The 225,256-nt window shown below is 42.6% G+C and overlaps 4 protein-coding genes across 12 annotated transcripts; 1 reads left to right on the forward strand and 3 right to left on the reverse strand.

The window, feature by feature from the left end:
• Positions 1 to 1,679: 1,679 nt before the first annotated feature.
• Positions 1,680 to 91,945, reverse strand: USP54 (ubiquitin specific peptidase 54). Of its 5 annotated transcripts, none has more exons than XM_088669466.1 (24): positions 91,779 to 91,891; positions 76,035 to 76,313; positions 48,637 to 49,463; positions 43,596 to 43,688; positions 37,081 to 37,215; positions 35,365 to 35,478; positions 35,172 to 35,254; positions 33,312 to 33,417; positions 32,688 to 32,834; positions 32,263 to 32,412; positions 29,075 to 29,243; positions 26,807 to 26,977; positions 22,715 to 22,840; positions 22,182 to 22,556; positions 19,785 to 20,010; positions 18,563 to 18,702; positions 17,055 to 17,228; positions 15,680 to 15,799; positions 14,353 to 14,539; positions 9,665 to 11,100; positions 8,059 to 8,177; positions 6,585 to 6,722; positions 4,377 to 4,566; positions 1,680 to 3,055 (listed from the first exon to the last, which is right to left on the reverse strand). In XM_088669466.1, the coding sequence occupies exons 3-24, from the start codon at positions 48,781 to 48,783 to the stop codon at positions 2,403 to 2,405; spliced, it is 5,199 nt and encodes a 1,732-aa protein (XP_088525592.1). In that variant the 5' UTR covers positions 48,784 to 49,463; positions 76,035 to 76,313; positions 91,779 to 91,891; the 3' UTR covers positions 1,680 to 2,402. The 5 variants fall into 5 exon arrangements, with proteins under 5 accessions (XP_088525592.1, XP_088525591.1, XP_088525590.1 ...); XM_088669465.1 differs by having other exon boundaries at positions 48,637 to 49,467; XM_088669464.1 differs by lacking the exon at positions 76,035 to 76,313 and having other exon boundaries at positions 48,637 to 49,467; positions 91,779 to 91,945.
• An 11,127-nt stretch (positions 91,946 to 103,072) lies between these two features.
• On the reverse strand, positions 103,073 to 129,968 carry MYOZ1 (myozenin 1). Of its 2 annotated transcripts, XM_035137946.3 has the most exons (6): positions 128,789 to 129,968; positions 121,328 to 121,410; positions 116,636 to 116,817; positions 106,579 to 106,840; positions 105,748 to 105,913; positions 103,073 to 103,540 (listed from the first exon to the last, which is right to left on the reverse strand). In XM_035137946.3, the coding sequence occupies exons 2-6, from the start codon at positions 121,401 to 121,403 to the stop codon at positions 103,309 to 103,311; spliced, it is 918 nt and encodes a 305-aa protein (XP_034993837.1). In that variant the 5' UTR covers positions 121,404 to 121,410; positions 128,789 to 129,968; the 3' UTR covers positions 103,073 to 103,308. The 2 variants fall into 2 exon arrangements, with proteins under 2 accessions (XP_034993837.1, XP_034993838.1); XM_035137947.3 differs by lacking the exon at positions 121,328 to 121,410 and having other exon boundaries at positions 128,789 to 129,003.
• Positions 129,969 to 137,168: 7,200 nt separating this feature from the next.
• SYNPO2L (synaptopodin 2 like) lies at positions 137,169 to 180,812 on the reverse strand. Its single transcript, XM_035138046.3, has 4 exons — positions 180,381 to 180,812; positions 167,464 to 167,615; positions 157,975 to 158,642; positions 137,169 to 143,061 (listed from the first exon to the last, which is right to left on the reverse strand). Exons 1-4 carry the CDS (start codon positions 180,486 to 180,488, stop codon positions 140,732 to 140,734), a joined length of 3,258 nt encoding a protein of 1,085 aa, XP_034993937.2. The 5' UTR covers positions 180,489 to 180,812; the 3' UTR covers positions 137,169 to 140,731.
• Positions 180,813 to 185,462: 4,650 nt separating this feature from the next.
• On the forward strand, positions 185,463 to 223,762 carry SEC24C (SEC24 homolog C, COPII component). 4 transcript variants are annotated; one of them, XM_035137722.3, is made up of 25 exons: positions 185,539 to 185,713; positions 190,725 to 190,928; positions 192,723 to 192,806; positions 196,108 to 196,249; positions 197,894 to 198,072; positions 198,985 to 199,449; positions 200,551 to 200,687; positions 202,161 to 202,229; positions 204,412 to 204,523; positions 206,566 to 206,693; positions 208,320 to 208,458; positions 209,216 to 209,331; positions 210,051 to 210,175; positions 210,544 to 210,735; positions 211,872 to 211,965; positions 213,273 to 213,389; positions 214,181 to 214,351; positions 215,156 to 215,252; positions 215,428 to 215,573; positions 215,791 to 215,929; positions 217,347 to 217,465; positions 218,423 to 218,602; positions 220,261 to 220,452; positions 221,117 to 221,206; positions 221,549 to 223,762. In XM_035137722.3, the coding sequence occupies exons 2-25, from the start codon at positions 190,754 to 190,756 to the stop codon at positions 221,687 to 221,689; spliced, it is 3,549 nt and encodes a 1,182-aa protein (XP_034993613.2). In that variant the 5' UTR covers positions 185,539 to 185,713; positions 190,725 to 190,753; the 3' UTR covers positions 221,690 to 223,762. The 4 variants fall into 4 exon arrangements, with proteins under 4 accessions (XP_034993616.2, XP_034993617.2, XP_034993613.2 ...); XM_035137725.3 differs by lacking the exon at positions 192,723 to 192,806 and having other exon boundaries at positions 185,463 to 185,713; XM_035137724.3 differs by lacking the exon at positions 202,161 to 202,229.
• The last annotated feature ends 1,494 nt before the right edge of the window (positions 223,763 to 225,256 follow it).

The following is a 225,256-nucleotide window of genomic DNA, read 5'->3' on the forward strand; positions in this document are numbered from 1 at the left end:
CCTGCATCACCACTAGCAGGTGACATGAGAGCTTTTAAAAGGTTGCTCTGAGCATGGTTGTTACTAGAGACATCATATGCCAGTGCTACAGAGGAATATTGAAAATTGAATGGGCAACCATATCACATCGAGGTCAGGTGTAAAAATATTATCTGCAGCTCAGTGCTCAGACTGCATACAAAAAAACCCCAGAAACCACACCATCATGTTAAATGAGCTGTACATTTAGTAAGTTTCACTGCAAAAAAAAGTATAATTGTCAAGAAGGATAACAATATGGTATATGTCTTTAGAAGGAACACTAGGGAGCTTGCAGGACTCAAGCAATGAGACAAAGAAGAACAATTCACAAAGCTCAAAATTTTCACACACCAACACTCCTAGTAGAGCTAGCTCCTAAGTTCAAAATATCTAATTTTTAAAAAGCAATTAATTACTAATTCAACACACCTACCTTTTAGCAGGAGCTACAGGCAATGTAAAAAATCCCAAAAGGAACGGAGATCATATGGAAGTCAGTAGCCAGCCCAGCCCCTTTAACAGGCAGAAAGCAGTTTTTCTTCAAATAAAGTCTCAGACTAACTGTGACAGGCAGCAGATGGTATGGAGATTCCTTACCTGTTAACAAATTGTTTTATCTTTTAATTTTTATATTTAATTACTTCCCCACTTTCCTCCAAAGAGCTCAGGTCAGCATACATGTGCCTCACCTTTCAATGTAATATTCACAACAACCCTATGAAGTAGGGTAGACTGAGACCAATTGGCCAAAAGTTGCCTGGCAAACTTGATGACTGAGCTGGGATTTGATCTTGGGGTCTTCTGGCCTTCATCCAACCACACTGGTGAACTTCTAAGATGTTTATAGAATAAACGCACAAGTATAGGGTGTTAGGGGAGAGGTAGTATCTCTGGTGGGGGACATATTGTGCAGCTTCTGGGGTAATTTGTCCACCTTTGGTCCATACCCTGCACTCAGCTTTCACCTGTGGCTACTAGAAGCTGCCAGTATGCGGCAGCAGCCACACCCTGGAAATGGCTTTGATTGGCTGGCTAAACCAGGTGAGGGTAGCTGATGGGTCTCAAATCCTTGGTGAGTTAGGGACATCTTCGGGAGAAGAAAAGGCTAAGCAATAAATCCCACGCAAATCTGGAGTCCCTAAGATGGGTGGATGGTGCCTTGGTACGCCCCCTTCTGGCAACTCCTGCAGCCAAGCTGGTGTCAAACATATAGCCCTGCTTCTCTTTGGACCACATCAGTGAGGCTGAGAGAGGAGGGGGAGTCCTGTCATCTGGGCAGCCCAAGACCTCCAGACAACTGCCCAGGCTTGTGCCCTGAGGTCACTTCAGTGCTGCTAATGCAGTTGTTTCTCTTCACCCCTGGAGGCACACTCCATTGTCTCTCCAGACAGAGGGATGCCAACAACGTAGCAGCACGGTACTCTTACCTCTGCCTATAGAGTGGGAAGTCCTACCTCTTTCCAGAGGTTTGCTCCAAATACAGGATCATGAGCGAACCTGTATCAGATGCCATAGGGGATAGTTTCCATAATATGCAGCTCACATGCAAAGCAAAAGTAAGAGCTAATGAATGTGCAACAACTGCAGAATACCAAGTTTGTTAGTTTTTAAAAATTGCCTGGTTGAAAGACAAAAAGAGCAATTCATACACCACCCAATAAATATAACTATTTCATAAATTTATTTGAAAAATACTTACAAAGGCAAGTATGTTTGACCCTAAAATAGTTAAAGTGATTCTGTGTTTACAATGTTATAATTAAGTGTGCAGCCTTAACAGTCTTTGCTTTCTGAAGCACTGTTAGTCTGCTTTGAGGACATGGGAGAAGGCCTGATTTACACATGAGCTATGCCTTCTTTCCAGCTCCGCACTAGCACCTACGGCAGTCATCTGTGCCTAACATCTCAACACAAAGAAGGATACTTTTGCCTCATTAACCCATAAGCACTGCCAAATCTTTAACTTCAGAGAACATGGGAAGTTTATCAGGCCCCATCTAACAGAGAAGAACAACTCAAAACTGAATAATGGGTTGGCATATGGGATTAGTAGCGATGCTTTTCATGACTCAAGTCCTTTAAAACACAGCCTGCTTTCAACAACCGATTTCATTTGCAGCTCTTGCTCTTCTTCCAATTGCTAGTGGGCCTGAAACCATTTTCTGCGGAGAGAGGCTTAGAATGGAGTCTCTAAAAAGTTCCCCATGGACAGCAGTTCGGCAGTACAGAAACACAGTGCATTTAGTTTCCACTTATTGTGTAGCTACTTTTAAAGACAAGACTGGCACAGACACGGACTGAAAAAAATCTTGCTGTCTTATCAACTATAGCTCGGACAACCTGTTTCATAAGGGGGCATATCTTCTGAAGTTAAAGAGACCTCACCAGCCGCTGTTGTGCATGGAAGCAGCAGCTGCGCGGGCCAGCATCCTACGGTGCGCTTCAGAAGCAGATGAGTAAGTTCCATCCATCATGTGCACTGGCAATACTCTCCTTGCTCCAGGCTGAGAGGTATAGCTATTCTGCCGCCAGTCTTCATCTGGGGGCATATCTACCCTCCTGGGACCTGGAACCTTGGCCTGTGTGGGTGGCACTGGACAACTTTGAAAGCCACCTGTGTCTCTTGAAGCCCACTGAGGTATGCTTAAGGTACTGTAACTCGTGCCAAGCGGCGACCTACAGTCAGCGGCACAAGCACCCCGTTTTCCTTGCTGCAGTGGCTGCTGGAGTAAATGTTTTTGTGATCCCTTGTTTGTCGGAGCAGCATGTCCCCAGTGTACTGTTTGTCTATCTGGCAGTGTTGCTGTTTGTCTGGCAGTGTGACTCATCTGCAGCCAGTGGCCAGTGGGGCCAGATGCTTCTTTGCTTCCTAAATGTTGATTAAGAAGAGGTCTCTGCCCAAGTTGAGAAGGCAGGCCCTGCTGTTTGTACGTGAGGCTCCCATAGTTCAGTGCCACAGCTGGGTTGTCTTCACCTTGGAAAGTTTCACCCCTGTCAGGCACAACCAAAAATTTTTGGATGTTCTTCTGATTTCCTGTGAAAAGGAAAAAATATAAAATTATTTGCCCCGAGCAAATGTTTTTTGTTTGTTTTTTAAGTAATGATATATCAACAATGTACCTAGAAAGTTACTAACAAAGGTGTTTGAGTGCTTTAAAACAAAACACCAGCAACATTCGTAAATAGTCGCTATTCACTCCTTTGGGACAATACCGAACTACAGGCAAAACCTGACTACGCCCCCCTCACACAGGGTTACTAGGGTGCTTACGACAGATAGGAAATAATGTATATCCTCTTCACCTTTAGGAGAAAGAGGATATACATTATTTCCTATCTGTCGTAAGCACCCTAGTGACCCTGTGTGAAGGTTAGAAGGAAGAGGCAGTATTTTCCCACTCCTCCTCAAAAAAGCAAACATTCCCTCCTCTCTGGAGGTGAGTTTCAGGAACGAATGGGTTCAGGTTTGGGGAAAGAAAACAACAACACAGTACTTTCCCACCCTTCTCAAGAGTAAAGGCTTCAATGGTCGGTAGGATGGTAGGCCATTGGTAGGGTGTTGTAAGATTGAGGGAAATGACTGATATTCTTCATCCCATAACTCCATCACACTTGATAAAGCCTGTAACTAGTATCTGAAAACAACACCACCACAAACAAACAATGCCAACTCTTCTCACACCCTTTTTTGTGGGGGGATATAGTCATACCCAGGTGGCGCTGTGGTTAAACCACTGAGCCTAGGGCTTGCTGATCAGAAGGTCGGCGGTTCGAATCCCTGTGATGGGGTGAGCTCCCGTTGCTTGGTCCCAGCTCCTGCCAACCTAGCAGTTCGAAAGCACGTCAAAATGCAAGTAGATAAATAGGAACCGCTACAGCGGGAAGGTAAACGGTGTTTCCATGTGCTGCTCTGGTTTGCCAGAAGCGGCTTTGTCATGCTGGCCACATGACCTGGAAGCTGTACGCCGGCTCCCTCGGCCAATAATGCGAGATGAGCGCGCAACCCCAGAGTCGGTCACGACTGGACCTAATGGTCAGGGGTCCCTTTACCTTTTATAGTCATACTACAGATATACTGCCATGACAAGATGAAGAAATACTGCTACTTAACATAGGCTAAAGATGAACTATTTCTTTTATATGCCCACTCGCTACAGTATGGATTGAGCAGTGCGGTGTGTTAAGACAACGTATTGTGGAAAGGGCGTGCATCATTCCAGGCAGCTGGAGGGATCAAAAGCATCACTATTGCAGAAGAGCCCAGCCCAGAGCCCTGTGCTAGAGGTGATGAAAGAGCGCGTACTTACTCTCCCATGACACAGGAGGAGGAGGAGGAGGAAGAGCCCAGTGATTACCTGATGGCCTATGTGTCTTGCCCACCATGCTAGGCACTGGTGCATCATGGGAGAGGTGCTGCAGTTGGGTTGAATAGTGCTGGGGATCAAAGGGTAACACAGGAGGAGAATCGTGAGGGAAAGTGAGGGAAGTGGTGCTGGAGGAACGGTGTCTGGCTTCCACTGGCATTTTCCTCTCATTGGACACTTCCTTTTGACAAAAGGGAAAAAGGGAAATAGAATTGAAAATGACGATTAAACACAGAACTGGGGGGGGGGGGGAAACCAGGCAAGTAAAGAACCGGGATAACAGGTGGGGAGAGTGCAGGGACAAGTGAGTGATATGGTCACTCCAAAAAGGGCATGCAACTGCTTGTGAAAAGAAATAGAAATGTTGTAGGTGTGGCCATCACAGTTCTTGTAAAAGAATTGTCTTTTTTTTAAAAAAAAACTTGTTTATTGTATAGTTATTTTATTATTATTACTATTGCAATATCTAGTGCAATGTAATCTGAAGACACAGACATAAACAAAATGACTAACATCAACTTTTAAAATAAAGAATCAAAAATTCTTTATTTAAAATAAATAAAGAATCAAAAACAACACGTCACCACTGTAAATTAAGTGGATTATAGACAGAGCATAAATAAAGATGCCCATGGTCAAGGATGGAAGCTGTGCTCCAGCAACATCTGGAGGGCACAACACTGGTTGTCCTTGGACATATCCCTTAACATCCCAACACATTAAGTATGTGGACAGCACAAACTACCCTCAAAGTAAGCTGAGGGTCAGGATAACATAAAGCATTAACAGGGGCATTCAGGTTTTTCCCCCCCAGGTTGCGATGCATCAAGAGCTCTGGCATATGCAATGCCTAGATACCAGGTAAGTAAGGTCAGGTTTAGTTCTATTCATAATCTGAATTTGGTGTGTCTGCTTTTTAGCAATTACACACTGAGCAAAACCATTCCATTGAAAAGCAGCAAGAGGATGGAAGGAATTCTGCATCTTAATCAAGTCTCATTTTGAAGCCAGCAGTCAGTAAGAAAAAAAGGGCAGGTCGTGACTTGGAGGTATCACGCCCCCCTTTTTAAATATCCACCCCCCTTTTTAAACATTGGGGGGGAATATTCAAAGGAATACCTATTATCTTTAAAATGACCAATGATACACCAAGATTAGTACCATAGGATTACAGACATAAAATAGTTCTCATTTGCTAACCCGTACACGCTAATTTTACCATAGCCCCTACAATCCCCCCCCCCCGATATCACAGACGTGTGAAGCAGTAAAATGAAATGGTTAAACTGCAAGGAGACATGTCCACATACACAAATCCAAGCAATTTCACAAAGTCAGGAAAATCATAATGAAGTAGGGCAAGATAAATACCAGCTCATGTGTCTAATAATCATAGCAAATTACAGGAATGGTCTTTATCGATGAAAGCTGATCACGTGGCTTGACAATGTAGCTCTGTTCACCATTACCCAAGCTCTGGTTACCTTTCTATTTGCTGCTGTAAAGCACTCTACATGAAGCTACCCTTGAAGGGAGTCTGTAAATTTCTGCTAGTGAAGAGCTATGCTGCTCGGTTCTTAAACAGAAATTTTATAAGCAGTTCTCAGTTGAGGTACCCTCATGACCACTGTAACTTTTAAGTTTCCCTCCCAACTCACAGCCTATCTGTAACCTGCCTTCATCCCAATCTCAGGTGCAACAAACACCTGAGTGTCAACACCCTACTGACTGAATGATTGTTCACAATCTTTTAACGCAAAGGCTTTAGATGTGGGGTTCTGAGGGAAAGTGTTGGGAAAGCAGTTGAAAGGTTTTAGATACAGAGTAGGATGCCCCCAAGAAGGCTTGGACTATAACACTCTCCAACAGCTCCAGCCAACATGGCCACTAGTCCTGGATGGTAGGGGTTGTACTCCAAAACATCTGCAAGGCACCAGACTGACTACCCTTGGTTTAGAATGTATTGGTACTAAAAACAGCAAAACAACCTAAAAGAGGTGAAACTTAACTGACCCATGTGCCAATGGCATAAGAAGGAAGGCACTTTCTGTTAAATGAGAAGAGATGTAAGAACGGCTCATAGAACAAGCTTATTAAAATGTCCCTCCTTTTAGAACTTGGCAATAAAGCTAAAGAAATTATTTTTTTTGGGGGGGGGGGAGTGACTCAATCACACTCATATTGGAATATTGTACTTACAAAACTGTGGGAAGAAACAAGTGTCTCCTCCTTGTTTGCAAGGACGGTCCCACTGAGACTACGTGCAATGCGACGGAAGTTCTCTGCACTGTACATCTCCTCTTCTGGCTCTCTGCCATGGTTTCTTGGGTATGGTACCTGAAGAGATGTTGCCATTGAAAATGGGCATACAAGACTATTAGCTAAAGGAGACCATAGCAATATGACACGCAGTTTCAGAAATGGACACTGAAATTATATCGATCATTAACATTTCAATTTCAGAAATGGCGAAAAAATAAGGAAGCAAAGGGTGGTATTCTACCAATGGATTTCCACTTGTGCACCAGGACTTCTCCCCCTACACATGCTCCATGCCATCCCCAAATCTGCTTCAGAGGGTTGTTGGAACCCCTAGCACAGCGGGAGGAGAGAGGGAGAATATTCCATTGCACAAGGAGAAATACTTACACTGATGGAACAACTGTCTTAGCACTATGTTAGGTTCCAACCAAGGCTGCAAAGCAACAGAAATCAGTTTACATAAGATTCAGAAAATAAAGGTATTATGTTGGATGTGGAGATGCCATCTTAAAATGCAGCAACTATGTTCAGTATCAGGTTAGCCCTGCTCAAGAACTCTTCCAGTATAGCAAGAGAAGATCAGAAAATATTCCTCTATGCCACAGGAGCGGCAAGGATCCTAATTACTAAAAACTGGAAAAAAGAAACTGTGTCAACAAAAAAGGAATGCCAAGATGAGTATACTGAACTGGCTAGATTAACAGAGGCAATTAGAGATCACACTAGACAAGAGTTTCAAAAAGCATGGGGAAAATGCAGGGAATACTTCACAAAACAGTGCCCTAAAATACATACCTGGACTTGTTTTGATTAATGTCTGCAGGAGACTTTGTGGATATTTAAGTTATTATTAGAAAAATCTTAATAATTATTCATAAAGAAAACAGTTTATAAGAAGGAAATAAGGAGGCCAGAAACAGGATAAAGGAAGTCTTTTATTTGGTTGTTTGTATTGTTGTATATTATGTTCACTGTATGTTATGTTCATGTTTAATGAGGGTGGATTTGTGTATTGGGGGCGGGGGGGGGGGTTGTGTTATGTTGGAAATAAAATTCCAATAAAAATTAAATTAAAATAAAAAGAACTGTTCCAGTAGAACGTGGAAATTCAACAGTTTGCTCCATATTGTTTTAGGTTCACTGGGAAAGGACTGGCATATGTGTGCTTGGGTTTAGAACATTATTTCTTTCATCTTATGGTTCAGTAAACCATACTAAAAAGTTATTAGGATCATGACCAGGTAAACTTAAACTGTTCCTACTTCTAATGCTGGATATGATGCAACGTTTAATCTAAAACAAGTATTTGTAACTGCCCGGCTTTTACATCTTCATTTCCTCACATCTTTTTAGTATTCCTTTATTTAACACAACCCTCTTTTCAGCTCACACATGTACAATGTGTTGCTACCTTGGACACTGGAGATGCAATGGTTCCGTAGAGGTTACGTTCGATCTCTGCTGTTGGTGTTTTTGAAAGACCCATGCAAGCTACACCACGCATCTTTCTGGTAGGTAAGTTTGCAGATGCTGTGGGGTAAGGGGAGGGGGAAAAAGTAGTAGTAAGCTGAACTTTTAAGTATACATCTGTAAAACATTCAGGTTTTTCCTGCCAACCACCAGTGACCAGTAAAGTAGTCTAAACTCCGAGAGCTAACAAAAAGAACAGAGATATTTATAACCTATCCCATAACCTATTATTTTACAGGACACCACATTTAAGGTTCAGAAACAATTAAGTCACAATTTAATATTATACAGTTCCATTTCATTTTTATTACACAGATTATCAGTAGTAAACAAATTAGCTAAATTATTCATATTCCTATACCTCTCACAGCTATTACCTTAGTTTTCTTCATATTAACCAAGGTGAAAAACCAAAACCACATGTGTTTGGCAGAGGAGCTGCACTGTCTGCACAAGTGACTATTTTTCACCAAGCTGCACAACTGAACTTTGCTTGGAGCACTCAAAGGCCACTGATGGCAGAACACAGGAAGAATGGTAGGGCATGGCCATTCAACACATGGAATTAAACTTACTGTACTCATCCTGTTGCCTCCCAATTACAACCCATGCTGGCCTAGGAGTGTTGCAAGCTCAGCATATACAGGGAGCAAAACCAGGAAAAGTGGAAAGATTGAAGGAAGGATATGGTAGGGAAGGGGAAGACTAGAACCTTAAGACTACAAGCGCCTTACCCTAACCCAGGGGTCCCCAAACTTAAATTGCCGAGGGCCGGTGCTGCCAGCGCCGATTGTGCTGCGGGCCGGAGTGTGCGGGAGCATGCTCCCATACATCTGCACACACGTGATTTCCGGTGCACTTCCAGGTCGCTGGAACACCGGAAATAGCTTGTGTGCATGCGCATGGGCCTCCTCCGGCATGGAAGTGCGCCAGAAAATATGCTTGACTGAAGATAGGTCATGATTAATGAGAATTGCTGTAAAACTGTTCATTATAGTGTTCATAAAAACTGAATTCTTATGAGGAATAATAACCCATCAAATTTGAGGCTCTGACATAGAAGAAAAATAGGTATGTATTGTAGGAAATAGTACAAGAGCACTCCAGTTAATGGCAGAGGTTTGAGCTTTTGCATGGAGCTTGACAGACTTGTGCACCAAGGGAAACCTTTACAGGGAATGTGCACAGATCGAATGAAGAAAGTAACTGAACATCAAAGCATATCAATTCAGAGGAAAATGTTGGCAGCATTTTCCTGGCGATATATATTTCTATGCAGAACTTGTGTGCTTTAAGCATTTATTTCATGACATGTACGTTTTACACATTTGTTTCCAAAAATTTCATGCTGTGCCTTTTTGAGCAACAGAAATTATACTGCAAACTCCCAATGTTGCCAACTCGTGCAATACATGTCAAAACATGCAATGCCACTGGCCTTTAATTTAAATCTAAATGCCTTTTATACACTCCAAGGCACTGAGTACTTGCAATATTTTGCCAGTCTAGGCCCGTGGGGGGGGGGGAATTCATAGCATTTACATTACCTGTCTTGCCCAATGGATGCCAGGGATTGTCCAGCTTTCCCGATACAGACTGGCTTGTTTGAGATGCCTGTAAGCTAGCCTGATACAGTGACTCCAGCTCAGAAATCTCCTGTTCTGTGTCTTCATTCCACTGTGGGTGCTTCTGTATTGGGTCCTCCACAAAGGCTACTTGATGAGACACAGGCAACTTGTTCCTAGGCACCGGAAGACAGGTGGCACTCTTGCAATCCAGCTGAGAACTATAATACCTTTTAACATTGTCTACCCAGCAGTCCACAGGCATAGATGTAACCAAGCCAGCAAGATTGCCGTCATTCACCTCTCTCACTTCTCCCTCGTGGTTGAACTTCCCCAGGGATAAGTCAGGATCTACGGAACAATGTTCCCCTTTCTTACACAGTTCTTCATTGTGTGATCCAGAACTCTCGGACATTTTACAGTGAGCACTAAAATTTCCGGAACTGAACTTGTCTCTAGAACTCAGGCACGAGTTCAACTTTTCAACAAACCATATTCCATTCTCTTGCCTTCCAACTACTGGCTGCCTAGGCCTTAGGAATTGAGGATTGCTGAAGGACTCCTGTTGTAACACTGGAGCATACTGATCACGACAGACAGACACTTCCCTTTCTTTCTCATGAGTGCCCTCCTTCTGTGAGACACCCTGCAACTGCTGAAATTGCTCTGCAAGGGAATGAACATGCCCCTTAGCACTGATCATCTCAGGTTTCAGAGAACCCCCACTGACAAATTCTTCCTGTGAGTGATGTAAACTCTCGTGGCTGTTTGCTCTTGGGTACCTATTTGCAGTCTGCAATGGATCTGGAGGACAGTGGGGCAAAGGGGAAAGAGAAGCCAGGGTTATGACGTGATTGGCCCACTGCTGCTCAATAAGAGGCCTCTCTGAAGAACTTGATGATTTGAAGCATGGATTATGATTGCTGTTTTTATCAGATGGTGCTTGTGCTGGATGTGAAGAGGGGAAGAGCGTAGGCAAAGATCCAGAGTTTACCATGTTACTTTTCAATTTGCAATATGGTGTGAGAGAAGCCACTATGTTATGCACTTCTTCGAGTTTACTGCTACTTATTGTCTTATCCTTATTGTCTTTTAGACTAGTGGGAGAGACTCCCTCTAGCACTGTATCATGGCAGACTTCATTCTCCGTTCCAATGGATCTGTCACCCACCCCGTGTCTACTTGGAAAAGAGGGAGCTCGATCACTGAAACCAGCAGAGGCAGCTTGAAAGTTCAGAGAAGGCTTGCAAGAGGGGCTGCTTTCAGGAGGTGGGAGAAAGGACTTGGGATAGGATGACTGCATTTCATGATGGGAAGCAGGTGGATGGAAATAAGAACTGGACCCAAGTTCTGCTTCTCTGCTGGGTTCCAGTACTATCTTCTGGCTCAGCAGTACTTGGAGCGGGCCAGTCTGTTCACTGAAACACACATAAAATCACAGTCAGTTTTTAGTGCTTCTTAACTGGAAAACAAATCTTAGGATGAATTTGAAACCCCTTGTGCTCCACCAATGCCCACTCTAATTCACCTTCAACAAGGCACATTGTTAATTCTTCTAGCATTTTAAAGAAATAATAAATTGGTGGGGTGGGAGAAGAAAGGCTACTACTGATTTCAGGATAACATTTAGTCTTCTTACAGGCATGAGTCCCATTGATACTTATCATCACCATTCACAAGCACTATCCATAACAAAGAGCTTTGGTGTGCATTTTGTCAAAGATATCTAAAGGGAAATCCAAAAATGGAGTATTTTAAAAAAAAATCTGAGTAGGACGGAGGAGATCCTCATAAAACCAAGAAGATGCAGTTCCTAGCTTACAGTATGTGCATCATCTACCGTGTTATGGTATAACTCTTCTTAGAACTTATTTTCTCCACATTTTTTAAAAAGTTGAAGTTTTCCAAAAGCAAGTGTAAAAGGAAGTTCGAAGCTATCATGCAGAAGATTCAACCAGTAAGCATTTTAGATGGAGTTGACTCTTAACCCAGAGGACCAGTGACTATAATAGTGTTACAAGTTGATTTACTTTCCAAATTAAAAATTACCTTTGAAGTAATGTTTTAACATGAGTATTTCTGTAACAGATACATATCTATAAAATATAATACATAAAAGAATACTTTTTATGCATATGGTGATGTCAAATTTTAAAACTGTGATGGAACTTTATTTTCCAGAGATATTATTTTCACTCATGTCTGTTTAATATACACCGTAGGGATCTAAATTAGTCTACAGTACACCACAGCACGCTGTCATGGAAGAAATAACCAGAACTCTAGGCTAATAACGTAGCGAATAAATCACCTTTTGATGCCTTCTAAGTTTTTCATCACAACCCACAACAGTCTGAACGAGAGGAAATGTGGCAATATTTCAATGTACATTTTCAATGTAACATCTCTCCAATGACCACCATAAAGTGGGTAAATTGATAACTATTAAATCTGAAGCAAAACTAGCATGGATTTTGAAGAAATACCTAAGGGCAGAGTTTCTTTTCTCCAGCCCTTTCTGCTCGCCCCCAACCCAAAGGATTTCAGGCCAGTTTCCAGCTAAATCTCAAAAGGACTAGGAGAAAGCTGTAACAAGCAAGGCTTAGCACAAATCTGCATTATGTTATTCGTGCTTTTAAAAAAGCATACTCAGACTGGCCACTTTCATTCTGAAGAAAAAGCAGCTGTGGGTCCCAGGTCTGAAATGTGTTCTTGGTTTGGATTTGCGGATCATACCAACTTCCTGCCTGCCACTCACTCTCTCACACCCACCCAAATTGCTATTTGCCCTTTACTATAAAGCAATTTGGCCATACAATACAGCTATTGTTGAAGCTGAGGAAAATTTGAACATGTGTCTCTTTTCAGATGCATCTCTGAAGTACTAGAGTAGGGAGGTTCTCATCTCCCTTGATATTGGGAGAGTTTTCCCGCTTCCAAAGTCCCCAAATTTCAGAACACAGGAAGCAACCCTCCAGTGCATGTAAAAAGAAACGGCATGCCCCAGAACTGAGCAGAAGTCAGGATATTTCCAAAGACTGACTATCTATCTACCCTGTTTCTCCTAAAATAAGACACACCCATAAAATAAGCCATAGCAGGATTTCTAAGTATTTGCGCAATATAAGCCGTACCCCGAAATTAAGACATAGTGATAGGCGCAGTTCTGGAGGGCCCCAAGGAAGAGGCAAGGCTGGACGCATAATAAAAAAAATAAGACATCCCCTGAAAATAGGCCACTGTGGGGGGTTTTTATAGGTGTCTTATTTTCGGAGAAACACGGTACTAAGGACTTCACTGAATACTAGTTTGGAAAAAGGCATGCTTCCACATTTTATTTGCTAGTTTGTGTGCATTTTGGGACGTTGGATACAATTTTAAAAATCAGCTTGCATATGGATCCTGATTCAGTATGGATCCTGATTCAGTAATTGTAACTTGAGGTTGACAATTTGAAGAACGTACTCAAACACTTTGTGCCACATTCTAAAACTACTTTGCAAAATAGGAAGCCTCCATACACACAAACTTGGGGTTTTTTTTTTAAAAAAAAAGAATTCAGGATTTGCAGAAATCAGACAAGAACTGATTGCATGGCAGTTAGTGTTGGGTTGTTGGGGTGCACACACCCTGTGGACAGGATAGCTATTGCAAGGTCATCATTGTGATTTCTGAAGATGTCTCATCCAAACTCATCTATAGACGGGCTTTCTTTTATCTACATGGCGTATCCAACTTTGGTATTGTAAAGCATTTCTTTTTTTTTTTACTCCCACTCATTCACATCTTCTCATTTTTGCCTTCACATGGCTCCTTTTTTAAATGGTACTGTCATCTATCCATTATTTTTTCTTTGTGGTAAAGAAAATCTGCCTGGGTTAGCAAACTACTACCGTATCAATTTCTTTAAATACCTTACTAGACAATTGTACAATTAATGCAAAGTTGTTGCAGTGGATCTCTCTCTGTCTTTCCCCTTATAAGTGGTTCTGTTTTGTTTTCTCAGCATCTAAAGTGCCATTTTGTTGTTGTGATTCCCCCCTAGCTAGGCACATGCAGTAAAATTCCTTGAGTGCCACTCCTGGTTCCTTGCTGGCCAACATCCACAGTATCACTAGTGATAAGAAACATTCACTCTGCTCCTATGCCCGCACCATTCTCAGCCTTTAAAAAAGGAGAGGTACTATTATTCCCTGTTGGAAGAATGGAAGAAGAGTGGCCTTTAGAAATATGCACAGCAAACCCCCCAAAACCATCAAGCTTACTGCCTTATGAGCAGCATTCCTCAACCACTGTGCATACTTTGCAGACTTTTTTAAAAATGAGATGTAGACTTCCATCTTCAGCACTAGAATGCATATTCCACCCCCTACCCCTGCCAAATGAACATTTCCTTTGAAACAAGGCACCTTTCTCACATCTGTTACAGAGGCATTAACCTTTCAATGGATTGTGCTCCTAGTGCTGGATCAGGATTTGCACTGTTCAACACACACACAAAAAACCAAAATCCAATTATTCTCACCACCTGGAGAGGTCAACGGTATTCTAAGTTGCTTGGGGGCATGAGTTAAAGGGGTTTCACACAAACCAGGGAACATATAAGCTCACTTCTTCTTTCCAGATCAGGCCCAATTCAGATCTGGAGTACTGCAATATTCTTAGTCTACCTTGAAGATTGGGTCATGTTGCCCCCCGGTGGCGGGTGGCAGGTGGGCGGCGGCTGGGCTGGCTGCTGTTGCTGCATGCGATCCTGGAGGCTCCGTGATTTTCGGATAGAGATTTGCAGCTTCTTATCGACTAGAGCTCTGCTGTGAGTGCTAGAGCTGGCATCATGCATGGCAAGTCTTAGTTTAGCTAAAAAGCAAAAGAAAACATAGCAGAAACAAAAACAAAACTGGGGGGGAGGGAGAGAAAAACAAAAGATGCAACAAAAACATAAAAAAGAAACATGCAAATACTGCCACAGAAGAGTCCACAAGGATGCATCCGTTCCCATTAATGCACATTCAGGTTAGCTATGTGTCCAAACAGGTTAATCAAAACTGAAAAGATACGAAGCTGAGCAAAATTGTTTTGTTATTATTATTTTTAGGAAACCCCCTCTTCTCTGTGACATGGGTCACTCCCTGATGCATTGATGCAACTAATTGTTTCATTTCAAATGGCCGTGTTTAGCTCCAAAGAGTGTAATAATACTCTATATACAAATGAATCTGGTCAGGATATAAAATCCAAGATATAGCCAGTTGGGACACTTGCTACCAGAGCCTTTACGAAGTCTGTATTTTGCCTTCTTGTTTCCTTTAATCCATGAGAACAGACTTCTAAAAAGAAATACTTTCAACCTTCCAAAGCCATGGCATTAGAAATCAGTTTGTCTGCAACCTTGCTAACCAGCAAGAAGGGAATGGAGGGTGGGGAAAGAGTCAGCCAATCAAAAATATAACGTATCAAAATAAAGAAATGCAGCGGCACATGTTCCCAAAAGTCACAGCACATGTCTTAAACTTATTGAAACACCAATGCCTCCTCTTCCATTACAAAATTTCAATTGGTACAGCATATACACTCTCCTTTCTGGGGGGATCAGGCAACTACATGCTGTACTTTGGGAATTTAAACTTTTTGAGAAACCAGTCTCTGAACTGGGGGGAAATGTATGCCGCGGGGGAGACGGGCGGCTGGAAAGCAGGAGGTAGAATAATATAGCAGTCAGAACTGTGGCCTCAAGTGGAACATTTTTGTTCCTCTTTCTATTGCCACAGTTCCAAAGGAGCCCCAGTAGGAAAAGGGGATGGGGAAACGCTGGGACTGAATTCCAGGGATGATGGTGCTCACAAAGAAGATGCTTCCATACACTTTTAAGACACACACAAGCTTTTTCCAACTGTGAGTTTGCATTGACCTGTCCAGTTTTACTTTCCTAAGTGATGATATTAGATATTAGTAAATTGCAAAAAGCGAGGTAAGCTGAAGCAATTAAGAATTACTTACATATAGCTTCATTACAGAGAGCCAAAGCTGCAGCACAGTCTCCCTTCTGCTCTTGATGCAGTGACTCTTCAAAGACTGAATCTGCCTCCTGCACAGACCTCTCAAAGCCATCAGTCCTCCCTGCAAGGGGGCAGCACTCTTCATTTTCATTGACATTCTTTTCAAGTTTTCTTTCCCCGCTTCACCTCAGCAAAAGACAACATCCCCTCCCTAATGCAAAACAACCTTAGCTCTGCAACATTTTGAATAGCAGACCCTTCTCAGAATCACAAGCACAGCAAAGAGAAAGAGAGGGAAGATTGTGGGTCAAATGCAGCCAAGCTATCCAGGGATTAAGAAGCAAGTATCGTTAGTAAGTTGATGACACCCAGTTCTATCCTTCATTTTCCTCTAATACAGGGAGGAGGTGGGTGTGCTAAATATGGAACCCAGGAGCAGTAATGAACTGGATAAGAGCTAATAAACTGAAGCTCAGTCCAGAAAAGGTAGAATATTTGATCAGCCTGCTCTGAGGGTTTCTTCTTCCCCTAAAGGGTTGGATTCACAGTTTGAAACTGCTGTTAATTTTAGCACAAACTTTAGATGTCCCTTTCATTATCTAAAGCTAGGGCACCAGCTGAGACTCCTCCTGGACTGAGATGGCTTAACCACCTGTCATCTATGCCCTGGCAATGTCCAAATTAACTACTGCAACTTATTATATGTTGGACTCCCCTTGAAGACTATTCAGAAATGACAACCTGTGTACAATGCAGTGAAAAGGCTACTAACCAGAACTGATTGTTTGGAACATACTGTACGGTTTTAAAAACAGCTTCTCTGTTCATTTTCAAGCTCAGTTCAAACTACTGGTTAGAGTGGTTGGTTTGTTAACTCCATTTCTGTAAACTACTTTGACAACAACATAGACAGAAAAAAACTTCAAAATAAGAGGTATCACAAAACATATTATCTGTAGTGGAAATCTGTATACTTGTTTTTCATATGGGCCAGATAATAGCTTAAATTCTTGGACGTTGTAGCTTCTGGGTGTAATTCATCTAGTTCACGCTTGATAGCAGCCCCAATGTAAAAAAAAAAATTCTTTCACTTATTTTAATGTCAGTTGCCTTTGGAGCCCTTTGGGATCCAATGATAGGACAGAAAGGAAAGGAAATCAATAAATATAAGGACCTCCTTTTTCTACTGAAACACTTCTAACAAACTCTGTAAGTATGTATGCAACTGCTACAGAAGTTACACTGCAACCCCCAAAGGGTCTGAAATGATCTTTGTAGTAAACCATTCCCTTTCCATTCATCATCCTAGGCACAGATCAGCCAACCCCAATCCTACCACTTCTGTGCAAGATGGATAGCCTGCCCATACATGTTACCCTGGTTTTGCAGTTCATCCAGGTCCATGAACCTGCTTGGGCGGGGATTAAAGCCCATTGCTGCCTCCAGTTCCTTTTCCCGCTTCCTTCGAAGTTCCTGCTCCTGGGCCCTCCTTGCCACTTCTTCCTGTAATTCATCCAGTTCACTCTTAGAAGAGACAAGCATCTCCCCGCCTTGAGAAGGAAAAAAACATCAAGAACACCACATTTTGTTAATAAACATGCCGTTTTCTTTCCATGATTCCACTCCCCCCCCCCAAAAATGGTCAGTTTTCTTAAATCTACTATAGCTCATACAAAGTTTGTACCAAGCAATAACTTCCAACATGAGACTTATCAAGGAGGTGAAAACCTGCCATTTCTGCCCACACCAATACCTCTCTACTTGCTGGGCATGCAATTTTAGCATCATTTCCTATACCTTCTATTCTTTCACCACAAAACTCAAACCGCTGTCCAATTTCTTGTTCCCCAAATTAGTCTGGAAAAGATAGGCTGTTCTTTGGGCTTCTCATCCACCCCATTTCCTTTTGCTAATTCAGATCAATCTACGTTAAACTCTCTCTGTCTCTGTCTCTCTCAGTTCAGACATCGTAATAAATCAGAACCAAGAAAGCTTAACTATGTTTAGTGCAGGGCTTGGGAACCTGTGGACTCTTTGAAGCAAGTCTGCAAACAGTGTTTTGTGCGATTGTTTAGTATGCTTTTACAAACCATAGTTATGACCATTGCTCCACCACTGAAGGCTCTTGCACCTAGATGTAGCAGTGCGGAATAGACTGAAAATGAAAGCAGGCATCTAAACAGTGATTTACCTGGTAAATATATTTCAGATTGTGTGTGTGAGAGTGTGTGTGTGTGTGTGTGTGTGTGTGTGTGTGTATACAGACAGACAGACAGCCATGTCAGCAATTTAGGATAACGCTTCATACATCTGATGGTATGGACTAGTTCACAAAAGCTTATGTCATAATTAATGTTAGTCCCTAAGGTACCACAAGGCTCTTTGTTGTTTACAACCCCCCCCAAAAAAAAACATGTATTTGTTTCTCTTGGATGACAACAGCCTACTTCTAATTGTGGTTGTTTTCCATTTTCCCCGCTACCACAGCACCAAGCAAAAACTGAAAACGTATCAAGTGGCATTTCTATTAAATGGAACTGAAAGTATAAGAGAAAAGATTCATTCCTTTCTCAATATGCCTGATTATTGAGCAAGTTGTGTATGTAGTGTGTTCTGTTCGCACTGCAGGTGCTCTGAGCCGTCAGCCTATTCCAGTCACCTGAGCTGCCGCCTTGCTGCTTTCACCAGTCTGTCTTTTGGTGTTGAGGGCCAATGATACTCTGCCACCAATACTAAGAGCTTGTGCTAGTGTGACACAGTGAGGAACACCCACAGCTCTGATGCCTTCTACTTGTGAGATCGGGGGGGGGGGCAGCAGGTGGAGGAAGTAATAAAAATAACATGCTCCAAGGACTGCAAGTAGTTTAGGGGGGGGGAACCTTACCATTACCGATGGCGTGCTTGTTCTTTGACCAGCAACTAGCAGTTGGTGCAGATTCTACCTCCAAGATACTGCTGCTATGTGATTTGGGAATGTTACGCCAGGCAGGAACAAAAGCTCCAGGTCGCTTCATATGAGAATCTCTTTAACCCAGAGAAAAGCAAGGTTATTGTAATATGAACTTATAGGGTGTGCTGTCTTTGCTTGTGCCATGCACCAACCCTGCCTACTCACAAAGGCCTTTGCCAACCCACTTTCCACACCTGACCAAACCCTTTCCCTTTCCACCTCACCCCTTCCCATTTGTTCCACCTCTGCCCTCCTAGTCTTTTTTACACGTTAGGTGTAGTTCTATTGTATAGCCTTTGCCCTAGAAGCCATGGGTTTAGACCTGCCAGATCTTCAAAAGGTGACTTCCAGACCTTCTTCAACATTAGTTAACATTTTAACCTTTTCAGTCGGAAGTATACAGATCCTAAAAGTAGAGGCTAGGGACCTAGCCTGTATTTCACATATGGCATTCTGGCTCCTTAGAACCCCAAAAATTAATGGTCTAAAATTAAGAACAAGGGGCTGAAATCTCTGTTGTTTTGTTTCCTTCCAACACTGTAATGAATTTATAATTTATCTTAAATTCCAAGATCCTAGGCTTAGTTTATACATTAACCTCTTAACAGGTACAGAAGCTTCTTTATCTGGCCACTGTGGGCAATTCTGTCCCCCAGCAACAATTTTCCTACACAAACAAGGAAATCACTCCCCAGCAATTATCATTCCTTGTAATCTCTAATATTAGCTGCTCGTCTCCTCTTGCCTGCAGAGGACAGAAGATAAAGAGTGGGTGGGAATAACTAAAGTCAAATAGAACAAGAAAGTAAACAGTTTGGGACTTCCTTGCTCCTCTTTGCAAGAGATAGTGGGGCACTGTTGGCAAATGAAGGTATCGTGTTGGCTGCCCTGCCCACTTGGGGAATGGGGCAAAGTGAGAAATGAAAAGCATCCCTTCAGCACATGCACCTGTAACAGCTATCAATTTAGCAGCCATTAAAGCCCTTGGGAGGCCTGTGCAGATTTTTAATTTATTCTAATTTACAGACCATCTCTCCATGTAAGCTCCCAATCTGGTTAACAGGGAAATCTTGCAATGATTTATTAAGAGGATAATGTATGAACTGAGCTTCAGAGCACTGGAACTGGAACCACGTTATATTTTTATGAAACTTACCTGGAGGTGCTAGAGCTCTCTGATAAAGGCATGTCCAGGCTGACTGGGCTGTTGCTGTTGCGTTCGCTGCTTTCATAGCCAGATTCCATCCTTTGGATCAGGCGAGGTTGTTGATCCATCAAATAGTGCGCACCCCGACCTAGAGTCCATTGCTTATACCTGTTGGGTTGGGTTGATCTTGTTTGGGAGATTGGCTCCTTTGGCTCCTCTTCCATAAATTCTTTAGCTGGTAAGATACAAAGAACATGAGTGAAGAATCAAATTTTATTCTGTCACACTCTATATATAATTCAGCATCCTAGAAAGATTGCTTATCTGTAATTAATGTTCTTTCGGTTGTTATCGGTGCACTAAACACTGCTGGGACCAATGCGCCTTTTAGAACCTTCACCAGAGAACCAACAACTACCATTCCCTCCCAGAAATACGAGGAACCTTTGGTTAAAAGAGGTGAGCCAAGGATCTTTCCTTTCAGTTCTTTCTAACTGCCAGCAGATTTGGGGGGGGGGGAGAGAAAGAGGTGAAGCACCAACAGGGCTGTGAGACTGCACAGATGACGACTTGAAGAACATCTACTGCAGGTAAGCAACTAGTCTCTCTTCTTTGTGGCCTTCCAGATGTTATTGTCCCAGATCATTGACCAGAGTGACTGGGGCTAATGGGAGTCCAACAATGTCCGCAGGACCACAGGCTCCTCTTCCCTACTCTATAGAGGTCCCCTAAGACATAACTATGATGACAGATAAAAGATGATTTTTTGGAAATCAGATTTAAATTGGGGTTTTTAATAAGTCATATTAAAACTATATTTTAAAAAAATGGTTTAAATGAAATCTGGCTTTAATACAAATCAACATGATAAATAAGCTTCCCCTCAACGGATTGTCAGTTGCTATTAGAGACTGGAAATAACCCCAAGCAAACAGAATGAAGCAAGCAAGTAAACAAAAACCCACTGGATATGCTCAGTTGTGAATGAGCTCTCATCAATTACCAAAGAAGTATTTTCAAGCCACAAAACCTCCTGCATTGCTTTGCAAAGAACTTGTTAATTGTGCTCTGCTTATTATCTTTTTTTGTGTAGATCAATACCTAGCAAATTAAGATTATGAGTTAGCGGACTGTGCTCTCCAAGTGTGGCCACTATGTTTGAGAGTAGCTCTTGATTTACAATAAACACAACCATAAGCAATGGTGAAAAGCTGCTTGCTTTGGCAAAGGAAGTCCTGTGAGATTATGGCTTGAAATTGGGGCCAGGTCAGGTCAGGTCAGAACTGTTATTCCACTGATTTATCTGAGTGACCTTTTTGCACCTATTTTATGCTTCACAACTACCTGATCCCTGCAATTGGCTTATTATCTAAAAAGAAGCAGTGCACTGTATAATATTTTATTAAAGTTAAGTATTTCAGAATCTTGGAGGGTGCCACCTGAGTCTGCATAAAGTTTATATTCATGTTAAGGAAGCATCTAAATAAATTATTTTTAATTAAAACAAATGCTTTAAATGAGTTGTTTCTACTTGGTGATAGAAATTGGTTATGTAAATCAATCCTTCCTGTCTCGATTTCTTTAATTCACCTAGAAAGATGCCTGTCTTCCTATTTCTATTGAATTCTCAGCAATTTCCAATTCTTATAGAGCGTATCAATAGTTTCCACTACCTCCTTCCCATCCAATTGCTACATCATTAAACAGCCTCCATTTTTTTCATCCTAAATCCAAGCACCCCTAATTCTGAAACCTCTGGAGTGGAGACCACTTCAAAATGTCTTCACCATTCGTTGTGAAGGTTTCTTGCTTTAAAGAAAAATGTTTCCACCCCTAACCATTATGCATAAGCAGGAGCAGGATTAGCTAGTATGCCCATCTTCCATTTTCACATGGAGAATATAGTTTCTGGTGTTTCCTTACTGAAGACTGGGTTTTGGTTTGACAATTAAAGGGCTTTTCTATTCGAGGCAAACCAGGGTTAGGCCCTCGCTGATTCTGTATCAGTCAATTTCACTGTCAGAGAGATTCAACAGAAACAGTAGTGAGTAGCTGTCCTCAATTCCTTTTCTAATCTAGCGTCCTAAATTACTGTACTGCAGAAAAAAGGGAATTATGACTGCCGTGTTTTGCATAGACAAGTGAAAGGGAATGACAAAAGGACCTCTCAGAATGAAAATATAGACCTTTGAGTGTGTTTGAAATATTTCAGCAAACATTCACAGGGTCAAAACAGCACAAAGAAAAATCCAGGCTTCCCTCACAGATTTATCTGGTACAATGTAAGAAAAAGTACTGGCTATGCATACTTGTTAATAATGCTATCAGTTGTTTCTACATAGCGACTAATAAAAAATGAATGCATTTTTCATACTCTCCCAACCCAGACCTCTCCCAAATTCTTACCTGAATCCTCAGAGAAGGGGCTGAGTTGTGTGTAACCACATTGCCTCCTCTTTTCTTTATTGAAGATGCTGTCTATGTTCAGTGACTCCCTTTTGGGTCTCCAAGTTGGACGGTACCTGCTAGAAGAACTTGATTTGGATTCGCTGCTTGTGCTCTCCATTTCCCAGTCTCGAGACAGAGCAGGCAGAGCTCTGGGCAGTGACTGTATCTCAGCCTGATCCTTCCCTGTTCGTGGAGAGCCTTGGCTTGTCTGTGATGGTCTGTTGTGGATCATGTTGCTGACAGTCTCTTTAAATTCCCTTAGCCTGCTGGTACTGCTGGATGTCTTAGGGGCAGTTCTGGGGGCTTGTTTCTCCTTCAATGTTTCCCCTACAGCTCAAGAATAGAAGCAGAAGATAGTATGAGCTACATAACCTTTTTTAAAAAATTAACAGTACTTTTATCATCTTTCTAAACTGGCAGAGGCAAAAGAAGAGATTCAATCTATGCTGGACAGACACATAGAAGAATTAAACCATTCTTCTTGCCTTCACTGTGATATCCTGACGGATGTGATTCATCTCCCTTTTTCCGAGACCTGCTGGAACTCCTCTTGCGGTCTGTCAGCGAGCCCTTTTTGGAAATATGCCTCTGATTACATTCACTGTCAGTCAGGTGTCCTGAAAGAAAAGAATATACTTCAGATGGAAAGAGCATTCCAATTGGCTGTGTTGCATTCTAAGAATAGCAGACCCTTTTCACTCCCCACAAACTGCCGGTTAATGCTAGAGCTGAGTAAAATGAATAGCTTTCAGTAAGTGTATCTGGAAGTTAAGTGTTATAATAAAAGCAACTATCCATCTAGATGTGGTAAGTTAAATAGCTAATACAGAGGGACAGGAGGCAATGCATTGAGCTTTGGCTCAAAATCCTCTAGGGCCACTAGCACCTTTCAGTACTACCATACTAACAGACAGAATTCATGCATCTCTCCAAGCGAATGTGGATACCTATGTTTCACTCTTTCCCTTCCTCCTGCTGCACTTATGGTCTTTTCTTGATATCATACCACAGCTATCAGCCCAGTTGAGAACAAGGGTGGAGAACCTGTGGTTGGTCCAGCTGTTGCTAGACTACAACTGCCATCTTTCCTGACTACTAGAGCCGATGGGAACTAGAGTCCAGCTACATCTAGGAAGGCCAGAGGTTGGCCACCCCAGTTCAGAAATTCAGCATATTGTGCAGGATAATAATGGGGGGAGGGTGAACTAAGTCTGAAAAGGTTGAAAATACATTTAATAATGTATGTAACAAGAAGGGGAAGGGATCATTTTCACTTTTGTTTCCTTGCAGTTCTGCCTTACAGCTCAGAAGAACTTCCTCTCATCTTCTCAAATACATATATATTCCCTTTCTATACCTGAGCTCTCTTCTAAAGCAACATGGTATGCAAATAATGTAGGAAGAGCCTTGTTGGATGAGACCAAAAGCCTATACAGTCCACCATCCTGTTTCTCTCTGCGGTCAGTCAAATGCCTATGGGAAGCCCATAAGCAGAGCCTGAACACAACAGTCCTCTGCCACAGTTGTTCTTCAACATCTCCTATTCAGAGGCATGGTACAGATGTCATGATTAGGAGACATGATTAGCCTTATCCTCAATCAATTTGTTCAATGACCTTTTAAGGCTGTCTAAATTAGTGACGTGGGTTGCGCTGTGGTCTAAACCACTGAGCCTAGGGCTTGCCGATCAGAAGGACAGCAGTTCGAATTCCCGCAACAGGGTGAGCTCCTGTTGCTCGTTCCCAGCTCCTGCCCAACTAGCAGTTTGAAAGCACGTCAAAGTGCAAGTAGATAAATAGGTACTGCTCTGGCGGGAAGGTAAACGCCGTTTTCGTTTGCTGCTCTGGTTCGTCAGAAGCAGCTTAGTCATGCTGGCCACATGACCCGGTAGCTGTCTGCGGACAAACGCTGGCTCCCTCGGCCTATAGAATGAGATGAGCGCCGCAACCCCAGAGTCGTCTGCGACCGGACCTAACTGTCAGGGGTACCTTTACCTTTAAATTAGTGGCCATCAAAATGGTAATATTTTATGAAGGAAATTCTGAAGTATAACTGTGTGTTTTGTGAAGAAGTACTTCCTTTTGCCTGTCCTGAATCTCCCACCATCCATCTTCTCCAGATGACCCTGGATATAACCCCAAGGGATTTCTATCCACTTTCTCCATACCACGCATAATTTCATACAGCTCCCATCATCTGTCCCTTACTTACGCCCCCTACCCCAACAATGGTCTGGTTTGCATGTGACGCTAAGTCATGCTTCGGTTAACAAACTATGGTTAAACCTCCAGTCGTACCACAGATGATCAAGCTTGCTACATTATAGCTTGGTTTCTCTCCTGACTACCTTCTTCGCATCCCCAACCTAATATCCAAAATGCCTCTGCTGTGCCCTAGTACTGGCATTGGCTCACTGTGTCATCAGCCAGCTGTACAAACTGATCAGGAAAACCACCTTGGAGCATTTCTGCTCTCGGCAATGGCTGTGCCATTCCAGATTTCCTCCCTCCCCCAATTAAAAGAAGATCAGTGGGCTCACAGGAACTCTTAACAATAATCTAAAAAGTTAGTGAGATAAAATTTGTCTTACAAAAATCCTATTGATCCTTTTTCAGCAAGATTTGTCCATCACTCTATTCTACATGCTTGATAAATTTATCTTTAGCAATGTGTTTCAACAATTTACCTAGAATAGTTGTTAACCTAACTGGCTTGCAATTTTCTGCATTCCTCACCACCACCACCACCCGCCCCATTACTTTAAAAAAAGAAAGAGTGCATTGCAATGGTCATTTTTTAGTCCATCGTTATGAAGACCAATCTTAGGTGAAAGTTACATATTTTTGTCAGATCAAAAACTTCCTATCTGAGTTATTTAAGTACTCTCTGAGACTAGACGTCATCTGGATACAGTGATTTGTTTTTCCCCTGCATGGCTTTATTTGATGTTTTAAGGTGTTGTAAAACGCCTTTAGATTTGTTTCTATAAAAGCAGCATAGAAACAACAATGATGATGTTACTTTTTAAATTGCCCATAAGGTCTGGAACATATCTTTGCATCACTATCTGCCTACAGCTCTCTTTCTAATGGAGCCCCAGCAACTAGACTTTGCCCATAGCCATAGGAGGAGATAACCACCCCTCCCAGTGCTTCAAGGGAAAGTAATAAGTGAACCTGAAATTTAGAGATGAAACGATACAAAATTTTGACAAGGGCAAGCTTTGAGAAAGTCCTTAAACATTAATATTTTGAAAGAAAAAGATTTCATGTTTGCTGTTCACCAGCCTGTATGGTTCCCATGGCAACCAAAAGAATTTATAGATACAAAGATTACATATATTGGACCCAGCATGAACTCTTCTCATCACCATGGGAACCATACAGGGCACCAGGTAACTCAGCAGGTAAGGATGCACAGGGTGAATTAGTTAATTGCAACTAATTACATGTTTACATAGCAGTGATACCTGCTTCAACCCCCTTTTGTGGCTCACCTTCCTCTCTTATTAGGGCTGGGAGCATAAAACTTCAAACATTTGCAAACCATGAAAACAGAACCAACAGAAATAAAGCCGGGGGGGGGGGGAACAACACATTGTTTTGAATATATTTTGTGTAATGCTGTGTTGCTTGTGTTTTAATTATTCAGCAACTCCCTCTTGCGGGTGCGGGAGCAGACTGTGCCACATCCAAAAGAGCTCCTTATTCATTTCACATCAGCATAGTCACGTGTTACAATTGTATTTTACATTTCTTCAACAAAGATCAAGGTAGCAGTTGTCCCCTCCACGCTGTATCCTCACAACATCCCTGTGAGTTAGATTGGGCTGAGAGATGGGGAGTGGCCCAAGGTCATCCCGCGAGCACTTCATGTCTGAGTGGGAATTTGAACCGGGTTTTCATATTCAGATCCACTAGCTACACTGCACTATTTTGGCTCTGAACAGTTTATTTTCACCACATCCATATCCAATGCTTGGCGGGTTGCAAAACTTTGACCATAATCCAAAGCATGGGAAACGCACATCAGAATGACAAAACAGGTAGCAAAAGGCAAGCAGCAGCAAGTGGATCAAAGAATCACAGAGAGAAGAAAGGAAAGGAAACTGTTTCTCGTCTTCAACTATTCCCATTGCTTTTGGCCCATTGCTTACTGTTCCGCTGCTCCCTGTCATCTCACCTACCTTCTCCCATTCATTTTCCTTCCTTAATTGAGCTGGGTTGGGTGATAGTGAATGCCCACCCACTGACAGATACTGCTGGTTTTTCCTGCACCTGCAGGAAACCCAGCTCATATATTTCAATGGCTTCATTTTCATAGTCCCAACCCAAGAAATAGGGAGAGGGAAGCACAACTCTTACGGATCTGACAGGCAGGGTGGCAGCCCAGCAGACATTTGAAAAATCCCTTCTCTGATAAGACACTTGATTGCCTGAACTTGGGTGGGCGGCCCTGCAGAAGGCATATGGGAGCTCAGTCATCACAAACACACACCCTGATCTGCTGCCTAAGCCATGTGGCTCAGTGTAGCCCATAACTGGGCCAACTTTGTGTTTGCCTTAAATGAAGAAAATGATTACCTGTGTCCCTGCTGCTTTGTGAAGCTACATCGTTTTCCATGTTGTAAATGACAGTTCCCTGAGAATCAGAAGAGAAGTGACTGACCACAGATTCGTGGTGGGAATGTTTATAGGGATAGCTGTCTGTAGAAGAGTCTGTCCTGGTGTCACTTGCGATAGAAGGCTCACGCCCTGATAAAAGGAAATTATAGGAGAATTAGAAGGGCAAATCAGAAAAGGGCTAAGATAGAAAACAGTAATTGAGAAGTGTTATACAATGATGTACAACAACCACTGTGCATAATAACATACTGCAGTGCAGCCAAGAACAACTTTTTTTTGCAATTTATAAATTTCCCCAAAAGCACAGGAAATGTTTTAATTACCTTACACAAAAACTCTATTATACAAAATATTTTTTAAAAACCCACTCATCTAAAATATTAAGGTGGTGTACAGCAAAATATGCAAGTACAACACAACATAAAATAGCATAAACCAATACAAAATAAGCATCTCATCTTGCAAAAGTTTAAACTACTGAACAGCATGTTGGCCTTAAAAGATCTTCAAGAGATCTCTGAATCTCTGCTGGAAGACTATTCCACAGCATGGGTCTGGCGACACTAATTGCCAGACTGCTAGTTGAAGCCAGTCAGCTCCTGAAACATGGGGATAAATAACAGCAGTACTTTGGATGAGCTGAGTGATCAAGCTGGGATATAACGACTCTTGCACACAAGTTGTTCAAGATGGGGTATTGGTGACTGGACAGTACTTATTACACACCATTGGGTTGGGGGGGCACTACCACCTCTTTAAGGGCTGCAGGCAGCACCCCATCACACAATGATGTGTTCACAACACCCTTGGTCTACCTGATGATTCCCCTCCAACTAGCTTCAACCAGTCAGGAAGGGAAGAGGACCAGAGGGCACATGGCTGGTTGCATTACTGCATGTATGTCGAAATCAACTGAAAATGATCCTATAGCACTGGGACAGATTTTAACCTACCTCCCTGCCCCACCAAACAGTTCATCAAATGGAAAGTTCTTACAGTGCTTCTGAAAGATGCTCTAGCGGTGGCTAGTATTCAAGAGAGCAATGAATATATCTGCCTGGACCTTTGCTACCTCACATGATACATGGAAAGCATTGGGGGTGGGGAATGAATTTTTAGTTCATACATTCCTCTTCTCAAGGATGAAATGAAGGAATTAATTGCTGCTGGAGTTATGCCCTCCCCCTCCAGTCTTCAAGGCAGGAGGAAGAGCTAGTCATGATTTGCCCTTCCTTGTGGAACTGTTGTTGTTCAGAATGATAAGCCAAACCCATAAAAATGATGAGTCAAACCCATAAAAAAGTGAGAAAATAGTGCATCCTTTGTTCCTCAAGAACAGGAATTTAGGGGAAGTAAGATTTCCTGTTTCCAAATCAGGAATTCAGTAGCCTTCAAGATGTAGCTCAGCAGCAAAATGACAAAAGGGTGATGATACAAGTACGGTAGGTTGCAAAAGCTTCACCAGGGGAGAATCTCCTAACAAATGCAGCATCGGCAAAAGTGAACACATCAAACCTACAGTAATTGGCAATTGTGTGAACTGACGCTGCTGCAAGACAGGAACTGGGCTCAGGTGGCATTTCATCTAAACCCAATCTAACCCAGTGCAATGGTCAATTCCTTGTGGGGAAAAGAACAGTTAGGCAGAAGAATTTAGAGAATCACTTGCACCTGACTTCTGCCTTGCTCCTCTGCAAGTCCTTGTCAGTTCCCTCTTGTGTTTTTAAGTATGAAATCTAAGCACTTGAGGATTCAGCAGAAGGCCACAACCTGCACTGCAGCAGCCTAACAATAACAAATGACAAATTTCCAAGTCCCATTGGAAATTCTGGATTTAAAAATGGTATTTTATTTGCATACTGAGGAAATAGTTCTATCTAAATATATGACATCAACAAGTTCATGTACCTTTATGCCAAGAAAAGGTCAAAATTCTGCACTTGGGGCATGCTGAATTTCTGCTGCCTCATGCATATCAAGCAAATTGGCCAAATTATTTACTTTGTACCATTATTCTGTTTTTCATTAATTATGAGGAAGGGTGGAGAGTTTTGGAGAACACTTAGACACCATCTCTTATCTAGAAAGATTTCTTTGTCACTCCTCTGCTTTCTGTTATTTCACCAGGCATTGTTCATTGCAGGTATTGATAGCAAACACACCATAAATCTTGGTGACTGGCAAAAATACACGCAAAACTCTGAAACTAGAGTGCTCAAAAATTACCTGAGTCTTCACTATCATAGTAGGTCCTGCTATACTGTTGTAGGTCCACCTGTGTGGGAAGATCCTGCGTTGATACTGGAGTTCCTCTCGGGTCTGCATATAGTAGTAGCAAGGGCTGATAATGACCCTTAATGCACTTGGTCACAACATCTTTCCATTTCGGACCTATCTGAAATTTATGGAAAAGTTCAAAACACATCTTAGTAGAGGTTACCTGCATTTAGTTGGAATTATGAAAAAATTTAACACACCAGTAGTCAACCAAGATTCACACTGAACTTTGGTTACATTAATAAAAATTCTCTTTTATTTCTTTTGAATGAGTGTTAATGCTTACAGTTGGAGAAAGTCACGGAATCTGCCCCCCCCCCTTTCTACAGCATCCTCTATGAGCAAATGTAATACTTGCTGGAGAGGAGTTTTGGTTTTTTTTGCCCACATCTCCTAAGACAAACCTGAGCAAGAACTTTTAGGCTTTTGGAACCACCCTCACTGGATATTCTTAAAGGCTATGTGATTTAAAGATTTTAGTGATAATTCGTATTCTCATGAGCACATTTCTTCATGCACACAAAAGGCTGGTGGTTGAGGACAAGGACAGCATGCAGTAGCCTTTTCACCAGCAGTAGCCAGTGGGAAATTCTGAAATGGGCCATTTCAGGGTAGGGGTAGTGGTAGCTTTTTAATATGATGGATTCAAAGCTCCATGGATCTGCTTAAAGGCTCAGTTCTCCAGTGTCACCAGCTTAAAGCACCACCTTACCCACCAAGCACCACCTTACCCACCATGTGGCTGGCATGAGCCAATAGGGTTTTGGATGTGCTTGTGGACCTACTACTCTAAATCTCCTGGTCCCTTGTCCGAATTGCTCAGCCTCGCTCCTTTGCCACCATAATATGAAAAAGACATTGGTATTGGCAGAGAGGCAGGCAGGAATCAGACGTTGATTGACCATTATGAACTTAGTTACACAAGATTTAATGTATCAATGGAGTAACGTTCCGAGATATAAAAGGAGTCGAAAAACCTTTAAAATGAAAATGATATGCCAATGAGTATTTACTGTTGACAAAACCTCTTAATTATTTAAATCTGAGTTGCACATACTTTCAAGATCAAAGGGTTGATGTCCATCAGAATGAATATACAGAAAAGGATTTGTACAGCATGCAAAATACAAGTACAGTGGTACCTCGGTTTATGAACACAATTGGTTCCGGAAGTCTGTTCATAAACTGAAGCGAACTTTCCCATTGAAAGTAATGGAAAGTGAATTAATCCATTCCAGACGGTCCACGGAGTAAGCGTTCATAAACTGAAGCAAACTTTCCCATTGAAAGTAATGGAAAGTGGATTAATCCGTTCCAGACGGGTCCGCGGAGTACTTAAACTGAAGCGTTCATAAACTGAAGCATGGGTGTAATTGGTTCCGGAAGTCTGTTCATAAACTGAAGCGTTCATAAACTGAAGCAAACTTTCCCATTGAAAGTAATGTAAAATGAATTAATCCGTTCCAGATGGGTCCGCGGCGTTCATAAACCGAAAATTCATAAACCGAGGTGTTCATAAACCGAGGTTCCACTGTAGCATTCTAAGCATTGCAATAACCACTAATCTGTTTCGTACAGGTGGTGACCATTACACACATGTCCAATTGATGTGCAGGTCCTTTTGGACCCAGAAGAGAGCAGAACAGGGGGTGGGGGCAGAACAGGGGGGGGCAGGCTTTGGTACACTCCGCCGATGCACACGGGGGCCAAGAACGGAACCCCCATGCAAAATGGTCACCACCTGTACTTCACAGACATGCACTGAATCAAGCACCTTAAAATACATTTTCTCCTTGCACAGGGATGTTTTTTTAAATACAGATATTTTACGGCAGAGAAAGACAACCAAAAATAAGGAGGTAAAGTTCCTCCTTTAGGGGTTGTGCATATTCACATTGCAATAGGATGGTTCCTTTTGTTACTTTTTGGCTTTTGATAAGTAGGAACAGAAGATGAGAACCACAGAGAATATAAAAATGAACTGTTTGTTCAAAATGATGGATTTCATGGCAAGTGCTTCATCCAGAGCAGCAAGAGAGAAGAACTTCTAATTAGGAAACAGCATGCTTAAATGACGGCATGTTTGCACTAGCCAACATCTGCTGCAGTCTGCTGTATTTCATTTTGCAGAAAGAACAAGAATGGGGAACCAGCTGGGACAGGCCACTGATGGGTGAACTACATAAGCTATTTATGATTCATTCAGCTACAAGCTTTGCAAAAGACAGCTGTACAGAAACACCTGAGAAGAAGGGAATAAGACATAAAGCTTATAAACTGAAGGGTTCCAACCAGATGCAGGAAGGCAAACAAGTAACCCAGACGTTGCACTCTGAGCAATGCACCAAGTGCCATGATACCAGGCATTGGTAGCTGTGCTGTATACAAGTCCACAGGTATTTGAAATGTAGACACAAGCAGCACAGCCAGCCAGGAACAATTTCAGCAATGGACAATGCAAACTTAGAAAGAAACAGCACCCATATATCACACAACCAAATATATATCAGAAAGAGCATCCATTGTATATAGTCAAAAGGAAGGTGTGGTTAAGTAAGCCTCCTCCTATTTTTTCTGCTCCCCTCCATGTTTCTCTGGTACCCTCCCCTCACACTCAGCATTATTTTTCCTTTTTAAGTGATCACATTTCTATAAGAACCTGCCTTTGCCCTGCACAGCTCTCTAGATATACGGGCCAGAACACATATTGTTATATATAGGAAGGCAGCCCATTTCTGTTTTATTCAAATGATATGCAGTTGTCCCTAGAATAATAATCTGTAACCATTCACTACATGGAGAGCCACCGCATGAAGTGATTTAAAATGCCCTCCATATATCAGCTGTTACATGAACACCAGCCTCTGCTCTCAAAAATAAAGTGCCTTCCTACTGAGTGACACTTTTAGAAGCAATGAGCACAGCTTACCTTGCACGTTTCTAGCACGAGATCCCTGGAAATTAATGAAAGCTGTACAAGAACAAGTTGCATGAGGTGAAGCAAGTATGAGCTGAAATGTGAAAACCCATCATAAAATGATCTAAAAATCTTTAGGAAAAACAAAACAGACCCACATTCTCACAAACACCCAAACCTCTTTACTGGACTTGCAAATAAACAAATCTAATTTTCTTACCTCTTTAACATGAGCATCATCAAAGTACATCCACTTGCGGATCTTTGTTTGGAAGAAGAAGGTAGAGTAATGTTTTCCATAGTAACAGATCATTCCAACCAAATACAGTTCACATTGTTTTGCTCTGTCATCAGTTACTCTGAAGAAAAGCTTTTAAAAAAGGAGAGGGAAAAGCAAAAATTGTACTGTCTTTTGTATGAAAATTACATTTATCTAAAAACTACTGAAAGGTCATTATATATTTTTTCTTTTTAAAAAGAAAAGAAAGGAAGTTAACTATTTAGCTCAACCTTAAATCTAGCCCATGCAGTCCATTTGATAGTAAAAAGGAACAAAAATTTGACATCACTGGCATAAAAAAAACAAAAAAGGACAAGAGACATACAGTATTGCCATACTATACATCTGGACTGGACTGGACTTACATCTCCCAGTTTAAGACAGGTGCCCAGGCTGTGAATTACATCCTCAGCCAGATCAGAGTGATCAGAGTCCCACACCAGCCCAATAGTGATGATCTGGGGAGAGTTCATCAGCACACGACGAATGCGAATCTTTTCCCCACAGTTGCTCTGAAAAAGAGTAACAGATAAAGTCCCAGGTTAACTAAAACTTGAATTAATGCTGTTGTTTAGTATCCTCTCATCTCCTGACCTCTTTCCACCCTAAAGATATTGCTCTAAGACAGAAAGGGCTTGAAATGTAACTGATTCACAAAGTAAATACGAGTGCAGGTGGTGCAAGTTTCTTTGTCTGGAAGCACTCACAGTGAGTTTAAGTAAACTGACAATATAAAACAAGGAGGGAGTCAGAAAACCTCACCCAGTTAGAACATTGACAATATTGACAATTGACAGTCATACACAAACTTGTACAATTTCCATTATGAAATCAGTCTTTGGAGTGAACCAGCAATATTTTCTACTATTTCTAAGTATGCTGATGAATTAAGACACGGCGGATTCTACAATTAGATACAGGTAGATACAGATTTCAGTAGATACCATTTAGTCTACTGCTTCTATTAAAGGAAAACAGCATATACACACCGGACAGTTTCTCAAGTCCCCCATGGTGCTGGCATTTTGTAGCAGCTCTCCAAACATATCTGGAGTGGGTTTCTCTCGTCTTTCCAGCATGCAAATTGCCTGATTGCTTTAAGTTGAGGGGGGAAATGTATAGAGCAAGAATTAAAAACGTTAGACTTTTGTCTGTGATCAATACTTTAATAAAGCGTATGTATCCTAAGATCTGGTGTAGAAGTACAGGGTCTCAGCTTAAAAATCAAACTCACAAGCTGAACAGAGAGATGTGCACGGGCAACATATGATTCAGAATCTAATGTGCATCTGAGCGATGCTTTTAGCAGTGAAGAATTGGAACTTTAAGGGCTGGCTCACTGCCCTGTGTTGGATACACTATCCTGCTCCTCCACATCCTACAAATGTTGAAAACTAATTGAAATCTCTTAAGATTTTATACCCAACTTTTTGTGTGCATTTCTTGCAATATAATATTTGGATAAAAGCTTCAGAATACACACAGCTTTAGAAAACAAGTTATGCAAGGAGGACAGATCCTTTCCCCCAAAGAGCTTACATTTAATGTCGATTGGAAGACTACAGTAACAGAGAAAGGGAAGAGATTAGTTACTACTGTAATTTGATCAGAAAGGAACTTGTTAGTCATGCAAACATACAGTAAAAAGCTCCTCGAGGATGAATACTTATAACACATTGTTTTAAGCATTTTCTTTCCTATATTTATGCTGCCTTTTCTAAAATACTCAAAGCCATATTTGTGCCAATTAAAATGTAAAAAAGATCAGGTACTCTATTGCAGCCCCTCAGCTATGGAACTCCCTCCCAAGAGACAAGTCTCCTCAATAATGGTTTTTAGGCAGGTGATTAGTCTTCTTAATTTGCCATGCCTTTGATTTTAATTCCTACCTGCTTGCAGCTTTGTTTTGTTAGCTTGATTTAATGCTCTCTGTTTGTTATATTTTATTTATTTATCATTTTACTGTTACAAAATTGCACACACATAAATAATAAAACATGAGACGACTGACAAAAAAAATGGGCCACGGGGGTGTGTGTAAAATACTAAACATATTATTTTACGGAACATAATAATGAAGCGATTACAGTAAACCAGTTCAATGAATTGTTCAATAAATCAACTTGGAAAACACAGAATAATAGAAGTGAGCTAATGAGCAGTGCCTGCTTGTCTACACCATATTGCAATATATGTTGCATATATTCTTGTCCATGTGTTGTTTAATTTGCATATTTAATCAAATCATATCATGCAGTGTAAAAATTATCTCATTTTTCCTCTGGTTTTCATATTTTTTAAAATTTTAATTCTAATTGTCTAAAGCACTTCTTCACACATAGGCATAGTAGTTAAACCATGGAACTCCTTCCCACAGGAGGGATGGCTTTTAAAAGACAACCGAGATGGCTTTTTAAAAGGATTAGACAAATTCCTGGGAGGAGAGAGCTATCTATGGCTGTTAGCCATGATGGCTATTGCTCTGCGTCCACAGTTTGAGGCAGCAATGCTTCTGAATACCAGTTGCTGGAAACCACAAGAGGGGAGAGTGCTTAAATCCTGCTTGCAAGTTTCCTTGCAAGTCAGTCATTGTGAGAATGCTGGACTAGATGGGCCTGATACAGCAAGCTCCTCTTATAATTTTAGTGCTGTAAAACACAAGGAGGGGCGTCCTCTTGAGAGCCAAAAGGAGGTATACAAATGCTTTTATAATATAAATAAAAATATCTGAAAAGTATTATTATATCATGAATTGGGGGCTAATTATCAATAATATAGATAACATATATTGTCCTGACACAAAGGGAATTTTTTCCTTTTCTTTTCCATTGCAAAGAACTGAGACTCACCAGAGTGAAGTGGTTGAGATATAATGTACCATCTGGATAAAGGGCAATGGGTCAGAGGTGGCACCACAACTGGTACAAACACACTAAATCAGAGAAATAAAAACTGTCAGTAGTCAAAACTGAAAACAGTTTCTCATGCACATTTCCGCATCACAGGATTGAATTGGTTTGGGATGGTTATGTTGTTCCATACCTGCTCAAATAGGGTCATTGCAAACTTTTGGTGTGAAATGCAGTGTGGGGCAGTACAGATGTCTTCTTTAGATTCATCTGCAATGTGAAAGTGAATCCGCATTAAGAGGTTTTCCTGCAACCAGGGAGAGAGGAAATAAAAATAAGAATTATTAAACAATTTCAAATAATGAAATGACATTTTAGGGTCAGGTGGGATGTACCTTTTAAGTATTCTAAATTTATTTAAGAATTTAGGAGCTTGACAGCAAATGTCAAGAATGAGTTAATGTAACTCAGAAAGCTACCCTGTATTCCATCCATATTGGATGTTACACCAAATCTTCAGGTTTTTGCCATTATTAATTTTGACAAATATTCAAATGTCAGTGGTTTGGCTGAAGGAGAAAACAGCATCTAAATAGTGGGCTGACAAAGGGTGACAGGCAGAGCCTAGCTTTCTGCTCACTGACCTGAGATAATGTTATTATCTTTTGTTCAGTGATTTTTCAAGTACATATAATATTGGCTTAAGTAGTATTGACATACCTTTTAAGGAAAGAAAGTAAAGTAATGAAGTTGTTATAAGGTTTAAGTGGGAACCTATTTGCATTCTCCATCCACAACCTTTATGCCAGCCTACCAGCTTGCAACGCTAGCAAATATCACAAACTGTATACTGTATTTGTTAGCACCTATATGCTGGCTTGGCAAGTCTTGAGTTCATATCCTTTTCCAGTTTTAGCTACAGAACATCACAAGTGGGTTTTTATATAACCAGTTATGACATATTCTTTTACTATTGTGAGTATGGGTACGCAATATGGAAGTGACGGCCAATTAATATTACTTCCCCCTTTTCACCATCAGATATAGAAAGGCAGCTTCACAAACCTAGCCAAGATCACAGAGAAACAGGAGCCATATCAACTAAGATTTCCCAGTTTGATTAAGTCTGGGTACCATGCACCAAAAGCCCGAGGAAACACGGATATGCAAAACACTGACACTCCAAACAAAATAAATAATGTACCTCAAAACCTTAAGTAGTTGTTGTTTTTTAAGAAAAGGGTAAATATGGTGGCAGGTGTTAAGTGGTGGGAATCATCCAAAATAACAAAATCGGGGAGCAGATGCAACCCACTAGGCACAAAGCAGAGACATTAGATTATGCCAGATGTAACATTTTCTCTTCCTGGTAAAATTAACACAATGACTTGGCCAGTACTACCACAATAGTGTCTCTGAATTCAAGAAAGATCACTCTCTTAACAGCTGACATCATTGTTTCTAGAACAATGGACATTTGAAGGATTTATGTAAGAGATTCTTCAAACATCTGAAATTTTAAAATTAAGCTTCTACTTAAGCAGTAAAGGCTAAACTATATTCTTAGTAGAATTTAATGATACCATTTAAGTCCAAAACTGTGGCTTTTCTCACAGTCTTATTCACAAACACGCAGCTGTTTAGATGAGTTAAAACAGTTGTTAAATTCGCCTGCTTTTGCAACAGTATTATCTTCACTATTACACTGTATAGCCTACCTAAGTGTCTCACTAGAAGCAGCTCAGTGTTCCTCACTACTACCTCTGCTGTAAAATACTTATTAATAATATGGAAAAAACACCACTTCCCATTTGAAACTATGGGGATTTTATCTGCTAGTTTGTGCTTAGCAAGGCAAGGCATTCTTTCCTGAAAGAATTTTCAACTATTCCACAGAAGTCATACTCACAAAGCATTCGGCAGCATCATCCATGATGCCCAACTGGAAACGCTGTTCATCTTGAAAAGTCTTTGCAAGTGCACTACGAAGTGCATCAGATGGCAACACTTTCTCACTGCTGCACTGAAACTGGTTAAAGATACCCTAGGATAGGAGGAAAGTTAAAGGTCAACTTTTACATGAACTCACATTATTTCTGCGGGAAAAGACACGACGTCTTAAGTGAGTGTACATTTACACAAAGTGAATCCAATTACCAGTATCTGTCATGTTATCATGTCATATATGAAAACCTTGATACGAATTACAGACTCACACTTTCACTCTTTTCCTGCTTTTGGCATCTTAGCTACATGTTTTACTTTTATCCCACTTTTTGTTCGCATGCTCATGCTAAATTAGTGTTTACTAGCCTGTACCAGCATACCATCCCCAAATCCAGACATCAGAGATTACTGCCATGGATGGTACTGCACAGAACATTTTGCATATATTTTTGGTAACAACCCTATAAACAACCAGGCTTCAATGTCCTTAAGATATGGCAAACAGGTGATCATTTATAGGTTCCTGACTTGCCTGTAAGAGTTAGGCATCTGACTGGCATAAAAAAGACATCAGCATCTGAAACACATACAGTATAGGGGATTTGACTGCACCTCCTTGCACTGGACTCCATTCTGCTGCAAAGGGTTCCAACAGCCAGGAGAAAATTTTCAGGTGTGCAAGGGGATGCAACAGGAAAGGCCCCAATGTGAGATAAGTTAGGCTGAGAGATTGTGTCTAGTTGAACAAGCTTCATGGTGGACTCGATTGGGAGCCGCCCAGAGTGGCTGGGGAGACTCAGCCAGATGGGCGGGGTACAAATAAATTGTTGTTGTTGTTGTAGACTGAGCTTCTCCAATCCTAGTTTGGCACTTTAACTACTACACCCCAGTCATGTATGGCTTACAAGTCTTAGACCCACTTGTTTGCTGATTGCTGGTACTTTGATACTTTTTTTTTTGTCTCAAATGGTTTAAATTATTCTATCCATTTTAACCCTGGTATATTCCTTTTAAAAATGTTTTACTACTAAAAGCAACCCCATTTGCTTTCATCTGCGGCTAGAAATATTCCAATCCACTTTCCATTACAACTAACTCAAAGCTTCTTCGTGTTAGTGACCTTAGGGACACTGTCTTCTTCCAGTTTGCAATAATATCTACCTTTCTAAATGAGCAATTAACTTCCTATGATGCTAATTGGCTTCTAACCGTAAGACTAATGAAATCTTGTGGAGGGCTGTCTCCTAAGCATCACAAAATCTTCCTAGCTGGCAAAAATCAGTTTCAACATTTTCTTTACCTATTCCAAAAACATGCAATTATTATTATTACAATGATCATAGTATTGCTTTATTGTATGATTTGATTTTTTTAATGAACGTTGAAAAGTGCCTTTTTAAGCTCCTTCCTCACCCATGACTCATGATTTGTATTCAGAAAAACTCCCATTACACATAAAAATGGAAATTAAAGGTCCTAACGGATTGTGCTTAATTTTGAAAACAGAATTAGGATTAGGGAAATGGAACCAGAAAATAACTCTTAGGATGTCTAATTCTAATAATGCTTACTGGTAGTTTTATTTACGTTTGAAAATAATATTAAAGGATCACTGGATGGAAGTTAATATTTTATGCAAGGATCTTGAACAAAATGTTGGAGCCGAGGTAGAAGGACCCAGGTGGCGCTGTGGTTAAACCACTGAGCCTAGGGCTTGCTGATCAGAAGGTCGGCGGTTCGAATCCCTGTGACGGGGTGAGCTCCCGTTGCTTGGTCCCAGCTCCTGCCAACCTAGCAGTTCAAAAGCACGTCAAAATGCAAGTAGATAAATAGGAACCGCTACAGCGGGAAGGTAAATGGCGTTTCCATGTGCTGCTCTGGTTTGCCAGAAGCGGCTTTGTCATGCTGGCCACATGACCTGGAAGCTATACGCCGGCTCCCTCGGCCAATAATGCGAGATGAGCGCGCAACCCCAGAGTCGGTCACGACTGGACCTAATGGTCAGGGGTCCCTTTACCTTTACGATCATTGTAATAATAATAATATTTTATTATTTATACCCCGCCCATCTGGCTGGGTTTCCCAGTCCAATGAAATTTCCCTGTTAACCTTTAGAGCTGCCTATTTACTAATATGGAGCAAGCCTAGCTTCTAGAAGCGCAGGGAATTTGCACACTAGACAATATCTGGGCTCCTTTAGGAAGAACAGTGAGTTCGGGGGCTGCAGGGGCACCCAGGGCATTTTCCAACAAGAAATATAAATAATAATAATAACTTATTACGGTCAAAGACCAGCTCATATAACACAATAGTGACAGCATTCATAAAGATAAAAGATACATTTAAAAGATTGCAGCAATAGCTCATGAGTTAAAATTGATATATATATATATACATCCGTACGGCTGAGATTTGGGCTACCACAAAAATTGATCCTAAGGCGCCCCAAAAGGGGACTTCAGCTTTTCCCTAGTAAGCTATTTTATTCTAGGGGATGATCGGTGCCTACAGATCTGGGCACAGAATCTGGCTACCAGCCAGGTCGTCTTGTGATCTTTGCCTATGAGGAGAGGATTAAGTTTAGACTTGTCTGGTAGTTCGGCAAGCATCTTCAGCAAAGGGTTGATGGTTTCTCTACGAATCTCAGCATAAAAAGGACATCTAAAAAATATACCGTATGTTCGGGGCTTCCTATTTCCCCTAACGGGCAGGCGCAAAGTCTCTGTGCATACGGGACTCTTCCATAGGAGCCTTCAAGAACCGGTGAGGGCAAGGCCAAGCTTCTAGCAAGAGTGAAAGCCCTTCTTGCATTTCTGGATGCGAGGAAATAAGAGATATGTTGCTGGAGCAGCTACGTATCTCCCATTTTCTATGAGTTTATAATTGGGAACCCTTGTACAGTCCTGTTGTCTCTCTATGTCCATGATTCTTTGCCTAACCACGGATCTAGCTTGGCCCAGGCCCATAGTTATGAGGGTTTGGGGGGCAAGGTCCAGTTTCTGGAGAGTATTTAGAACTGCTGTCTGCCAGCGAGACTGAAACTGGTCGCTCTGAATCAATGGGGCTATTCCTCGGGGGAGCAGTTTCAAAGTTAGCCACTTATATATTGATGTTAGACTGATATGAGCTTCAACTTTCATCATCCCTGTTTCTAGTCTGACCCATGCATTTGAAACACATCAGGGAACTTGTAGAAGGGCTCTGAGGAGTTTGGATTGCACTCTTTCAAGGGGAATGAACGAGGAGGGAGGCGGACCCAGAAAGGATCCGTAAAGGAGCTGTGCCAGCGTTTTGGCTTTGTATAATTTTAGTGCCGCGGGGATGTAAAAACCACCTTGAGTTCTAAAAAAATTAAGAATATCATTTGCAGATCTTTCTCCAGCACACCCATTTGAGTTAGTATGAATTTTGTTGGATCCTGATGCTTGGACTGCCATTCCTAAATATTTATAATTCAAGACTTGTTCTAAATTTTGGCCTTGAAAATTCCAGTTTCTAAGCTTTGGTTTTTTCCCCCAAAAGCAAGAATTTTGGTCTTCTGGTAATTTATTTTGAGGCATTCCATCTCGCACTAGGCAGCAAATTTTCTTAATGCTCGTCTAAGCCCTACAGGGGTTCTAGATAGTATTACCATGTTGTCTGCATAAAGCAGAGTCGTGATATGCCGGTTTGCTAACTTCGGAGGGTGGAATAAATAATAAATACTTAAAGTGTAGATTAGGAAAAAGGAGGCTTGGCAAGAGACTAAACTAGGAAAGCAGAGAGCATCATCTTAAAAGAGGCATTCACCCTTCTTTCACAAACCTACTTTCCTAAAATGACACCTGTGTATGACCTAAAAAGCAAGGAAAATAAAAATGTTAAGCCTTAATAATGTTATGAATTTGGCCTGGTGCCATGATATAATTAAGGTTTGGTGTGGTAAAAGCTACCATATTTTTTTCATGTATAACACGACCCCGTGTATAAGATGACCCCCTTTTTGGGAGACCAAAATTAATAAATTAATAAATTAAGGAAGTTGTTGAGCTTTCTTTGGGAAATTGCAACAACAGTTGTTGAGCTTCTTTTGTAAGCAGCCCCAGCCCTCAATTACTTACCATATTAACACGTGTATAAGATGACCCCCCCCCAATTTCAGAAAAAAAGGTCGTCTTGCACATGGAAAAATACGGTAGTCTCCAGACTCAGGAATTTAAGAAGTGATAGCTAGACTCACAAATTTAAGTGTGCAATTAAGCTAAGTATCAAAAGCCAATTAAGTGAGGGGGTGACTTGAGGTGTTTAATTAAGCTTGTGTTAAAAACTGAGTCATACTATCTAGGGGCTAAAACCTAAGGAAGCATAGTGTGTATTCTAGGCACACTTCCTGGGTTGTGCATAGGACATTGTAATCTTAGTCAAATCAACAAGTGTTAATGAAGTCAAGCAAAAATAGTCTTGGGGGGGATTAACCATTAGGAGTTCAAAGCCTCAAAAGAAATAGGTGTTAGAGTGCAAATGAATGGAGCCTCCCTTCCTCTGTAGACAAAGAAGGCTTAGTTCAGGGAAAGGATGTAACCAGGAAGCAGAGAGGAACAGTTAAGGTGGGATGTGCCATGCAGAGCAAGAAAGGCTGCAGAGAAAAGATCCTGATGCTGCGACTATGGAGTAAGCTGGCACGCTTTGGGGTGCTGCTGCTGTGGGCCCCTCCAATTAAAGCTTCAGGTTGCATATACGTGTAACTAAACCATATATCATAAAGACACTATAGCCTCTGTTGTGCCTAATTTTGCAAAGGAAACACAAACCCTGGCTAAGCGCCAAGACCCTTGGGATCATGTGCACCGCTTGATACAGATTTGGGTGGCCTGTAACAATACACCCTTTGACTGAAGGAGAGAATGCCTACTAATCCAGTCATACATACAGGTATGTATCTCGTTCCTTAAAAGAATGTGTGTGTTTATCCTGCTCCATAAATGAGAAGAACGTGTGTAAGTCTGCCTTAATGACATGTGTTTCCGTGTACTGTATGAATGTTAGTGAATGAATGAATGTATGTATGTATGATTACACACAGAACAGGAAAGCTGTGGCTCTCCAGATGCTCCTGGGCTACAACTTCTCAGGGCTGTGGGTTTGAGCCGCACATGGGGCAAGAGTCCCGCATCACAGGGTGTTGTACTAGATGATCCCTGTGGTCACTTCCAACTCTATGATTCTATGAAAACTCCAACCATCTTTGGCCACTGGTCATTCTGGATGGGAATTGGAGTCTAACAACATCTGGAGGGCCACATGCTCCCCAATCCTGGAACAGAGGGAGTGTCTACCCTAACAAGAGGACATTTTGAAAGAACAAGTTGGCAGTGGCGCCAGGAGTCTCGGAAACCAGAACACAGCTTTGGCAATGTAAGTAGATCTGTATAGATGTACATAATTTATTTTGCTTGCTCAATATGGACTTACCTACTAAAATTAGAACAGTACATTTCTTGTCCCTAATGTCAGTCCAAACACTGTGTGTCTCAGCTTTCACCTCAGAAAACACCCGTTCTGCCCAGAAAGTTAATTCTTCCTGCTTTTGTTACATATGAAAAACTTCTAATACAGAAGCTCTAGAAGAATGTACAAATCAATGCTGCATTCTTCTCCACCAACAACAAAACACCCTCTGTCCTACATCCTGGCACTACAATCCCTGGAAGGCAAACAAACTCTTTGTGGCCTGCTTAGTACCACAGACCAATTCCAACCCCCCCCCCTTTCCCTGAGCAGAGATAAACAAACTCCAAACCAAAGTCATACATTAGATGAATAAAGAAAGCAAGGACTGCGCACAACAGACATCAAAATGAATAATAGATCAGAAAATTGTTCTAGTCTCAAGGCAGCACTTCTGCATCCTACAGTCACTAAGACAGCTGGCCTGAAAGCAGGTAGGAGCCTTGATTCATGCATCACAACCACTCACGGTTGTTTTTCCAAGGCAGAGATTTAAGATTGCAGCTCAGATTATGAAAGCTACAATATTTTGATATGAGCAGGTATGACAGGTTCTGACCGACAACACTCAATGTAGGCGAAAGCATATGAGCAGTAAGACACAAATTAACTCTTGCAGAATGTGAATTTATATTCACATGAATGGGAAAATCACATGGAAAAAATCACAGCAGGGGAATTTCTTGCTGGAGAAACCTGAGTTATAGTCCATAAATTGAAGCACTTCACAAAGTTCTATCTCATGGCTTCACTTCAGTCTGACCAAAGTATATCTTGAAAGTAAAGTGAGGCCTTGAAATACTGCTACAACATTATTATGACTTTTGTTGTTTAAATGGCATTTTGTATGATTGTTTATCTATCAGTCATTAGCTTCTCTGAGCTCCTGACTGGAGGAAGGGCAGGTTAAGAATCTTCAGTGAATGAAGGTGCAGCTAATATGCACTTACTTTTTCATCTAAATCTGAACTGAACTGAAAAATTACTCACTTTGAGAGCACAAAATATACAAGAATCTCCCATACACTTGTGTGTTGTAAGTTGTCGAAAACTACGTCGAAATATATCCAGATGCCAGAGAACCTGTAAAGCAAAGAAGAAAAATGTGATTTTTAATTTATCCATTTCAGAATGTCTTAGATAGAATCTCTGGCTAAAATTAGACAGATAATAAATTCATCAACAGCGTCTAAGTACCTTTGGGATAAATCTAATCTGGAGATTAGCATTTTTTTAACCTTATCTATCTCTATCCCAATGTTTGAGTTAGTATCATAGAATCATAGATTTGTAGAGGTGGAAGGGACCATGTGGGTCATCTAGTCCAACCCCTGCAATGCAGGAATCTTTTGCTCCACATGGGGCTCAAACCCACGATCCTGAGATTGAAAGCCTCATGTTCTACCAATCAATTTGTTCCAGAGAATAAAAATTAAAAGAGTAAAAGATAAAAGGGGGTAAGATCCAGGATTGAAAGAGGTATGCTTTATCAGAATAAACTAGGTAATATGAGTATTCCTAATATATTTCAAACACATTCCTCACTTTATTCAGCCACTTTATTTATATGAGCCTTTTGCCCACTTGTTCTGTCCTCAAGCCTTTTCTAATCTCTTTTAAGCAGGCCACAGTAAGTCATAGGGTTTTTTTAAATTAACCATAGTTTCCCGTTTCATGAGAACGAGGAAACTATGGTTACTGGATTCATAACAAGCTAGGATCATAAACCATGGCTGGAATTTGCTGTAAAATCCTGGTTTCTTCAAAACCTGGTAACCATTGTTTCCCAATTTAGAAGGGAGAAGGGACCGGTGCCTTTTAGTTTCTTTTTAATAAAGACAACTAAGGTGCAATACAATAGAATTGTATAAAATTATGCATGATGTGGGAAAAACAATTAGACCAATTCAGAGAGTATGGATCTACCACTGGCTACTAGTCTTGGCAGCAATGGAGCTGCAGCAAAATACTACACTATATATCCAGCCACTATTAGGAATGTTCTTCTTCATGGTCCCAGCCAGCATGCAACAGGGGACTTGTAGAGCTTTTTGAAGTTGGCACCTCCCCCCCCCCCATCACCCTCTTAAAACCTTCTTCCTCCACCCGGTGCTACAAAGGTGTCTCTCCATCACAGGGTTACGTTCCAAGCCCTGACTGCATAAGTGAAATGTATGTAAGTGGGCAGCACTCTGTTGAGTCCTTGTGGCTCAGAAGGAGACCATCCTGGAGACCAAAGAGGATACCCTATTCAAGATTTGGGGCGGGTCTTGTCATGAGCTGGATGCACAGTGGGGCTTTGTTGAGGCTCTTCAGCTGACATGCAGGAAAAGTACATGTCAAGTGTTAAGTGGGAGGCTGAGCAGCCTCAACAAAGCCCCACTGTGCCTCTGGCTCGTGTGGAGATGCTCTCCAAAGCCCGAAAAGGATGTCCTCTTCAGGCTCTGGGGAGGGTCTCCCCACTAGCCACTTCCGGATTTCCAGCACTACATGTATGCATGGTCACGTACAAGTGGGGAGTTGCCTGTACAGTGGTGCCTCGCTAGACGAATTAATTCGTCCCACAAGTCGCTTTGTATAGCGAAAAATTCATTTTGCGAAGCGGTTCCCATAGGAACACATTGAAGTGCGGTTCCCCATAGGGTGCCTTGCAAGACGGGGGGGGGGGGTCATCTTGCGATGCACCCTATGGGACGAAAAAATTCGTCTTGCGAAGCACGCCATAGGAAACTTCGTCTTGTGAGTCTCTCTCCATTGAAATCACAAAACGCTTTCGTTTTGCGAGTTTTTCGTCTTGTGAGGCATTCGTCTAGCGAGGTACCACTGTATATCAGCTATCGGTGTGGGTATATATTTAATTGTGTGTGTGCTTAACGCTCAAGCATGTCAACTTTCCCTCTCTTCCTTCATTTTCTGTTTTTAACTGATACCTTCAACTTCCATGGCTCAACTGCCCTAAACCACAAACCTAATTGCTAGACTCATTGCTAGTCTTAGTCTGCCTGACTTCTTTTTTCCTTTACCGCTTTTTTCTCTCCCCAGATGGAAATGAGAGTTGCCTATAGAAAATAATGAAAAAATCTAGGAATTTAGAGATGTAATTGCCAGCAGCATGTTTTTTCTCCACCTCCAGCCCAGAACAAAGTAGCAGCAAAGGCAGAAGTTAAAACCAGAAGCTTTTCTCCAAACAATTATATGGATTACCCATGTAGAATATTCTTATATTCATACTCACAACATTCCATAGGTCATGGAAGCTCAAGTTTCTTTCGTTTTCTTTTAGTGTACAAACTTATACTTTTTGGTGGCCCCATTTTGTTTCAAAATTGCTAGAAAGTTCACTATCAAACTGATCTTATTTTTAATATCTTTAAATGCTAATTTGGTTGTGTGAAAGTTTAATAATAATGCAATGTATTAAAGCCTGGACAATGTCTTCTTCATCTTCTTTTAATTATAAAGCTTTAGTTATTGTTTGGATCTGAATTTCTTTACCAAGATAGTCAAATGTTTAAAGGCTCAATAAATTCTTTTTTTTATATTAAAGCATCCCATAATATTGGATCTGGGGAGCAGTTCAAATTAGGGTAGTCATATTGTATTTTATATAGGCTCCCATTATCTACAGCAAGGGATGATCCTAAAAAAATAAGAGATGGCTCTTAAAATAATAACTTTAATAAACTAATTTTATGAACATGCACAGGATGCTCCATTATACCAAGTCACAATTACTGGTCCATTTAGCTCAGTATTGTCTACACTGATTGGCAATGGATCTCCGCGGTTTCTGATTGGCATCTCTAGATAGGACTAGTAAAGACGCCGAAGATTGAACTTGGAACCTTCACGCAAGGCAGTTATGCTCTAAAATTGAGCTACAGGCCCTTCATAGCATCTAACCAATTAAGGGCTTTTATCATTTCACTGACTAAGTAGAAGATTAAAGTTCTCTCTGCAGTTTATAACATAATAATGGTTCTATATTTTGGATATGACCAAATTCTAGGTCTGGTATAAATTCTAACTACTAAAGTGTAGTTTATCTCCTCTTCACTGCCAGCTTACTGTTAGAAATAATTTTCATATTTAAAAGATAGAAAACCTAAGTATAACTAAAGTGGTACCTCGGTTTAAGTACACAATTGGTTCCGGAATTCTATACATAACCTGAAGCGTACTTAACCTGAAGCAAACTTTCCCACTGAAAGTAATGGAAAGTGGATTAATCCGTTCCAGGCAGACCGCGGAGTACTTAAACTGAAGCGTACTTAACCTGAAGCGAACTTTCCCATTAAAAGTAATGGAAAGTGGATTAATCTGTTCCAGACGGGTCCACAGAGTACTCAACCTGAAGCGTACTTAACCCGAAGTATGGGTGTAATTGCTTCTGGAAGTCCGTACTTAACCTGAAGCGTGCTTAACCTGAAGCGAACTTTCCCATCGAAAGTAATGGAAAGTGGATTAATCCGTTCCAGATGGGTCTGCGGAGTACTTAAACTGAAAGTACTCAAACCAAAGCGTACTTAAACCGAGGTATGACTGTATTTAAAAATGTAGCTTGATGTCCCGGATGTTTGCATATAAAGCAACAGAAGTACAATGAGTACCTCTTAATATGAGACAGTAAACTAACACTTCCTCTTCTAGCTTTTCCTCTGGTCTACTGATCAAGGACCATGGGCATAGGCCAGTGGGCTGGGGGGGGGCAGTTCCCCCCATCAAGTAAATAAATAAAAATACTTAATTGACCATTTCTGTCGCAGATAGATCAGTTCTCTCTCTCCCCCCCCCCCCAACATAAATCCTAGCTGTGCCCATGTCAAGGACCTAGTTTTAAATAGGGTTGACATATTTTCCAGGTCCACTACTAAATAAAGTTTTTTCAGTCTCAAAGTGGCAACCATGCAAAAAAGAGGAATTGGCTGCCTCAATAAAAATAAGCAGATACATGTTCAGCTTCAGAGGAACTCCATTTAACACACGAGCTAGACACAGATATACCCCAAAACCCTGCGGTTTTGCTATCAATGTGATTTAGTGAGCCATCATGTGTATCCACAACACTGCCTGGAACTACTTGCTCAACAGTTTTCCATGCCTCTCTCAGTAAGGGAAAATCAAAAGTGATATGCCACTAATAACAACAATCACACCTGAACAAGAATATTTATGCGTATTTCTGACTCCAATCAAAAAGAATATGACTTGCTCTCATAAAACTTAGTAATTCTATCGGTTACCCTGTACTAGTACCAACGATCTCTGGTGTAAACAAAATCAGATGTATGTCTATCCTAGCTTTATTACCAAAGTTTCATAGTCCTGAGCAATTAGATCAAATGCTTTAGGAAATCTTTTCATAAAATTAGAATAACTGGTACCACTTAAACTTATTCTAAACATACTGTGTAATTAATCCAAAGGACTATTATAAATAATTGTCACAAGCTAATGGGGCATTTCCTGACATTATTACATTCCAACTAACGCTTGCTTAAAAAAATTATTATTATTACACAATTTATATATTATGCACCCTACATCAGCAGGCCCTTGGGAGGGTTACAACAATTTCAAAATTCAGAATTAAAAGCAGTGAAAACATACTACATTTACAAGAACAGGGTGTGCCCAGGCACAACTTTCACATGGGAGCCGATTTGAAAAGCCTACATGAAGATTGTGCAATAGGGTCTCACCTCAACCCAGTGTCAGATCCAAACCACTGCTGACAGCCTTGCAATTGTATGTGATTTCGAAGTAACATTTGTTACCACTCTTAAATACCTTTTAACCTCATAAAATAATTAAATGAATTCATACAAATCCAAGACAAGAAACAATAATTGTACCAGTGACTGGTCCCTGAATTAAGAGGAAATAAATTCATAGAAGGGTTTGATAGTTTTTACGTTGTTGCTTTGCTGTTTAGATGTTCTCACAGAAGCACCATAATCCATAGCACAAAAAATAAGGGAAAACTATGTATAAAAGATATAAAAGACACACATTCTTTTAGATTTCTTACCTGTAATGCACTATTCAAGAAACAGCTGTTCTGTCCAGGCTCATTGCTGAGACCTTTACTAGGTGCTATAGATGTTGTATTACGTGGAGTGAACATTCCTTGCACAGTGCCCCGTCCCACCGAAAAATAATTCCTCTTCCAAGACATCTTTCACACTTCAGACTTTATCATATGGAAGGTTTTATACCTGCATGTTATGTACACGAAGTCTTTTCCTTGATTCAAAATCAGAAGTAGCTTGTATAACACTAAAACTAAATTCTATCTCCAGATTTCTCATTTGTATTGCATCAAGGTTTAGTAAACCATAATTTTCTTCAAATGCTGCTAATTTTGCTATATAAAACTACAGTACATGTAGAGAAACACCTGTCATAATAGCTGAAAAGAGGAAGGCAAACTAAAAGCAGTCATGGTCTTTCAAGTAGCATTGTGATTATGTGTCATCCTTTAGTATAACAATAATAATAATTCAGGTAACACTTTGCAAATAATAAAATTGCAAGTGTTCAAAATGGATACAAAACAAGAAAAAACAAAAACAACTTCCCTTTCTTTTTAAATCTTCTCAGACTGATGAGCCAAATCCAACAGAGAAAAGATCCAGTAAAGAAAAAGCAATCCCCTCACTTCTTCTTGTCAGTAGTTTCTTGCTGGAATACTGATTCAGGCCAACTGGCTTTTTAGAAGCTGAGCAAAGGAGAGATTCAAAAATAATGCCCTTTAATCCGAGCAAAAAAAGGTCTTCTCTTCCTGAAGTTCTTTTAACGTCCTGCGTAGAACTTGAGCAGTTTCTTCTAATGTTCCTTCTCTTGCAAATGGAATGCCTAGCTGTGCCAGAGAGAGAGAGAGAGAGAGGAGAGAGAGAGAAAAATAATCAAAGGCTTGCATCACTTAATTACTCACTTGGTTTTGTTCTCTTCTGCCAAGATTAGCATTGCCTCACCTCCTACCAGAAACTCGGGACCAGACTCAAAACAAAGCAAAACAAAATCCCAACCAAAATCTAACCATTGTAGCTAAGAAGCATCACCACGGTCAGGTTTACAGATACTTCTATAACAGACAACTTGCATATTTTAAGACGTTACACATAGCTTTATATGATAATGCTATAGCAGGCATAGGCAAACTACGGCCCTCCAGATGTTTTGAGACTACAATTCCCATCATCCCTGACCACTGGTCCTGTTAGCTAGGGATGATGGGAATTGTAGTTCCAAAACATCTGGAAGGCCAGAGTTTGCCTATGCCTGGGCTATAGTATCTCTTGCTACACACATGCTCAGAGAAATCTCAAAGTAGCCATTTACCTAGCTCTATCCTTGATAAAGGGACCCAGGTGGTGCTGTGGGTTAAACCACTGAGCCTAGGGCTTGCTGATCAGAAGGTCGGCGGTTCGAATCCCTGTGACGGGGTGAGCTCCCGTTGCTCGGCCCAGCTCCTGCCAACCTAGCAGTTCGAAAGCACATCAAAATGCAAGTAGATAAATAGGAACTGCTACAGCGGGAAGGTAAACAGTGTTTCCGTGTGCTGCTCTAGTTCGCCAGAAGTGGCTTTGTCATGCTGGCCACATGACCTGGAAGCTATACGCCGGCTCCCTCGGCCAATAATGCGAGATGAGCGCACAACCCCAGAGTCGGTCATGACTGGACCTAATGGTCAGGGGTCCCTTTACCTTTATCCTTGATAAATAGTTACAAATGACAGTTTTCTATTCAGTATTATAGATATGGTTCCTAAATCACTGTTGAACATGGAAGAGATGGAAGACAGAAAATTCAGTTCATTATGATGATTAAGATTCTTTCAAAGGTTTGTTTTTTTATTACCCAGTGTCGCTTGTTACCTAGATGTTTTTAATTCAGGCAGCACATTCTTTCAGATGTGCAAAAAAATCAACAAACAAAAGCGAAAAAACCATGAATAAAATAATCTGTTTGTGGAACTAAACGTTGGAGGTGGAGAGAGAGGAGAGAAAACTTCCTCCATGTTAAGGAATTCTAAGTTCAAGCAGGATGAACACTTGGGATATCAGCTTGTATAGGGTTATACCGCAGCAGAGAAGACAAGCTATGGAACAACCTACATCTGTTTACCACTATTGTCTTGTGTCTTGGCTTACACATGGGAGTGAGCATCTGAACTACACACTAAGAGGAGAGTTCTACTATAGACTTTCTTGCTGTTCACATGGATGTGTGTATGTTAAAAAGCCTTTTGCCAATGCCTCACTTTCTGTTGGTACAGGATAAAGTGTTGGTAGAACAAAATGGTGTGTCCATTATTTTTTCAGATGGGGGCTATTGTTGGGGGCCAAATGAAAAGCATTTGGAGACTGCCTTTGCTTCCCAGACCTCCGTTATATACCATGTTTCTTATTAGAATATAATGAACACAGTCCAGAAAAAAAATACAAATATGTGTTCCAATGTGAGCTTCAGTCATCTTCTATTGGGTATGTTGCACTTTCATTTCATTATCTGAAGATCAGATTCCATAAAATATTAATTAAGTCTCCACATCCCTATGAAGTAGCATAATTCAGATTTTGCAGAAGAATTATTCCTTTAGCGCCCTAACTATTCATCTATGCTCCTTTAGGGGATGCAAGTACAAAGAAAAAGAACAAACCAGTTCTCCAACATTCCTAAACACTGAAAAATATCCAAGACCTATTCCAATGCCAGCCCCAGTCTTTGCTCAAGACTCAAAAGCCAATCCAGAAGCACTTAATGCAATGAATTCAGTGACAACTACTCATTTATATAGCCTTATAGCAACCTAAGGCCCGGGGGCCAGATGCGGCCCAATCACCTTCTCAATCCAGCCCGCGGATGGTCCGGGAAGCAGCGTTTTTACATGAGTAGGATGTGTGCTTTTATTTAAAATGCATCTCTGGGTTATTTGTGGGGCATAGGAATTCGTTCATATTTTTTTTCAAAATATAGTCCAGCCCACCACATGGTCTGAGGGACGGTGGACCAGTCCACAGCTGAAAAGGGTTGCTGACCCTTGCCTTAAAAATATAGCCACATTATCTATAACTATGCTAAAAGAGAGAAAAACCTATATCAATGATGCACATAAGTAGATATTATAATTAGAAAATAAAAGAGCAGGCAACGTTCATTCCATTCCCACCTTTTATACTTTATTTCACAAGACTGTCATATTGTGCACTTGAGAGACACAGAGCAAAGGTAAAAGTGTGAAGTTAAATTATTCAGTCTTTTTACTATATGAATTAATTTTTTGTGGAAAAAGAAAAAAAAGAGGATTACATTGTGGATTCCAAACTAATTATTTCAGTTTGATAGAAGCAAAACAAATTCCTTTATTGAAAAGTATCAGCTATAAGAGCAGTAGAACTCTTTCTCTCTCTCTCTCTCTCTCTCTCTCAGATTATGACTTCGCCTTAGAGGTAAATATTTATAATTTACGCCAAGTCAGAGTACCTAATTTTGCAAAAATAAAAACGCCCCCCCCCAATGTCTACTGCCATATTCCATTCTATGTTTCAGAGGGTCTTCTCAATCTTTTAGAACATCTTTTTGAAAGTGTATGTGTACAGAAATCCATTCTCACTTTCACCTATATGAAGCTACTCCACATGTAAATCAAATTTTGGGGGGCATTAGTGAATAAAAGGATTATTGAATACTGTATCAATCAGTAAATTAAAAATCTAAGTAAAAGAACACTGATCTAAACTGAAGTCAGAAATGAGAGATGAAAGTAAACAAGTTCCTTAAATCACATCTCTCAGAAGGAAGATGTCTGTATCTGGGGCATCAGTGAGTACTTATCCTAGTACAGTCATACCTTGGGTTGCGAATGCTGTGAGATTTCAGGTTGTGCTCCACATTTTCAGGTTGCGCTCTGCGCCGAACCCAGAAGTACCGGAACGGGTTAGTTCCAGGTTTCAGCGCTCGTGCATGCGCAGAAACACAAAATGACGTCATGCGCAGAAGCACCGAATTGTGTCCCACATGCTCGCAGATGCGGCACCGCGGGTTACAAACGCGCCTCCTGCAAGGATCACGTTCACAACCCTAGAGTCACTAGGCAAGTCAATTTTAAAAAAATTAAATGGTGCCTTAAGCACCCAAGATTTACCGCTGAGACAATAATGAATTGCTAACTGCTACCACTTGCTGAGCAGTAAGATTCAAAATATTTTGAGAAGCAATCTTCTGACAAGGGTACTGAGTCACCTTTCTGCCAGCTTCTCAAATCTCTTCCCACTCAGTTTCCTAGAAGTTACACACCTCTGCAGTAGTATGGCTGAGCGAGGCCAAGGCAATATGTGGGGAAAGATATAACGGTTTAGACTCTAGCCAGATCAGATTACTTCAACAAAAAAGGATGTTTCTCAATCAGAGCACAAAGAATATAATGTTACAGGTCTTCTTAAAAAAAAACCAACAACCAACAAACAAAAGTTTCTAAACTTGTCTTATCTGGCACCTTTCCTATGTGGTTCCTTTCTTATGTGGTACAGAAGACCCATTGAAACAGAAATTAAAAATATCTTGTTCTGTCCTATTAGCACAACACAAACAAGCTCCTGTTCAAAGCCCAGTGCAACTGAGGGATAAACCCTACCCCTTTTTCTAAACCTGCAATCAGGATGGGGAGCCAGGAGTTGTTTTGGCACTTGGTTGGTGAGGTGCTCCAAGCTTTCTTGGATATTTATAACTGGGTTAGATAATTTAACAATGATTTCATAAACAACAAAGTGACCCAGTTAATATGTACCAGGTTAAGTCTATGAAACAAGGGTAGGATTTAGCCAGCCAATTATCAGATGATGCATGTAGGCATTTAATCTTTCACTGTGGAAATTAACATTAATGTTCTTTTAAGAACCCATCTACTATGTACTGCTGCCTAGTGACAACATAGCAAATGGAAAAAGCTAGACAGTTTTGTTCTCCATCTCTCATAATGTGCTTGTTTGGCATTTCACTTGCTTGTAACATGATAACAGGATGCCACTTTTGCTGTTGTGGTGCATAACCAGAGTGAGGCACTTTTCAATCAGGAACATGGTGCAAGAGTACTTTAAAAGGGCACCTACCAAGCAATGGCACATAGGGGGGGGGCAACACTTAGCAGTGCAATCCTAATTACTAACAACTCAGAAGGAAGTCCTATTAAATTCAATGGGGCTAAGGAACTCACACCGAGAAATCATGTGATAATCTAGCTCTCCTTTCATTTAAATTTTATATATGTGGGTAAAGGTAAAGGTAAAGGAACCCCTGACCATTACGTTGAGTTGTGACCGACTCTGGGGTTGCGGCGCTCATTTCGCATTACTGGCCGAGGGAGCCGGCGTACACCTTCCAGGTCATGTGGCCAGCATGACAAAGCCGCTTCTGGCGAACCAGAGCAGCACATGGAAATGTCGTTTACCTTCCCGCTGTAACGGTACCTATTTATCTACTTGCACTTTGACGTGCTTTCGAACTGCTATGTTGGCAGAAGCTGGGACTGAGCAACGGGAGCTCACCCCATCGCAGGGATTCGAACCGCCAACCTTCTGATTGGCAAGCCCTAGGCTCAGTGGTTTAACCCACAGCGCCACCTGTGTCCCCTATATATGTGGGTGGGTACAAATGGCCATTTTTATGTCATGTAGTAAAGTATTCCTTATTGCTTGGATGCCTGATATGGACTAACTCAGATGAGCATTTGTCTAATGGCTTGTTTCTGTTAGATTTTCCCTTGCAAATATAAATTTTAAAAGCCACATTTGAATTTGATAAAATCACTCTTGATTAGGGTTCATTCACACTCTCATGGGAAACAGTAGCGAACCCTGTCCAAAAAAATGATGAGAATATGGCAAGACTCAAGACCAGAGGCATGGAAGCCAAAGCAGTGTTGTTTCCTGTGGAAGAAAGCAACACTAACTGGACAGCTGCTACAACAAACAATACAACAAACAATTTTCTGCTGTGTTTGGAACAGCAATCGACAAGTGGTATGACAAGGAAGAGGAAAATTGGGGAGAGCGCTTGAAGGCAGAATTCTGGGACTATAGCCTTAGGAAAGCATATTAAGCCAGAGATGAGGAACCTGTTTCCCTTTAGAGGTTGTTAGACTCTAGCTTCCATCAGCCCCTGCCAAGATTGACAATGGTGAGGGAGAATGGGAGTAGAACCCAACATCAGGAGGTTACAGGCTCCACAACCTGCATCAAGCCAAGGGGTCCCCAAATGGACCCACCAGTTTATGCTAGTACGGTAAGTGCATTTTTATTATTATAACAATATACAACAGAAATACCAGTACAGACATAAAAATAATGAAAAAGAATGAAGTCTGTTCTTGTTCTTACTGCAGGGTGCATTGTGGAGAGCTATCATGTCAATATCATGTTCATGGAATCTATGTCCCCAAAGATACGGACAATTCATCCCAGAGGTGTAGATGGAAACTTGGACACACTTTATTGTTCCAAAGTTTAATATACTTATAATGAGCAGGTCTTGCATTATCCAATGTACTGGTATAAGAAATAAATGCTAGTGCTATGTTGCTAAAAGCAATTGGGGGTGGGTTGTAATAATGTGCCCACATAACTTACAATTTGAACTAATGTTTCCCAAATTCTCTCTTGCAATATTATAAATGAATCCAATGCCCCAGCATGAGACAGCATCATGAGGAAAATGTTAATTATCTAGTAAACAAAACATGTTTTGAAAAATATTGTATGTTTTAAGAAGCAGAACAGATGTATGTCAAACAACATGACATAAACAAATCTGTGCAGTTTTGTACAGTATCCTCATGCTAGATGAAGCTACAAATGCAGCACTTCATTTTAGTTTTTGTAGGCAATCAATAAAAAACATCTAGTTTCAATTACTTTAAAAAATAAGACTCAATGTGATTAAAACCTATAATTTAAATTAAATAAATAATCAGTTAAATTTTAAGGTTCCATTTGTTTCCTTGCAGAAAGCTCTTAAGGAGGTCTTAATAATTTAATGACATTAAGGAAAGAGCTAGTCTTTCATTCAACTGCATTAAAATTCATTCTCTGAGAAATCTGTAAAAAATATTCTATCTATTGGGCCCTTGGGCAAGAAGCTACCAATAGATGGCCCCATCCATCCCCCTTTAGATTCAGAAGTAGGAGCAGCAGATGACTGCTAAAGGGATGGACAAGAAATTGGGAAACCTGCTGGATTCAATGTTGTGATTTTCCCAATCATCCGGGGCTACAAACCAGTATGAAAAGTTCTGCTGCACAGCATACTTTAGACCAGGCTTCCTCAACCTCGGCCCTCCAGCTGTTTTTGGCCTACAACTCCCATGATCCCTAGCTAGCAGGACCAGTGGTCAGGGATGATGGGAATTGTAGTCCAAAACATCTGGAGGGCAGAGGTTGAGGAAGTCTGCTTTAGACACAATGCAGGAACAGGATCACTTTTCTATCCAGATTGCTTTAAAACTGCCAGGTTCATTCTGGGTTCTCTACTTCCTGTGCTCTAGCTATTGTTTCGCTTGCTTAATTTCCACCAGCTGTGCAGTAAACCACAGTCCCAGAGAGAATACTTGTGCCACTTGACTAGGTCAATTCAGTATCTTTAAACTTCTTGAGCAAGAGAGCTTGCCAGGCAGCTGGAAACTCCAATGGGAGTTTGGAATCCTCCTGAATGCAGCCAGCCTCTGGGGGAGATAAATTTTAGCTGGCCCTCTTATCTTTGCAAATGTTTTTTCCATTCCTAAGAGTTCCATTCCAACCCACTGTTACAACTATCCATCACAAAAGATTTGTGATTGGTGTCTTCCACTCACAAACTGTCCCTTTTCTTGACTGCTACAGAACTCCATATTGATATATTACCAGCAACTTACATAGGGCAAGAAACACAGTGGGACATCCCATGGCTGTCACAGTAGCCACAAGCAACCATAGTAGGGATGTTGAAATCTCATCCAGGACTAACACCCAGGGCATTTCCAACACTGGGTCCAGGACCATTTCTGTGAGCTCAACTACAGAATCTGTTAGGCAGTCAGGAGAGCAGACAAACAGAAATCCCTATTCTGTCCCAAGAACACTAGATATATAGAGACAGTAAAGCTGCTCTGCTATACTAAGTACTTGATAAGTGAGAAGATATCCTTGTGGACCATGTCTATTCCAGCTCCCTGCCCAACCTCCATATGCTGATACTGTACATTATTCACTAGATTACAGTAGTACCTCTGGTTAAGAACTTAATTCATTCTGGAGGTCTGTTCTTAACCTGAGGTAGCACTTTAGCTAATGGGGCCTTCCGCTGCTGCTGCTGCCGCCGCGGGATTTCTGTTCTCATCCTGAAGCAAAGTTCTTAACCTGAGATACTACTTCCGGGTTAGCGGAGTCTGTAACCTGAAGCGTCTGTAACCTGAGGTACCAGTGTACTGTTTTTCCTTCACAGAGCTCAATGTGTGGTTTCTCTGCCCAATTTATCCTTACAACAACCCTGTGAGGTAGGTAAGGCTGTGAGATGGTGACTGGCCCAAGGTCACGTTTTGAGCAATATAGACGAATGGGAATTTGAACCTGGGTCTCCTGGATCCTAGTTGGATACTCCAACCACCATACAAGCCAACTCTCAGTAGCATATGACTTTCTTTAGGATCTAATCCTGCAAGATGTATGTTTTATGGGAGAGAAAGGACACAATATTAACTTGAATGAATCATACAGAGAGTGGGTAGATAACAAGGTACCAAGGATTCCACGGTTTAGAATAAAGACCAAAAGCAGGGACAGACACTATTGGGTTAGATCTTATTCTCTAACTGGTTAGCCTAACCTCCCTGAACAGCTAAATGGCCACCGGGACATTGCTGCTGCTGTGAGTGTGGAAGGAAGACTGCTCCCCACTGCAAGGCCCATTTCCACCTGGCCTAGGGTGCAGGACCCACACTTACTCTGAGCATGTCAAAAATGTTTTGAAATGTTTTGAAATGTTTAAAATACTTGTTAATCTATGGGGTTTAAAATGTTGTTTTTGCACTTTGGACATTTGTCAGGGCTGGGGATTAGTTTAGTTTTAGTATAAATGTAATTCTCCATTATTTCAATTAGTATTGTCTTGTAGGTTTTCTGTATAGTTTTATTTTGTTTAAAGGGGAGAGGGTATGAGTCAGGGGTTGCAGAGATTGTGTAAATGAACTTAGTGCTTAGCTTATATTTTTAGTTGCTATTTTGTTAATGTTTTTAATATCATTTTATAGATTCTAAACGCCACATTCATTTGTTAATCACACGACTTGCCGTAATTATGAGGTTTAATTTACTTTTTAGTTGCTGTTTTGCTAATTTTTTTAAAAAATGCAACTGTTTTATTGATAATTTGTTAATTATTTTATATGATGTATGCTGTATTCACAATGTGCTATTATGTTTTATTTTGTTATGGTTATTTATTGGTTGTAAGCCGCTTTGAGATTCATTTGAATGAAAAGCGGCATAAAAATACAATCAATTGATCAATCAATCAGTGTGATACGTCCCACACCCCTAGCACAACCAGTTGTGGCTGCAGTCCACAAATGGCTGTGCTGGAGTGTGGTGGAGTCTCCTTCTTTGGAGGTCTTTAAGCGGAGGCTTGACGGCCATATGTCAGGAAAGCTTTGATGGTGTTTCCTGCTCGGCAGGGAGTTGGACTGAATGGCCCTTGTGGTCTCTTCCAACTCTATGATTCTATTCTATGATCCTTGTCATGCCCCCTCAGTCCTCTGGCCAGGAGTTACACCCACAAAGTCTGTTTGCTCACACACCCAAAATGAACTGTGCCAGTTAAAGACTATATGCTAAGTGAGTTTTGTAGATTTCCAACAAATCCCTTTGCCTTATAATCCATATATGTGACTTGACACACACCAAGTAGCTTGGCTCATTTTGTTGTGTTATCTGTTCTGCAGAGAAATTCTTCCCTGCTTTCTTGAAAAGTTGTAGTCTGGATTGCACAATGATCTAGGGGAACTTGCATTCACAGCATTGCTTGTTGCACAGAACTTGTACGTACATGCAACAGGTGTACTGCTCAGATGAGTAGAGCATTTTCTACAAGCCCTGCCCCTAGCCATGAGAAGTTTCAACCCTAAGGCCCCATCCAGGTGCCATAATGTTTTATGTCAAGAGCTGTCAACACTACTCACTTTCCCATGGGACAGTCAACTTATTTTTTTTTCACACCAATCTCAGTAAAAAGAGTATGTGCACACACCCCTAGAATAACCTATCAGTTTATATGAGAAGCAGGCTTATAAAAATGGGAGTGTGCTATTAAGAGTAATTCAAAGGATGTATGATCTTGAAATCTAGTAAATGTCTGTGGGTTGGTGTTTGTTTTATATCTTGTCTAATGCGACACTGGGAGATGTGGAAAGCATGAAACACAGTATTGCAAATGGTCACTACCTATGAAATGGTCATACAGTGGAACCTCGGTTTATGAACACCTCGGTTTATGAACACCGCAGACCCATCTGGAACGGATTAATTCATTTTCCATTACTTTCAATAGGAAAGTTCGCTTCAGTTTATAAACGCTTCAGTTTATGAACAGACTTCCGGAACCAATTACACCCATGCTTCAGTTTATGAACGCTTCAGTTTAAGTACTCCACGGACCCATCTGGAACGGATTAATCCACTTTCCATTATTTTCAATGGGAAAGTTCGCTTCAGTTTATGAACGCTTCAGTTTAAGTACTCTGCGGACCGTCTGGAACGGATTAATCCACTTTCCATTACTTTCAATGGGAAAGTTCGCTTCAGTTTATGAACGCTTCAGTTTATGAACAGACTTCCGGAACCAATTGTGTTCATAAACCGAGGTACCACTGTACAATGAGAAATAACACTCAAATTCAGATTAGTACAGGCAAAACGGACAAAGCAGGATAAAGGCAACAGAGACCACAGCACTCCTGTGAATCCTTTTGAGCAATTTTCTGCTTTTAGAAGTTTAATCAAACATCTAACTAAAGTCAGGCAATTTTGAAGAGACAGTACGGGCTTAAAAGGCACTTTAGCTCACATAAGCAGCTGCAGGGGCATCACAAGCCCTCAACATGCTTCAGTTTTCCTGACAAGCAGGTATGAATTCTTCTCTAATTACTCCTACTTGTAAAATATTTGTTCCTCTGATGCCATGGAGAGTGCAGTGACTGACTGAATACTTCCTCCCTAGGAAGGGGATCTGAGGAAAACTCTGGGGCAGCCTCAAATTACTACACTGAACACATCTGATTCTCCTGGTAGGGAATCTGTTTCAATACACAAAGAGCACTCGAATAATATAGAACAGGGGTGTCCAACAGGTCGATCGCGATGTACTGGTAGATCCCTGGGAGATTTTGGTAGATCATGGTCGATCGCTGTGTTCCTTTCCTTAGCATAGGTAAAATAGAATCCGGCCCCGTCGCGTCGCTCTGCCCTCCATTGTTGCATAATGTGCAGAACAGAAGACAGCTTACTCAGTGACCTGTTGATGAGTGGCTGTTACCCTTTCTTCCTTGAAGTTAGGCTGGAATTCTGTAAAATTGGGGCTTTCCTTCTTAAAAAAAAAGCTCAACAACTTTGACCTACAGCCCCCAGTTTTTAATTCTGTGAGTAGATCGCAGTCTCTTGGGAGTTGGCCACCCCTGGTATAGAAGTTAAGTATTTGCTACTGAATAACCAGGCAAAAGAGCATGCATGGTCTCTTTAATTCAAACAGAAGCTCAAGCTATGCTTAAGCCCTGGAAATACGACAAGAACATGGAGCATTCTCACACAAGCTATCCATTTTACCTCATCCCTGCTATGAGAAAGGAAGAAAGGAGGAAGAAGAAAAGGAGAGGGGGAGAGGTCAGAAAAGTATGACGCATATTCTATAGGAAACAAAGCATCAAGCACCAAAGCTTCTCTCTTGAAACTGCTATTTAAAACAGTTCCATAACTGACCAGCTATCCCTTCTTACCTAGGGACAGTTCCTAAGTTTTGAAAGTATCAGGTATACGTCTATATTTCATGTAATGCCACAGCATGCAAGGACCTCATCCAAACCTGCCAAGCTTTGTGCTAATGGTTGGATACAACCCAAAGAAAGAAAAGGCCACACACTGCAGGGTCTTGTAATAGTCCCTGCTTCACCATACCATGTACAAACTGTAAAGAAATGTGAGTATGCCCCTTACACACCGGAAGGGAGAGGTAGTCTACTGGCATATATCCACTAATGCTTGCAACGTGATACGTTTTTACAAGAGTAAATATTGAGAAACACTGAGAAATATTGAGAAAAGCAGCACAACTATTGACACTGCAAAGCTTTTTATGAGAAGCTAAATAAGGATGGATAAATATTTAATAGTGCAGCAGGAGCTGAAGAGGCAGAAGTGTTGCTGAATACTTTCCTTTTTTTATTTAAAAGATTTATGCCCCAACTTTCAATCAAATTATTCTCACAGCAGCTTACAACAAACAGGCTGTGATAACAGGAAGAGAAAAATTCCATGCACATGGATGTGTGCACACGTACACACATGAAGCCATGTTCCCCCTGCTTGACAGAAGGTGCCAGGGTGCACTTCCCTTCTGTTCTCCATCTGTGATGGGTCCCTGTGCAAGATGACTACTGCCCCCCCCAGTACCCAAGTCACTCTGCTGTCCTTTTTACTCTCTCCACCAACCAGCAAGGCAACCTTAATTGCTTGCTCCCCCCCCCTTTTAAAAACTTTATACAGAGGTTGCTGGTGGGCACAACTGGAAGCTTGCTGTCCATCATGCCCAACAACAAACTCTGTAAAAAGTGTTCTTAAAAGTGAAAGGGACTCATTTCCTACCATCACCCACTATGCAGCCTGGTTGATCAATTTATCCCTTCCACCTGTGCCAGTGGGGGGCAGGGGCACAGAGAAATTAATCCCTTTGTCTTTTGAAAGAGGTTTTTGTTATGTGCATTGGGCAGCAAAGTTCCAAATTGCACCCATTTCCCTAGAGAAATTTAATATAGTGGCCATGACAGAAGGTTCATTGCAGCTGCACACCAAGAGATCCCTTTAGTTTCTTTTTCTCTTACAATGGCCAAAGGGTATCAGTCACGCCCACCAAGTTCATTTCCCTAGAGTGCCTGGGCTCCATGTGGGACCACAGGCACACTGGGGGAAATGAAGACGGTAGCTGCAGTTGGAGCTTCACTTTGCAATACACCCACCTCTGCAAAAAAAGATTTTTAAAGGTGAACAAATATATTGATGCAGCTGCCCCGTAATTTATTTGGCTACTCGCTAAGCTGCGGGATCCTGGCCTTGTGCCCTGTAATGAACTTTCCTCATTCAGATTTTTCCCCTTCTTTTTTGTGTGTGTGTATTTCTGGAAACCTATTGATACCACTCTTTTCATGAAACAACTCTCTCTTTTCTCATATTTGTCAGAGATAAAATTCTTTGTTGACAAAGATATGTTGAGGAGAGAGGCATGGATACTGTTTCTGGTTGTGTGTGTGTGTGTGTGTGTGTGTGTACACACATACATAATACATACATACATTTGATACTATCCTATCCTATCCTATATTACACTGAAACATTTAAATGTTTCTTTGGTTGTCCACAAATCTTCCTGCCACACTTGCCATTCTCTCCTGCCATACCAGTGTGGCATGCCCCACCCTTTGAGAACCACTGTGATTTAGTCAAATCCCAGCCACCTGCTAAATCTTTGTTTCCTAAACGTGGGAAAATCCACTAACATTTCACGACCTTTAGCTTTTTATGAGAAGATGATACAAACTTCCCAATAAAGTAACAGAGCACAATGTTTTCACAGCTTGCTCTCTCTGCCAAGTCATAGCTTAGGGGGGAAAGGGATTCCATAACAGTTGTTTCATAAACATAATGTTCAACAGAAAAAAGGGGGGGACACACAGAAAGATCACCACAGCAAAATTTTGGTTTGTTTGTTTGTTTTTAAGTTACATCAAACACATTGTAATCTTCCTTCATAATGTACACCAAGAGCACCTGATCCAATAAAATATATAACCTCAATACTTCTAATGCTGGCAGCTGTGTAGCTGTTTACAGTGAACAGAATTATACTAGCAAAAGTTATCTTCTTTATCTTGATAGGAAAAGACAGTAGTCAAACATATCTGAAGTCAAGCCTCCCCCCACAACCCGCCCCCTAAGGAAAAAGCAAGTTTGGTTTGCTACAAATCTAAATGCTAGGAAAAGAAAGGATATTATTGTTTCATAATGCCTAACTTCCAAAGTCAGGAAATCTGGTATTTAATGATGAAGATAAATAAAACAATAAAATTCAACAGGGATCAAACTTGCAACTTGGCATTATCAGCACCATGCTCTAACCAACTGAGCTATCCAGCTGATGACTTGGTGGAGTTGAAAACTGAAAATATTTGTAGGGCCACAGGGTTCTGCGAGTTTCCTATGCTATTCAAAAACTCCTATGCTATTCAATATTACATGAAACTGCTTGGAGAGGATGTGACCATCTAGCTAACGAGGCAAGAAGTGTTAGGCCTTTTAAAAGGGGAGTTGGGAAGTATTTCTTAGAAGCTTGATTCATGGTACCCAGAAATGAGGAGGTTGGCTATCAGGATCAGGCTTTATCAATGGAGTGAAACTCCTTGTCCATATCAATTCATTTTGGCACCAGATTGAAAGTACTGTGTTTTCCTAGTCTTTTAATTGTTTCCAAATTGGCCTATGGTTGACTATTAAGGAATTTGCTGATCTTTTATTTAACTGTTTTTAATCACTGTTTTGCATGTTTATTGCAAACCACATTGAAAACATTTTATTGGCAAGCAGGGTAAAAAAAAATTTTTTAACCAATTAGCTAAATGATTAACTTCTGCAGTCACTACCTATGCTTTCAAACATTATCTCTACAGCTACAAGGACAAGTTTTGTTTTCTAAACATCAAATAATCTGGTACTGCACTCAGTACTAGACTGATGCAGTCCTAGAAGTACAAGATTTCATCAAGTCAAAGTCAAACTGCCCTGAAGGAAGCAGTAAGGATTATTTAGATTTAGATGCATTAAGATTTCTTTTTTAAACTGATTTTATTTTAGTCTCTCTAGCTTAAGTCAAATAATCTCCACAGATATTTAATATTTGTATACCTCCTGAAAATACTGTCAAAGTGGGGTACAAATTCAATAGGATTTTAAAGATTTGGTTAGGAATGTGATGTTAATTGACAAAAAGTTCTATGGCATGGAGGACAATCTCTCTCTCTCCACCCCACATACTCAGTACAGCTACACTGAAGTATAGAATGAGTTGTAGCATTTATTGCTGTCAATTCAGCATTTATTTCCTTTCAATAACACCTAGAAGTACCGGTATGTTATAGACTGTCAGTGGTTCTTTGATCACAGACCCACTGACCTGTTAAACTTAAAAGGATTGATATTTATCTTGGACCATAGCTGGAAAAATCATAGAAATAGATTGTTGCAGCTGTTTGGACTGCAGAACTGAATGCATGTGATTATTACAGGGCTGAACATATTATGCTGCAGACAGGGAAAGCCACAAGGTCTCCTGATGTAGATCAATGTTGAAAGACCTCTTAAATCTTGCAGCTCAAATACTTTATATAAATACATAAATTTCAATGTATTTGGCAGAATTTCTTAGAATTTCCCCTTTACACTCCTACTTTCTGTGCCAACAACATGTTTATTTTTTCTTCATTGAAAAGGGGAGAATTAGAAAAAGAGAGACGGAAGAAACAATTGGAAGAATAACCAAACCAGTATATGTATAAATGATAGTGGTAAATTATTTAATACACTGGGAAGAAGGAAGCAAGATGGTCTCTTATTGCAAAAAAAAAGTTTTAAAGATTTCCATAAACAATATTTTAGAAGTTTAACCAAAGGAAACCTTGAACACCATAGATCTGTCACAGCAATAGGTGCAATAACATTTCCCCCACCCAGTAATCTTTAAGGCTTGTGCCTAGCAAGGGTTTTCATCCTACAGCTCTCAGCCAAGACCAAGCAGCCGAAACATGAAGCACTGATAGTACAAGATGGAAAGGATGCTGATTGACTGTCAAACCAGGCAATACAAGCATGGGGATGGGGGAGAGGCAATTGATCCCATCTGTCCACCTCATTCCCTGGCAGCTCTACCAGACTGAGCACTGTTGAGCTGCAGAACAACTGTTGGGGAAATCCCTAGAAATTAGCAAGGGTATGCTGTCACACTTACTTTTTATTTACATTACGAGATGACTGAGGGTGTATGTGTGCACTTCCTTTAATCACCAAAAATCCCCAACAATGCTTTTGTAGCTCTGCAGTCTCACTATTGCCTGTGCTTCCTGGAATGTGTTTCGAAACAGAAGGACCTGTGAGCAGCTGGTGATGCTACCTGTGGAGAGCCTGGGAATGGCAAAAATATTTTTGCATTGCTTTCAAGGGCTCCAGCTGCAGAACTGCACAAGGATTGTGTGTTTTTTTTAATAAAAAAAATTAAAGGAAGCATGGACACAAGCATAGAAACATTCATGCACACATGCTCAGTTATCTTGTACGGTAATTTAAATAAAAGGTACGGTAAGTGCCCCAGTACATGTCAGTATATGTCAGTGCGGGGGCTTTGCATCATCGCCCACCCCCAGTGTTTCCAAAAGTACACCTGCTAATTTCTCCTAATATTCACAGTCTTGCCCAGGCATCCCCAAACTTCGGCCCTCCAGATTTTTGGATTACAATTCCCATCTTCCCCAACCACTGGTCCTGTTAGCTAGGGATCATGGGAGTTGTAGGCCAAAACATCTGGAGGTCCGCAGTTTGGGGAAGCCTGGTCTTGCCCGTTTTTGAGGGCAATTTCTTCCCCAACCTCTGTGAGCAGCTGAAAAAAAAACTCTTGGCCAAAATATTAGGACAGCCCTAGTTTCAGCATTATCCTTTATTTTTGCCATTTGTTGTGAGATCTATAGCTCATAAAATTATTAATAGAGAGCATTTTCATAACAAACAGCACTGAGATTTGTTCAGTTCAAACAGATCGTGAGAAGCTACCACTTACTTCATGATGAACAGCACGGCGTGAAACAATCTGCCCAAATGTAATTATGCCTGTTTAATGATATTATAAAAACACAAGTCACACACTTTCCCACACACTCCCTGAAAAACATGAGCCAAAGTCTTCTCAACTATCAGAACTTTCTGGGATTCCCAAGTAGTACGGCCTGCACATATTTAATCACAAAGGCTGGACTGAACAGAAACCACAAACAACTATCATTAATAACAGAGCATAGGGAATCTTTCTATGCTGTATTTCAGTGCAGCTGCTCCAATACAAATATGACTCTTCTACTCAGTTTACTCTGGGAAGCTAAGTGGAAGAAATTAATTGCAAGGACAGTGTCTGAAGAAGACATCTACTAGTCACTTCCACTAACAGGTAGAGAATGCACCTGCACAGGAGTTTACCTCTCTGAACAGTTTGTATTTACTAGCATACCAGACATTTTGCTATGAAAAATTCATATAACACTAAAGCCCTGAAAAGGCATGGACATTGAAACCATTAACCTACAGTTGAGGAGCACCAACTCAAACTGCATGACCCACAAATCCAAGTTCCACGGCATCATTTAGCTCCAAGGGTTCAGTGCACTGAAGTGGAATGTATGCAATGGCTTTGCAAGATAGCACACTGGAAAAGATGTGAGCAGAGGTGATGGCAAAATCCTACCACCACACAGACAGAATTACAATTTGGTCCATGAGCTAATATGCTGCCACAGGCATCTCTTCTTGAAAACCCAGGGTATCTTTTGAAATATAAATGCAGCACCAACCCTCAAATATGCAGCAACACCCTACTTTCTCACATATGCAGTACTTTATTCCTCGTGTATATGTGCGTGCACGCACGCGTACACACACACACACACACACCAGCACCTTGCCATACATGCCCTTCCAAGTGTCCCCTTTTCATGATCGATGGACAGGCTCCACATCTTTGGGGTCTGGGGCCAGAGATTCAGAGGAAGTATCAAAGTAAGAGAGGGATTTGCCCCTGGAATAAGTCAAACTGCCCAGAAAGCTGTAGCACAGGAGCAGACTGTTTTATCACCACCACTCCATCCTGAGAAAGTTACATTGACATCCTCAAATTCTGAGGACTCCAGAAAACTACAGTCTCTTCTGCGCCATCAGTCAATGGTTACTCCTTCCTCCTGGGCTGTGTCCAGAAAGTGGTGTTGGGGCATGAGTTAAGACCCCTCACGTTCACTTGTGGGGTGCCTCAGGGCTTCATCCTCTCCCCCATGCTTTTTCACATTTATATAAAATGGCTGGGGGTGTGAGCTGAGTGTCCACTAGTATGCAGATAATAGCCAGCTCTAACCTCTCACTTAAATCAGAACCAGTGAAGGCGGTGAATGTCCTGTGTGAGTGGCTGGAGGTGGCTGGGGGATAGATAGCAGACCACAGACTGAGGCTGAATCCCAACCAGAAGTACAATTTCTGGGGGACAGGGGACGGGCAGGTGTGGGAGACTTCCTGGTTCTGAATGGGGTAACTGTGCCTCTAAAGGACCAGCTGTGCAGCCTTGGGGTCATTTTGGACTCACAGCTGTCCATGAAGGCGCAGGTCAACTCTGTGTCTCGGGCGACTGTTTAGAGCAGTGTTTCCCAACCAGTGTGCCTCCAGATGTTTTGGGACTACAACTCCCATCATCCCTAGCTAGCAAGACCAGTGGTCAGGAATGATGGGAGTTGTAGTCCCAAAACATCTGGAGGCACACTGGTTGGGAAACACTGATTTAGAGACTCCTTCTGGTATGCCAGGTGAGACCCTGCCTGCTTGCCCACTGTCTTGCCAGGGTGGTACATGCTCTGGTTATCTCCTGCTTAGACTACTGCATTGCCCCCTACATGGGGGTACCTTTGAAGGTGACTCAGAAACTACAATTAATCCAGAATGCTGCTAGACCAGGGACTAGGAATGGTCGCCAGGGCCATATAACACTGGTCCTAAAATATCTACATTGGCTCCCAGTACGTTTCTAAGCACAATTCCAAGTGTAGGTGTTGACCTTTAAAGCCCTAAATGGCTTTGGCCCTACATGCCTGAAGGAGTCTCTACCCCCATTGTTCAGCCCAGAAACTGAGGTCCAGGTAGTTCCCTCATGATGAAAACTCAGGTTACAGGGAACCAGGCAGAGGCCCTTCTCGGTAGTGATGCCCATGGTATGGAACACCCTCCCGGCAGATGTCAAAGAGATAAATAATTATACGACCTTCTGTAGACATCTGAAGGCAGCCCTGTATCAGAAAGCTTTTAATGTGTGATGTTCTGTTGTGTTTTTGTATATTCTGTTGGAAACTGCCCAGAGTGGCTGGATCAACTTAGTCAGATGGGCAGAGTACAAACGAACAACAATTACTACTACTACTGAAGCAGACTAAGACCCTTTAACTGCTGACTCAGTTTGGGCTTGCTTGTTGCTGAAGCAACATTTGACTCTCCAGCCTGAGTGGCAAATGGAGCTATCCACAGTGCTACTTGTTTTGCTTGCCTTGCCTTAGCAGAATTTGATCTCTGCTTTGCTTGACTTTGTCTTATTGGAGGGATGGGAAATCTCAGGCCCAGGGACCAAATGCAGCTCTTGGTGCCTCTCTGTCTGGTCCTTAGAATTCTCCCCAGGCATATCCTCTCACCATTCCTGTTGTGTACTCTCCTTGAGTACTTTGCCTGGCTAGAGCATGTCATTGATAATGTTTATTGCTTGCCTGGATGGAGAAGAGTGTGGGTAAGTACAGTCAGCCTACTATACAAAGATAACATTAATATTCATTGTTCTATTCATTTTTGCTTATGGCTCTACCCACCACTGGCATGTGGTCCCCAGGCTGAAAAAAAGTTCCCTACCCCAACCTCCTTGGAACCTAGCTTCCGCTTTGCTGGTCTTTGCTTTAGTAGAAGCTGAACCTTGCCTTGCTAGACCAGAACCTGGATATCCTTGACTCTGCCTTGGTTTCCTTGCTGGAACACAAATTTGTGCCTAACATCAACCCACACCCTGACATCAAACACACCCTGAACTATAACCTAATCTGGCTGAGACCACTACCTGGAACAGAACAGTTCTTTACCTTCAGCATGAAAGAAAGGGGTAGAGCAGCATTTGCAGGTCTGTAAAATCCCTCAGCAGTGTCCCCACCTCCACAGCACAAGTGGTACACCTAGGGATCTACAAGAGGTGGATTCCTAGCTCTCAACTAAACTTGCAACTCTAATAGTTACTATGTAATTATTAAAGCTTTTGAGAACACAGCTAATGAATTCCCTTTCTAATTAACAGTGTACATTTTCAGAACATGTTTTATGTTGGGCTAAAGCAAGTCCATTTGCCTCTAGTAGTTCTGAATACATGGCTCCCCTCCATTCATGAATCAAACTTCCAAATGTACGGTACATCTTCAACCTACAATAAATACACACCTAATCGGCAAGGGATGATTAGCTCTGTAGAAATAGGCCTACCCAAACAGCAGGTACTTTCTTCTCCTATGACCCTATGAAGCTGAGGGAATAATCTCAGGCAGTAATGCAGCCACAACAGGACATGTATGTACCCTAGAATGTACTGAAAGCCATGTGCTGATAAGCATCCAAGGGGACCATGGGAGAAAAAAACTGAGTGCAGCATTCTTGTCAGGTGCTGGAGCATTCACATCAGAACACTGAGAGTCAGTTTCCTGTTCCCTTAACATGCTGTGCTAGCAGGACAGTTCATCAGAGTAAGAGCTTGCAGGCCCTTCAAGTCATCAGATGGAAACCTCAAGCAGAATTCTTCTGGCAAAGGAGTCATGTGAACAGGATGAACCAATTACCTTCCTTGTATATAAACTCTGGGCCTCTTCACACTGAAACTCAGCTCACCTAGGGGTGGCATTCCACACTGCCTGTTTCTATCTATATGCCAGTACCCCACTGCCTATAGCAACTTTCTCCACCAAACCATAATTCTACTTTCAACTTCACAAGACACAACAGCAGGTACATTTTACCTATGTCCACTGCTTCATACCTGGTAGATACTATAAACACTAAAGATGCAAGTAGTGCACACAAAGAACGTTTTCTGAAATAGCCAGCAAGTTCTGCTAGTCTTTCAATCCAATTACAGATTCCCTTCCCTTAAAGTACTGCTTTAATCAAAAGTAAACATTTCACTTCCTCCTGAAATTTACACACGTCAGAGCAAACAACAATCCACTACAGCCACATGCTGTAACTGCAGTCTTTCTAGGTTCTGTGCTAGCTTAATTTAGGTCTACTATTACAGTTCAATACCTACCATACCTATCCACTAGCACTAACTGCTTTTCCTTGTATATGTGGGTGCCTAAGGAGTCTGTAGAGGCCTGGTTATTTTTGAATCAGAAGAAAGAGAATACTGAGAAGAATGGCTAACAAGTCACCATGAAGCCACTATTTAGAGACCCTCTGTTCACCTAGATAATGTGGTGCAATGCCAGAATTATTCATAGTCCAACAATCACATCACAGACCATGAAGCAGGCTGACAGCTGATATCAAAGACACGAAAGCACCTAACTTTTGTTGTTATTGCCCATCTTGCATGTGTTAATTACATTTGCAAGCCAAAAATTAAAAGCCAAGGTTCAAGCAAGCAGTGCTTGGGGGACCAAGGACATTTCTCATCAATACAGGACTACATTTTACCACAAGTGAGTGCTAAGTATGAAGGCAGTATGAAAAGGCAGGTAAAATTAGTCAATAAGCCACGCAGCATGCTTTTTTTCCTAGGAAGAAAGCATATGACACTTACTGTCATTAGGAAGAAACCTACAAGAAATGTTACGTCTAAACATGGGGCACTAGTGTCTTTCCACAGTCCTCAATTAAGAAGCATGCTCTTTGTATCACCTTCACACAGCAATTAATTCCTGAAGACTGCAGATGACTTCAGCAATATTTTTAATACTTACAAACTGCCTGTGCTCTATCCATTTCTTACTCCTTCCAGCTGGAAATCTGCAATTAGGAAATCATTCCCTCCTCTGCATCCGTCTCTCTCAAGCAGGTCTACTTAGAAAGATGACATCATCTCTACAGACATGCACCTGATTCTCAGGAAACTGCCCCTCCTCCAACAAGCAGGTCATTTTTTTTAAAGTGACAGCCAGAGACCGCCCTTGCCAGTGTGTTCTCGGCACTGCAGAACATACTCCCGTAATCATTCAATTTCTGCATTTTTCCTGCTCTGCTCAGCTCTGCTCTGCTCAGCCTGGATGTTAAATTGCTCCTTTGGGGGGGAAAACCCCACAGCAAAGAAATGTCATTTTTAGCTGAAATGCAGGTGACAATTCACAATTCCTCTATAACCAGCAATAAACCAAAGACAATGCAGTTTAGTCCCGTAATTCTGCCCCAAATGCATAAAGGTAGACAAGAGAAATCTCTTTCATATTTGAGACTAAGATTTCAAAAACATTTTAGCTCTGAATATTTTACCTCCATTCCCTCCTCTAGTCACTACAAAAATGTCCCTTTTCCTAATCCTACTATCTCTACTGCAATATATAATATAAATATGATCTATGGTCACAATTCAGCAAACAAATGATACAAACACACCCAGGATTGTTTCTTGCTGTCTGCTGTGAACTGACTGACTAGCACTCAGTCTTTTGCTTTCCACAGGCAACAAAGGATGAATAAGTGTAAGCTTGCCAAGCCAGATTTTAACACCATTCCAACCCCTCCTCTTTCTTCTTTAAATTGTGTGTACACAACTGACCTGGATAGAGAAGAGGTGGAGGAACACAGTGGTGGGAATTGGCCTGCAAGGGGAGACATAGATGCAGAGTAGTGTGGTACAGTGGGAGCAACATATCCTCATTACACTTCATGTTGGACTAGCTTTTCCTAGTATATGAGACTCAAGGCTGTGTTGTGGTCAAACCAGCAACCTTAGCCCTGCCCACCCGCTTAGGTGAATAGAACACGAGAAAGAAAGATTGTTGGGTTGTGTGCATGAGTCTATGAGTAAGAAGAATCTGCTCACTTCCTAAAGCAATCTTCTCTAAGCTGGGCTGGATCTAGACATGTCAAAGAAGCGATTCAGTTAAAGCAGGCACCCCCAAACTTCGGCCCTCCAGATGTTTTGGACTACAATTCCCATCTTCCCCGACCACTGATCCTGTTAGCTAGGCATCATGGGAGTTGTAGGCCAAAACATCTGGAGGGCCGCAATTTGGGGATGCCTGAGTTAAACACATACTGTACAGGGATATCCGGTATGGAAAGACAGGACTCCACAGTGCCATCTAGTGTCACAGTGTTATAACACCTATACAACACATATAAAACACTTTTTCTTTTCTGGAGTCCCTAGTGCCCTCCAGATATTGTTCCATTTCAGCTCCCATCTGCCAAAGCCAGCAGTGGTTAGGGATGATATATTCTTTATTAGGTTTAAATACCACCCTTCATCAAAAGGTCTCAGGGCATTTCATAAGATAAAAACACGAGGTAAAAGCACAAAGAAATAGTTAAAACAGAAACAACAATACAATAACCCCCTCCTACACTGAAAAAGCTGTAGAATATTAATCAACCAAAGGCCTGGTTGAAGAGGAATATTTCTGCCTGGTGCCTAAAGATATATAAGTCACCAGATGAACCTCCCTGGGGAGAAAATTCCACAAACGGGGAGCCACTGCAGCAAAGGCCCATTCTTGTGTTGCCCCCCCCCCCCGGGACCTCACATGGAGGAGGCACACGAAGAAAGGCCTCAAATTATGAACACAGTGTCTGGGTTGGTTTATATGCAGAGAGGCTATTCTTGAGGTATTGCAGTGATATAGTCCAACATCTGGAAATCATCAGGTTGGGGAAGGCTGTTTTAGAATAATCTACTATAAACGAGTTTTGAAATACCAGTACATCCATCAATACACTCATTGGTCTAAGGCTGGGTTCACGTAATTGAGTTAGGAATTTTTAATCCCTGCTTTAAAGAAGGAATCTGAAAAAAGTGACTATGTTGTATAAAGACATTCCATTGACATGCTTGGTACATTCCTAATTTCGACCCCATGCCTAAAGATGCTCTGTGTTCTGTAACTTTTGAAATTATGTTCTCACCATAAATGCCTAAGAGTGTTGTTCTTGCACAGCACATGCTTATTCAGCATATGCTCTGATTATCTATATTTCCTGTACAATCACTGTCTCTATATTTGCCTTTGGGGAAAGTCTTGATTAAAAAAAAATTAGTTGCCAAGAGCTGCTGTCAGTTTTCAATATTTAGCTCCCTTCCCAGGCTCACAAGAAGTGTGGGGGGGGTGTGTGTGTGGATGGATCTTGTCTCTTATATGCATGTAAACATGTGCGCAGAAACACTAAACCACCATGCAGTGCACAGCCAGCAACTGCATATGTTGGTGAAGCTCCTTTCGATTTTTAATAACCCAAGAGAAAACTCTTTTTTTTTCAAGTATAATTTTAGCCAAAAAAACAGACTCTTATCAGATTTTAAATCACTGCAGGACAAGCTATTGCAAAGAGGGATAATATTAAAAATATTAAACCACCATATTTAACAGTATGGGAGGTGTTACATGCATGTGTCAAGAAATTTGTGGATGATACTACAGTCATTGGGCTCATCCAGGAGGAGGATGAATCTGCATATACGCGGGAAGTAGATCATCTTGTCTCGTGGTGCAGCAGGAATAGCTTGGTGCTAAATGCCCAAAAGACAGTGGAAATGATAATTGATTTTAGAAGGCACCCTCTCATCTAGTTGCCAATTCTTGGTAACACGGTTGTAGTGGTAGAGTCCTTTAAGTTCTTGGGCTCTATGATCTCTCAAAAATTGAATTGATCAGATAACATCAATATTATTATTAAAAAGATACACCAGAGATTGTATTTCTTGTGACAACTAAGGAAATTTAATCTGCCCCAAGAATCGCTGGTCCAATTCTATAGAGGTACTATTGAAACTATCCTCTGTAATTCCATTACTGTCTGGTATGGTACAGTCTCTAAGCTGGACAAGAGGAGGGTCCAACGAGCAGTAAGAACAGCAGAGAGGGTAATTGGTGTTAGTTTGCCTCCAATAGAGACACTTTATGCCGCTCGAGTCAGGAAGAGAGCAGAGAGAATTGCTGTAGACCCTTCACATCCTGGTCATCACTTGTTTGATTTACTCCTATCCGGACGTCAGTACAGGACTCTATATACAAAAACGTCTAGGCACAGGAATACCTTTTTTCCTTGTGCCATCAAATTGTTGAATCTGTAGCTGTGGGTGGAAGGGAGGCGTTAGTGGTATGGGGTATTTTCGCTGTGCTGTTGTATTGTGAGGGGAATAGTGGTTGTACGAGGTACTTCCCCCCCCCTTTTCTTTACATTGCAATGTAGTTGAAGCAAAATTCCAGGTATGGTTGATACTTGGCCAATAAATTATTCTATTCTATTATCTTCTATTCTATTCTAAATAAATTATTCTTTATCTGTGAAATGTTGTGGGGTATGGATTAGTAATAAAGAACACAAGCTACTTTCATTCAAATATGTTAGCTACCATACCCAGGTGTTTAATACTCCTAAAAAAGTAAAGGTAAAGGACCCCTGATAGTTAAGTCCAGTCGCAGACGACTCTGGGGTTGCAGCGCTCATCTCGCTTTACAGGGCAAGAAAGACGGCGTTTGTCTGCAGTTTTTCCGGGTCATGTGGCAAGCATGACTGAGCCACTTCTGGCGCAATGGAACACCGAAACCAGAGCAGCGTACAGAAATGCCGTTTACCTTCCTGCCGGAGCGGTAACTATCTACTTGCACTTTTTGACGTGCTTTCAAACTGCTAGAAGCTGGGACAGAGCAATGGGAGCTCACCCTGCCATGGGGATTCGAACCGCCAACCTTCTGATCGGCAAGCCCAAGAGGCTCAGTGGTTTAGACCACAGCGCCACCCGCATCCCTGTTTAATAGTCCTAACTGCTCACTAATAATATCCATCTGAACTTTTTGCTTAATAAAGCACAGTACTTATTGGGCTGGTTTGCCACACTATGGCTTAGCAAGAGAGAACCCAGAGGAAAAAAATTATGTTAAGTTGTGGCCCTCCAGATGTGGGGACAGGAGAGAGGGGCTGGGGTGGCAAAGCTTAAGTTCTTTTATTTAGTGTATGCTTGGGGGTTTTCTGCCAGCATCACTTGGGGAAGTTCTCTTTCTATTCGCTGGTTATGTTTCCTTGGTGGTAAGAGGTTGAGGTGGCCTGGGTGTGGTTGATAGTCTTTGGCTGGCTGCAGTGGGATTTGTTTGTGCGTGGGTGACGGAGTTGTCGGGTTAAGTTAGCCAAATTGAATCGTATGCTGTCTGTGGGTTATGAGCTCTTTCTAGTGCGAGTGGGCATTGTTTTCTTGGAAGATGTTTAGTAGGGCCAGTTCTGGGGTGACTTCTAGTACCCGTTTAGTTATTTTGCTTATTTCTGATATGACTGTGCACACTCCTTTTCTGACGGGGTCCTCAATTACTTGGTTTGGTGGGATCTGCTGGTTCAGATACAGTTTATGTCTGAGAAGGCCCCAGGAGGGATCATGGGGAGGAGGTGCAAGGAAAAAACTGTTGTGACATTGATTTCTTAGGCAACTTGGAAGGGCTGTGGTGGGATCCAGAAACGGCAACCTGGAGCCCCACTGACACTTAACTGCTCTCTTCTCCATCAGCTCAGGAGCGTTTTCTGAGACACCTGCTGGGTATGATAGCATCCTTTGTCGTTCGAGCATCTTTATCAAGATGCTAACAGATCTGCCTGCCTTTGATCAGTTGTGCTTCAAGGGAAGCTCACCAGTCCTCTGATTCTTTAGTATTTTCCAGCCCAGATAGATGTTAACCAAAGGATCTCACAATAGTATAGGAGAATCAGATGCACCACAATAACATCTTGGATGGGATGGCTTTCAAAGAGGGCTAGACAATTGCATGGAGGAGAGACCTATCAAAGGCAACTAGCCGTTATGGCTATGCTCAACCTCCCCTGTTGGAGGGAGCAATGCTTCTGAAAAGTACTTGCTGGAAGCCACAGACTCCCCAAATGTGTTTCACAAGGACCCCTTCCTTCCCTCTGCCCCAGTACCCGAGGGTCGTCATGTCTCTCCAGGGATTTGGTCAGAACAAAGTATATGTTGGAGAAAGGCTCCCTCCCTGCAAAGAAAATGGAGGAATCAGCAGGCGCCTGGCTCCCAGCCATGCTAGCACCAGTCTGGAGCATGAGGGTGGGAGACACAAGAAGGAAGCATTCCTATAGTATAGGGTACTCTATTGGCATTTCCACCTACCTGAACTCTGAGCCTTTCCCTCCTTGTTCTGGACTGCCTCTCTCCTAAGGAAGATGCAAGCTCTTGCTGGAAGCCACTGGTGGGGAGAGTGTTCCTATGATTCCCAAATGTTTCAGAAGCATCTTTTTGTTCCTTTAGCTGCTTGATATAATCATAGCATGGCAGAGGTGGAAGGGATCCCGAGGGTCATCTAGTCAAGCCCCTGGCAACACAAGGATCCTGCCCACAACCAGCCCTGGCTGGGCTCCAAACTCCAGTCTTCTGGTTACCATTGCAATTCTGCATGGTGTGGAGAAAGAGGAGAGAGAAATGTGTTGCTTACACTCTCATAACACTGATATGAGATCCACACCATGCAGCCTTTTCAATAACTAAAGTCTAAAGGGCTGTCACATGGAGGATGAAGCAAGCTTATTTTCTTCTGCTCCAGAGGCCCTTAGGGCCTGAAGCAGTGACTCTCCTTCCTTGGAGGTTTTTAAGCAGCGCTTGGATGGCCATCAGTCATGGATCATCTGGTTGAGATTCCTTCATTGCATCCAATGCGCCTTTAAAGCACATGACTTCCCCCGAAATGATTCGTGCCATTGTGGCTTCCCTCTCACAGACCTACAATCCCCAGAACTCCTAACAAACTACAATTCCCAGGATCATTTGGGGGAAGACACCTGGTTTTTAGAACAGGGATGGAGAACCTGCAGTTTGCTCACCCCCATTTCCTAGGAACCAGGAATGGGAAGCTCAAGTGCTTCTAACAGTATGGTTATAGGGAGCAGCATGTATAAAATATTGGATGTAATAGGGTTATTAAGGTAATTGTATCAGAATTGTGGGAATGTTAAGGAGGGAGGGAGGGAGGGAGGGAGGGAGAAAGAGAGATTGTGGAATTCTGGTGGTGAGTGATGATTGGAGGATTTGAAAGGGAGTTTGAGTGTGAGGCAGTTGAGAGTCAGTTGAGAGCGGTAGGTTCTGGAGGCGGTGGTTGGGCAACTAACTATTCCGTTTAGGATCAGTAGTCCAGTCGTCATTTTTGTAATAAAGCAGCATATAAGATAAAGTGAATTTGAGGCCATAAGCTCAGGTACACACGTCATCCTACAATCATTTAGTGAATCATCCATACAGTCTCCTTTAGTGAGGGTGCAGTACCTAGGATCTGGACCAAACATTTATATATATTTTTTCTCTTTTCTCGTTTCATGGGTTTATGTTCTGGTTCTAATGATGTAATGGGGTGGGGGCTCTTTAAATACTGGGGGCTGCCGCACATTCCTTTTCTTTTTTAAAATAAAATAATTTCCCCTCGTTTTCAAAAACACATGCATTGTCTCTTTCTTCGGGTTCTTCAGTTAAATGTGTTGTGAGACACAGTATAGGGTTGGGAAGAAAGGAGGGCAGGACTGCAACTCCCATTATCCCTAACAATGGCTCCTCATGTTAGTGTTATCCTTGCTCTACTATTTAGTGGACAAAGCAATCTGAAGTCCAAACCATGCTTGTTCTTCTGTGTCTGAAGGCCTAGTCTTTCTCATTTAAAGTTTTAGAATATGCTAAGGAAATCTGTGGGAAGATCTGCTGTCCAAGTTAAAGCAAGCTTTTACAGACAATTTTCCAACAGGTTTTACATAAAAGAGTGGCAGGCATATTATACACACACACCAGCAAGGAATTGTCAGGAGAAGGAAATAAAAAGCGAGTTTTGGTTCTCGTAGTATTTATTGTCCAAGCTATGGGTTCATTGTAAATAGACTTTTTATAATCATGTATCCCTCCTTTCCTTCCCCTCTGCAATATATCCACCCTTAGAGGCTGGCTCCATTTCAGTAGCCAAGAGTGATCTTAGTACCCTTTTGTCCTTGGAACAATTGTTGCTGAGCAGAGAGATGAACTGGTCTCAGGCAGAAAGAGGCCCTTTTTCTTTTTAAATCACAATTCCACCCCTCCCCACCAGATTACTTTTGGCAGAGGTAAAGCCTCGCTCTTTACACCAAAATGACAGAGCAAACATTGTCCTGTAAAACATTCACTGGGGGCCTTGTTAAGCTGAGGGAATGCACATGGCTTCCCTTAGCCAGCTATCAAAGGTGTGCATATCCTTCTGCTGCTGATATACTGCTGCTATACTCTATAGCAGCAGGAAGGAAGCAGGGATCTTCAACCTGCATGTTAAATACTCCAAACACAACACAGCAATAACAGGCTAATCCCTTTTACATCTAAAATGTTAGAAATTTTACTTCTTTTTTATCTCTTAAAACAGTAGCTAATCATAAGACTTGACTCTACAAACATGCACTACTGAGAAGTGACAAGAGTTCTCTGTCACATAATGACACACACAAAATTAGAAGGTGGTTGTATTTTCACGACTGTCATCAAAATGCATCTCTTAAAAAGTAGGTCCCAGTGATTTCACATCAATTTTTGCCACTGAAGAATACACACAGGATTTTTTGTAAAGAGATATACAACATAAGTTTCAGAGAAAAAGTTATTAGATGATGGCTGGGGTGAAAGAAAACATTTGCCCTGGGTAGCTGGTAGTTCTCCTATACCCTATCTGCTTTATTGTTCAACTCTCTAAATGAGACACACACACACACACACACCCCTACATAAAATCATTTAAAAGGAGGCAATGGAAACTTGTGGTTAGAGGGCTAGCCGCTAGACTAAGAAGAGTGAGACCCAAGTTCAAATTCCCACTCAGCTGGGACATTTATGTTGGGAGACTCATTCCCCGTCTGCAGTCATAGGATTATCATATGACTGTATGTGTTTTGTTCCCACAGAGTGGATGTGACGTAGACAGGATGTTTGTCTTACTGTTGTTCCTGAAGTGGGATTGTTGCTCCTTTGTTCTTTCTCTTTACTGGCTGTGATGCCAGAGAGAGGGAGCCATGATGTAGAGCTCCCATCTGTCTATATGTAAATAAAGCAGTTTAGCCTTATTTACTGACTTGTGTGTGTTGTTCTTAACGTTTGTGAGAGCAATTGCATATTTGGCCTGTGGAGCCAGTTTAGCCACTGGCCCCCCGGGACAGCTTAATGCCAACAATTTATTGGGTTTTCACAACCTGCAGACGTTTGGGGAAAATTTGGATTTTCAGGTAGGGAGGCCATTCCAACCTTCTGTTTGTTTGTTTGTTTGCTTGCTTGTTTTCTGCAAGGGTAAGAAGCCTCTTCGGTCCACTTATTTTCCTAATCTGTATCTCATCCCACTTAGGCCTCCAGGATGTACACAATGAACATCTACATAATATAAGAAGCAATACACTTAGACACAGCCAACATTTTCTCAAACACAAAAAACATACAACAGTTTAATGTTATGCCATTTACTCTTGAGCACAATAATAAAGCAAGTTAAAAATAAACATGAAAAAGAAAATTTGATTACTGTAGTTCCATTCTCTCAAATACACTTGAGGTCCTTGCCACAGTTTTCCAATAGTCTCTCCCCCCGCCCCCCAATATCAAAATGAATTTAGTAAGTCAGATCATTGCAGATGTTAAATTAGGAGAACTGAGCCAATTTATTATTGGAGCAAGTTATCCATATGCTGACAGATATGCAGACATTAAATTCTGAACTGACTGGATGCTCTGGGCTGAGATCACTAAACCAGTTAAGCAAAACTATTTTGTCATAACTTTGATTCTGAACACAGACTTTAATCTTAATCCTTAAAACTTCATCTATCAATTGACTTTCTTTACCAGCATAATGTTCTATTCTGAAATTTTGTTTTGACTACAAATGTCAGATGTTGAAATAAACAGCAATTTGATAGTACACAAGTTCTCAGCTCAGTTTCTTGCTTTACTAATATGAATGGAACAATATTGCCATTATTTTGCACATTGAGCTATTGAACTTGATTCAGCACAGCCGCAGCAAATCTTTAAAGTTGCATATAGCAAGACTCAGCTAAATAGCTGCCGATTTCTTGGCAGCCAAATCCATCAAGCTTTGCTAAACCCAATATTACACTAAGCAAATGAGTCCCCCTGCCTCCAGCAGAATTTCTTGACTGACACTTACCTAGAAATAAATTTCCCAATAATATTCAAAGACTTTAGCTCTTTGGGAGGGAAAAAGACAGTCAAGACTATTCAACAAAAGATACTTGTGCGCAGACAGAGCACTGAGGTAATACTGATCTACGGAAGGTACCCACCTCCCCAAAGCATGCACACGCAAGAACCTTGTGTGATCAGACCTTGACAAGCATTTCCATGATAAGGAAAAATCTATGACCTACCGCTCAGCAGTAGCTTCCAGTTTGAAATCCCAAAACCAGACACACACAATTGTAAGGTTGCTCCTATTTGATTTATTTATCAGATTTATTTTTATAAGCTCTCTCTAAACATGGATGGGAAAATAATATCAAGGCAATGAGGTAAAAACACAAAACCAAATATTGATATTGCGGCTAGTGCCTCTGCAAAGGTTGGAAATTAATTTGTGAGAGAACTGTAGCATTGTTGCCCCCCCCCCGCCTTTGGCAAATTTACAAAATCAAATACTGGTATTTATTTTAAAATACATAGAAAGAGGACAAAATAAATCATTGCTGTTCCTCTTTGTTACTATGCTCTGTAAGCATATGCTAAATTAGCAATTCTACTTTTTTAAACTTTTTTTAGCTTGGCCCTGGAGAGAAATTTTTATTTTGACAGCTAAATACTAAACTGCAGGACACATCATTCAGAACAATAAGTTTCCTTTCAGAGCTGACTTCCCAACCACAATCAGCACTAAACACTTCAATACATTTCAATAAATTCCATCAACATCCCACTTGGTAGAAAACACAATGGAAAAACAAAGGGCCTTGGCTCTAGTCAGCTGACAACAACAGAAACATGGAGCCTTTCCTAGCGCTACAAAATAATGAGTTTATAGCACATCACCACAGCCACCACTGCTTGGAAAACACCTGAGTTGAAACATCAATAAACAGAAAGGCTGAGCTGGACAGCATGCAGAGAAAACTGGGAAAGAGAAACCTGGCTAAACAAAAGAAGAAGTTGCAATTCCAAAGAGTACAAGCACTAATCTAACCAATAGTGTCTATTAAATTTTACAAATTTCAGTCAAATGTTGTCTTAGAATTGCTTGAAAAGATTCTCCAACTTCAGTGTTAGAAACTGAGATATGAAAGCTAGGAGCTAAATGGCACCTTAAACCTAGGTTATGGGCGCAACAGCAGAATGTCTAGGTGTGCTTTTTATAATTAATAATAATAATAATAATAATAATAATACAAAGCTGAAAATGAACAACCTGCAGCTAAAATATTGTGTCCATTTTTCACATGGTCTATTCCTTCCCCTGCCCACGTCCTAATATTCTTAAGAGGGTCTCTTCTCCAGTCTTCAGAGAGTAGCTGGAAGTGGAGAGGCGGAAAAAGGTTCTCTTTTCTTTCCACTCTGCAGTTTAATCTGAAATCTTAGGCGCAGTACTGCACCCAGGGCTCAGAAGTTGCTCACGCTAATGAAATTCCCCATCGCAAAATGCACCTGGAACAATGGGAGTATGGAACACTGTCCAACGTGTACTGTTGACATGCATATACCTAATAGACTTTCTCCATGGGAAAAAAGTCTTTGGATTTAACTAAACGGTGAAATTGAAAACTCTTACAGCAAAGACACAATGAACCAAAACAGATATTTGAATATCATAAAAAATAATGAGGACAAACATATGATTTAACTTAATGATAAATGATCTGTGTAAATGCTAAGCTGTAAGGAAGTCCAGTTTGCAGATGGCTCCGGATTATTTAAATTAGGATGGTGAAAACACAAATTGTGAACAGCTCCAGAAAGGACAACCTGAGTAACAAATAAGCAAATGAGATCCATCTTAAGTAAATGTAAAGTGTTACACACTGGAGCAAACAGTTCAATATAAATTTGGGCAAGCAAGCAAGCAATCAGGCAGTCAGTCAGCTTGCTGTAATGATAAATAGGTGGGTTATTGTGTTTAGATCCCACTTTTCCTCCAAGAATCTCAAGGTGGTGTACATATTTCTTTCCTCTTCATATTATCCTCACAACACCCCTGTGGTAGGTTAGACTGACAGAGCATGACTGGCACAAGGCCCCCAGTGATCTTCATGGCTGAGTGAGGATTTGAGCCCTGGTCTCTCACGTCCTAGTCAAGCACCCAAACCACTAAATCATACTTGCTCTCACTTGCTAATATAGAAAATAAAAACAATCCATATTATAATACATTTACTGTATACAAATGAAGGGGTAACAATCAGTTCCAATGACAGACAGAATGGTGCCAAGCAAATAGGTATGAAATTGGCCACAACTAAGTCTGTCCATCCCAGAAACTATTTAAAAATAAACAAAACAGGTATAATTGAGGGTTAGTAAGTATGCATTTGTGTGAACTGCTTTGCTTGCAGTACGGGTACCTTTTAAAATCAATGTGGGAATGAAGTTACCCACCAGTTTTCTTTCCTTTTTTTTAAACAAAAAACAAAAACAAAACAGCTCCAGTTAGGTTCCATTAAACACCATCAATAACAGTAAATAAACAGTAAATAAACCAACAATCAATAAGATCTAATGAGATCAAGGAATTAATGAATATGTGATAGTGTTATTTTATTTATGCTTATGGCAACTTTTTTACATATAATTATAAATAGCTCGACACAAGCCAGTCGCAAAAGCTGTGAATTCAATCTTGGGCTGGAATACTGTTTAAAGGGGTTCACTTGAGGGTTGATGCTGGTATTGATATTAATCATTTTTATCTTTATTTTAAGTTCTTATGATTTATGTGGAAATTGTTCAATTTTGTTATGTACTTTTTAATGTTTTATTTATTATTTAAGACTACTTTTGGTTATGTTTGTAATTATGCAATTGTCTTCATGTTATAAGCTGCCTTGAGCATGATTTGAACTATGGAAAGGTGGAATACAAATAAAATGATGTGTGTATTTTTCAGTTAATGATAATATTAAGCCCCAAGCTAATTGTTTTAAGATAATACAGGACTTGGCCATATGGTTGTGTTTATATGGTGATCCACAAGGATTTGTCATGAAAATCTTCACTAAATAAGAAACTGTTTCTATATTTAACCAACCGTTTACTCACATCCAGAGCAGGCAGTCTTAATGTGTTGTTAAATAGACATGGTAGAGTCTGGAGTAGAGATCAAGTAAGATTTGGGATAAAGAGGCATCTGGGTGGCTCAAGGGATTGGTAACAGGATACACTACTTTTCAACGGCAAGGCACTGGTTTAACTTAAGATAGCTCATAGTTAAATGAAAAAAGATTGTTCAACAGCTGTGAAAAAATAACTGGTAGTCTCAACAGAAGCTACGGAGACTATCAAGATTTTCATTGCTAATAGTGTCATCATACCCATTACTTTTGCTGGGAAAATTGGGTATTTTCAAGTTCGACAGAGCTCTCTCCCCAGACAAAATATAATCAAAGATCCAATGGATTGTGTGAGGTATGCTATCATTCTCACATAATACAAAAATGTAATGGGAACAGAGGAGGGAATGGGCATTTGTTTTCATAATTATTATATTTATTTCCCATATTTCTTTCATGGAAATTAAAAGCAGCACACAGAACATTCGAGGCTACCGTCCACATGGACATCTGATGAAACCAAGCAATGTTAGCTTTGGCAAAATTACTGTACCATATGCCTTGAGACTATTTCCTTATACAGTATATACTTTGCTCTTCCAGGTCACAACCAAGATGAGATAGCCCCACATACATGATCAACCAACAGCAGTTATTTATTTATTTAACCATTTAATACAACAAATTTAGGATTCAAGGACCTCCACTACCAACAAAGTTTAAACAAGATTAAAACAACAATAAGGCATAATAATCTACAAAGTCAGGGAGAATCAACAGAGAGATTGTTACACAGAAATCTATGCTTAAAACTACATCTAAATCAACCAGTCAAGCAGTATCAACTCATCACACAAGGCTTGCTAAATAATCAAGTTTTCACTGCTCGCCTAGAGGAGACCAGACAGACCTCTCTCAGAGTTGCGGTGCCACAACTGAAAAGATGCCCACCACATCACTTCTAGAGTAAGGAAAATAGAGGTGTTCAGAAACTGACTTGAGGATATGGGGAATGCAGCGGGATAAGTATGCTCTTTTGGTTGTCTTCACCAACCACCTGCAGGTCCAAGTAACACCATAGCTCCTTAACAAGGTACTGACAGAGGGAGGAGTTTCCTAGTTTTCCTAGATAAAAACCTCAATCTTAGCTGTGGTAGCATCTCAGCAATCACACCAAGCATGGTTATCAGCACATGCACTTATGACATCACAAAAGGAAGCACAGCACAACAATATTGGCTCAGATTTCTGGCTTTCTATGAAGCATCGCTTGACAGTCCGAAGAGCCTAATGGATAAGATTGTACCAACAGCTAAAAGGAGAACCTGAAGTATGTACCTGAACAACTCTACACTTTTCACTTTCATTTGAGTGTGCTGATCTTGTTTCTGAGTGAGCATTACAATTCTCGGTATCAACTGTATTAACTGGTCTGACCTTTGCCTTACTTGAACTTTGATGGAAGTAATGAAGGGGGGGATACTACACTGGCTTCATGAATCGACTCATTGAATTACTGTTTCTGCCAAACTGTTTTCCATCTAAACTAAACAATTCAGGTCACAATAAGTGGCATACTCCTTGCTTAAACTAACAGTACTATACTTTTAAGTTTAAAAGCAAATCAATGTGTTCATTTAATCCCTTTCATCTGCGCAAAATTTCCTGATGAATAACCGAATAACCTGTTGAATAACGGAACTGATACAAGAGAGTTATTTAGACTAAACATTAAGAAGAACTTTCTTATTGTACAAACTGTTTGACATACGAGCCAACTCCTAGGGGCCAAGATCCCTTCGCCCCTCCAAAAATATTTGACGGGCCCCCCAAAGTTGATTATCATTGCCCTTCAAATGGTGTGTATGCACCACATGATGTGATCAATTATGAGGGTGGTGCTTCATATAGCAAGGAAATATGCTGTATTGGAATAAGGTGGACTTTCCTTTGTTAGACGTTATTAAGCAAAGGCTGGATGGCCACCTTTCAAGGATGCTTCAGGAGCACATTTACTACATTGTCAGGGTGGGAGACAGACCACATGACTTCTGAGGTCCCTTCTCATCTGATCCTACATTTGCTACAGTGTACGGTAAAAGGTAAAGGGGCCCCTGACCATCAGGTCCAGTCGTGTCCGACTCTGGGGTTGCGGCGCTCATCTCGCTCTATAGGCCGAGGGAGCCGGCGTTTGTCCGCAGACAGCTTCCGGGTCATGTGGCCAGCATGACAAAGCTGCTTCTGGCGAACCAGAGCAGCACACAGAAACGCCGTTTACCTTCCCACCGGAGCGGTCCCTATTTATCTACTTGCACTTTGATGTGCTTTCGAACTGCTAAGTGGGCAGGAGCTGGGACCAAGCAACGGGAGCTCACCCCGTTGTAGGGATTCGAACCGCCGACCTTCTGATCAGCAAGCCCTAGACTCTGTGGATTAACCCACAGCGCCACCTGGGTCCCAGTGTACGGTATGCTTGCCTAATTCAGTTTTGACTTTGCTACAAGGGTTTATGCTAGGGACCATATTACAGTGTTTCAGAAACAAGGCAAGAAATCTTATTTGCATGAGCATTTAATTTTAGGGGATAATCAGAAGATTCTGGAGTCAAACTGTTATTACCTATCTCCAGTGCTATTTTTCTAGAAAAAGAGGTGCCGGAACTCACCATGAATGTCACTCTCGTTCTCTTAGAATGGCAATGACACCCACCTGAGAGGTGCCGGAACCCACCTGAGAACTGCTGGAACTGAGTTTCCCCAAGTTCCTGCTTAAAAAAGCCCTGCGTATCTGATGTTCTGAGGATAAAGTAAAAAAAAAAATCTAATAATTAAATTATGCATACATTTTCTGTACTAATAATATTGAAAGCAATCACTTTATTATACCCATGATGCCCATAGCAATTCTCTTTTCACTGATTTACTGATCCAACAAAAGGAGTGTAGTACCTGCAAAGTTTTAAGAGCTTTGTTTTGGTTTATTTTTAGGACTCTAATCCTTGATTACAGAACAGCAGCCATAATCATTCTTCAGAACAGGAGACTAAAACCTATAACAATAGAACCATGTAGCTGTATTCTAAAAGAGAAAGTGCCCTCCTTTTGTGCGTTTGCAGGGAATTATGCTGTAAAGGGGAAATAATGTTTAGTTTCTATTACAGTTACATAAGTGATCCAAGAGTATTCATTTATCAGTATATTACAGTACTTAAGAGTATTTTTCCTGTTACTGAATAGTTTGAAAATAATGACATTTTCAAAACTTCCCAAAACTAGGGCTGCATAGGTGGGCATCATACACATTTTCTACCCTAATACAACAACATACTCCATATGCAACCCCTATATACGGTATTATTGGGCCAATTAAAACCAACATCCAGATTTTATGTTCATGTAATTCTGCTACAGTGAAGAATACATTATCTATTAGCAAAACAGACTGTCTTAGGCAGGCAGAATATGTAGCCCTGTTAAAGAACTCATTATCAGCCTAGGAAGACTATAGTACTACAGAGCTATCGTCACTGTATCTCCTGAATAACATTTTTAGGTGCAAACTTAAAGTCTTCCAAAATAGTATTCAGACTTCAGTTTTAGTAATTAATCCTGATGCAGTGAAATAACTAAGAAACAGGTTTTAATGTAGCTATTCAAAATTATATTCCAGCAGAAAGCATCCTTAGCTGCTGTTAACAGCACAGAAGCAACACAGTTCTTTGTTTCCTAACAAGCAGTCTTCTTATTCCCTCATCAATCACATCCTAGATTTCAAGTACAGTATGTAAGAACATGTTGGTTTTCCTCCTTTTAAATGGATACAACAGGCTTTCAAAAAAGAATTAAGCCTGCCTGCTCAACCATACCTAGTTATTTGTGATCCACTGTCAGTCATGCAGCACAATTCTATGCATATTTGTTCAGAAAAAGTCCCACTATGTTTAACGGATTTGAGTCTCTAGTATCCACGAAGACTGAAAGAAAAACAACAACTCTTGTCCATTTAAAAAGCTCTTTACATCCCTGATGGGTATAACCTCTGATTACACGAATTAGGCCAATTTTGTGCCAATACAAATTGATGTAGCTTTTTATGTCAGGTGCATGATTACACATAGTAAATGGCAAAGTCAGGTTCCAAGACAGCAGTTGGTTGTTCAGTGGAGCACAGCAATGAATAATTCACCCACATGATTTCTCCTGTATACCAGTAAAACAGTACAGGGTTTGATGATCTGGCAGTGCTGTCATTAGCACACTGTTCCTTACTTGTGTGTGCCCACTGGTTAAATTCCAAGAAGAATGGGGAAGCAACAATCCATCTCAAGATTGCCCCGCTTATCCTTATGACTTCCTGTCCTGTTGGTTGGTTACATGCATGCATGCATGGATTTCACACCTGCAAACAGCAGCACAGGAATTAACTAGTAAACAGGCTGATAAGAAAGGGTTCTAACATGCTCCATCTCACAGCAAGCTGATGGCGAATCTGTCACGAAGGAGGAGGCTTCATTGTAAGAAGAGCAATACCCTCCCACCTTCTCCAGCCCCATGGCAGGGGTCTGACTTGCAAGAAGAGTGGAGCCCACTTTGTGATACAGCAGGAGTTGGAACTGTTCTGCTGTCCTTCCTCAGAAAACTGTGTTTCGTGAAACATTGTTGAGGAAAAGCAACTCGCTTTCCTGCAGCCAAACTCAAAAGAGGAACCTGATTCAGCAACTCCAGCTGGTATTAGGAAACATTCCAGGAAAAAAAGCTGGTGTGAAAGCAACATAACTTGTAATACAACAGGGTGCCATAACACCTCTTCCTTTGTTGAACCTGTGGGAGCAGACAATCTCAGGCAGAGCTGAATCCGCCTACACGAGAGCTCCTTTCATTCTAGGACTGTACTGGAAGAATGATGTTTTACTTTCTAACAGTTTATTCAGCAGCTTTATAAAAATGTTTTGACACTGGTAAATCAAAACTCTTCACACGCGAGTCATTTAACTTCCTTCTAAATTCTGTATCTTGATCTTATTTGTCACTTGTCTCTTACATGTCATTTTATGTGTGCCCCAGATTTCTCTTTCCTTTTAACTCTGTTACAAAGATACTCTCCCACATGTGCCCACGGGCATTCTGGGGAAACCAAGGTAGAAGTTGCTATGAAGTTTCTCTTCCCATCATCACACTCTACCCCATCACAGTCCTGGCAACCCTATGGGAGGCAGGCAGTGAGGCAGGCAGCACTGGACAGTGGTGGCTCACAGCAGCAGTGGATGATAGTGCACAGCCCAGCACTAAGTAAGAGAAGCGAAGCACTTGGCAAAACTCCTGCAGCAGCCAACATCATCTTCATTTTCCAGGGAGCAGAGGACTCTTTACCCAGACCTCTCTCAAGCCTGGCAGAAGTCCTGTCCTTACTGAATATTAAAAGATATGATTGTGCTGCTATCCTAGCAAGTATTTTTTAAAAAGAGGATAGGTTTCTGTAGATAGTTGGAACAGATGAGACTAAATTGCTCACCCTCTGCATGCTTTTTATTGTATAAAAGCAATCAGTGCATTTTAAGAATAAAATACAGCTCAGGGGAACATTTTCTATTTGGCTAAATAATATAGAAGTTGTCTAATGTACCATTTTCCCTGTTTAAATTCATGAAATTTGAAGCTGCATTCAATGGAAGAGGGCTGTTGTATTTATACATAGAATGAATCTAAGTTTCTGAAGTTTTCATGGGGACCTCTCCTGACCAAAAAGACTTTTTATACAAGGTGTATAATGTTTGATGGAAACTGGCAAAATAGAATCTACTCCTAAATTGCAATGGTAAAGAGATCTAAACATTCAAACTATGCTTCAGTCCATGGACAGGCATTATGAACCAAGCCCATGCAGAGCTTGACTGAGGCAAAAGTCCCTGTTTGGTTGGGAGGCCCAGGGTGTTCTTGGCATGACAGCTTAAGTCCAGTAGGCCCTTGGTGAGGGCCCTGGGCCAGCGTAGCCCATCAAGGCCCAGGACAAGTGTACTCAGCTGCCCCCTGCTCTTCATGGGCCTGTAATGAACAACATCAAATTGGACTGCATAAATATTTACAGTATTTTAGAAGTGATATTATATACTACTTACGGTACATTACAGAGAAGATATATCGATTTAATTGGTGCATATCTAGTGAGACTATGAGGTCACCCAACTAATTGAATTTTTTTCTATGTGTCAAGGATATTGTTGAATACGAGATTCCATTCATGCCTATAGTTAGTTTGCATGGGTGTGCAAAACATCATGTTAGATGAGGACAGAGGCAGCTAGATGGTACTGTAACGATAAATACAGCTAGAATTCTTTAATTTTTAAATTCTGAATTCAATATAATTTGTCATGTATTAATAATGCCTTCAGAAAATGCTCATCTTGAAATACCAGCTATGGTTTAAGATGGATTTGAAATGAATTACACCCTAATAAATACAGTACCTGATTTCCCACAAACCTTCAAAAAAATGTTTCTCCAGGGTCCCTTCAAGAACCACAAAACCAGTACTAATAAAATGCAGTAGTCAGCCCCACTATGTCACTGTGTTCAGTTGGACTTGTTTCCAGATAAGTGTGCCTAGGACTACAGTGAGAGAATTTCTGCAAATTTAACATCGTAAAGGGATACAGTGGTACGTCTGGTTGCAAACGGGATCCATTCCAGAGGCCCGTTCACAACATGAAAAGCCCGCAACCTGAAGTGCCGTATCTGCGCAGGTGCGCCGCACGATCTGGCGCTTGTGCAAAGTGAGATTTAGCGCTACTGTGCATGCACGAGTGACAAAACCTGGAAATAACCCCTTCCAGTACTTCTGGGTCGCTGCGGGACGCAACCTGAAAAGACGTAACCCACAGCGGACGTAACATGAGGTATGACTGTACTAGAGGCATCGTGTTTCTCATCTATGTGGATATGACAACACAGAAACAAGACATGCAGCTATTTTATATGCTAGAGTGGCCTTCTTTGAGCTGTTTATATAGCATATTACAGTATAAGACAATAATGTATTTAAACTACAGTTTTTTAAGTGGGAACAGAACCGCTGTACAACAGTGTCCCTAACCCAGACAACTAATCAAAAAGATACCACAGTTGATGGTATGAAAACCCACTGAGAGGTCTGGGGAAATGAATTGGGTCCCCCTGCAAAGGGAATGAAATTTTAGAACTTAAATTAGACCTGAGATCAAACTCATCCAAAAGATCCTGGAGTTACACAACATATTTCAGAGTGCACATACACACAAACAAGTTGTTCATCATTGCTCTTTCTGAATGGAGAATATACATCTCTTGCAGCTACAAATCATGAGGGAGATTTCATTGTATGAAGAGCAAAACCCTCCCACCTTCTGCAGCCCACTAGCAGTGGATATACTTGCAGGAAAAGACTGGAACCTGCTTTGCAGAAACTTAAGGAACCCTGGTTGCCATTACTCATTTTCCCATTGAGAAAACCCTGATAAACTTGTAAATAACTCAACAATCTGCATAATAGTTTGAAAGCCAATGCCATACAGTATGATGAACAGCCTTTATTTCAAAACACCCCTGCCTCTGCCTTCTGTTATTAGGAAGATGCAGAAAGTGAATACAGTAGCTCAATAGTGTCTTTATATTGTAATTTCAGCCTTAATCCACAGTTTTCAAATTATAAGATTTCCTAAAGGTTACCAGGCATTTCTAGTAATGCATAATGTGAAGCAGGGAACAATGAAATAAATATGATCCTTCAGAATGGAGCAAAAGAAATCTGTGGAACCTTAAAAACAGGTTTATTGTCGCATAAGCATTGTGGACTGCAGTAGGCTTTCAGATGCCACAAAGATAATATTTTCTTGCCAAATAACACGCACACATATATACAAGTGTGGGAGGTATTTTAAAGAGTTAAGTCCAGGCTGCAGGAGGCAGTAAAATGTTAAGTAGCAGTAGCTGACCTGAAAGCCCAAATTTATACAAACAAGGATAACGAAACAGCCCATACCAACAGAGCCAATGTTTTGCCGGAACCCATATGAACATGCCTGACAAAATGAGGATAACACTTTTCTACATCTGATGAATCCGAGTCCTTAAGATTATTCAACAGGATGTGTTTTGTTGCAGTTTCGGTGTGTGTGTGTGTGACAACTGCATTCTCTAGCTATGCTGTGCCCATTTAACACCTGTAGCGTAACAAAGCAACAACAAGAAAAAGGCACCCACACCAGAATTGGGGGGAAATGGGATTAAGAGTCTAGTTCAGCATTTACACGATATTGGGGGAGACGGGGGGTGGGAACAATGTCCCCCCAAAATGTGAGTGAAAATGGAGGGGGATTTACCTTCCCCGTACTGTATTTCGAGGGAATTGGAGAGGGGAGCTTATCCGGCCCCCCAAAAAAGCCTTCCTCAAAGCCAGGGTCGCGCGCCGCCTTACTCCCCCTCCCCGGAGGTCTCTGGGCTCCCCGGCTTCGAGGCACCCGGCTTCGAGGCGGGCTCAGGATCCGGCCCAGCTTGAAGCAAGGCCCTCTCCCCGGGCCGCTCCGAGGAGTTTAAACGGGGTCTACCAACTTATGACTACTCACCGCCGGCCAACCCTGCCCGTTCCCCCTCAGGAGCGTCTCTCGCGAAGAGCATCGCCTCGCCTCGCCTCGCCTCCTCAGCGGCTTCGCCTCCTTCCCCGCCCCCCTCGCCCTTCGGGCCGCTGTGTCACTACTGCTATAGCTACGGGGAGCCAAGGCAACCGCTTCTCGCGATAGTTCAGGCGCGAGGGAACGCGGTCCGAGAGAGAGAGAGAGAGCAAGAGCGCGACTGCTGCCTCGGCTCGCGGACAGGGCGTAAGCGGGGGTAATGTGGCGGCGGAATAAAGGAACCCAAGTATCGCGAGAGCGAACGAGGCCCACCGCCGCTATTGCAGAGTGTATATAAATAATAAAGAGTTGTGGAGCTGGAAGGGATATTAAACAGCTGGTTAGTAGCCAGATGCACTGGCCCATTACGGCTTTGGGGGCGGGGTGTTCGTGGTTGGGCTGCTCGGGAGAGCCCTTTGATCTCCTTGATGTTTTTAAGTGGTCCTGGGAAGATACCAGCTCTCTATTCTGCTCTATTGTAATGAGGGGGTGTTTTCTCAGCAAAGAATAAGCTAACAATATATATTTTTTTCTTTTATTGTGGGGGGCGATCTGATTGCATCCGCCTGATGCAATTAGCCAGCAAAGAGCTTCTTTCCTTAGCTTTTACTTGTTTTCATTTATTTATTGAATTTATATACTGCCCTATACGCGGAGGTCTCGGGGTGGTTCACAGAAAAGATCGCAATATATAAAATCAAAATAATAACAACCCAATAACATCCCCCCCCGCCAAAAGAGCCACATTTTTAAAGGGTATATAGGATGTCAATCAGGTCAACCAAAGGCCTGGTTAAAAAGGAACATTTTTGCCTGGCGCCTAAAGGTGTATAAATGAATAAAAGACTGAATAACTGCAACATAGGTTTCTACCTCAAACATCATTTCCACCTTTGCTTTCTTCAGGCTGACGGCGAAAGCTTGCTCTCTAATGTGTGGGTGGTCCTTGAGATCACATTGTTTTTAGATTCTGTGTATGTCTTAGGATTCTATCTCAGAAATGTATACTGATAACATCTGTCTCCAGCGTGCCTGGTGCCCAGGGCTGAGCAGCAAACAAGGATGATGAATGATGCAGCAGCAGAACTTTGCACCTGCAAACCCAAAATGCTCTGGCACTGCCATTACTTGTATCAGCCCTTACGCCAAATGTGTGTACGTTGGGGAGAACAAGTAGATAGATGGTCAGGCTGGGAAATTCAGGCATGGGCATAAAACTTCATTCAGCAGCAGCACACGCAGACTGACCGTGATTTAGACTAAGGAAGGCAGTCTGGCAACAGTAATGCAGGCCGGCACATCTGAACTTGGCAGCATACACCATGCCATCTCTGTTCCCAGAATGTACGCATCAGGGGCAAGTTCTGTATTATTAAGACGGGTGAGGCTTTAGCAGTGCTATTTTCCTAGTAGAAAAGGTGCCGGAACTCACTATGTCATGGTTCCCACCTGAGAGGTGCCGGAACTGAGTTTCGGTGAGTTCCAGTTGAAAAAAAGCCCTGGGTTTTAGGTGTGCAGGCTGGAGCTCTGCTCAGCACTGCCACCATGGACAGACGGGCCACCCAACCTGCTTTCCTGCCCCTGAACTAATAAGCCAGGAGAACTGGGCCCACTCTCCAGTCATAACCTGCCTTGTTGTAAATTGCCCTGTGATGTGTGCAAAGGGCGGCATATAACTCATCTAAATAAATAAATGGTGCATTATGCTTCCCACAACTGAGTGCAGCAACATGCCTCAGGCTGAAAGACACATTTGCTTGAGGAATGGCATGTGTGTTCTCTTGTTGACCTCTGAAGAGGATTGCTGTAGTTATGAGGCTGATAACCTTAAGTCTGAAGAGGAAACAAAAATATTATACATACAGTGGGAAATCTGATTAAAATCTAATTTGCTCACTTTTTCTTTCCCCCCCTAAAATGGTATGCCTTTAGCAACGCTTCTATATTGCAGATTTGTTTTGTTCCCTTGATGAGTCTCCCCTGTTCATGATGTATTTCCCGTCCATTTTTTTGGAACTGTGGATTATTCCTCAGGTTGAGAAATTTAAAATGGAAGGAAATAAAGCACCAGAAGGTGAAAAAGCATATAGCTTCAAGTACCTGGTGGTACTCATAATTTATTTACAAAATGCAGTATGTTGAATATATTTCAATTTTTAAAATTTTCAAGAGCACTTATCCAAATGTATTTACCGAGTGAAGCAGTTTTAAGATCTTTTCATGACCAAGTAGTGTTACCTCAGGATTGTGGGCTTTTCTTTGGCTTGGGTACTTTAATGCATCTCTGTGGCAGGCTAGGCCCACGCAATATCAGAAGAACAAGAAAAAAATTAAATAACTTCTAGAAAGGGCCATGGCACCTTTCATCTCACTTGTGGCCTCCCAGTGTGCAGTTTGTATACTGCATGAGGTGTCACGTGGCTGGGTGTGGGTCCACACATTATCCTGTTCTCTTTCATTTCCACATTGGCATGGCAAGAAGCAGGAAGACAGCTTTTTAATTTTAATTTTTCTTTGCTTTGTTGACTTCAAAGGGAAGAAAAATGTTTTCACCAGCCTTTGATCTGGCCTGAAGTTGTGTCATCGTTGTCAGTAAAACAGAAGGAGCTGAGGATAAATTGTAGCTCTGCCACATCCCCATCCTGCTTTCACCTGTTCTGCTGGTGTAACCTGGCTAGTGGGGTATTAATATATTTATTTCATCACCATCACACACATGAGCAACCTCTCACTTATTCATACATACATACAGGCATGCACCCCATTCATTCTCTCTCCCTCCCGCCCACACATACCGCCGCCAGATCCCGACTGCAATCAATAAGTTCGTCCCAAATTAATTTCCCACCTGGAGATCACCCCAAGTCAATTTTTCCCACGTCAAAAATATTCACCTAGATCCCCTCAATAAATTTGTTCCCCTTGGGCATATTTTACTCAGAAATAAATCACACACACAATCAGTCCTTCACTAGTTCATGTGTGAATCTGCGCAGCAGTAGCTCTACTGGTCCCTGTTCTCGCTCTTGATCGTCTGGGGAATGAAGGGCAGCTTAATATCTCTTCCTCCTCTGCCTTCTCCTAGGCAATGTTTAGACAGAATCAGAAGCAGCATGTGAGCTGGGAGCAGGGCATGGCAGAGGGGCCCTGTATTAGAGGATTGATCTATTAGTAATTATTAGTAATGACAAGTGAGGCCTTGTGTGTGTGTGTGGAAGACATTCTGCCTCCAGATTCTTCTCTACCAGCTATCTCTCCTGCACCCTTTATTTCTCTCTGCTGTTGCACCATGTCTCTTGGGTGCCACTGCTGCAGTTGTTACCCTTTCCTCTCTCCTTCTTCCTGCATCCTCACTCACCCCACCGCTTCCTTGCCCTACCTCCAAGATCCAGCACAATTCCTTTCTCTTCCACTGTGATTAAAAGATGGATTGTGCTATGTGTGGGCAGCTTAGCTGACTGCCCCTCTCACTTCTGCATTTGTTCCAAGCTCCCCTTTTATCCACCTAGACCCACCTAGTGGCCATTTCATGTGCATTTCATGGGTGGGCTGTTTGTTTCTGTTAGGGGCATGTGGCTTTTTCCCTTTTGTTTTTTGTATTTTGGGAAATGCAGAGTTCTCTCTCCTGTGCACAGCTGAGACCATTTTGCCTACCATGCCATCAGTACAACTGGCCTGCGAGCGCTCCAGTTGGAGAACAGCCTTTACCAAAGGTGTCATGGGCTTTGAAGAAACTCGATCTCAGAACACAAGGGAGAAACGTGCTAAGAGGAAGGCATGCTTGGCAAATCCAAGGGGCGATAGGGGCGCTTCGCCCTGGGCTGCGCAATCCCGAGGGCGCCATTACAGTTGGTCACCCCCCTGCGCTGGGCGCCCCGCCTCCGCAGGCAGTGGTCCCAGTCCCCAGAATGTGCACCACGCCCCCAGAACTCGTGTCACACCACTACGGGCAGTGTGCCACGCCCCCAGAACTCACGCCAGCCCAGCCCCCGCCTGCTGTCCGCCCCCAGTGCCGGATAATGAAGCTCCGCCACTGGCAGTACCTATTTATCTACTTGCACTTTGACGTGCTTTCAAACTGCTAGGTTGGCAGGAGCAGGGACCGAGCAATGGGAGCTCACCCTGTCGCGGGAATTCGAACTACAGACCTTCTGATCGGCAAACCCTAGGCTCTGTGGTTTAACCCACAGCGCCACCCGGCAGGTTACCTGATTGCATTATCTGGGTTTTGGCCACTCTTTTGTTATTATAACTACTTAATTCCTGAATCCAGGTCACAGGCTCACCCTATTCACACCTTAAATGTTCCCTTAAGGCAGAATTTGTGAGCACAGAGACAATGGGGAGGTGTTTTTCATTTCCTCTCCTTGCAGAGAAACATTTGGTCTGTTGGGGAGAGTCAAAATGGTTCCAGAACTGTCTTCCTGTACCATTTCAGACATGTGGTTTATGTATTATGTGGTTTATGTGGTTTATGTATTTATGTAGGTGTTTGCCTTGTACATTTAATTTATATATCTGATACCTTAAATTCTTATAACAAACCTTACGCCCACAATAAGTCCTTACACAAAATGAATAAAGAAATCTTGGTTAATAAATAATTTGATATAATAATATCAAATGAAAGGGACAGAATATATAAATGCTGCTTCAGACAGCAAAATGACAATGTAAGCAGGCAGCAGATCCTACAATACAGACACACCTTGAGCTAAAGAATGAAAGACTCTCTACTATTCTTATAAGCCTACAGAAGTGAGTGTGACAATTTTGCTACAGAACTCACACTAATAGAAAGATGAGAAGAGGAAGGAAAGGGTATATCTGTCCTAAAGGAAAAAAACGGGTGTTGGATTCCTTGAGAATGCTGCATAAATTCTTTGTGGGAGCTACCTAACTAATGCTAACTAAGCATTCAAAGTCTCATGTTTTTTGTACAGTGGTATCTCGGGTTACAACACTTCAGGTTACAAACGCTTCTCGTTACAAACTCCACTAACCCAGAAATAGTACCTCAGGTTAAGAACTTTGCTTCAGGATGAGAACAGAAATCATGCTCCGGCAGCACGATGGCAGCAGGAGGCCCCATTAGCTAAAGTGGTGCTTCAGGTTAAGAACAGTTTCAGGTTAAGAACGGACCTCCGGAATGAATTAAGTTCTTAACCAGAGGTACCACTGTACTGTTTTTAGTTGGTGCATTCCAAAGGAGAATGGAGTGGGCTTTGAGATTAGCAATTCCTATAATTTCCATAGTTTTACACTGCTATTGAAACTTATCCCCAGAGTTTCCTGCTTCCTTTCCAACTTTGCCCATCTTGCTTAATTAACAGTTGAAAGAACGTGTTTCTAGCGAAGGACTGACAAAACTGGCCATTCCTGTCCGCCTCCTGTCTCAAAATTATCCCACTATGATCTTGATAGGTATCCATTCAAGCGGTAAGTAAATTTTAATGGGAGCTAGATTTACATGTGCTGACCTTTATGCAAAGTATTAGAAGCTCAGGGTGTTTCTAAATGCCTTCCAGGACATGTTTTTGAGATCAGACTGGTTGCCAGAGTCAGGGGTAAGCATACCCCTAAACATTTTGTGAATCTAAGTTTGGCCTCATTGAGGGGCAGTATTTCAATATGAGTAGGAAAATGAGAGTACCAATAAAAAAATTTTTTTAGAAAAAAAAGCACTGATCTACAGTAATAAATCATAGAAAAAGTTCAGATGGACACACACATATTCAGAGATGTCCATGTGGAGGCTACCATTCAGGAAGGTTGCCCATGGTGTAGCCTCTCAATGCAGAGCAGCAATGGTTGTTTTCACAAGTAATGATTTAATTGGTTTTACATTTATCCTCATATGCAATTAGAATATATAATCTCAAATAGATGATTTAAATGTAGCTGCCCTCTACTTTCAACCTAGCATACAGACTCAGTGGCACTTGTAAGATTGCCATAGGAATCTTCTCCAGCACAAGCTGCCTCTGTTCTGCTGGCCTAGCCCTAGGCAGATCTTTCAAAACCCTAGGACTGATATGTTACTTCCCCAAGGAAGGATTCCTCACCTACCTCACAGGTGAACCCAGATCAGAGTGCAATCGTGGATCACTTCTCCTTTTGAGCTTCCCCTATACACAAATGTACAAGAACATTGCTGCATATGGAGTTCGATTGAAGGATACTTTGCCAAAAGTTCTGTGTATGCATGCAATGCTTAAATTAGAAGGATATGCAGATCTCAAGAATGGCCAGATGTAGATCAGCTTGAAGAATGTCATTTTATTGATTTTTCTTCTGTTTCAGCTGTTTGTTCAGCTGAATTAAATTCTAGAAATTCTAGAATATTTCTATTGTCGCTGCTTGACTTGCTGGGGATTGTTTGTGGACTGATATGGGTAGAGCTGCAATGTATTCTGTTTTGTATTGCGTTTATTACAGTAGTTAATAAATAATCAGTGAAGCCTATAGGGGGCAGTCCAAGCCTCATTCAGCTATCTTTTGCTTATTGCCTTTGATAGAGCTGGGGTTTTTAGTATCCACAATATGTTTTAACTGCAACACCAAGTTATTATTATTTTTTAAAGTATATATGTTTATCTGAAAACTATAAGGAGATGCACATATTTTTCAAAAAATTTCCCTCTTCACCACAAGAGTCACTCATTTCTCTAAGTCATCGTGTTTGTGTACTGACCCGTTCAGAAACTGAAGGTGCCATGGAGGCGATGCCTTGAGATTCTCTGCAGGACCCAAAATAATTAAGGCAAACACTTAACAAGAAGAAATAGAAGAAAGCCCTGAGTCTGCACTTGCTTCAAGGCTATTGGAAGATGCTTGTGTGTTTCCAGTAGAATGTGGAAATAATTACTCATCCAATAGGCGCTGTGAAATTTGGCTGAGGCGCTGTGTAACTGAATTTGTGTGGCGACTGTGAGCAGTCTGACTTGTTCTGCTAAAATCCTTCCAGAGCTTGTAGGTGTACTCCACAAGCATACCAAAATAAACACTCTTTTTACCTACCTTTACCTTCCCACACATTAATAAGAAGTAAAAGGGGGAAAGGTAAGGGACCCCTGGACGGTTAAGTCCAGTCAAAGGCAGCAATGGGTTTGTGGCGCTCATCTCGCTTTCAGGCCAAGGGAGCTGGAGTTTGTCCAAAGACAGCTTTCCGAGTCATGTGACCAGTATGACTAAACTGTTTCTGGCGCAACAGAGCACTGTGACAGAAGCCAGAGTGCACGGAAACGCCATTTACCTTCCCGCCACAGCGGTAACTATCTACTTGCACTGGTGTGCTTTCGAACTGCTAGGTTGGCAGGAGCTGGGACAGAGCCACAAGAGCTCACCCTGCCACGGGCATCCAAACTGTTGACCTTCCGATCGGCAAGCCCAATAGGCTCCATGGCTTAGACCACAGCACCACCCGCGTCACGACGTTTCTGTGTGCTCTGGCTTTGAGGTTTCAATGCATGGAAGACATTAGCTCAATCCCTGTTTCTGTGTAAGACGTACACAGCAGGCCTTTCAGATATAATTGATGAAAGGTGCTTTCAAGCTGCCCAAGGAACAGCTTTCAAGGAACAGAACTAGGTTCAAGAGTAAGGATATAAGAATGTGAGAAGAACCCAGCTGGATCAGACCAAATACCCATCTGGACCAGCATCCTGTTCCTACAGTGACCAACCTGATGCCTATGGGGAGCCCACAAGCAGGACTGAGGGCAACATCACTTTCCCCACTCGTCATTTCTAGCAACTGATATTCAGAAGAGGTACAGCATAGTCACAATGACAAGAAATCCCATGTTGAGAATCTGCTTCAACAGGGTCACTGTAACATGATGCAGTCTGCTAAACAAAACAGTTTTCTTGACTCAGTTAAAATGTGTATGTGTGTATACCATGCCTCAGCAAAGCTTCCAGGGTGGTTTACAAAAGCACAAAACGTTGAAATAAAATACATTGCGTGTTAAAATCACAAAACATGCTTGATTGGTCTGAATTTCTTGCATAAGTAGTCTAGTGGGGAGAAATGTGCATTATCTAATTTATGCTCTGTTTCTTCCCAATAAGTTTAGTTTAATGACAGTACTGAACTTTTCCATCCCATCTTCCAGCACAAATTGTCCACCTCTCTGTTTCTTTGTGCAATGCCTCTGGACTCATTGAGAAATAACACAAGATATTCACTATTCAGCCGTAGGACCAAGCAGGCAGCGTGGCTTCTTAGGACCCCATTCTTCTCCAGTACTGCACTTTCACACTCTAGTAGAGATGGTACTGCTGTACATGCAGACTTGGCAAGCATACTGCATTGGGCAGTAGCCAGTGCATAATAGATCTAATTTACCACCCTGTTACCTTTAAATCCTATGAGTAAGCATACTGCTTAAGCACCTTAGTAATTGCCAGCTGATGTTTTTTCTAACATATAAGCTTCTGAAGCTTAAGGAACTAGCAACTTAGTCCTAACTACCGTATGTCTACACAGAATTGCATCCAGCCAAATTCACTGGAACTTACTCCCAGTTGCATGTGTGGATAATGAGTGACTCCTTGAGTTTTTAGGCAGCAGCACAGGGATGGAAGAATAAGGGCCCTGATAGCTGAAAAATAAGAAAGGGCGTTGAGAGGGAAAGCAAAAACAGGCTGCTTCCTCTTTCTTTGGAGAAGGCAAAGCATGCAACATGGCATTGTTGCAATGTGTTCTTTCTTCTTTGGCGATCACTTGTAGCTGAGTAAGATGGTCTTCCATCAATATGGTCTTAACGGTGTGTCTGTAGGTGACTGTGGAGGCCAATTCTGGACCCGCATGTCCTTCCACAATGGGGACATAGGTTTCCGGGCAGGAGTTGATCATAGTGAGGGTTTGCCAAATGTGGGGTAGTGATGGCTGCACAAATGCTGCTTATTATTTACAGTGGTGCCTCGCTAGACGAATGCCCTGTAAGATGAATTTTTCGCTTAACGAAGAGATTTTTCGAGCGGAGGTTGCCTCGCAAGACGAATTCATTTTGTGAAAAATTCGTCTAGCGAATCGCGATTTCCCATAGGAATGCATTGAAATTCAATTAATGCATTCCTATGGGCAAAAAAAATCAATGCATTCCTATGGGATTCGCTAGACGAATTTTTCGTTATACGAATTGACCCGTGGAACGAATTAAATTCGTCTAGCGAGGCACCACTGTACTTAAATCTGACTGCACTAAGCAGGGGATTCCATGAAAAAGGCCAATTAATTTGTAACATTTTGAAGTGCAGCCAGTATACCTGGGGGAATTTCCATCTCCCATCTCAGTGTGACTTTTATATCGTTCACAGGAAGTGAATGAGGCTCCAAGGCAAATGGTTGCATGCTATTACCATTGAACAGGAACTGAGAGGTGTATTGAGTAAGGACTGAAATCCCAGCTAGGATACTTTGACTCTTGGTCAGATCCACATTTGCACTCTGCCTTGGTACTGTATTGTGTTTCTGGCTTTACTGCAACTACCTATGAATAGCCATAGTTTAGAAGTTCCGGGCCCTAAGGAAGTCAGACTATCCTCCACCAGGGCCAGGGCCTTTTCAGTGATGGCTCCGACCTGGTGGGATGCTCTGTCCCATGAGACTAGGGCCCTACAGGATTTAACCTCTTTCCACCGGGCCTGTAAGACAGAGCTATTCCACCTGGCCTTTAATTTGAACTCAGCCTGATCTTTTATTTCCCTTCTCTCCCCCCCTCCCCCTTTTAGGAAGATTACCTGCTCAGGGACCCCACAACTAATTATCCCCTGGCCTCCTCGCTGGCCCAAGTAGGACTAGTTTAGCCAGCTAGCCCTGGTGACTATCTAATGTTCATTGGGTGGATTTCCCCCAAATTGATTTTAGATTTTTGAATTTTATTTTATTTTCACGCCTTTATACTGTCTTTTATGCTGCTTTTATGTTGTATTACAATTAAGTGTTTTAAATTTGTTGTTAGCCGCCCTGAGCCCAGGTTTCTGAACCGGGAAGGGCGGGGTATAAATAAATTTATTATTATTATTATTATTATTATTATTATTATTATTATTATTAACCCTTTATTTCAGGATTCTGCAGCCTACTTTTATGATGACTTTGTTGAGTTGTTGCTTTTTCCTTCTGCAGTTCAGGTCACATCAATCACCTGTATGACATTAATACAGTTCTGGATAGGAGTGGTGTCAGTCCTGGAAAACCAGCTAAGTACCCTTTTCCCTCACCTTCTTTCTGGTGTGCTTGCACACAGCTTACGTGGCAGTTAGGTGATGTCAGGATTTTTTTTCATGTTCCTTCTGATTTGTTTGCAGGTTGACTATATGACCATGATGTCATGATTTCCTTTCATAAGTGGTTATACATCTTCCCATTAATCAATCATTTCCCCCACACTTTTTAGTGCATTATCCATCACTTTCCTTACAGCATAAAGTTTGGAGCTATTTAAAGTAGATTTCTTGTGCCAGATTACTTTAGGTGGGGGGGGGGATAAATCCCCAGTATGCAACTAAATTCCTTTTTGCAAAATACTGACAACTTGAAATTGACTTTTAACCTTTGATCTCAGCTAGATGGTTCTAGGAACGAAGTTTTATTCTCCATTTTATTCTCAATAACCAAATGGCTGTACAGTATATACTGTATATATATTTTTAAAAAATGAGCGACAATTGCATTTTAAAAAAATATCTAGTACAGCAATACCTTGCAACTGTAAGGGGCTGCAGTGTGGATCCAGCCATTGCGTGGAAGAGCCTTTAGACTGTGGCTGGTCAAACAGAAAGTCACTGAGTGAACGGTTTAAATTTCTTCTTGCACTGCTAAGCAGATGCGCAGCATAATTCCATAAGACCTGCACAACTTCAAAAGCTACCTATTGGTAGTTGATGCACAACTGAACCAGTTGCTGGTGCCAGTCCGATAGGTGCATCCTTACATGCCAGAGCCACAAATATATTTGGCAACCTTGGATCATGGCAAAGCTGAATGATAGTTCTTTGTGCCCTGTTAGATCCTCCCCCCCCCCCCCCGGCAATGTAAAGTAGGATATGGATGTTTTAAATAAACTGTGAACATGAAACAAAGATTAGAGAGTCTTATCTTCTTTCTTTCTAGATGCTTTATTTGTTTTTGCCAAATGATAAAACAGGATCAAACCCAGTACAGAGCAGGCAGGCAGCTTAAACATTCCAAGACTGTCTCTTTGTTTTGTTTTGGAGGGCAGATATATAAGCCATTTATCCCCCCCCCCACTCCCCACACCATCTCTCTTTCTTCTTTCCTACTTTAGTGCTTTCCTTCTTCTACCTCTGATATGGATAAATACCACAGCAAAGATATGTTTGAGAACCTAGTGGGAACTTGGCTGTTCTAAGGACAAAGATTAGGAATCTCTGGGACTGGAAGTGCATTTTTCAGCTCCTTGTAACAGACTTGCATGTGGGCAGATACAGAAAGGTGGGGGCGGCAAAGGAAGGTTCTATAATTCTTCTGTTTCACCTGCAACTGGCACATTCACTTCAATGGTGTATTCAGTAGGCTCTCCAGACCCCAGCCAGGGTACCGGGGTTCTGTTGAAAGACGGTCTATTGGTGACTTCTTGGTTGCACACAATGATAGGTTCAGGTACCAAAGGGCCAGCATCAAATTCGGGCATTTGGAAGGTCATCAGCTTGGCTGCCTTCTCATATCCCCCATAAGGCACTGCAGTCCTAAGGAGAAGTAGATTGAATTGGCAATCAAGGTTTTAGCCTCAGCACCAGGGACAATTGTATTGACAGTTGGGTGCATAGGGAAGCCCTAGCTATACGTGACCCGGGGACAAAGCCAACTCAGCCACTACTTAGATAATGACGATGCTTAGCTTTATTTCTCAGCTATCCAAAGCAAAACATGTCTGAACCCTGGAAAGGAAAGGAAGGGCAGGGGAATGAGAAACAGCTACGCATAAACGGGAGATTTGGAATGGAGACACAGTGGGCAGAAAAACCACTTCTCCGTTCCACCCTACAAAAAAAGAAAAGACATTCCAAAATAGGGAAGTATGAACAAATCAACATGGGGACAAAATCTTTGTTAATAAATGTATTGAAGGTTTGCAGGCTTCATCTCAAAGTGTCAAAGAAAACAACCATCAGAAAATAATGATGTCACAGTGCAGATTGTGTTTGATCATAATGTTAAACAATCAGAATTTCATTTAAAAGGGAAGGTGGTTGTGTCAGGTAGAGAACACCAGTCTGGCTTACCCCATGTCTTCTACATGACTGCATCCTAGAAAACCAGAGCTTTGTAACAAATATAAACTGATTTGCCCCTTCCCTCCCCTTTTACAGAGAAGTCTGATGATGCTATTGCCAACCCTTAGCATTCCAGTCGTGTGTGTGTGTGTGTGTGTGTGTGTGTGTGTGTGTGTGTGTGTGTGATCCTGCTATCCTTTTGCAGACCCAATTTGTGGCAAACTTCCCCCCACTTAAAATGCAGTTGCGGCACCAGCTGGTCTAGTCTGAATTGGCAAAGTGCTGTTGAGGCCTTTCAGGGCTACTGTATCTTTCATTAGAAGTGTCCTCACTCTCTTTCCCATTGCTTTCTAGGTCGCTCAAGATGTGTGCAGTGATGAGCTTCCCCTTAATTACATAGAAATGAAAGCCTCCCCTGCCCCATGAGAGAGGGAAACAAATGCTTTGTGGGGCAATTAATTACTACTGCTGTATGGTGCTGAACAGAAAGCAACTAGGGGTTGGAACTGGAAGGAAGAAGCAGAGGACTTCTTCTGAATGGGAATTACTTCTGAGTACACATGATAGAAGGATCTTGGTCAAGGGGACAAGCCTTGTCAGATAATATAACATAATATTGTGCCCCATGGAATCATTGTTTTAATTCTGCTTCCAGATTTAATTTCCTGCTTCCAGGAAAAGCAATGTCTCACAATGCTCTCCCAAGGGAGAGTCACTTGGTGCCATTGTTACATGCCTTGGGGGGGGGGGACTTCCTCTTCCCCTTTGTCTAATTAAACTGTTTGTGGTGGTTACTGTTTTTGTTTCTTACTATGTTATGTATTTTTGTGTTTTTACACAGTTAACCACCAGAGGTGTACCTAGGGTCTTTTGCACCCTGGGCAAGGGACTGTATCGGCACTCTCTCCCTTAAAAAAAATCACATTACCACATGCCTTTGTGCCACAGTGTGAGACGGAAAAGAACCTTATCTCATGTTTGATCTTGCCACAACAGCACACACACATATGCGTCACACTCTCCACAATCTGATAGGTGATTCCTTTGGGGGGGGCTGGGCCTATGCCCCCAGTGGAGGCCAGTTTCGTGTGCTCCCCCCCAAGTATGCCTCTGTAATCAGCCCTGTGATCCCCGGATGAAAGGCAGTGCAGTATAGAAACTGAATAAACAAACAAACAAATATCTTTCCCTGCTGTTGTACCATCCACATTCAATGTACCCTCCCCTGCCACTTTGTTGTGCAGATTTCCTCGTAACAACTCCCTGTCAGTTTCCATCTTTCTTCGTGTGTATACTCTCTGCATCTTCTCTACCCAGCCCTTCTCAGTTTATAGGATCATTGATTTGGAAGAAACCAAAATGCCATTTTGCATGTGGTTCAGGTCTACCCCGTGGCTTCACACAATGGGTGGAACCAGAGCCTGTTTCAGTCTTAGCAGGGAACAGGGATTTCCAGTATCAACAAACCTTGGCTATTTTGTCTTGTACTCACAACTTCCCTAATAACCAAACAGCTCATATCCCTTGCATTTAAGGGAAAAGGGTCTTTTTTCCTAATATGAGGATCTTACTTCCTTTTGTTGAAGCTCCAGAACAAATCCGTTTTCCGTTTAACTCGCAATAGTCTTTCTTCACATCCACTGTCAGCCTCCAACAATATATCAAAAGTTTCCCCTTACCTGTTGAAAGATTTATAACGGCAGAGGTCTGCTTTGGAGCCATAAGAAAGGAGGTCAATTGTGAATTCACTTTTCTCTTGTGGGGTCATGCCTAGAGCTCTTTCCCACGGAGAGATGTAGGTCTTAAAAATGGAGACATGCTTCCCACTTCCACCTTTGCTATCACCTGAAATACAACAACAACAACAACAACAACAACAACAACAACAACAACAACAACAACAACAGATGATTAGGTTAATTTTTTAGGCAAAGCAGAGGAACACATAAAATAATGCCAAAGGGGTAGATAAATGTTATGAATTATCAAGTCAAAAGGTGGCAATAGGTTGCTTCAAACAAAATCCAAATTCTGTACCAAAGAATAAGAAAACCTCCATTCAGAATAAATTACGCAAGTTGTGCCATTCTGCATGAATTTACCAGAGTGCCACATTATCATTTATTTGGATGCAGCTGGAATAAGTTAGTAGTTGGAATAATAATAATAATAATAATAATAATAATAATAATAATAATAATAATAATAATTTTATTATTTATACCCAACCCGTCTTTCAGTGATGCTGAAATGTCTGCAAACGTGTCAGTTTCCTGGACCAGGAAGCATAAACAATTGAATGTTTTATGACTCAGGGGTATCCAGATTTGGGGAAAGATAATGCAAAAGGCGGGATTCGGATTGCTTCTTGCTCAGCTGAAACACGTATTTCGATCTCTGGAGCAATAGCCCCCAAACCCTGGCATCTTTCCTCACTTAAGCTTGTGTGTGTGTGTGTGTGTGTGTGTGTGTGTGTGTGTGTATAATGCAATATGCTCACAGATACTTGCCTTTCCCGCCAGTGGTGTCACTTCCTCCGCTACCGTCCACGCCTCCCCCTGTGCCAGCAGATCCCTCGGCGTGGCCTGCTCCTGTTCCTCCAGCTCCACCTTTGCTCCCAGGTTTCGGAGGAGGAACAGGAGGGTATTGCAGTTTACTGGATCCATACTGCCCTACAGTTACACCGCCCACCATCCTCCCACCGCTGTGTGAATAACCGTGAGAATCAACTCCATATTGTCCCCCAGATGGGATGAATCTCTGAAAATGATCCTGGAAGGGAGGAGAGGGAGAGGGAGAGGGAGAGGGAGAGGGAGAGGGAGAGGGAGAGGGAGAGGGAGAGGGAGGGAGAGAGAGAGAGAGAGAGAGAGAGAGAGAGAGAGAGAGAGAGAGAGAGAGAGAAATAAGTGTGAATGTTAAGGTGCAGATTCATTACACCTATTTCCAGCTAACAAAATTCTTATTGGGCCCTATTGCTGCCAGCAGGGTGGATAAAAATCAATCCATTTTTTTCATTTTTAAATTGGAATTTTTAAAAAAATGCTTTTGGAGGAAAAATCTTTCTAAAGAAAGTTTTCTATTTAAGTTACATTATAGTCCAAATCAGGAAATAAGGATGTGTTAAATTATTCATATGTGCTAAAACTCAGTCTAAGTTTTGGTTTTGGTTTTTTAAAAATTGCTTAACCACATCAGTTAACAAACATGGATACATATGCTATAATGTTATTGTTATAGTTAAATAAATTGTTTAAATTGTTATTAAGGAAATGATTGTTTTTCTCCTTCCAATAAAGTACAGCAGAAACGCTCTTCAATTATAAACAGTTAACATTAAACCTCCCAATAATTTCATAATTATCAGTCTATGTATTTCTAATAGTATAACCAAATCAGTAATTTTTGATATAGCTGTAAAAACTACTCTGAAAAATTATTATTCCAAAAATGAAACCTTAATCTGGTTGTAAATATTAAGATTATACCAGAAAGAATGAGTCTTTCTGTAAAAAAATGATTTAAATCAAGTCTTACTGACTAGTGATTTAAATCATGATTTAAATCGATTTGATTTAAATCAAATCCACCCTGTGAGCAGCTATGCCATAGGTGTAAATGCGTTGGCAGGGATGGTTGGGTGACCTCAAGGTTATCTTTGTAAACTGCTTAGAGAGTCTTGTAGTTAAGCAGCATATAAATTATTTAGATAAAATAAAATATTAGAAAGGAATATCAGTGAGAACTGCAACTGGTAAGAGTCTCTGTATCTTTGCTAGGTTTACTTAAATTGTGAACCGCCCTGTGATCTTCGGATGATACAAATTTAATTAATTAATAATAATGATAATAATTAAGAAATAACAATAATTTAGGTTCTGAGAACTAGATTGTTAGGACAAAGTGCCCTTTGTTGCAGTACTGGGCAGCACTCAAGATGTAACGGGCGGTAAAAGGCACAACTAAGACACAAATGGGGACCCAGGTGGCACTGTGGTTAAACCACTGAGCCTAGGGCTTGCTGATCAGAAGGTCGGCGGTTCGAATCCCTGTGACGGGGTGAGCTCCCGTTGCTTGGTCCCAGCTCCTGCCAACCTAGCAGTTCGAAAGCACGTCAAAATGCAAGTAGATAAATAGGAACCACTACAGCGGGAAGGTAAACGGCGTTTCCATGTGCTGCTCTGGTTTGCCAGAAGCGGCTTTGTCATGCTGGCCACATGACCTGGAAGCTATACGCCGGCTCCCTTGGCCAATAATGCGAGATGAGCGCGCAACCCCAGAGTCGGTCACGACTGGACCTAATGGTCAGGGGTCAGGGGTCCCTTTACCTTTACCTTTAAGACACAAATAATGCATACTAGCAGGAGAAGACGTGCTAGGAAAGGGGGGAAATTAAGGTACCAAGGCTACCTGCAATTTTAAACTTGACTTAGTCAAGTTTACCTACAAACTTAGAGTTGGGTTTGGGCAAAAAAAATCATACAAGTGTATGGCATTGATTGGTTGGCAGCTTAATTGACATCTAAGGGAACCTCCTCCACCAATTCTGAAAATTGTAGAAATAGCATTGAGAGAGGTTGATCAGTAGGGTGCCCTTCTTCACCCCATCATTAAAAACAAACACCTCTGCTATGCCATCTGCATGCAGATTTGTTGGGTGTTTTTCCCTTCTACATGTAGCTAATCCCAGCAAGTCATTTTGACTTTTGCCAACAACAGGCAATCTGTGCGCTAACTAGGTAGATGATGTTCATATTATCCAGCTATTTGCCTTCACTAAATACATTTTGCAGGAAAAAAACTAAGTAATCACATAGGCAGCCTGTGCAAATCATAAAACAGAGAGATAACAGCAAACTAAACTGACAGAGCTCTGGGGAATCTCCTTCCCTCCCTTGCCTATATAAATTTCCCATTTTAAGAACAAGGAGAATGAATTCCCTCTGAATGTTAGGAAATATGGGATTGGGGGTTGAGAGGGGGAGAGAGGAAAAGAGGAAGAGAATCCGAGTCACGAAGATTTCATCTCTGATGCTGCCTGGAGCTGGAGGCTGCGGCTGGTAGGGCTGTCTCTTCCCGTACTAAACAGGGAAGCATGGAGTGGCACAAATGCGAACTGAAATCTGCAACTGGTTTCTGAGTTCAGGAGGCCAGTCAACTTGAAGGGTGAACATGTGACGGTGATGCCTACATCTGCAGGTAGGCAATTCCTCAGCACAGCTTCTCACTAAACTCCAGCCGCCAACAACCATCTGGGCTGCTTCCCTCCCTTGCATCTGCTTCCTCTTCTGCCAGGCTAAAGTCCCTGCGAGCGCTTACCAAAATTATGGGCGCCCCAGCCTTGTGCTTATCCAGCAAAAGGAGCTAGCAAAAAGCACCCACTCTTAACAAAGCCACAATTGATCCTCTGAAATGCCTGGCTATGCCCACAATTTGAAACAATCACATGCACATAAACTGGTGGTATTTAGTGGTGCTTGCAGTACAAAATAGTCAGTGCACATGCAGTGAAATGCATCCAGTGCATTTCAGTTACTGAGATCCAATCATGCGCCACCTGGATTTTCTACAGACAGCTCAAAAGTTTGGTGGTTGCCTTCGAGAAGGAGAATGGAAAGCCGGACTGAGCAGGGGGTGAGGGTAGATGAGAGTGAAGAAGGGGGAATCCCTGGGCACTGATCTAACTCAGCTACACAATAACATCAATACTGTAGCCTCTATCACAAAATGTCCCATACAGAACAATCCTAATTTCTAGGCACATAGTAAAGAAACTCTTTTGACCACATATTCCTACCAAAAGAGGCCACAGAGCAGCATCAGTCAGCATGGCCAGTGGTCAAGGAGGATGGAAGGTGAAGGATGACAAGTTTGCCAGCCTTGTCACAAGAGGATCAAAGGAACGGAAGGATGCAGGTGATCAAACAAATGGAGATGCCCACATGATTCTGCTCCTAAGTCATGGGGTATATCGTATGGTAGATGGAGGTCCCATTCAATGAGATATATATGGGTTGGTAAACAACTTCCTTAATTTTGTTCTCTGCATCTTTGTACGGATGCAGTCTTGTTCACCCGCCCTTGAAACAGTTGTTTAGTTTCTGGCCTGTGGGATATTTAAAAGCACATATTCTTTGCTTGCACACCCTCCAGCATTTCTCCAATGGAAATACGGTTAGTTGATTCAATAATAGTATTCCGTTATTATTATTATTATTATTATTATTATTATTATTATTATTATTACCCCCGTCCATCTTACTGGGTTGCCCCAGCCACTCTGGGCGGCTTCCAACAGATATATAAACATAATGAATAATTAAACATTAAAAAACAACCCACTTCCTTAAACAGGGTTGCCTTCAGATGTCTTCATACCCTCCAACATTTCTCTTATTAAAATAGGGACATCCTAAGGGAAAACAGGACATTCCGGGATCATATCAGAAACTGGTTTCTGTAAATCCAGGACTGCTCCTGGAAAATAAGGACACTTGGAGGGTCTGCAACTACTATGTTAGTTGGATAGTCTGGGAGCTGGTGACTGCCCCAGAGCTTCATAATTGATCAGGGATTTAAACATGGGTCTTCCTGCTCGAAATCTGACACGCTTATCTGGTACAGTAAACTGGAACATTCCCTTCCACTGGGGCCTTTCTACAGCTGCACACACACATCCCATGCATTTGAAGTACGCCCCAGAAAGAATCCTGGGAACTGTAGTTTGTTAAGCAATGTGTTGTGCTTTAAATAGATAGTTTAAATAGATAGTGTGGATAGAGCTGCTGTTCAGCAAAAAACCAAGTGTTCTGGGGACAGATGAGCTCCAGCTGAGTACAATTAAGAAGGGAATCTTCAGATGGTGACTTGAAAAGGCCTAGCAAAGAAGGGCTAACAAAACCAAAACACCAGGCTTGGTGGAAGGGAGAGACAAAAGTCCAAAAAAGGAGTCTTCTCTGTGCTTTAGGCAAAATCATGAGCGAACGATGCCAATCAGAAAATAGGCAAAGGGAAAAAAGGGTATTGATGCATCAGGTCGTTTTAGATGTTTGTACATAGAAAAATGCATTAATTATGAAAAATTATTGGGAGAGACTGGTTTTGGGGGACACCAGCAGGATTATGACCCATATTGGCATTATGAAGACATAATGGGGTGAGACATATGGCATGTGGACGTGTGTTGTCTGCAATAGCTATAGGTATGTTTTGTTCAGAGGCAACAGAAAAGGGATAATATGATGGGCTGTTCATCAATATATTCAATGAAGGACCAATTGATCATGGATACAACAGCTGTTGTGAGACCTATCTTGCACAAATTTATATAGTAATAATTAAAGGCATCCAAACTAGTGGCTATTTGCTACATCTTGGGACAATGGATTGCATACATTGATTGTGCAAATAAGTCCTTATTTTTGTCTTTTCTGAATTTACATCCTGCCGACTAACACTCCTAGCCATCATGTCAGGGCTCCTGCCACATTTTGGAACCCAGAGGTTCTGAAATGTGCGATGACACCCCACCCATGAGTTCCCTAGGTTCCTCATTTCACAGGTTTACCCTTCTACTCAAAGAGAGTTATGGGGAGAGGAATGCAGGTTCAGACAATGTGCTGGTATCCAAGGCTCCCCCTTGTATGTTTTAAATAAATATTTAACCCTAATATGAAGTGGCTGAAAGGGGCTCTTGAGTTCTAGCATTGTGTGAGGGCAAGGGAAAATGTTACCTATTTCTTCTTTCCACACTGTTCATCATCTTACACAGAGTTCTCATTCCCCCAACAATCCAGTAACACCTGGTTCTAATTATTGAACAGACAGGTGAACAGTTACAGGTAGGTAGCCGTGTTGGTCTGGGTCGAAGTAAAATAAAAAAAATACCTTCAGTAGCACCTTAAAGACCAATTAAGTTTTTATTTTGGTATGAGCTTTCGTGTGCATGCACACTTCAGAAACGCTATTTAAAGTGTTCTTTCTTTGAAAGCGAAAAAGTTAGTTCTTAGGGTTAATATCGGCAGTGCAATTGGTGTTCCCATTAATAAATATCTGGGCATAATAATAAGAGATACTGGTGAATCTTGAAAGGTTTCCCCCATTCATAATACCTTTAATACAGGCAAATGGTATGGAAATGAGCAAATGAGTAATTCCATCCACAGAACACGAAGCCAAGGGAAGAAATGCTTGCCACACGCACGCACGCACACGCGCACACACACAATATATTTGCAAAACAACTATATTTCTGCAAGCTTGGGAGGCTAGTGAATGAGGGAATGGTAGAGATGAGATATGAGATATCTAGTGAAGAAGACAAGTGAGAAAGTAGATGTGTGCACATTCAATTTATCAGACACACACACAGAGGGGGGCGGGGTAGAAGAGATGGGGAGGGCAATGGTTTGGTTGGGGCATTAGAAAATGTTTATCCTGGCAAAGTGACAATGTGATATGGCTCATTCCTGTTCTGTGAGGTATTAATGAACTTTGATCACCCCATGAGTACACTGCTCATTGCAGCGGGACACAAGACCGAGTGTGGTGCAGCTCATGTAAAAAGTAGCTGCTTCAGACATCAGCGAAGGGCATTTTCATACATTTCACTTTTGTTTTGTTGTTGCTTTCAATGCCTGGAACATTTTAATATAGGACCAAAATGACCCCAAGGCACAGGAGCTGCATGCCTACTGCACACTAAAGGCTGGTATGCATGCTGATGTCCTTTGGACATTTGCCCAAAGTGGCTTGAGTTAGTCACCAAATAGCCTGGCTACCCCAGAGGGCACCTTCAAGTTTGGTGCAGGCTAAGCCTTCTGTTTCAACAAGAAAGAACTCCACTTGTGTGCCCTTCAGGTGCCTCACATGGAAGTCCCAATAGCAGCAACTTTCCTGATGCCGCAAGGCGCTTTGGCTCTCTTTAGTTCCAGCATTTCTATATGTGCTTCAGAAGAACTAGGCAATGAAAAACGATCCACCTCAGGGAGATGGAACTGCTAGGCATCTCAAGGTCCTGACGTCACTGGGGGAGGAGGCTTGCTGAGTTGGGGAGATGCCATGAAGCTCTTTTCAGTGTGCCCTAAAGGGAATGATTGAGACCACCATGTGTGTTTCTATTTCCACCTCCCTGATGAAGAGCTTCCCAAAATGCTTGCAGTCTATGTTATTAACAACACGTCTGGAGTTACAGTCACTCGCCTTCAGTCACTGTCCTTAGCCCTCGTAGAAAGGAGTCTTTAGTTTGAAACAGGGGAAGTTAACACCTCTCCAAATCCATGTTGTGTTGTACATGGAAGCTGAAATCCTCTGTAATTAGTAAGTTGTTATAAGGGAGTCAAACGCCTTTCCTCAAATAGCCTGTCAGATAGTTTGGGAACTACATTCCCCCAGTACTCAAACCACTATTCACAGTTGCTGGGAAAGTAATGCCACCCCCCCCCCCAATATATCCATGACAAGCACTGCATGCTACAAGGATCTGGTTTTTTTGCATGTCACTCCAGCTAATGGCTGGAACCTGTGATAATGCTGATAATAAGCAACCCTGCCCTTACCTGTGACATTTTAAAAAAAATCTATAAAGAGTTAAAATAATACCTGTGAGGTGTTTTGTTGTAATTCTGTACATGTTTATTTAGAAGTAAATCTCCCTATGCTCATTAGGACAGACTCATAGAATTGCTGCCTTCATCTCCTATGTCAGGAGTGAGAGGCCACCTCAGATTCTGAACCCTGAACCTTTCCCTACATCCTCCAAGTGTCCCTATTTTCTAGAGACAGTCTTTACAGAAGCTGCCCTGGTATCTGATTTGATCCCGGAATGTCTTGCTTTTCCTTAGAATGTTCCTATTTTCACTGGAGAAATGTGGGAGGGTATGAAGTTATGTGACCTCCCAGAGCCGAGGAGATAAGTATCTATACAGCCTTTAGAAGACATCTGAAGGCAGTTCTGTATTGTGAGGTTTTTTAATTTCTGATGTTTTATTATGTTTTTATATATGTTGGAAGCAACCCAGAGTGGTTGGGGCAACCCAGTCATATGGGCGGGCTATAACCATTATTGTTGTTGTTGTTGTTGAATAGAATGTACCTATTTTTATTGGGGAATTGTTGGAGGGTATGTACCCCAATAGGATGTGGGTGGTGCTGTGGATTAAACCACAGAGCCTAGGGCTTGTTGGCGGTTTGAATCCCCACAATGGGGTAAGATCATGTTGCTCGGTCTCAGCGCCTGCCAACCTAGCAGTTCGAAAGCACGTCAAAGTGCAAGTAGATAAATAGGTACTGCTACAGCGGGAAGGTACACGGCATTTCCATGTGCTGCTCTGGTTCGCCAGAAGCGGCTTTGTCATGCTGGCCACATGACCTGGAAGCTGTACGCCGGCTCCCTCAGCCAATAATGTGAGATGAGCACCGCAACCCCAGAGTTGGTCACGACTGGACCTAATGGTCAGGGGTCCCTTTACCTTTACCTTTATGTACCCCAATATTGCTAAAAACAACAGCCATTGAAAATAAAGCCAGTCAGTGATCATGTCTGCGACCTGTATGCACCACTAATGGTGTCTGCATGGTGTTGGGGATCCTGAATTAGGAACTCCAACCTCTGGCACTGTCCTGGACCCATAGGTCCTGTGGGAGTCCAGGGGTGGTCTGCAGCATAGCATGGGTTGCCAGCATCCGGGGCCTCGAAGGTGCAGAGGGGGGATAGGAGGGAGGGAAGGAAATGGACAGTGTATGCATGTGCATTCAACTGCCTAACAGCATCTGTGTCACCCAGGAGATGGCAGTCTCAGAGATAAGAAGAGTTGTTCTGTTGTCTGGAAAGGCCACTTCCTGGTTTGCATGGAGAAGCTGTTTACAACAGATTCCAGTGACAGAAGCGCACAGCTGTTTTGAGGCAGCCCTGAGTGTTGAAATTTTGCACCCCTAACAACGTTGCACCCAAGGCAATTGCCCCTGTGCCCCTGCACACTACGCCTCTGGTCTGTGGGCAGGCCAGCAATTATTGGTTGGCATGTAGCTTGAAAAAGCTGCCCTTGTCCAAGGCCTAGCACTTAAATATGGAGGAAAGACTAGAACCTTATTTGCTTGCCACATGGAAGTTAGTGGCCTGAGAAGGAGCAGCAAAGCTCTGCCATGCCACTATCTCTTGCTTCCTCAGTTTGGTTGCAAAACTTAGGGTCTAGGTAATATGTAGGAAGATATCACAATATGCAGAACAGGGCAACATGTGAATCCAGCACATGCTTTGGATTTCCCCCTGGCATGCAGCCTCTGGAAGGCTCCCCACGAGGAATTACAGCCCTTTGGGTTGAAAAACAGACCCCGGGTCTATTAAACTATTTTGGCTATATTTAAAATGGTAGGAAGGGTCATTTGCTTCATTATAACCTATGTGTTTCTCTTTGTATGCTTCGAAAAGCAACTTCAAACACAGTGAGTCAAATTCAAGAATAAAAGCAATCTTTTATAGCATCATGTATATTAACAATGTATATTAAAACATATATGTATGATGTTGTTCTTAACTGATGTGGCTTTCTTACTTCTGAATGGTAATCATCCTTTGCAGTTGCAGTGCCAGCCCTAACATTTGGCATAGTGGGGCAACTAATTTTGAGAGTCATGAAAGATCAGCAAATTGTTCCTGTTGTTGTATTTCTACTCCCAAGGAGAGGCACTCGCAGGATTTTCTGCCTCAGGTGATAAAATAACTTGCCTAGCCTTGGGCTTTATGCACCTTGCCTGGGAGCAAGGGAACCTGGGTCTGTTCTTAGCAGGGGCAGGACAGCAGGTAGATTATATTTGTTTTGGGGTCCCTTGCTCTGTTTTAGACTCCTATGTGGGAACACAGTTGTCAGATCTCTATGTATGTATATTTATAAATAAACATCTACCACCAAAAACATGCCACACATCTCCAGTACTTTCTCCTCACAAGTAAATAGTTCCTATAGTGACTGCCCCTGGAACTTCAAACAATTTGCAGAAGTAGGTAAGCAATATTATTGGAACATTATTATACGAGGGAGATAGTACGGTGACCTGCTTTTCTGCCTCATCCTCTAGACAAGAGGTCCTTGTTCCATGTTATCCTCAAAAGATCAGGTACCGTAGGCTAGGATGAGAGGGACTGACCAGCTTGAGTCCGTTCAAATGAGCTTGACAGCAGGAATTTGAATTTGGATGTCTTATATCTCAATCCAACCTACTAACCCAAAACTGCTCTGGTGAGCTGTGGGCCTGATCTGGTTTACCAAATGATTTCAAATGCCCCCTCCCGAATATATCCAATCATTCAGCAGCAGTGCTGCCAAAAAAGAGTGTTATTATTAACTACTATGCATTTGTATGGAGGTATACACCTAATTTGAAGATCAGTATTTGTATTAGGGCCAGCTTTTATATAGGCACAAAAACAAACTTCACCAAGAACCACAGCCGGCCCTGCCTTTGGGCACTTTTGACAGCATACAACCATCTAGGTATTCTTTTTCGTCTATGATCAGCATGGCCATGGACAAATGCAATTAACCACACATTTCTATACTTTTCTATACTTACCACAGAATTGTCAGTGAACATATCTGGGTTGTTCTCATATATGAATTTCTCTACCCTTAGCTGACGAAGTTTGAACATCTTGGATCCCTTGTTGGTGAGGAGAGAGAGTTCTTCTAGCATCACGTCCCTGGGGATGCTGATCTTCTTCCCCAGGTTCAGCTTGGACCCTTCTTGTGGCATGACTGAAGAACAACAAGGACAATGTTACAACTACAAGAAACCTACATTTTGACCTCTTTCTTCATTCCTCCAAACCAGTGCAACCAGAGCAGTTAAAAAAACAAAAAGCCTATAAAGTATGACTGGTGGAATTGGCCTTCTCTGAAGGGAAATTATGGGCCCTTGATAATTTAATAACAGGTAAGAAGAACTTAAATGACCTGGGTGGTAGGATTGTAAGAATCTACATGTGCTGGTGGGGGTAAGCACCCTTCTTCCCTTTCTGTAAATATTGTGTAATTGATTCCATTCCCATAATATTGGCAAAATGTAGGCTTGGGAACATACATTTGCACAGTGCCAAGCAGCTGACCTTTTTCGGTGGTGAAGGTTTTATTGCAGCCAAGCCCAAGGGAGCAGCTGATGGAGCTATCAGTGGCCTGTTGTGACAGGTTTTCGATACTTTTTGCAGATAAAAATCATTTGAGTCCACTCTGACTTTGATTTCCCCTGTATCATGAGTGTACATGGTATACCGCCCAGTTAGGTTTCAAGCGTTCGCTTCCTGAGACTGCTTGAAGGTTTGCGGCCTACCGTGTTGTTGCCCTAACCTGTGTTGCTTCTAACAGGGTATGATCCCCACAGCCTTTTAAATAAATCTGCAGTAGGTGGAACCAGAGCCAATGACAGTTGGGATTTAGTCACCTTACTCCTCCTTGTTGAGTTACATAAAGGTAGTACTGACACTAAGGAGGAGGAGGACGTAGACAGGCAATGCCACCCCTTGGAGTGGTTGGAAGAAACCGGTGGCAGCTGGCTGAGGGCAAGACCGATGATGCAGTGCCCCCATTCACCCAGATGTACCAGCCTCCACAGTGCACAGGTTGCAACTAGACTGGGCTACAATTATGTTTTCCAAGTGGAGCTGCTTTTAAAGACAGTTCAGAGATCGCAGCTGGTTCAAATTTTGGCCCTCCAGCTTGCTGAGAGGAACAAGGCAGTTATTGACTCTGTACCACGACTATGCTGGGTAACAATGAGCCATTTCACTGCTAGTTTTAACCTTTGAAAGGTTATTTGAACCTTTCAAACACAAACTTACCTCTGCCATTAAAACCAGCTGCTGAGGCCTTGCTCTCTGACCCATCATTAGCAAAGATTAGATGAATTGACACAGGGGCAGGGATTTTTTAGGAGCAGCTCTGCTATGGTTGAACCCCCTTATGTGAGAACTCTCATTGCTTTTAAATAGATTCTGAATGCATTATTAATGTGTGTTTTTTTCAGCTGGAACTCTCCAGAACTCAGTTCTGGCACCTGTCAGGTGGGCGCCATTGCCATTCTGCGAGAATGAGGGAAGTGTTCATTGTGAGTTTCAACACCAATTTTTCTCGAAAAAATAACACTGATGTCATCTATTTTACAACACTTTTGTGCATGTTTTCTCCTGACTCAGGTATATATTACTGTGGGTATGTTTCTTTTGATTAAATTGGTTTCAGTTATAGTTTTATTGTTATTTTATTATTAGCATTGTTATTTTGTTATGTAAACTACCTTGCAAGTATTATTGCTAAAGGAAATGAGTGTAATAAGTAAATAAATGAAGAAGCAAATAATGGTCTTGAGTGGCCACCATCTTGTTACTAATCACCGAAAAGACACACACAAAAATCCTCAATCTTGCCCTGTAAAAATTCCTACATCATTGATGTCAAATTGTGTGTCCTTGCAAACCGTTTGTTACATGTAATGCACACAATGGTACCTTTTCCAGTCATGTTTCTTTCATGTAAGAAGTATGACCAGAAAAGCCACATGTTGCCATATCAAAAGCAGTTATTATGATCTTCCAACGAAGGGGGAAATAACAGACAAGGTTTTGTTATCTGCTATTTCTTCAGCAACTGTGTGTTGTTTTCTCCCTGTGGAAGGCCAGGGGATGGTGACCATGGTTGTGTTCCAGAAGCAGTGGGGTTGGAGCGCAAGTGGAGGACCACAAGGAGTCAAGACGAGGGATAGACCAAGCCAGGAGAGAGCAGGGAAGTGTAGAGCCAAGGGGATGAGGGACCCTGGCAGGCCCAGAACAGCTGGAGTGACATGAATACCAAACAGTTGAGCAAGGAGAGAACAAGGGTGGGACTTCTGGATCCAGGTTATCAGAATTAATGGGTGTGGAAGGGACGAAGGAGGACATAAAGGGAATGAGGTTGAGACAATTTTGCAGGAGGAGGAAGTAGAAAGAGAGTGAGATTACCTGAGAGCTAGAGAGGAGGAGGAAGAGCAGTAGCAAAGAAGCCATCACCAGCCAAGCTTAAGCAATAAGTTTGAGGTGGTGGGAAGGGGCTGTGTCATGTGTGTTATTATGTGCAGAGCAGAGATGCCCTGCACTGGAAGAAAGTATCTATACAACGTTGACATTGCCTCTGGCTATCCCGTAAGTGACATTTAGAATCTTAACCATGTTTACTTCTATCTGTTCTGCTTAGCAAGCACCAATGAGTTTCGAACATGTTCAGTTTTTTGTTCTGCTCACCCTACAACTTTACCCATCTTAAGCAGGAGTTACACGCTACCAGCTGTCACAGACAAATGGTTCTTTCTCAGTTAATGGCAATATCACTCAGGTGGCATTAAGCAGGGTTGGCGCTACCTTTGAGAAGCAATTGCACTAGCCTACGAACTAAAATTACTTCATGCCAACCTGTCGTCCTCAGTTGCTTATTCTATGAAGTGGAGATCTGAACTCTCTCGCCATGTCCACTTTCACCGTTTACAGCAGATACCAGGTGTCAAAAGACAGAGCAAAAGGACGGATCTCTATGGGTCATTGTCAGAACAGATGTTTGACCCAAGCATGTGTAGATGGGCATGGCATTTGCACACCTGGCAGCAGAATTCTTAGTCTCTCTATCTCTGTTTCTTTTCTTTTCTTTTGATGATTTCCATCCTAATCCAAACAGAAGTTGGCAAATTATGCTCATTAGAAATTCTAATGTGCGCTAGCCCTGACACCAAGAAACATACAGATCCCAAATTTTGGTCTTTGCCATTTTTTAAAGGAAATGTCTTTATTTAATTTTCCCAACCACATGCAAACACAAACAAACAAAACAGGCTGTTAACATTTCATTTCTAAGCCAGCGATCCTGGTTGCCTCTCATGGCATCTAGTGTAACAGTAACAACTGTAGGGGATTCAATTGTTGCTTCTTCAGCAGGAATCCACCATGAGAACCGTAACAATGGAACCTCTGTGATTTTGTTGACGTTTCCGCAGTACAGAGCTGGGATGAGCCCAGTTATACACCACACAATCGGAGTAACACCATTTCCCTCACCTTGCAGAGTCTGAGCTCTGCATATGCTTGAGGCCCTAAACTTGATGGCCACCTGGTCCTAAAATTTGTGCCACTGTTAACACCCCCCATGGTTCTTAGGTCACAGCTGTTCATATCCCAACCCCAGCAGTCACTTGCTGTGGCTGCTGTGCTGATAAACTATGTGCACAGAATGCTGGAGGCCATGCGACAAGGTTTCAAGCAATACTGAAGCATTTCAGCCAAGGTGCTGCCGTTCATTTACTATACTGAATCAGAGCTTTGTGAGGCTTGCTTGTGCAAGTATATTTCTGCACCCCCCCCCACCAACAAATCAAAGAACTAGAGATTCAGAATAAAGCCATGCCTGTTTTCCAGTCAAAGCAAGATGATTAAACGATGAACTTCTTGCCCGACTCTTTACCGCCCTGTTTGTACTGTACCTTTAAAGTGGTATTATGCCACTTTAAACAGTCATGGATGCCCTCAAAGGATCATGGGGATTGTAGTTTCTAACAATGCTGAGAGTTGTGAGGAGACCAATTTCCTCTTATAGAGCTATAGTCCCCAGAGTTCTCTGAGCTGCAGTCCCAAGAGTGGCTTAACACTCAATCCCTCTTCCCAGCGAACTCTGGGAATTGTGGTTCTGTGAGGGAAATAGGGAGTCTCCTTTCAACTCTCAAAACCCTTAACCAACCAACTATAGTTCCCAGGATTCTTTGTGGCGAGACATGACTGTTTAAAGTGGCATAATACTGTTTTCAGTGTGTAGTGCAGGAGGGGCACATTTGTCAGTGTGTATATCTAAATAACCTTTGCTGCTGCAGTGCTGCTTGAAATCTAAGGTCTTAACATCAGTGGCAGTGAGAAATGCCAATAAATATCCATATTTTCTCCCCAGCTGGGAAAATATGGGTAGTCATTGCGTCCCTCACTGTGCCATTCTTCTGCTTGTGGGTTCCATCTTGTAAAAGAAAAAGAAAAAACTAAACATCATCACATACAGTTTGGCTCTTTGGGGAAAGCCCTTTGGCCCTGTGAATATTCTAGAACGCAGGAGACTGTTGTAGTCCTTCTACATAAGCCGTAACTTAACCACCCGTGACTCTTCATTTCCATAGAGAAGGGCTTCTGTGTGGCACTCCACAGATATTCTAGGGAGGAAGTGCCCAGAGAGGATTTTATGTCTGCGATCAGGTGCATGTATATCTTACCTTCTTGTGTTAGTTCTAAAATGAGTTTAGTAGGCTTTCTCTTCTTATTGGGAGCCGGGGTTCCTGCAAGAGGCATGCTGTTTCTGTACAAGAATAGAATAGTGTAAATGAACTTCTCATTCGTATTAGGTTAAATAAAGAGCTGTTGCCTCTTTCATGATTAAGTTTTATTTTGTTTGCTAATCCCTTCCCCCTTCTGGCATATATAGAAAAAGTGTCTACCAACTTCCTCTCTCAAGACAAAATGGGCCAGTCTACACAGATGCTTCTGGAATCTTTCCTAGCCCCAGCAAACTCTAAGGAACAATGATGGCACATGACCTGTTTTTCATTCTGGCTGTGTATTTTGCAGTTTTGGCCAATTTCAGTAATCACTTCTGGCAGTTCCCCAACTGCGAGAAGTGAATTTTCAGGGAACCAGGCAAAGAGCCTTTCCAGTAGTGGCACCCGTCCTGTGGAACGCCCTCCCATCAGATATCAAACAGATAAATAGCTATATGACTTTTGGAAGACATCTGAAGGCAGATCTGTACAGGGAAGTTTTTAATGGTTAGTGTTTTACTGAGTTTTTATTACTGTATTTTGTTAGGAGCCACCCAGAGTGGCTGGGGCAACCGTCAGATGGGTGACTAATAATAATAATAATAATAATAATAATAATAATAATAATAATCACCAACAAGAATTTCATGACTTGGTACCCAGCTGCTGGGTATGTTTGAGGTTCGTTGAGGTTCACCTAGATCTCTGGTCTACAGACGAGTCACCTCAGTACAGAGAACTATATTCATTAATTATTATAATATACAGAAGGATGTAGCAAAACAACAAACAAAATTGAGTGATGAATAAGCTATGCAGGAGATTTTATTCAGTAAAATAACTGTGTAGGCTGCAGACTTGGAAAGTAAATGAAAACAAATAATTTGATAATGTGGCATGTCCCTGAGGACAGAAAAGACCAGGAAGCCTCTTTATTAATTTCTAGGCCAAAGAAGCTAAGGAAGAGTCTCTTCTAACACTGGACCATATAAATGTTCCAGATACAGTATATTGTTAAAGACCTGATCAACAATGTTTAATAGAAGTTGATACAACATGCTGTATGGCACAAACGTAATCTGATGATTAGTTTACATATTATCAGATTTATTACTTAAATATGTTACTTAAAAGCCTAGCTATTTAAAAAAGGTCACATCTACATTGCACCAGAATAAGGTTAGTTATTGGTGCTTTTCTCTGAAGTGTTTTGTTTTTAACAATGGGTGTATCTATATTGTGCTCAAGAAAATGTATGTTGGTAAATGGGCAGATTTGGTTTGAGCAAAAAAATTAGCTCTGTCACTAACAATTTCTGGCTGTTTCAGGTATTCCAAAGATGCAGGTTAGTCTGCAATATGTGTCCCCATGTGTTTCTCACTTGAGTTATCAATGTTCTATTCTTTCTGGTTTCAGTTATCAATAACGATGCGATTTGTGATGTTGTCTTATTTCATTCATTTTTCTCAAGTTATAGAACCCATCCCACTTTACACCTTCTTCTCTTTTATAAATGTGATACATCTGTTGTAAAAAGTGTAAAAAATAAATTGTACAAAATTTATAATTGTTTTCAAAAACTTTGACATCTGTTTCTCAACATGAATCCCAGCCACAAATTCTAGCATGGCTTTGGTTTACATAATCTTACATATTTTTAGGGCTGCCATATCCCCCAAAGTGGAAATCCAGACAAAGTTGGGGGTCGAAGTTGTTTAGCTTTCTTTGGGAACATCTCCCCCCCAAAGGCTTTTCTGGGAATATTTTTTAAAAATTAAAAATAGTCACCCTACTTGCCATATGTCCAGGAGATTACTTGTATAACAGTAAGCTAAAATAGCAGAATTCATTATGGAAAAAAAGATTTTTCATTTAAAAAAGAACTACCACCACGCAGAGCACTGTAATCCTGCAATCGCTCGAAGAATCTCGCTCACTGTGCTTGAGGGTGCAAAACACCAAATTGCGTGACATTTTGTAAGCGATTTCAAAAAGTGCAAACTTTGTCCACATCCCCAGTCAAAGGCACAGCTGGCAGCTGGTAAGACATATACCCTCCCTACTCTCAAAATACCCTTAGCTGAGGCCAGGACAAATAAAGACAAACATGGGACAGGATTAGCCCCCTACTGCAACAGTTAAGTGATTTCCATTCTTCCATTGGGCTGCCTATGCGTAGCCATATGTGTAGGTTACACAAGAGGGAAATGAGTGAAACCTGCTCCTTACAAGTGGAGCTACCAGGGGAAAATATATATTGGGGTGGGAACAGAAGGGGCAAAGTGCATGGGTGTGTGTATATGTCTAGCATGTTAAATTTATGATTAGGTTGTGCTTGGGGGAAAGCAAATGGAAGCAAGGGTGTGGCAAAAGGGACCACCCACTGAAACATCACCGCACACATGACCAGAAAAAAAATGCACTAATAAACTTCCACATTTTGTAGCCCAATGGTAAAGGTCCAGCATATGTCCACTTTCCTTTCTCTTGCATTGATTTTTTTTAAAAAAAACAGCACATAGAGCTTCTTAACCTATCCATTCTTAAGGAAATCAGCCCTGAGTGCTCACTGGAAGGACAGATCGTGAAGCTGAGGCTCCAATACTTTGGCCACCTCATGAGAAGAGAAGACTCCCCAGAAAAGACCCTGATGTTGGGAAAGATGGAGGGCACTAGGAGAAGGGGACGACAGAGGACGAGATGGTTGGACAGTGTTCTCGAAGCTACGAACATGAGTTTGACCAAACTGCCGGAGGCAGTGCAAGACAGGAGTGCCTGGCGTGCTATGGTCCATGGGGTCACGAAGAGTCGGACACGACTAAACGACAACAACATTCCTCATAATCACCTCACTAACATTTGGGTACATTTGCAATGCCTATTATGACTATATTAGTTACGCCTCAGTTTTTGACAGTACTCAAACTTCTGCATTGGCACCACAATCCTATATTTCTACTCAAATGTAATTCTGCTTGTTTTCCATTGAAATGCTCTTTGCCTGCATCGCTATAGTGGACCCACTCACAGTGACGCCCAACGCAGGCAGCAAAGGTCTAGGCAATGTTTATGTGTAACAAACCCAACAAGAAAACATTCTGGGATTTTAAATGGACCACAACTTTTATTATAGTTGTAGGTAGGCTTTGGCTCAGCCATTGGGTGCATATCCAATTTCAGCCTCCAGATGAATGGCAGATGTTTGAGTGGGGTCGTGCCTGAGATTATGGGACTTCCTCAAAACATGGGTCTACATAGGTAGCCCATGCTTGGATTTTCACTAAACCCCTTCTAATGGAGTACCCTGCGATCGCTCCAGTTTGGTTTAGAGGTGATGCACCACTTCACACCGACCCGATATTAAAGGATTCCACCCAATGCCTTATCTGCCAATCTGCCAAAAGTTGTACGGTAACTATTTGTTATCAGGGAGGCAAAACCTCCAAACAGGGTCAATCTTGTTTGCAGGAAATTCTTTCTCAGATCTGAATACGGTCTGAAACTTGCATGCAGCTGGCCTTTATAGCTGGGCCCTCTGGCCATCTGATGGCCAATTTGAAATCTAGGGGTGGTGGACTATCCCACCATCCTTTGCAGCTGGCCAGGGGAATTCCGCAACTGCTGCCCACACAACCGCAACTGCTGTCATTTTATTACACTTGCATTTTACCCGTTCTTCTGTAATCATAGCTGTCAAGTTCTCCCTTTTTAAAAGGGAAATTCCCTTATGCCGAATAGGATTTCTCACGAGAAAAGGGAAAACTTGACAGCTATGTCTGTAATGGAACCTGAAGTGCCATTCATGTGGTTCCCGGGAGGTTAGACCCTGCTTAACTTCAGGAAAGTGGTAGTCTCATTGATTAGACAGAGAAGGTAATGATTTGACCAGGAGACCCCAGTGAGTTTAATTCAGGCTTCCTCAAACTCGGCCCTCCAGCTGTTTTTGGCCTACAACTCGCATGATCCCTAGCTAGCAGGACCAGTGGTCAGGGATGATGGGAATTGTAGTCTCAAAACATCTGGAGGGCAGAGGTTGAGGAAGCCTGGTTTAATTGTTAAGAGACATTTTTAATCTCTCTCTCCCTGTCCAAGAGCCAAATTAGGTTTGACTCAGCAGAACCATAATTTAGATCTACCACCACCACCACCCCCAACTTCAAGGTAGCTATAGGGGGCTGCCAATTTATTAAAGGAAATGGCACTGTGGGAATTTTTGTGTGGCCTCCAGGGCCTGCTGTATACCTGAAGGAGCGTCCCTACCCCTATTGTTCAGCCTGGACACTGAGGTCCAGCGCCAAGGGCCTTCTTGTGGTTCCCTTACTGCGAGAAGCGAAGCTACAGGGAACCAGGCAGAGGGCCTTCTCGGTAGTGGCACCCGCCCTGTGGAATGCCCTCCCATTGGAGGTCAAGGGGATAAACAACTACCTGACATTTAGAAAACACCTAAAGGCAGTTTTTAATCTGTGATATTTTAAAGTATTTGTTGGAAGCCGCCCATTCTTCAAATGTTTCTGTATCATAATACTCAGTTCCATTCTGTTTTAGTTCTAAATTCATTGCTGGCTTGTAATCTCTTTCCTGCACAGAATATTCCTTTGTTAATGGCAGAAAAAAATTTACTTGTTAGAACTACTGGTTTCTTGTTAATATATCAGAACCTCTGATTGGCCTACTGCTCCTATTTGGGAACAAGAAGTCTATTTAGAGAAAGCAACCATGGAGGTCCCGAATTTCTTACCGAACAGCCTAAATTTAGCACCCAGGTCATCCCTCTGACATTTCCCTATGCCAATGGTACCCACACTTCTACAGGCCTATTCCTGCTGCTCCCTATATGGCTGCCTAAAGAGACTGGCCAACTTCATACCTGGGCAAACAACTCTTTCTGTGATCCTCCCAGCCATCACACTCCTTCCTATATTTTTCACATCCTATCAGAAATTGTGTCTCATCTCCCATGAAGCAAGCAGCCACCATATTAGCCAAAGGTTTTGTGCAGGGGTTCCTCCATTAAAGTAAGCAAATCATTGCCCCCAAATCATGAACATCATGAACATTAACTGGAAATTTAAATGTTCTTATATGTTTCCCAGAATCTCACCAATCAGTGTTTTCTGGTTTCCTTAGCAGCCGCTCTGGTCTCTGTATACTGCATTTTGCCTTTGAGAACCTCAACATTTTTGAAAGACCGTGTAGAAATGGATCTATTTACCTATGTGCCACATTCCTACAAGGTAGTTATAGGTTCAATTCAGTTCACAAGCAAAGGTGGATCTGCCTAATTCACATTTTATGAAACAATATGTGAACGGAAATGCAACTGTTCAAAATTCACACGTCTCCGAATTTTGCAATGCAGTTCGCCAGCCAAGCAATGTGTACAAAAGTGCACATACTGAGATAAAATATGCATAAAAATTGATATATCGGTGAAAATAACATTAAAAAATGCATCATTTTTGGAGAAATAGAACTATTAGGGAAAAATAAAATGCTTTGCTAAAATGCGGTAGGCAAAAATTGCAAACAAAAATGTGTCTACGAGGAGAAATTTGTAGTGTTCATGAGATTTTTTTAAAAAATGAAAACTGATATGGAAATGTGGAGAACTGTACTCAGATTGGAAAAATGAGAAACTGACATAAACAAAAATGGAATTATTCACCCATTCCTAGTCATAATAAGGCAATAAAATGATAATTAATCTGTTGTTGTACACTTTGAAAGTTGATTATAGATATAGGACAATATTTTGAAACTTAGAAATTTCTTTTCTCAAAAACCGACTGCATAGGAAAACCCCTTCCATTACTTTTGTTTTTGCTAATGCAGAAGTTATTTACACCAGTAGGAACAAAAGCACAGGGATATTATTTGACCACAAAATCCTAATTCACCCTTTTGCCTTCCAGTTTTTCCCTTGGCGAGTTGAGGAATGTGTGTTCGTGTCTGAGACAGGGAATTTAACAGATGAATTTGGTTACATTCATTTGCTATCCATCATTAAAATTAAGGCTGTGGAAGTGGTTAAAAATAAAACAAGACCACCTTTGGACTTCCAGTTTTGCTTTTACAATTATGTGGGAGAGTTCTGGCAATTGCACCCCAAACTCTCAGCCATGAAAAAAATAGGTAGGACTTATTTGACAGATGGCATAACTGGTAGAATCTAGCTGTCCACGGAGCTGATTGCACCTTCTATTTAAAGCAGAAGAAGAAATCAGCTAGCTGGACATCTAAATTCTGCTGTTTCTGCCATCTGTTCTCCAGTCTCTGATTAAAAGTACAGAATTGCAAGCATTAAACTGAGAGGATTTGTGAAATGTATCCATTGCAAGCAAGGTTTTTCATTCATTATTCTTAGATTTCAAGGGCAAAGGACAGCATTACTCTTGTCTCAAAAGACAAAACACATTTCCCCCTGTAATTCCTCATTTGAGCCCAAGAGCTCAGGCTGGGCTAGAGCTCCTTCATCTTAAAACTGCTTTTATGGTATTTTTTCTATTCCATTTTGAACAGTTTGAGGTGAGAAGTGAAGGCTGATTGTTGCTGTGTAGCACCTTGGCCAGAGCAGATGAGAACCCTACAGGTCAAAAAAATGTCTTCTGGAATGGAGTTATTTACTGATTTCCACACTTTTCTTTCTAACTGGGATCCATCCAACAAGTGTGAACTCCATGTCATGTAGTTGCCAAATGAGTATATCTCCAAATCAAGGGCAGTAGATGTGCCAATTAAATGCCCCGTATGAATACTTCAGCAAGACCCTGGACAGCTGCTCCGGTGATAGCGAAAAGGAGCAGAAACGACCGGTAGCTGACAAGGCATTGGTGCTACTACCTGACCTCATGGGGAATGGGAAAGAATTTCTGCTGTAGTATTTATTACCTAGTGGGATAAGTTAGTAAGTGGGGAAACATGGGAGGAAACACCCTTATGTGCAGTATACTGAGATACATCCAAGAGAAAGATCTGATCTATTTTGACATTTAGTAAGGCCACGAAAGGAACGGGAGAGTTGGCAGCCTTCCCAAATGTCCTGGATGGTAACTTAAAACTGCTGAAGCTGTCAGTGCCAGCGGTGACAATTTTGAGTGGATCGCTTCAAGAAAAAGGGATCTCTGTAATGGTCATTGTCCCCAAGAGCGGGACTTCAGCAGAACTTTGCTTTTCTAGTGTAGGAAAGAGGGTCCGCTGGATTTAGTGGTTTCGGGAGCGTTTAGGGAGGAAAGGGGTCTCAGGCTCACAGGTGCAAGTACTTCTTTCTGCCTACTTTGCCTGTTAACCCCCCACCCCACCGCCAGGCAGTATGCTGCAATGCAATGCAGACTTTCCACCATTTGTTCTGCCCCCTCTCTTAATGTCCCGTCCCTCCTAGCTACCTTTCCCGGCTCACCATCACCTTGTGGAGGCACTCACCTCAGGCACGCATGCACAGGCCACTCCACAGAGCCTCCAGCAGCAAGAGCAGACCTTGGTGTGTCTGGCGTTCTTCGCTTGCTTGGTCTTGCAGGAGGCTTGGTAGCTCTTCCTGACCCCCCTGGGTATCCAGGGGCCCACACACTCCCTGCTCAGGGTCTGCACGGCACAAAGTGCTGATGTGGAGTGCTGCGAATTTGACTCTTGGAGACACTGCTCACACAGACATCCTGGGGTTATTAATAGTCAACGGGATCTCGGAGTCCAAGAGTCTCAGATAGCACCAGCCCAGGCAAGGCTGGGAAGAGAGAAAAGTGCATCTCAGCACTCCCACGACAGCTACCTCAACCTGGGGCCAGGTACCGAGCAGGGGACCAGCTCTGTACATCACTCTCCTTCCTCTGGGTTGTAAACATTGCTGCTACCTGCATGAAAAGCTATATGAATTATATGTTTGAAATCACGCACTTAAGGGCAATCAGCTGTAAGCTGATAAGAGATGGGTTGGTTGGGGCATGCAGTTCTGCAGAACTTGGCAGGCAGCTATGTGAGATGAATGGGCGTGGAAAGGTTATGGGGCTCGGAGGAGAACACAGATGAGCAATAGGATCACAGCCCCTCTATGTCCGTGCCACGTGTCACTTCTGCTGCCGTTGGCATGGTGGTGACTCAGTGTACTTGTTTCAACTCTCCAGTGCGCGAAGCAGGAAGAAAATAGACACTTTGCATTTCAGTTCACCTACTTTTACCAACAGAAGTATGAGTACTTGCAGCAGACGGGGAAATTATTTACCTTCTAAATTTACTTTTAACATTAATAAGTTGCCTCTCCATTTAGAAAGCCTCAGAGCAGGGAAGTAAGGCATGAAGCAACCCTGACTCCTTGAGAGGAATGTCTGTCAGGAAATCTGGAGAAAAGCAGGATTGTGGGAATAGAGGTCTCCCCCTGGATGACCTATTTATTTAACATTCATCCAGGTTTGCTTGCACAAAGCATACACAGAAGTTAGTTTATATCCTGTCTTTATTGAGCATTCATTCTGATTTGTTTGCATGGAGGTGCAGACAAGGTGTACAAGAACAACGAGCATTTATGTCCTGTCCTGCTCATCATTCCTTTACCTTGTGCTTTTCAAAGTGTTCCCCCATCACTTTCCACAGTCCATTTCTTTTTCAAAATGGATTTGTTGCTCTAGAGGGTAGACTGCTTTAATTTTTGCAATCTAAATGTCTCGCAAAATATTAAGCAGTCTGGAGGTGCCCTAAGAGAAACACAGGGAAGCAAGGGACTGGAAGCACAAGGCATGCCAAGCAAGAGCTGCAAATGTCAAAGCAATAGTGAAGGCGGTGAAGGTCCTGTGTGAGTGCCTGGAGGCAGTTGGAGGATGCATGAGGGCTAACAGATTGGGGTTGAATCCTGACAAGATGGAAGTACTGTTTGGGGGGGGGACAAGGGGCGGGCAGGTGTGGAGGACTCCCTGGTCCGGAATGGGGTAATTGTGCCCCTGAAGAACCAGGTGCCTAGCCTGGGAGTCATTTTGGACTCACAGCTGTCCATGGAGGTGCAGGCCTATTCTGTGTCCTGGGCAACTGTCTACTAGCTCCATCTGGTACGCAGGCTGAGACCCTACCTGCCTGTGTACTATCTCATCAAAGTGGTGCATGCTCTGGTTATCTCCCGCTTGGACTACTGCAATGCGCTCTACGTGGGGCTACACTTGAAGGTGACCCGGAAACTACAACTAATCCAGAATGCGGCAGCTAGACTGGTGACTGGGAGTGGCCGCCGGGACCACATAACACCGGTCCTGAAAGACCTACATTGTCTCCCAGTACATTTCTAAGCACAATTCAAAGTGTTGGTGCTGACCTTTAAAGCCCTAAACAGCCCCGGCCCAGTATACCTGAAATAGCATCTCTCCCCCCCCCCCAATTGTTCAGCTCAGACACTGAGGTCCAGTGCCGAGGGCCTTCTGGTGGTTCCCTCACGGCAAGAAGCGAAGTGATAGGGAACCAGGCAGAGGGCCTTCTTGGTAGTGGCACCCTCCCTGTGGACATCCCTTCAGATGTCAAGGAAATAAACTACTATCTGGCTTTTGGAAGACATCTGAAGGCAGCCCTGTTTAGGGGAGTTTTAAATGTTTGATGTTTTATTGTATTTTAAATATTTTGTTGGAAGCCGCCCAGAGTGGCTGGGGAAACCCAGCCGGATGGGCGGGGTATTATTACTATTACTATTATTATTATTGATCTGGGTGCAGTGTAGGGTGCAGTGTAGAGGAATTGCTGACAGCAAGATGCAGTCAAGTAAGGTGGTCATATTCAAGGTGATTCTTCCCAAACACCAAGTGCTGTCAGATTCAGCATTGGTAACTGCTGCAATTCCAGCTTGGGTTATGTGACACCAGGAGCTTTTATGCTCGCCCTCAGCACTGTTGTGACCCAGCCCCTGACCCCTCAGTTACTGAAACCTCCTAACACGATCTCAAAGTCCCTGAATCCATCAGAAATAGAATTTGAAAGGAAACTCTTTACAGGCCTTTCTGAAGAAGAGAATGCTGCCCTCACACTCTGAACCACTGGGGTCAGTTGCAAAAGACAGCAGGGCTCTTGCGCCATTAATAATCGTGCGGAAGAAGGAATGTCTGCTTGTTGTGCAAACTACACCTTTCCTTTCACATAATTACTGTCAATTGTGGGACAGTGCTCTGGGAGTCATCAAGATCTGGGATTTGGCTGGCTATTGATGGATCTCAATTCTTTGAAAGTTTCCTTGGATCCTGTGCTGATGGGCTCTCACCAGCTGCTTGTAAGCAGGCTCTCCATGTCTTGATTCATACATTCAGCATTCTCCCCTGCAAGTAACCTCATTCCCATAGCCTCATGCAAGAATGTATGAGTCGTTTCACGTCAGTGCCTGATCTTGCAGAGCACCCACTCTCTGGATTCCCTTCCTTTTTTTTGAAAGAGAAACCCTTCCCAAGCAGGGCCTCAGTCTCTTGCAATCAGCTATCAGACCAGAACAACCTTCTCACACATGGGCTATCCCATGGGGGCCTCTCCATGTGGGTGCTCGGAGTTGTTAGGGCTACAAATTGAAAAGTTGTGTTATTGCACACACACACCCCAGATGGTATGCTGTTGAGGTTCCAGGTTGAATGGCTTGCTGAGCTATGATGTGCCTTTAGGCTCTATATTTAAGATAACTTTACCCACCCAGGCAGTCCATTGGCCTCTCCTCCATGTTGAAGAACTATATGAAGTTCCAGGTCAGGCTGTATTGTGATCCACAGGGATGTCCACCACAAATAGGGGTGATAGTCCACAAAACCGGAGGTCAGAAGTTCCTGGCTGTACAGGCAAAAGCACCCAAGTTGTGAGTTCAGCATCATAGACAAAACTTCTAAAGCAACACATCCAAGTTGTTTCAGCAAGAGCCTAGAGCAACTGGCTGAGTTTTATAGCAGGTCTACATAGTAGTGGACTGGAAGCCCCACCCACTAAGTTCTGCCTCCTGTAGTTAAAGGGCCAGAGTCTCCTGCTGCAGTCAAAGTAATGGGGTTCCCAGCTGTGGAGATCTCTCTTCAAGGTTCTCTCACCTTGATCTACTGGGGTGTCTGTGGACCAGCCGTCAGATTTCCCAGTGGATTCTGCCTCTGTGGAGTCCTCATGTTGTACGATCACGGCAGGCTGGGACTATGCCTGAGTGAAAGTACTTTCCACTATGCCTGCTTGACTGAAAGGTCTTCATCCTGACTCTTGGTTCTTTGCTTTGCATGGCCAGTTGTGACAGTGGGGTAATTTTAAATGTATGGACCAGGGCCACGAAACGTCCTGTCCATGCTTCTCACTATCACATTATATAAAACCTACATTAAAGATTACATGCAGTTTATTATATTTAAATATGTGTTGTTGTTGTTTTTAAAACAACAACAACAACACATGACTGTAAGAAAGAAAGGATGTTTGATGTTTTGTTTCATTTCCTTAGAGTGGTAGCATTGTAAGGATGCTCTTACAAAACCGAAGAAAGAACTGGGGAAACCTGAGATTCTTTGGTGCTCTGAAATGAGGGTCCAGGGATAAGCAAATCCCTGCTGAGCAGTGAGGGGAACTGCTTTGGCAAAAGGGTGTCCTGTCATTCCTACCAAGTTCTAATTTGACATAATGCAGTGGAGAGCATGAGACTCATGTTTCTCACCCCAGTTTCTCTGTGGGAGTCTGTCCTGGTTTGTATCACCACACATTGCAGAAGTGTCACATTCAGGTCCCTAACATCATTTTCCGAGTTTGGCTTGCAGTGCCCCTCATTATGAAAGTTGATATGACAACTCTGTTGCTCTGCATACAAATCTATGTACTCTCCAGTCCTGCAGAAGCTATTTTGACCCTCCTTGTCTATATATACAAAAGTCAAAGGAACACACGTTGTTGGCAGTTTGTGTCACTCCTCTTGCAAGTCCACAGCACTTAAGAGTTGTGTGTGAGAGAGAGAGCTTCAGAAGACAGAACTTCCCTAAATATTCAAAGCTAATGGCATGAGCAGCTCTACTGAAAGGTATAGCAGGCAACATTATTGGCTCTTCCTCATGTGTACACATATATAGATATAGACACTCCCAGCCCTAGACATTTGTGTCATCTTACATTCTTGCAAGATTGAATTAAGGTCACGGATAACAAGCTGCAGTAGGACGACATTTGCTGGTGCATCTTGTCCATTTCATTGCTGTTGCCAGTTGTCATGTGGTCAGCTCGTAAGGCTATGAGCTCAACAGTTTTTAAAAAAGAGATTCTATCACAGCAGCTTGAGGTCACTTAGTAGGCCTTTATTACCCTGTAGTAGAATTGCCTGAATACCCAACGCTTCTGGTTTAAATGTGTGTTTTGTAGTGTATGTCATTTATCCCAATCCAATCATTGTAAGCTGCCTCAACAAGTCCTTAAATTTCACAACAGAGTCCTAATACTGTAGTTCTTCTGCTGTTTGCAGCCAGGTGCTAAATTTTAGCACAATGGAAAACTGAAGTGGTTTGTTTAAGCAGAAACTGGAACATTGTGAGAAGGGCAAGATGACTTTAGAGTGGTCACTGCACTGAGCCAAAGTAAGGGAGATGCTCTCTTTTCTGGAGCTGGTTCTCTGCTTGGAGTGTTGGTTCCCTTTCGTCCCATTTTAAGAAGGTGCTCTCTTATGAAGTACTGTACTTATGAGAAGTACCTTTGATTTTTGTCTTTAAAACAGAATGCAGAGTTTTGGCTCACGTGCTTTCCTTCAAAAGCACACAACAAGTCTTCCTCTTCCTCTTTCTGATTACACTTGTCTTCTCAAATTATTCATATTCTAAATGGTAAGCAGTGTTTTCATGTGCTCTGGCTTTCGTCATGGTGTTCCATGTGTCAGAAGCGGTTTAGTCATGCTGGCCACATGACCCAGAAAGCTGTCTGTGGACAAACACCAGCTCCCTCAGCCTGAAAACAATATGAGCGCCGCAACTCTAATCGCCTTTGATTGGACTTAACCGTCCAGGGGACCTTTATCTTTTACCTTTATTCATATTTTAACCTAAGTAATTGACCCCCCCCCCATTTTTTCTGTTTATCTTCTTTGTTTCATATATATTAGTATTATAGATTGAACATTGTGGGCTAGGGTTAGATTCACCCTTTCGTTCTGTTTTTGGATGAACTGGTTTAGAAAGTTATGCTCTGTTGTATTTCTATTCTGTGTATTTGGTTTTAAACCACTGATGATTTTGTTGCATCTGACATAGGGAATGCAATGACTTCTAGGCTTTTACAAACCTAGCTATGTGGCCATATACACACATGTAAAACACATGACTTCCCCCCAAATAATACTGGGAACTGAAGTCTGTGAAGGGTGCAGGAATTTGTGGCTCTGTGGGGAGCAAACTAGTTCCCAGGATTTTGAGAGCCAGTGTGGTATGTGGTTAAGAGCGGTAGTCTTGTAATCTGGTGAACCGGGTTCGGGTCTCCACTCCTCCACATGCAGCTGCTGGGTGACCTTGGGCTAGTCATACTTCTCTGAAGTCTCTCAGCCTCACTCACCTCACAGAGTGTTTGTTGTGGGGGAGGAAGGGAAAGGAGAATGTTAGCTGCTTTGAGACTCCTTCGGGTAGTAATAAAGTGGGATATCAAATCCAAACTCTTCTTCTCGGGAAGCCATGTGCTTTAAATATATGGTGTTGATGATGTGACCATATTTTCATACCACTAAATGCAAAATCATACCTCTAAATGAGACCTCATACATGATGATGCTTCTATGCTGAGTTGTTATATTTCTGTTTTCTGCAGATGTTTGTTTTTCTTATAGTTCAGTGATGTGTGACACATCTCACCCTTGCGGAGAGCCTAAGGCAGCAGCAAACAGCAAGCCCTTACTAGTTGTAACCTGCACAAGCAAGGTTATCTGAAGAAGTGTGCATGCACACGAAAGCTCATACCAAAATAAAAACTTAGTTGGTCTTTAAGGTGCTACTGAAGGAATTTTTTTAAGCAACAAAAGGTTAGCATCATTAGACCAGAACTGCCTGCTGGGCGAAGTGGAAGAATTGTGACGCAGCCTGTGATCCTAACAGCTCAGGTGGAGCGAAATAGTTTTTTGCAAACCATCCATTTGCAGTCAAGACTGTGCGATTGGTTTGCAACCCTGCAAATATGTGGCACAGAGTAATTGCCAGATGTGATTCTCTGTGAAGTCCAAAGGGCAAAAGATTAAGTGGAGAGGATTTGTAAGTCTGCCATAAGATTTTAAATCCTCCCAACTTATCACTACAGCAGGTGAATGCAGAACCCTGTTAGACTATGGAAGCACGAGACCACCATCTAGTGGCCATGTGTGCATGCCTTATATCCTCTTTGTAAAGTTGGAAGGAATCAGACTCTGGTGACATCCACATCATACATTCAAAGCACGACTTCTCCCAAAGAATCATGGGGACTGTAGTTTGTTGAGGGTGCTGGGAATTCAGGATTCTTTGGGGGAAGCCCCAAAGAAAAGGGATAGTGTGGATTTGACCTTTCAGTAAAGACATTTGCAAGATGCACAGTGGGCCTAATACATGATAGCAGAAAAGGCATATATTTGCACTGGTTTTTAAAAATCTGCTATATTGTAAACAACTTGCAGAAGGGACCTTGTTTAGGAGAGCAATGGAGGTGACTGTAAGATCTTTTCCTCATTCCCTGCCTTAAAACTCATGCTGAAACTGCAAAGGGCAGCCTCAAAAGGGCATAGACCACTGAGAACTCTCCAGGGGGAGATTTGGGGATTTGAGAGGCATCCATCATTTCCTCTGATTGTGAAGGAAGAAGATAGAAGCATCTTGATGGGTTGAGAGGAACAGAGAGCCACTTTTTCAAGGGGGGAGGAGCAAATGGTGCTGGAGAATCTCACAACTTTCACAGATGAGAGCAAGGATGTGGAGTATGGAATCCTGATTTTTTCCTGGTTGTTAGGGAGTTTCATGTTTGGTTCTGATTCTCCAGTGTTTACTGTGTCTTTGTTTCCCACTGAATCTGTTTGTCACTATTGGGATATGTACCAGGAGAAAAGGGACGCAGGTGGCGCTGTGGGTTAAACCACAGAGCCTAGGGCTCACTGATCAGAAGGTCGGCGGTTCGAATCCCCGCGACAGGGTGAGCTCCCGTTGCTCGGTCCCAGCTCCTGCCAACCTAGCAGTTTGAAAGCACGTCAAAGTGCAAGTAGATAAATAGGTACCGCTACAGCGGAAAGGTAAATGGCATTTCCGTGCGCTGCTCTGGTTCGCCAGAAGTGGCTTTGTCATGTTGGCCACATGACCCGGAAGCTGTACGCCGGCTCCCTCGGCCAGTAACGCGAGATGAGTGCCGCAACCCCAGAGTCAGTCACGACTGGACGTAATGGTCAGGGGTCCCTTTACCTTTACCAGGAGAAAGGCTAGATTGCAGGAGCGTGGGAAATATAAGGCAGTCAAGATGTGTACACTATGCGTGTGAGGAAGGGGGGGGGCAATACATTTCTCAGAATCCAACAGGTGAGAGAGGTTGAAATCTGTCATTAGAGCTCCCTCCCCATCTCAGGATACACCATGTTTCATTCACTTGCTTTGAAGATTTTGCATTACATGGATATACTAAAACTGTGGCTGTCCATTCATTGATGGACTAAAATGCCCATCATCCCTGACCAGCTTATTACATGAGCAGCATCAATGCTACTTAAATGCCGCATTCTCTCATTATCTTAGACCGGCAGCTTAGCAGAATGCAGAGTCATTTTGTCTGAATGTAACAGCATCGACTAAGTGTGAAGATGTTTTGGGATCACACTGTGGAAGAAACTGAAAATGAAAGAGGCAAATGAAGGCAATGGTTAAAGTGCGTATCAGAAATTTATTCCTCAGCACAAGCAGTTGTAAAGTGACTTTTAACTTCAAAAATAAAATGAAATAAAAATATTTCCAAAAGAACAGAACAAGTTCTCTTACTGCTTGAGATGTACAGCCCTGTGTATTTCAGGATGTTGCTGGCAGGTTCGTTTCTTGGATGTGAAATTTGAATACCCTCCCAGAGAAACAAGAGAGCTGCCAGTCTAAATAGCAAACAATGGCAAGATATCTGACAAAGGGTAACATGAAGATTTCACTGATGTGGTTTCCAGCTGGGTTGTGTGTGACTGTGAAAATGAAAATGACAGAAGCCTCATCAAGAGCTCCTCCAAATGCCTTGCTCCCAACTCTTGTTCTGTATTCTAGCTCCTGGTATTGCTTCCTAAGCTGTTCTGAATTCTAGCATCTTGTTTCACTTCCTAAGCTGTAAGATTGGACTTGGAACCTTTCTAGAGCACAGAACAGACTGGCTCAACAGGGGCTGTCATGTAGAACAGAGCCACTGGATTCCTTCCTCTAGTGTGCTCCCTTCTCAGGCTTCTTGCAAAGAGGCTTCCTCCCCCCCCCCCACCATTTCACACCTCTTCTTAAACTATGAAAACCTGTGCCAGGCAGAAGGAATGGGAAGAGCCTATCTTCTACATTCTCATGGTGCCCGGTAAGCCTATCTGTACCCTGATCTGTACTTCCTGCCTGTACTAAACCTTTCCATGAAGGCTCTTAGTGAAAGGGCACCAAGATGGTTTTTTTGCCTTTGGTTGCTGCAGAGCAAGCCGTGCCAGGCCAGGGAGGTTCTGCTATCATCACTACAGTGCTTCTTGCAGTCAAGCAGCTGTTAAACACACAGGAGGCTCAAAAGAGTCAGAAACTAGCAACCTGCATTTCACAGCACAGCAGCTTTGAGAAGTATGTCTCAGTGGTCAACACCCCCCTCCCCAGCCCCAATTTTGCTAGGTCTCAACACTCAAACTTGGCTGAATGAGGTCAGCAGGACTACACGGAGGCTGAGGCCTCCCAATTTTTTTTGAACTTGGGCCTAAGTACATATCTGGATGTGGAAACAACACATTACAAACCACCCTTGTGCTCCATCTGTCTCCCTCTTGAATGACAGGTTTGCATTCTTCAGACTTGGCATTCTTCAGACAATGTTAACCAGTATTTCATATCTACTCTTCCTTGAACCTACCGGTATCCATCCTCTTGCATTTGGAGCCCCACCTCAACCATCAACGCCTGCTGAAAGGATAACTTCCTGCAACAAACAGCTGAGTTCAGGCCTGTGTTCTTCGACACTGCATCTCAAGATGTTGTTGGCCTCCAACACCCATCATCTCTTACAGTTGGCTAAGGTGGTTGGGCATGATGGGAGTTTGTAGCCCAACAATATCTAGACTCCATCTACAAAGCTGAAGAAGATAAGGGTGCACCAAACTGTTACGATAACAGGCAGTGACAGGTGATTGGCTCTTTGGGATCACCTGACTCCCAGATCAGGAGCATTCTCATATATACAGTATATATGTATTTTTGTGTGTGTATCTTCTCCAACCAGCAGGGAGTAAGGAATCGGCATCTCAGCTGCTGTTTGAGCCTCATAATAACTGGCCCAAACATATACATGATGCATTGATTTCAAATGGCAGACATGCTTTTCTCCATGCTACAAGCCTTATTCAGCCGCTCAGTCTCCTCATGTGCAAACGCATAGGGCTCTAAATCACATGGGGAGCCTCCCCACTTAAGAACTTCACCCCCCCAAACTCACGAGTGGCTCTAAACTGTGCAGCAATGATACATTACAGGAGGCCGTAGGCCTAGTCAATTCCACCTGCTTCGGGGGATGCATAAAACACCCCAAGCACATCCTGGGCAGTTCTTCCAGCAAGCTGCCTGTTCTACTATCCCTTCCTGGCTTTGAGTAGATATAAAACTCCTAGCCATCCCTTCTCTCCCTGCTAGCTTTCATTGACCTGGGAGAGTCTACAAAAACTGGCCCTGGAATTGCATTTCCAGTTGCTAGCTTGTCAGACATTGGACCAAACATCTGAGGTACAGGAACGCCTTAAAACTCTGTCCTGTGGACTCTGAAAACCACTCCCACACTTGTTCACACATTCCTCCCTCCCACTTACAGTGTCCTATTCTAGCAAGAGATTAATGTCAAACCTTGCACTCCAAAATTCCACACTTGGTCTTCCTTTCATTTTTCTGAAAGGATTCTCCTTCTCTGGTGCTTCGACACACAACATTGTCTTTTCAGCCCTTGCAGTCCTGCACAGCCTCTCGTTCAGCTGTTCAGAGGAGGACCAAGAAACTTTGAGAAATTTGTGTCTCCTGTCTCATTTAATTATGTAGCAAATGGCACACACGTCTGTGTCAACCAATTGCTTTCAAACTTTCTATCTGACTTATATGTTGAAGAAGCAGATGATTCTGGGGCATAGTCTTGGGGCATTTCAAGAGAGAACAGCATGTTACAAGGCAAATGCCATGCCTGGCAGTCGTCGTATTTGCTTCATAATGCTAATGTGGAGGCAGAGTCATAACACAGGGACATTGAGGAAATGCCTGCCAAGCCTTTCCTGTAAATGCAAGAGAGAAAGTGATTTTCTGATGTGAACCACCCTGGGATCTTCAGATAAATGGCCATATACAAATTTAAGAAATAATAACAACAATTTGCATTTCCTTGGAAAATTTTGGCTGTGCTACAGCATTGCTCTCAGTTAAGGCAGGGCAAAAACTGGGTCTCTTATGCCTAGCACGAGCGGAAACTTGCAATACATCACTGGCTGCCTCCCCAAGGAACTCACAACAAGCTTCCAAGACAATCCTGTTGGGAAGAGAGTGATGAAAACTTTGAATTTGTGGGCTATAGCAGGCAGATGTTGAGAGACAATTAGGAGACTCCATCCATGCCTCTGTGACTGCTTCTTTTCCACCTTACCACCATGCTCAGGGTTTCTGGATGATGAGGCGAGGAGCTGTTCTCAAAGATAAAAATGCACTTGCTTACAGCTGCACAGCACTGCTTTTCCTAGGGCGGTTATGAATCTTGCTGCTACGTGAATGGCAAACCCTTCTATCGTTGCTACTTTTCTCCTGTTCCAGCCACACACAGTTAAATCCCTTGGAAATGTTGCAAGTCCAAAAAATGGATAGTTCAGGGATTCGGAAAAGGAGGCTGCTTGCCCCCCATTTGGTTTCATTGTCCTAATTTACAGGAACTCAACTTAAACAGAAAAGGAGGGGGAGGGGGAGGTGCTAAAGGTAACTATTCTGTTCAAACGCCTGCCTTGCGTCTGTGGGCCATCTCATCTCATCACACAGCAGCAAACCTGGGTTTGCCACAAAGTGGGCACTCAGAAGTGAGCTGCAGCCAATTGTAGCTCTCTGGTGGGTGCACTTTTAGGATAAACTGCTGCATTTACACTTTAAATTAATAGATGTATGCGCCCCCCCCCAACCCCTTAGGTGTACACCTAAAAAATCACGACGTGTGAAGAAGCCCACTGATGGGGATGGGGAAGCGCAAATTTCTCTTTCACTGGTGACCAGAACTTGGTCTCCAGGTGTGTGCCTGCATCCCAGTTTGCGCAGCTGAGAACCTGGGTCTCGCTACATGGAAACTGGAGGATGAGGAGGGTCGGCTTGGGGAAGGCCCCCTGCCTGGCTGGCTGAGGTCAGGGGAGCTTAGATACTGTGTGGGAGCCACCTGGAAGGGCCCCGGGGAAGCGGGTGCAGAGATGGAGGTCATTTCTGTCCTCCACATAGGCTCATCCAACGTGGTGGCAGAGCGGGGGGCCAGCACTGTAGGGGCCAGGCTGCTGGAAGCTGGCGCTGGAGCAGGTGTGGAGAAGCGGCGGATCTCATAGGTCCGGGCTGTTTTCACAGGCACTTGCTTGGCTGGGGTGAAAGACAGGCTGGATTGCTGGGCTGCCTGGCTTGCGGAGGAGGCCTGGACGTCAGAGCCTGGCACATCCCCGAAGCAGAACATGGCGGACTTCAGCTGGTACGGCTGGTGCCGCATGAAGTCGATGGCCTTGATCCCCGATTTCTGGCTGGGCCCCTTTTTCGCTTTGCTCTCTGCCTTGCTGGCTTGTGACCTGCTGGCTCCCAGGGGATAAAACGGAGAGAGCAGTGGGTTGTAACCGATGGGGGGTGGGGCGCGGATGTTGGGGGAGTACTTCCAGGAGGGAGGCAGAGAAGGGGTCGGGGATGGGGTCCTGGCCTTTGGGGCCGGTGATAGAGCAGACTCCACGACAAACTTGTCCATGCGGCTCTGTCGCTTGGCAAAGAGCTCTGCCCCTTTCCCCTTCAAATGGGATATGTCGTTGGCAGAGGAGGAGCCGTTCACCAGTCCACCAGAGGCCTTTGACTGCTGGGGCTTAGGAGCTACTGGGGGTGGGGTCCTGAACTTCCGGCCCGAGGCTTGCATGAAGTTGCAGGCTTCAGCCCCCAGGCTGAGGAAGTCCTCCTCGGGCCCAGACTCAAAGCCTGCCCCGTGGTGGTCTCCTTTGGGTTTTTCGTCCAGGTTCTGCACTAGAGACAGCAACTCAGGGTTGGGGGAATTCTTCTTCTTCTCCTCCACAGTCTTGAACATGGGCTTCTTGCTGCTCCTCCGGCGAGCCTCCTGCAAGATTCCCGTTCTGGGAGCCGGAACTGCAACTCTCTGTTCCCTGGAGGCAAAGGGCTCAGAAGCAGGCCGTGAGATGGCTGGCACTACAGCAGTGTAGGGCTGGGAGAGGGGTTGCTGTTGGACTGGGCTGATGTACAAAGTGGAAGAAGCCATCTCTTGGCCTTGGGAAGGCAGCAATGGCGGTGGTGTAGCAGCGACAGCCTCTGCAGCTGGCTTAGAAGGTGCTGATAGGTATATGGAAGCTGTGGAGGTTCGGGCTGTGTTGGAAGGTGGCTTGGCCTCCGCAGAACTTCCAGCCCCTGAGAGTTGCACCAATGATGGAGGGGTTGGGATATACAGAGACACAGAGGTACTTGCTGGGCCACTAGGCTGCACTGCCATGGGAGCGGCAGGAAGCAGAGTGGTCCCTGGAGTGACAGGGGAGAAAGGAGGCACCACTGTTCTCTGTCCACCCAAACTCTCGCTGCTTTTCCTTGGCGCAGATGGTCTGAACATGACAGAGGAAGTCATAGGACGTTGCCCGGGAAAACCTGGAGTAAAAGGTCGGGCAGATCTGTTGAAGATGCTGGTGGCACTTGGCGAGTTCTGGGTGCCCACTCCTCCTCCTCCGAAGATGCCTGATGGAGACTGGAGCTGAGCTGGGCTGGGTGATGGCAGCTGGCTAGAGACCTGCACAGCTTCTAAGTGGACACTCAGAGGGGCCCTTTCTGCCTTCTGTGGAGTGGGTACTTCATTGTGTAACACGTTGTGTAACACAGGTGGAGGTGGGGGCTGTTCTTCTGGCTCATGAGTAGCGACTCTCTCCACAGTATGTTCACCAGCCTTCTGCCTTTGCTGCTCAAACAACTGTGCCCCCCTGCCTGATGCTCCGCTGAGGCCTTGCTGAGCCTGGTCCTGCTCGTGGGCAGGAGGCCCCTTGGGCTTCTCAATGTCAAGGTAAGTATTGTCCCAGTCTGAGTGGTTTGTTAGGCTCCGGGCATCAGAGAAGCCTTCCTCGTCAAACTCAGATTCGCTGGTTGGGAAGACACCGTCCTCTTCGTCATAGCAGCGGTCTTCATCAACGCTTCCGAAGCTGACCAGGGTGTACTTCTTTGCCCTCTGGCGGCGTTTTTTGAACATCAGGACACCCTTGGAATGGGGGTTGGGCGCATCTGTCAGCAGGGATGCAATGGTTCGGCATTTGGTTTTGGCTTCTTTCACATTCTTTTCCTGCATACTTTCACTGCGATGAAGCTCTGCAAGGAACAGTGACAAAAAGAGAGGCACAGTCAGGATACTGTGGGGAATCTGGCTGGAAAGCCAAGCCTGCCTTATCTGATCATGTTCATATGGGAGAGGAGGATGTGTAAAATACAGTACTTATTCACACTGTGCATAGTAAACTATGGAACTCTCTTCCACAGGAGGCAGTGGTGTCCACCAACTTGGATGGCTTTAAAGGTAAAGGTACCCCTGACTATTAGGTTCAGTCATGGACAACTCTGGGGTTGCGGCACTCATCTCGCTTTATAGGCCGAGGGAGCCGGCGTTTGTCCGCAGACAGCTTCCGTGTCATGTGGCCAGCATGACTAAGCCGCTTCTGGCGAACCAGAGCAGTGCAGGGAAATACCGTTTACCTTCCTGCCACAGAGGAACTTGACATGCTTTCGAACTGCTTGACATGCACTACACATGCTTTCGAACTGCTAGGTTGGCAGGAGTAGGGACCGAACAATGGGAGCTCACCCCGTCGCGGGGATTTGAACTGCCGACCTTCTTATTGGCAAGCCCTAGGCTCTGTGGTTTAGACCGCAGTGCCACCTGCATCCCTCTATGGATAGCTTTAGAAGGTAAAGGTAAAGGGACCCCTGACCATTAGGTCCAGTCGTGACCGACTCTGGGGTTGTGCGCTCATCTCGCATTATTGGCCGAGGGAGCCGGTGTATAGCTTCCAGGTCATGTGGCCAGCATGACAAAGCTGCTTCTGGAAAACCAGAGCAGCACATGGAAACGCTGTTTACCTTCCCGCTATAGCGGTTCCTATTTATCTACTTGCATTTTGATGTGCTTTTGAACTGCTAGGTTGGCAGGAGCTGGGACCAAGCAACGGGAGCTCACCCTGTCACAGGGATTCGAACCGCCGACCTTCTGATCAGCAAGCCCTAGGCTCAGTGGTTTAGCCCACAGCGCCACCTGGGTCCCAGCTTTAGAAGAGGATTAAACAAATTTGTGAAAGAGAAGGTTATCAACAGCTACTAACCATGATGGCTATGCTTTGCCTCCAAAACCAGAGACTGTATCCTTCTGAATATCAGTTGTTGGAAACCACAGGAGAGGAAAGTGCTCTTGCCCTCAGTTCCTGCTTGTGGGCTTCTCACATGCATCTAGCTGGCCACTGTGAGAGCGGGATGCAGGCCTAGATGATTCCAGCAACCTCTTCTTATGTTCTTAAGAGTTACCTATCAACATGAGGAATATTCTTGCCCCTCCTACTAACTATTACCAGTACTGTGCCAGGCATTCAGGTAATGTGGGAAAATAAAAAAATTCCTTCAGTAGCACCTTAAAGACCAACTAAGTTTATATTTTGGTATGAGCTTTCGTGTGCATGCACACTTCTTCAGAAGTGTGTATCTGAAGAAGTGTGCATGCACACGAAAGCTCATACCAAAATATAAACTTAGTTGGTCTTTAAGGTGCTACTGAAGGAATTTTTTTATTTTGCTTCGACTCAGACCAACACGGCTACCTACCTGTAACTAGGTAATGTGGGTATATCAGAGCTGGCTGGATAGGGGGAAATAAAAAAAGTCTTACATTGGCTCTTCCAGTTTGGATCTGAGGTTTGGACAAAACTCAAGGTGACAATTTCTCACTGCCTGTGGTAGTCCAAGACAGGTTTCATAGGACTGAGGCCTCTACACACACAGAGTTGAGTAGAGTGTACCACCATGTCAGGCTCCAGGTGGGTGACTTTGAGATGCTCCCCCACAAACAGCTTCCAGGAAGAAGAAACACCTCCTCCCCTGGCAGACCAAAGTAAAAGGTGCCTTCCAACTCTATAATTCTATGATTCTTGCTCAAATAGCCCCCTTCCTGCGCTGTGCTAGTTTTCTAATAGAATGTAAACCACTTTGAGTGGTATATAAATTCAAACAAACAAACAAACAAATGTAAAACAGCATGTAAAAATATGATCTTCCATTTGCAGATGCAGTCATACCTCATGTTACGGATGCTTCAGGTTATGCGCTTTTGGGTTGCGGACTGCGGGAAACCCGAAAGTATTGGAACGGTTTACCTCCGGGTTTCACCACTCGCACATGTGCAGAGGCGCCAAATTGCGCCGGCGCAGACACGGGGCTTCAGAATGTGAACGCTGCGGGTTGCGGACATCCCTCTGTCACGGATCACGTCCGCAACCTGAGGTTCCACTGTATCTGAAACGATATTTTTCTGCCACCTCATTTTCTTCCATGTGCTGCTCGAGCACAAGTGTCCTCTACTCCAGCACAGAGAAGCATAGTATGTGTGTTTGTGTGAGAGAGAATTTAAGTGGGGATGAGAGGGTGGGTGGGTGGGAGGAGAGAGGTCAGTAGACAACAAGCCAAGGATGTGCTGCAAGGAGAGAGCACATGATGGGAGCCACGAGCGGATACATGATTCCAAACACATTTAATCACCTTAAAGAAGAAAATGATGCCTTGTCAATTGCAGTCAAGGCTATCATCCATCTCCATTACTCTGCTGAAGGGTTTCTAAAATCTGAGGGGGTAACTTGATGGAAAACATTTAAAATAAAAACGGGGAAAAATATTTTTCTGATGGATCTTTCTTGACATTTAATCAATGGTCCAAGATAACCATAGTGAAACATTTTCAAGTGCGAGACTTAAATTGACTGTAAAACTATTCTTAATGAAAATTAACTCCAGTGTAGTCGGTGTGTACATTCCGTTTCTTGTCTCTCCCTCATCATGCATGAACAGTAGACATTAAAAAAATAAATAGGAAGGATTCTCAAACACATTTTTAATGTCATGTTTAAAATGCCCTAAGAGAAAAGGCAGCACTTCCTGCTTCAGCCTCCTCTCGTTTTTTCCCTCCTTCTCCTGCCTTTGCTGCTCCATCCATTCTAGAACAACATCAAACCTGTGGTTATGTAAAATACACTCAACAAACACACAAGATGTAACCAGCTGTGCTCTTACATAAATAAAATATATTATTCGCTATATCATATCAAATACTTATAGACTTCAACGGAAGTAACTCAAAGTTCAACCAAGTAAACAGAAGACCCAGTAGATCAGTTCATTCACAGATCAGTTCATTCACGAGGTCCATACATGTACTAGTGTCTATTCCACCTGTGTCTTTGTATGTTCCTAAAGTCCAAACAATCCACATGGGAGCTTGTTACAGTTCCACAGAATCCTTTCACAGAGTATAGACAAGGATTTCTGGAATATTGGCCTTGTTTCGCTGTCCTGGGCTTCATCAGTTGTACAAGTTCATATGTGTAGTTGCAACTACTACTGTGCCATAAGATCCACAATCTTATTACATCACATATGAACTTGTACAATTGATGAAGCCCAGGATGGTGAAACATGGCCAATATTCCGGAAATCCTTGTCTAGACTCTGTGAAAGGATTCTGTGGAACTGTAACAAGCTCCCATGTGGATTGTTTGGACTTTATGAACATACAAAGACACAGGTGGAATAGAAACTAGTACATGTATGGACCCCGTGAATGAACTGATCTGTGAATGAACTGATCTACTGGGTCTTCTGTTTACTCCGTTGAACTTTATGAGTTATTTCTGTTGAACTCTGTAAGTTACTGGTATTTGATATGATATAGTGAATAATATACGTCTTGTGTGTTTGTTGCCCATCCATTCTAGAGGCACAACCACTGAGATACAGGGTGTTCTGGAATGTTATCCATTCTCCTGTCGGGCACAGAGAAGGTCAAGATGAGTGGCAGACAAATCTGTGGGAACAGAAGGTGCTGAAGATACCAACAGGGCTCTATACACCTCATAAAAAATAATGGAATGTACGAAGTACAATGGAAACAATAGTTGAAATTCCAATAAACCTTAAATTTTCTGTGTTTAATAATCATGTAAGATCAGACCAAGGATCCATTTGGTTCAGCATCCTTTTTCCAAAGGTAGCTGTTTCCAGGAAGCCCAGGGATGAAGGCAGCATTGTTTGCCCTCCTCAACTCTGCATGTGGCGATCCCCAGTAGCCATCATGACTAATAGCCAATGAGTTCTCTCTCCCCCATGAGTCACCCTCTCTAGTCACCCTCCAGAGCAAGCCTCTCCAAGGGGTCACCCCTACATTTTGTGGGAGCGAATTCCATAAATTCACTGTGCATCTTTTTTGAAGGCATGCTTCCTTTTCCTTGTCCTGAATCAACCACCAATTCTTTTCATTGGCACTGTTTTACCTTCTTTATGGCCATTATAGGTTAGTGAGCACATCAGGCAAATAGGCACTGCACAACTGACAGGAGGTTTAAAGCCCCTTCAAGCTGGTTCTACTTCCTACTGTCCAAAAATTCAGCTACCTTTCATCTACAGCTTTCTTCCATAGCAATACAAACCATCTGAAAGCAAAGCAAGTGGAGCCTCTGTCTGTGAGGAGGCTTGCAAAAGTTTGGCATGCAAAATAAACTGGTACCTGCATATGGTTGGTCCAAGCTCTTGAAAGAAACATCTAGTCCCGGAGAGAAGGGCATGTCACACGCCCGTAACTCACAGCTCTCCATAAAGAGAGGGAGAAGTAGAACAGCTCAGCTCCCTTCTGGAGCAGAACCAAATCCTTAAAAGAGCCCAGGCCCTTTGCCTGCAGCTCCACTAGCCTTTTAAAGCCTCTCTTTTGTCTCCTCGACATTGCTGCTGAAAGCCATGAGGTAACTCTCTCTATTTTTACCCCCCAGGCATCATCACTAAACAGTGTGATGGACATTGTCAAGTGTCAAACACTTGCTCCACTTCCCATCCTCCTCCCATAGATGGGGTTTAAAATAGGACATGTCCCTTGCCACAAATGTTTCCACACTTGCGCTCAGGAGAGGGGACTCTTTGAGTCACTGAGCATGAAAGCACTAAATCCAAAAAACAATGTCATCTTTCCTGATACTCAGGCATGTTTCACAAACAGCATTTTTCTGATACAGTCATTTGCAAAGGATAACATCGGTGAAGATTTCTCCAAATGGAGATGGGCCATTCATCACCATTAAAGAGTTTTAAACAGGCATCAATTAACCATTGCGGAAGGATGCCTGCATAGGCCCGGCAGAACAGAAAAGTTTTCAGCAGGCATTCAAAAGTTGAAACGGCTGAAGCCTGCTGAATCTCTTTTGGCAAAGGACTGGGCTGATCACTAAAGATTTGGTTTCTTGTTGTTGCCAAATGAGCCTCATCAACTCAGGGAACAACCAGAGATGCTGATCTCAGTGATTGAGCTGGGATATAAGGGTTCGAGTGATCCCTGGGGTACCTTGGACCTAAGTTGTAGCTGGCAAACTAGCCAGAGCTGGAAAAAGGCACTCCGAGCCACTGAGCCTCCACTGACAGTGTTGAATTCAACAGCACCCCCAAGCTGCGGACCTGCTCTTTCCTGTAAAATGCAATCCAATCCAGGTAGGAACAGAACACTGAAGTCAGTTTTCCCAATGCCCATCCTACAGATCAGAATTATGCCATGGTCAATGGCACAGAATGCCATGGAGAGATCAAGCAGGAGAAGCAAGGTCACAGTCCGCTTGCCCCTCTCTCAATAAGCAACATCCCCTCAGAGCAACCAAGGCTGACTCTGGGCTGAAACCAGGCTCAAATCCAGACTGAAACATGTCTAGATAATTAGTCATAAATGGGGCAGACATGTGAATAAAACAAAACAAACAAACAAACAAAAACACGACTGCCTTCATATCCTAGTTGGACCCTGGGCAATTGACCTACTGGAGTTAAAAGAGGATTGTTTCCCATCTTGGAGTTATGTTTCCTTTGTTTTTAAAACATCAGGAGGTGGCCACAATGGAATATAGGATCCCAGGCTATCCCTAAACTGCTAAAAAGAATGCCCCAGTCTGCCCCAGGAAAACCCACAATCTACTGCTGAATTAGAGCAAATGGCAACCCATGAAAAACCCAGTTGCCACTTGCTCTAAAACATGGCTTTCCCCAGGGAAAGCGTGCCAGGGGAAGAAAAAACAAGCAAACCATACACACACCTGCTTGGACCTGGATGTAGAAAGCCTGGATCTGTGCCTAGAAACGTGGCAAAAAAGTAAGCATGGACGAGCCCTTAGTGGTGTCTCACTTTCCAGATGTTACACGATTATCAACATGTTCCCCTATTCTAACAGTTGTAGCTGAGTATGAGATTTTTAAGGAGGGATCAATTTGAATTGGCAAAATAACGTGGAATCACCAAGGAAGAATCCTCCTGATGGGAGAATTACAGTATAGGACTGAAATTTATCAGCAAAGGTAAAAAATATATAGCCCCAATTCTTCCTGCTACAATGTACTGCCGGAACAATGCAAGGATCCATTGTGAGATCATGATAGGGAAAGGGTGTAATAGGTGTTTTCCTCTCTCTGGACCAGATAGTTCCTCCAGTATTTTCCATCATGAACTTTGCAGGGGGAGAAGGTGGAAGGGTGTTTACTGCACCATTTGTCCAAAAAAATGTCTTCATGCATTACTGTGTGATATTAGCTGGGTGGGTTAAACCACAAGCCTAGGGCTTGCCGATCAGAAGGTCAGTGGTTCGAATCTGCGTGATGGGGTGAGCTCCCGTTGTTTGGTTCCTGCTCCTGCCAACCTAGCAGTTTGAAAGCACGTCAAAGTGCAAGTAGATAAATAGGTACCGCTACAGCAGGAAGGTAAACGGTGTTTCGTGTGCTGCTCTGGTTCGCCAAAAGCAGCTTAGTCATGCTGGCCACATGACCTGGAAGCTGTACGCCGGCTCCCTCGGCCAATAATGCAAGATGAGCACCGCAACCCCAGAGTCGGTCACAACTGGACCTAATGGTCAGGGGTCCCTTTACCTTTACCTTGCCTCCAAAAAGCACCAAATTTTTCTTTGTGATGTCTTTCTGACTACTGCCAACGTGACATGTGCTGTCATATACATCAGGGCCTCCATTTAACACAGCTAGCCAAAACAAGCTTGATTTTATAAAGGCACACCTGAAATTACTGCAATGTGAATCAGGAGCACATTACGGTCTCATTTCCCCTCCAGTTTCATATGAAAGCAAGTGGAGCAGCACTGTGGGATGGTTTTGGACTACCTAATATCTCCAATGCTTTCCAGCATGTTACTGGAGTTCATAGAACCCCCTTGTCTTAGTATAAGATCTAGACCGTGCCAATGCCTGAGAATGGGAGGACCATGCAAGCAGCAGTTTATTTAACCATGTAACTAAGTTCTCTGAGCAGCTCAATCTCACTCCCCATTGAAAATAAAGAACAAATAACCTTTACAGAATGACAGTCATATGAACCACATTTTACATCAGCCAGAGATTAAGCAACATTGCAGTACAACCTCAAAGCAAACAACTCCAAAGGCTGGACTATTTATAGTACAGGACGAATTGTGAAAGTCTGTCCATACCAACGGAAATTCAATGCAAGAGCAGATCGACAGGTATTTGATAAAGGCAAAGGTTCTCTGATAAAGGCTGAAAGAGAGTGATCTGTAAGCTTTCATGAAGTATATATAGCAGTGTGTGAATCAGTGTATGTAGACACAGGAGTGAAAAACATATTGAACCTGTAGAATATGATGAGCGTTATCAAGCTTTAACCCAGTCAGTGGATTTCTATTGGTGAGATATTTGAATTTGAAATGGAAAAGATTGAAATATTTTACAGAACAGATGATGTTCTGTGCTTTGCTGAATTTTTAACTCTTACAAAACACTATGTGCATGATCCAGCAAAGCTAAGAACTTGGTTGTCTCATGCATTTCAGCTGCAGAGTTAATCACATGTGCTTACATCATTTAAATCAAAATCTGTTGGATTTAAATGTGCTTAATGTTGGCTAGATCATGCCCTATTCATTTTGCCCCTGTTCATATCCTTACATATGATCCATAAAGAGTAACTGATGCAGTATAGCAAGAATACATTCTCAATATAGCCAAAGTTGAGTGAACTTTGGCAGGCAAAACAAATTTTCCACGGCAGTTGTCACAGTTAACACAGGGAGCCAAATATAAGAGGTTAGAGAATAAGAGCAGCTGCATGTCCTTTATATGTGCAAGGTGGTGTGTGTGAGTGTGTGTGTGTGTGTGTGTGTGTGTGTGTGTGTGTGAGTGTGTTTAAAAACAAGAAGAAGAAGCTATGGTACCACACAGGTCCTTTGCACCCCAAAGCATCACCCAGCCTGTTCAAAAACAGCACATGTGTTACGGGGCACATACTATGTCCTGCCCATAAAAGTCCCAGGTGTGTCATCCAGCAAGGGCAAGGCCTCCCATGCCCCCAACTCTTTCAGGACGTAGCTTCTCAGGGAAAAGCCAGCTTTAACACGCTCCTTTAAATAAGCAGAGGTTCAAACGGATGTGGAGAAGTGAACATAGGATGGGAAAGATGAGAAACCGAAATCAACAGATTTGCCCATTTCTAGTCCTGAGGCACCAAGTATTATTATTATTATTATTATTATTATTATTTTATTATTATATTGTTGTTATTATTATTGATAATATGTTTATTGAAATTTTTTGCATAAAAATATCAAAAACAAAAAATAGAAAAAAGAAAAAAGAAAAAAACATCAAAAAAAGCAAAAAGAAAAATATAAAGCAAGATCTTGATAATATCTTAACATCGACTTCCCCGTCCCTCCCTTCCCGAGCCTAATTGAAATCCTCTTATACAGCTTCCACAATATTTTGCATAATGATTCAACAATTATAATTCTTCTTCTTCTTCTTCTTCTTCTTCTTCTTCTTCTTCTTCTTCTTCTTCTTCTTCTTCTTCTTGACTCAATAATATAACTTAATTTAAACAACATTTTAACTATTATTAATAATAGTAATAATAATAGTAATAATAATAATTTTATTATTTATACCCCACCCATCTGGCTGGGTTTCCCCAGCCACTCTGGGCAGCTCCCAACAGAACACTAAACTTCAAACATTAAAAACTTCCCTAAACAGGGCTGCCTTTAGATGTCTTCTAAGCCTAGGGCTTGCTGATCAGAAGGTTGGCAGTTCGAATCCCCACGACGGGGTGAGCTCCCGTTGCTCAGTCCGAGCTCCTGCTAACCTAGCAGTTCGAAAGCACGTCAAAGTGCAAGTAGATAAATAGGTACTGCTACAGCGGGAAGGTAAACGGTGTTTCCGTGTGCTGCTCTGGTTTACCTTAATGCAACCATTTAAACAGTTTAAAGATGAAAATGAACATAAACTATGCTACAAAAAAATTAATAGGAAACTATTGTTATTCTCTTGGACGCAGCAAATCTTCTATGCTCTACGCTTGGACCCAACCCTGGCCTCAGCCAGGTCCCAGAATTTTTGAAATCAAAAGCTGACAACCCTGTAAACAGACTGCTTATTATTACTTGTTTATCATTATGCCTGAATAGCTAGTCACTGCATGTTGTACAAATAGAATTAATTGGAGAGGGGGATTATTTTATTTCTTTCAAAAAATTATTCATTTTATTGATACACACTTAAAACAAATATAACAAACAAATTAAAAACAGAAAAAGAAAAAAGAAAAATACAAATACATATTGCTTATCATCTTGTTTGCTAGTCATTACCTTGTGGACTTCCTTGACACACACCCCTTTACTGATTTTCAATTTAAAATCTTCTTTAGCAGTTTTCATATCTCATATTTTTTACCATTTTTCAATAACCTAAACTCTATTTTAAATTCCTCATAAAATAAAATTTCTGTTCTAAATTACTCATATTTCTATGCTATCCTCTTTCTTGTTATTTCTCCTTTAATTTTACTTCCCACCACTCCCATCTCAACATGTTGCTTTTAATCTAGATTGTTTCTAGATCCTACTGTCCACAAGGTTGGGTGGGGTTGCTCAATATGCTAGTGGGATGGGAGAGCTGGGGGGGATCACATCTGGCAACCAATTGCCACTTTGGTTCCAGATAGTACGTACATACCGGTAGGTAGATGAGACTAAGAAGCCCAGGACACAAATTTTCATGGTTCTCTAGCAGTTATGGTGGCCCATTTAACAAAAGTACAGTAATGTATTTTGCATTAACTCTGGAAGTTTATACTTGATTCTGATGAAACTAAGCCTCCTTGAGCAAAATAAACACAAAGATTAGCTCCCCCTGCCCAAATATCATAGAACCATAGAACTGTAGAGTTGGAAAGGTCATCTAGTCTATAAAACCTTCACCCCCATTCGATTTAATAGCATCAAACATGAAAGAAAAGAAAATACTCAGTGTACTTAATGTTTCAGAGAGAGAAACAACCCTCCCACTGTATATAGCTCTCATGATTCAGACTGTCACTAAAGAAAAAAAACCATAAATAAACTGTCTCATCTAGGCCTGAATGTTACATATAATCGAGTGCATGAAGTATCAGCCACAGTAACAAATGTACTGTGTGAATACAGGGGAAACAGTGTGTGCCCACCTAAGCTGTGTCCTAGTAAAGTAATATTAATATTAATAATATTAATATTAATAGTAGTAGTAGTAGTAGTAGTAGTATACTCCACCCATCTAACTGGGTTGCCCCAGCCACTCTTGGTGACTCCGAACAAAAAAGTATCAGACACTAAAACAGGATCAGACACTAAAAACTTCCTTGTACAGAGCTGCCTTCAGATGTCTTCTAAAAGTTTTATAGTTCTTTATTCCTTGACACCTGACAGGAGGGCATTCCACAGGGAAGGTGCCACTACCGAGAAGGCCATCTGCCTGGCTCCCTGTAACCTCACCTCTTGCAGTGAGGGACCAGCAGAACACCCTCGGAGCTGGAACTCCGTGTCTGGGCTGAAAAATGGGGATGGAAATGCTCCTGCAGGTATGCAGGGCTGAGCTGTTTAGGGATTTAAAGGTTAGCAACAACACTTTGAATGATGCTCAGAAACATACTGGGAGCCAGGGGCATCTTGCCCATAGAGGCAAGTGGCTCGGGGAAGCAGGGCACCAAGTTCCTGCCGAGTTCTGGAGGGTGCCTGGGAAGAGGTGGAGGCTGGACGCGGCACCCTCGTCTGCCACGCTGAAGCAGCGCCGTGCCCCGAGCCTCCACCTGCCATGGCCACTGAGGCACAGGCGCCAGGGCAGAGGCGGAGGCTGGACGCAGCGCCCTTGCCCACCGCGCTGAAGCAGCACCACGCCCCGAGCCTCCGCCTGCCATGGCCACCGAGGCATGGGCACCAGGGAAGAGGCAGAGGCTGTGCGCAGCGCCCTTGCCCGCCGAAGCAGTGCTGCGCCCGGAGCCTCCGCCTCTTCCCTGCCAGAGGAGCCGCTCTACAGCCGCTGCCTGCCTCCTCCAGCCCCGCAAAACTGCCGGCGGCAGCGGTGTAAAAGGTCAGCAACTCTGGGGAACGGGGGCGCTGGAGGGATCTTTGAACCAGGCGCTGGATAGGGTAAAGACGGCCCTGCTGGGAGCCAATGTAGATGTTTTAGGGCCAGTGTTATAGCCTCTCGGGGGCCACTCCCAGTCACCAGTCTAGCTGGATTAGTTGTAGTGCTTGAGCCATCTTCAAAGGTAGTCCCACTTAGAGCATGTTGCAGTAGTCTAAACAGGAGATAACCAGGGCGTGTGCCATTCTGGTGAGACAGTGTGCAGACAAGAAAGGTCTCAGCCAGCATACCAGATGCAGCTGATAGACAGCTGCTCTGGACCTGTGCCTCCATGGACAGCTGTGAGTCCAGAATTACTCCTAGCCTGCACACCTGGTCCTTCATGGGCACAGTTACCCCATTCAGGACCAAGGAGTCCCCCCACACCTGCACACACCCTGCCCCCCCGAAACAGTTCTTCTGTCTTTTCGGAATTCAACCTAAGTCCAAAATGAATAAAGAGCAGCTGGGTGTTTCTTTTCCTCTCTACTCCTGCTGAGGGATTGTTTCTGCATTACAGCTCAGGATTGGAGGGGTGAAGAATGAATGGTTCACTCTTCAAAGTATAACTACAGATAAGTACTACAGATAAGTATTATATGTGTAACCCATGTGCGAAAACCATGCAGGGATACTCCATAGTGCCAAAACCATGCAGGCATGCTCCATAGGAAATAATCTGGCCCTAGGACACTTCTGACTCTGCCTAAGAAAATAAGCAATGATGCAAGACTTTGCTCACCCACTGCTAGGACTATCAAATAGCAGAGAACAGCTGGGTATGCCTTGCCTTGCTCAGCATTGGCCTCATGGCTGTGCATTATTCAAAAGAGAAAAATACTCCATCAAAGGTGGCTAAAGCTCCTGGGCTGGCAATTTAGGTTTGCCTGACTTACCTATTAGTAAGTCCCGCGGAACTTACTCCTGACTAAACACATATAGGATTGCAGTGTAGATCACTCAGCTCTTGACTCTGAAATTTGATTCTTAACAAAATAAAATAAAATCTCCCCCACTTTGACAAGTGTTAAAGTGAAGTCAGGTGATTGGCAGCTGGGCGGTCCCACTCAACTGATGCACAGAGGGTTCAATCCTACAAGGTTTGGTAGTACAGTGGAACCTAGGTTTATGAACACATCGGTTTACGAATTTTCGGTTTACGAACGCCGCAGACCCATCTGGAACGGATTAATTAACTTTCCATTACTTTCAATGGGAAAGTTCGCTTCAGTTTATGAACGCTTCAGTTTATGAACAGACTTCCGGAACCAATTACACCCATGCTTCGGGTTAAGTACGCTTCAGGTTGAGTACTCTGCGGACCCGTCTGGAACGGATTAATCCACTTTCCATTACTTTCAATGGGAAAATTCGCTTCAGTTTATGAGCACTTCAGTTTAAGTACTCCGCGGACCATCTGGAACAGATTAATCCACTTTCCATTACTTTCAATGGGAAAGTTCGCTTCAGTTTATGAACGCTTCAGTTTATGAACAGACTTCCGGAACCAATTGTGTTTATAAACCGAGGTACCACTGTACCGGTTAGTTTCCCTTCCAAAACATCCAAACCAAACAGAATTGAACTACTTGTGAATCAGCTGTTGTGCTTGGGGGAGGTCCAGTCCTGCTGTCTGCAGCTACATCTCTACCTGCTGTACACCTGATGTCACATATGATGTCAGGTATGGGCTGGTGGGCATTGTTTGGGGGAAATGGCCTTGCAAATAGGGAGACTTGGTCGGCCAAATTTGGAGCATGGGCCAGAGATTCTCCACGCCTTTTTTAAAAGGCTTGGGGTGGCAATTGTGTAAAGCAAGGGTGGCAGGTCAGGGGCTAGCAATGAGCCCTCCCAAGCTGCAAATACCTAAAAGGTGAAGGAGCGACTGCTACTGCTGTATAAAAGTTCATCCACAAAATAAGGGGAAAAGGTGAATAAATCAACACTAGAATTGCGGGTTGTGTATACCAGTAAACCAAACACTGAAAAACGCAAGAAAGGCTGCTGCGGACTGCATGTAACCGTAACAGTTCAAAACCAACTTTCCGTTTATAAGACGCCCCCATGTATAAGGAACCCCCCCCATTTTTGACATATTTTTAAAGGAAAAAAACCTAGTCTTATACACAGAAAAATATGGTAAACAACAGTATCATTTCTGATCGACTGTGCAATGTACACAGATCACTCAGATGACAATTTAACTGATATAACTCATTGACTGGATTCAGACATAACACTGAACTATGGTCTAGTGCAGGCATCCCCAAACTTCGGCCCTCCTGATGTTTTGGACTACAATTCCCATCATCCCTCACTACTGGTCCTCTTAGCTAGGGATCGTGGGAGTTGTAGGCCAAAACATCTGGAGGGTCGCAGTTTGGGGATGCCTGGTCTAGTGTTATATGGGTGAACCTTGGGTTCCTTCTCCTTTTCTTCTTCTCTGGCACAGTCATTAAAATATCAGAAGTTTTTACTACCATTTTTGAATAACTGAGGGTTATCTCTTGTTTAGATAAACAAGTCAAATTCATAAACCACTGTTTTTTGGGGGGGTTGTTCTACTAAACCATAGTTAAGACTAACCACAGTTTGCCTAGATTTGGACACAATGGTAGCCACATAGAATTTTAAAAAACTGGAAGTGAAAGCTTCTGGTCACCTCCTTATAGGTGGAGGAGGGAAGGGGGAGCATGTGAGCATGAGGATCATTCACATAATGCCAAACCATCTTTAGTGTTATATCTGAACGAAGTGGATTCTGGACTAGATATGATCTAAACCTGATATAAATTTGTATTATAAAGCATGCATATCATCACATTTTCTTTGATTTTTATTGCTTTATTGGGGGAACTACATTAAGTTGATTACGCCCCACCCAAACAGAAGAAGTCACTGCTGTCATCTTGCTGAGTCACTGCTTGAGCTGACTTACTGAGCAGAAATCACCACTGACCCAGCGCTCCTTTGCTGACATCATTTACCCAGTCCAAGGCATTGTATCACTGAGCAGCAAGCTAAATGAGTCAGGCCAGCTGCAATCTACGAGGAGCACCACTCACAACTTGGAGGTCATCCCAGAAGCAGGGCCATAACATCATTTGGCAGCAAAAGCAGCAGCACCCCAGGAGGACTCTGAAGAAGACTCAGAGATCTAAATTTTCAACAGTAAACTAGACTTTGGGCAAGGCTTTTTTGGACATGTGGTTGACCATTGTTTGTGCCTGACAAAGGTAGTTTTGAAAGCCAGTTCTCATACTGTGGTCCCTTTCCATGTGTAGGAATTAACAAACATTTATATATTTAGCAAAATGTATAAAACACACCTCTAAGTGGTTGAGAACAATATCAAGTAAAACATTTTTTAAAATTGCTATAAACCAGTTATAAACAACTATTGGAATAGTAAAAATATGATTAAGATCAACAATAGCTAAAATGAAATATAACATGTAAATTCTGCATGTCTGGTTAGGATAGCAAATAGGAGAGGGTCGGGGAGGGGAGAGGGGAGAAGGAAGCAGGTCTGCCAGGAACACTTACTGGCTTCTTTGGCTTTCTCTGCATAGGAGGTGGTCAGGTCTTCATCGACGGGGTGCTCCACAGGCCCTATCATAGGGATGAGGTGCCTCTCTGCTCGAATGTTCTTAGTTGCATGTGGGAGGAGCATAGCCTCTGGGGAAGGCTCTCTGTCTTCAGGTAAGGGTGGCTGCAGTAGCAAAGCTTCACTCTCTGAGAAGGGGGTGTCAGTGCGACTTCCCGGCTGGCACACTATCTCCCTCTTGGCCACGCCGCTGTGGTTTTCTCCACGTTCTACAACTTGCGCTGTTGCCTCGGGGGTGCTGTCGTACCCGCTCAGCTCGGAAAGTGACACTTCATCCTGCGGCTCACCCGCTTTATTGTTTGGCCCCCCTGGGGGAGAACGGGGGCTCTTCTTGCGAGCTCTCCGGTGCTTTTCCTGGGCAATGTTATCAGCGTCACTGTCGGTCTCGGCATAGTACGCTTCGCTATCAGGGGGTGAGGTTATGTTCTCCAGGGGCTGCTGCCGTCGGGGCTGCTGCTCAGGTTGCAGGGCAGCAGGGGGAATGGCCGGTTCAGGACTGCGCAACTGGGAGGCCCGGCTGAGCGGAGGAGTTGGTGAGGGCACTTGCAGTTGCCGGGGGGAAGGGGAACGCAGGAGCCCATCAACAGATGGGTCCCCACTAAGTGCCCTGTAGGAAAGAAGAAGAAAATACAGTAAGAGATTCTGGGAAAGTTACACACAAAGCAACAGATGAATATCTGATGCAGTTATCTGGATCCCGTGCAGAATCTCCAGTATAGCCCACTTGAGAAGTAAAGTCAGTTTATGGTTAGGAAATGTGAGCAACGCAGCTAAGAATTTGTTCGTAGGCAGATAGATTTCTCTGCTATCTTTCTGTCTCACAAAACTGTGTTATCGATAATTAGCCAATTACGGACTATTATCTCAAGAGGAAATTATGAAAATATGTCACACAATGGCTATCGAAGATATGAGTAAATCCCCAACTTCCTATATATTGCAGTCAGAAGGCCACTCATACAAATTAAGCAAAAATCGGAAAGGTATTTAGTTATGCATCCATTGGACTCTCATGAAGAAGTTTAACCTCTTAGGATGAAATATGGCTTGTTAATAGTACTGGGTGAATCTATTAGTTTCAGTTTCTCTCTGTTTTTCCTTTTTCTAATCTTAAGTTCAATTTTCCATATTGGTTTGCAAGAGAATGAAAATAAATAAAGTCATAATGAAAATTCATCAGCGTTATAGCTGGAATAACACCTAATATACACATGTAGGTAATTTTCCCTAGTCTGCACATTTTTGCATGGCATTTTTCAATAATAAAATGGATTTCTGTATATTATTTTCACTATATTTCATAAAATTTATACACCATTTGATTGTCCAAAAAATCCCTCCCAAGCCCTCAAATCAGTATACAAAAATGTGCATTTATGTGCACACATATTAATTTGTCACAGGATTTGGTTCTAGTAAGGTGAGAGAGGGTGGGGTGGAAATCTCTCCATCCACTTTCCCCACCCGATTCATAATTTTATACCCCTCTATAATCTCCCCATTTGCTCACTCCCCCCCCCTAAATCAAAACACCCCAAATGATGTAACCTTTCCTCACAGGGGAGTTGCTCTAAGCCCCTTGATCATTTTAGTTCCCTTTTTCTGAATCTTTTCCAGCTCCTTTTTGAAATGAGGCAACCGCAACTGTGCATATTAAGAGTGTTGTGACGTGGGGTTTGTGATTTCAGCTCTCTTGACAAAACATGCTGGAGACAGTTCTCTAGTAACAGCTCTTTATTAAAGTGAACAAGACTGAAGACTGAGGAGAGGAAAGCTACATTTATAGGGACAGGGGACTAGCTAGGAAGGGATACATTTTGGAGGGAACAATATCAAGCAATCACAGTGCTGCCTTTTGGAGGAAACCAATAAGACAGAGGATCCAAATACAGCAGCTTAAATGAACCAATAGTAGCTGTACCCTCTGGAACCAAAAGGCAGTTACTTTATCCTAATGCAAATACAGACAATAATAATACAGATATAAAATCCTTTGACTCAATACACAACACCCCTCCCCCCCTAGTGAGCACAGCAGACGTAATCCCTCAGGTACTGTGGGGTCCTACAACTTCTACCTGATCTCCTGACAACAGGTGTTGCAGGTTCTGGATTGGGTGTTACCTGTGGTGGAGGGGCTGCTATAGGGGTTTCATCAGGAACAGATGGAGTCCCAGACATCTCAGGGTCCCCGACCTGTACCTCGTCATCCTGAGGACTAGCAGACCCTGGTTCATTTGCTGAAGCCCCTGGTGACTGCACCTCTGGGCCATCTTCACTCTGGTCTCGCAGCTGTGCGTCATTAGCCAGGGATGAATTATCTGACTCCTCCCTGCTGAGCGCCCGGCGCCTCAGCTGATCTATATGTCTCTTCCAAACTTGCCCATTTTCCAAGGTCACATAATAGGACACAGGTCCACTAGCCCGGGTGATCACACCGGCCACCCACCGCGGACCTCGTGAATAGTTCCTCACCCAGACCAGATCTTCAGGGGCGAGATACCTTGTTGTGTCAGTCTCAGCCTGGGGGGTTGCTCTTGAATTACGGTTTGGCATTTTATCTGGGTGGACATAATCCAGCACCGTTACCAGTCTTCTACCTAAGAGCAGCTCGGCTGGCGACTTGCCCGTCGCAGTACACGGCGTCGCATGCTGCAAAAATAACATTCGCGCAATGCGAGCCGACCAGTTACCCTCCATTAAGCGCGCAATGGATTCTTTGGCTGTTCTTACCATGCGCTCAGCCTGCCCATTGGAGGATGGGTGAAAGGGCGCGGATGTGACCCCTCTTATAAAGCTATCAGCCAAGAATGCCCTGAATTCTTGGGATACAAAAGCTGCCCCATTATCTGATACAATGGTCTCAGGTAACCCGTGGGTAGCAAACAGCTGCCTCAACACCTTGATTACGGCAGCTGATGCCATGCTAGGGACCATCGCCACTTCTAACCATTTGGAATATGCATCAACGATAACCAAAAAGACCTTCCCTTGGAATGGCCCAGCAAAATCTATGTGCAGCCGGCTCCAGGGAGTCCTGGACTGCTCCCACCAGTGGACTGGTGCTCTGGCCACTTCTGGCCGCACCTCTTGGCATGCCTTGCATGTTCGTACCCATTGTTCTATGTTCTGGTCCATTCCAGGCCACCACACATAACATCGGGCTAGCGACTTCATCCTGACCATTCCCGGGTGTCCCATGTGAAGCGTCTCAAGAACCCTGTTTCTCAGTGGTGCTGGGATGATCACCCTATCTCCCCATAGGAGACAACCCTTATGCATGGACAATTCGTGCTGCCTTGTCGCATAAGGCCTGAATTTTTCTTCATGCGGACCACCTGGCCACCCCCTCCCCACCCAAGTGAGCACACGGAAGAGAACAGCATCTTTCCTAGTTTTCTCAGCTATATCCGTAGCTGTTACAGGAGCCCCCGGAAGTGTTTCTAGCATCATAATGTGCTCCGCCGGAGCAGGATTCTCATTGCTCCCGCCAGGAAGGGGCAATCGACTCAGCGCATCAGCATGGCACAACTGTTTCCCCGGCACATGGGTCAAGGTGTACTGGAACCCATTCAGGAATATTGACCAACGCAACATTCTGGGGGAGAGAATTTGTGGCGTTTGTTTGTTTGGGTTGAACAACCCTAACAGTGGTTTGTGGTCCGTTTCAATGGAGAAATGGCGACCGTACAAATAATCATAGAACCTTTTGATTCCGGACACAATAGCCAGTGCCTCTTTATCAATTTGAGCATAGTTGCGCTCTGTGGGCGACAACATACGGGAATAGAAAGAGATGGGCTTTTCCGACCCATCCGGTTCCCTATGACTCAGCACAGCCCCCAGACCGTATTGAGAGGCATCACATGCCAGGACCAGCGGCTTTGACTCATCATAATGAGCAAGGACGCTCCTGCTACTCAGCATTCCTCGCAAGGAGTCAAAAGCCTTCTGCTGCTCCCGCCCCCATCGCCACACATTCTTTTTCTGCAATAGTCTATGTAATGGTTCAGCTACCGAAGCTTTCTGGGGTAAGAACGAATGATAAAAGTTAATAAGTCCCAGGAATGACTGCAACTCCGTCTTGTTCTGTGGTCGTGGTGCCTCGATGATGGCCTTAATCTTAGCATCTGTGGGGTGGATGCCTGATGCATCAATTTTAAACCCCAAGAAATCCACAGTTGGCACCCCAAAACTGCATTTTTCTTTTTTCAGTTGCAACCCCACCTCCTTGAACTTGAGCAACACTGCACGGACACGCGCAACCAGTTCCTGTGGGTCTTTTCCAGCAATCAAAACATCATCAAAAAATGGCAAGACCCCCCGGCAGACCTCTTAACAGGCGTTCCATGAGCCCTTGAAAAATCCCTGGGGCCACACAAACTCCGAACTGTAATCTGTTAACTCTGAACGCCCCTTTATGTGTGACAATAGTCTGTGCTTCCGCTGATTGTGGGGTTACTGGCAGCTGTTGGTAAGCTTGTGCCAGGTCAATTTTGGCGAACACCTTGCCCCCAGCCAGTTTAGCCAACAGATGTGATACGACTGGAATGGGGTATGAGTTTCCCCTGAGTGCCTTATTGATAGTACATTTGTAATCTGCACATATCCTGACTTCCCCATTTGCTTTAAGGGGTGTGACGATTGGAGTCTCCCACTTAGCAGAGTCCACGGGTGAGAGAACTCCCTGCTTGACCAATTTATCCAGCTCTGCCTCGATCTTGGGTTGCAGTGCAAATGGCACTCGCCTTGGTTTGAGTCGGATTGGAGCCACCCCGGGGTCCAACTCGAAGTCAACTGGGGGCCCTTTATAACAACCCAGTTTTCCATTAAAGAGACCAGCAAATTCCTTGCATAATACCTCGCTCATCTCAGGGCAGGTTTGGATTGAATTAAGCCCTGAGATACTCAGTCCCAGGGCAGGGAACCAGTCAGTGCCCAGGAGACTGGGGCGACTGCCCTTCGCAATCACCAGTTTGAGTACAGCCTGTTTGTCCCGGAACTGTACTCTCACGGCACACATTCCCATAACATGGATGCGGCCTGCTGAGTACGACTGCAAGGTTGCCGGAAAGGGCTCCAGAGGGGGCAACTTATCCCTGGGGAAGAATGTCTTCGCGGTCTGGTCCGACACGATGGTGAATGCGGATCCGGAGTCCACCTCCATGTCGCACTGCTGACCCTCAATCTTCACCTTGACGTGTGCCTTGCCTTGCGCTGGAAACTGCACGGCCCTCCCGTTGATCTCCGTTACGTAGTGGCAGTCCTTTAGAAAACGAGTTGCTGTGGGCGGTCTGCGATGCTCCAGTCTAGGTGCTCCTGTCGCTCCCGACGCCGCCGATCTACAGACCCTGGCGATGTGACCCGTCTTTCGGCACGTCCAGCAGATAGCATCCCTGAAACGCCAACTCTTCCTTTCATGGTTTCCGCCACAACCTGGGCAACTGCCTCGGCGATCTCTGTGCACTGTGCAGGCCTGACGCACCGACTCGACCCCACGGACTGGGCTCTGGCTCGGAGTAGCCTCTAGCTCGTCCATGGCATGCGCAACTTCTATCTGTGGCTTAGTGGCCTTGCGACTGGCATCAAGCTCCTCTCTTTCATAATTCTCTGTGGCGGTGGCCTCTTTCAAGGCTGAAGCAAGGGTAACCTCTTCTTTAGCCACGATGCGTCTTCTGGCTTTCTTGCTGCTCAGACCACCAATAAACCGATCCAGGAGAGTCTCTTCCAGATTTTGGAAGCCGCAGTGCTGAGCGAGCTTCCGGAGTTCAGCCAGAAATGTGGATACAGACTCCCCAGCATGCTGCTGCCTCTTATGGAACTCCATCCGCCGGGCCATCTTGGTCTCAGTAGGCGCCAAGTGGCTTGTTAGGCAGGCAAGAATATCTTTGAGAGATGTCTCACTCAGCTTCGCTGGAGCAAGTAATGCCTTGGCCAGCTTGAAGGTCTCGGGCCCACAGTAGCTCAGGAATGTGGCCCTTCTTTTGCTGGCATCGGTGATCCCTTGAGCCACTGCAAAGAACTCGAAGCGTTCGACGTAGTCTTCCCAGGTGTGGGGCTCTGATGGCTGGAAGGGCTCCAATACCCTTGGACTCCCCATTGTCCTAGCGGGCAGGGTCGTCTTCTCAGCTGGCCAGTGAGTCTTGTTCTCAGCTGCAATCCGGACTCTGAGGCAGGGTTGTGTTTAACCGCTCCTCAGCATTCCGGATCCCACCTTCGTCACCAGTTGTTGTGACGTGGGGTTTGTGATTTCAGCTCTCTTGACAAAACATGCTGGAGACAGTTCTCTAGTAACAGCTCTTTATTAAAGTGAACAAGACTGAAGACTGAGGAGAGGAAAGCTACATTTATAGGGACAGGGGACTAGCTAGGAAGGGATACATTTTGGAGGGAACAATATCAAGCAATCACAGTGCTGCCTTTTGGAGGAAACCAATAAGACAGAGGATCCAAATACAGCAGCTTAAATGAACCAATAGTAGCTGTACCCTCTGGAACCAAAAGGCAGTTACTTTATCCTAATGCAAATACAGACAATAATAATACAGATATAAAATCCTTTGACTCAATACACAACAAAGAGTGTGGTCTCAGCATATCTATTATCCATCAGTTGTTAGCTTCAGTTATCAGAAAAGTGAGATATAAATTTATTTGTTTGTTGATTTTAATATTTATCAATCTTCTTTAAAATAAAAAAAATAAAAATAAACCCTGCAAGAATGGTGTTGGATGGGAAACAGAGAAAATGCACAATGCCCTTGGCATAGCTGCCAAGTTTTCCCTTTTCTCGCGAGGAAGCCTATTCAGCATAAGGGAAAATCCCTTAAAAAAAGGGATAACTTGGCAGCTATGGCCCTTGGATGCTTGGAGAATTGTTAGTTCTTAATAGAAGAGAAATATGAAGCTGCCTTATACTGGGTTAGATACAGTGCATAATAAGTGTCCCCATATAGAAAAAACAAGACAAAAAACTATACACAACTTTTATAGAATACTTCAAATAACAAAACACCATACAAACAGTAAACACACAATATACGTACTCAGACAGAAAAACTGGTTAAAAGCACATCTCAACTTGATAAAGTCTTTATCAAGTTTGTATAGTGAATCCTAATTGCTTGAGAATATTCTTTTCAAGTTTGAAGTACAACTTGAAAAGAAATTTCTCAAGGAATTAGGAAGCAAGTTTGGGGTCTTGTAGATAATACTGAGTCAGGCCATTGGTCAATCTAACTAATAGTTTCCTTTCATTTGCAGTACTCTCCAATGTCTCAAGGCTGAAATACATACAGCATGGGAGAGAAGAATTGAATTCCCCAACATTTTCTCTCTCTTTAAAGCAGCAACCGGGGGCTCCAGTTTTGACCTAAGAAGCGGCACCGACAGCACCCTGGGAAAAGTGTCAACGCCCCCTTCCTGAGCACTGTCATTCCAATCCAAATGAGAGCACCCTGCTTCCCAACTGCTGCTTTAAAAAGTAATCAGGAAATCTGATCCTGGGTCACATCTGTGTTGGCAAACAACCAGAGGTCTTTCCCAGCCTTGCTACCCACAGTCCTTTCCACTGGAGAGCCAGGGGACTGAACATGGCTTCTTGTGTGTGCAAAATTTGACATTCACTACTGAGATATATGCAAGTAGCAGGAGGGGCAAGTACCAGATGATCTAGGTCGGATCTGATCAATGCATTTTAAAAATAAATAGTGCCACCTTATGTGAAAATGGTTGAAATTGCATAGGCCTACAGTGTTCTGCTTTATTGTCGTTGTGACACACTTAAAGAAGCTGCATACACTTGATAAATGAGAAAATTGTTAACTGCTTTACTTTTTATACAAATGAGCCTGCATGGCAGTGTCCCATGGCAAACTTATCCTTTAATTAACGCTGACTTTGTGTCAGAATAAAATTCTTTACACATTGGACATCTTTCTTAATAGAGGGCCCACAAGCATACTCCAGCCCAGAGAAGGCTGCAAAAGGCTGTCCAGGCTGCACTGGCAGTGCTAGTGATAATGCAGGCACTGTTGCCAGCAACACAACTTTAAACTAAGGCTCAACTGACAGCCATGAAATTTTCCAGATGGGCTCATGCTGACTGAGCCGAGTGGCTGGGATCTAAAGAGCTGCTCTGCTTCACGCAAGAGCAGGCGTCCCCAAACTGCGGCCTTCCAGAGTTTTGGCCTACAACTCCCATGATCCCTAGCTAACAGGACCAGTGGTCAAGCATGATGGGAACTGTAGCCCAAAACATCTGGAGGGCCGAAGTTTGGGGATGCCTGCTCAAGAGTTTGCATTAGCTCAGTGGACTTTTTTCTACTCTTTGTTGAACAGCTTATCTCCATGCTTCCAGAGGGCAGCCATGGTGGCCTGTTCATCAGCAAAACAAGGAGCTGCATTCAAAGAAGAAGACTCAAGCCCACAGGGGTTCTCTCCTCACTCACTGTCCACGTCCTACTCCTGATATATATGTTAAATAGCAACAGTCTTGGTACAGGTTATTTGGGTACAGCATTGCTTACTTTCCTGAAATATGAAAACAGTTTAACCTAACATTTTGCTTTCTGTTTTTTAACTGCTTAACAATCTCCATAAGAGCTTCTATCTTATTTTCCCAAGTTTTCATATATGTCTTTGGTGTGGTGTTGATCAATGTATTTACAGTATTTATCTACCTACCTACCTACCTGCCAGCCTCACATATTCTTGAAATCTGCACTCCAATGCAATTATAAAAAAATATAAAAGTAAAGTAACCATAAGCCTACAGAATGAGAACTTGGATACATGATGCTATTACATCGATCCTATTTAGACTAAGTGCTGAGCATGCAAGAATTTACCCATGCAGCATTCCATGTAGCTGGCTTCAAATTTAAAATAGGCTCTCAGCTACTGAATGTGCAATAATAGCATGTCAATGCAACACGGGCTCAGGCCACAAGGATCACTAGTGTCCTAATGCTGTATTAGAAGGCAAGACAGCTGTGGCTTAAAAGAGACATCAGGCACTTGGAACACGGTGCAGGAAAGCTTTTCTTATGCGTCTGACATCTTCCTTTAAACAAGCCAGCCTGGTCACACTCTGAATGTCCAACATGTCCAGAAGCCTAATATGAGTCATTCTGGGTTGTTGTTTTTTTTAAACCAGACTACATATAATGAAAAAGAGTCCCTGTACTGTTAGTGGGGGGAGCCATTTTCGTATGACGCATGCATTCTGGATTGAAGTAGGAGCACAGGACAGGCATAGCTGGGAAGGTATATGAACTCACATATATAATTACATTGAACATTTAGCCAAAATCAGTTTGTGCTACCTTAACTTTTAAAGGACAGAATTTACATGAATGCAGCAACAGGGTGCTGTATTTTTCACTGAGCTCAGATGACACCAAGAGCCAACAGCTGTTATCATTTACCTTTTTACAACAATGTTGAGGATGCCATTTGAGGAGTCGATGATCTGCATGGCGCTGGCATGTGAGAGGCCAGCACATGATTTCCCATTGATGGATACTAGTTCATCATTTTCCCATAAGCCCCCACGGCATGCTTTGCTTCTTTTACGGATCTAAAAAGGGAAAAGCAGAGAAAAGAGGGTGAAGGAAAATGTTCCCTCCTGGGCTATCAACAGGGATACCAACAGCATGACAGTTACCATCATGGAAAAGCTGAAAAGGGGGATTGGTCAGCGCACGAAAGGGGCACACTTATGCCACAACCTATATCCCTTCAGCCCATGGCCACAACCCCATCTTTGATGCCAACCCCGCATATGGAGACCATAACTCAGATGACAGCTGCTTGTGTGTGTCCTCTCTCTGTGTCTCGTCTCATGGCATTCACACCTAGCCCTCACAAGGGGCAACTTCAGTAACGTGAAACGACATAGAAAGGACATGTTGCACACAAAGGGACTAGTCTGGGAAAAAACGGCCTAAGCTTGAGCACAGTACCAAGACTTTTCTCCTTACAACCCTAAAAGCATACGTCAAATTGGGATAGGTAACACTCCACTCAAATAATTGGAGTGAATGTGGGGCTGATATATCCAAAGGACCTGCTGCAAATACCCCAATTCTTTCCTTCCACCCACATTGCCATACATGAGAACCGTCTTCCTTTGCCAAACTGTATTGCTCTAGCAATTCCCCAACCACAACAGTGGGGGGCAGTGTTCTCAATGCATGGGAAATACTCATCCCCCATTGGCCAAGACCAGGTACTCCACTTCCTGCCAGCTGGAAGTTAATAGCAACAAATGGGGCCCTTTCATCATGACCTAGGTGACGTGGGGAGGATAGGGTTAGCCTTTCCCTCTCAGTGTGCTGTGGTCCCAATGAAAACAAACCCCTCCCTCCAATGTACCCCTACTTTTTAAAAACTGCATAGTTGCTAATGATGAGCCTAGCATAACATCCTGGGCCTCCGTGTCTCCCATGAAAAGTGGAGGAGCAGGGAAAAGGAAGAAATGCCTATCTTTTTGGGGGGAGGTATGAGCTGTCTAGACACTTGTTGAACCTTTATCAGCCCCTGGGGATCAGCTCCAAGCTTTTCCTGCAATCTTAAAATAGAAATTGCTCATTCCATCTGCCACATTCATCAGCACAAATGCCATCATCCTGGCCTTCCAGAGTCTTTGCCCTTCCTCTGCCTCTAACATTTGGAAAAGAAAAAAAATCTGGAATGAGAACATGAAACCTAGTAATAGAGCAACAGAGCAAACAGGCTCTCCTGCGCCTATAAAACTGAGCAGTTTCCATCTGGTTTCCTTCCCTCATTTTACCAAGTTTTCTGGGTTACAGTTTGTAGGCAAATTACAAAATAAAGAACTATGTACACTCATGTGAGATGCTATCATTAGGAGAAGCTGGAACGAGGGTATCTGCTTGTATTTGAAGAATGTAATTGACTGGAGAAAAGGTGCCTGAAGCCCAATATTTGGAGAGAAACAACTCTTTCATGGAGACATTTCTCCACAAAGAATGCTGCATCCACCATACCTTTAAAGCACAAACACCAAATCATCCTACGAACCACAGCTTATCCTTCACAGAGCTACAATTTCCAGCACTCTTAATGAACTACAGAAGGATTCTTTGGGGGGAAATGATGTCCTTTAAATGTATGGAGGGTGTACACAGCCATAGACTATCAGCTTTTCATTTGCATAACGAGGCCCCATGACCACCCTGTTCCCTAAGGTGCACCACAGAGGATATTGATTTAGGATCAAATACGGCCACAACTTTATTTGGTTACAGATGTGAGGTTTGGACATAGGCAGTGTGGTAAGCAACTATGCATGTCACTCCTGCCCATCTGCTGGGAGTGTTTCTAAGGGTGAAGACGACGGGGGACGACGACGATGGGACACCCTATGACCTACGTCAAATCAGGGCATCCCCCAAGTGGTCCCTGTTGGAGGAGTGGTATGGCCCTAGCCCCCGTCTGGGCAATGGACAGGATCCACTCCTCCTGGATCCTTTTAACAGGATACCCTTCCAACCAAAACTAGGCTTACCCAATGCCTATCTGCCTTACAAAGTTGTGACGATTGCTATGAGGTAGGCGAAAACCCAAGCGGTGGTGGGGAAATTCCTCCCCGGCACCCTGAAAAATTAGGCAACTGACATTGTCCATAGCAAGGTTAAACCATCCATGAAAACGGGCGCAAGAGAAAGGCAGAAAAGCTGCGCCATTTAATCTTCCCCTGGGCGTGGTGCCAAGGGCCGCAATTGGTTGGTTGGTCCCGCACCCAGGGAAACACCCACTAACTCCTGCCGCCATTGGCCCATTTGGCAGCAGGAATACGATCCGGCCTGCGATAGGCCAGTTTACCAGGGAGGCCGAGGTCCTGCCCACAATGCCACCCGCCCAAAAAGGGGGAGAACAGACATTCTCTGGATGATATACAATGTTACATTAATGGGATTCCACTTACACAATAGTACTTCTCCTTCCTCTTCTCTTCCCTCCAACCTTCAAACCCCCATTTACTCTGGAAGGTCCCACATAATTTAAGGGTGCAGGTGGAAGAGAGGAAGAAGAAATCCTGCTGTGCAAGTAGATGGACACATCTAGATGTCACCCCCTGAAAATGGCAGCATTCTAATATGCATGCCAATGAGTTCTAAGGGGGAATTCTTAGCACCTTGCTAAAATTAAAATTCTCCCAAACCTGATTCCCCCCCCCCCAACACTCTCATGCAATCTGGTAATTATCAGATTTGGGGGTTTGGCAATGAGATTTCCACCCACTCAGTCCTGAACCTGAGGAGTGGAGTGCTTCACCACACTAATAAAGTTTTTTAATCTATAGAATAGAAAGAGGAATTGATCATTTATCTTTACCTCTCACTCTACTATCATGTTATTATGTTATATGTTTAGGTTTTGTATACCCTGCTTTTATTTGGATATATTATTGATTTTTTGTTTTTATTTACATGTTTCTGTAGTTCCATAATAATTTGAAAATTAAGAAAAATAAATGGGGGGGGGGGTCATTTGGAACTAAAGATCATGCTAACAACCCTCTACCGGTATCCCAGCATGGTAGGGAAGGATCAGCCTACACTAGCTGCAGAGTTCCAAGTGTTTCTCCAGACAACCTATTTATTAAGCAGTCATTTGTTTGCAAAAAATCTGTGTGGAGATTATATGACACTGCTGTTTGTTGAGTTTTCATTCCAATTTGTTTGCACAGACGTTGCATGGTATTGCCCATCATTACCCTTATTACACATTTTCCAGTGCACATTCCCATAACTTTTCTTACCACATACTTTCTGTGAATTTTGGGGGATGCGTTTTTTTTGTGTGTGTGTGCAAAAGCACCAAATCCACTTTAATTGTGCAACCTAAATTTGTTGGTATACAGTTGTATCAGACTCACAAAATAGCGATAGTCTGGATTCTGGAAGCTGGAAGTAAGAACCCAGCGGGGCTTACTTCTGAGTAAACATTGCTAGGATTACACTGTCAGTCCATTTCTAAAACCCTAACAGCAAAAGGGCAAAAGCCATTCAGTCTCAATTCAGCAAAAACAAATATATTTTTAATTTAAAAAATAGACCAAGCAAACTGCTTTTAAATTTTGTACGATAACTAGGGGAGGAATGATTGAGAAGACAGAAAAATCCCAAACATACCCAGGATATTTCTACCAAACTCCACCCAGTGGTATGGATGACAAGGAGCAGCAAAGCAATGAAATGGTCAGTGAAAAAACGGAAGTGTGTGGATCCTCATGTGCCAATCACACACATTGACAAATTGGATCTAAACAACCCAATTGCATAGCTGCCAAGTTTTCCCTTTTCTCGCGAGGAAGCCTATTCAGCATAATGGAAAATCCCTTTAAAAAAGGGATAACTTGGCAGCTATGCAATTGCAAGGCCCTCCCAAGAGTAAACACAGCCTAAAATTGCAAGGCCATTGAAAGTCTCTCTCTCTCTCTCTCTCTCTCTCTCTCTCTCTAAATAATTCTTCCATCCCAAAAAACAGTTTAAAGATGTTTCCTGCTAGAATTACTTTAACTCATGACATCTCACCAACGGAAAGATGATATTGAAAGGCTGTTTCAGAGGGTCAGGAAAAATGAAGCGAGTGGATTCAGCTCCTGCCTCTAACCTACCCATGTTAACACCACTTGACAGGACACCACTTGACAGGAATTCAATGGCAAACCCAATTTGTCTCTTAAGAATCTTGAACTCCAGGAGTGTACTCCTAGCAACCCTCAACCTCCATGGCTATGAAATCTGGAGCTTGGAGCCAGATCAGAGTGCTCTGGCCTAACCACAGCTTAGTCCATGCCAGGATTTATGGTAATTCTGGAACTCCAGTTTGTATGTAACTGAGCAAGGAAAAAACACTGCAGCAAAGCTCTTCATTTACCAAGCAGTCTCCAACTATGTTGTGTGTCCCGGGCATCTAAAATCAACAAAGTCCACTCTCTGTCTTCACAGCCAGCTCCCCACACAGAGGGAGAAACTCTAAAAATAGGATGAAAGACTTCCCAACTGTTCTTGTTCCCAGAGGCAGCTTTTCAAAAACTCATAAATCCCTCTTGGAACGTAACATTGCCAACACAACTTGACTGACTAGTTCTCAGTTTCTTTGAAACTATAGCCTGGGCTGGTATCAGTGAAAAAGATGATATGGGAAGAGAGGATGAAAGTTCACACTATATTTAAAAGTATAATGTGTACCTTAAACTTTCAAAGTAACCCATACTGTACATCTTGGGCTTTGCACATATTACAACTCCAGATGTTTTTGGCTACAACTCCAATCAATCCCGGTCAGCATGGCCATTCCAAGCAGTGCAAAAGACATCTTCCTAGATATAAACCACGAAGCAAACAGTAAGGACCCACTTAAACTCACTAAGTGCAGCACCATAAAGTACTTTTCAAAGTGTGCTGGCAATAAACCTTGTGGCTGAGTTTATATGTGACTCTGTAATCACATACTGTGTAATCACACACAAGAAACTGAACTGATCCAAAATGCCTTCTGCTATCCCATCTAATATTTGCTGCATGGTGTTTGAAAAGCTCAGCTGCTGCTGTTTGTAATTCAGAAGAGTGAACCAGCCCCTTCTCATAGTCCCATCTAAATAAATAAATAAATAAATTTATACCCCGCTCATCTGGCAGGGTTTCTCCAGCCAATTAGGGCAGCTCCCAACAGAATATTAAAAACATGATAAAACATCAAACATTAAAAACTTCCCTAAACATCACAAGCAGTGGAAAATAAGTCATCCTAATAGATACGAATATACTATGTGAGAGAATAATTGGATTCCCCAATGGATGCAAATTGCAGGGCTGGCATACCCTCCAACATTTCTCTGATAAAAATAGGGACGTCCCATTCCATAATGTCAATTTTACTATTTATAACCCACACATCTTACTGGGTTGCCCCAGCCACTCTGGGCAGCTTCCAACATACATAAAAACATAATAAAACTTTAAACAGTAAAAAAAACTTCCCTATACAGGATTGGCTCAGAGGTTAGATAATTCATACCCTCCAACATTTCTCCAATGAAAATAGGGACATCCTATGGAAAAGTGGGACATTCTGAGATCCAATCAGAAACTGGGATGGCTTCTCTAAATCAGGGACGTCCCTGGAAAATAGGGACAATTGGAAGGTCTGGGGTGGGTGTGATACCACTATCTTCACAACAGATGCTCAACCAGTGTATGGACCATGCATTACAAATAAGAAACAATTACTATTATTTGCCAGAAATCCTGATATATAGAAATATCCTCATTCTTCCTATAGGAAGGCCAGAGAGCAGCAGAATAATTAAACAGGGAAGGATGAATACATGTGTCCGTAATGCACTGGTGAGGAGAAAAGGTATTAAGCAACAGCTGTTCCACTGGAATGGAAAGGATATGTCAAGTATCATAACCTGACTCCTCCAAAAGGCTAATTCAGCAGAACCAGCAGCTGCCACAATGAGTGGAGTTTAAAAATCCATTCACTCACAGCAAGTTCGTATGTCCCATTTCCAACTGGAGTTTCTGTTAGTTTCACAAAACAGCTCACAGTATTGTGGTTACGATCACATCAAGTGTCCAATTTTAAGCAGAAAAGCAATCTGATATTATTTAATGATCCAATTTAATCCAATCATCCTGGAAATTTCTGATAAAAGAGATCTATAAAAATCTTATGTATATCATGATAAGAAGTGCAGTATGCAAGGACATGATAGATACTGTACTATCTCACCAGATTGATTCACAGAGACAATTATGTTGACAATAAAGGATTTTCTAGAACCTCTCTTTCAGAACTGCTGGTGGAAGAAAATTTAAATACACCAGATGAAAGGCTTTTGAGAATACATCATTGGGTTCTCTGTGACAGGATAACAAAATCATAGAATCATATAACTGTAGAGTTGGACCCTAGTTCAACAACCTGCAGTGCAGGAATGCCCACAGCTATCCCTAGGTGGGCTCGAACCACCACTTGGTTAGTTGGCATCTGTCTGTCTCGGGAGACAATGGAAGAGTGTGCCTTCAGACATGAAGTCAAACCATTGGAGAGTTATATGCCTCCTGTGGTTGTAAAGACTTGTTATGGCAGAAACTTTGCTGCAGCTGGGGCAGATGAAGGCATCCGGTTTTGCTGCTGTAGATGCACCATAGAGTTTCTTCTTTCTGTGCTCCTCCCAGTGGTAATTCCTCCTCTGGTCACTGCTGTGGATACACAATCTGACTGTTTCCAGATTCCTACATGAAGGGGTTAATGTTGCCAATCTTCATGTCCTGTTTACAGACATCTTTGTAATGCAGAGTTAGTGCCCGAAGCCAGCTCCCCACAGCCTCGGGGAGCCTGCCATCCTGATCACTCTGGCATCAAAATCTCCCAGCAGGAATAGGTGTTCACAGGCTGGGACCCTCCTAATAGCTTGGTCTAATCTTCTGGTTAACAGCCATATGTTTTTGAACAGAGAGCATGTAAAAACAGCTTGCTGGTTTATAGAGTTGAAGTGCTCTGTTGATTAGCATGTTATTTGAGGTTAAGCAGAGCCATTTAACATCTGTATGAAGCTGCTGGGAGTGGTTATCTGGAGATTTGGACCAAGGTGTCATCAGTATGCTGAGGATATCCAATTCTTTCTCTGTAGTGTCTGAATTGGGAATGGCTGAGAAGGGTCTAGACCAGTGTCTGGATGCAGTGGTGAACTGAATGAGGACTAATAAATTGAGTCTGACTCCTGGCAAAGCAAAGGCTCTGTGGGTGAGTGGTTCCCAAATCCAGGAAGTCAGCAAGTTGCCTGCCCTGGGTCACACTTTTTTTGAAGCGGCAGATGCGTTATTTGGGAGTGCTTGTGGATCCCGCTCTGTCACTGGAGGTACAGGTGTGTTCAGTGGCTAGGAGTGCCTATTACTAGCTTGGGGTGGTAAAACAGCTGGAGCCATTCCTGAGCTGGGATAGCTTGGCCACAGTTGCCCATGTATTGGTATCCTCAAAGTTGCAGTGGTGCAATGCACTCTATATGGGGCTACCTTTGAGGTTGGTCAAGAAGTTGCAGTAGTGCAAAACTACTAGATTGCTTATGGGGACAAGCTACTGCCAGCATATAGCATCTTGTTTGCAGAATTGTGGGACGCGGGTGGCGCTGTGGGTTAAACCACAGAGCCTAGGGCTTGCCAATCAGAAGGTTGGTGGTTCGAATCCCCACAACGGGGTGAGCTCCCATGGCTTGGTCCCAGCTCCTGCCAGCCTAGCAGTTCGAAAGCATGTCAAAGTGCAAGTAGGTACCACTACATCGGGAAGGTAAATGGCATTTCCGTGTGCTGCTCTGGTTCACCAGAAGCGGCTTTGTCATGCTGACCACATGACCTGGAAGCTGTACGCCAGCTCCCTCGGCCAATAACACGAGATGAGCACCGCAACCCGAGAGTCAGTCACGACTGGACCTAATGGTCAGGGGTCCCTTTACCTTTATCTTTGCAGAATTTACACCAGCTGCCAATCTGTTACTGAACAAAGTGCACAGGATGGTATTCAACAACTGTGTCCCACCAACACTAGAATTTCCACTTGTTCACATGTAAAAGATTATTTATGAATACATACATACATAAATCACAATGGGGCTTACATAAAAATTCATAATGGATTGTGCCCTTAGAAATTTATTTGTGGCACACATCTTTATAAATGCCTTGTTTGGTACTTAAACTGGCATAACAGAATCAACAAATTAGAAAAAGGGAAAGCCTCTTGGTATGAATGGGGGAAACTGAAGTTGCTCTTTATGAACAAATTCAAATATGTGTGTGTGTTGACCGATTTGGTCCAATTTAAAGGCGGGGCAGGTGGAGTGGATTAAGAGATAAATAATGCTCAAATTTGGACAGCCCACAGTGACTCCATGTGCTCTTTGATGAGATGGATTATTTGGACCCAATGCAATCAGGCATGGTTTCAGTATTGGTATATAAACTGATCAATTTATCCATTGCTTTTAAGAAGGAGCACTGGGCTTGGTTATCCCGAAGCATTTTGCTGCCTTGGGCAAAACAACATATGCCACCCTGTCTCCCAAATATGCACCACAATACAGCAAATACCTCTGAGTCTCCCTGTGAGTAAAAGACAATAGATTAAATAATGGTTGCTGCCTTTCAATGACATTCCAAATCCACTGCCTAAGGCCTAGACTGCAGTTACACAGGGTTCAACATCACCCCAACATAAAATAGAAAACACTAGATATTGACAAAAGGACTTTACATTAGTAGCAGCCCAACTTGTGTGCAGACTTTTCCATTTCCCCCAATTCCACAGAGTTGCACTCTTTGAGAAGACATGGGCACCTCTCCGCACATGTCTATGCTTCTAGAGAGGAAGTAACCCCACATCTATTTTCTCAAATAATGGCTAGATCATTAAGAAAAAAGGATTGGCGCTGCTACTCCACAAGCTCTCTCTTCTGCTCCAGGGAATGCTGAAGTTACAATTCCCAGGGTTCTCTGGGAAGAGGGATTGACTGTTAAACCATTCTGGGAACTGTAGCTCTGTGAGGGGAATAGGGGCCTGCTAACACCTATCAGCACACTTAACAAGCTGTAGTTCCCACAATTCTTTGGGGGAAGCCATGACTGTTAAAGTGGTACAACTATACAGTGCAGATGAGTTTCTACATACTCACACACTCCTCTCTCTTGTCCAAGGCAAGCAAGAGTGCTCAAGGATACATTATGTCCTGGCAAAAAGACTCAAGGGGTTTTTGTGTGCAGCATGTGGTCTAGGGAGAATCTCAAGGGCAATACAGAATGGCTTGTTTAAGTTTGCGGTGCATATATGCTCTTGAGCCTGCATGCAGTATCCCATCACTAGTCACCAAAGACTGACAAAGGTCCCATTCCCTTTAACAGCTTACTTCTACCAAAGCATTTAGGTCTGGAACCTAATCCCATTTTCCAGTAACACAGGTATTTCTGGAAGCTGCATAGAGGCCACATTTGCAATAGCATGATTGCAGGAGCTAAACGATCCATCCAAGAATGTTGAATTTCTGATAACTACTGATTTGGGGGGGACAACTCTTTCCTGAAGATCTGGCATATGAAGGGCTTTAGCATTTGGCACAAGCCCTACTACCCCGGTGGAACTCCGGATAAAGCAGCGGAACATCTTAGATGCAGTGGCAGCTAGTGTTGGCTGAACCCTTCTCCAGCTGAGCCACTGCACTGGCAAAAGATGTGTTGGCAGAATGGCTGAAATAGGGTAGAGACGTGGGCAGCATGAGGGAATAGCACACTGCTGTGTTATTTTACCCATTCAGTTCACTTTCCCTCCATGGACCTCACTACTGACTTTCCCTCCCATTGCTCCTGGCATCTGAATGCTACCTGCTGCTGTGGCTAGGCAACTGCTCTGTAGTGAGCTTGAGGGGACTCCTACTTGAGGGGACTCCTACTTTTTTGCCCTCAACTTTTCCCCCTGTGCATGAGAAAGATGAAAATGTTCCTCCCTTCTCCCTAATGGGGCTTAAACTGCCAATCGCTGCTTCTCAACACTATGCCCACTGATAGTGTGAACCACTGGAGCCAGGATGCAGCTGTGGCTGCCCTTGTTGCGTGTCCTGTCACCCCCTTCCCTTGGGTTGTTTGGGGAAAGGTTCTTTCCCACCCCTGAGCAACCCATATCCCAGAGAGCATATGTGTCCATTAAGCTATGTGAGTGTTGTGTTGCGAGTCTTCCTTTCTTTTGTGTACTGTCCTCAAAAACAGTGGCTGCCAAAAGCATAAAGGAGCTCGGACCCCTGTATAGAAACCGACTGGGGTGGGGGTTACCACTGGCTGTGTCAGTGGGGTCACTGGAGGGATAATTGTGTCATTTTGCATGTTTTTATGTCGTGATGCACGGGTGTGTGCTGTGGAAATACTCTCATCGTGACTTCATTGGCTTCCTTCATGCTTCAGTGGCACATGGGTGCTGTCACAGCCCCCAACTGTGAGCACTGGTAAACTGTCCAGGGATGCTGGGTGCATATCTGTCATTTTTACACTGCTTTTTGTACTATCTGGATGTATGCCCCCTCCCCTCACCACCCTGCATTGCAAGCTTAGCACCCATTCAATGTGGTGGCCATCTGAACGGCACAGCAGTAACCTAATTCCAGTCCTGTCATAGTATGAGGATTGGTTTGCTTTGTTAATTTCTTAAAGTTTGTACAGTGCAGAAGTTTTGAACTATCATCAAAAAAGAGGAATTAATGTTCTATTGTTCCTCTCTTGCTTGCTCCCATATAGGCCCACCTGGGACTAAATATTAACTCTAGAGGTCTTGTTCTAGGGGTGCTATCTTGGGACATTCATCAAGTGTGTAAAATAGATGAGGCCTTTCTGTGGCAGGGTGCAACTCTAGAATGCTCTCCCTATCAAAGCTTCTGCTTTGTGTGTCTGTTTTGCTAGAAACTGAAGATGCATTTATTTCAACAGCCTTTTAAAATACAACACCTACCGGTAGTTTTATTACTGCCAGTTTTAAGGTGCAAAACTGTTCAGCCTTGTTACTTTTATTTTAGTGCTGTTTGTATTTGCTTTTCGATATTGAAAACTGTAATTTTGATTATTTTATTGAATGGCTTATTTGGTTATGCTGTATATGAGTACATTTGTTTATTTTGATCATTTTCTTTCCCACTCTTCCTCCCAAAGGAGCCCAGAGCAACAAACATCAAAAAGTTAAAACATCTCAATTTGGTAGAACAGTGGCATACAAAAAACAAACTATGCTAATATTACTGCTGCTCCTACTACATTGGCTATTACATTTTGCTGCTCAGTGGGAGATAGCAAGGTACCCAGTGTCCAGCTAACAATCATGACTAGGCTTGATTGGAAGTTATGCAACTTACATAAAACAAGATTAATATATTTCATTAGTTTCAATATGAATCACTGTTACCTTTAGCAGTATTGCAGAATATGCATATAGATGAAATAGGTAGAAAATGATAATTTGCACACAAAAAAGACTATGAGCCTTTACTTCAGCAGCCTGCATTTAGGAACCCTCCCCTTTTGCTGGGCATGATCACATCATTCCATCGAAACTTTTATTTCATGCACGATAGGTCACTACAGCACTTCTTAAAGACACAGAGAGGTAGCTAACTTTCCAGAAGTTCATGAAATTTGTTCCAAACCAGAGAAGAATTTCTGTTACTATTTTCATGGGACAAACGCCCACAATCAATTTGCATACATATCAATTAATCTACAAGGGACAAAAAACAATTGAGAGATACATGCACCTGCCTTGTTTAAACAAACCTCAGATCTGAAAAAGCATCATATCTAGAGAGTTGTATGTATGTAATCTTTATTAATTAATTTAATTATAGTTGAATAAATGTGCATTGGGGTAGAAAGCAAAATATATACTTTTGTGTTTACATGATGTGTGCACACATTAGGCATCACATTAGGCATTTTCTCATGTGAGAAAAGGTGAAACACTTATTTTAAGACAGGTTACAGGTAGGTAGCCGTGTTGGTCTGGATCGAAGTAAAATAAAAAAAATTCCTTCAGTAGCACCTTAAAGACCAACTAAGTTTTTATTTTGGTATGAGCTTTCGTGCCACGAAAGCTCATACCAAAATAAAAACTTAGTTGGTCTTTAAGGTGCTACTGAAGGAATTTTTTTTATTTTATTTTAAGACAGTACTTGTCATTAAAAAATATTTTTTTAAACAAAGATGGTGCTTGTCATTTGCACTTTTTACAAGTACTTGCCCAACTAATCAAGAACACTGTTTTAGTCAACAGAAAATTTGTAAATAGATTGATCTGATTAACCATTTAAATGTTGCATCCATACTTTTAAACCATATTGAATCTGGGCTTCATTTTATTGAGCGCCTCATTTTCAATCCATGAGCATTACATTTTAAAATGTGCTGCTGTAACCATCGCACTAGAAGCTTACCTTAAAAATAAAAAGGATGCTAACAAAAATATTGGCTGCACAAACCAGCCCACAATACTATATGAACCTCACAAGTTATATGTTGCCTAATACTATCCTGAAGTCCAATTCCATGCATACTTCCTTGGAAATAAGCTTTGCTACTGTATATTACAACAGGTAATACAGTCCAAGGGTGAAGACAGACATTCCAATTCTGATGAAAGTACTGTAGTTTGAATGCATGCTTTCTGCTCTGAAAATAAATTTATTTAAATGCAGCGAAGCAAGCAAACAAGTTTTACCACATATTAAACCGTTGGCCTTTCTTCACCTTTAGACGGTTAGAATATATTCCTTTCCTACCTTTGACACTTGAAGGGGTCTTTTCTGTTCAGAGCCCCCCTGCAAACGGAAGCCCCAGGGTGCCGCTCCAGAGAGAGTGACAACGACCTCTTCTTCTTCAGCTCCCATTTCAGCAGTCTTTTTCCTTTGGTGACAAATGTCCTTTTCAAAAATAAAAATAAACCTTTTTTTACTCTTAAGGGATGGTGCTTTCCTCTTCCATTGCTGCAAGGAGCATCAACCTTCTCAAGTCCGTCCTAAAGCCCACTACTTCCTTCCCCCCTCCTCCTTAGAGGTTAGTCCTGCAAGACCAATGCTCCATACCCTTCTAGATCTCCAGCTGCTGAGCAGACTATCACCAGCCGTTTTGACTCCACTTTTGGTAAGAGGCCAGAGTCATTTTGCACATGCACCTTGTCAATCTCACCCTCTGTGCTCCCCCCACCTCCTGTCCCGCAATAGACTCTGGATGTTTCACTAAAGCATGGCTGAAAATAGCTCTCCTCCTGTCTCTTTCCAGAGCTTTGTCTCACACTTTTCCAGCTGGGGAGGATTTGATTTAAGCTTTGCAATAAAACTTGGTATTTCCAAAGCTCCTGAAGGCTGTCCTTTGTGTTTTTCAACATGCACACAAAACCATTCAGATGTTTATGCCACCTTAGCCAAAGCAACCTTCATTTATTTTATGCAAAGCAATGGATACCATCCAATGAAACGTTCTCCTGTGTGCAAGCCTGTTAAATGAAAGGGAGCTGCCATTTATTTCAGTTGGGCCTGTGCACAAGGATTTCCCATTTGGATTATGTTTAAAGGGTCAAAAACTACTGATAGCACAATCCAGGCCTATCATTATGTAGTATTGTAATCGGCTGAAATGCCTGAATCAATATCAGAATTATAAAATTTCAGAGAAGCAGCCCCAAATTGATCTTTAACAAATTCCTTCATGATGACTGGATGACATGACAAAAATGTTGAAAATGGAGAAATGGAAAGTCAATATCCCCACCCCCCAACTAGCAAAGCAAACCTATACTGTAAACACATTATAACTAGAGATATTCCTCTTCTGTGCTGGTGGAGCAGCTACCATATCGAGTATGTTCTCAGCTTGGGCAGAGTTGAGGAAATTACACAACCAGAAAATACAGAAATGACAGCTATGCCCCTGACTCTACCAGTTCCTTCCACCGGGGAATGTGTTGGTGCCCATATAGTACCCACACATGGAAGAACCTTATGTGTTGTTGTTGTTGTTGTTGTTGCTGCTGCTGCTGCTGCTGTTATTATTATTAACGTGGTACTTTAAGCCTCACCAGAAGGGAAATGCCTCCACTCACCTCTTCCATGCCTGGCAAAAAAACAAACAACCCCCAAAACAAAACAAAAAAACAAACCCAAAATCATGTCAGAGGCAAAAGAGAGGGAACTGTTTTGGGTGGAATTCACCTAACAAGCCCCATCAACAAGCCCCACAATTTCCATAATTGGCACGGGGCGGTGTTCAGAAGAATTCTCAGAACAGCACATGGGAGGAGGAGCAAAGGGGGGATTGTCATAGTACTACATTGGATAATACCCTCAGTACTTGAAACCACACTGCACACACTACAAAGCAATTTCCTAACCACCTAGCTATAGAAACAGACAGCAATTATACACATAATGGGGAATGTGTCTTCTCACCTCCTCTAGACAAACAAGGCAGGAAGAGTTGTATGTTTTACATGCTGGAGGTGCCAGATTCAAATGCAGGGTATAGCCCCAAACTAGGAAAGGGCTGAGCTTCTCTAATCAAATCTGAGCCAATCAGTGGAGCGCTGCATGGATCAACCACCCTTTTGCTGCAGCTTTCCCCGGTAATCCATGTGTCCAATCCTGTTTCTTCCCATTAATTTGCTTAATAGCTCAGCATAGCAGTGAAGCAGGCCACATTGCTCCTCCCACATTTTTCAGAATTTCACACTGTAATTCTATAATTGCCTGTTTGGAAATGTTTGGCTTAGTGAAGTTGTATTATGTTCAATTGGACTTCCTGTATGTTTTATAGCAGGGGTGGCCAACTCCCAAGAGACTGATCTACAGAGTTAAAAATTGGCAGTGATCAGGTCAAAGTTGTTGAGATTTTTTTAGGAAGGAATGCCCTGTTTTTTGGGTTCGAGGTCAATGTTGTTGAGTTTTTTTAGGGAGGAGGAAAGCCCCGTTGGGGTGTGTGTGTGCAGGGCAAAGATGTTTTGATTTTTTTTAGGGGAGCCAAAGTTGTTGAGCTTCTTTGGGGGGAGCTGGTGATGTACCAGTGATCTACCACAGACATCCAATGATCTACCAGTAGATCACGATCTACCTGTTGGACATGCCTGTTTTATAGGATTACAGCTATATACTGTATAGTAAAATCATGGCTGTTGTCTTTGTCCATGGAGTTTTCTTGGCAGGGATACTGGAGTGGCTTGCCAATTCCTTCTCCAGGTGGATCACGTTTGGTCAAAACATAACTTCTCCAAGTTATTTAAGCCCCTTCGCCACGACAAGGCAGTGATCCATGAAGGGAAATATCAATAACCTCAGGTATGCAGATGACACAACCTTGATGGCAGAAAGTGAGGAGGAATTAAAGAACCTTTTAATGAGGGTGAAAGAGGAGAGCGCAAAATATGGTCTGAAGCTCAACATCAAAAAAACCAAGATCATGGCCACTGGTCCCATCACCTCCTGGCAAATAGAAGGGGAAGAAATGGTGGCAGTGAGAGATTTTACTTTCTTGGGCTCCTTGATCACTGCAGATGGTGACAGCAGTCACGAAATTAAAATACGCCTGCTTCTTGGGAGAAAAGCAATGACAAACCTAGACAGCATCTTAAAAAGCAGAGACATCACCTTGCCTACAAAGGTCCGTATAGTTAAAGCTATGGTTTTCCCAGTAGTGATGTATGGAAGTGAGAGCTGGACCATAAAGAAGGCTGATCGCCGAAGAATTGATGCTTTTGAATTATGGTGCTGGAGGAGACTCTTGAGAGTCCCATGGACTGCAAGAAGATCAAACCTATCAATTCTGAAGGAAATCAGCCCTGAGTGCTCACTGGAAGGACAGATCGTGAAGCTGAGGCTCCAATACTTTGGCCACATCATGAGAAGAGAAGACTCCCTGGAAAAGACCCTGATGTTGGGAAAGATTGAGGGCACAAGGAGAAGGGGACGACAGAGGACGAGATGGTTGGACAGTGTTCTCGAAGCTACCAACATGAGTTTGACCAAACTGCGGGAGGCAGTGCAAGACAGGAGTGCCTGGCGTGCTATGGTCCATGGGGTCACGAAGAGTCGGACACGACTAAACGACTAAACAACAAAATCATGGCTGAGTTTGAAATCCGATGAAAGCTTTGCAACCCAAGTTCACCTGCTATTTACTCAGGCCAAACTGGATATACTTGTTCATGCATTGAAGAAAACTTTAAACATTATTAAAATGTTTTATAAGTGATTTGTATGTGTGAATTAAACATTACAGAGATAACATCTGTTTAATATTCCTTCCCTCCCTCCCTCTTTCTTACAGCCAGAATTTATATTGTAAGGTTCTCTAGCCATAAACCAATATTTTTTTGTTTACTTTAGTCTGTAATTCACAATGGAGCTCAATGCACTCTCTCTCTCTCTCTCTCTATATATATATATATTGCCTGTGAGTCAAGACTTATGGTAGAGTCAAAATAAATGAATACATTCAGCTGCAAATCATCATGGGCATTACACAATCAGGGGACAGGAAATCAAGTGTTACTTATGTGTGTATTAATGAGGAATTTAAACAGATTTATAGCACGCTAAGAGAGGGAGAAGCCTTATGGCCTGTAGAATTGGTGGCCCCATGCACAAATTCACTTGATGGGGTACATATTTGGGGCAGCTGTACCACTTCAGATTCAGATGTGGATTCAGATTATGAAACACTTCTGAATAAGATTCCTGTATGTATGCAATAGGCAGCCCAAACAACTACAACCTGTTTAACACACCTTTGGCACTGGCCAGTTACAAAACTTGCCTCTTTTCTTCTATAATGTGGTCCTGAAAGGGGAACATGCCACATCTCTTTGATGGACAGGCAGCACAGCATCAAAATAGCACAGATCAGCAGGAAAGCTTGGCCACTGCTGTGGCAGAATTCTTAACCTAGCTCTAACCATTCATGATAGTCTCTCCAGCGTCAATCCTTGCTGTCAACAAACTTTGCTTTGAAAGGATAGTCCACAGACTCACTCTTTGCCAAGTGTGTCTGAATATGTAGGGATGCTTAACTCTTCCCAGGGAGGCTCACTTGGCACCTTCATTATCTATCTCTCAGTGCCAGGTGAAAACATTATTCTTCTCCTAGGCCATTGGCTAATTAAACAATCTATGGCCTTTTAAACTATTTATGTGGTGGGGTATGGTTATAATGCTACGTTTATTTGTGGTTTATATACTGTAAACTGATGAAGGGTGGCATATGAACTTAATAAATAATGAAATAAGAAGGAATGAAGGTTCAAAGTTGGCTTCTTTTGCTACACACTAAGTACAGGGACTTTTGCAGGATGGATAGTAGAGTCACACCTGCACTTTGGAACTCCCTACCTATTGAGATCAATAAGGCAGCTGCACTGTATTTTTTTTCGGTGCATGCTGAAAACATCCCTGCTCAGCCAAGACTTCCCAGGTGCTCAGAAAGTTGAGGTAATTTTAATAAAAAATAAATGCATGTTTTAAAGTATGGTTGTGGATTTTTCTTGATTTTGTTATTACATCTTTCTATAAACAACTCTGAGGTTAATGTGTCTCCACTCCCCCCCAATCAAGCGACGAAATTAATAAACATAAATAAATAAATAAATAAACTGTCCCCCCTACAGTCTTAAGTACTACCACGTCAGGGAGAACTAGCCTCCCGTTTGTTACAGTGGACAGCATCATCCTACGATGAAATCACTACCGGGGCCCAGTCGGGCGCCACAGCCCTCGAAGACTTGGCTGATTTAAGCGGACGCGGTCCCTGAGGCAGCAGAAAAGCCGCCATCTTGACCGGAAGCGCGTCACGAAAAATCCGCGATGGTCCATTTCCTCCTCCTCCTCCTCTTCCCTAGGCTCTCACTCTCTTTCCCGAGCGCCTCTATGGTCGCCGAGCAGCATCCGGGTCCCTGTTGCAGCGGAGTGCAGCGAGGGCCGCGAGCGAAGTGAGGACGTGGCAAGCTTTGAGGGAGAGCGGAGCGGACGTGGAGGGGCCTTTCCGGTGAGCGGCGGCGGCGGGCACAGGAAGCGGAAGCCGGCGCCAGCGGCGGCCCGACGACCAGCAGGAGCGGGGACAGCCGGTTGAGGTAAGCGCGAGGCCGGGCCGATCTCTTTTGAGGCGCGAGGTTGTGAGGGACCGGGGGCGGGAGGGGGGGAGGCTCTGCGACGAGTCCGGGGCTGAGGAATAAAGCGCCGCCCGACTCCGGAACGCGCCTGGCCTGATCCTGGCAGGCTTACGGCTCCGGCCTCCCGGAGAGGCCCTGTGCTGAGCCGTCCGGATAGATCCCCGGCTTAGCTTCTCCCTTAGAGAGTTCTCATTACCAGGCCTTTGGCTGATTAAATGCCATTTTAAACGTGTTTGTGAGAGGGCGGGGGGATGCTGTTTGTTCTTTGTATTATGTATTTTGTGTGATCTCATTTTTTGCATGTATTGAATCGCTTAGTGCTCTTCGCTTGAAGGGCGATACACACATTTAACGAATAAAATAAAAATAAATGAGTCTTTCCAACCCCACCCTCCGGAACGGCAGGACATAAGCGGCGCTTTCCCTTCCTCCCCGCTTTGCTTCACACGGCCACCACGCAAAGTGTGTTCCGCTTGACGTGTGCTGCATTCACAAGTGCATGTTGATAGGTGCGGGTGCGTGCGTCCCTGAGGCTTGTCGGTAACAGGTTTAATACAGGAGTTGTGGGAAATTATTCGGACAACTTCCAAATAGAGAGCCCGAGGGGGGGGGTGTTTTCCTGGCCTGCTGGTCTTTTCTGTATGTGGGAGATTTAGCTCATAGGGAGTAACCCCACACTCTGATCTGCATCCAAAAGGGAAACAACCCGAGAAAAGCTTTACCAGTTAATCCTGCCGAATGTGTGAACACGCTTGACAAGGTGAAACTGAGATGAAGCAATATTGTGTTTATGTAGGAGTCAGGCTGCATTTCAACAAAAGCAATTCCTTGAGCCCTTTTTCCCCAGAAGTAGTAGCAGTGTTTACTATTTAGAGACTTCCTTTGAAACGCTTGGTATTAGAAGCAGAGTTGGAAAGGTACCCTTAGGATCACATAGCCCTGCAGGAATGCAATGCAGGAATACACAGCTGGCTCTTATGGGGATTGAATGTGCAACTAATGGAATAACTTTGTTTTGAAACTTAGGTTCACCTTGAAGATTTAAAAGCACCCATGGTGCTTTCCTTTTCCCAAGCAGTGCACATTAACTTGCATTCGAGCTAAATTGTACTTTGGACTGCAGGATTAGTTACGCATAGAACTCAGAAGAGTAGCTTCTTAATGTGTGGGTTATATATGGGGCCAGGCTTTAAATTCCCAAATTTTGTCCTATAGAAAAGGGTTTCGCTCTTGCCAGAAGAAAATCTGTGCAAGACTAGATGTGATTATGCTAATACAGACTGCTAATCTCTGGGCACATTTGGAATTTTGGGAGTGTGTTGTGGGCATCAACCCTTCTTGTTACTTCTCTTCTGCAGAAAGAGAGTCATTGTACTTCCAAGGGATCTGGGTAAAGGTTGAATATCAAGCAGGATTAAACTGTTTCCTTTTCAATCTACACAATTTTACATAGGATCCCTAAATTCACTGCCAAATTAAAGCTTACCTTGGTGGTAGACTGTGCAGTAAAAATTACAGAGCACATCTATGGATACAGAGTTAACCTGTAATTGGAGGGGGATCCCTTGTAAAAATTATGGCAATCCATACGTTTCTATACCTTGAGTCTATATTTTTTCACAATGGCAGTGCTAGAAAGTATGAGTTCTGTGGTTTTTGCTTTTGCAGTTCAGTCAGTAGATAGGTGTAACATTTATTTGATTGCCAATGGGGAAAGAGCCTGTGAGAAAACAGTTTAAATAGGGTCTGTTGTATTGGATATGGTGTGCATATGTGAGTGTGTATTCCTGACTTCCATCCCACCAGCTGCTCCATTATTCTCTCCCACTTCTCTTCCGTTTACCTCCTACTCTGTCACTTCTGTTCAAGTGCCAATATGGCCAATAAGAGCCTTGAAAAGCACATAGAACTGAAAGAAGCTTGATGTCCTTTTCAAGGAGTGAGGAAGGGAGCAGTGAGTGAGGGTTTTGCAAGCACCCCAGCTGTGGTACTAATGTAACAATATGATATGCAATGTTCGACTAGGGTAGCAATGCTAGGTGGTGATATTGCATCCTTTTAAAGCACAGGTGGGCTGAAGACAGATTGAGATCTACTGATAGATTTCAGGGTGATCAGCCGTAGATTGGCAGGGATTTCTGATTAATTGTTTAATCATAGCAAAATTCCTTTTCCCACCTAAAGTAGGCTGCTGAAATGACCTAACTAGATATGGACTTCTGTATGAAAGGGCTATGGGCAGTTCAGTTCTAGAAACTAAAAACAAATTGGTTGGTTGGTAAAAACAAATTCCTAGGCTCAGAATGTGCTCAGAAACACCCGTTCTTTAACCAGGTCTGATTGGTAGATCTTGGGGGGTTCTAATAAAAAAGCCAAGCAGATCCAACAAGCCTAAGTCTACCCACTCCTGTTTAAAGGTCTTAGCATGTTGGGTGGATATGGAGAGGGATACAATGAGGATAGGACAAGTCAGTGGTCTCATTAAGCACAACTTTAAAGGGAACCAGGTTGCACACGTGCCATCCTACTGCACTGGTGATCACAAAACAAGAGCATTAATTGACAGTGAGGTGTGCCAAAGTCCATAGCTCAAAGGTCTTAAAGGAGTTTGCATGTGTACCTCACAATACTGGGCTGCATACCAGCTGTACAACATACTGGCATGCTTAGACACTGCCATAGAACCCATTGTGCTGGCACTTAGATATTTGCAGATGGCAAAAATAAAAAAGATGGAGAAAGGGAAATGAGCAGGAAGCTTGCAGAACAAAAAAAGGGACATGGCAAATGCCATTCCCCTGCTGTAGCTTCACTTGCTAACCAGGATGCAAAAATTAGAACACGCATTATGGAATAAGAACTGTCCTCTTAGTATGATTCCTTGTAACGTTTCTAAAAAATGAATTCAGTTTTATGCTTGTACATTTTTGGTCAATACTGTTATACTGTCAGTATACCTAAAGGAGCGTCTCTACCCCCATCGTTCTGCCCAGACACTGAGGTCCAGTACCGAGGGCCTTCTGGCGGTTCCCTCATTGCGAGAAGCCAAGTTACAGGGAACCAGGCAGAGGGCTTTCTTGGTAGTGGTGCCCACCCTGTGGAACGCCCTCCCATCAGATGTCAAAGAGAAAAACAGCTACCAGATTTTTAGAAGACATCTGAAGGCAGTCTGTTTAGGGAGGCTTTTAATGTTTAATCAATTATTTTATTTTATTTTTCTGTTGGAAGCCGCGCAGAGTGGCTGGGGTATAAAGTAATAATAATAATTTATTATTTATTATTATTATACCAAGCCATATTCTCTACACTATAGTTTAGGACCAAACCATTGTTTGAATTTCTAAACACATGCTAGGGAAACTGTAGTTTAGAGCCACTTGTTGAGAAGGTAGGAAGCAAAACTAGACAATCAGCTTCATAGTGATGGCCATAACATTAGATTGGCAAATCATGGTTTGTACTATTTCTCGTTTGATAGGTGAACTATAAATTTAGTTTGACCACCATAGCAACTGTAGTCTTGGAAGTGCTTTATGTTTTTAAAATTTGTTACGCCTATTTGTTAATACTACAATAGCGCAATGACATATTTTATGCTGTTGCAAATAGGGCTGTGTTTTGCTGTTATTGGTTGTAGCCTTGCTTTAAACTAAAATTTAAGTGTGTTATGAAGGCTATGTATTTTATTTATTCTGGATTATGTGTGTGCTGATTCAGAAGATCACACCTGCAAAACATCCCTTGCACTGATACAATCTGACACACTACTGGAAAAGCTTGATTATCCTGCTATAAATTAACCTTGCTACTAGTAGATAGTGTTCTGAAGAGTATCAGCTACTGAATACAGATTATTGCGGGAGACTTGACATGCAGCTAACATTGCAGGCATTTAATACAACTGAAAAGGACTAATCTACATTCCTTAAACCTTATGTTCAGAACCATGTAGTATATACAAAGTTCCTATAAATTTTGTCCCCAAATAGTACCTGGTACCGGTAGTAAAGGAAATTCCATTCAGGTCCAGCATATCCAGTAGTCATGGACCATGGGAACTGTAGGACCACAGGTTAGCCAACCAAGATATAAGGATATGCTGGCTGGGCCTCATGAGGGTTGTATGAATGCCTTCTTTGGCCATAGCTTTTAGACCTTAATTCTTGTTGAATCTATGTTATTTTAAATTTTTCATATTTCTAAAATAAGTGCTTCATAACAGCAACATTATTTCTCATTGATGGCCCGGTTTCTTCTGGGGGTAATTGGCAGGGACTATAAACTGGTGATGAATGGGGCCAGAGATAAGTGTTCTAGATTAGCTGATCCAGAATTTAAGATTAGAATTCCTGATTCTAAGCAGGTCTGAGAAGTAACCCCCAGTGCTATACTCAGATAAGTATGGGGAGAATTTTTTTTTTGTACAGTGAACCAATAAAGTTCCTTGTCTAGAAAACAACTGAGAGTATTTTCTGAATTTGTCGTTCCTATTAGTCCTGTATGCTCTATCCTGTTTTGTATTACAAACATATATAAGTGGCAGAAGCCTACTATTCTCTACCCAGAGATTGGGGGGAGGGACTTATACCCAAGCCATACAACCAGGGAAGAAATGAAAAAGAAATCATTTTTTATATATATAAAAAGTTTTTCTGTGTGATTGCTCTGAAATTACACAGAAAGAGTTTTTAAAAACCTACCTCTAAAGGTGAGGAAAAGCAAGGAGGAGACCAACTGGAAGGAGAAGAAACTTTGATGGGATGAGAAGGTTGGACAGCTTTAATAGATATTGGGTAAATACACCTAAAACAAGCTTGGAGCTCACAAGTTACTCAGCTGTAGTGTAATGTGTGTTTAAAATTACTTTAGAAAACTAGCACTGCAAGGGTTATTGAGCCTGGTTCTTCAGCTCTTTTGCACAAAATCTTGTTTTGAATGATGTCTCCTAATGTTTCTCTTTCCTTTCTCACAGGTGAAGGCTAGTTTGGGGATGTGAGCACAATGAGCGTAAACCAGCCAACTCACACAGGGCCACCTTATGGGCAGCCACAGCCTGGATATGGAGGATACCTGCCGCCTGGTTACGGAGGGCAGCCAACCCCGACTGTTCCCACCTCACAGTATGGTGCTTATAATGGTCCAGTGACAGGATATCCTCAGACAGCCCCCCCACAAGGTATTCTTCATTGGTATAGAGGGGGAAATGACCTTTGTTTTTAGCTTTTTTTTAAAAAAAAGTTTACCCTGCTTTTTAATGTTCTGTATGTGCCCCTGAGGTGGTGGCAACAAAAAAATTCAAAAGTGCATTTAAAATATTCAGTATAAGGATTTATGGTACCACTCTATTCTGCTTGGTTAGACCACACCTAGAGTACTGTGTCCAGTTCTGGGCAGTGTAGTTTAAGAAGGATATTGACAAGCTGGAATGTGTGCAGAGGAGGGCAACCATGTTGATAAAGGGTCTGGAAACAAAGCTGTATGAGGAACGCTTGACGGAATTGGGTATGTTTAGCCTGAGTGCTCACTGGAAGGACAGATCGTGAAGCTGAGGCTCCAATACTTTGGCCACCTCATGAGAAGAGAAGACTCCCTGGAAAAGACCCTGACGTTGGGAAAGATGGAGGGCACTAGGAGAAGGGGATGACAGAGGACGAGATGGTTGGACAGTGTTCTCGAAGCTACGAACATGAGTTTGACCAAACTGCGGGAGACAGTGGAAGACAGGAGTGCCTGGCGTGCTATGGTCCATGGGGTTACGAAGAGTCGGACACGACTAAAGAACAACAACAACAGCCTGGTAAAGAGGAGACTGAGTGGAGATATGATAGCCGTCTTCAAATATCTAAAGGGCTGTCACATGGAAGATGGAACAAGCTTATTTTCTCCTTCTCCAGAGGGTAGGACCCAAACCAATGGATTCAAGTTAGAAGAAAGGAGATTCTGACTAAACATCAGGAAGAACTTTCTGACAATCAGAGCTGTTTGGCAGAGGAATAGACTCCCATGAGAGATGGTGGGCTCTCCTTTCTTAGAGGTTTTAAAGCAGAGGTTTGATGGCCAACTGTCATGTATGATTTGAGATTGAGATTCCTGCTTTGGACTAGATGACCCTCAGATTACCTTCCAGCTCTACAATTCTATGGATGTAGAATAATGTCCTTTGTTCTTCATGATTTAAGAACTTGTGCATACAGTTATATTTCATAAAGCAATGGGAGATGGTTCAGATGTTTCATGCTGGTGCATGGGGTTTGGGAGGGCTCCATGCTTTGGTGGTCCACAGGCATTAAAGCAACTGGAAGCCCCTAGGCCAAATTTAGCTGCCCAGGAAGTTGTGCTAGATGCTTAGTTGCTTGTCGGCTAGTGTAAAGAAGTGGGCATTAATGGCAGCAGAACTAGCTGGACGGCCATTTGAAGGAGTAAAGTTACCTTGGGAAAACTAGCTGCTTTATCATGACTTACAGTCTTGGAATGGGAATGATTATTAGTTCTTACCTTTGTACATGGGAATCATAGTGGAGACCATAGAGAGTTGTATTTATACTAGGCTTTAATGAAGGAAGCTGCTGCAAAGGTAGCACATGTGCTACATTTAATAGTTATTTACGTTAAACAGAAAGGTAATGTTGATGTTGCATTCTCTCTTCGGAGGCTTGTGTAAAGTTGGCAGATATTTGTGGGGGAGCTTGTTGTTTTAGGGTAGCTTACTGGATGAGCTGCTCCATTTGCTCATCAAGTAGTTCACTCATCAAGCAGAAAATTCTGCTGTTTGAGGTAAATCTTCTCATATTTTTTTTACTTTGGAACTACTCGTCCCTGCCGTCTCATGGCAGGTAGCAAATAAACTATATTGAAAATAAACAATGATTGCTAAGCAGGAGGAAACTCCAGCATTTGTAGGACTAGTACAATGCATTTTATTAGAAGTTTTCCAAGTCTATTCTCACTGATGTGTATATTGCCTTTCTAGGTTACTTTCCTTCAATGGGGTTTCCTTCTAAGGGCTCTCCTGTCTCTCTTGATTCTGATGCTTCTTTTACTCCCAACTTCATAGGTAAATGCTTTCCTTTTCATGCACTGTCTCTTATGAGAAAAGACTGTTTCAGATGCATTTCCTTCTGAAACATTACTATTGTTTCATCTGAAAGCTAAGCCATGTAATTATTAGAATGTGTGGAGCTGTGATGCCTTATTACAAGGAATGTGCAGGTCTCTGGGACACAGTGGTGAGATCCAACTAAGTTGTACTCAGAGGAGACTTAAATCCATTGATTTCAGTGGGTTTGCTCTTGAGTGTGGCTAAAGGTGGATATCACGCTTTGAACATAATAAATTTCCTTCAAGGCTTTTTGTACTCAGGGTAAAGTTTAAAAACAGCATGTACTCCTTACTTCTCGCTGTGCGTATGCTGCAGCAGAGTACATGTTTATGCATCTTATATGGAAGTGCTGTCATTTCAGCAGACTGATTATTTCTAAAGTAAGGAGGATCATACATACTCTGAGCAGGACTGGCATTGGCTATAACCCTCTTAACTTTGATGTAGCTGTAATCTAGACTACTGTGCAAAGGTAAGGGTTGCATCCATTGCTCTGACCAATTTGCCTCTGGCCCCGCCCATCACTAGCAGGTAACTGTCAGAAGATTTTGCATGAGGAAATGAGCCCTTTGGGCTGAAAAACTGGTTCACCGCTTTCATGTCATAGAAGCTCAGCCAGATGGCTTAACTTTTGATGCTTGTGCTTCTCCGATAGAAATTCTTTCTCCTTTTGAGAAGGAAGTGCATTAGATTATATCAGGTGTGGCCAAATCCCAAGAGACTGCGATCTACTTACAGAATTAAAAACGCAGTGATCTACCCACATTTTTTTGGGGGGGGGGGAATTCAGGTCAAAGTTGTTGACCTTTATTGAGAAGGAAAGCCCCATTTTGGGGGGTTCAGGGGAGGGAAACCCCTATTTTAAAGGGTTTTGGGGGAAATATAGGAACACCCACTCACCAACAAAACGCTGGGGAAACTAACAGCCTCACTTAATAAACTCCGTCTTCAGTTCTACAGATCGTGCTACAATGGAGGGTGGGGCGGGGGGCAGGCCGGAATAGATTTTAGCAACGCTAAGGAAAGGGACCCAGCGATCGACCATGATCTACCTAAACCCTCCCGGGTATCTTCCAGTAGATCGCAATCGGCCTGTTGGGCATCCTTGGATTATGAGACCGCTGTTGAGAAGGGAGCAGCAAAGCTTAACTTCACCGTGGCTGTATAAATCTTTATATTAAAGTGCATTTATCCTGTACTTTACATTGTTGAAGTAATTTGAAAAGGCAGTTAACTTTTATAAGTAGGCCTACTTCTGTTGTTACCATAATGGTTTCCCTAACAATTCAAAAAGGATACTAGGCATATGTTGTAGTAGTCCATTGTTAAACCCATATTGCCCAAAGGAGAGGAAGCTGAACCAGAGAAAGTGACTAGTGATAACTCTTGTTACTGTAAACTGCAAATTTGAGTGGACTTGGCAGAACCTCAGTAGATGCATAGAATGTTATTAGAGGAAGTGAGCAAATAGAATGCAAATCAAATGAAGTTTTGGTACCCCTTTCTCTTGTATACAAGCAAGCAGAGCATCAGTTCCAAATGGCATGCATGTCCACACAGAGATGCATCCCCCTCCCCTCCCCTCCCCATATCTACTGCCTTCTAATCCTTTGGTCTGTCAACTCCAATGACAACCATTTTTTCTTAGAAGCAGATGCCACCAGAGAAGCCTGAAAGAGGTGTGTTAACAATATTCGTCTTAGAGGAGTGACTGGCTAATTAATTTTTTTTACAAGAACAAAGTGGTTGCACTTACAAGACACCTGCCTTTCAACTCAAATTTTTTAAACTGATGATATAATCCTGCCATTCTTATGTCAGAATTTTCTGAAATTTGGCCAGATTATCCGTGCCAAAATTCCTAATTTCTGCAACAAATTGTCTTTGTTTTATAGTAGTATTTTTCAGGCCTTTTAATGATAAAAAAACTGAAAAATCTGTATACAGTGGTACCTCTGGTTAAGAACTTAATTCGTTCCAGAGGTCTGTTCTTAACCTGAAACTTTTCTTAACCTGAAACACCACTTTAGCTAATGGGGCTTCCTGCTGCCGCTGCGCCGCCGGAGCACGATTTCTGTTCTCATCCTGAAACAAAGTTCTTAACCTGAGGTACTATTTCTGGGTTAACGGAGTTTGTAACCTGAAGTGTTTGTAACCTGAGGTACCATACCTTATCTCTGAAACTGCTCCTATATTTTGGTAATAGTTCTAATATACAGTGGTACCTCTACTTACGAATAACTCTACTTACGAATGTTTCTACTTACGAATGGAGCTCTGTCCGCCATCTTGGATGTGGTTTAGATAGGATTTTTTCTACTTACGAATTTTTAGATAGGGTTGCTTCTACAGTGGAACCTCGGTTTATGAACACCTCGGTTTATGAATTTTCGGTTTATGAACGCCGTGGACCCATCTGGAACGGATTAATTCACTTTCCATTACTTTTAATGGGAAAGTTCGCTTCAGTTTATGAACGCTTCAGTTTATGAACAGACTTCCGGAACCAATTACACCCATGTTTCAGTTTATGAACGCTTCGGTTTAAGTACTTTGCGGACCCGTCTGGAACGGATTAATCCACTTTCCATTACTTTCAATGGAAAAGTTCGCTTCAGTTTATGAACGGTTACTCCGCGGACCGTCTGGAACGGATTAATCCACTTTCCATTACTTTCAATGGGAAAGTTCGCTTCAGTTTATGAACGCTTCAGTTTATGAACAGACTTCCGGAACCAATTGTGTTCATAAACCGAGGTACCACTGTACTTACAATTTTTTTCTCCCAATGCATTCCTATGGGATTTGACTTACAATTTTTTTTTGACTTACAAATGTGCGTTCGGAACGCATTAAATTCGTAAGTAGAGGTACCACTGTATAAATATTTTCAGTAGGACTTGTTAGAGAAGATTCTCATGCAAATAAAGATTGTACATGGCTTGTCTAAAAAGAAAAATGCTGTAAGTAATCTGACAAATCCTCGTCTGTTCCTTTCATCCATAATAGTGACTTTTCTTGGGATCTGCAAGAAAGCTAGGAACAGCAAGCCTTATTTTCACTAGCATATTTACATGCTTCTATTAATTTTCTGTCTCTGCTGTTGAAAATCTTGATAGCTTTCTGTTCTTCCTTGTATTCATTTGCTTTCTGTTAATCTCACGAGAGATCATGCCTAGCGTATTTTAAGTATCTTCATAAGTAGGCTCCCACTTATTTACTTGTACACGACTAACATGCAGTTCAATATTTCTAGGTTCCCTGAGAGCTCCCACTACTTCTGGAGCACCTGCTTCAGCATCTGGCACATTAGTTCCTCCTGGACAGCAGGCCTATAGTCAGTTTGGACAAGGAGATGTACGCAATGGGATTCCTGCATCTACAGCTCCATTGCAAAGGTAATTAGGACAACAGTCATCAGACTCTAAGCCTGTCAGTACAGACAGCGACCATTTTACAGTCAGATGCTCAACCTCTCTCTCTCTCACTCACTCACACACACACACACACACTTGTCGCTGCTGACCTAGAAGTGGCCTGAAAATGGGGTGTGGCAGGGCTTATGCGCACTCCACCAACGTACGTGGGGGTCAGGAACGGAACCCCCATGCAGAATGGTTGCCACCTGTATCAAGTTTTGGGGGACAGAGAACCCATCCACTTCCCTGCAGAGCAAAATACAGTGGTGCCTCGCTAGACAAATTTAATTCATTCAACGGGTCTTTTCTTATAACGAAAAATTCGTCTAGCGAATCCCATAGGAATGCATTGAATTTTTTTTGAAAATTTTTTTGCCCATAGGAACGCATTAATTGAATTTCAATGCATTCCTATGGGAAACCGTGATTCGCTAGACGAATTTTTCGTAAAACGAATTCGTCTAGCGAGGCAACCTCCGCTAGAAAAAACCTTTCGTTAAGCGGAAATTTCGTTAAGCAGGGCATTCGTTAAGCGAGGCACCACTGTAGTGTGTTTTTGGGTTGTTACATAGAGATGTTGGGCTGACTTCTAACAGCTACTAAATGTGGTGGTAACTTTCTATTTTCTATAAGCACACTTAATTGGATATACTTCATTTATTTGTAATGCACCAGAATGTTCTTCTCAAGACAGTTAGCAATTAGTGTTATAGTAAAGCTTTAGAACAAAGCTGAGCAGTACATCTGTCTCAGTCAAGCAGTCTACCCACAGCTGAATTTGCGGTTAGGCAGCAGGGACAATACATAGTTCAGCAACACACCTAATTCAGCCGTGTTGAGTGAGCAAGTTACTCATCATCTAGGTAATCAGGCTGCTGCTTGCGCAATTGGGCTGTGCCTTTCTTCCTTCTGCAGAGCAAGAGCTCTGCTTCCACTGCTTTTGCAAAATGGCACATCTTTGATAGCTACTGTGTAGGCTTAAGCTTGCACATAACTTTCTTATTTTATTTTATATTTTTTCTTATTTTATTTTATATTTTTACACACACACACACACACGTAACCAAAATACACCATCACAGCGGAAATCATTAAAAATCAGTAGGAAAAATAGATCAAAAATTACTGTAAGTGGGAAGAAAGTGAACCCATTAACCACAGCTTGCAAGTTCATATTTTACTTTGAAACAAAGCAGCCACATTTTGAGTGGTCACAGGCTTTAGGAGTAGGGGAGCGGCAGCATTGGCACTAGTGCAGAACCCCAGAACTGCCTCTGCAAGCCACTTACCCACCCTTGTTTGCTTTCCTAAGAACAGAGATTGCAACCTATCATCCTAGGCAATAAATGCAACAGAGAGTTGTGAAGCCAACAGATGATGAACTGGACAGATTCTCCTTTGCTTTTCAGTGCCTGCATGTCTGTTGCTTTGATTGATGGGTGTGCTGCAAAGGGGTTTTAGAACCTTCCCATTCTGAAAACTGCAGAAGGTATTCTTCATCACCACTGTCTCATAATCAATACAACAACAACAACAACAACAACAACAACAACAACAAAAAATGCAAATACATGGGTGGCTCATGTAACAAAGGATTGTCTTTATTCTGCTTCCTTTTCTTAGACCTCCTGCTTCTCAACAGTTCATGCCTGGAACAACACCCACACCTGTTTCCCAGTCAGCTACTTTCCAGTCATATGGGCCACCTCCAACGAGCACACAGCAGCTGACCAATCATATGGGAGGAATGCATATAAGTGGTGTTTCGACCTCTGTTCCATCCCCAGGTGTACTGGGCTATGGTGAGTAACCAGAATGTTTGGATGCTGCTTGCTCACATAGACTGATTTGGAGTTCCTTTGAGAAGGATCTTCCAGACTGCTATGGGGTACTATTACTTCTCTCTTTTGCAAATTCTATAAAATGCAATAAAGCAGGTCCCTGTGTTGCAACTATTGCATGCTGTCACTCAACTATTGCATGCTGTCACTACTTGGAACTCAAGTAGTATAATATATAAAATAGTTCCAAGATATTAAGCAAGGGAAAAGGACCAACTAAATTAACTAAGGTTCATAATCCAGCGTAGGTTATACTTGGAGTAGATCCACTAAAACTATTGATTTAAGTGGGGCTACTCAGAGTATTGAGATACCAGTCAAAGTAATCTGGGGTATTCATATTAAAAGAAACTCTGAGAAGTGCAGAGACAGCCCATTTAAATGCACATAGAGTTTGTTACGTTTGACCTTTATTTCAGCTCCACTAAAGATAAAAAAAAAGTAAAAAAAAAGTATACAGTCATTCATCCAAAGAGCTCAGGCCAAAATTCAAGTGGGAGAACTGCAACTTCATCATGCTCTCACTTCCATTCCATTCTCAAAACTGAATGTTTTGATAAGTAGCTCTTTAAAATTGTTTTCTTGGCCTAGGATATCATAAGGTCCGGTGACGAATACCAAGTATTGGTATCGGTAATCATGAAAGTGAATGGTAAAACCTGCTTGTTATTAAGCACCTCCATTTCTGTGTGTTCGCTCTCTCTCTCTCCCTCTCTCCCTCTCTCCCTCCCTCCCTCCCTCCCTCCCTCCCTCTTGAAATAACTTTGTATCCAGGGTGAGGGGCTAGTTTACTAAAACACCTTATTGCACACTGGGAGAAGAACAACACTTTTATAAAGCAAGATGTGACCATAATTAACTTCTGCTCCTCAGGTCCCCCAACATCAGTTCCTGCCTCAGGAAGTTTTACTTCGAGTGGATCTGGGCAATATGTGCCCTATTCAAACCAAGGACCGCCACCTCCTGCTGTGCCCCATGGATTGCCTCCTACCACCTTGTCTCAGGGTCTTCCTATGGCACAGCCTCCTAGTTCTGGTCCTCCGTCAGCCCTGAACCTCTCACATCAAGCTCCTGGGTTTGCCCCACCGCCTTCATCTGCTGGGGTTGGTGCTTCCAATTATCCTCCTCCTGCAGGAGTTTCAAGGCCTCCTCCAATGCAGGGTACATCATTACCAGGACAAGCAGCTACTGGGCCACTCACTTCCCAGCCAAACCATGTGACCTCACCACCACCTCAGCCAGCTATGGCAGGGCCACCCCTTGGACCACCAGTGGCAGGCTTGCAAGGACCACCTCCCAGCCATCCTTCCCAACCAGGATATGCAGTGCAGCAGAATGGTATGTTCAGTACGTTGCTGAGAGAGGGCTAAGGAATAAAAGTCAATTGGGTTTTAACACTTGTTATAATAGATGGCTGTGCTAATTTGTAGTGAGGTCTTTAAAATACGTTGAATTCAATGGAAATTAGCAACTTGCAGATAACTTGGTAACTCTGCTTCCTCAGGAAGTCATTCCTATTAGGATGTAAAGCAGTTGTAGTCAACAGGCTGTCCTCCAGATATTGGACTACAACACCCATCATAACTGATGGGCTATGCTGGTTGGGGCTGATGGGAGTTGGAGTTGATCTAGTGGACATCACATTCTCTACCCTTGATGTACAGGGTGGTTCTTTTCCTGTAGCTGTTTAAACAAATATATTTTCCTGTGGATTTTAAAACCTAAATATAAAGGTGTGGATTGGCTTGTTAATCAGCTACTCTTTTTTCCTACATTCCTCTGATGGAGACTTCCAAAGTTGAGTTTCCTTTGCTTCCTAGCTCAGTGAACAGTGAGTTAGAAAGTTGCTTGCAACCTGTATAAGAACTGTTTGCTTCTCTTTGGGGAGATCTTTTTATATTTTGGGAGGTCCTTTTTTCTATACTCAGAACCATGCTGTTTTTGGATTACCTGGTGTACAGAACTGGATTGTTAAGTCTTGTGGCTACCAAACACACATAGTTCTGTGTATGAAACTTCTGAATAAGGAATGCAGAATCTGCCAGCAGAGATCCAATATGTGCAGTAGGTTGGAGCTAGAGAAACTCTGCCATAGCATTGCTCCTGTTGAAATCATCAGTGAGACTTAAGTTAGCCACAGTTAACTTATTCCTTTATTTTCAGAGAGGCTGAAGTGGGATTAAGTTCCTCTGGATTCCAACCCGGTGCCTTTTCATTCTGCTTGCATAATTGTTTCACCATGGAGTGAAATACGCCTCTGCTTTCTTTTCTATGGGGATTTTAAGCATCAATCATAATTTGAAATTTGTATCATCAGAATCTTGGATTAATATGTATTGAAAAGTGGTTATAGGTGCTTTTGTGGTGATATGTTTACTATCAAAGTTGAATTTATTTTAATTCTATTGCATACTTAAATCTAGCATATATATTTTTCAGGGTCCTTTGGACAGCATAGAGGTACCCAGCCAAACTATGGGCCAGCTTACCCTGGGCCAGCAAATTATGGGAGTCAACCTGGACCGCCACCTCCACCGCCACCAAAACGTCTAGATCCAGACTCCATTCCTAGTCCAGTAAGTTGTAACCATTTTTGAAATGAGTATCCTATTCTAGAAAGTGATTCTGAAGATTAAAAACTTGCCTCTTTGCAGCTTCTATCAATTTGTTTCATTCTTGCTCGCTTTAAACAGAACAAGGGCATGCCTATGCACTACTGTTATTGGCAATCCTGACCATCTCTATATACTTATATAAAGAAATGTAGCGTATCAACTGGATTATCACAAGATAATAATAATCTACAGCAAGCCCTGCAATTACACTACCTGGGAAAGGATCACAGGAATTACTGTAAACAGTTGTAGTTCTGTCTAGTTCATATCTTTGTCCACGTGATTGGCCTCGGTTGGAGTATGTTAATGTTAGTAAAACAATATTTTGAATGGCTTCTTTGAACTTGCGAAATAGGGCTAAGCAACTTAACTTTGCTTATGGCGGGCTTTTATGCCGCTTCTCAAGTTGTAACAGAATGGCATTTGGTCGGTTTTCTAGCATATAATGACCCTTGCTAGGTTAAGGCCATGTTGTACAAAACAGCTGCACAGCGCAGTCTGGATCCAAATAACTGCATGACATAGAATCTCAAGGGAGAATTATATAATTCTTTAAGGGAGCTTTGGGTTTGGGTGTCTTGAACACCAGCCTCCATGCATCAGTGCTGCATGGGCTGAAGACACACCTCTTTTGAAATTAAGGGGAGTTTTGAACGTGCCCATGCCCTTGGGCATGTAGTTTCTTTCCAGCCAGTGAATGTAGGACTTGCATGAACCCTGGTGTGAAAACATGAGGATTTGTTTTTAAGTTTTATGAATTGCAACTCACATATGAGAGTTCTGGGGAACACCACAGTGTATATCCAGTTGTACAGAGAGTCTGCTTGCTTTAAATTCGGGTGTGCTAGTCTTTTATCCTCTCAATTCCAGTGGGGTTTTGTGAAGCCATTGTTCCAAAGGCCACAGCTACAGGTGGTTAAAGCAGTGCTGGTGACAGCTATTTCTCCAGAGTTGCTCTTTGATGTGCAGCTTTATGCTATCGTGCTAACTTATACTTGTGAAGGATGAAGCTACAGCCTCCTTTGCTGTAACCTGCAGCTTGAAAACTTTGAGATATGTTAGTAGCTTTGCTTCCTTCTGTGCTCTTCCTTTAATTGAAATCTCAAGATGAGTTGCATGTTCTTGAGCCCGTACAGTAGTTCTCCAAAGTTGAACTGAGCAAGCATGTGAGCTGCCGGCTTGGTCAAGAATAGTGCTCATTTTAAGTACATTTCCAATGAGGGAGCAAGATGTGGAAATAACAAGTAGAACTGAAGATGGTAATGTTGCTTCCCCTCTTGTTGCATGAACTGTTGTCCATTATACATATATCTAACAGTGATGGAAACAGGACAGATAGGAGTAACATTGCTTGTTAGTTTTGTTTTACTATTCTCTCTTTTTCCCTTTTTGTGGCAATTTTACTTCTTTTTTCTTTTTTAAAACAAAAAAAAGCAACTCAATGAGCTGCCACCTCAGCAGAAACCCAGACACAGAATAGATCCAGATGCAATTCCTAGCCCAGTAAGTGCGGTGTCTCTCTGTCTGCTATTGTCTGCATGTTGGTGGCTGCTTGTTTGTGTCTGCAAAGTAATCTTACTCTTGCTAACTACCCCTTGGTGTTAGTCTTTCATCTTTATCCCACCCCTCTCTTTCTGCTCACAATATTACAATAAGCAGAATAAAATATCACGAACTTTGAAATCCTTCACACCACAAATCAAGGGGCAATAGAAGTTTGACATTATAAGGTAATGAAGTGGTATTTCCTTCTTGAAATTAAGTCATTTATAAGCAAAATACTTCTGAATATTACATTTGTCAGTTTTGCTCTATGAATTATGAATTCTGCATTGAATTTGGCATAATCCACTTGGAACTCTTTTTGAGTCCTGCGCTTCTGAAATGAATGGTGTGTTTTTTTCACAAGACCCACTGAACTAAAAGGGAATTTCCAGTGGATTTGTGCATAACCTGTATAATATTCCTGGACAGAAATCTTAAAACTCATTTGATTTAGGTCATTCTTTTACACTTTAAAAAAGGATTCAAGTTTTAATTTTTAGATTCAGAAGTCATTATTTTAACATTTCCCTCCTAATACAAGAAGATCATGAGTGTATATTTGAGGGGAAATGGAGATGATAAATACATTGAATTTTCTGCTGTAATATCTCGCTTAGGCAGCAGTTTATTGAATATGGTTTATTAATGAAAGATATTCCATCACAATACTATTTCAGTAACAGACGAAATGACTTGGTTTGCAATTAAACTTGTCAGTGTGGCTTGTCTATTGCCCCTGCGTTGTTGTGTCTTGAACAGGCTGAAGTTGGTCACAACGCTAGAATCTCCTCAGTGGTGTTAACAACTTCAGTTAGTTTGTAGTATCTTCCCAGCATGGTCACTCACCTTTTGTACGCAGCCTCTTCATTGGTGTGTTTCAGATCCAAGTGTAAGGGTATTTATTAGTGCTCTTGTCATAGGAGCCATACTAGCAAAGGAATGAAGACATGAAGGGAAAGGGAGGGTTGAATGTCCTCATTCGCAAGGTGAAGTAGACTTCCATGCTAGTACTTAAAAGCCATACAGCGGTGGATTGCCAGAGAACACCATCTTTTCTATAACTTTTTTTGGAAGGAACAAGTACATATTTGTAATCCAGTAGGTGGAAAGTAGTTTCAAATAACATTACATTACCATTTAACTTGCCTTATTGTTTTATGTTGAAAGGCTGAAAGCAGGATTATTCAGATTTCTTGGGTTACAGACCAACAACTACTGTGGTTAACCAACTATTACTTAATGGCACAATTGTTCTTAGATTTGAACTCAACTCAAGGTAGTATGAATGGTAACCTGAGATTGCAGTCTGGGCAAAAGTGAGGACAAGTGCCTGATAAGTGGACCTGAAAGGGCTTTGCAGAAGTGCATTTTTGGAGAAGCAGCTTGCCAAAGACTGTGGTGGCTTGACAGATGTGGGGAGTCCTTTCCAGACATTGGGATTAGTACGTCCAGATTGCCCAGAATGACCATAGTAAGATGAGAAGTGGGAGGGAAGAAGTAGTGTGGCTGGGTGTAAATTAGCACCCAATTTAGCCTTCTTCCTGATGTGAAGCTTTTAGGTGGATTTTGTTTTGTTTTGGGAACAATTCGTTATGTCACTCCCACCTGCATTCAGAAGTGGCACAGCCCATACACAAGTTATCTCGGTGAAAGCTAAAACTTAACTCTCACAAGTTCTTAAATTTGCCACTGTATTGGTTTTGTCTTGTTGTTTATAATCTTAACTTGACTCACCTTTTGAAGACAAGCATACTTGGGACATGGCAAACTACAGTTCTGCAAAAATGCTGCCAAAGTGCTTGGGCGATAAATTCTCAGACCCTGCTGCGTAGGCAGTTTGCAACAAAAATTGCTGATGAACAATGAGCAGGAACTTCCTTGGACCCAGGATTTTTAGATCAGTGGACATACTATCTCATAATGTAGAGGTTTAACATGCCAATTGTATTATCTTCAAATTGACTATTTACTTATCCCCTAAATCCTCAGCAAAAGCAAAATGATAGACTCCTAAACCATATGTAGTTGTTATTTAGTGACCGATTGCAAATATTTGGCTATTGCTAAACTTGAATGTTTCATTATTACCAGTTTTTGCACAGTGTCCACTGTACCACTAACTTTCTGCTTACCATTTTAGATCCAGGTAATTGAAGATGACAGGAATAATCGTGGGTCAGAGCCATTCATCACTGGAGTCCGTGGGCAAGTCCCACCCCTTGTCACTACCAATTTTTTGGTCAAAGATCAAGGTAAAATGTTCACCTAGCCAAAGATTTTTCCATGTTAATCTTTTGCTGTAAAGACAACAAAGTCTCTCATGAGCTACAGTCAAAGATTAGTAGCAGCCATTGCAGGAAAAAGAAAAGAAAATAACATGGCCCTTTGTCATAGAGGCTGTGATCACATAGATTCAAGTGATACTTGAAGGTGCTCATACCGTTTGTGTTCAGAACAATTAATTTTTTTGTATCTTTACTTTAGATCTCTTGTGATTTATGTGAAAATTGTTCAGTTTGGCTGTGTATTTTTTAAATGTTTTACGTATTTTTGACTACTTTTGTTACGTTGTTTTAGTTACATGTTTTTTCATGTTGTAAGCCGCCTTGAGCGTGGTTTGAACTTTGGAAAGGTGGCATAAAAATATGTATGTGTAGTCATTGTAGGGAAAGAGAAAAGAATGCTATCAAAGAATGGACTGGTTATGATCACTATTCAGAGTTGATTTGGGGGATCTTTTAAGCTCCCAAACAGATGCACTGATAGCATTTACCTTTACACATCTCTGGGTTTTAAGATGGTGAAGCCCATGGGTAGGCAAACCAAGGCCTGGGGGCCGGATCCGGCCCAATCACCTTCTAAATCCAACCCGCAGACGGTCCGGGAATCAGCATGTTTTTACATGAGTAGAATGTTTCCTTTTATTTAAAATGCATCTCTGGGTTATTTGCTGCTCCAAACTTGTTCTTACCAGCTGGGCTCATATCCTGCTTTGCTCTACAGAAAAAAATCATGAAGTGAATGGGAAACTTGAGGGGCAGGTGCTTGAAACACCATCTCAAAGTACAGTATATTGCTCAGTACACCCTAGATGCTGCTCTAAGAGGAGGGAGGAATCAACTTCAACTACCTTACTTACTTACCTATTTCCTATCTGATTCCTCCTTTTTCTTATTTGGCTAATCAGTGGAGTTGTTTGCATAATAAAGAATTGTGAAGACCAGACTTTACCAATGTGGCACTGTTTAGACAGTTCTTCATACTGCAGCTCCCATTATGTTGACCATTAGCCATTCGGGCTGGGGTTTAAGCACTTTGGGAGTCCCCTAACATCTGGAGGGTACCAGGTACGGAAAGGCTGTTCCTGTGTGGTTTGAGATTTGGGATTTTTGTTTCCCTGTTCCCCAGGGCTTTTCCCTCTTAACTCCATCCTTACTGGGAGCCCGCAAAATCTTTTCAACTCACATGCCCGCAAACAGCTGTTCGTATCTCCATACAACTTCAGAACACCTGCAGTTTTTGATGTTGGTATGCATATAACTCACCTGTCGTCATCAGCTCAAAAGTTATAGCCTTAATTGGGATATCTTTGAGGCTTGGATCTCACAAACTGCAAATGGAACCCAGCTCAAGAAATGGGGCTTTTCTATCTGCCCACCATGGTCTCCTCCCACAAGTTGATCCTAACCTCTCAGGTTCCTTGGGAGCAGTGTGGGCCTGCAAACAGAGGGGTTGGAAATCATGGATATCCTAGCTTGCATGTATGAGTGAGTGGAAGCACCTACTGTTCATGCTAGGGCTCCATTGGTTCCATTCCTTGGTCACTGGCTAACTTGGGTTATGTTTTGGACAGCTCTTATTTTTCTGCAAATCTTCCAGTAGCCTTCCCCAACCTGGTGTCTTTGAGATGTTTTGAACTACAACTCCCATCAGCCCAATGTAGTATGGCCAGTGGTTAGGGACTAGAAGGCACAGATTAGGAAAGGCTGCTTCAGAAGCAGGAGTCCTGGAATAAGGCTGTGAAATCTAATGTCCATGCACAACAGGCACACACACACACACACAGGAGTCCCTTCTTCCACTTGAAATTGCCTGCATGCCAGTATATTCTTCAGAGGTCCTTCTCCAGGTTCCCCTGTGTTCCAAGGTTAGGTGAACGGTGACTAGCAATACTTGACTGTTAGTCCCCCTTGAGTGTGAATACTGAAGAGCTGGGATATAAATCATTGAAATAAAGTGATCTGTTTGGTGTTGATGTACGGATAGAGTTTTTATTTTCTTCTCTGTTTTTCAGGTAATGCCAGTCCCCGCTACATAAGATGTACATCCTATAATATCCCATGCACCTCAGATATGGCCAAGCAGTCGCAAGTTCCTCTTGCTGCAGTCATAAAGCCGCTGGCTGTACTTCCTGCAGAAGAGGTGAGACTGATATCCCTGAACCTTCAGATGAAGTAGCAAATTTGTCAGTAGCACCTGTTTATTTTGTCACCACTCATACTTTTAATACTGCTAGTTAATGAATCTATCCAAATGAAAGTGCTCAAGTAGATGTTCAGAATTATTTGCTGTGCAGTTTTCTGTGCTTGTGTTTATTGCGTAAGCACTAGCAATCTTTAATTCAAACATTTGTGCCATGTTCCACAGGGTTCCAATGTGTCGCCCATCCTCTTTAACATCTAGATCGGGGTGGGGAAGGTTTTCAGCCCAGTGGGCCATATCCTTAGCATCCAAGCTTGAAGCCACTGAGCCTTGGCACTGGTCTCATGTACCCTTTTTGGCAGGTATTGGCTCCACTCCTAAGTAAAGAGTTCCAAGTAAAACCAATCCCAGCAGGCACAGAACGTAAGTCCTGCTTTTCAAGGAACAACTGGGAATGCATTTTAAGGCTCCTGGTGGAGTCTTTGAAGCTGTGTCCCCACACCTGACACCATATTTACTGCTCACTGTCTCCAAGTCATAGGGGAATGCTGGAGATTTTGTTACCGAAATCCAGTGCTTTACTTTCTCCCATAGGAGTGAATGAAAAACTGAACAAGACATATTCCTGAACAAGACATATTCCTGCCTTAGGTCACATTAGAGCATGACAGCACAATGAAACCCATTTTTTTTTCTACAACCTGTTTCAGCCATTCAAACCTTTTAAGCCAAAAAAACTATCCGTAGAGAAATGAAAGTTGGACAGATGTTTCGCTTTCAAAAAGAGCTATTAATCTAATTCAGTAGTCTCCTATCTCAGGCTGATAAACTGGTTTTTAGAAGCTGGTGCTTATTGAGGGAGGGGAAAAGTTTTGCAGTGGTCACCAGAAAGCCTTTTGATAGCTTCATGCAGAGCCAAACTATGCAATACTTTTTTTAAAAAAAATTGGCAGGTGTTGCTTCCAGTGTCCAGGGACTTGTCTGGCAGCTGTGTCCTCCACCTGTTAGGGGAAATAGGACACTGAATCAGTTAATGTTCAGAAGTATCCAGGAGAATGGGTGTTAATGTGAGACTAGCAAAACCCAACTTTCAGAATGGTTGAAATGTTGCACCTGTCCTTTAGAGATGTTTGCTCCTTAGTGCAAGGAGGCTTTTGGAGGCCTTGAAAAGGGGTACTTGCTGCCTTAAGGACTTCATTTATAGCCTCTGCAATGGCAGCACACTACATATTTTTTATAAACACAAGTATGGATTCTGGTTCTCTAATATGAATAAAACTGGGTCCATATTTCTTGCCTCTTAAGAGTAAGATTCTCCTAATCAAACATAAGTTGGTTCAAGCATAAGGAACTTGTAAGCATTTAGCTACGCTAAAAGTTATACTGAAGAATGGGTTTTCTTTTCTTGGGATGGAGAGCATGATAAGAAAAGAGAAGGGATTTGCTGCTTGGTATAGTCTTACACAGCTGATCTTATATTACAGGACAGATGTAGGAAAAGACAACTTGCTTTGCTGACATGAATGCTAGAGCAAAGTGGCAGAAGGCATGCTCCCAGATATCACCTGTTGAGGAAAAGGGAAGCTACTTTAAATAGCACCAATGTCCTTTTCCCCTTTTTTTCAGGCTCCTCCTTATTTGGTAGACCATGGAGAATCAGGCCCTATCCGATGCAATAGGTGTAAAGCCTACATGTGCCCTTTTATGCAATTCATTGAAGGTGGAAGAAGATTTCAATGCTGCTTCTGTAATTGTGTTACAGAGGGTAAGAGTTTTCGATAAAGAAGCAGTTATAGAGGGTGGGGAGGCAGATGGTTCTATTTTGGCTGCAAAAAAGTGCAAAGATGATTATCTAATGGTATAACAAATCCCAGAGTACATTGCTAGTATTTTAATGGTAATGGTAAAATTCTGAGCATACCAATTAAAATGCTCTAGCTGAAGAGGCATGCCACTAGATTCTTGAGCAATTTTTATTGCTTTAAATATTCCTTAACTTAGGAGCAAGTCTGTGCATAAAACCTGTGTATATGTACAGCCATTCTTCAGTTTTAGTATACCTGCAGATCTGATTAGGTAACACTGGTTGTAGCAGACTGTTCTTTCCATGCTGTGCCTATACTAAGACTTGGTTTGTGAGTATACACATAAAAAGTGTAAGAATCAGTGAATGCCAGCTTCAGCTTCATGAGAATCCCTGCATAATTGGCTGACTGCAATATTCATTAACATGGAACTGCTCCATTATTTAAAGCAGTCAGGGTAATTTACAAAAATAAGTGTCATGCATGAAATGGGCCCATAGCTGGCCAAATCACAATAAACTGGACCTGTGAGGCCTTTGATAGTTGCAGTTTATTTCTTACTGGTGGTGTTTTACCAAGTGTCTGTCAAAATCTTCCTGGTTTGGTACCTGAAGTGCCCTTCCTTACCATGGTAAACATATTTTACCCATCTAGGAAAGTACATGTATTTGAGCTTTTTTCTCTTTCTCTTTTCTTCTCCCCTTCCCCTTTCCTTAGTGCCATCTCAGTACTTCCAGCACTTGGATCACACGGGCAGGCGAGTGGACTACTATGACAGACCTGAGTTATCATTGGGGTCCTATGAGTTCTTGGCAACTGTTGACTACTGCAAGGTATGATGACTTGTAAGCACAGTGTTGTGTTAAGTAAACGTCACTTTTGCCCCATTGCTCAAGGTAAGCAGGAACAATGGACGTTTATGGGTTTGTTCTTGAAGTCCTTAATTCTGCCAAGGGAGAAAAAAGTATTTTCTTGATCATGACCCAAATACCATAATACAAACCAGCACTGCACCAGGTTACCACTGTCAGATTTTTCAAACTAGAAGGCAAAGTACACAAAGCAGCTGTCTGCTTACCTAAGAGTTGGACTCTAGGCTCTGAAACTCTCTGCATGCATTTAATAAGCTTAGGAAATCCTGTCCAGGGCATAAACTGAGGAATGCTCACCTGTTTTTCTTTCCCTGGTGCATTGGTGATTCTCTTCCTTTGAGTTCTCAAGGGAAGAGGGTTTAAATCTTATAGAAAAACCACTGGGAGAGCAACTTGCTCTCTGAATATGTAATATAAGTTTGGGAATTCTCACGCAGGTTCCTACCAGATTCTTTATAATTATTCCTTTGTTCTAATATGGTGATGCTAAGGATCATGATGTGATTTTTTCATTTCACTGGCATAAGAAGCATAGTTATCAAGGCAACAGTGGAAAATTGACATCCTCTGCATTGTAGAACTAGTTGCAGATAGAACTGTATACAGTTTTTGCTTTCAGTGTGCGAAATACACGTTAATAATGAATGCTTAGTGATGGTGTTTTGTTCTTCTCTTGTCAGAATAACAAGTATCCCAACCCCCCTGCTTATATTTTCATGATTGATGTATCATACAATGCAATAAGAAGTGGCTTGGTAAGGCTGATCTGTGAAGAGTTGAAGACGCTCCTGGACTACCTGCCCAGGTAACCATGCAGATGAGATTCCATTATAAACGAATGAGTAGGATGAATGTGGGATGCAAGCTTCCCAAGACATTCTCATTGTGTGGAACCATAACTGCGTTGCCCATTTATTTATTTAGAAAATGTTTAGTGATTTGTTTCTCAATAAAATACAATGTGGGGAGCATTTGACAATTGTATGGTTTGTTTTATTTATTTGTTTATTTTCTTTATCTGCTAGGAATTTTCAATTGCATGCTGCTTGTAGAATCTGGAGCAGAATCATATGGTGCCACTATTATTTGAGCTTACGCTGCTTTGCTTTGCATGTGTGTTTTCATGGTGTTCTTATTTTATTCTCCCCCTTTTTTGCTTTTTGAAAAATAAAGAGAAGGAAACATGGAAGAATCGGCCATCCGTGTGGGCTTTGTCACCTACAACAAAGTTCTGCACTTCTATAATGTGAAGAGCTCCCTGGGGCAGCCGCAAATGATGGTTGTGTCAGATGTAGCAGATATGTTTGTCCCTCTGCTCGATGGTTTCTTGGTGAATGTTAATGAATCCCGCACAGTTTTCACTAGGTAAGTAGGAGCTGGTATAGATCAATAAATGGTTTGTATGTCCTGTTACATACAGTAGCTATCGTGGAACACATATTTCTAAGGTTCTTTTGCCCATACATAAGCTTAAAGAAAACGATGTATTCAGTACCGAAACCCATAAAAATAATTGTGGTTTTTGAGGATGGGGTAGAGAAAGGGACGGTCTCTTGTGGTGGGCTGGTTCACCCTCTGTTGTGACAGCTTGCACTGCCTTACTTTATAGGTATAGAAAAAGTACAGTGGATGCTGGTGGCACCTAGGTGGAGACTCCTGGTGGAGTCTAGGAGGTCACAGTGGCAGAGCCTTGGCTGTGACTCCCTGTCAGGTGGTCCTCCTCTGTCTTGCAAATAAATAGTGAACATCTAAGCAGTTTGCTGTGTTTGCTTCACCAAAAGTGACCTCTCCAGGGCACAAGCCTGAGTTGTGTGTTTGGAAGTTCTGGGCTGTCCAGACAGTACAATTGTACAAGTGCTTGGCATCTTGGTTCGGAATGGGTCCCTGCTGTCACACATGTTCTCTGGAATTCCCTCTCCTCTCAGCCTTGGTGTTTTGTTGTGTGACTGGGCCTTGGCTTTGGGGAGCGGGTTCAGAATCTTGCCAGGGCTTTGTCCCACTTTGCCCGTAAAAGGAGCCTCCCCTGAAAAAAGGTCAGGCAATTTGAAAAGGTGAGTACAGTGGTGCCTCGCTAGACGAATTTAATTCGTTCCACGGGTCTTTTCTTATAACGAAAAATTCATCTAGCGAATCCCATAGGAATGCATTGAATTTTTTTTTGCCCATAGGAACACATTAATTGAATTTCAATGCATTCCTATGGGAAACCGCGATTCGCTAGACGAATTTTTCATAAAACGAATTCATCTAGCGATGCAACCTCTGCTCGAAAAATCCTTTCGTTAAGTGGAAATTTCATTAAGCAGGGCATTTGTTAAGCGAGGCACCACTGTACATGACCCATATGCAGGGAAAGGAAGCAAGCACCTTCTCCCAGAAGCTGTTTAAATAGACAAAACAAACATGTCATATCTTTAATCTGCAAAGTATCAGTTTCCACTGACTGGAATTCACCTAGTGAATTTTACATGTCCCTTGACTTGCACTTCCTTGATTTGCAGCTTGCTGGATCAGATACCAGAAATGTTTGCTGATACGAGAGAAACAGAAACTGTGTTTGCCCCAGTAATTCAGGCTGGCATGGAGGCTCTGAAGGTTTGTTCAACATTCTAAACTGACTTCTAACATCTCTTTGTTTTGTGTTGTAGTATTTGAACCTCTTTCCCAGCACTTCGTAAAGCTGCTGAAGTGTTGAGAGGAGGTCATATATGTATGAAGCATTTATGGAAATGTAACTAATTTACAATTAAAAGTGGCTTTTTAACTACAGCTTGCATTGCAACTTATAGGATAGTCTAACTGGTAAAATGGGAAAAAGCAAAGAGGTATTCTGCTCCGTGAGCACAGAGGATATTGCAAAATGGAGACTGAGTTGGGTTTTAGGAATGCGTTGAAAGCAGGAGTTTGATCTATCACTGCACACTTACCATACATTTCTAGTGAACTGTTTAAAAATTGTTCATTACCAGGAGTAGCAAATGCAGTCATGTGACTTCTCAATGAGCTTTTGTGGATTGTATGTCTCCAAAGATAAGAACGATTTTTCCATGCTTTTGAGACTAACAGAAGTATCATAGCACTTCATGGCCTTTTGGTCCCAATGTCTACATCCTCCATACCCATTTTGCAAGCACATACAAATATCTGCCAACACTTCATGCATCACAGTGAGCTCTAGTCCACAAAAACCTACAACACAATAAATCTGTTTGTCTTTGAGCTTCCATGGGTTCTTGGTGGGTGCTTTTCTTTTTCAAGGAGTTAATTTATCTGAGAGCGCATTTTTAGGAACTGTAGATAGGCAGTCAGAAACTTGGTGCTATGTTTTCCCTTTTTGAAGGCTGCTTCTTGCAGTCTCGGAGTTCAAATCTGTTTGAATGGTATGCTGAAGTTTTGGCAAACCTACTAAGTTAATCTGACAAACGTACAAGCCGTATACTGTATTGTGTAGCTGGTTGTTAAAGTTGAGGGCTGCCAAGTGTGCCCCACCCCCACCCCCATTCATATGGCCACTATTCCCTTTCATATTTTGTAACTGAAAAACTTCAGTTTTCTGCTTTCAGGGGTAGTAGTCAGGCTTCTGGGCAGATATGGTGGGCTTCAGTAATGGGCACAAGTACTGTAATGAACTTGCGGCTACCAGAATTTGCTCTAGTTTCCTTGTTCCTTGTATGCACAGAGCACTATCTTGGATGACAGGCCATGTAAAGTAGGCCTATTTTAGGCCTTAGTTCTACTTCTAGGGGAGCCGAATTGCTTTTTATAGCAGACAGCACTCAGTATCTTAAAACAACAAATGTTTGGAGAACATGGTTGCTGAAGGCAGACCCAGGGTCGCTGAACCCAGAGTCTCTCAGTTATATTTGTGTCTTACTTAATGGCTTTTGTATGCTTACTTGCAGGCAGCAGAGTGTGCTGGCAAGCTCTTTATATTTCATACATCACTGCCTATTGCGGAGGCCCCAGGGAAGCTGAAGAACAGAGATGACAAGAAACTGATAAACACTGACAAAGAAAAGGTAGCGGGACTTGTGTTCCTTGGGTTGCATTTGGCTTTTCTTCACGAGTGGGTTCATTTCAGGAAAAATATTTCCTTGTTAACTCCTCTCCCTGCTTTTCTTCCTTTATACTTTCCTGTTTCCAGGATGCACATTTCACACAAACACACCATGCCTTATTTTCTCTCCTGGAAATCAGCTGAAATTCTCAGCAACGTGGTCATTTTCAAAATTTGAGGGACATACTGGTTCAGAAAGCTGTATGTTGTTGTTGTTGTGTTGTTTAGTCGTTTAGTCGTGTCCGACTCTTCGTGACCCCATGGACCATAGCACGCCAGGCACTCCTGTCTTGCACTGCCTCCCGCAGTTTGGTCAAACTCATGTTCGTAGCTTCGAGAACACTGTCCAACCATCTTGTCCTCTGGGGTTTTTTTAGGTTTCAAAATTGTGATTTATTATATTTGCTAAGTTGTAAATCACTTTGTAAATCTTTAGCTTAAAGCATGCTGTAAAAATATTTTACATTGAGAAACTTTGCTAAAAACTGGTTGAAAATTCATCAAGGGTCTTACAAAGCTAGCCTTGTGTGGAGTTTTCCAGCATTGTCATCGTTGAAGTTAGAACGTTTTAATGTCCCAGGTGTACTGCAAGACATCACGTATTGTGCCCTGTGGTTGGTTTTGCTTCTTTTTTGTCACATGATCAGGAATAGAGAGCAGAGTGTAAACCTGCTGCATCAGAAATTGTCCATTATTTATCTTATTTCTTCTCTCTCTGCTCCTTTTTTTTTTTTTTTTGCTTTGCCTCCGTAGACTCTCTTTCAGCCTCAGACAAACTTTTATAACAACTTAGCCAAGGAGTGTGTAACACAAGGCTGCTGTGTGGATCTCTTCCTTTTCCCAAATCAGTATTTGGATGTGGCTACCTTGGGGGTTGTTCCTCATCAAACAGGCGGCTCCCTTTATAAGTACACATTTTTCCAGGTATGATCTATCTTTGATTTGATGCCTGTTCCATATAGATGATTTAAGTAGGCAGTAGTTGCCCTGCTGATCTCAGAGGAGAGAAGATAAAAAGCTGGATTAACTTTTTCATTGGACCAGTTTGGTTTTTTTAGGAGTCTGCAAGCCTTTTCCAGTTACATGAAGAACATGCACTGTTCTCCAATCACCATACACCGAATATGGGTTTGATTTCTACCCTAATAGTACAAAATAAAGCATAGCTTACAGAATGACAGACCAGAATTTTTAGTTTGTTTGAAACAAGCAGCCTTCACGTTGTGCCAAAATGCCATCACAATGGCACCAGGTGAGCTTCTCTGGAAGGCCTCTCCCATGGCTGGGTTGCTAACACCAGTTCTCTCTCTGTAGTAGCCACCCACCTTGCCTCATTTTTGTGGGGAGGGCAGCAATGGGTACAAAACAGCACCTCTAAAGAGAAGCTTCAAGTTTAGGTATATATGTATGCCAGAAGACCATTTTTCATGTAACCTGGTCCTAAGGGCTTTTAAAGTTAAAACCAGCACTTTAAATTGAGCCCGGAAATGAACTGGGGAGCCAATGGATTGTTGTATAGATAATGTAGATTGCTGTATACAGATAATGGGTTTCCTTAAACTGCTGGTGTGCTTGCATATTTTGTGTGTTAATTTAATGGTATAAGGTTTGTTCCTGGAGAGAGTCTAGCAAGATCATCCTAGGACTGAAGGCTAGTAGCACTTTTAATATACCTGGGGCACCTCTATACTTGTTGTGTGAAACCTACTGTCTGTTTGTGTACTCTAGGTGGAAACGGATCAGGAACGCTTCTTGAACGACTTGCGCAGAGATGTTCAGAAAGAAGTGGGCTTCGATGCTGTGATGAGGGTCCGCACAAGCACTGGTACGTATTTATGAAGATGCTGTCTGGATTTTAGGAGTGTACAGAGGTCTGGCGCTCGAACCTGCGAAAATTAGGATGCCCTATACTGCCAGCATCGATCCCTTTTGCTCAGTGGTAGCTTTCTGGAATGATGGACTCCAAAGGATTTCTTACCACGTGTCCTCTTGCCTCCCAGGTATTCGTGCAACTGATTTCTTTGGAGCTTTTTACATGAGCAACACCACAGATGTGGAATTAGCCGGCCTAGACTGTGACAAAACAATCACCGTGGAGTTCAAACATGATGATAAGCTTAGTGAAGAAAGTGGAGCACTTCTTCAGGTGATGCATGCAAGATGGGCGATAATGGGCCATTCCTTCGAAATGTGTTTTCCCTCCCTTATTCGAATTCTTGTTTAGCCCCAAAATATTCAGTGCTGTTTAGGACTGCAGCCATTTAAGCACAGCAGTTGTGTCAGATTTGTTGGAAGCCCACATAGTGGTACTGAACTCTTTCTTTCGCATGCTAACGGTTCTGCTTGTAATCTCTCTCATGTAGTGTGCTATATTGTATACAAGCTGTGCAGGACAGAGGCGACTGCGTATTCACAACCTCTCCTTGAACTGCTGCACTCAGCTGGCTGATCTTTATAGGAACTGTGAGACGGACACACTTATCAACTTCTTGGCCAAATTTGGTAAGGGGTAGACCTGTAACAGTTTCCTGGAGAAGACAACTATTCACAAGAAGCTTTGGGAGGGAACATTGTTCTTGTACTGTGAATATAGTTTAATGTAAATGGGTGTGTGCTGCCTTCCACGTGAATGTAGTTAAAGACAAAGTTGTAATATATATATATATATATATATATATATATATATATATATATATATATATATATATATATATATATTAAAATTGTCCAGTAGCACCTTAGAGACCAAGTAAGTTTGTTCTTGGTATGAGCTTTCGTGTGCATGCACACTTCTTCAGATACCCTGAAACAGAAGTCACCAGACCCTTATATATAGTGGGAGGGTGGGGTGGGGTTTTTCTCAGGAGGGTAGTAAGAGATGGGTGATTGACTCAATGGGTATGGTAAACCTGTTGATGACTGTTAACGACTGCAGTTAGTCCTACAGGAAAAAGCAAGGAATCCAATATATCTATTAAGACCAGATATGAAAACTCTGGAGAGACCAATATTGGATTCCTATCTCATTACATATGCTAATCATCTGCATACTATCCCTTGCTTTTTCCTGTAGGACTAATTGCAGTCGTTAACAGTCATCAACAGGTTTACCATACCCATGTCATCATATCTATAAAGTTAATTTTCCTGTTTAAGAATGCTCCATTTAGAATGTGCAGGTTGGCTACTATTCAAGTTACTATAAACAGATTCTGGGGTACAGAACTTAATATACGTATGCCCAGAAGTATGTTTCTGATTTCCAATTGCTGGAAGGCAAAAGAGGGGGGAAATGCTCTTGTACTTGGGTGCTGCTTGTGGGCTTCCCATAGAACAAGATGATGGACTAGATTGGCCATTGGTCTGATCCAGCAGGTCCTTCTTTATGTTCTCAGGGGAGGCTAATTTTTTTATCTGTAAGCCACCTTAAGTCCTGTCGGGGAAAAGGTGGGCTGTAAATAAATATAATAGTAATGGAACTGCTAAGCAAGTGTAGTGCTTAAATCACTGATGTCCATGGTGAAACAGTGTTTAGTGACAATTGATCTCTCTTTATCAAGACAAAGCAATTAAGATTACACCCCCCCCCATTTCTCTAACATGAGGATCTATAGTGGGGAAGCATGTAATTTTCATGCAGTTGATCCCAGGTCCAGTCCCTGACACCTCCAGTTAAAAGAGAGAGTTAAAAGCAGAGCTGGGAAAGGGTCTGTCTTAGGCTTTGGGGAGACACTTCCAGCCAGTGGACAGCACTTAACTAGGTGGTGCCATGGACTGACTCAGTCCAAAGCAGCTTCGTAGGGCACAGCAGCACAAGATACCTTCTTGGTGGTTTTCCAGGCGTCTTACCGGTACTTAAATATTCCTTACATCAGCTTGCATAGGACTTTCTAACCAAGATGTTGTTCTTTTCCTTAAGCATATCGTGGAGTTCTGAACAATCCAGTCAAGACAGTGAGAGATACGCTGATCAATCAGTGTGCGCAGATACTGGCATGCTACCGGAAAAACTGTGCTAGCCCTTCTTCTGCCGGACAGGTAACTTCTTGGTTGTGGGGTACTAATCCTGAATTGGGAGGCTGGGAGAGCAGCTGGAAGTGGTCCGTCTAATAATGATGCTAACATGGAAAGGAACCTTCTTGCTCGCTCCTTAGAACTGCCTTCCAGATAGTTGCTTTGTGAAATAGGGTAGTGGTTCCAGCCTTCCTGCATTTCATGAACTTTATGAAACCAAGAAATGAACCTGAGTTATTGTCTTGTGATAACGTTAATCTTACTATAGCACACTGATGGTGAAGATACTTCACCGTAGTATTGCAGGTGAAAAGAACTTGAAAGGCCATGTAAGCCCCAACACAGGGACAAATCCATTCACTAGCTCCGCCCAACATACGCAATCCAGACCATAGTATGCTTTGAGCTGCAAGTGGTTGTAGAAGTAATTGCTTTTATGGCAGTTTACTTCAAAGGCGCCTATAAGCAAGCAACATGCTACAGAATATGCACTACGTACTAAACAGTGTTCAATGAAGTTAAATACAGGTCTCTTCTGATATTTACAATAGGTTGCAGTTTTACAGTTCTACAGCAGTAGAAATTAAAGAATCTCCTGAAGTAGTTACCCTGATCTTTGTTAGAGACTGAGGGTTTTGTTTTTTTACATCAGTGATGTCCTCTTTTTTCCAAAGAGGGCCAGATTTGATGAAGTGAAGGGCCGTGAGGGGCGACCAAAGTGCCAGCCATATTTGTTGAGCTTTTTAAGAATTGAAGTTGTTGAGCATTTTACCCCAGGAAATAAACTGCCACAGGGGCTGGATTAAACCGACTGGTGGGCCAGATTAGGACTTTGGACATCCCTGTTTTACATTTATGCCAATGTTAGCAATGATTCTCTTCAATTTTTACAAAGTTAAAATGCTCGTAAGTTCTCTTTCTCTCTGCCACCCCTTTCCCTAATGAGTGATTTTCTCTAATTCCGTCTCTTACCTCTTTCAGCTGATTCTTCCTGAATGCATGAAACTGCTTCCTGTGTATTTGAACTGTGTTTTGAAAAGTGATGTGCTTCAGCCTGGGGCAGAGGTCACCACTGATGACCGATCCTACATCCGCCAGCTAATCACCTCCATGGATGTGGCAGATACAAATGTTTTCTTTTACCCCAGACTCCTGCCACTGGTAAGCGCTTCTGCACATAGAAGACTTGTAATTGCTTAAACATACAACTCATGGAATAAGGGGGGAATTAAGATGTTTAGGTGAGGCTGCTTTGTCTAAGTTGAGAGTACTTATAACTTAGAAATTGTAGCATTTCTTCTGTTGGAGCTCTGACATATACAGTTGTGTTTATGTCAAGACATGCTGTGTGCAATATAAGGAAAAAGTACATTATTGTTCTCCCTGGTACTGCAGGAGTATCAGGAGACTCCGTGCACAGTGCTACCCTTAAGCTCAGTCTGTTAGTAGTCTTGGGGAATTGGGCACAAGTGTCTGAACAAGGAGCCGTGTTTCCTGTGCGATACCACACAATATCCCTCTGCCACACTTTCTGGCTGTAAACCTGGAACTGCAGCGGGATGTAGGGAAGGCAGTGCAAGTCCACTGATAAGGGGAAGGTGAGCATCCTGGAGACCACAACTTTTGGTTGTGCACCAACACCAACCAAGAATTGTTGAGCCCTGTTTGCATCCCCTTGATACAGGGAAAGTGGGTCGTATTCTCAACCAGGTCTGCCAATCTAAAGGCTGCTAACATCTTAGGGCATGTGTCTGAAAGGGAAGCACCTCTTCCCCATATCATTTTGGCCAAGTTTGAGGTTAGCTGGGAAGGCTGTTCTGGCAGTGCCATTGTTGCATGAGATTAGGAGATCCGTGGCTCACCAAGGAACTTCTCAGCAGCAGCAGCCCAGCTATGGAATATTCTTTCCCACCCATGAGGCGACCGTCATGGGCAGCAGGATCCTCAGGGGCAGAAGATCTGGGCTCCAAGGAATGCATTGCCTCTGGTGCTGCCACTGCCACCACCACATTGGCAAAGTCACAGTGGCAGCAACAGCTGTGGCACATTCTCTGGAGCTTGGACCTGCTGCCTCAGCAGCCATGCTGCCTCTTGGCGAATAATAATAATAGTTTTATCATTTATACCCTGCCCATCTGGCTGGGTTTCCCCAGCCACTCTGGGGATTTCCCTAGGCACTGCTGGTCTCCTCCAGTGGAAATGGCGTAGGCTGGGTCTCCTGGGCTCTGCAGCTGCTTAGCATGATTCAAATCAGTCCCCTTTCCCTCCTGTGACAACTTTTGATTCACCCGCTGGGTAAGGTTGGTTTGATCCCCTTGTTCCCAGTGTAGATCTTTATTTCCTCCTCATTCTGTTATAGATGTGTCTGGTTCACCTCTTCCACCACGCTTTCTGAGTGGGCCATTATGCACCTGGGAGCTCTTTGTGCACTGAGTTACATTGCCATTCTAACCGATATATTTTGTGAAGTGTGGTCAGTTTTGAAATGGTTGTGACTTGCCCCCAAGGTCCCATGTAATGGGGTGGGATATAAACCTAATACATGAAGCAAATCAGCTTGGTCCAGTCACGGACAGCAGCTGTCCAAGATTTCAGACAGAAGTCTTGCAAAGCATGTACTGTACTGCTGAATTACAGCCCACCTCCTGAACATGTATTTTCAAACGAAAGATGGGATTCTGAGAGTTTTGCAACAATTGCCACATTCCGTCCCAGTCAGTGTGATTCAGTGGGCATTTGCAAAACTGTTGATCCGGTTTAGTATTGTTGTGAACTTGCAAATGTCCTGCAGCACAGTGACTCCAGTTCTTTATCTACAGACCAAGATAGATCCCAACAGTGACTCCTTACCACCAGCAATCAGAAACTCTGAAGAGCGGCTCTCCAAGGGTGACATATATCTGCTAGAAAATGGGCTGAACATCTTTTTGTGGGTAGGAGCAAATGTTCAGCAAGGGCTGATCCAGAACCTCTTTGGAGTGGCATCTTTCAGCCAAATCAGCGGCAGTATGGTAAGTGGGGTCATGCTGGGCAACAAGAAGATTTCTCCTCATTCTTAGGGTGCTGTCTAACCTTCTGCTTGCAGGATTTCCCCCAAAAGATCTGGCAAGGTTCTGAATAATGGGACCAGCCCTGTGTAACGGCCCCAACTCTCTGATTTGTGTTTTGACTCCTTAACACAATAGATGGAACAGATCAGTTACTTACAGTTCCATACCTAAACCATCGGTCCATGTAGCTCAGTATTGTTTACACTGACCAGCTGTAGTACTTCATGATTTCAGACTGGGGACATTCCCAGCTCTGCCTTGAGATGGCAGGGGTTGAATTTGGGAGCTCCTATGTGTAGTGCAGATGCTTTGCCACTGAACTGTGGCACTTCCCAAATCATGGGTAAGAGTGAGCAGTGCTGTGGAAAGAGTTTCGGCAAGGTTGGGTAGCTCTTCTACACGTGGGTCAGGGTGGTTTTTGTGATGCATCCATCATTTTCTGTGTGTGTGCTGCTCTGGGAATGTTCCTTCTTGCTAGTTTTGAGAAGATCCAAGCTAGGTGTTTAGTACCTCTGCTGATTATGACATATTTGTGACTAGTAAATAACACAGCTCGCCCATGTGCGAATGAATGTTTTGAAGTGGTTCTTGATCTTCTGTGAGATGTTTCAACTCTGTGTTGCAGTGCGTGCTGCCAGTTTTGGACAATCCCTTTTCGAAGAGAGTACGGTCCGTCATTGATATGTTCCAGTCTCAAAGATCACGCTATATGAAGGTAATTGATGCTTGCTTGTGATTGGTTTTTTTTAAAAATCATTGCCTTCTGTAATTTCTGTGCATCAAATTACGTTTGAATATTATTACGTTTGAATAATCGGGGGGGGGGGGAATTACACAATACCGTAGTACTTGCAATTTCTAGGACCCCACAGTGGGTTCTAACTTAGTATTTTCCCTATGCAGTTTAGAACGGGGCTTCATTATATTGTGTCGGAAACTTATTTGGTTGTACAAACCATAGCTAGCCAATGCTAGAACGTCCAAGGTTCCATTAATACTTGGCACCAAAGGCACCACTCTCTTAACATCTTACTAACATTTTCCTTTTGCTTTGTAGCTCATGATTGTCAAGCAGGAAGATAAACTGGATTTGCTGTTCAAACACTTTTTGGTGGAAGATAAGAGCATGAATGGGGGTGCTTCATATGTGGACTTCCTCTGTCACATGCACAAGGAGATCCGCCAGTTGCTGAGCTAGAGCTGGAGATACGCTGGATTCCAGCACTGACACTTCTATGTTCACTAACCGCCTGATGAATGGGCCCAGCTCCTTCGAGAAGGACAATACAGAAAGCTGTACAATTCCATAATTTTTAATACACTGTGCATAAACAGTTTCAGCATCTCCCAAAACCCTTTGAAGAAGTGAGGCATGGACAGACGAAACATCAGCTATAGGAGTGGGTGTGGGAATGTTATTTGATTCCAGGCCTTGGACCTGTGCCCTCTTCTTGTGCTTGGCAGGTATCTGTACCTCCTGCCTCCCAGCCCCCCAGTTCTGTTATAACAAATGTCATTTGAGTTTCACTATACAAGATTAAGCATCAGGTGAAAAGGTGATTGCTCTTCAGAACCACACAGTGCGTGTCAAGTTTGTGCATGTGATACTCTATATGAAAAGGAGCTATTGGGGTGGGGGTGGGGAGTGGAAGTTGGCAGGCCCTGTTCAACCAAAGAGTAGGAGATTGATAAAGCAACCAAGCTGGGGGTTTTTACACCTTCACTTATAAGTGGAGAGAGCAATATACTGTAAGCAAGTTATACAGTGGCATCTTCTAGGAAACACCTGAGCTGTTAGGGAAAATAGCAGGGTAGGCATGCCTTGACTGTAGTTGCTTTGCTGTGTGGATATGCCTTGGAATAAGTGAGTGATAATGAGCAGGTGCTGTTTTGGGGAAAGCGAAATTATTCGGGGTTGGTATAAACAGGTGTTGCCTCCCCCACCCCTTGAGAAAAACAGCATCTTTCTTTCTTTCTTTTTCTGCCAGTGTCCTCTTGCTTTGGTGGTCCGTTGCCTCTTTCCATTCACGTGGTAGGCTTTTGTCTGGAATATCCTTTTCAAAGGAGATGGCCGTGCTTTCCCTTTCTTATCACTTTGAAAAAGTTGTGTTTATACGCAACACAGGAGTTTGCTTGGAGAGACACTCAGTTTGAATTGTATCCAAGAAGCACTGAGAAGTCCTGTAGCACCATGCAGAAGGAGTTGCTCATATTCATAACATAAGGTTCAAATCATGCCACTAACGTATTCTGAAATTCAAACCTTTAGTAGCTCTGAATAATTTTGGTCATGCAGCACTTAAATGGCTACACCTGGGCAGTTCTTACTAGTCCATCAGCGTAGGATATCTGTGGCATGCCTGCTTGTAGTCTTGTTACAACAAATCAAGCAGGCTTATGGTTGACCTCTCCAAGGCTGAGCAGAAAGTATTCTGTTTTGTATTAGACAGAAAGATGATGAGTTTGAGACTCCACGAGTCAAAGGGCTCATTCATTTTTAAAAAGACACTAACCTTTTGTTTTTAATGCTACACTTAGAAATTCTTGCAGTGCCCAGAATGTACTGGGGAACCGGCAGCACTGAAACGTGAAAAAAGGAAAAGCAGGGAGGTAGATCGCTTGGACAAATGATGGATTAAGACTGAATATAAGTAAAGCATTTATTCCATCTGCCATTGAAAATTGAAGTTGAAACCTTATGTATATGACAGATTAAATAATCCAGGAGTGTGGTTTCTAGTCCCTTGAACTATAGTGTGTGTATGCGTGTGTGTTTGTAAATATTTTTCCTTCTACTGCAGCTAGTTTGTCTTCCCTTTCATCACACAGTGAAGGGGAATATCCCAAAAACTGTTAACTGGCCACACCTCAGTGAGTTTCTCAGCAGTCTTAAACACATTTGCAAGTGTGGCTACCCCCCCCCCTCTTGCCAAACATACATACTGTCTCCAACCAAAAAAAAATTAGAAATCTGTTAAACCAGTGAAGAGATTTGCTCCCCAAGACTCCACAACAGGACTTCCAGAATACTAATTTCTAGAATTAATATAAAAGAAAATATACGATCATAAATCTTTCTTCACTTTTTTCAATGCATCTTTTAATTTGTAAAGAAATAAAAATATATGAAGATGTATTTTATGTCATTGTTAGTAAATAAATACTGATTATTTTTTCCAAGCCCTGTATTCTGGGGATGGGAGAGAGAGCTGGTGTGCAGGTGACTCAAATCAAGTTCCGTCATGGCAAATAAAACTTATTTGCAACGATATTTGAAAGAATTCCGTAAGGTGCTTATAATGTTTTGCTTTCTGGATTAAACACATTTCAGCTTTCAATACTATGACCTTCACTTCCTGTTAGGAATGCGGTGAAACATATTAGCATACATGGCCTTCTTATAAACTGAAAACACCATCTTGAAAAGATGTTCCCCCATAGCTTCCTATTTTCATGAATATAGATCATCTCAATGTTGATTTCCTGTAATCATGGCATAAGATCTTGCACTTTGTAAGCCATTTTGGTCAGTGTGCTATTGCATAATTCTTATGTGGTTGCTCAAATAGAAATGAGGTTTATTTCTCTTAAATCACTGATATCGCTGCTACTACTGTTAATAATAATTGCATATCAGATGTTGCTGTCATTGATTCCAAGGCCAGAAGCAATCACAGGAGCATAAAAATACTTCTACAGTGGAATCCATTCCTGATTTGTTTGGAGAGTTAGCAATTCATCCTGGTTTTCTGCACAACTGTGATCATTATCCAGTTTCCTTTTTTGCTACTTGCTTTTCTTCACTATTTAGTTCTGCTGCTGGTGTGCCTTAAAAATAACTCTTCAAGCATCATCTCAGCAGGCCTGCTTCAGCCTCAAGGTTAGTTGCATTGAGGGATCCTGTGTTTGAGAGTAAGAGGAAGAAGATGTTACATATGATCTTGTGTAGGTCTGCTCAGAATAAGGACATCCTGGATTCAACAGAACTCGCTCCCAAGGATGCAACATAGCAAAGAAGGCAAGGAAGGAAGGTATGGCTTAAAAGGTAGCAGGCTGCTGCAACATTTTATGTTGAGAAGCAGTATTTCATTTACGGCAAAAATATTCCCATTGATTCACTCCCACCCACCCCCTCAAAAACAGTGAGACTGCGATTTAAGAGTTGGTATAGGACAACGGCTGGGGAGACCTAGCTTCAAATTCCTGCTCATTCACAAAGCTGCTTAGGAAATAAATACTGGGTATGGTCTCATAAAAAATATGGGGTGGGGATGACCCTGATTTTTTGGATTGCTTGCCTGCCTCTGGCTAGAAAACTAAAGTTGCTAGACATCTTTGTGTGAGTGGAGGTTGTCATCATCCTTGTTCCTGCCTGCCTATGTGTTCTCCCTCATTTTCACCAATTCCTTCCCCCGCCCGCCAACCATATTTTTAAAACTTCTCATTTACAGCAATTTATGAGGCTTATTTGCAGAGTCCCAGATACGTGGGGTTAGAACTGCAATAAGTATTTGAGGATCTGGGTGCTTAAGTGCAAATTTTCCTCCCTCAAACCCGTAAAACAGGAATATAAAAACGTGTAAAAGTACATAAAATAGGAATTCAGAAGTGTTTGACACATACAACACAGTCCAATCTTACAGGTGTCAGAAAGCCTGACAAAAATATAAATTGCCAGAAGACATCTGAAACAGCTGGTGGTTTGTTGCATGATTCATATATGGCAGGGTTAAAGCCATATTGTGACCCTGTGATATGTATGGTG

This window comes from Zootoca vivipara, chromosome 5, assembly GCF_965207765.1.
Source record: "Zootoca vivipara chromosome 5, rZooViv2.hap1.1, whole genome shotgun sequence".
NCBI lineage: Eukaryota > Metazoa > Chordata > Lepidosauria > Squamata > Lacertidae > Zootoca > Zootoca vivipara.

What these genes read in the sequence shown, in the direction of transcription:
- SYNPO2L (XM_035138046.3), bottom strand. Translation starts at nt 180,488, where the DNA reads ATGGGAGCTGAAGAAGAAGAGGTCGTTGTCACTCTCTCTGGAGCGGCA. An exon ending in GACCCCTTCAAGTGTCAAAG is followed by an intron (nt 167,616 to 180,380) that starts GTAGGAAAGGAA and finishes TTCCCTTTTTAG; the next exon opens with ATCCGTAAAAGAAGCAAAGC. An exon ending in CTCAACATTGTTGTAAAAAG is followed by an intron (nt 158,643 to 167,463) that starts GTAAATGATAAC and finishes TCTTTCCTACAG; the next exon opens with GGCACTTAGTGGGGACCCAT.
- USP54 (XM_088669464.1), bottom strand. Translation starts at nt 48,783, where the DNA reads ATGTCTTGGAAGAGGAATTATTTTTCGGTGGGACGGGGCACTGTGCAA. An exon ending in GTATATTTTGTGCTCTCAAA is followed by an intron (nt 37,216 to 43,595) that starts GTGAGTAATTTT and finishes CTCCTATCCTAG; the next exon opens with GGTATCTTTAACCAGTTTCA. An exon ending in CCTGTCTTAAACTGGGAGAT is followed by an intron (nt 32,413 to 32,687) that starts GTAAGTCCAGTC and finishes CTTTTTTAAAAG; the next exon opens with CTTTTCTTCAGAGTAACTGA.
- MYOZ1 (XM_035137946.3), bottom strand. Translation starts at nt 121,403, where the DNA reads ATGCCTCTTGCAGGAACCCCGGCTCCCAATAAGAAGAGAAAGCCTACT. An exon ending in TTTAGAACTAACACAAGAAG is followed by an intron (nt 116,818 to 121,327) that starts GTAAGATATACA and finishes GTTGTTCTTCAG; the next exon opens with TCATGCCACAAGAAGGGTCC. An exon ending in TGACACCACTGGCGGGAAAG is followed by an intron (nt 105,914 to 106,578) that starts GCAAGTATCTGT and finishes GTTGTATTTCAG; the next exon opens with GTGATAGCAAAGGTGGAAGT.
- SEC24C (XM_035137722.3), top strand. Translation starts at nt 190,754, where the DNA reads ATGAGCGTAAACCAGCCAACTCACACAGGGCCACCTTATGGGCAGCCA. An exon ending in TTTTTTGGTCAAAGATCAAG is followed by an intron (nt 204,524 to 206,565) that starts GTAAAATGTTCA and finishes TCTGTTTTTCAG; the next exon opens with GTAATGCCAGTCCCCGCTAC. An exon ending in GCCCTTCTTCTGCCGGACAG is followed by an intron (nt 217,466 to 218,422) that starts GTAACTTCTTGG and finishes TACCTCTTTCAG; the next exon opens with CTGATTCTTCCTGAATGCAT.